At 41.8% G+C, this 231919-nt stretch overlaps 4 protein-coding genes and 2 long non-coding RNA genes across 15 annotated transcripts; 4 read left to right on the top strand and 2 right to left on the bottom strand.

The window, feature by feature from the left end:
- The first annotated feature begins 18937 nt into the window (after positions 1–18937).
- On the top strand, positions 18938–38057 carry CNIH4 (cornichon family member 4). Of its 2 annotated transcripts, NM_001132430.1 has the most exon segments (5): positions 18961–19079; positions 22588–22656; positions 27940–28052; positions 33337–33477; positions 37863–38057. In NM_001132430.1, coding segments are annotated over 5 exon segments (420 nt in total). In that variant the 5' UTR covers positions 18961–19010; the 3' UTR covers positions 37891–38057.
- An 8856-nt stretch (positions 38058–46913) lies between these two features.
- WDR26 (WD repeat domain 26) lies at positions 46914–96363 on the bottom strand. Of its 7 annotated transcripts, XM_054519674.2 has the most exons (15): positions 95523–96090; positions 93515–93614; positions 93310–93414; positions 86353–86489; positions 81318–81415; positions 80061–80217; positions 73267–73405; positions 66290–66430; positions 62807–62926; positions 60685–60830; positions 60311–60389; positions 59893–60022; positions 55642–55827; positions 49797–51637; positions 46914–48269 (listed from the first exon to the last, which is right to left on the bottom strand). In XM_054519674.2, exons 1-14 carry the CDS (start codon positions 95945–95947, stop codon positions 51612–51614), a joined length of 1989 nt encoding a protein of 662 aa, XP_054375649.1. In that variant the 5' UTR covers positions 95948–96090; the 3' UTR covers positions 46914–48269; positions 49797–51611. The 7 variants fall into 7 exon arrangements, with proteins under 7 accessions (XP_054375649.1, XP_063572620.1, XP_003775467.3 ...); XM_063716550.1 differs by having other exon boundaries at positions 46914–51637; positions 95523–96363; XM_003775419.5 differs by having other exon boundaries at positions 46914–51637; positions 93358–93414; positions 95523–96363.
- On the top strand, positions 95946–197858 carry LOC134759398 (splicing factor, arginine/serine-rich 19-like). The gene is made up of 4 exons (XM_063723709.1): positions 95946–96260; positions 96359–96713; positions 177684–177815; positions 190063–197858. The coding sequence occupies exons 1-4, from the start codon at positions 95946–95948 to the stop codon at positions 190257–190259; spliced, it is 999 nt and encodes a 332-aa protein (XP_063579779.1). The 3' UTR covers positions 190260–197858.
- On the top strand, positions 96720–121654 carry LOC134760259 (uncharacterized). 2 transcript variants are annotated; one of them, XR_010137447.1, is made up of 3 exons: positions 96720–97044; positions 113303–115783; positions 120936–121654. It is a non-coding gene; the product is annotated as an uncharacterized LOC134760259 (long non-coding RNA). The 2 variants fall into 2 exon arrangements; XR_010137446.1 differs by having other exon boundaries at positions 113303–121654.
- Positions 108142–151738, bottom strand: LOC100441720 (small ribosomal subunit protein eS8-like). Of its 2 annotated transcripts, none has more exons than XR_008509534.2 (4): positions 151390–151723; positions 149547–149659; positions 139226–139568; positions 108142–108450 (listed from the first exon to the last, which is right to left on the bottom strand). XR_008509534.2 is itself a non-coding variant. In XM_054519689.2 (4 exons), the coding sequence occupies exon 4, from the start codon at positions 124397–124399 to the stop codon at positions 123725–123727; it is 675 nt and encodes a 224-aa protein (XP_054375664.1). In that variant the 5' UTR covers positions 124400–124430; positions 139226–139568; positions 149547–149659; positions 151390–151738; the 3' UTR covers positions 123707–123724. The 2 variants fall into 2 exon arrangements, 1 of the variants encoding a protein (XP_054375664.1); XM_054519689.2 differs by lacking the exon at positions 108142–108450 and adding an exon at positions 123707–124430 and having other exon boundaries at positions 151390–151738.
- LOC134760260 (uncharacterized) lies at positions 174521–177312 on the top strand. The gene is made up of 2 exons (XR_010137449.1): positions 174521–175014; positions 175663–177312. It is a non-coding gene; the product is annotated as an uncharacterized LOC134760260 (long non-coding RNA).
- Positions 197859–231919: the final 34061 nt, after the last annotated feature.

The raw sequence follows: 231919 nt of genomic DNA, 5'->3' as shown, positions 1-231919 counted from the left end.
CTGTCATTCAAAACCAACATTAATTTGAACAAATATAGGTATTTGGAGGAATTTTAAAAGTTGAGTCTAAGACTGATGCAGAAGAGAAAATGACAGAAAAGAGCCAAAACATTCCTGAATAAGAACCTGGTATCATTAACATTTTTTAAAAAACACTATTGAGGTATAATTTACCTGTAATAAAAAGGGTCCATTTTAAGTGTATAACTCAGTTATTTTATTTATTTATTTATTTATTTATTTTTAAAAGATGGTCTCAGGCCAGGCACGGTGGCTCATGCCTGTAATCCCAGCACTTTGGGAGGCCGAGGCGGGCAGATCACCTGAGGTCAGGAGTTTGAGACCAGCCTGACCAACATGGAGAAACCCTGTCTCTACTAAAAATACAAAAATTAGCCGGGTGTGGTGGCGCATGCCTGTAATCCCAGCTACTCAGGAGGCTGAGGCGGGAGAATCGCTTGAACCCGGGAGGCGGAGGTTGTGGTGAGCTGAGATTGCACCACTGCACTCCAGCCTGGGCCACAAGAGTGAAACTCCATCCCAAAAAAAAAAAAGAAAGTCTCACTCTTGTGGCCCAGGCTGGGGTACAGTGGTGATCATAGCTTCACCGTAGCTTCAGCCTCCTGAACTCAAGTGACCCTCCTGCCTCAGCCTCCTGAGTAGTTAGGATTATAGGCATGTGTCACTGTGCTGGCTATTTTTTTTTTTTTAACTGGGTCTTGCTGTGTTACCCAGGCTGGTTTCGAACCCCTGGCCTCAACGAATCCTTCTGCCTCAGCCTCCAAGAGTGCTGGGATTACAGGTGTGAGCCACCATGCTGGGCAAATTTTTTTTTAATTGAGTTAAATTTACATAGCATAAAATTCACCATTTTATTCATTTTAAAGTATACAATTCAGTGGCATTTAGTATGTTTACAGGGTTATGCAGACATTACCACTATATAGTTCCAGAACATTTCTTTAGCCCAGAAAGAAACCCTGCAACTATTAAGCAGTCACTTCAGTTTTCCCCTCTTCCCAGCCCCTGGAAACCACAAATCTACTTTTTGTTTCTATGGATTTGCCTATTTTGGACATTTCATATAAATGGAATTATACAATATGTGACCTTTATTGTGTGACTTCTTTCACTTAGCATAATGTTTCCAAGGTTTCTCCATGTTATAGCATATATTAATACTTTATACCTTTTCGTCGCTGAGTACTATTCTGTGGTATAGATATACCCCATTTTAGTTATCATTTCATCACCTGATAGACATTTGGGTTATTTCCACTTTAAGTTTCAGTTCTGTGGGGTATACAGTACACCCAGGAGTGGAATTGTTATGGAGCAAGGGGCTCACTGCCTGATAGGCATAGAAGCCAATACTGAGGCAGGAGAATAGGGTGTGGAGACAGGGAGCCTTCACTTCAGCCTCTGATTAGTCACAGGCCAAGTCTTTATTTGCATAGAGTGTAACTTACTTCAGCTTCCAATTGGTCGGGGGCCAAGTCTTCGTCTACATAGGGTGTAACCAATAGGAAACTTCTAATGGGTACTTAAACCCCAGAAGATTTTGCAACCAGGAGCTCTTGAGCTGCTTGCTCAAGCCCGCTCCCCTCTGTGGCATGTACTTTCGCTTTAATAGATTAGTGCTTCATTGCTTCATTCTTTTGTTGCTTTGTTTGTGCATTTTGCTCAATTCTTTGTTCAACACACCAAGAACCAGGACAACTCGTCAAGACCTGGACAACCTAGTCAAGACCCTCCACCAGTAACAATACCATGGCACTTGTTTTTGAGAAAATAGAAACCTTTATTGCAAAGTTGACTTGCCATGCTCAAATCTGTCTCCCTGAGCTGGAGAATGGGGACAGGTTTTATAGGCAGATAGTTACAATGAGGAAGATAGGAAAACGCAATAAGGTAGGCCAAGCGTGGTGACTCACGCCTATAATCTCAGCACTTTGGGAGGCCCAGGCGGGTGGATCACTTGAGGTCAGGAGTTCGAGACCAACCTAACAAACATGGTGAAACCTCATCTCTACTAAAAATACAAAAATTAGCCGGGCATGGTGGTGCACACCTGTGGTCCCAGCTGCTTGGGAGGCTGAGGCAGGAGAATCACTTGACCTTGGGCGGTGGAGGTTGCAATGAGCTGAGATCGCACCACTGCACTCCAGCCTGGGAGTAAGACTCCATCAAAAAAAAAATGGAAAAATGCAATGAGATATGATCTGATTGGGTCGTGCTGAGGGTCCTTGGCTCTTAAGTCTGTACTGCAACAAAATAGGGTACTCCTTGTTTCTGAGTTTGGTCCCTGTTCCTTGATCCAAGTACTTTGGTTCTGCTTGTGACCGACTTTTTCATTCCTCCTGGCTCCTAAGTCACCAATGGGGCACACTTGGCTCATCTGGGCATGCCTAGGTTATGTAACTTGCAACCTGGGGGTTGGCTGCACTGAGAAATCACTCAGAACTTTGTTACACAAAGGTTGAACCAGATTGAATCGATTCTGCTATTACAGAATTGCTGGGTCATATAATTCAGTATTTAACTTTTTGAAGAATCACTGAACTGTTCCCTCCAGCTGCTGCAACATTTTACATTTGTACCAGCAATGTATTGAAGGTTCAGATTTCTCCATATCCCCCCCAACAGTTAATTTCTCTTTTGTTTTTTAATTACAGCCATTCTAGTGGGTGTGAAGTAATACCTTTTTCTTTCTTTCTTTTTTTTTTTTTTTGAGACAGCGTCTCACTGTGTCACTCAGGCTGGCATGCAGTGGCTCAATCATGCCTCACTGCAGCCTTGACCTCCTGGGCTCAAGTGATCCTCCTACCTCAGCCTGCCATGTAGCTGGAACCAACAGATGCACGCCACCACACCCAGCTAATTTTTTCCATTTTTTGTAGTCATGGGGTTTTGCTGTGTTGCTCAGGCCTGCCTTGGCCTTCCAAAGTGTTGGGATTATAGGTGTGAGCCACCTCGCTCAGCCACAATCAAATGATTGTCATTTTGATTTGCATTTTTGTAAAGTTAATTTCTTAATGATTGCCCAGGAAAGTAAAATTAACATCTTAATTTATAACAATCTAGTTGAATTAATACCAACTTAGTTTCAATAGTATACAAAAACCTTACTGTTATATAGCTTTATCTCCCCTCCCTATATTGTTATTGTCATATATTCAGCTTTATACATTGTGCCCATCAGCATAGATTTATAATTACAGTTTTATGAAGTTGTATTTTTTTTTTTTTTTGAGATGCAGTCTCGCTCTGTCACTCAGGCTGGAGTGCTGTGGCACGATCTTGGCTCACTGCAACCTCCGCCTCCCAGGTTCAAGCAATTCTCTGGCCTCAGCCTCCTGAGTAGCTGGGATTACAGGCACCCGCTATTATGCCTGGCTAATTTTTATATTTTTAGTACAGACGAGGTTTCACCACGTTGACCGGGCTGGTCACGAACTCCTGACCTTAGGTGATCTGCCCCGGCCTCCCAAAGTGCTGGGATTACAGGCATGAGCCACTGCATCTGGCCTATACTGACTTTAATATTTACCTAGGTAGTTACCTTGACTAGAATTCTTTATTTCCTCATATGGTTTCGTTATGGGATCTTTGGAGTGTTGCTTTTCTGGCTGGTAACCTCTGTGGCTGGTGGCGCCTTTGCCCGAGTTTTGCTTGTGCCCACTGGGCTCGTTCCACCCACTCGGCCTGGCAGGCTGTGCTGGGCTCATGCTACCAGCCTGGATCTCATGCTTGCCAAGGACAAGTCAGGCATGGGGCATTGAGGTGTGTGTGAATGAGTCAGGCATGGAGCTGACTCTGGGGTCTGGCCACTGCACAGTCAGACACCTTGGCTGCTGCAGAGGGGCAGGCAGCTCCAGGTGCCAGCACGGGCTCTGACTCTCTGTGAGGCTGCAGCTGGATAAGGCGCATGGCAAGCAGCTTCCACAGCTGGCATTGGGGAACACTGGTGCCTGGCAGCTTGGAGAAGCCAGGAACCACAGGGCCTCAAAGAGGGAGTCACAGCCCTGGCCTGGGGAGCTCCCAGGTTGGGGCTCCCCAAAGAACCATAGATCTTCTCTTCACCCACAACATGGTGAGCAAGGGGCATGTTTCAGCCCTGTTTGTGTTACAACTCTTTTAGCCTCACCATTTGGTGGGTCCCAAGTTCTTGTCCTGTGACCAGGAAGAATGAGGTACTCAGACAAATGGAGGGTGAGCAAGCTTTATTGAGCCATGGAATAGCTCAGAGGAGACTCCCAGGAGGCAGCTCCTTTCCACAGCCAGGGTGTCTGTTCGAGTGTTCAGCTCACAGCAGAGGGTAGCTCCTCTCTATAGCTGGTCATCCCAACAAGTGTTCTGCTCTCAGCAGAGGAGGTAGCTCCTCTCTACAGCTGGTCGTCCCCTGGTCTGTTCAGCTCTGGCTGATCCCAGGGCTTTTATCGGCCTCAGAGGAGAAGCAGCCATGGGCAGGCCCGGGAAGGGCACCACAAGTTCCCACTCCAGACCACAGGATTGGCAGCCCGGCCCCCAGCCTTCAGGACCTCCCTGGCCTGAAGGTGGGGCCTCACCAGTTACCTGCCCTCTTCTGCCCAAGGAGCCTGTCTGCCTCCTGCTGCCGTCCATGGCGCCCAGGCTGCTTGCACCAAGGGGCACCTGCAGGCCAGTGCTGAGCTGCCCTCAGCTCCCTTTTGGCTTCCCCCTGACCCTCATGGGCACCCACAGTCCAGAGGGGGCTGAGGTGACAGGGGCTTGGCATGTCAGGGCTGCCCAAGCATGTGCACACCCGGTCACGCTGTGACAGCACCCGGGCCCAGCCCCAGCCCCAATTTCACTCTGAGATAGGAGCGAGTCCCAGGAGTGGGGAGAGGCCAGGCAGTGGGAACAGACACCCCCGAACCTGTGGGGAGAAGGGGGCCTTCCCTGGTTCTCCCTGGTGCAGACTGCAGAGACGCCCAGGTCCTGTGCCTGGAAGGGCGGGGCTCCCACCGGTTCCCTGGAGCGTGCTAGCAGGCCTGGCTGCGCCTCCTCACAGCCTGGAGCGGGGGCTCCAGGTCCTCGCTGGGCACCTCTCTGCCCAACCCTCTGCACCCAGCCGGCTTCTCCCCCACCGACGGGCAGCCCCGCCTGGCCCCATCGCAGAGACCCCCAGGGCGGCGGGCTTTGGTTGGGGGGGTTCCCGCTTGTCCCTGGCTCCTGCCGTCTCCGTGGAGCGCGGCACCGCCTTGGACCCAGCTCCACCTCCTCCCCGTGCCCTCCCCACGAGGCCTGGGAGCGAGTCCTGCCCGGCTGCGCAAGGGTAGGGGTCGCGCAGTTAGCTGCCTTTGGGATGCAGAGCACAGGGGACCCACCGCCGCCACTGCTGCTCCTGCAGCCGCTCCTGCTGCTACTGCTTGCGCCTTCCTGCTGCAGCTCGCGCAGTGGCAGTGGCCGTGTCCTTTCATTTCAGCCTGACGTACTGACTCTAAACCTTTTCGTGTAGAGCAGGACTACTAGTGAAGAACTCTTAGTTTTTATTTATCTGGGAATATCTTTATTTTTCTTTTGTTTAAAAAGAAATTTTAAATTATAGTTAAAAACACATAACATAAAATTTATTATGTTAACCATTTTAAGTGTACAGTTCAGTACTGTTAATTGTATTCACATTGTTGTGTAAGTAACATATCTATAGAAATTTTTTATCTTGCAAAACTGAAACTCTATACCTATAGATCAATAACTCCCTATTTCCTGCTTGCCCCGGACTCTGGCAACCACCATTCTACTTTCTGCTTCTATAAATTTGAGTACTTTACAGAATTCATATGAGTGGAATCACACAACATTTGTCCTTTTGTGATTGACTTATTTCAATTAGCATAATGTCCTCAAGGTTCATCTATGATATACCATGAGAGAAGAGTTTTTTCTTTTTAAAGGCTGTATAATATTTCATCATTTGTGTGTGGCACATTTTCTTTACCCATTCATCTATCTATGGACATTGTCCACAGATAGACGCTTTTCTTTTTTTTTTTCTTTCTTTTTTTTTCTTTTTTTGTTGAGACAGAGTCTTGCTTTGTCACCAGGCTGGAGTGCAATGGTGCGATCTTGGCTCACTGTAACCTCTGCCTCCCAGGTTCAAGGAATTCTCCTGCCTCAGCCTCCTGAGTAGCTGGGACTACAGGTGCGCACTGCCACACCCAGCTACTTTTTTTGTATTTTTAGTAGAGATGGGGTTTCACCATGTTGACCAGGATGGCCTTGATCTTTTGACCTCCTGATTCGTCTGCCTTGGCTTCCCAAAATGCTGGGATTACAGGCGTGAGCCACCACGCCCGGCCTGCTTCCATTTTTTTACGCTTGTGAATAGTGGTGCAATGAACATGTGTGTTCAAATATTTCTTTCAGATTCTGCTTTCAGTTCTTTTGGACATATACTCACAGGTGAGATCCCATAGGTGCTAGATCCTATGGTAATTCTATTTTTAATTGTTTGAGGAACCACCATACTATTTTTCATAGCACCTGTACAATTTTACATTCCCACCAACAGTGCACAGGTCTTTCCATTTCTCCACATCCTCACCAACACATGTTATTTCTTGGTTGTGTGTATCTCTCTGTGTGTGTGTGTGTGTGTGTGTGTGTTTTAAATTATGGCCGACAAAATGGGTGCAAGGCGATATCTCATTGTGTTTTTTTCTTTGATAATTAGTGATATTGAGGATCTTTTCATATATCTGTGGGCCATTTGTATCTTCTTTGGAAAAATGTTTTCATGTCTTTGACCATTTTAAAATCAAGTTTAGAGTGTGTGCATATGTTTTGGGAGATGAGGTCTTGCTATGTTACTCAGGCTGGTCTCGAACTCCTGGCCTCAAGTTATCCTCCTGCCTCCACCTCCCAAAGTGTTACAAGTGTGAGCCACTATGCCCAGCCAGGTTATTTGTTTTATTATAGTTTTTTTTTTTCTTTTTCTTTTTTAAGAGCTAGGATCCCACTCTATCACCTAGACTTCAGTGCAGTGGCACCATCATAGCTCACTGCAGCCTTGAACTCCTGGGCTCAAGCAATTTTCCTGCTTCAGCCTTCTGAGAATCTGGGGGTACAGGTGTGTGCCAGTATGCCCAGCTAATTATTTTTTTTGCTGTAGATACGGGTTCTCACTTTGTTGCCCAGGCTGAGAAGTTCTCTCTATATTTTGAATATTAATCTCATCAGATATATGATTTGCAAATATTTTCTCCCATTCTATAGTTTGCCTTTTCACATTATTGGTTATGTCCTTTGATGCACAGAAAGTTTTAAGTCTGATGTAGTCCCATTTGTCTATTTTTTTCTTTTTGTTGCACATGCTTTTGGCATTGTATGTAAGAAATTATTGCCAAATCCAATATCATAAAGATTTTCCCCTATGTTTTTCATGCAGGAGTTTTATAGTTTTAGGTCTTACGTTTTCCTTTCACTTTTTCTTTTAATTTTTTTTTTGAGACAGGGTTTCGCTCTTGTTGCACAGACTGGAGTGCAATGGCATGATCTTGGCTCATTGCAACCTCCACCTCCCGGGTTCAAGTGATTCTCCTGCCTCAGCCTCCTGAGTAGCTGGGATTACAAGTGCCCACCACCACGCCCAACTAATTTTTTGCATTTTCAGTAGAGATGGGGTTTCACCGTGTTGGCCAGTCTGGTCTCAAACTCCTGACCTCAAGTGATCTGCCTGCCTTGGCCTCCCAAAGTGCTGGGATTACAAGTGTGACCCATCGTGACTGGCCCTCCTTTCACTTTTTAAGAATCATTTTGCTGGACATAAAATTCTTTGTTTGGAGAGTTTTTCCCTTCTTTCTACACTTTATGTTATTCCAGTGCCACCTAGCCTCCATGGTTTCTGATGAGAAATCAGCTGTTAATCTTATTGAGCATCACTGGTATATAATTAATTGCTTCTCTCTTGTTACCTTCTGAATTCCTTCTTCGGCTTTCAATGGTTTGATTATGGCCTGCGTGATGGCTTATGCTTGTAATCCCAGCCCTTTGGGAGGCCAAGGCAGGAGGATTGCTTGAGCCTAGGATTTTGAGGTTACAATGAGCTATGTTCTTGCAACCACACTCCAGGCTGGGTGACAGAATGAGACCTTGTCTCAAAAAAAGTTTGATTATGATTTGTCTCAGAAGGAATCTCTTTGAGCTTATCCTACTTGAGATTTGCTGAGGTCCTTGGTTGTGTAGAAACGTTCTTGTTTCTTTGCATACCTATTTTTCTGTTGTTGAAAACTGGACATTTTAGGGTTGTGTTTTGTTTTTGAGATGGGGTCTTGCTCTGTCACGCTGTAGTGCAGGCTGTTGTACAGGAGTGTGATCACAGTTCACTGCAGCCTCGACCTGACAAGCTCAGCATTCTCCCACCTCAGCCTTCCAAGTAGCTGGGACTACAGGTGTGCACTACCATGCCTGGATAATTTTTCTCTTTTTTGTTTTTCTGGATTTTTTATAGAGATGGGATTTTGCCTTGCCCAGGCTGGTTTTGAACTCCTGGCTCATGTGATCTGCCCACTTCAGCCTCCCAAAGTGCTGGGATTATGGGCTTGAGCCACTGCCTTGGTCTTTTCCTTTTAGAGGGTGGGTAGGGGGATGGAGTCTCCCTCTGTTGCCCAGGCTGGAGTGCAGTGACACAATCTCGGCTCTCTGCAACCTCCACCTCCCAGGTTCAAGAGATTCTTCTGCATTGGCCTCCCAAGTAGCTGGGATTACAGGTGCCTGCCACCATGTCTGGCTAATTTTTGTGTTTTTAGTAGAGATGGGATTTCACCATGTTAGCCAGGCTGCTCTCAAATTGCTGGCCTCAAGTGATCCTCCTGCCTTGTACTCCCAAAGTACTGGAATTACAGGCATGATCCCAGGCCCTCAGTCTGTTTTTGACTTCTGCTGATCAATATATTACCTTTGAGATATCCATGTTTTGTGTATATCAGTAGTTCATTGTTTTTATTACTGAGTATTATTCTATTTTATGATTATGCCACAATTTGTTTATCTATTTGCCTGTTCATAATTGTTGGGTAATTTCCAGGCTTTTTTCCTACATTTTCTTTTTTTTTAGAGATAGGGTCTCACTATGTTGCCCAGGTTAGAGTATAGTGGCTATTCACAAACACAATTATAGTGTACTACAGCCTCGAACTCCTGGGCTTAAGTGATTCTCCTGTCTCAGCTTCCCAAGTAGCTGGGACTACAGGTACACACCACTGCGCACAACTCTCTAGTATTTTTAAGTGCATATTTATTCATATTACATTACCTTATATATCTGAATCATTTTTCTTTATGCACAATTGGTAATTTGCATTCAGTGACATTTCTTTTTCAAGAATATTTTTGTTGTTGTTAATTTTATACTTTAGACACCAATCCCATGTGTGCAGTGTAAATGTGAATTCAAATCATATATGTAACCATGGTCCTGACCTGGAACTCTGATTTCTTTTGGGAAATTTCTTTTTTTTTTTTGAGATGGAGTTTCACTCTTGTTGCCCAGCCTGGAGTGCAATGGTGCGATCTTGGCTCACCGCAACCTCTGCCTCCTTGGTTCAAGTGATTCTCCTGCCTTAGCCTCTTAAGTAGCTGGGATTACAGGCATGCGCCACCACCCCTGGCTAATTTTGTATTTTTTGTAGAGATGGGATTTCTCCATGTTGGTCAGGCTGGTCTCGAACTCCCAACCTCAAGTGATCCTCCCACCTCGGCTTCCCAAAGTGCTGGGATTACAGGTGTGAGCCACCGTGCTCAGCCTCTCTCTCTCTCTTTTTTTCTTTTTTTTTTTTTTTGAGATAGCGTCTTGATCTTGTCACCCAGGCTGGAGTGCAGTGTCATTATCTCAGCTCACTGCAAACTCCCCCTCCCAGGGTCAAGCGATTCTCCTGCCTCAGCCTCTCGAGTAGATGCGATTACAGGTGCCCACCACCACACCTGTCTAATTTTTCTTTTTTGGTATTTTTAGTAGAGATGGGGTTTCAGCCTGTGGCCAGGCTGATCTCAAACTCTTGACCTCAGGTGATCTGCCCGTTTCAGCCTCCCAAAGTGCTGGGGTTACAGGCGTGAGCCACTGCGCCTGGCCTCTTTTGGGGAATTTTGTTTTTTTACCCAAAGTGAAGCTTTTTTGAAATGTTCATTTGCTTTTTATATCTCTTTATTAATCATAAACCCTGCTTATACATGGGACTGATCCATAAGATTCCTGTAATCAATGCCATATTTTCCTTGCTTATGAGGTTTCAGTCTTTGACTCTGTTCCCTACTTGGACAATAAAGTCCCAGTTGGCAATTGTTCGATCCATGAGTAGTTACAATTCCCTCAAGGGTTTTTCAGCTCTGCTTCACTGATTCCTCTAATTTGGGTTTATGAAACTAGGGTAATCCCACCTTTTAATGAATAAGTTTACTGTTTATTTTAAAAATTATTTTTATTTTTGTTTTTGAGTTGGGATCTTGCTCATATCACTCAGGCTGGTGTAGATTGGTGGGATCACAGCTCACTGTAACCTCAAATTCCTGGGCTCAAGTGATCCTCCTGACTCAGCCTCCCAAGTTACTGGGAATACAGGCATGTACTACCACACTCAGCTAAGTTTTTTTAAAATTTTATTTTCGTAGAGAGAGAGTTTTACCCAGGCTAGTCTTGAACTCTTGGCTTTAAGTGAGTTCAAGATCCTCCTGCCTTGGCCTCCCAAAGTACTGGGGTAACATGTGTGAGCCACCATGCCTGACCTAGTGTTTATTTTTTAATGTTGCTTTTTATGTGGCATTTATTTGTGTTTGGCACTGGATGGAAGAAAGATAAATTCTGTGTCAATTAGGTTTATTGACACAGATATTCAATCAATATTGACTGAATTTCTATGTAAGAAGATTGAAGATATTGCTTTCCTGCTTTACTGCATATAGGGTTGCCAAGATTGTACCAAGATCACATTTTTTTCCTTTATACTATGATTCTATTTTTAAATTCGTGAATAAGGTGAGAGGTATGAGCCAAAGTTTTTGTTGTTGTTGTATATGGCTGTTTAGTGGTTCCAGAACAGTTTGTTCTGGAAAAAAATATAGCTTCTCCATTAAATTGTCTTTGTATGTTTATCAAAAAAATTAATTGACCACATATTTGTGGGTCTATTTCTACATTCTTAATTTTGTTCCATTTATCTATGCATCTATCTCTCCTTTCATGAATATCACAGTGTTTTGATTGTGGTAGCCCTTAGTACATCTTGAAATCAGGTAGTGTGAGCCCTTCAACTTTGCTGTTTTTCAAAATTGTCTTGGCTATTGAAATTCCTTTGTCTTTCCATATAAATTTTAGAATATGGTTAAGATTTCTACAAAAATGCTAATATTGTTTTAATTGGATTGCATTGAACCTATAGATCTGTTTTGGAAGAACCGACATTTTAACAATATTGAGTCTTCTAATCCATGAACATGATTTTTTTTTTTAGGTTTTTAGATTTTATTTAGGTTTTCTCTTTTCTCTCTCTCTCTCTCTTTCTTTCTTTCTTCTTTCTTTTTTTTTTTTTTTTCTTCTGGGTCTTGCTCTCTCACCCAGGCTGGAGTGCAGTGGTGTGATCATTGCTCACTGTAGCTCAACCTGCCAGGCTCAAGTGATCTACCCAACTCAGCCTCCCAAGTAGCTGAGACTACAGACACACCACATGGCTGGCTAATTTTAGCATTTTTTGTAGAGATGGGGTTTCACCATATTGCCTAGGCTGGTCTCGAACCTCTGGGCTCAAGTGATCTACCCACCTTGGCTTCCCAAAGTGCTGGGATTACAGGCATGAGCCACCGCATCTGACCTATTTAAGTTTTCTTTTATTTCATCAATGTCTTGTATTTATCACATACAGATCCCGGAGATATCTTAATAGATTCATTCCTAAGTATTTCATGATTTTTTATGATATTATAAGTGGTACTGTTTGGATTTTTTTTTTTTTTTTTTTTTTTTTTTGAGACAGAGTCTCACTCTGTCACCCAGGCTGGAGTGCAGTGGTGCGATCTGGTCTCACTGCAACCTCCACCTCCCAGATTCAAGCTATTCTCCTGCCTCAACCTCCCCAGTAGCTGGGATGACAGGTGCCCCCCACCATGCCTGGCTAATTTTTGTATTTTTAGTAGAGATGGGTTTTCACCATGTTGGCAAGGCTGGTCTCGAACTCCTGACCTCAGGTGATCTGCCTGCCTTGGCCTCCCAAAGTGCTGAGATTACAGGCATGAGCCACCGTGCCTAGCCTACTGCTTTGTTTTTAACTGGCAATTGCTAGTATATGGAAATGCAATTAATTTTTGTGTGCTAACCTTTTGTCTTCTCTTTGCTAATAATACAGTCTATGTAGACAAAATTGATTACTTCATTTCCAGCCCATAAATATTTCTTCTTGCCTTATTGTGCTGACTAGACATAACAGAGAAGAAAAACAAGGTGCAACAATGAAAACAGGAAGATTAAGGGTTTGCCCTATGACTTCACTTCTTTGATGGATCTAAGAAGAGTTTTTGATTTTTCAGTTTGTTTGGGTTTTTACTTGTAAGAACAGTTGCTACTTTTAGGTCTGTACGTGCTAAACCAGAAACCCTAACAGTTCAGTTTATACTTTTAAAACATAACACATATTTTATTTTACTTACGTATTTTATTATATTATATTTTTTTGAGGCAAGGTCTCGCTCTGTTCACCAGGATGAAGTGCAGTGGCATGATCATGGCTAACTGCAGCCTCGACCTTCTGGTCTCAAGTGATCCTCCCATCTCAGCCTCTTGAGTCACTTGGACTTATAGACATGTTTCACCATGCCTCGCTAATAGAACATGTATTTTAAAACAAAAATTATATTAACAAACACCATTTATTGTTTTTTATCCTGATCATTTCTTTCTCCCAAATTTTGTATTCCTTGTAGTTGAGACATTGCAACCGTTTTTTAAGTAGGATAAGAGACAGAGGCTATCTTAATTTTATGGTAATTCAATCATTACCACTGATTATGGTACCAGCTTTTAAAATTTTCGCAGGATAAAATATCAGATAAAGAATGTGAAATATGGTCCAGCACAGTGGATTACGCTTGTAATCCCAGCACTTTGGCAGGCCAAGGTGGGCAGATCACTTGAGGCCAGGAGTTTGAGAGCAGCCTGGCCAACATGGCGAAACCCCGTCTCTACTGAAAACACAAAAATTATCTTTGTCTTTTCATATAAATTTTGGAATATGGTTAAGATTTCTGCAAAAAATGCTACTATTGTTGCATGGTGGCATGCGCCTGTAGTCCCAGCCAGTTGAACTGGGGAGGCGGAGGTTGCAGTGAGCTGAGATGGCATTACTGCACTCCAGCCTGGGCGACAGAGTGGGACTCTGTCTCAAAAAAAAAAAAGGCGAAATAGCCTGTATTTCCTACTCCATCTCAGGGGGAATGCATGTGAGATAAGGTTTATGATTTTGGTAAAATCTGGACTAATATAAATAAAATCTGTCATGATAGTGTGGATCATTCATTCAGGAACCATTTATTAACCACCAGCTATTTATAGAATAGAAAGTATTGGAATATAAAAATTAATAAAATCTGTTAGTTTTATCATAATCTAAAGCAGGGGTGTCTAATCTTTTGGCTTCCCTGGGCCACAGTGGAAGAAAAATTGTCCTGGGCCACATATAAAACACACTAACACTGATGATAGCTGATGAGATGAAATAAAAAATTGCAAAAACAATTTCATAATGTTTTACGAAAGTTTATAAATTTGTGTTAGATTGCATTCGATGCCGTTCTGGACCACATGTGATCTATGGGCAACGGGCTGGACAAGCTTGATCAAAGGTGTTCTGTCCAGAATTGGTGGGTTTTTGGTCTCACTGACTTTTAAGAATGAAGCCACGGACCCTCGTGGTGTTACAGCTCTTAAGGTGGTGCATCTGGAGTTTGTTCCTTCTGATGTTCAGATGTGTTCAGAGTTTCTTCCTTCTGGTGGATTCGTGGTCTCGCTGGCGCAGGAGTGAAGCTGCAGACCTTCACAGTGAGTGTTACAGCTCATAAAGGCAGTGTGGACCCAAAGAGTGACAAACAGCAGAATTTATTGCAAAGAGCAAAAAAACCAAGCTTCCACAGTGTGGAAGTGGACCTGAGCAGGTTGCCACTGTGCGCTGGGGCAGCCTGCTTTTGTTCTCTTATCTGGCCCCACCCACATCCTGCTGATTGGTAGAGCCAAGTGGTCTGTTTTGACAGGGTGCTGATTGGTGCGTTTACAATCCCTGAGCTAGACACAAAGGTTCTCCATGTCCCCACCAGAGTAGCTAGATACAGAGTGTGGACTGGTGTATTCACAAACTCTGAGCTAGACACAGGGTGCTGATTGGTGTGTTTACAAACCTTGAGCTAGATAGAGTGCTGATTGGTGTATTTACAATCCCTTAGCCAGACATAAAAGTTCTCCACGTCCCCACCAGCCTCAGGAGCCCAGCTGGCTCCACCCAATGGCTCCCCCACCGGGGCTGCAGGTGGAGCTGCTTGCCAGTCCCACGCCGCGCGCCGGCACTCCTCAGCCCTTGGGTGGTCGATGGGACTGGGCGCCGTGGAGCAGGGGGCGGCGCTCGTCAGGGAGGCTCGGGCGGCACAGGAGCCCACGGAGGTGGGGGAGGCTTAGGCATGGCGGGCCGCAGGTCCTGAGCCCTGCCCCGAGGGAAGGCAACTAAGGCCCGGTGAGAAATTGAGCACAGCAGCTGCTGGCCCAGGTGCTAAGCCCCTCACTGCCCGGGCCGGCGGGGCCGGCTGGCAGCTCGTAGTTCAGGACCCGCCGAGCCCACGCCCACTTCGGAGCTCGCGCCGGCCCACAAGCACCGCACGCAGCCCCGGTTCTCGCCCGCGCTTCTGCCTCCACACCTCCCTGCAAGCTGAGGGAGCCGGCTCCGGCCTTGGCCAGCCCAGAAAGGGGCTCCCACAGTGCAGCGGCGGGCTGAAGGGCTCCTCAAGTGCCGCCAAAGTGGGAGCCCAGGCAGAGGAGGCGCCGAGAGCGAGCGAGAGCGAGCGAGGGCTGTAAGGACTGCCAGCACGCTGTCACCCCTCAGTGTGACTGGCCAAGCACATAAGGAAGATAGTTGATGAGTATTTTTTTTTCACCTCAAGATAACTGAGTATGTAATGAATATTCTGATAGAGATATGTACAAGGTACAATGGGAGTTTGGTAATAGCTGGTTTAATTAATTAGATAATCTGTTAATTGTATGTCTAGCTTTAACCTGTGAACCCTTTATGAATCTATGAACCTATACTGCATCAGGCAAATCCAGTTGGGTTTTTGTGTTTTTTTTTTTGTTGTTGTTGTTGTTTATTTTTTTGAGACGGAGTTTCACTTTTGTTGCCCAGGTTGGAGTGCAATGGAGCAATCTCAGCTCACTGCAACCTCCGCCTCCTGGGTTCAAGTGATTCTCCTGCCTCAGCCTCCCAAGTAGCTGGGATTACAGGCATGCACCACCACCCCTGGCTAATTTTGTATTTTTAGTAGGGATGGGGTTTCTCCATGTTGGTCAGGCTGGTCTCGAGCTCCCGACCTCAGGTGATCTGCCCGCCTCGGCCTCCCAAAGTGCTAGGATTACAGGCGTGAGTCACCGCGCCCGGCCCAGTTGGTTTTGCCTTCATACTAACTCTCCTGTTCTACTCAGCATGTGATCTCCCTGCCGACAAACTTGTTTCCCTTTCACACGTTCGGTGCACGAAATAGCCAGAATGAGATTTTAAAAATGTAAATCAGATTAAGCTACTTTTTTGCTTAGAACTCTCCAGTGGTTTCTCATCATATTAGGATAAAAATCCTTGCCAAGGGTCTACAGGGCCCATATAAGCTTACCCTGCCTCCTTCTCTTCCTCTCAGCACTCTCTCACCCTTTTCCCCTGTGCTTTAGCCACAAGAGCACAGTAGTCTTTTTTTCTATTCCTTTAACACAGCAAGCCTCTCTGTACAACTGGGCCTCTGAAATTATTGTTCCTACTTTCTGAAACATTCTGCCCGCAGACCTTCACATAGCTATTGTTCAAATTTCTACTTAAGTGTCATTTCCTCAGCTTGGCTTTCTCTGATCACTCCGTCTCCAAGTCTTTCCCCATCCCCTTCCAAGTACTTATGACTGCCTGTCATTAGTATATTTACTTTGTCGTCTGTCTTTCTCACTGTAATGTAAACAGGCTTGTGGGGACTTTTCCCAAGGTTTGGAACAGTGGCTCATATATTCTGGCTGCTCAGAACATATTGGTTGAATGAATAAATAACTTTGACACAACCGCTCATAGAGCTTATCACTGCTTGAAGTTATCTTTTTCCTGTACTTTGTTATACTTTATTGCCTGTTCCTCCCACTCACCCTACTAGAGCAGCAACTTGTTTGCCTTGTTTATTTTTATATCTCTGGAGTCTAGAGCAGTTCTTGGCCTATAGCAGGGGTGTTGTCAGTAAATACAGCAGTCTCATCCACAGTTTTGCTTTCACTGGTTTCATTTACCTGAGGTCAATCACAGTCCTAAAATGTTAAATGGAAAATTTCAGAAATATACAATTCATGAATTTTAAATTGTGTGCCACTCTTAGTAGTGTAATGAAATCTCCTGCTGCTTACTTCATCCTGCCTGGGACATGAATTATCTATCCCCTTGTCCAGCATATCCGTGCTGTCTACGCCACCTACCTGTTAGTCACGTAGTAGCCATCTTATCGGTTATCAGATTGACTGCAGCATTATTGCAGTGCTTATGTTCAAGTACCCATTATTTTACTTAACAATGGCCCAAAGTTCAAGAGCAGTGAATACTGGCAATTCAGATATGCCAAAGAGAAGCCATAAAGTGCTCCCTTTAAGTGAAATGGTCAAAGTTCTTGACTTAAGGAAAGAAAAAAAAACCATATGAGACTGCTAAGATCTATGGTAAGAACCAGTCTTTTATCCGTGAATTTCTGAAAAAGGAAAAAGGAATTTGTGCTAGTTTTGCTGTTGCAACTCAGACTACAAAAGTTATGGCCACAGTGCCTGATAAGTGCTTAGTTAAGATGGAAAAGGCGGCAGAGCACAGTGGCTCACGCCTGTAATCCCAGCACTTCGGGAGGTCAAGGTAGGTGGATCACTTGACGCCAGCAGTTTGAGACCAGCCTGGCCAACATGGCGAAACCCCAACTCTACTAAAAATACAAAAAATTATCTGGGCGTGGTGGCATGCACCTGTAATCTCAGCTACTCCGGAGGCTGAGGCAGGAGAATCGCTTGAACTTGGGAGGTGGAGGTTGCAGAGAGCTGAGATGGCGCCACTGCACTCCAGCCTGGGTGACAGAGTGAAACTTCTTCTCAGAAAAACAAAAACAAAAACAACAACCACAAAAAAAAAGTGGAAGAGGCATTACATTTGTGGGTGGAAGACACGAACAGAAAACGTGTCCCAATTGATGGCAACATGTTGAGCCAGAAAGTATTGAGCCTATACAAAGACTTCAGTGAGGGATTCCCTAAAACGAGTGATACCAAGTCACTTACTGCAAGTAATGGATAGTTACACGAATGTAACAATAGATTTAGACTGAAAAATATAAAAATCACTGGAGAGGCTGCATCTGTCTCTTCATCTTATCACATAGGCATTTTATCATCATACATCATCTCAAAAAGAAGGGTAAGTACAGTACAATAAGATATTTTGAGACAGAGAAAGACCACATTTACATAACTTTTATTACAGTATGATTGTTCTATTTTATTATTACTTGTTAATCTCCTACTGTGCCTGATTTATAAATTAAGCTTTATCACAGGTATGTATATATAGGAAAAAACATAGTACACATAGGGTTTGGTACTATCCATTGTATCAGGCATCCACTTGGGGGTCTTGGAAAGTAGCCCCTGCAGATAAGAGGTACTACTGTATTTGTTAAATGAATGAATGGATGAGTAAGACATCGTATTCACTTCTTAAAGATCTTAAAATCTAGAGAGGAGAGAAACATTGCTGTAGGAGAGGATAAACAAAGGACTGTGAAATTTCTGGAGAAATTGAAATCAGGAAGGGAAGGGCAAATCGCAAATGTCAAGCCAGAAGCATCAAGTTAGATTTGTGCTTTGAGATGAAAACCCCTTACAAATCCCAAGTCAGGGAATGCAGTGGTTCTAGAGCCAACTCTAAAGAAAATTTGACACATGGGAAATACATCCTACTGGATATCCAGATTAAAAGCGTTCAGTAGAGACTGGTGCAGTGGCTCAGGCCTGTAATTCCAGCACTGTGGGAGACTGAGACAGGCAGATCGCTTGAGCCCAGGAATTCGAGACCAGCCTGGGCAACATGGCAAAAACCCCATCTCTATTAAAAATACAAAAAATTAGCCAGGCGTGGTGGTACATTCCTGTAATCCCAGGTACTCAGGAGGCGGAGGTGGGAGGATCACCTGAGGCCAGGAGGTAGAGGTTGCAGTGAGCTGTGACCATGCCACTGCACTCCAGCCTGGGAAACAGAGTGAGACCCTGTCTCAAAAAAAAAAAAATAAAATAAGAAATAATAAAATAAAATTAGCTGGGCATGTCGGGAGGCTCAGGTGGAAGGATTGCTTGAGCCCAGGAATTCGAGGTCGTAGTGAGCTCTATCATGCCACTGCACTCCAGCCTGGACGACAGAGCAAGACCCCAGCTCCTTAAAAGAAAAGCGTTGAGTAAATACTTGTTGATTAATTCCATTTCTGGAAATAATCGGATTTATGAAAGAGGCCCTGCCCACCTCTTTGATATGGACTTGTACTAATGAACTACAATTCCCAGCATGCGTCAGAATTAGGGCCGTAGAGTTTTTTAAAATATGGACTACAACTCCCGGCATGCCGCGCCTGGATTCGAGGACCACACGCCTCAGCCAGCCCCGGCAAGGGCCTATCAGGGGCGGGTCGGGGCATCCGAGCCGGTTTGACGGAAGGAGCGGCGGCGACGGAGGAGGAGGAGGAGGAGGAGGAGGAGGATGGAGGCGGTGGTGTTCGTCTTCTCTCTCCTCGATTGTTGCGCGCTCATCTTCCTCTCGGTCTACTTCGTATCCTTGCCTGAGGCAGGCGGACGCCTTGCCGGGGGACACGGCTGAGGGTGGGCCAGTTGGGTACCCGGGCAGGTGTGTGGGACTAGGGAGGCGCCCGGCGGCGGGCGTGGGCTCCCTGGGAGCTGGCCTGGCCGGGGCGGTGGCGCGGGCCCCGGGGCGGGTAGGAGAGGCTGGCTGCCCTACCCGACGGGCCCTGCCGCTCTGCACGCACTTGCCCTGCCTGGGCTGCCGGCCGCCCCTCACTCGGGTTCGAGTGGGCCTCTCCGGGCGCGCCCCGTCTCGGCCTGCCCGCCTGCTCTCCGCTCGTCCCCGCGGCGCCCGGACCAGCCCAGCCTGAGCCACTGTCGCCCTCGGGAGAGAAGGGTCGCCGTTTTTCTGGGAGAGGCCCCGCGCCGTTCTCTTCGTCGGATACTGGGGGTCCCAAGGGCGGTCGCTTGCGACAGTCGGGTGCCGGGATGAGTGCGGGCCATTTGCCTCCTCCTGTTCCCCAGGCAACACCCCCGGCACCCGCCCCTTTGTTCTGGCGGGTGTTAGTACTTGCAGGGACCTTTCACATCCAGGAGTTGACTCATTCGCCAAAGGAGCGAAGTTGCTTCCTTCACTGTGCCGTTTTGTAGTGAGTGTTGGAAAGGAGTTGTTTTAACAACTATCTACAAAGTAATTATTTTGGTTGTCCCCGGTGGTTGCAGATCTGTAAATTCAATAACTACACCTGCTGTAGTTCCCAGTAGTTTCTCAGCTTTTAAATTTTTCTATCGATCCATGTTAAAACTTAAGTTGCAGTATTCAAACTGTTTTCCAGAGCAATAAATGGTGGTTGAATTTAGCACTGCAGTAGCCATGTCGGCTACAACTCTTCCCAGCTCTTGACAAAGCATCTAGGCTTAGTTGTTGCCCAATGTTGCATTACACAATCCAGGTTTAAGTAATTAAATATAAGATAGAAAAAACGTATGAGGAACTCGGCATTTCAGCTTCCTTTCTTGGAAATCACATGTACCTGTTTCTGATCGGATTAAACCATTTGTTTGCTAGAGCATGAGGGCTTTAGGATAGTTGTACAGAGTATATGTTCAGTGCAGCTTCATACTTCATTGTGGACTGGCAGCCTGTTGTAGTGGAAAGGGACAAAATTTGGAATCAGGTTTCCTGCTCAGCTAGCTCTTTGCTATGTACATTATTTCCCTAAGCCTCAGTTTTCTGATCTTTGAAATAGGAAATGTTTATTTCCTAGATATGCACAATGAGAATGGTGCTGAGCACCCTAGCACAGTGCCTGCCCCATAGCTAATGTTCAGTAAATATTGCTCTGCCTTCGTGTCCCCACCCTCCCCAATTGAGCAGCAGTTTTTACTTTGATGATATCTAACGACAAGATTTCTGAGTTTTATTAGGTTTAGGGAGCTGATTGAAAGGGCAGCATCACTTGCCTAAGTTTTGATGACCTCTATGCGCCTCTTGTGATATAAGGAACTAGAGCAAGCTTGTCCAACGCACGGCCCACGGGCTGCATGTGGTCCAGGACAGCTTTGAACGTGGCCCAACACAAATTTGTAAACTTTCTTAGAACATTATGATTCTTTTTTGGTGATTTGTTTTTTTTAGCTCATCAGCTATCATTAGTGTTAGTGTATTTTATGTGTGGCCCAAGGCAATTCTTCTTCCAACGTGGCCCAGGGAAGCCAAAAGATTGGACACCCCTGAACTAGAGCTTACGCTCAGAAATGTAACTGGATTTTTTCTTTTTGCAGTTTGGAAAACCAGGCTTGATAATTTGAAATAGCCCTGGTTTACACCAATTTATGCATTTAGAGAAATGGTAGGTGGAATGTTTGACTTAGACATTACATTAAAATACATTCGGGGGTGTTTTGATGCAATTCAGCATATTCTGTATTTTAGGATAGTTGCGCTAACTTAGGGATAGGAGGTGGAAAATGGCCACGGTAGACTTCATATAGGATATAAGAGTTTTCTTGGACTTTGAACTGTGGACAAAATCTACAGAAAGGGAAAGAGGTGAATATTCCAAATCAGACACTGGCAAGAGCGAAGGTGCAGAGACAGGTATGTTCGTGGATTTCTGGGCGATGGTTAACGAATAGACCATCTGGAGCACATGGTTGATTTTGGCATCAGTAGAAGGCTAAGTTGGAAAGGCAGGATTACATCAGATTTTGGAGGGCTTGAATGTTAAGGGTGGGAGGGAAGTCTTTCACTTTTATCCTGCAGGCAATAGAGAGCCATTGAAAATTTTTATTTTCGGTAGTTTATTAGGAAGATGAATCTGCCGAGTGGGTTGGAAACAAGAAAGATTAGAAGATAAACCAACTGGATAGGGTCTGGATTTCAAATAGAGTGCTGGTTGTGGGCAGGCGAAAGGAGGGAATATGTGAGTAGTATTTGGAAGAAATGATTGCTAGGACCTACAAATGAGTGATTATGATATATGAAACAGAAGGCAGAGATAGCTTTCCACATTTTGATCCTGGGCAAATGATACTTGTGTCAGTAACAGAAATAAAACAAATTGGAGGAAGATCAATTTGTGGAGAAAGCGATGAGTTTGACTTTATTTTATTTTCATGTTTATTTTTGAGACAGAGTCTCACTGTGTCACCCAGGCTGGAGTGCAGTGGCGCAATCTTGGCTTACTATTACCTCCACCCCCTGGGTTCAAGCGATTCTCCTGCCTCAGCCTCTCAAGTAGCTGAGACTACAGGTGCCTACCAAATCTGCTGCTCAGACTGGAGCCCACTGGTGTGATTATAGCTCAGTGTAACGTGAATCCTGGGCTCTAGGCATTTTGCTGCCTCACCCTAGCACTACTGCTACTAAGAGCTAGCATTACAGGTGCTCATGCCCGGCTAATTAAAAAAAAAAAAAAATTTGTAGAGATGGGGGTGAGGTGAGTGAATCACTTGAAGCCAGGAGTTCGAGACCAGCCTGGCTAACATAGTGAAACACCGTCTCTACTAAAAATATAAAAAATTAGCTTGGTGTGGTGGTGGCACGCACTTATAATTCCAGCTACTTGGAAGGCTGAGGCACAAGAATTGCTTGAACCCAGGAGGCAGGAGTTGCAGTACGTTGGAATTGTGCCACTGCACTACAGCCTGGGTGACAGAGATGGAGGCTTGCTATGTTGCCTATGCTGATCTTGAACTCCTGCTTCAGGTGATCCTCCTGCCTCAGCTTCCCAAAGTGCTGGGATATTTCTCATTTTTTTTTTTTTTTTAATAGCCATTGTTTTACATTTGAAGAACTCAAAGTAAATGTTCTCGTTGGGTCAGATTAGATTTGAGCAAAATAGGATTATTTTGTAAAATAATTTGTTGAAGGAACATGAATGGGAAAATTGAGTTGTCTAATGAGCAAACTTTAGGAAACAACTCATTTTTTTCAAGTCAAATCTAATTCTGCCTTGTAACTGGGATTGCTTTCTGAAACTTAAATACTTAGTTATTATAAAAGAAATATAATAATTCCTTATCTTGATCATCAGATAATTACATTGTCTGATTTAGAATGTGATTACATTAACGCTAGATCATGTTGCTCAAAATTAAACAAGGTAAGACATTTCTTTGCTCATTCTCTGGCATTGAAGCCAGGTCATTTTCCATATTTAAGATTATTATAGATAACAGATGTATTTTTGATTTTAGAGTACATGTTGTCTCTTATTCATTGGAAATTTGATGGAACTGCTGTGTTTTACAATATTTTAGATCATGAAATTATGCTAGAAGATCTGACTTGAAATTTTGTTTCTTTACATGTTGCTTGTCTCTTGTTTACAGTGGATAGCATCTTTACTCAGAGTAGGGAAATGTTCATTATGAGGGTAATTGTTTTTGTCTTCTGTGTCGGAACTCCCTCCTCCCACTCATGGAAAAAAGCTCAAGTCTGTCTTTGGTTGAATGAAAGAAGACCTTTCTTGTGTAGTTTACCGAGAAAATAATTTTTTTTTTTTAATGTATAACTCTTTATTTATTTTTTGAGAGAGAGGGTTTCTTGCAGTGATGATCAGGCTATTCTTGAATTCCTGGGCTCAAGTGATCTGCCTCAGCCTTCTGAGTAGCTGGGACTATAGGCGCATGCCACCATGCCTGGCTAATTTTTTTTTTTTTTTTTTTTGAGATGGAGTCTCACTCTGTCACCCAGTCCGGAGTGCAGTGGTGTGATCTGGACTCATGCAGCCTCTGCCTCCCAGGTTCAAGTGCTTCTCCTGCCTCAGCCTCCCAAGTAGCTGGGATTACAGGCACTGCCACCACACCCGGCTAATTTTTTTTGTATTTTTTGTAGAGATGGGGTTTCACCATGTTGGCCAGGCTGGTTTCAAACTCCTGACCTCAAGTGATTCGCCTGCCTCAGCCTCCCAAAGTTTATAGGCATGAGCCACTGTGCCCAGCCACCTGGCTAATTTTTAAATTTTTTTGTAGACTGGATCTTGCTATGTGACCTAGACTGGTTTTGAATTGCCTTAAGCAATCCTGCTGTCTTGGCAAAGTGCTGGGATTACAGGTGTCAGCCACCATGCCTGGCCTAAGCTCCATATTTTAAAAATTTTCATAAATTTTGTTTGATTGTTTGAGGCAGAGTCTCAGTCTGTTGCCCAGGCTGGAGTGCAGTGATGCGATCATGGCTCACTGCAGCCTTGACCTCCTAGGCTCAAGCGATCCTTCCACCTCAGTCTCCCATGTAGGTGGGACTACAGGTGAGTGCCACCATACCTGGCTGATTTTTAAAATTTTTTTGTAGAGACAGGGTTTCACTATGTTGCCCAGGCTGGTCTGAAATTCCTAGGCTCAAGCAATCTGCCCTCTTTGGCCTCCCAAAGTGTTAGGATTACAGTTGTGAGCCACTGCGCCCAGCCTCATGTAGCTTCTGAGATGAGGTAACTGGCAATTAAATTTTGAGACCTTCCATGTTTGAAAACGTCTTATCTTTACACTTGATTCATAGTTGTCAGAGTACAGGGTTCTAGGTTGGAAAAGATTTTTCTTTCAGAATTTTAAAGACACCCGTTGGTGGTCTTCTGACTTCCAGTGGTTCAAGTTGGGAAGTACCATGCCATTTTTTTTTTTTTGAGACGGAGTCTCACTCTGTTGCCCAGGCTGGAGTGCAGTGGCGCGATCTCGGCTCACTGCAAGCTCCGCCTTCCGGGTTCACGCCATTCTCCTGCCTCAGCCTCCCAAGTAGGTGGGACTACAGGCGCCCGCCACCACGCCCGGCTAATTTTTTTGTATTTTTTAGTGGAGACGGGGTTTCACCATGTTAGCCAGGATGGTCTCGATCTCCTGACCTCATGATCTGACCACCCCAGCCTCCCGAAGAATTTCTCATCTATTTTATATGATTCTCATTCTCATTCTCTCTCTCTCTCTCTCTTTCTCTCTTTTCCTGTCCTCTATGGGGAAGTGTTAGAATCTTTATCCTTGGTGTTTTGAAATTTTGCAGTGCTGTATCGCTGTGTACTTTTTTTTTTTTGAGACGGAGTCTTGCTCTGTGGCCCAGACTGGATTGCAGTGGCACGATTTCGGCTCACTGCAAGCTCTGCCTCCCCGGTTCATGCCATTCTCCCACCTCAGCCTCCTGAGTAGCTGGGACTACAGGTGCCTGCCACCATGCCTGGCTAATTTTGTTTTTGTATTTTTAGTAGAGACAGGGTTTCACCATGTTAGCCAGGATGGTCTTGATCTGACCTCGTAATCTGCCCAAAGTGCTGGGATTACAGGCGTGAGCCACTGTGCCTGGCCCTCTGTGTACTTTTTAAAAGGCCTTTCTTGTTTGTTTTGGACATCTGATAGGCTCTTTCAATATGGGAAATTTTCTTGTATTCTTTCTTTGATGTTTCTTCCCCATCTTTTTTCCCTCCTTCTCTTCCTACAACTTCCACTAACTAGACAATTGATCTGCTGGATTGATCTGCCAATTTTTCCTTTTTCTTAGTTTTATCTCTTTGATTTTTTTTCTGCTGTTTTTATTATTTCCCTTGCTTTTTCTTCTGAATTTTCTTTTTTTCTTTTTTCTTTTTTTTTTGAGATGGAGTTTTGCACTTGTTGTCTAGGCTGGAGTGTAGTGGTGCTATCTCGGCTCACTGACACCTCCAACTCCTGGGTTCAAACAATTCTTGTGCCTCAGCCTCCCAAGTAGCTGGGATTACAGGGGTGTGCCACCATGCTGGCTAATTTTTGTATTTTTAATAGAGATGAAATCTCGCCACGTTGGCCAGGCTGGTCTTCAACTCCTGACCTCAGGTGATCTGCTCTCCTCGGCCTCCCAAAGTGCTGGGATTACAGGCATGAGCCACTGCACCCAACCTTCTTTTGAATTTTCTAACAAATGTAGCATTTATGCTAAAATGATGATTTTTAAGAGGTTTTTATACTCTTGGTTCATGTTTGACTCCTAGTTCTCTGAGAATACTGATTATAGTATTTTTCTATTTTTTATTAAAGATAGAGTCTTTTTCTCTCATCCAGGCTGAAGTACAGTGGCACAATCATATTTCATTGCAGCCTTGAATTTCTAGGCTCAAGCGATCCTCCCGCCTTAGCGTCCCAAGTAGCTGGGACTGCAGATGTGCACCACCATGCCTGGCTGATTATAGAATTTTTGAAATTTTCTTCTGCTTCCTATATTATATCTGTTTCCATCAAGTTCTTTTCCTTTCTTTTTTCCCCCCCCTCTGTCTTTCATTTTGGAGGCTTTCTTCAAATTTCTGATATATGACTGCCTATTCATATTTAAGGGTAAAGCACTAAAATGCTCATTGAAAGCTCTTTGGATGGTCTAGATTTGTTGACTGGTATACTTCCCTGTAGGGTAATTGTTATCTACCTGGACTTTTGTTGGGGTACCTGAAATGGCGGTGTTTTGGTAGGTGTTTTCTCGAGTCATTTACTTTAGAGAAAAACCCTCCAAGCTCCTTCATGGAGGATATGAGTCTAGTGCCAGTGTGCTGAGAACAAATTTGGGGAAGGGCATATCGTTAAGGAGGGAAGAGACAAAAAACAGAGGACTTGGTTGAAAGTCAGTAAACCAAGCATAATAAGGTTAAGTCTTGCTTCCTGAAACATATTTCAGGCCAGTTGCAGTGGCTGACACCTGTCCCCAGTACTTTGGGAGGCCGAGGAGGGAGAATCACTTGAGCCCAGGAGTTCGAGACCAGCTCTGGTAACATAGGGAGACTTCCTTTCTACAAAAATAAAACAAGAGAAAAAAAAAAAGAAACATGTTTCAGGTCTTTGTCTGTGTAATACAAAGATGATTGCAGCCTACAGTAAGAAATCCAGAGACTGAAGGCTATAGCTTTAGGGATCTGATATGGATCGGAGAGTATTAGTATAACATCAGCTGACATTTTATTGAGTGCCTACTTTGCATGTGGCTTACATGTTATTTCATCTAATTCTCTACAACAACTTCGTGAGGTAGGTATTATGTGTATTTTACAGATGAAAACATTGTGGCTTAGAGAGGGTAACTTTTCCCAAGATTGCACAGCTAATAAATAGGACATAGCATGAGTTCCATTCCAGGTTTGTTTGACTTTGTGGCTCATACTTGTAAGAATTATGCAATCAACTAGAACTTTCCAACATGTAATAGCATTTTAAAAAGTATAGCCGGCAGGGCGCGGTGGGTCACGCCTGTAATCCCAGCACTTTGGGAGGCTAAGGCGGGTGGATCACAAGGTTGAGAGATTGAGACCATCCTGGCCAACATGGTGAAACCCCGTCTCTACTAAAAAATACAAAAATTAGCTGGCATGGTGGCGGGCACCTGTAGTCCCAGCTACTCGGGAGGCTGAGGCAGGAGAATTGGTTGAACCTGGGAGGTGGAGGTTTCAGTGAGCCGAGATCATGCCACTGCACTCCAGCCTGGCGACAGAGCAAAAAAAAAAGTATAACCAAGCTGATTGCAAATTAGGTTTATGGCCCAGAAAAATCTCTACTTCTTTATTTACCAAAAAATTATCCAAAATCTAAATGCAGGAGGTCTGAGGTCATTGTGCCTGGGCTTACACTATATTGCTCTGCCATTATTTAGCTGTGTAACCTTAGGCAATTTAACTAACCACTCTGAGTTTTGTTTTCCTCATTTCTGAAAGTGAGGCATGCCAGTTTCTTTCATTAAATATTAACTTCCACTAAAAGAAGTTAAGTTTAATTAAAAATCTGTACTCATAGGAAAGGAAAGCTGTTGGTGAATTGAGAACCCTGCCACAAAAGCTGTTGATGCATAAGAACTAGAACATTACACAGTCAACAAAGAGCATAGGGAAGGGCATGGAGCTCTGTAAAGCCGATAGGCCAGGATTCTGGCATTCTGGTTCATTATCATATCTGGTCAACTTTGAGCTATTATTGTAAGCTTTTACATTCTTATTTTTTTTTATTTTTCTCTGAATATGAAATGGTTTCCTCGGGATTCTGGAGATTGGAAAATGTTTAACGTTGCTATTCTGACTTGAAAGGCAACATGTGTGTGGATATCAAACATTCCAAATTTGAGCTAGGGGCTTTGGCATAGATACTAGAATAGGAACTAAACAATACTCTTTTTTTCTCTAGTTCTCATTCAGATCTGCTTAATGAATGAACCTAAGCCTTTGCTTAGGATAAAAAGTAATTGAAATTTAAGTGCTTTATTTTTAAGCTGTGCCCTGATGTATTTGCATGGGATACAAAGTTATAGCAGTATGCAAATCTGGGACATGGGAGTCTAAAAATAATCTTGAAACAGTAGCTTGTAAATTCTCTGTACGTTCATTGATTTAGTTTCAAATAACATGTACAGTCAGGAAGGACATAGCAGTGAGATGTAATACTGTGTTCTTCCATTGCAGTGGGTAATTCCAGAATTGATTGGCCATACCATTGTCACTGTATTACTGCTCATTTCATTGCACTGGTTCATCTTCCTTCTCAACTTACCTGTTGCCACTTGGAATATATATCGGTGAGTATAGTTTGTTTAGTTTGGTGTCAAGGCAGTTAAAAAAAATTTTAAAAAGGTGTGTTTTTTTCAATACAGAATCTTACTTTATTACCCAGGCTGGAGTGCAGTGGTGTGATCTCAGCTCACTGCAATTTCTGCCTCCTCAGTTTAAGCGATTCTCCCACTTCAGCCTCCCGAGTAGCTGGGACTACAGGCATGCACCACCACGCCTGGCTAATTTTTGTATTTTTACTAGAGACAGGGTTTCACCATGTTGGCCAGGCTGGTCTTGAACTCCTGACCTCAGGTGATCTGCCGGTCTCGGCCTCCCAAAGGGCTGGGATTATTTATAGGTGTGAGCCAAAAAAGGTGTTTAATAGCTTTTTTTTTTTTTTGGAGATGGAGTCTCACTCTGTCACCCAGGCTGGAGTACAGTGGCTTGATCTCGGCTCACTGCATCCTCCGCCTCCTGGGTTCAAGCCATTCTCCTGCCTCAGCCTCCTAAGTAGCTAGGATTCAGGTGCCTGCCGCAATGCCTGGCTAATTTTTGTATTTTTAGTAGACAGGGTTTCACCATGTTGGTCAGGCTGGTCTCAAACTCCTGACCTCAAGTGATCCGCCCACGTCGGCTTCTCAAAGTGCTGGGATTACAGGTGTGAGCCACAGCGCCGGGCTGGAAGTACATTTAAAAGCTGCAAATTAGGGCTGGGTGCAGTGGCTCACGCCTGTAATCCCAGCACTTTGGGAGGCTGAGGTGGGTGGATCATGAGGTCAGGAGATCGAGACCATCCTGGCTAACACGGTGAAACCCCATCTCTACTAAAAATACGAAAAGAATTAGCGGGGCTTGGTGGTGTGCACCTGTAGCCCCAGCTACTTGGGAGGCTGAGGCGGGAGAATGGCGTGAAGCCGGGAGGCGGAGCTTGAAGTGAGCTGAGGTCACACCACTGCAACCAGCCTGGGCGACAGAGCGAGACTCCGTCTCAAAAAAAAAAAAAAAAAAAAAAGCTGCAAATTAGGTAACTAATCCAAATTTTTTATTTAATAAATTTAGGAAGTTTGCTCAAAATGAGCTCAATGGAAACCCTGACTGTATATAATTTTATAGTTGGGTTATTATACATAGCATACTTTCTTGTGAAGACCGCTGGGATAATCTTGACAAGCCTGCAATTGTTGTATTAGTGGGTTGCTGCTCTACTACATTTTTAGGTTTTATTTCATTTTTATTTATGTCTAGTTTTTTGGGACAGGACCATTCATTGGCTGATTTTTAAGTATGATGTTGTAAAGTGCAGTTAGAATAAAAAGAACATAGAAAAAAATTAAGTAGGGTTTGGAGGAAGATGGGATGCACATGAAAAGATAATGGCAGCAGTAGAGATGAGGGAAGGAGTGGATATGGGGGAATGATTTTATAAAGGTCATGAAACTAGAATCTGAGTGAGAGAAAAGCTTTAAAATATCTGTGTCTCTTTTCTAGAGGGTGGGTATCCTGGGGTAGAATTTTTTGTTTTTTTTTTTTAATATACTGAACATGGGTTCTGAATTTTTTTTTTTTTTTAAGAGATGAAGTCTTGCTATGTTGCTCAGGCTGGAATGCAATCGCTATTCACAGGCGTGATATAGTGCACTACAGCCTTGAACTCCTGGGCTGAAGCGATCTTCCCACCTCAGCCTCCTGGGCAGTTGGGACTACAGGTGCACACCACCGCGCCTGGCCTCTTTCAAGCTTAATAGTACTCTCCCATGATCAGTTCCATAGACAATGCCCTAAAGTGAGCTCTGAGCTGGGAACACAGATTACTTGCACTTCTGCTGCGGGCTAGTCCCAGGCAGACTTTTAGCACAGCTAAGTCTACCTGTAGTTTCACTAAGTGAAACACAACTTTGGGAGTGAGAATGGGGACTCGAATCTTTGAGAATGAGGATCTTAATGTTATACCAGACCATACTGTCAGTCATCTCTACTAGAAATGAAAACCTGCTAGAAGAGCCAGCTTTGGCATGGCTTCTTTGTAGATAGTGGTAAAAGGCTCTATGAAGTCAAGTCCAAAGATTCTTTTTTTAGGCCAGGCGTGGTGGCCCACGCCTATAATCCCAGCACTTTAAGAGGCTGAGGTGGGTGGATTACCTGAGGTCAGGAGTTCGAGACCAGCCCTGGCTAACATGGAGAAACCGCATCTCTACTAAAAATACAAAAATTAGCTGGGCGTGGTGGCATGCGCTTGTAGTCCCAGCTGCTTGGGAGGCTGAGGCAGGAGAATCACTTGAACCTGGGAGGCGGAGGTTGCAGTGAGCCGAGATTGCACCACTGCACTCCAGCCTGGGAAACAGAGCGAGACCCAGCCTCAAAAAAACAAACAAAAACACCGAAGATTCTTTTTTAAATATAATAATAAAATAAAGACAAAGATCATGTATATTTATTGCCCTGGTAACTGCAGTGACAGGTTGGCTGTCTGCTGGTCACAAGTTTACCTTCTATTTAATAAGGTTTAAAAAATCAACAGATTGATTATTTGTTATTTTCAGACCACTGTACTTTATGCTGTTGGAGGTGAAGTACAGTAGTCCACAGGACAAAGAGGCAAAATACCTAGGAGTGGAATCACTGAGTCATATAGTAACTCTATATTTAACCTTTTGAGGAACTGCCTGAGTATTTTCAGAAGCAGCTGCGCTTTTTTTTTTTTTTTCGAGACAGAGTCTCACTCTGTTGCCCAGGCTGGAGTGCAGTGGCATGATCTTGGCTTACTACAGCCTCGACCTCCTGGGCTCAAGCGATCCTCCCACCTCAGCCACCCAAAGTGTTGGGATTACAGGTGTAAGCCAGTGTGCCCAGCCACAGCTGCACTATTTGACATTCCCATCAACTGTGTATTGGGGGTTCCATTTTCTCTATATCCTTGCCAACACTTTTTACTGTGTGTGTCTTTTTTTTTTTGATGGATATCAAAAAAATACCAAAAACTGTCTTTGATATTTTTTTCCTGCCCTAGTAGTATACAGCTGTGAAGTTCCACTGCCTGTTATAAGCATTAACATATGTGCCTCAGCGACCATCCCACTCATGGTCTTTGGGGAATCATACCACAGCTCGCAGCAACTTTTATCTAAACTGTGCTGATCTTTCTTGGCAATAAGTAATTTAGGTGTGATGCTCATTCTCCAGCATGCTGAATGGTCTGTTATGGTAAAGTTGTATCAGTCTTCTAGTTATAACACACTGGAAGTAAGAATTAATATGAAAGATTGGCTGTCAGACACTGGAAGCCTTATATAGTCCTGTTTTAAATTATTCCTGTGTGTTTTAGAGGTGAGTGCAGTGGCTCACTCCTGTAATCCCAGCACTTTGGGAGGCTGAGGTGGGAGGATCACCTGAAGTCAGGAGTTCAGGACCATCTTGGCCAACACGGAGAGACCCCATCTCTACTAAAAATACAAAAATTAGCTGGGCGTGGTGGTGTTGGGCACCTGTAATCCCAGCTACTCGGCAGGCTGAGGCAGGAGAATTGCTTGAATCCAGGAGGAGGAGGTTGCAGTGAGCCGAGATCGTGCCACTACACTCCAGCCTGGGCAACAGAGTGAAATTACATCTAAAAATAATAATAATAATAAACTAAAAAAGTATAATTGGATTGTTTGTAACAAAGGATAAATGCTTGAGGTAATGGATATCCCATTTACCCTGATGTGATTTTTTTTTTTTTTTTTTTTTTTGAGACGGAGTTTTGCTCTTGTTGCCCAGGCTGGAGTGCAATGCCGCAATCTTGGCTCATTGCAACCTCTGCCTCCTGGGTTCAAGCGATTCTCCTGCCTCAGCCTCCTGAGTAGGTGGGATTACAGGCATGCGCCACCACACCTGGCTAATTTTGTATTTTTAGTAGCGATGGGATTTCTCCACGTTGGTCAGGTTGGTCTTGAACTCTCAACCTCAGGCAATCCTCCCGCCTCGGCCTCCCAGAGTGCTGGGATTACAGGTGTGAGCCACTGTGCCCAGCCTTACCCTGATGGGATTATTACACATTGCATGCCTGTACCAGAATCTCTCATGTAACCCATAAATATATATGCCTACTATGTACCCACAAACATTAAAAATAAAACAAAAATCCAAAAAGGAAAAAAAAGCTAAGTAAGTGGTGGTAGGAAGAAAGACTGGACAAGGGTTTGATGGACTGGCTATGAAAGATGAGGAAGACAGAAGTCCCAGTTGGGTAAGAGGAAGTTTTTAAGGACCACCGAGAAAATGGTGACACTCTTATTAGATAACCTAGAAATTAGACAAGGATGAGATGTTATCTGGATATTCAAATGAAAATACCCTCTATTCAGCTATAGTTGGGCTACTGGGGTTTTAAGGGAGAATTTCAGCTTTGTGGAACTCAGAGAGTCCTTTGCATTTCAAAGAAGTGATAATTGAGAAGCTGTGTGACAACTAAGGTTGTACTAGAAGAAGCTTAGACGTGAGAGCAGGAAGAATTCATGGACAGTGCTAGGTTAGGACATATATGTTACACAGATGACACAGTCTGGATGTTGAAGCCCAGACACTTAAACTCATTGATCCTCTCAAAGTAACCTAACTTCCTTAATTTCCCTATTTCCATAATGAAGTTTCTAAGAACTTAATAAAATTGGTTTGGGTTTGGAGCCTCCTTTAACCTTTGTCTAATGGAAAACGGCTGTAGATATGACTGGTACGGTAGTTTTCTACAGATGAGTAAAAGGGTTTCAGTGCATAAAATATCCTTTTCTGGAATGTTAATGTATTTATTTTACAGGGCAGAAGATTAACAGTATTATAACTTTCAAAAGGTAACTAAGTGGCAGCCCATGACATTATCATACCACTCTGTCCATATGTGGTATGAATTTAAGGCTGCTATGATTGGCTCACTTTTTTTTTTTTTTGAGATGGAGTTTTGCTCTGTCACCCAGGCTGGGGCTCAATGGCGCGATCTTGGTTCACTGCAACCTCTGCCTTCTGGGTTCAGGTGATTCTCCTGCCTCAGCTTCTCGAGTAGCTGGGATTCCAGGTGCCTGCCACCATGCCCAGCTAATTTTTGTATTTTTAGTAGAGACAGGGTTTCACCATGTTGGTCAAGCTGGTCTTGAACTCCTGACCTCAGGTGATCCACCTGCCTTGGCCTGCCAAAGTGCTGGGATTACAGGCATGAGCCACAGTACCGGGCCTGATTGGTTCACTTTTAAAAGTCGATTATTATTGGCTACTTATATTTGAATACTTATGCCTATGATTTGATTATCCTTCTAATGTATGTATCCTTTAATTTATCAGATACATTATGGTGCCGAGTGGTAACATGGGAGTGTTTGATCCAACAGAAATACACAATCGAGGGCAGCTGAAGTCACACATGAAAGAAGCCATGATCAAGCTTGGTTTCCACTTGCTCTGCTTCTTCATGTATCTTTATAGGTGAGTTTAAAGTCCTGGTATTTTCCTAGATGCCATATTTGTTTTTGAAGGGTGAGATATTACTATACTATAGGATTTTGCATTGACATTGTGGAACTTTCGGGGATTATGTAAATTCCTTGTGGCTGTGTAGATTATTTATGTATGTCATTGAATCAGCTTTCTGTCTGAACTACAGTAGATCTACCCTGTGGCATCTTAGTTATGCCTTAGCTTTGAGGCTATCAACATGCTTAAAACAGGGCACGGTGACTTACGCCTGTAATCCCAGCACTTTGGGAGGCCGAGGAGGGCAGATCACCTGAGGTTGGGAGTTCGAGACCAGCCTGACCAACATGGAGAAACACCGTCTCTACTAAAAATACAAAATTAGCTGGGCCTGGTGGCACATGCCTGTAATCCCAGCTACTCAGGAGGCTGAGGCAGGAGAATCACTTGAACCTGGGAAGCGGAGGTTGTAGTGAGCCAAGATTGCGCCATTGCACTCCAGCCTGGGCAACAAGAGTGAAACTCTGTCTCAAAAAAAAGAAAAACTGTCTTTGATATTTTTTTCCTGCCCTAGTAGTATACAGCTGTGGAGTTCCACTGCCTGTTATAAGCATTAATATATGTGCCTCAGCGACCATCCCACTCATGGTCTTTGAGGGATCACACCACTAGCAGCAGCTCTCAGCAACTTTTATCCAAACTGTGCTGATCTTTCTTGGCAATAAGTAATTTAGGTGTGATGTCATTCTCCAGCATGCTAAATGGTCTATTATGGTAAAGTTGTATCAGTCTTCTAGTTATAACACACTGGAAGTAATAATTAGTATGATAGATTGGCTGTCGGACATTGGAAGCCTTATATAGTCCTGTTTTAAATTATTCTTGTGTGTTTTAAAGGTGAACATGCCATCTTTTCCTTTATCCATCATAGATGCATAGAATAAAGGAGAAAAAAAAATTCCTGTGTATATGATTTGATTAAACCTTTGAAAAGCTAGAAGTCAGGCTTAACCTTTGTATCAAAGCTTTAATTAGATCATTTTTATTTTTTCCCCTAGGTAGAGTTTAATTTTTCACGTAGGCATAAGGACTATTAGAAAAAACTTATGTTGAAGTCAACTTCCACCACTCAGAAAATTCTTGATTAGAAACTGTATAGAGGTAGCAGGGGTTTTTTTTTGTTTGTTTTCTTTGTTTTGTTTTGTTTTTCGAGACACCCAGGCTGGAGTGCAGTGGCGCAATCTCGGCTCACTGCAACCTCCGCCTCCCGGATTCAAGTGATTCTCCTGCCTCAGCCTCCCAAATAACTGGGACTACAGGTGCGTGCCACCACGCCTGGCTAATTTTTTTTTTTTTCTATTTTTAGTAGAGATGGGGTTTCAGGATGGTCTCAATCTCCTGACCTCATGATGCACCCACCTTGGCCTCCCAAAGTGCTGGGATTACAGGCATGAGCCACCATGCCCGGCCAAGATAGCAATTTTTAAAAATTGCTATTTTTTTGGAATAGTTTAGAAGTCAGAACCATTTTAGCCTCTTCCTGACAAAGCAGGCTTCCTAAAATCCCTTCACTGTGCTAAATCCACCCATTAGTGGATTAGATTAAAATTAGAGTTTAGATAGTTTTCTTTTCACCATTCATCTTATGTGCTTTTCTGTGTCTTTAAAACGAGATCAGAAAAAGCACACTGGTATCAGTTTCTGGTTCTCATACCCTACCTCATTACTAATATGCTTAGTTTTTAATCCAGGTATCAAAGATGATGAATAAGGAGCAAAAAAAGTTAATGATGAGAACATAATGATGCACCTATTCTTGTTTTTAATACTTTTGTATCTTTACTGTCATATATGTTCCCTTATATTTGTTTCTGAAGAGACAAAAAACAAGCTGGAATTGGCTTAGCTAAGGTTATCCTTTCTTCATCCTCCCCACCCCTGTGATTTCATGCTGTTGGAAAGGAAACTAGAGCAGGCATCCCCTGGGGGTGGTGCTGTAGGTACAGCCCATGTAGTCATGCTTTGGGGAGTAAATTTAGGCTTGGAGATCAGTATCTTGCTTAGTAGACTCAAAGTCTTAGGATTTAAAAACGTACATGAGTTTCTGAACATTAGTCGTTGAATTTAAAGTGGTGGGGAGTGGCTGGGCGCTGTGGCTCACGCCTGTAATCCCAGCACTTTGGGAGGCTGAGGTGGGGATCACAAGGTTAGGAGTTCAAGACCAGCCTGGCCCAAATGGTGAAACCCTGTCTCTACTAAATATACAAAAATTAGCCAGGTGTGGTGGTGCGCGCCTGTAATCCCAGCTACTCGGGAGGCTGAGGCAGGAGAATCGCTTGAACCCGGGAGGTGGAGGTTGTGGTGAGCCGATATTGTGCTACTGCACTCCAGCCTGGGTGACAGAGTAAGACTCCATCTCAAAAAAAAAGAAAAAATAAAGTGGTGGGGAGTTGGACTGGAGGAATTAAGATGTAATTTTGGGGCAGGTTTAAGATAGTGTTCTTTATAACTAAATAAAAGAGAGGCAACTCATGTAACTGGTTTGCCTGGGCAGCTGTGTACTTCACTGGCTGTACCGTTTTCTTTTCTCTCTTCCCTTCCCTATCAGCCTGTCATTTTCAGCCACATTGCTGTTACGTTACCCTTTGGTGTTACATATAGTTCAGAGGGTCAGAAGATGTCCTTGTAGCACTTTTCTCTTGGTTTTTGGTTGCTGTTTTTAAACAGTGGTTTTGCTATTACTACCAAGTCATTAGCTTTTGATTGCAGAGATTTTATGCTACTTGTCTTTGTATCTAACATCTGCCACACCTTGCCTAATACCTTGCACCTAGTTGACATTTCAGGGCTTGTTGAATGGAGTTAAAGTTTTGAAAAAATGCTCATCTTCTTTAGATAATGGGGGAATCCATACTTTTGGTTTTTTGATTGGGTGCTAGCCTAGTGGAATGTGGGCTCTACCACTTACACTGTGGCCTGGGGGCAAGTTTCTTTTCTTTTCTTTTTTTTTTTTCTTTTGAGATGGAGTCTCACACTCTGTTCCCCAGGCTGGAGTGCAGTGGCATGATCTCAGCTCACTGCAGCCTCCACCTCCCAGGTTCCAGGGATTCTCTTGCTTCAGCCTCCCGTGTAGCTGGGATCATAGGCGCACGCCACCATGTCTGGCTAATTTTTGTATCTTTAGTAGAGTCGGGGTTTCACCATGTTGGTCAGGTGATCCACCCACCTTGGCCTCTCAAAGTGCTGGGATTACAGGCGTGAGCCGCCACACCCGGCCTGGGGCAAGTTTCTTAACCTGTCTGAGCCTCAGTTTCTGATCTGAAAAGGGGATATTAATGATATTAATAGTACTTGCCTCATCACATTTTAATGTGGACTGAGATAATACATGTAAGACACTTGTTTATGCTGACCCATAGTAAACTCTCAAAAATCTTTAAAAAATATTAGCTGCTATCATTAATTTTTACTGTGCATTGAGTACATTTAGTATGGTTGAATTTGGACAATTATTTATACCATAAGTGATGTAAGGATATTTTTGTGTATTTTAGGCATTTGATTTCAGCAGAGCAAGGCTGATCCCAGTATTTCAAAGGAAAGGATGGTTTTGTTATTGTTAACTGTGTCAGTTTTAGTGGCGTAGCATTTATTGGGTGACTGCCGTGTGTCAGACATTGTGTACAGCATTGCAAGTGACACAGAGGAGCAGCACAGAATCCCTACAGTAAAAGCTTGGAACTTGGTAGTTGCAGGCTCAGGTGCTAGTAGAACATGAAACTGGTGATGCTTGGGCCCTGCTTTCATCTCAAGAGTTGCTCATAGTCCAGTGGTAGAGACAGCATGTAAGCCACAGCAGCAGGAGGAAGAGCTGTGGAAGGAGGCTGTGCAACTGCCCTGGGCTGAGAGGCCAGCTTCCCCAACGAGGTGCCCTAGAGCCAATCACAAAACCTGAGTAAGAAGTTACTGCTTTGATGGAGTGGTGGGATGGGGAGAAGAGGTTCCAGGCATAGTACAGTATGTATCTGGCTAGAGAATTTAGAGGTTTTTTTTCTGGACATACGTGTTTTTTGTTTTGTTTTGTTACGTTGTTTTTTTTTAACTGAGCTAGGTTTTTTTTGTTTTGTTTTGTTTTTTTTGTTTTGTTTTTTTAACTATAGCCTAACGTAGGTTTTAAGTTATACTTCCCCCAACTCCCCACCCCCAGTCACTCTTTTTTAGTGAAAAAGTTTGGACATGAAAGATCCTAATATATTCTTTCCTTTGGGTATGAATGATTGTCTTTTACTCAAATGATTGTTCCTTTGTGAACCTTAGGGACGCAAGTCTGGACAAACTAGGCTCTGTAGGAACATTCCTGAGAAAACATTAGTAACATTAATTTCTTCTTTCCACAGTATGATCTTAGCTTTGATAAATGACTGAAGCTGGAGAAGCCGTGGTTGAAGTCAGCCTACACTACAGTGCACAGCTGAGGAGCCAGAGACTTCTTAAATCATCCTTAGAACCGTGACCATAGCAGTATATATTTTCCTCTTTGAACAAAAAACTATTTTTGCTGTATTTTTACCATATAAAATATTTAAAAAACATGAATTGAGTTTCTGTAGATTTCTAGTTTTCAACTTTAGCCTGAACGCCAACATTTGAAGGTGTTTTTCATCCTCTGTATGTTGAAGGTGGTTATTTGTATGTAGGAACAGGACTGCCATCCCAGCTTTGCATGCCAAAGAAATAAAGAACACACTTTAAAGGGCAAACTGAAGAGATGAGCGAGCAAAGGTGCCCTTCAGGTCTACTGAAAAGTTAGAGTACAAAACAACACTGTTGATCTGGACAAAAGAAGAAAAATTACCCTTTTTGCCTGTGTTGTGGCAACTTCATTTAATATGGTTTAAAGATTTATGAGACTGTCAGCTGAAAGTCTTTTCACAATAATGTCAACAGAGAATGGCATTTCAAAATATATATATTTCTTTGCACAATTTGTGAAACCTTATAAGCCATTTTCCCCAGGTACAATGTAGTTCCTGCTGATAGGAAATATTTTGTCAAGAGATTTCATTTAAAAGCTACTACCTCCACAATCACCCCCAAACCCAGAAAATCCCCACTGGCTCTTGCCAGTCTGGTTTTCGTATTGCAATTATTCCAATTGTATTTGATCTCCCTGATAACGTATTTTAATGGGTTTGGGTAGAAGATGCTAATCAGATTAGAAGCAGGAATAGTTATTCGCTGTCTGTGAAATTGAGCCTTTTGGTGCGCCACGTGGTGCCAGATTAACACTTCTATCCCTCTGCACTGACCACATTGTGAATTGGGAGACCAAATACAAGCCATTTCATGGACATAGCAATATGCAACCAAACTCTGTTCCTTGGAGTTATATTGTAAACTCTTGCAGTTGGGAGAGCAGTTCACCTCCTCAGCTCTGTTTGCCAGCTCTTACAGGGTAAAATAAACCTGGCAATTTATCCTCAGTCCTAGTTTGTGCTTTAATGTTGCTATCTTAAGCACTGGCATTTGGGCAAAACATGACTGTGTTCTATGGGAGAATCCAAAGGCATTATTCACTCTAGTTGAGATAGAATTGGGTGGCTAAGCAGGGTGTGTGGTACCCAAAAGATTAAATGTTACATGTCCTTTTAGTCCTGGACTAGGTCTAGCCTTGGCAGAAGCAAGGGAGCCACTAAGCCAAACTCCCTGTACAGACAGACCATGTTTCAAGGCTGGAAGTAGTGCCCTGGCAACACACAAAAGGAACGGTGAAATGGTAGGCAAAGTGAACTTGGCTCTGTTGGCCTCTTTGGGGTCACAGAAATTGCTCCTTGTGGTAATCTTATATTTCTGTCAGGCACAGGGCCAAGAAGCTGTGTAACAGACATTACTTTGCTTGCCTCTCTTTTTCATACCTTTTCCCTCTGAGGCAGCTTTTGCTTAGAAAACAGTCCCTTCACTCTGCCTTTCCTCCTAACTTCCTGTGCCTCTTCATGTTCTGCTCAAGCTTTTTAAAGCAACGAAGCTGTTGGAGAACTTAAATCCTTGCAACTGAGAGACAAGCTACTTAAACTTAAAGGTGGTACAGATCCTTTTTTTTTTTTTTTTTGAGATGGGGTCTTGCTGTGTCGCCCAGGGTGGAGTGCAGTGGTGTGATCTCAGCTCACTGCAACCTCTGCTTTCTGGGTTCAAGCGATTCTCCTGCCTCAGCCTCCCAAGTAGCTGGGATTACAGCTAGCTACTCTTGGCTAATTTTTGTATTTTTAGTAAAGATGGGGTTTCACCATGTTGGCCAGGCTGGTCTCAAACTCCTGACCTCAAATGATCTGCCTTCCTTGGTCTCCCAAAGTGCTAGGATTATAGGCGTGAGCCACTGCACCCAGCCATGTAGAGGACTTTTGACCAAAATGTTTCACCTTCTTGTTCAGATATTCTTAGTAACCAAAATAGTGACCCATGGCAGTTGAGACAGCCTTTGGGCTGTCAGTTTACAGTACATCAGGCTTGCTGAGGCTAAGCAATTCAGAAAGGTGCCATGTTTATAACAAAGGTCAGAAACTCCTTACTTCTGAAACATTAGCTGTGGTTAAAAACAAAAACTCTTCCTTCTTGTATTGCTTGTCTATCAAAGCCAGGAAAGTGGGGGATCACTGTAGTTAAATTTTTTTTCTTTAATTAGAGACAGGGTCTTGCCCTGTCGCCCAAGCTAGAGTGCACTGGCGCAATCATGGCACACTGCAGCCTTGAACTCCTGGACTCAAGCAATCCTCCTGCCTCAGCCTCCCAAGTAGTTGGGACTAGATGCACACCACCATGCCCAGCAAATTTTTAAAACATTTTTTGTAGAGACAGAGGTCTTGCTATGTTGCCTAGGCTGGTATCAAATTACTGGCCTCAAGCGATTCTCCTGCCTCAGCCTCCCAAAAGTTGGGATTACTGGTGTGAGCCACCACGCCCAGCTAAAAAAAAAATTTTTAGGGGCACTTCTACAAATAATGAAAGGGGGATAAAAGCACTGACTTTAAAAAGCCATGGTTAAGATGCTATAAATTTTCTCCCCTTTTCATTGATTGGAGAGTTGTAGAGGACCTTAGAGATCATTTTGTCTAACTCCCTCATCCCAAAGATAAACTGAGGCCTAGAGATTGTTCAAGGTGTTGTAACTATGAACATCTGAATGCTGATGCTTAGTCCAGTGTTCTTTCTCCCTTACCACTCCTCTTCCCCATCCCTCTATAATGGCAGTACCCAGGGCCCAGTCCATAGACTACTATTGAGTGCTCCTATGTGCATCTTCTTAGTACGTATCATTTTCCCTTGCCTTTTTCCTTCTATCCTTTCAGTGGTAGCAACTGCCCTTGCTAATCACCGTAACCTCAGCTGAGAGAGCAGAGGAAGTGAAATCCAAGATGCAGCTCAGTTCATCAAAGCTTAGCAGGTCCCCTCAGCTGCCTTTTCATGCCTGCCACACAGACTACAGTAGAAGAAAACCTGACCTGGTCTTTGAAGTTAAGAGCTAAGAAAGCTTCCTATAGCAGTATCTCCCGTGGCACTTACCACATTCTATCTGGTATTACAGTTATTTGTATGCAATTAATCACTCTTAGATTGTATGTTCCTGGAGGGCAGAGTATGCCCATTCATATTTGTATCTTCTTCCTTCTGCTCTTGGCACCTAACACAGTGCCTTGCACACAGAAACAATAAATGATTGTTGAGTGAATAAGTAAACCTGATTGTGGTGTTCTATTGCTTTTTCAGCAAGAAGTCAAACTGATGGCCTTTAAGTCAGAGAAGCAGCAATGGAGCAACATAATCAAAGTTCACCATCTTTGTTTTCAAGACAGTCACATTATGAAATATTCTGACATGCTAGGCTAGGAAATGGCTATAATTGGTTTGCTTGAGACTGGAGAAATCAGCTTTGCTAACAGGTAATACTTTGTCAAGTAGTGAGAAATATCATATACTAGGTATAATTAGTTGTCCCCCAAATCTAAATAAACTTGTTCTAATATATGGAAAAAGGCAGCAAGATAAAGAAGGTAAGTTTGAAATTCTACACTATCTGGATCTTTGTCACCTGAGTTTATGTACTTTAAACCAAATATACGGTTTTACTATGTAGTATAGCAAAGATTGAAATATTCTTGGTAAATGAAGCCTTTTGGATCTAAGCCATATTTTTCATGAATTTTTGAAAAGGTAGTAACTTTTTTTTGCTTCAGTTAAATACAGTCTAATGACTGAAGCTCATTCAAAGCTTTTGGGTTATCATTCTTCACTACAGTAATCACAATAATCATGGTCTGGACATGCTGAAGGGACTGTTCGCTGAGCTAGCTTGGTTCTGAGCTCAGGTGCTCTTAAGTTCTTGGGTAAAGGCTGCTTTTATTTTTAATTGCTTCCCTCTGAAGCTGGGTGGAGAAGAGTGAGTGGGTGGGCGGTCGGAATCAGCAGGCTGAGAGAGAACTCAGTGGTTTGCCTGTGGCTTCCTCTGCTGTATATCTGGTTTGCTACATCCGTTATGGAGCAATCTTGGTTTCATCTGTATCAGTTCCCATTAAATGTTAGCACCTAGTTAGAATGTGAGTTAGTTGAACATACACTTTAATTCCTGTTTTCTAGATCTTATTTCACAGGTTAGATGCAAACTGGGTGAGAATTGAACCTCTCGTGTTGCTTAATTAAAAGTAACACATTTGACTGCCACTGGTATCTATCAGAAAGAGACCTGTGGGGCAGGGTGAATCCTCTGGGGTAGCTTTATATAAATTTGCCAACTTTCTGGGACAGAGTAATAGGATTTACCCATGTTAGTTGGTAATTTTCTAATTTACCAGGTACAATAATCAACTTATGGTCATACTTGCTGATTGAAACAGCAGAGAAAAAAATAAACTTACAGTCATTCTTATTTTATCCATTACCTACCACCTTCCTTGCCCTCCACTGCCCTCCATTTTGAAGTAAATCCCAGACCTCGTCACATCTGTAATATTTTAGTATGCTTCTCTGTAAGATAAAGGGTTCTTAAAACACATGTGACTAGAGGAGCAGTGTCACACATACACTGGCAAGTCCTTAGAATTAAGTATCTAGGCCAGGCGCAGTGGCTCATGCCTGTAATCCCAGCAGTTTGGAAAGCCAAGGTGGGAGGATCACTTGAGGCCAGGAGGTCGAGACACCCCTGGGCAAAACAGTGAGACCCCATCTCTTAAAAAAAAATTAGCCGATATAGGCACCTATACAGTCCTAGCTACTTGGGAGGCTGACGTGGAGGGATGGCTTGAGCCCAGGAGTTCAAGGTTACAGAGAGCTATGATCACATCTCTGTACTCTAGCCTGGGTAACAGAGCAAGACCCTGTCTCTTGAAAAAAGATTAAAATTTGTTGTGGAGGTTTCCCTCTACAAAACTGGAGTCTGTTTTACAATTAAAGCAATCAGGCCGGGTGCAGTGGCTCATGCCTGTAATCCCAGCACTTTAGGAGGCCAAGGCAGGCAGATCACTTGAGGGCAGGGGTTCAAGACCAGCCTGGCCAACATGGTGAAACTTCATCTCTACTAAAAATACAAAAATGGGGCACGGTGGCTCACGCCTGTAATCCCAGCACTTGGGGAGGCCAAGGCGGGTGGATCACAAGGTTAGGAGTTCCAGACCAGCCTGACCAACATGGTGAAACCCCGTCTCTACTAAAAATACAAAAATTAGCCGGGCGTGATGGCGGGTGCCTGTAATCCCAGCTACTCGGGAGGCTAAGGCAGGAGAATTGTTTGAACCTGGGAGGCAGAGGTTGCAGTGAGCCGAGATTGCACCACTGCACTCCAGCCTGGGCAACACAGCGAGACTCCATCTCAAAAAAATAAAAATAAAAAATAAACAAAAATTAGCCGGACATGATGGTGTGTGTCTAGTCCCAGCTACTTGGAGGCTAAGACACGATATAATCGCTTGAACCTGGGAGGCAGAGGTTGCAGTGAGCTGAGATCTGCCACTGCACTCCAGCCTGGGTGACAGAGCGAGACTTTAAAAACAAAAAAACAACCCCGAAACAATCAATATGAAGGAGTCTCCTGAATTTCAAGTGTCATTTCCTTCTGTCAATTAAGCAGTTCACTAGAATCAAAGTGGGGCCTTAAACTTTTCATCTATCTTTGACAAGTTTTAACAGTCAATTTTTCCAAGGTAAGTGGCCATCTATAGACACCAAAGAAATATTATATGGTGTAGTGACTAAAAACATGAGCTCAGAGGCACCTAGGTTTGAGTCCCAGCTCCTTCATACGTATACCTTTTAAAGCCTATTTCCCTCATTTGTAAAATGAGAATTAGCATATCTGCCCCACAAAGCTACTTTGATATTTAAATGAGAATACATACAAATGGCTCACACTCATAGTGACTGGCCTACAGTAAGCACCCAAATGAATACTTGTTGCTCAATAACCAAATAGGTGTATGTGTAAAATTAATGTGGTTAGTTCCTCTGAATGCCCTTCTTGCTCCTGCTTTTTGTTCTTTTCACTGATGTAACATAGCATTATGGTCTTGTGGTTTTCAAACACCAACAAATGAATTGGTACCAGGCTGACAGCATAAAATTACCTTGTCTTGAGCAGTGACTCACACCTATAATCCCAGCACTTTGGGAGGCCAAGGTGGGAGGACTGCATAAGGCCAGGAGTTCGAGACCAGCCTTGGCAACAAAGTGAGACCCCCCCCTCCCGTCTCTACATAAAAAAACTTAAAAATAAAATTACCTGGAGTGTTAACACACACAAATTCCAGATCTCCCTTTTGATTTGAGATCTGAAAGGTGCTTCAGAAATCTGAAACTTAGAAAAGCCCCCAACTGAGTCTCACATGCATTTGGATTTAGAGGTTAAAATTGCAGGCTGTGGAATAACAGGTTATATCTTCAAGCTTGAGTTTATCACCTGGAAAATAGTGGGCAGTAATACTTGTTTACAGTAGACAGTTAAATAATGTATGTGAAATGCTTAGCTTAGTGCCTGGCATCTAACAGGCACTCCAATTGTCTACTTTTACTAAGAGGAAGTACAGAAAGAAAAAGGAAAACCAAGTTAGTTGTTTAGTTTGTGTACAAGTTAACAGAAACTTACTGAAAAGGTCTTTTCATGCAAATCCATTAATGGGACAAAAAAGCCCACTTAAACATATTTACCTGTGAAAGGTTCAGGCATGTTCATCTAAAGTTTATTTGCTTTTTCAGAATATAGCATATAGATCCAAAATATATTTTGTTTCCTATCAGAAGTGCATCTGCCTGTTCTTTAAAAAAGATTTTCAGAAAGTTTTGTTGATGTTAATAAAATTAGGGATCCCTTTTCTGAATGCTTAGGACACAAACTGGTATTCTTCAGCTATGGGGGATGAGGGAAAATTACTCAACATTTGGAAACTACTTGGAATACAATTTCCAATCCAATGTGTAGCTCTATTTCTTATATTCAAAACAGTAGGGAAAAAAGCCACACAGGCTTTTTTTCTAAATGGATAGGCTAAATGTTATTCATTTAGCCTATTCATTCATTTTCTTATGTTTTTAAAAATAAGCTAAAGTTGCAGTGAATCACTTTTATTCTAGATCTGTTCTATCACCATGGCTAATTGTCTTAAATGTCTTTCCTGAGCGTATGAAAGAATTCTAAAGTCTTAAATCATATAGGAGGGACTAATGTACATCAAGTTGCACCAACTTTAATATCATGACCGAGGAAGCCACTACTCACATCAGAAAGGGAAGTTAAAACTTGTCTCATCTGAGAACAAGAAACAAAACACAACAAAATAAACTCGATTGAAAATTTGCTATTTGTCCTTTGATTCCCACATTAGCTATAATTACATGCTGATTTAATAACTTTAAGTACCTGACTAGAATGTTTCATATATAGCAAGCTCATTTAAGTAGGCTAATCAAGTTTAAGGGAGAAGAGCCTACTGCCACAAAACCAACAACAAAGATTCTTGAACGATGTGATATGATGAGGGGAATACTTCTGTTTGTTGAATCTTAACAGTTTTAGATTTTTTTGGAAAAGAGAAGTCATTAAATGATGTAATAAAATACCAGTTTTTCTTTTGCTTAAGTGGAAGAGAATTAGATTGTATTTTATTTATTATTATTTTTGAGATGGAGTCTCGCACTGTCGCTCAGGCTGGAGTGCAATGGCGCGATCTTGGCTCGCTGCAACCTCCGCCTTCCAGGTTCAAGCGATTCTCTTGACTCAGCCTCCCAAGTAGCTGGGACTACAGGTGCCCGCCACCACGCCCGGCTCATTTTTGTATTTTTAGTGGAGACGGGGTTTTGCCATGTTGGTCAGGCTGGTCTTGAACTCCTGACCTCAGGTGATCTGCCTGCCTCAGCCTCCCAAAGTGTTGGGATTATAGGCGTGAGCCACTGTGCCCCGCCAGATTGTATTTCAAATAAAAATCTGTACTCTTAGATTTGTTAAGACTGAGAAAATTTCTATACCTGGTCCTGGGAATTGGCATGAAACTCTAAATGTAGATGAATAAACTGACTAAATTAGCTAAATCTGCTGTTAAAGTACAGCTGTATTTAAAGAAAACAAGTAGAAAAACTTCTTCCTTCTCTTTCCTGTTAATCAGAGGAAGCTGCAAACCATGATTTTCTAAGCAGTGAGCTATGGAAGTAATACCTCTCACAGCTACACTCACCATTAGTTGGCTGCCAAATACTTATTTTTCACATTTGAACTTTATTTTTGAACAAAATAGGGCATGCAATTCCTTTGAAATGCAAATACTCCTAAAATTTTTCTAAGTTTATCCATGAATGCACAATGGCCCTTAAAAAGATGATCCCAGGCCAGGCGCAGTGGCTCATGCCTGTAATACCAGCACTTTGGGAGGCCGAGGCAGGTGGATCACGAGGTCAGGAGTTCGAGACCAGCCTGGCCAATATGGTGAAACCCCGTCTCTACTAAAAACACAAAAATTAGCTGGGCGTGGTAGTGGGCGCCTGTAGTCCCAGCTACTCGGGAAGCTGAGGCAGAAGAATCACTTGACCCGGGAGGCAGAAGTTGCAGTGAGCCGAGATCGCACCACTGCACTCTAGCCTGGGCGACAGGGCAAGACTCCGTCTCAAAAAAAAAAAAAAAAAAAAAAAAAGATGATCCCAACAGACTGACTTTAGCTATCACTCACAAACTCTAGGTACATATATGGAAGGCAAATTCAGCAAATCATAGCCAGGCATGATGGTTTGTGTCTATTATTTCAGCCCTTTTGAGAGGCTGAGTCAGGAGGATAGTTTGAGCCCAGCAGTTCAAGTCCAGTGTGGGCAACATAGTGAGACTCTCTCTAAAATACATAAAAATTCAGCAAATGTTTTAGGCAAAAAGAGTACTACTTAAACATTCAGATTAATGGATATTAGGAGATGTAACACACCAAGAATTATTTAGGTATTCATTCTGTTTATTGGATTGAAAGAAAGGGAATACAAACGACTGGTTAAGTGCTGCGCACTGACATGGAAAAGGTGTCTTTAAAAAAAATCCCAGTAAAGCAAATCAAAGTTAATGTAGTTTCAGTTGAACAAAAATTTAAAGACGTTTAATACATTACACATTTATAAAATAAAAGTCAACAAAGGGTGTTTTGTAAATAATTAGTAAACAAGTGAAAATAAATATCAGAGACCTGAAGTTTTTATACTTTAATGAATAAAGCAAAGAAATTTAAACTAAGTAAATATAATCTGAGAGGCAGTTAAAAAAACAAAAATCAAAACCCACCAAAATTGAAGAACACAATCTTTTGAAACATTTAATCAGTCCATAGCAAATAGTTATTACATACCAAAAGCTCTAAGTGTTAACTAGTTCCACCACAATGCCATGTAAATCTTGACAATTTAGAAATCTTGAGATCAACATTTAAGTTCTTTTCTTGATCTCTACAGCTTGGTTTGTAAGTACATACATGCTTTTGTGGATCTATTCCCCTCGCCACACACACACATTTTCAAGGAGCCAATAACATTTTTTTCCATCTGTGCCTAAAAATGTTACAATTCAGTTCTAGCACATTGACCCTGATAACGAAAATGTTTAAGTTAAAGATGGGGACACAATTTCAATCTTATAAAAATATACCAGTATTAACCAAACCTTAAACTCAGAGGGCACTTCACATGTGCACGAGACTTTTAGTAAAAATGACAAGATCCTAGAACAGCTGTTTCCAGGACTTTTTAATGAATCACGTACTCTCTCTCTCACACACACACAGAACACACACACACACATTTTTATACTATTAGTTTTGTTAAATCCAGGCTATCTGGATTAAGTAGATAGGGGATGGGTTTTTATAGTTTTTATTTTTGTAACTATAGGGCAGCTACTATAACAATAGCTTAACAACACTGAAAAATTTCAATTAAGTTCACCCTGTTTTTAGAAAGTGTCTAAGTGTAAATGCAAATTCACCTCTTCTTAAGTTAGCAGTTTATATTAAATCAGATATGGTTTCTGAAATGGAAGTAATGTGTTGGAGGGCAACCCAAAAGGAGAGTTGCTAAATTATGAATGAGAAAGTAAAACCAAATCAAAATATTTATACATTTTAGAGATGGGACAAAAAGGATATTAAGAAAAATGTCTTCTTTCCTCCCCATTCAAAAGCAGCCATTCTTCTACTGTGAAAGAAACTGACATGGATATTTTCCCTTTCAAGAGATGTACGATATATTTACCCACTGTGAGGCAGAGGTGATAGGGTCAGTTCTTGTTTGCAGGAACCAACATCCTAAAAAAGAAAATTTCAAGATGGGGAAGGGTGGGAAAGAAGGATTTTCTATTAATGTCATGGAATGCCACTCTAGAGGCAGAACACTCCTAATAATAAAATTCACCATATTACTACTTCTGTTTTTTTTCATACTAAGAAAATACTGACAAAATTGGATTTTTTTCTCCTTTCAATTGCAGGATATTCTGATTATATAAAGTTAGGGAATCCCTTTTTTATCCCCCCACCCAATAAAATGGGCCAATTTATAGGGATATATGCAAATAAAATGTTCTGTTTAAAATACTTACCTGGTTTAATATAACACATTTATCTGGCCAATAAGAGCAACAGAAATGTAGCTGTTATGAAGACTAATAAAATACAAAAACCAAAGCTGAAGCTTTGTCATCCCTCCCCACTAACTCCCACTCCAATTCTTTACTACCCACATACTAATCTCAGTAATCCCCAAGTCCAACATTTTACCATTAATAACCAATTATTTGGAGGAAAAAGACATTTAATTTTATATTTGCTCTAGCCCTTAATCAATGCATAACAACAAAAACATTTTTAAGCACATGGAAATGAGCCTACTAACCTGATTTTTGGAGCCCAAATTCTCCACTCTATTTTGATCTATGTGCAAAAAGTATTGGTACTTTTCAATTTATACATTTGTTAGTATCTTGTGGCTGGCTTCGTAGTGTAAGACTCACTCTTAAGCCTACTATAGAGCCTATAGCACTATCAGAAGTTTTCAATTAATAGCTATGGATCAGAAAATCCTTCGATCAGTTTCTTACACCATAAAATCCTAGGCTTCTTTACCATTTATTTCACCTTTCTAGCACAGTCACTGCATGGCAAATGTATGAAACAGACGTTTACAGCAAATTGGCACAGCAAAGTACCAGTATATACAGGAAGCTGCCAGTTAAGACAGACCCGGAAAACAAACTCACCTAGCTGCTATAGAAACCTTTGCATAGTTGTTACTCCGTTTTAATAGGAGTTATGTTCTTGTAAAATGTGCCTCACTTTTACTCCACTTTTTAAAAAGTGTTTTTTAACTGTACTTCAGAAGCACTCTGAAAACTCAGATCTAGGGGTGGTTAGGTGAAGTAGAGTAGAATCTGAGTGCCAAATTGCCCCTGAATGGGCACAAATCTGAGTGTTACAAATGCACCATAGCACACTGTAACCAAATTTGTAAACAGCCGTGGAGTTTCTATGCCCACATTTAGTGATGTTACCGTAGAGACTGGGGTGTATTAACGGCTTCAGGGTATACATGAATCACTTAAAATATGAATGGTTTTTAACTATACTGAGGTAAAGAGAAGTTGCCACTTAATTACATACAGTTACCAATGATGATTTTTATTCAAGCTTAAAGTAAAAAGTAGTTTTAGTTAAGAAAAATGAAGTACCAGATAAACTGTAACATATATTTTAACTTATAAGTATCAAAACAGGAATTTTTTGATTCTCTAAGTGGTGGTCTCTGCAAAACGGAGCTTGAAGAAATCTTTTACATACCAATTTGATAAGAGTCTGCTGACCACGATCTGTCATTTTCTTTACTATGGGCTTCTGGGAGAATGCAAGCTATTTTAAGGCCAAATGTGTTTTTCTTTCTTCTCCCCTTCCCTGACTTTTCCCTTTCTCCCATCCCCAACCACCTACCCCACAATGGAAGAATTTTTGACATCCAAGCCCTGTTCTCTTTGTGGATTCTGGAGGAGTCTATTCATGATCATAATTATATTATAGACTTGGGTACGCCTAAAGGGGAACTTAGTACACGACTTTATCTTCACCAGAATCTTATTTTGGGGGTATCCCCATTCTCATTCCAACAGCTGGAGTCACCCTTTTTATCCTCTACTGAAAAAGGGAGGGAATTTCAAGGGAGACTATGTTATGTTGTATTCAGCTGTTACGGAGTTTAAAAGCACAATGTGAACATCAGGCTTCTGGCTTATTTTAAATGTGAAATTCTCAAAATTAAAAGTGCTTTTCCATGAAGGAAACCTTTCCTTAAACTAAAACAGGAGGGGAGAGGGAAAGACTATCCACAGCACCAGTTTAGAATGAGGTTCAGTATGGCAATATGTGAAAAAACTGAGAAGAAATATTCTTTAAATTTAAGTATCCCTATATGTCAAAATATTAAGGGCAATTAAGAGAAATGACTATGAGGTTTTAATCCCAGTTTAAGTATGTCTGTAACCTGCTGAATTCTTCTAATAATTTCAATTATACTATAAACTTCCAAAGTGGTTGTATCTGCTGATTTCTACTCTTTTGCTAGATCACACCAAAATTACTTCCTAAGTTGAGAACAACTTGGAAAAAGCTTTACTGAAAACCAACTGACTACTGATCTCTCATGTTGGTGTATTTAAAATTCTTTTTGAATCTTGAATTTCTTCAAGATCGGGTACTGATGTTCCTTCAGGAATAAAACAAAAGGGGGAAATCTTCAAAGCATTACTCTGAATTTCCTGTGTAATGTCCTTCCAAGCGCTGTCTCTGACCATGTCTCATGTGGTATTCCAGAAGAGCATCAGTTATACTGTGTATCTAAGTCATTGAGGAAACTGTTTTTAAGCTGGTTTAGATTCCAAATGTATACAAATGAAGTCACTTTAATCCTATAAATACTTCTTAATTTATTTTTAAAAAATTGTGCTGTTAACCCTTTTACGGGGCAACAAGCTATGTGAAAAGTACAAAACTTTTTGTCAAATGTAATATTGAGAGTGCTTTTGACATAGTTCACTGGTTTATCATCTGGATCAGTATATACTGCGCAACGGGCAAGGCTAGAATCCATGAACCAAGCTGCAAAGATCTCAAGCTAAATAAGGCGGAAAGATTTGGAGAAACAAAAGAAGGAAATTCTTTCCTATCCAATGTATACTCTTCAGACTAATGCACTCTTTCTATCAAGCCTTCTAAACTGTTAAATAAAGTTTTCCAAACAAGCATTTAAACTTCATTACACAGAAGAGCAACAAGAATGGTATCCTGCCAGACAAAAGACAGGAAGGAAAAAAATATATATACTGAGTTCAATGGGTAAGCCTGAATGTAGCACAGTTCTTCACAACCGATGGGGGGATAATTCAACATGGTGTCCAACAACGTTCTAACGACGTGCTTCATCTCAACTGGTTACTATGAAGCAAGGTGTAAATGTTTGGCCCCAATCGGGCTTCAGAAATGGTTCTTTTTTCATGACGAGCATGTCTGTCCAGCTATCAATCATGTTTGTTTGCACCAAATCCCAAGCCATTAAAATACGACTAATTTTAAGTTAAACAGAAGTCGTCTGCTCCAAATTCACCATCAACTATCCATGCTACTGCATTCCTCTGAATGAAGACAAGATGAAATGTTTGGGGCGGGGGAGGGGGGGGGAGGAAAAAGAGGGGAAGGAGAGAAAAAAATTACCAGTTAGAAAGTTTCAAAATTAGCATTATGACACTACAAAATTATACTAACATTAAAAAATCAAAGCAAATTCTTGATACTTTCATCATACTCATTAAAACAATGTGTCTGTATCATGTCTTAGACCATATATTACGATCTAAATTCATGATTTTGAATACTGAAGAAACCCAAGTGAATAATCATGTTAGAATCTCATGCTTTTATTTTTTTGAGACAGGATCCCACTCTGCTGCTCCGGCTGGTGATGTAATTTGGGCTCACTGCAACCTCTGCCTCCTTGGCTCAAGTGATCCTTCCACCTGTGCCTCCTGAGTAGCCAGGATTACAGGCACATGCCACCATGCCTGGCTACTTTTTGTATTTTTTGTAGAGACAGGGTTTCGCCATGTTGCCCAGGCTGGTCTTGAACTCCTGAGCTCAAGCAATCTGCCTGCCTTGGCCTCCCAAAATGTTGGGATTACAGGCACTGGCCACCGTGCCTAGCCTCAGAATCTCATACTTTTAAAATTAACCTTGAAATAGTTAGCAGAATAGATAAATCTTTATGATAGCTACAATAGTAAAGAGGAAAGAAAGATCTGGCAGTGTAAGGTAAAATAACGTGTTATAACTATGGAGTTGTTAATTTTCCTTTTGGTTGCTCAGTTTGAAATTCTACAGTGTCATCCTACTCCTTTTTTTTTGGGGGGGTGTATAACAGCTTTGAGATATAATTCATATTCTATACAATGCAACCATTTAAAGTATACACTTTGAACCCGGGAGGCGGAGGTTGCAGTGAGCTGAGATCGCACCACTGCACTTCAGCCTGGGCGACAGAGTGAGACTCCATCTCAAAACAGAAACAAACACAAAAACAAACAAAAAAAAAAACAAAAGAAAAGTGTAAAATCAATGGTTTTTAGTGTACCCACAGAATTATGCGATCATTAACAATCAATTTTAGAACATTTTCAACATTCATTAGCAGTCAAACACTTCCCCCAAGCCCTAAGTAATCACTATATCTATGTTGTCTACAGATCTGTCTATTCTAGACCATTTCATATAAATGGAATCACAATATGTGGTCTCGTGTCCTGCTTTTTTCACTTAGCATATTGTTTTCAAGGTCCATTCATACTGTAGCATGCATCGGTACTTCGTCCTATTCCATTTTATGCATCCTTCAAAAAAAAAAAAAAAAAAAAAATCATGCCTGTAATCCCAGCACTTTGGGAGGCCAAGACAGGCAGATCACCTGAGGTCGGGAGTTCGAGACCAGCCTGACCAACATGGAAAAACCCCATCTTTACTAAAAATACAAAATTAGCCAGGCGTGGTGATGCATGCCTGTAATCCCAGCTACTCAGGAGGCTGAGGCAGGAGAATTGCTTGAACGCAGGAGGCGGAGGTTGTGGTGAGCCGAGATTGCGCCATTGCACTCCAGCCTAGGCAACAAGAGCAAAACTCCATCTCAAAAAAAAAAAATAAAAAACAAACAACACTTAATTCTACTGTTAAAATTTTATTTTATTTACAGTCCATAAATCTACTGTTAAAATTTCTCCCATTTGAAATGGAGTTGAGTGAAATATTTTTATTTAAATGACTTATAGTATTTTACTGTGCTACATTTTTCCTTGTTTCCTTCAGAGACAGGGTCTCATTCTGTCACCTAGGCTGGAGTGCAGTGGCATGATCGTAGCTCACTGAAGCCTCAAACTCCTGGACTCAAAGGATCCTCCTGCCTCAGCCTTCCAAGTAGCTAGGATTACAGGTGCAAGCCATCATGCCTGGCTGTATTTTGATTTTTTAATATTGATTTCTTTAGCCTCATCTATATTTTTCATAAGTTCTATTCTAAATAGGTATTACTTTAATTAGAAAAAGTGTTTTGGGGGTGGAGGGGGAATACTCCAGAAAATAACTTGTGAAAAGGACATTATAGCCAAACATCTGGTTATACAAGTACGGTTTTTTCTATTTCAGGTGAAAATGAAAATCATTTTAGGGCTATACCCATGTTGCCAAAGCACAATGGAGAGTTGCTGAACTGGACCCAGATCCTACAAATCAGCCAAAATTTGGCTCACTCACCAAAGTGAGGATCTACATTAGTCAGATTCACCAAATAGCAGCACACTCTTATTCCATTGCTATGGAGGCATAAAACATATCCTCTTCTGGCTGGGCGTGGTGGCTCACGCCTGTAATCCCAGCACTCTGGGAGGCTGAGGTGGGTAGATCACGAGGTCAGGAGATCCAGACCATCCTGGCTAACACGGTGAAACCCCATCTCTACTAAAAATACAAAAAATTAGCTGAGCGTGGTAGTGGGTGCCTGTAGTCCCAGCTACTCGGGAGGCTGAGGCAGGAGAATGGCGTGAACCTGGGAGGCGGAGCTTGCAGTGAGCCGAGATCGCACCACTGTACTCCAGACTTGGAGAGAGCATGAGACTCCGTCTCGAAAAAAAGAAAAGAAAAGAAAACATATCCTTTTCTGGGGTAAATCTGTTACTACATACCTAGTATTTTCCTACTTCTTTAAACCAAGTATGTTTATTTGAAGAAATAACTCCCAAATGACTAATAAAATGAGAAAAGCACAGATTGAATCACAGTTGCAGATCTACAAAGACTTTGGGTTTGTAGGCCTTTGGTTGAAACCCAAACAAGACAACACAAGAAGGTAAAGATTTCTGGTCTTAGTTGATTTCCTAGAGGAATGTTAGAATGTCAGGTAGTGATCTATAAATACAAAAAGGCCCTTCAAGGTTCTGGGCAAATTAACAGTAGTTCTCAAACTTTTTGACTCGTGTGCTCTTCATGTTTTGTATTCTCATCTCTGATTGCATATCCTTACCCGCCAGTAAGATGTGGCCAAGCCTTCTACAGTCTGTACCACAAAGATAAAAGTGTACGGAATATGCTTTTTCAAACCATACATGCTACTCCGATAACCCTCCTCCACAGAGAATCACTTAACTGAGAGCAATTAGTCATCTTTCTCACTAAAAAAAAAAAAAATTTAGGTGGGACATGCTTAACAAAAAATCTGTTTATATATAAACTGCTTCCTTCTAAGCAAACCAAACATTTTACGTGCTCTACTTAAGAGAGAGTCATTTACATGAAGTTTCTCATTATCTCTTTGCTGTAGTACTGATATATCATGTTCAATTAAGTTTTTGGCCTTAACTGTTAGCCTTATATTTTGGCCTTTCTTCATCCCCAAGTATCTCAAAATGGTGGAAAAAACCTTTCAGACTTAGACTTGAAGACCTGATGGCACTCAACAAGTGAATTAGTTTTGCCATGCTGCAGTTTCCTTACCTCTAAAAATAATGATAAAAATACTTCCCTTATAGGACTATGAAGACTTTATGCAAGACAGTATATGTAAAGGGATTACCATGCTGCTTGGCACACAGGTACATGATCAATTTTAGTTCTCTCTTCTCTTTCCCTATCCATTAAACACAACTCATGTTAGTATGATGCATGGTGCAAACAGACGTTTACTTTTTTTTAAAGAGTAAAATCCATAATCAAGATATTTAATATCTAAAGTTGTTCAAATTTTGTATGGTTAGTTTCATGTGTATAAAATGCTTCCTACAATATTACATTTAGGTAGCATGATGAAGCAAGATTTTCAATAAGATTTTTAAAGTGAAACTACTAAATAGCTAACTGGATGTCAATGAGGTATCATATTCCAGCTTATTCTTTTCACTGTGCCCCCAAAACAACCACTACACTATTGGCTCTTAGATTACTTAAAAACTCTTTCTGTGGCCTGAGATAGGGTACAATATGTAAAAGAGAGAAATCATATACCACAGTTTAAATAAACTTGCTTAAAACTGCTTTAAGTTCATAATAAGCTGAGCAATGTTTCATTTGGACAAAACATAGTAACATTATACAAAGGTATTACCTTCAATATTCTGGTGGTCTATAAAAGGTGCTGGTCCCCATATTCTAACAGTGCCATCATCTGAGGCGCTGGCCATCATGGATGGAATCTGTGGGTTCCAGCTCACACAGTTTACTGTACGTGTGTGCCCTGTCAGCTCCGCAATTGGCAGTTCACTACGTTTGTGCCAGATGTAAACCTTGTGATCTGAACATATAGTAATTCAGAGAAAAGTTTTACATTAATAAAACCAACTAACTGATCTTAAATTTATCATTCACTACACACAGGACTCTTTACTAGAATTTAAAGGGAAAATAAATATACCATGAATAGTTCAACATGTTACCTTATGAAAAAATGTTTAAATCAAATATATACTTTTTTCCTGTTAAAGGTGATCAGCTCTCATCAAGTCACACACAAAAAAACTATCTGCAATATTCTGTCAATACATGAGTAATGAAGAATTACAAATCAAGGCCTTTGAACATAAACAAATCCAGGATAGAGATGGTGATAAATTCTATGGAAATGGGAAGTGACAGAAAAGCAATGTATCCAAATTGAATACTGAAGCAAAAATGAAGATGACAGCTAAACCTTTATTGGGTGCTTACAAAGTACTAGGTATCAAATACTTAATGCATATTATTTAATCTTCATCACTACCCCATAAAATGGGTATTCTGCTTATCCTTTTTCTTATTTTTTGAGACGGAGTCTCACTCTGTCGCCCAGGCTGGAGCGCAGTGGCGAGATCTCGGCTGACTGCAACCTCCACCTCCCGGGTTCAAGTGATTCTCCTGCCTCAGCCTCCCGAGTAGCTGGGATTACAGGTGTGTGCCACCACACCCGGCTAATTTTTTGTATTTTTAGTACAGATGGGGTTTCACTGTGTTAGCCAGGATGGTCTCCATCTCCTGACCTCATGATCCGCCCACCTCAGCCTCCCAAAGTGCTGGGATTACAGGCATGAGCTACTGCACCCTGCCTGCTTATCCTCTTAATGGTGATTGAAACATAGGTTATGGTTAAGCGGTCTGCTCATGGTTAACAGCTAGTAAATGGTAAAGTTGGGATTCAAATCCAGGCAGCCCTGCTCAAGAGCTTACTAGTGAGAGTAGACAATGGTCCCTTATCTGCATCATGATATGGCTTTGTAGACTATAATCTCATGAAGTGACCACAACAATCAAAATCCCCTACAGCTTTCTTTGTAATAAACTAATCTTCAAAAAACTAGCCACATAGTATAGAGAGTATTGGTTGAGAGTACAGGCTCTGGAATCAGACTACTCAACATTGTATCTTTCCTCCAACACTGACTAGCTGAACAACTTTGGGCAAATTACTCACTCTTTACAACCCTTCACCTGTAAATGGGGATACTAACCTCATATCATGTTGTTATAAGGATTAAATACATTTGTATGTGGAAAGGTGTTTGGAATAAACACCACTTATTACTGTGATGAGATTAAGTACAGGTGATGGTTCTTGAACAGAGGGCAGAATCCCAGGGCAAATTAGAAAGGTGTATAACTTAATGATATATCAGTTAAGTATGTGGCCAATGTGCAAACTGTGAGTGGGTGTATTGCCAGTTGAGGAAACCTTAGAGGATGTGCCTTAGCTTCAAAATTTCTGACATGAAGATAAAAAGCTAGAACTGTATCTGAACTTTTTGTGTGTGTATGTGGGAAGCAAAAGCTAAAAGGCAATAATTAAAAAACTGAATTTATCTTCTTAGCAGTATCTGCTGCTCAATAATTTTTGAAAATAATTTTTTCTTACATGAAATGAAATTAGAAAAAAAAAGACAGGTTAGCTGTATTTCCTTCCTAAACTGAAGAGATCCACAAGGAGAAGGATCACAGGGTTAAAGTGTGAATGCAATTGAATATTTCTCTATTTGGTGGAAAATGTTTTTGTGAATATATATTCAAGGACTATATTTGCTGAAAGGCAGGAAAAACAGGATTTGAAGTAATCAAGGTCAAAATGACACGCTTTATCATCAAGCTCTGTTTGCTGTATCAATCTGAGAAATCTATTGCTTATGCAAAGGTAAAAAAGTCCAGTTTTTCTACATATTGCCAGCACAATGAAAAGGCTTGAGTAGTGGTATAACTTTTTTGGGAAACGGTTTCTTAATTGCTCTATTTTATACTGGCACTTATATATTTGGGGATTTGGAGGGTCATTGAAATATATTCCTTACAAATAAATGGCAAATGGATTACTGTGGTCATCCTGGGAGATAATATACTCACTATATCTGACTGATTTTCAAAACCATTCTAAATCACTTGAGTCATGAGAAGACTAATCTCTGTACTTGACAGTGGTCTAATTTGTAGCCCTAAACCAGAAGATAATGTGGTTTAATTATAGTATTCATCGTTGTTTCTAAGTTAGTTTGGGCTTAAAAAATGTTTGGCTTTTCTAGGGATAATGGTAGCCATACATAATTTTAAGTACCTCTAGGGTACATAGAAAGAGCTGTAAGGGATTCTCAGGCATAATTAAGAGAAAGAAAACCTACCAGAAGCAGGACTGAATAGACCATGGGAGAAGACATCTTATAAATAGGAGGAATTTAAAAGCAAGAAGGCTTAACATATTTAGACCACAGGAAAATTTAATTAGAAACTAATGTCTATTATCTCCTGCGATATATTAAAAACAGACAGACAAAACAAAACAAAAAGCCAACAGAGAATCTAGAAGTAGTGGAAAAAACTAAATTTCCTGACTGGAAAAAAGTAAATTCCCAATTGCTACCTAACCACTCCTCTTTCCTCCCAATCTCATCTGACACTGATTTTCGGTGGAAAGAAAGAATTGATGAATTCAGGCTGGGCGCGGTGGCTCATGCCTGTAATCCCAGCACTTCAGGAGGCAGAGGCAAGTGGACTGCTTGAGCTCAGGAATTCAAGACCAGCCTGGGCAACGTGGTGAAACCCCATCTCTACAAAAATTCATTGGGGCTACTTGAGGGGCTGAGGAGGGAAGGATTGCTTGAGCCCAGGAGGTGGAGGTTGCATCAAGATCGTGCCATTGCACTCAAAAAAGGAAAAAAAAAGAAAAGGAATAGATGAATTTATATGCTTGATGTTAAAATCTAAATCTCTAAATGTCTCTCTTTGTCCCAATCCTTAAATATGCCTTATTCTTAAAGGTAAACCTCATGTGCACTTTATGATCCTCTTATCTACCAAGATCAGTTTTTTGTCAAGATAGGGATAGTAAACATCTTATACAATAAATGGAACATAATATAATCTAATTCCTTGGTCTATCTTATAAAACCAGATTCAGTATATATTTTTTACTTTTTGTAGAGACAGTGTCTAGCCATGTTGCCCAGGCTGGTCTGGAACTCGTGGCCTCAAGCAGTACTCCCATCTAGGCCCCCCAGAGTGTTGAGATTACAGGTATAAGCCACCATGCCCGGCCAAAAAAAGTGACTTAAATAATTTGCTTTTATAGTATCTAGAACTGTACAGTGGGTATTCAAGAAAAATGTGTTGAATAAAAACTTGCAGTAATTTGCCACTAGTTAAGTTCCTATCGCCTTAAAAAGTACACTAAATTTTATTACTGCCTCACTTATTTGTGCTTGCATCTTCTAAACAATTCACACTTTAAATGAGAGTGCTTTTAGGCATATTCCTGTCTGGACACTGACACTTTTATATTAGAGAACAAGTTTATTCAAAAGGGTAGTAGTAGGAAGAATAATTTCAGCTTTCCTAAAATCTTAAGAATTAACAAACTCAATTATAACTCTGGTGACCACTGAAGAAATATTGAAGAACTAACTATAGTCAAATCTGTCCAAGTTCAGGTAGAGCATCATAATTAACCTTGATTTTTCAGATACTACCAACCCTTAAAAACAATCAGTTCCATGAAAATACAAGTCAACATATGAAAGTATAATAATTTAACTAAATCTTGATTCGACACATGCACCAAACACACTGCTACGTGGTCAGAATCAGCACTGCTGATCCGTGATAATACATGACAATATGGAGGGCTTAGGTCATTACAGAAAAGGAGAAAGTAATACATGACAGTATGTGACAATTTGTGATAATACGGGGGCTTAGGTCATTACAGAGAGAAATTAACCGTGTATTGGATAAATGAAAGAATTTTAATTTACTACCCTGAATTTTCTTGGAGACATGACTGCCTTCATAAATTGAGATTTACAGACTTTAATATCAATATATGTAAACTGATAAGGACACAATTTACCTTCACTGCCACTAGCGATGAAGTCTTCATTATGGCCTCCAAAACATGAATGAATTGTATAAAACCCTTGTGTAACACCTTGATACTTTCTTACTAAAACTCTGTCTTGCAAGTCCCATAAATGAACTCCCTGCAGGCAAAGGAGAATACAGATATTTACTCTACCTCAACTCAAACAAATTTTTAAAAGTATCTGTAAATATCCCTTTGCCTGATGAAATATCTTCATTTTCTATTATGCAAAATACCAATATTCTGACAAATTTATGGTTGATTATACACATTTAAGGATCAAACACATGCAATAAAATTTAAGGGTAAGTAGAAAATTTTGTTAATATAAATACACTGAAAATAACAGTTAAAATAAAACTTGTACTAAGCCAAATTTTTCAGAAAATTATATTAATAAACATACCTGAGTTGCTACATTTAACAAAGCTAATCGGCCATTTTTTGAAATAGTAAAAGACATAATAGGATGATCTTCTTGTACTCTGGAACCAGAAAATAATTTGTCAAAAACAACATATTAAGAGTCAAGACATCCAAATTATCAATATATAAGATGTGCTAGCTTAAGTATGACAATTTTGCCTGCCATCACTATTACATACTGTACTTCAATTGAGAAGAATCTAAGTTACTGATTACTAAGTACCATGTGACCTCCAATCCAAATTACCACACAAACCAAAACAAAAAACATAAAAACTGTGAAAAGGCAAGTTCCACTACACATTTTAATATAAATCAGGTAATTGTTGTTTAATGGAAACAAAAAATAGTTACATGTTCCTATCTGTAAGGTCCTCGAAGTTATAGCCCCGAATTCGCTGGTGTGTATCTGATGCCAGAACAGTCTTCCCATCACTCAAGCACCAAAGGCATTGCACTCTTACCCCTTCCCAGGAGTCAAGGAGATTACCATCTAAGTCCTGAGTAAGAAAAAACTACTATTAACTTCATTACTCAACAGCACTCAGAAAGCAAATAAAGAACCAAAAGACTCCCCTTCACAATATCTTTTAGTAAGAGGTTTTTTTTTTTCCTGAGACTGATCTCAACCTAATTGTTCTAGAAGTGTTTTTAACCATGAAAATCTGAATATAGTTCAAATTTCATTACAACCATACTTAAGGGAAAGCAGAGAGACACTTTGTAGCTCTATCTTCCCTTCAATAACTCACCATGCATAAATAACACAAAGAAAGAAACAGTCCCTAAGTTCCAAGTAAGGTCTTACTTTTATTCAAAAACAATTTAAAGGTTCCTTTAAAATTCACTATATTGCAATTTATCCTAATAATTAGGAGTTGTGAAATGGAAAAAGATTCTAAAACATTTTACAGCTTCATACAGACTGGAGGAATCTGTTAATGACATTTTTCAAAAATTTACAAAATTTGTAATGTGCTCTACAGATCAAAGCTCTTGTAGTCATTATCTCATTGAATATCCAAAGTTCTGAGAGGAACAACCCTTCCCATTTATAAGTTAGATAATCCTGTATCTTGATGTCTTAACACGGTACAGGACGGCAAACTCAGCAGAAACATACATGATCATCTTGCACGCAGGGAATTAAGAACAATTCATAACCATATTGAGATAATACAACACCAAAATCCATGTGTTCCAAACGAGCTTAATAAAAGAAACTGATAACCTGTTTTAGCTAAATTAAATGATTATCTTGTTTTAGTTTAAAAAATTGATCTGGGGTCGGGTGTGGTAGCTCATGCCTGTAATTCCAGCACGTTGGGAGGCCAAGGCGGGAGGATCATTTGAGCCCAGAAGTTTGAGGCTGCAGTGAGCCATGATCACCATTGTACTCTAGCATGGGTGGCAGAGAGCAAGACCCTGTCTCTTAAAAAAAAAAAAAAAAATCTGGACGTGCATACTGGAACCATGTGAGTCTGTAATATGAGACACAGAATCTAGACTACACTGCAAGTAACAGAGAAAGTTTTATGGCAAGGTATACTATGATTTATGATATAAATGATACTTATGATATAAAGTTTACCTTGCCATAAAACTTATTTTTATCATTCCAACAATCCAAAATAATTAGGGCAGCTACTTATTAGAAGCTGACACAAAGACTGAAAAGTACTCTGGTAGCACTTGTCACCACTTTTATTATTCAAATATTAAAGGGAGTCTACTCATAAAATTCAGCATTTTTTTTTTTTTGGTTACAAAAATCTCAAAAGAAATTTAAAAAATCTTTTCAATTCTTATAAATTAGAAACTTGCTCATAAAAACAAATTTTTTTTTTTTTAGTAGAAATTTTTTTTCTACTAAATTTTTTTTTCTACTAAAAAAAAAATTTTTTTTTAGTAGAAAAAAAACCACATTTTTTTCTACTAAATCCAAAGTCTATATACTTTGTACAAACATTTGAAACGTTTAAAAGAAAGGAAAAAATGACCCAGAAAATTCTATTGGACAGTGCTTGTCTACGACGACGGCAAAGTAGGTGGTCATAGAGTATATTTTGTTTTATTTATGTATTTTTTTGAGACAGAGTTTCACTCTTGTTGCCCAGGCTGGAGTGCAATGGCGCGATCTTGGCCCACTGCAATCTCTGCCTCCTGAGTTCAAGCAATTCTCCTGCCTCAGCCTCCCAAGTAGCTGGGATTACAGGCGCCCACCACCATGCCCAGCTAATTTTTGTATTTTTAGTAGAGACAGGGTTTCACCATGTTGACCAGACTGGTCTTGAACTCCTGATCTCAGGTGATCCACCTGCCTCGGCCTCCCAAAGTGCTGGGATTACAGGTGTGAGCCACCATGCCTGGCCCATAGAGTATACTTTATAAGATACTGAGTCAAGGAAATCGTTTAAACAAAAGTACATTTGCTTTTAAACCAACAGACACTGCGAAGGGGGCACTGAATACTTACACACTGATAGAACTGCCCACGCTGACCTCCAGTCACAAAGCGCTTCCCATCTGGATTCCAAGCCACACTTGTCAAACTGTCTTCATGAGACTGGCTCATTTTTGTCCTTAGTTCTCCTGTCTATTAGGAAATAAAACTGCAAATGAGACCTTCAAGATACCCCTCTAAAGGAAATATGTGAAAAAAAAAAAAATAACTGGGATGTCTGGCTGGTTTCCCAGTTCATTCTAAGTAGAGTAATGAATTTAAGTGACCCTACAAAAAAGAGACAACAGCACTCAGAAGAGAAATTAAGAACCTGAAGAAAAACCCAGGAGTTGAACAATGTCTGGCACAGGTAACCCAAAGAGTAGATATGATGAGATAAACTTCAATAAATCTCTCATCGCAAATCAATTATATGCATAAACTAAAACATGTAATTTTTCCCAAGCAAGATAATGAAAAGCCCAAGACCACGTACCTATTCCTTCTGAGCTTTCACTTCTCAGTCCAAAGTTTTTATAAATTTTATTCTAAAACTGCAGTTAATGCAATTAGCAATTCCTCAAGAACATGATTAATGAGTAAAAAACTGTACCCATATGTGGTGGTGCATGCCTGTAATCCCAGCTACTCAAGAGGCTTAGGCACGAGAATCACTTGAACCCAGGAGGTGGAGGTTGCAGTGAGCTGAGATCATGCCACTGCACTCCAACCTGGGTGACAGAGTGAGACTGTCTCAAAAAAAAAAAAAAAAAAAAAAAAAAAAAGAAAAAGAAAAAGAGAAAAACTATGCCCATAAAGTAGGCAAAGGGCAGTCTACATAAATTATGTTAAATTTCATATTCAAATGCTCACAATATAGTAGGGAAGGTAGAAAGAGAGAAAAAAACATTTTTCTGATACAAAACCTTATTTCAATGAAAAGTACTAGAAAGAGGAACCTTTGTACTGTTTAACATAGCCATTCCATGGCATTTCTAAGTAAGAATATTTAGTGGTTACAACCCTCAGGTATACTCCTGTTACATTTTCTGAATTACTCAACTTAGAAGGTATACACATACCATTTAATCTAGTCTTGATTCCATTTTGTTCATGGATTAGAAACAGGATCTGAGAGATAATAGCTGCCCTTGGTATAATAATAAAAGGTACATGGGGATAATTTTCCTGTGAGAAACGGGTAATCAAAAGTAGAAATAAAAGAGTGAAAACAAAGGGTATGATTAGGAAATGGGGCCAAGTACTAAAAGAGGGCACAAAAACAGAAAACCAGGTCTCCCTCACACTGGAAAAAAAGTGTTCAGCGATATAAATCCTTCCCCCAAATTGTTAACTACTCTCCCCTATTTACTCTTTTGGGTTGACTGATAGAAACCGTTGAAAGTTTAGAGCACAAATACACAAGCAATAGCTAAATTCTTGGCATTTTCCATTGACAAATACATTAACACACTAAATTCTGAAGGCAGAAATCGTTTGTCTTCTCTTATTATGTTCTAAATAGTGAGTACATGAGGTTATTAGATTAGAAAGGACTTTTCCTAATTTAAGAAATGATTAAAGAAATCTGAAAACTGATTAGATCACCCTTTTAGAAGAAGTTTAAGTATATAAAGTACTACACAATGAAAGTTATGTTAGAACATAGTTTAATTGGTCAAACGAAGACTACAAAGGCACTCTACATTAAATTTCTATTACGGGATTAAGACGATATACTTTCTCCTTTGGAAGGTGGAAAGCAAGTTTTAAAGGAAAAAAGTTTTCTTTGATCTTCTAGGTCAGACTCACTGCGAGCTCTGTTTTACTGAGAGAAAGCAATTTTAATATTCTACTCTTATGTTTTGCCACCTCCCTGAACCCAATCACAAATACAACATTGATTAAATGCTGATTTGACAAAAATGGCATAAAACACATTTTGGGAACAATTGTGGATTTTGATCATGAGTACTAGATATTAGAGAATTATAGTTAATGTTCTTAGATATCATAATGTTTGAATATGTAGAATTTTTTAAAAGATACATGCTTAAGTATTTAGGGTAAGATATCTAATTTACTTTCAAATATTTTAGATATGTATATATATGCAATATATAAGTACAAATGCACATTTCTTTTTTTTTCTGAGATGGAGTCTCACTCTGTCGCCCAGACTGGAGTGCACTGGCACGATCCCGGCTCACTGCAACCTCTGCTGCCTGGGTTCAAGCGATTCTCCTGCCTCAGCCTCCCCAGTAGCTGGGATTACAGGCGCCTGCCACCGCACCTGCTAATTTTTGTAGTTTTAGTAGAGACAGGGTTTCACCATCTTGGCCAGGGTGGTCTTGAACTCCTGACCTCTTGATTCACCCACCTTGGCCTCCCCAAGTGCTGGGATTATAGGCGTGAGCCATCGCGCCCGGCCACAAATGCATGTTTCTATGCATGTATGTACAAACAAAATATCACAAAATGTTAACAATTGTTGAATCTACAGTGGTGGGCACATAGATCATCATTGTCCTATTTCGACTTTTCTTAATATTTGACAATTTTCTTAATAAAAAGCTGGAGTTGAAACAAGGAAATGACTGACCAGCAAGGCAGTCTTACTATTGTAACTACAGGGTTTCTAAAACATGAACTGTAAATAACAAACTGAACCTAATACCGACTTTTCCTAAAATGGGACCCTGCATAAAATTCAAATTTTCATATATAAACAGCAACGGACCAGGCACGGTGGCTCATGCCTGTAATCCTAACACTTTGGGAGGCCAAGGCAGGCGGATCACTTTAGGTGAGGAGTTCGAGACTAGCCTGGCCAACATGATGAAACCCCGTCTCTACTAAAAATACAAAAATTAGCCAGGCGTGGTGGCGGATGCCTGTAATCCCAGCTACTCTGGAGGCTGAGGCAGGAGAATCGCTTGAACCCAGGAGGTGGAGGTTGCAGTGAGCCGAGATTGCGCCACCGCACTCCAGCCTGGGTGACAGAGCGAGACTCTGCCTCAAAAACAAACAAACAAACAAACGAACAAACCAAGCAATAAAGCCCTTAGTAATAAGTACTGAAAACATCAGTTAGCTTCACTAAACAAGCTTAGTATATTAAATATAGGTAAGGAGATGGTGCAACTGCCATCAGAATGGAAAATTTGGTTTAACGCTGACCTTTAACATTTCAAAGGTAGGTTTAATGTACAATTGTGAAACTATGAAACCATTATAAAATTCTTTCCGAGGAACCACAGTAAATAGTATAAATTCCATAGGACAAAGCCAAACATCCTGAAAACACTTACTGATCATTCTTTCAAAAATATATTACTGAGCATAATATTTAAATTGATAAATCTGGAAACTTGGGTTCCACTTGAATAACTAAGAGATACAGTATAGTAATTTAGGTTGAATGGTTCTATTATATAAATCAATAAAGTTATAATGAATATGTACATTATGACTATGCTGTACTTAAAAGCTCAACCAAAGATGGAACTCGCTCACTTGTACATTCCAAAGCCAAAGCTCAGAGCAGTCATCTGGGCCACAAGCAACAAGATAGTTGTCATCTGGACTCCATGCAATATAAGAAACGCCATAAGCATGTCCTTCTAATGTTTTAAGCAGTTTTAGCAGGTGTGTATCCTAGGAGGGAAAATAAACAATTCAGTTAACTCCTATCACTAAAGTCATTGTTTCCCGATGTAAGAACTTAAATAGCTACAAAGATGTACTTTGATAATTTAATCTCAGGAAATTTTCAGACCAATTTTCCCTTTAACAGCTTGCTTCATCAAAGACTCATTCACATTGCAACATCTATTAAGCATCTACTACACTATTAAGCATCTACTATACACAAGTCATTGTGTACTCGATGAAAATATAAAGATACATTAACATTTTTAATATGTGTATAAAGATACATTGAATTTGACCTTAGAAAGCTTTCAAGGCAACTGAAAACAGATGGGTATAATAAGAGCTGTCTCTTACATATTTTTAAACAACTTGAGATATAACTTACCATAAAATTCATCCTTTTAAAGTATACAACTCAGTATATTTTAGTATATGCAGAGTTGTGCAACCATCACACCATCTAATTTTTAGAACATTCTCATCATTTCCCAAAGAAACCTCCTACCCATCAGCAGCTGCCATACCCCTCCCTCCCTGCAGCCCCTGGCAACCACTACTTTCTGTCTCTGTCTCTATAGATTTGCCTATTCTGGACGTTTCACATAAATAGACTTATACATGATGTGGTCTCTTTTAATTGGCTTCTTTCACTTTGCATGTTTTCAGGGTTCATCCGTGTTATAGAATGTATTAGTATTTAATCTCTTTTTATTGCTGAATAATAACAGTATAATTATTTTGTTTATCCATTCATGAGGTGATGAACATTTGGACTGTTTCTCTACTTTTTGGCTATCATGAATAATGCTGTTATGAATATTTATGAGTTTTTGTGTAGACATATGTTTCCATTTCTCTTGGGTATATACATAGGAGTGGAATTTCTGGGTCGTATGCTAACTCTGTTTAACATTTTGAGAAACTGCCAAACTGTTTTCCAAGTGGTTGCACCATTTTACAATCCTACCAGCAAAGCTACCACTTATTAATGTTAACCACTACTGCACCATTCACAAACAATACTTCATTTAATCCTCACAAATCTAGAATATTGCCCCCTCTCATATTATAGGGAAAGAAACAAAAGTTTAGAAAGGTTAGAAACATGCCTGTTTGTAGTGCAATGGGGACTTGAATCTGGGCTGCCTCGCTTAAAAGCCCATATTGTAAGCTATGCAAGCTGAACTGTGAAGTGCAAATGTAGACGTGGCAAGTGACAAGGCTGCAAGAGTTGACATGTTTGTTGTAGGCTAAGGGGTTACATTTTCCCTGTGTGTGAAAAGCCACTTAAAATTTGTAAGCTAGGGAATATACAGTGTGATATTTGGCTTTAGGAAGAGAACTAGGATAACAATGTGGAAGATCAATCAGAAAGACACAGGATGAGGAAACCATAAAGGGACAATGGAACCATAATGAGCCATACATAGTTCACAGTCAGTTCCCAAAAAATGAGGCCCTAATGTAAGATGTTAAGGACTAAAAGAGGTCAGAATCAAAAGATATTTTGGGCTGGACACTATGGCTCATGCCTATACTTTGAGAGGCTGAGGCTGGAGGACTGCTTGAGTCCAGGAGTTCAAGACCGACCTGGACAACACAGTGAGATTCCTGTTAAAAAAAGAAAAAAAGATATTGTGGAGATAAAAATGACATGACAGAATATAACAAAACATCTTCAAAGACAACCTCCAGATTTCTGGTTTAGGGGATAGGGATGGATGTTTACAAGAAATAGAGGAAGTAAGAATTTGACTAAAGGTGGGAAGAAACAATAAGTTTTAGACTTTAGTCTTAAGATTTATTGAGTTTAGCTTTGAGCCTGAGGGCGTGGGGGGGGAAATTCCAATGGAATGACCCACCAGCAGTTGAAAAAAGTTGGGAACTAGGCTGATAAAATTAGGTTGGAGATTCCTCCCCTCCTAAGAAATGTCACTGCAAAATGGATTATGTTTATGCTATTGTTTCTTCACTGAACCCTAAGTTTATCATTCATACAATTATCTAGTCCAAATCACCATTGTTTTCATAAAATTGAATAGTTAACAATGCAACTACTTCTGATTTTTCTTTGGGAAGTGGGTAAGAGGTATTTGTGTTAGATCAGCAGTATCATTAGGTCAAAATGGTTTAAATAATTTACTAAGCAAGTCAAGTCTTCCTGACTAGCTCAAGATCTTCCAGGAACAAATTTTCATTCACAGTACTGCCCCAGATCAACACAAAGATTTGCTTTTAAACTGAAGACAAACTCCTTTAGAAATATTTAACTCAGCCAGGTGTGGTGGCTCATGCCTGTAATCCCAGCACTTTGGGAGGCTGAGGCAGGCGAACAGCTTGAGGTCAGGAGTTTCAGACCAGCCTGGCCAATGTGGTGAAACCCTGTCTCTACTAAAAATACAAAAATTAGCCAGGCATGGTGGCACATGCCTGTAATCCCAGCTACTCAGGAGGCTGAGGCAGGAGAATTGCTTGAACCCGGGAGGCAAAGGTTACAGTGAGCCAAGATCGCACCACTGCACTCCAGCCTGGGCGACAAGAGCGAGACCCTGTCTTTAAAAAAAAAAAAAAAAAAAAATTTAACTCAAAAACTGTTTTATGTACATGAACGAAAAAAATATAATCCTATAAAAGATAAAGTTGAAAACAAAAACATTAATACTATATCTTCGTTAGCACAGTGCCTTTACACTAATTTATTCAAAGTGGAAATAACATGTTTGTGGAGCCTATATGACTTTGCTTGGATTTTGCGGGGAATGGGTAAAATTCATCTTTTTTAGGCAAAGAAAAACTGTTAAAGGAAAGTAGGCATTGGAATCACATCAACTCAAATTTTAAGGCTCTCTTAAATGTATTTTTTTCTCTCCATTAAAACACACACACACATGTTCAAAAAGGGCATATATATATATATACATATTTTTTTTTTTGAGATGGAGTCTTGCTCTGTTGCCCAGGCTGGAGTGCAGTGGCGCGATCTCAATTCATTGCACCCTCCGCTTCCCAGGTTCAAGCAATTCTCCTGCCTCAGCCTCCAAAGTAGCTGGGACTACAGGCACACACTACCATGCCAGACTAATTTTTTTTATTTTTACTAGAGATGGGGTTTCACCGTGTTGGCCAGGTTGGCTTGAACTTCTGACCTCAGGTGACTCACCTGCCTCGGCCTTCCAAAGTGCTGAGATTACAGGGGTAAAGCCACCGCACCCGGCCAAAAAGAACACATATTTTCTTATAATTTTTTCAGACAGTATTTGACATAACAAAAATACCATCATACCAAAAGAATCAAACAGTCCCAGAGGACTCACTATAATACAGCTATCTAAAAATTACAGTCTCTAAAAGTCTCTCTGTTTCATATTGGAATGTAAGCATTAACTCTGCATTTCCCAAGCTAATCTGGCAACAAAAGCCCTTTACATGTAACACCTATTAATTCTGCATACCCATTATTCCTGCAAAAACACTCTGGGAAACACTGGCATAAGAGTCTAAACTTCTTAGCAAAGAATACAAAAGCTCCTCCTTGATCTGGCTGCTATTTAATTAACCTCAACTCTAGCCTACCTAAAACTCTTCACCCAAACCACCTAAATGCCATGTTACGTTTTCTTTTGCCCAAGGGCCTATCCTAACTAGTTTTGCCTAAATAGTTCTTTACCTCTTCTTCACCTAATATTTACTTTTCTTACTTTCCCTAGCTTTCCTGTTCCAGTAGGCTCTCTTTGATGAGCTCCTGTAGCACCCACTATAAATTATGGTGTATTGTCATGTGCTTAGTCTGTCTACAGCAAAAGACCTGGCACACAGCAGGTGTTTAATAAATACTGGCTAAATGAAGGGGATTCTTATACACTGCTACTAGGAAAAACTAATAAAGCCCAGTTTTGGTATTACTACCTTCTTTTTCATATATCATGCAAATAAATGATTGGTGAATGAAAACAGAACTCAGAATAGTATGCAAAGGCTATGATTTGATCCCAAACTCTTTTTCTAGTCTAATCTCCCACTCTGCCATTACTCATCCCATTCTCTTATTTTTTTTTTTGGAGGAGGACAGGAGGGCAAGAAGTTTTCCTGTCTTCCTAGAATGCCACTTTCCTGTTGTCCACCTGTGTGACGCACAATAAGGCTCTCATGAGGTATTTCGACTTGTAAAGCTTCCCTGCGCTTTCATAATACTTTATGTATTATCTATTATGTATCATGCTTATTTCATTGAATTTTGTTTTCATTTAAACTGTACATTTTTTTCGCAGGAATTTTAAACCTGAGATCTACAAGAACGGGTCCAGGGATAGAATCAGGGGTCTATGAATTTAAATGAGAAAAAGACACATCTCTATTTTTATTAAACACAGCCTGAAATTTGGTGTTTCCTTCACTCTCAAATGCAGGCAATTAACAAGGTAGTATTAGGCAGTACTGGGTATATTAGTAATTACACAGGGTAGTATATTATTAGGTAGTGGTGGGTAGTATACTAGCTAGTATACTAAATTAGGTAGTATTAGGTGACTCCATTAACAATAGAAATCTTAAGTCTTTTCATATCATATTATAGTTGTTGCAGATACCTTGAAATATTTATGCTCATCACTACTTCAAAATTCTGGTACTTATATCTGCTGCTAGAATTTATTATTTAATGCATGAATAAAGCATTAAATAAAAATAAAAAATATGTTTTTGTACTATGTTAACTATATATCAATATAGCTGGCTTTCCTTAGTAATGAATACATAACATATATTTGGCCTTGCTATGTGCTTTGGTTTATGCATTTAAACACATTCTGAGAAAGAGTCCATAGGTTTGCCAAACTGCCAAAGAGGTACGTGGTACCAAAAAAAGGTAAAGAACCACTGCTTTATGGTAAAGAATGTATCTTATTTACCTTTCATTGTTTGTAGCATATGTAGGTATGCAAGAATTGGTGTATACTCTCAAATTCAATTCTCTTCTAAAAAGAACTGTTAGGCCGGGAATGGTGACTCACGCCAGTAATCCCAGCACTTTGGGAGGTCGAGGTGGGCGATCAGCTGAGGTCAGGAATATGATACCAGCCTGGCCAACATGGTGAAACCCCGTCTCTATTTTAAAAATGAAAAAATTAGCCGGGCGTTGCGGCGCCCGCCTGTAGTCCCAGCTACTTGGGAGGCTGAGGCATAACAATCTCTTGAACCTGGGAGGCAGAGGTTGCAGCGAGCCGAGATTGCCCCACTGCACTACAGCCTGGGGGACATAGTGAGATACTGTCTCAGAAAAAAAAAAAAAAAAAAAGAAAGAAAAAAAATTATTTCCATCTATGACTCCCTTTTTCTATGTTTCTCAACATGGGAGCCCAAAACTTTATCCTGAGCTAATAGCATATTTTACTTCTAACTTCAAAATAAGTTTATTTGGCCAGGCGTAGTGGCTCACGCCTGTAATCCCAGCACTTTGGGAGGCTGAGGCAGGCAGATCACCTGAGGTCAGGAGTTTGAGACCAGCCTGGCCAACATGGTGAAACCCCATCTCTACTAAAAATACAAAAATTAGCCAGGCATGGTGGCAGGCACTTGTAATCCCAGCTACTCGGGAGGCTGAGGCAGGAGAATCCCTTGAACCCAGGAGGCAGAGGTTGCAGTGAGCCAAGATCGCACCATTGCACTCCAGCCTGGGGGACAAGAGCGAGACTTTGTCTCAAACAAGAGCGAGACTTTGTCTCAAAAAAAAAGAAAAGAAAAGAAAATAAGTTTATTTTAGGTGAATGACTCCCAAACCAAATATAGTTCCTTAACCTATCTGAAGTCATGTGCTCCTTTGATCGCTTGATAAATGTTCAATTAGTTGAAATAAATGAAAATACTTATTACCCACAACAAATCCATAGGTCATCTGGTTATAAACGAACACTTATCTGATTTTAGAGGGAACTTAGAATTTTAAATCCAGAATAAAATACTTTTCATATATATCAATGGGAAAACAAAGGGGGAAAGGATTACACAACAAGGTCCACCAATTACACAAGATAATGATGGGCTTCAGAAGGCAAAAGAGTAATGAGTCTTTTCTAACTTGTGGTTGGGACAGAATGGACATTGTATTAATTTTTTTTTTTTTTTTTTTTTTTTGAGACAGGGTCTCACTCTGTTGCCCAGGCTTCAGTGTGCAGTATCAAGGTCACAGCTCACTGTAGCCTCCACCTCCCGGGCTCAAGTGATCCTCCCACTTCATCCTCTCGAGTAGCTCGGACGACTGGTGTGTACCACCATGCCTGACTAATTTTTTGTAGTGACAGACTCTCCCCTATGTTGTCCAGGCTGCTCTTGAACTCCTGAGCTCAAGTGATCCTCCTGCCTCGGCCTCCCAAAGTGCTGGGATTACAGGCATGAGCCACTGTGCCTGGCCTAATCTTTCAATCAAGTATTAACAAAGATATAAATTGGCAGATATGTTAATAGCAGTGGGTTTGGAGTCAAGGTATTCCGGGATTTGAATCAAACTTTGTCATGTACTAGCTGTGAGAGTCAAAGCATTTAACTGCTACCTCAGTTTCCTCATCTGACTGCAGGAGATGTTAGCACCTTACAGAGTTTTTCAGAATATTAAATTAGATAATGTATACACAGATTTAACATTATCATTAGCACATAAACACTCAACAATGTTGACAATATTAACTTACATATCTATACAACACATGAAGATGTAACAAAAATGATAAAAAATGCTCTTGGAAAAGAATGCTATTGATATATATATACTTAAAAATATGTAATCAATGAATTAGATTCAAAATTATCCCCTTTTATAATATAGACACTCATATTGGGGTACATACCGGATCAACTTGCCATATGATAACTGTTGTATCTTTTGATCCTGTTGCTAGTTTAGTGCCATCATTAGAGAATTTACAGAACCACACTTCATTACAATGCTCCGTAAGTATCTGCTGCGTATAACATGGGAACTGCCTCCTAAAACAAAGAGGGCCACAAATTATTCTTTCAAAACAGATTAGAGTAATAATAATAAAAAAGGTTAAACAACTGACAAAACTTCTTTGAAGATCACATCACTAACTTTAAAAATAAGAAATGAATGCATTTGTAAATCTTTTTTTTGAGACAGGGTCTCTCTGTTGCCCAGGCTCTGTACTGTTGTACAGTAGCACAATCATAGATCACTGTAGCCCTGACCACCTGGGGTCAAGAGACTCTCCCACCTCAGCCTCCTGAGTAGCTGGGACCACAGACCTGTGACACCAGGCCCGGCTACCCTTTTTTTTTCACTTGCTACTAGGCAGGCTGAGGGGGATGTATTGCTTGAGCCTGGGAGTTAAGAGGCTGCAGTGAGTTATGACTGCACCACTGCACTCCGGCCTGGGTGATGGAGTGAGATCATTTCAAAAAACAAACAAACCGAAACCAAAATCAGAATAGGCTCCAGATAATGAGTTTAGGTCCTTCTCACTCACAAGCTTTAATGTCTTTGGCAAGTTATTTAACTACTCTCAGCCTGAGTTCCCACATCTACAAAAGGAGATTAGTATCTACCTAACCGGGTTCTTAGAATTCTTGTAAGAATTAGAAATACATTTAAAATTTCTGGAATGTAAGAGATACTCAAATGTGATTAATAATATTTTGGGGGATGCACAGGAGAAGTGCAATATATGGCAAGGAGTGCAGTAGTTAAGAGCAAAGCCTTAAGAATGGGAGCGGTAGTCTGAGAGACTTAGATTCAAATCTTGGCTCAGTCACTTAGCTATGATTCTGAGATATTAAATTAACCTCTCTAAATCTCAACTTTTCCAACTATCAAACAAAGATTAAGGTATCTGCCTTACAGAATTCCTTACCCAAGGATGAAATAAGAGGAAGAGAAAATGACTATAAACCATTTAGACTGAATCTGACACTTAGCTAGTACCTCATAAATGGCAGCTAATATTATATATCAAGGGCAAAGAATTTTGTGATTTATGATCCGGTTTACCAATTTAAATGACTATTTTCATTAAGCACTCATTTAAAAAAAAATCATTCTTTTCCAACCTCTATATCAACTGTCCAACAGAACTTTCTGTGACAGTGGAAATGCTATATACCTGTGCTATCTAATATGGTAGCCCTCACTACAAGTGGCTATTGAACACTTGAAATGTGGCCAGTAAGCTGGAGGAACTTGATTTATTTAATTTGAATTATTTTACATTTGAATTTAAATGGACACATGTAGTTAGTGGCTACTGTTTAGACAGAATAGCTCTACTTTATAAATTCTCTGTATTATAAAAAACGTTATTTGAGTAGGCTGGGCACGGTGGCTCACACCTGTAATCCCAGCACTTTGGGAGGCCAAGGCAGATGGATCACCTGAGGTCAGGAGTTCGAGACTGGCCTGGCCAACATGGTGAAACCTCATCTCTACTAAAAATACAAAAATTAGTCGGGTGTGGTGGCGCCTGCCTGTAGTCTCAGCTACTCAAGAAGCTGAGGCAGGAGAATCGCTTGAATGCGGGAGGTGGAGGTTGCAGTGAGCCAAGATCGTGCCACTCCACTCCAGCCTGGGTGACAGAGTCAGACAGTCTCAAACAACAACAACAACAAAAAACCCAAAAAAATAACGTTATTTAAACATTAATGGATACACCTTTAAGTGTATCTTGAAACACGGTCTTCCTTGCTTCTTTTCCCAATCAATAATTTAGAATTATATTTTGTCAATTCACCAGTCTGAAACAAAATATACATTTAAAAAATAAATTAACATTCTTTATTTGGTACACATGGCAATCTACCTTAGCAGATGGGTATTTGCAGGCTGTGTTAAACTTTCAGATTTTTAAATTAAATTGCTTTAATATTACTACTATACATGTGTGATTTTAGATAAAATAATCAATACTAGCTGACATTTATTAAGCAATTACTAGGTGCCAAATGCCGCTTTAGACACTTCACATATAATATTGCTCATGGAAGTACTATTATCCCCATTTTCATGAGGCTCAAAGAGGACAAATAATTTACTAGATGTCATAAAACTGGTAAGTAATTGTACTAAGATTTGGACCTATGGTTGACTCCAAGACCAGTTTTCTTTCCAAATACCATTTTAAAATCATATTTTTCAAGGCACTGCTGGACAAAACTCCAATCAAATAAGCAATTTCAGTATCAGAAATAGTTTTTTCCTCCTCTAATGTTTATCTTTGTTTTTTTGAGATGGAGTCTCGCTCTGTTGCTCGGGATGGAGTGCAGTGGTGCGATCTCTGCTCACTGCAACCTCCACCTCCTGGGTTCAAGTGATTCTCCCGCCTCAGCCTCCCCAGCAGCTGGGATTACAGGTGCACACCACTACACCTGGCTAATTTTTTTGTATTTTTAGTAGAGACAGGGTTTCATCACATTGGCCAGGCTGGTCTCGAACTCCTGACCTCACATGATCCAGCCACTTTGGCCTCTCAAAGTGCTGGGATTACAGGCGTGAGCCACCACGCCCGGCCTGTTTTTTTTTTTTTTTGAGACTGAGTTTCGCTTGTCGCCCAGGCTGGAATGCAGTGGCACGATCTCGGCTCACCACAACCTCTACCTCCCGGGTTCAAGCAATTCTCTTGCCTCAGCCTCCCAAGCAGCTGGGATTACAGGCACCCACCACCATACCCGGCTAATTTTTGTATTTTTAGTAGAGACAAGGTCTTGCCATGTTGCCCAGGCTGGTCTCAAACTCCTGGGCTCAAGTGATCTCCCCACCTCGGCCTCCCAAAGTGCTGGGATTACAGGTGTGAGCCACCATGCCCGGCCTAGAAATTGTATACAATCTAATAAACCTTTTCAATGTACATCAGGATTTTTTATTCAGAATAATTCATTTTAACCAGAATAATTCATTTATTCATAATTCTTTATTCTCCAGAAAAAAGCTGGTATTTAATTTCAAAGCTAAGATTTAATTTCTGAAAATAGTTTTCTAGTTCCAATGCTAAAATCTAGTTTCTAAAAGAGTAAAGAAGGTAATAAAAATTAGCAACTTTTCTTTTGAAGACTAATTTTAGATAAATAATAGGAATTAAATTTTGGTTCAGACCCAGCATGGTGGCTCACACCTGTAACCCTAGCACTTTGGAAGGACGAGGTGGGAGGATCACCTGAGGCCAGGAGTTTGAGATTGGCCTGGGCAACACAGTGAGCAACCCCATCTCCAAAAAAAAGAAACCACAAAACAACAATGGAAACACAAAAACAAAGCAAAAAAGTTTTTTTTGAAATTGGCTGTGTGGTGGTCCACGCCTGAAGCCCCAGCTACTCAGGCTGAGACAGGAGTTCAAGGCTACTGTGAACTATAATTGTACCACTGCACTCCAACTTGGGCTACAGGGCAAGATCATGTGTCGAATAAAAAATTTTTTTTAATTAAAAAATAAGTAAATTCGGGTTCTATTTTTGCAGTTTAGCAATAAAGGGCACAACTCACTCTCAAGACTGTGTATATAACGTAATGTCTGACATTATTCTCTTAGTGGCTTTAAAATCTCTACAGTAAAAAGCTAAGGCTGACTCCAAGTTTTCTGGTTTGGGAAAACTGGGTAGATGGTTGCTTTTCACTGAGGTAGGGAATTTAAGAAAAAGCAGATTTTGCAAAAATAGGTGAGAGGGAAAGGAAGTTGTTTCGGACATGCTGTGTTTAATGTACCTGAGAACCCAAATTGTGGTATTAAGGTCTAAGGCTCAGGAGATAAATTCTGTAGCTCTGGCCTGTATCTAGTTGTCATTAGAACCTTGAAGTATAACCTAAGGATGAGGGAAGAAACAATTCTGGAACACATATTTCTTTCTTTTTTTTTTTTTTTTTGAGACGGAGTCTTGCTCTGTCGCCCAGGCTGGAATGCAGTGGCGCGATCTCTGCTCACTGCAACCTCTGCCTCCCGGGTTCAAGTGATTCTCCTGCCTCAGCCTCCTGAGTAGCTGGGACTACAGGCGTGTGCCGCCACGCCCAGCTATTTTTTTTGTATTTTTAGTAGAGACAGGGTTACACCATGTTAGCCAGGATGGTCTTGATCTCCTGACCTCGTGATCCACCCACCTCGGCCTCCCAAATACTGGGATTACAGGCGTGAGCCACCGCACCTGGCCTGGAACACGTATTTCTTAAAGGGACAGGTAAAGAAGAGCCTAAGGAATAGCCAGGAGTAAACTAAGAATCTAGAATGTTTTAGAAGTCAAAGGAAAAGTTTCAAAGTAGAGTAGTACAGTGCTATAATAAGGTGAAGATATAGGCTAGAAAATATCCACTGAATGTGAAAGAGGTATTCTCACCAACATCAACAATTCTGGTATTATGTTAGCTACACAGGTCCTAATACTAAAGAAATATGAAGAGTGAAGGAAAAGCAAGGACAAAGACATTGCGAATGTGTAGTAGGCAATGATTTCAAGAAGTTAGCTCTAAAGTGGAGGGGGAGAAAGAGGTAAGTAGGAGCATAGAGTGAAGGTTTGAAGATTACAGAGAATACCTTCTAATCAATGGTTATTTCAAAAGAAAAAGGATGCTTTCAATCCTCTGTAAAACTCTGAACTACTTTTTTTTTTTTTTTCTCTCCTGAGACGGAGTCTCACTCTGTTGCCCAGGCTAGAATGCAGTGTTGTGATCTCAGCTCATTGCAAGCTCCGCCTCCCAGGTTCACACCATTCTCCGGCCTCAGCCTCCCAAGTAGCTGGGACTACAGGTGCCTGCCACCACGCCCGGCTAATTTTTGTATTTTTAGTAGAGATGGGGTTTCACCGTGTTAGCCAGGATAGTCTCGATCTCCTGACCTCATATCTGCCCTCCTCGGCCTCCCAAAGTGCTGGGATTACAGGCGGGAGCCACCGCAACTGGCCTGGACTGCTTTTCTACACAGGCTTATGAGAGCTTGGTCCCTGACCTGAGGGTTGGAAAAAGTTAGATTAAGTATTTTTCATCACTTAGTTTCATAGGTACTGATGTAGATGTTAAAACACTTTGGTCATGTTCCCATAGATCTCAGTTTCCAAATAGGAGGGCAAGCTCTTAACCTACTGATACCTCTTGAACCATTATGTTTAGTAACCACCTTTCAAAATATTCATATTTATGAACCAAAAAAAGATTTGGGTTCACAAGCGTCTTAATTTTAACACTGTTCTCAGATCCGCTAATGCAGCTATGAACCATGAAACTATATAGCCTTTTAATCTATTATCTCTTCGTATCGCTGTTCAATTTTATACAAAAAGATTTTAAAATCCTTAGAAGCAGGTCAATGAATATTATTAAAGAGTTTAAAAGGAATAGGGGAAAAAATTTCTAACGACTTCCTTGTAGAATATTTAAGATATGTACCAAGTAATAATCTAATACTTTAAGATAAAATAACCCTTTTAAGTAATTTAAGGCCAATATCTCAAACTATTATTATTTTTGTACTTCAAGTAGGGAGAGTGAGGTTAACAACTCAATAGGTACAAAAGTGGTTTATACACATGTAAAAAATTATTTTATATCACAGTAGAGATATGCATATATAGACAATTTTTATGGTTATTCAGAAGTTCCTCGTTATTCCAAAGCCCTCATACTTAATATACTTTTGTCCTTATTTATGTTACTTTCATTAGTTCTTTGATATCACTGGTAAAAGCAACTGAGCACATGCATTGCAGCTATTCTCTATTCTTTTTCTTTGGTTCACCAGATCCAAATTATTTCATTCTTGAAGTCTGAAATATTTCACAATCTGTTATTCGATATATTAAAGCTATGCTTTAGGCCCAGCATGGAGGCTCACGCCTGTAATCCCAGTGCTTTGGGAGGCCAAGGCAGAAGTATTGATTGCTTGAGACCAGAAGTTTAAGACCAGCTGGGGCGAGAGACCCCATCTCTACAAAAAAATTTAAGAATTAGCCAGGCATGGTAGCACATGCCTATATAGTCCTAGGTACTCAGAAGGCTGAGGTGAGTGGATCACTTGAGCCTAAGGCTATATAGTGGCCTATGATCATGCCACTGCACTCTATCCTGGGCAACAGAGAGAGGCTGTGTCTAAAAAAGAAACCAACAAAAACATCAAGAACAAAATAAAGCTATACTTTACTTTTAGAGACCATTAAAATACTAGGTATATTTTTACTCAAAATACTCCTAATGTCAAAAGAGAAGCCTGAATTCTTACAAGTTAAATTATGGACATGGGTACACACGGTAAAAAAAAAACCCAAATCATAAGTTAATAGCTGTTGTTCTAGCCATTTTTAGAGCCCATCTTCTACTAAAAAGCAGAACTTTCATTAAGAAAAAAGTATTACCATGATCTTCACGTGCAGTAAATAATTTGGGACATAGTTAAATTGTCAGACACAGAAAACAACTAACCAAACCTATAGATAACGAAAAACTGGCTTCCCAACTTCAGTTCTCAAGGTATGGTTACTAAGTAAACACACAGATATTTCTCATAATTTTCAATTTTCATAGTTCTAGCTTTACTCGTGAACAAATGCTAAATCAGACATGAACTGTTATATAGCTACAGGATAAGACTCTAAAAAAGAAAACTAAAATTTTGTAAAATGTTAGCCTATTTCAGAATATAGGAAGTTTTCCTCTTACCTACTACAAACATGGTCTATAAGCAGAGACACAGAATCTAGATTATTATCAAGTTTGGTATTGTGATATAGGCACCGATCCCTTTGTAGTTCCACCGCCTGCCGCAGGAGAGTCTGTAAACGCCGTGGGGGAAGCATCACTGATGGTGGTAAATAGGCTTTAATAGAAGATATTTTAAAAAAGAGAAATAATAATAAACTGTAAACTTTTATTGAAGACATTTGCTCATCTTCTGCTGTACTTGTTCCTACCCCAATAGTATCTATTCCTTAAATAGAGAAGTTCTGGGTTATGTGATACATGAGCTTTACGAATATTTGTCAGCAGCAATAGCTATGTTGCTCATAAAATTGCATATATTTGGGTGGGAGGGGTTTATTTTATATGTGGATTTTCTAGGGGCAGGGAGGATAAGTGAGGAATAGCAACAACAAAATGAAGAAAAAGAAGCCAACAATGAAAAGAATATCAGATAATTATTGTGTACCAGAAGGAGACCAGCTGTAAGTAAAATCTCCACTTAACAAAGAGCAAAATTTTGGCAAATGCTGCAATAGGTTAAGTTCTAGTTCCCATCAAACTGCTCTAAAAATCGCTTCTTGGCCTTTTGGCTAAGATCAAGTACAAATTGCTCCAAATGCCAAAGATACTGTGTGAATTCAGGGAGTAACTGGTGTTTTGATATCCATACCAACCTATTGCAATCCTTGAATCCCTTATACCTCCCCAACTGCATGGCTTTGTGATTCTTAGGATCATCACTGTCATTTCAACATCAAAATTATAGAATCATATAATTTTCAGAGAGAACAACATCTTTTACACAAAAATACAGCAAAAATGAAACCCGCATTACAATCTAGAATAAATATAACATGGTTGGGGAAGAATAAAACAATTTACCTAAAGAAACCTGGACTTTACTATTGAAATCAACAAAATCTTTAAAGCACTTGTGACTTAAAACTGTGGCTTACATATTTTTTTCTCTAAACACAGCACTTTTCCCCTAAATAAAATCTTAAGGGGGAGCATCGCCACATAATACAAGTGAAAGAAGGGCTGCTCTGGAACCAGTGCCCTTTCACTGACTCCTGAGGTTACCTTCTTAGACTCCATGACAGAGTCTGAAAAAATGGATTCTCCCTCTTCTAAGCACTCAATAAAAGTATGTCTAGATATGTCTTCCTAATTGATCACTGTATCCATTTGTAATCTAAGAGAAAACACAGCAACATAAAAAATTAAGACTCTTACTCTGAAGTTTGTCTAATAGTTTAGATCGGGAAGCTGTCCCTTTGCCTTCCCATTCTGCTTTTGCACGTAGGTCTTCTGCATGGCTACACATCAGATACCTAAATATACAACAGAGAAAGCAACCAATATTAAACCCATTTCTTTGTAATAAATATAATTGAAAAGTACTGACCATCTGGCTATCTGCTTCTTACTAATACATGTCAAGAAATTTCTACAGTGGACTCAATTCATTAATATAACATGGCACCTGCATATAATTACTAAAATGTAAAGTAACAATACCTAAATATATATTACCTATTAACAGAACAAATTCTTATGTTATTGTTATATATTATATATATGGCTCTTATTGTGCAGGTTCTGTTATAGCACTCAACACATATTACTTCCTTTAATGTTTATCACAACCCTGTAAGCACTATTATTATTCTATTTTTATAAATGAGGAAACCAAAGCACAGAAAGCTTAAGTAACTGGCCTAGGGTTAAGAGGCAAAGTAGGTATACAAACTCAGGCATTCTAGCTGTAGAACTTGCTCTTAACCACTAGGCTCACTTAACTACTTCTGAATAGTAAAATAAAACTCAAAGAACATACCTTCAAGACTTTATAATAAACATCATTCAAGAAATAGTATAACTGGATAATCATCCTTGTGTCATCTTGTGAAAGATATTGAGATCCCAGAGCACAAAACTGGGGAACTGTTTTATTGCTTACTGTATGTACAGAAGGTGGGATAAATGCTAAAGTTCACAGATTCTGGAGAATACATGAGGGGCCCCTGCTGGACTGTGACCCTGACCTGGTTTTGGCTCTTCTCAGAAGAATGGGCTTTGAAAATAAAAGAAGTGAAGGTATTATTCAAACATGGAGATTAGACCTGGCAAGTAACTCTCCTGCTATTTTGTCTCATGCTCTGCCAGACAAATCTGTTCCTCTCACTTGTAAAAAGAATATTAAATAGGGTAATGAGGATTCTTGAAGATGAAGCATTTTAAGTACTTAGTCTACGACCTGCTATACCTCTCAGTTAACATGAGTATCACTCCCTCCCTTTCTTAACTGCATAAAGCATATTTCGTTTAGAATCTAAATGATTTAATAGTCTCTTCCAAACAGCAGAACTACTTTTTCTCTTGATTTTTAGTACATAAATAGTGCCTTAACTGATCAAAAAAACTTATTTAATAATGTAAGTAATTACACTCAAAATACTCTATAGGAAGTTGGCTATTGTGTTTTTTTGTATTTTTAGTAGAGACAGGGTTTCACCATGTTAGCCAGGATGGTCTCGATCTCCTGACCTCGTGATCCGCACGCCTCGGCCTCCCAAAGTGCTGGGATTACAGGCGTGTACCACCGTGCCCGGCCGGAAGTTGGCTATTGTGAATATTTTGTTTCTAAAATAACTTTTTTTGGGCAAAGTTTATTATCAATAATTATATTTTAAAATGTTTTTTAAAATTTTACAAAAATGACTTAGAATTGCTTCTATGTCCTTGTGAAAATACATATTAAATCTTAAAGTTTTAAATGAATTTGTTTACAGAAAGTCACATGGTATAACTAAAAGGACATAGGACTGAGAAGGAGAAACCCTGGGTTCTGATCCCAGTTCCACATTCTCGCCACCTTTGGGCCATTTCCTTAGGTGAAAAACTCATGGTGTGCTTCAGAATAAAACCCATATGACTAAATTATATGTTCTGACACAAGAGCAGGAAAAAAATCATCATGTGAATGATATTCCGATGACAAAGAAATCAGATACCGCATTAAAAAGGTAATCAGCACGCCTGTAATCCCAGCACTTTGGGAGGTGAGGCAGGAGGATCACCTGAGGTCAGGAGTCCGAGACTAGCCTGGCCAACATGGTGAAACCCCGTCTCTACTAAAAATACAGAAAAAAAATTAACTGGGCGTGGTGGCGCACGCCTGTAATCCCAGCTACTTGGGAGGCTGAGGCAGGAGAACTGCTTGAACCCGGGAGGTGGAGGTTGCAGTGAGCCGAGATTGCGCCACTGCACTCCAGCATGGGTAATGGAGTCAGACTCTGTCTCAAAAAAAAAAAAAAAAAAAAAAAAAAAAAAGGGTAATCGGAACAAGAAATTTGTCAGCTACCATATCGAAACATCTAGCAGGCCAGGTGTGGTGGCTCGTGCCTGTAAGCCTAGCACTTTGGGAAGCCAAGATGGGAGGACTGCTTGAGCACAGGAGTTCAAGACCAGTCTAAGCAACATAGCCAGACTCCATTTCAAACAACAAGAAAAAAACCTGTAGAATTTACTGTTTCAAGATGTGGTAGTGAGTAAGACCAGTGACTTTGGAATCAGTCAAACCAGGCTTTGAGTCCCGCTTTCTGAATTATTAGCTTCATATTGTGCTGGCTACTTAATTTCTTTGAGGCTCAGTTTCCTTATCTGCAAGGAATGGGCCCTTATCTTGGGCCCATTCTTTTGTCCATCATTCTGTATTTACAAACTCATGTGTCACATATTTGTTCTTGATGCTGGAGCCATATCATATAGTGAAAAATGCTATAAAGAAAAAACATAAAAACAGAGTGATGTCACGAGATTACCCAGTGGGTAATCTTGGGAGATGATGATGCTTGGGCTGGGAGCTGAGCAAGGAGTACCCAGCTATGCAAAGATTGGGGGACATACATTTCAGACGGAGGGGACAAGCAGTGCAAATGCCTTAAGGGGTGGCAAGTTAAGGAACAGAAAGAGCACGAGTGTCACTAGAGTAATGAATAAAGAAAAAGATGGCAGAAAAGGATCAGGTATTTTGAGGCCTTGCACAGATTTTGGGTTTTAAGACTGCTGGAGAGCCAGTGGCAAGGGAGTAAAGACTTCATTTATGGTTTTGCTTACTTGTCTAGCTGCTGTGTGAAATACGCATTGTTAAGAAATTAACAGTGAAGCCCGGTACAGTGGCTCACGCCTATAATCCCAGCACTTTGAAAGGCTGAGGCAGGTGGATCACCTGAGGTCAGAAGTTCGAGACCAGCCTGGCAATGTGGTGAGACCCCCATCTCTACTAAAAATGCAAAATTAGCCGGGTATGGTGGTGCATGCCTATAATCCCAGCTACTCAGGAGGCAAGGCTGAAGCATCACCTGAACCCGGGAGGCGAAGGTTGCAGTGAGCTGAGATTGCACCATTGCACTCCAGCCTGGGTGACAATAGTGAAACTCTGTCTCAAAAAAAAAAAAAAAAAAAGAAAGAAAGAAATTAAGAGTGAAGACCATGTAACTAGGTGGGAAGCTACTATAATATTCTAGGAGAGATGTCCATGGCTTAACTAGGCTAGAAACTGTGGAGGTTCAGAGAAATGAAAATTTTAGTTTTTTAGAATTAGGCCATACATGTCAAAGTTAAAAGATAAAGAAAAAGCAATATGAGGCTTAAGTTTTTCCCTTAAGCAACTGGGTTGAAGATCTTGCGATATACTAGAAGTGGCACAGGTCTGTAGGGGTTAAATTTATTCCTAAATTATTCTTTTTTATACTAGTATAAATAAAACTTTTCTTAATTCCATTTTCTGAATTATTAATTGCTAGATTATAGAAATACCATTATTCTTGTGTATTGATCTTGTATCCTACAACCTTGCTGAACTTGCCTATTAGTTCTAAGAGTTTTTTAGTGGATTCCTTAAATTTTCTTTATATAAAATCATGACATCTTTGAACGGAGATAGTTTTAGTTTTTCCTTTTCAACCTTTTATTCCTTTTTCTTGCCTAATTTCCTTGGCTAGAACCTCCAATACAATGTTGAACAGATGTAGCAGGAGTAGACATCATTGTCCTATTCTTGATCACAAGAAGAGAGGTTTCAGTCTTTCACTGCCAGCCCTGTGAGTTTTCATTAATGCCCTTTATTCGGTCAAAGAAGTTCCTTTCTATTCCTAGTCTGTTGAGTGTATTTACCATGAAGGGGTGAATCCAGAATTTTGTTTTGAGGCTGAGTGTAGTGGCTCATGCCTATTAACCCCAGCACCTTGGGAGACCGAAGCAGGTGGATTGCTTAAGGTTAGGAGGAGTTCAAGGCCAGCCTGGGCAACATAGCGAGATCTGTCTCTACAAAAAATGAAAAAATTAGCCACACGTTGTGGTGCATGCCTGAAATCCTACCTACTTAGGAGGGTGAGGCAGGAGGATGGCTTGAGCCCAGAAACTAGAGGCAGCAGTGATCTATGACTGTGCCACTGCACACCAGCCTCATACAACTGAGACATCTATTCAACATCCAAGTGGAGAATGTCAGGTATGCCAGTAGATATACATATTGGGAGTTCAGATGAGAAGCTAAATTTAAGAGTCACTGGTATACAGATAGTATGTGAAGGCATGGTATAGAACGAGATTACCTAAAAAGAGTATGTAGATAGAGACTAAAAAGGAGGCCCAGGATCAAACCTTTGGGTACTCTAACATTTTAAGGATTAATGTGGCGAGGTACAGTGACTCATGCCTGTAATCCCAGCATTGTGGGAAGATCACAGGAGTTTGAGACCACACTGGACAACATAGTAAGACCCTGTCTCTACCCTTCACCCCCCAAAAAAGGACTGATGTTGATGTGAGGATTAAATGAGGCTGTTTATGTGAAAAGCTTAGCAAGGGCCTGGCACATGACAAGTATTCACTTAAAAAAGTTAGTGTGCACCAATACTGGAAATGTCATTGTTTACTGTGATCCATATCGTATGATTTTTATTTTGTTTTTAACTACAAAAGCTGTCCTTGGAATGTAATAGGGTTTTCATAGAACATTCTAAAATAGCATTTCACAGGCAATACATATTTTCTTCTCCCTTTCACCCACTTAAATATATCTCTATCCTAATCTGAACAGTTTCCTAGGATGACCAAATTAGTTGATCCACACAGGAGTGAGTTTACCCAGACAAATATCTAAGAATTTAGCAATAATCAAGATTTTATATTTTGGAAAAATGTTAAAGAAATATAACTTTGGCCCTCCATTAACCCGAGTTCAAGAACTCAGTTTCCTTACCCACTAAGAACATGAATGCGCTCTGTATTGTATTTCAGCGGTGTCAATTCACAGCGTAGAACTTGAAGTGCCTCCAGGACCTTGCCATCCTCCAGGTATTCTAGGTACTTCTGCTGCAGCAGCAAAAACTTCATCCTCTGACATGACAGAAAGCAGCAGTCAGGGGAAAAAAGTTGATGGAAGTTTCAGAAAATGTTTGTGCCTAAACAGAACAGTAGAAACCATTCTACTATGCCCTTTGAAATAACTTTTTATAAAGCTTCAAGATGACTCAAAATATTTTAGTTTAGTAGAGCCGCAGTAGATTAAATGTGACTTTGCTCAATTTCACATCTTACTAAAACTCTGCTTTGAACAAATAATCTCAAATCAGACTAGATCATTAGTGACTGAGGCATCAGCCTTGGAAAAAATGAATTCTCCTCTCAAAGCAATCTCCTAGAATTTTAGTTCTTATATAAAAATTTAGAACTATTCCAAGTACTTGAAATTTGCTTTTTAAAAAGTATGACTTTATAACTAGGGCACTGGGGGGTTTTATGCAACAAGTTTTGAAAAGATTAGAGAAAAAAAACAGCAAATGAACTATTTAAGTTACAATGTGAAAGAGGGAATAAGTAGACCAGAAATCAGAACCAGACACACTCAGGAGAAGGAGAAAAGTGTCATATTTTGGCTTATCAAAATTTAAGAGCTGTCCAACAAATGGACTACAAGTTGGTGTGCAAAGTATTGAATTTCCTACAACTAACGTGGACAAGCATAAGCTTGATGCACTCACTCTCTTCTAGGTGGCTATTAAGGGATGTCTACGTTAGATGGTCGAACTTAAAGGTTTTTAAAAAGATTCAATATTTGTACTTGTGTATTTCTGACAATCTGATCACTGATGCATTTAAAAATGAAGCACAGGGAATTATTATTCGCTCTTTTCTCCCCTAAACCAATAAACCACTTTCCAGCTGTGAGACACTTTCACATTTAGTTTTTTCCTGAACTGTGTTTTTGACTTTAATACTTTTAAATGCTACTTTATTATTTTACTTTTAACTTGAAATCACGTGGTCACAATCTTTGCAGTTTTTTACAAGAGAAAAGGGATGTTTATAAATATCATTTTGAAACTTCTTTTAAACCTTAAACCTAATTAAGGACCACAGCTTGGAGGGACCTTTTCATCATATTTGCTACTTGTGGAGCTTGAGCAAGCCAACTGATGTAAACAGAGAAGTCAGTAGGTAGGAAATGTTAGTCATACTTAGAGACTCCAAGGAATACAGTGGTAAAGATCTCAAGTCCACTTAAAATTAAAACTTAAAGTACAATTTTTCTTCTTCGTAAGATGCTTTTCTTCTTTTTTTTTTTGAGACAGAGTCTCACTGTGGCCCAGGCTAGAGTGCAGTGGTGTGATTTTGGCTTACTGCAACCTCTGCCTCCTGGGTTCACGCGATTCTCCTGCCTCAGCCTCCCAAGTAGCTGGGATTACAGGCACCCGCCACCACACCCAGCTAACTTTTGTATTTTTAGTAGAGACAGGGTTTTGCCATGTTGGCCAGGCTGGTCTTGAACTCCTGACCTCAAGTGATCTGCCCACCTTGGCCTCCCAAAGTGCTGGGATTACAGGCATGAAACACTGCACCCGGCCCAAAATGCTTACTTTAAAACCATAAAAAAATACACTGCTGTCACGAAATGCTGTGGAGAAATTACCATTTATTTGCAGAATTAACAGTGTAATAAACTGCTCTACAAGATTTTCTCTCAAGGAATATTTAGAAGAGAGATATAAACTGTAAGCTTATAAAAGTGGTTTCTAGAGAAAGTAAGCAATAATAAACCCTCTCATATAAGTTAGGCATGTATTTAAATTTATAAGATACATTGCTTTTGCTTGATACAAATCTCATCTTAAATATATGGCTAAGGAACAGAAAAAAATTCAAACTGAGACACTCCTGTAACTCTAGGAAAATTACACTTATCAAATTTTACATATAAATTTAGAATGACTAATGAATGTTTCAGAAATACATTAATTACCAAGATGCTCTGAAAAGTACATTACTGTACATATAGCCTGAAGTTAACCTATGTTAAATGAAAAAACTTTGACATTCATCAGGTCACAGAAACCAAAAACTAAACACACACACACAAAAAATCTAAAAATAAAAGAATTTTATATTTGAAGTTATTCTGGATATTTGCACCATTTTAGCTTCTAAAAAAATGCAACTATGAAATGAAGACCTCATATATTTTCATTTATCAATATAATGTTAAAAGTTTCATTCCACCAGGCGTGGTGGCTCACACCTGTAATCCCAGCACTTTGGGAGGCTGAGGCGGGTGGATCACGAGGTCATCAGTTCGAGACCAGCCTGACAAACATGCTGAAACCCCGTCTCTACTAAAAAAAAAAAATACAAAAAAATTAGCTGGGTGTGGTGGCGGGTGCCTGTAATCCCAGCTACTTCGGAGGCTGAGGCAGGAGAATCAATTGAAACCGGAAGGCGGAGGTTGCAGTGAGCCGAGATTGTGCCACTGCACTCTAGCCTGGGCAACGAGAGCAAAACTCTGTCTCAAAAAAAAAAAAAAAAAGTTTCATTCCATTTTGTGGTATTTTTTAAATTCAAACTTGAAAATCATATTCAGTTGCAGAACTTTTTCATTTAAATGTCACATGGAACTGGCCAGAGCATGTGATGTAATTTCTTCACTAAATTTTCTTAGTAATTGGGAATTGAGGGGCTTAAAAAAAAATTTCAGGGCAAGTTTTTTATTTACTTAATATTTATATATTTTTTGGTATCAATCATTAGGCTCCTATGCCCACCCCTCCCCCATTCCAATGTGTGCAGGGACAGTGCCCAAAGTGCTATTTCTCCCTTATTTTCCCACCAAGATCTTGATACAACACGTTACTCTCTTTCTGTGGGGCAGAGGTGGGGCAGGAGAGCAGAGAAAGGCTGACTAAAACTCTGAGAGAAGCCAATATAAACACATATTTCTGTATATACAGGGAATGCTATAAAAGTAGCACAAGAGCATTTCTCTATGAGTCATTTTATCCAGATCAAGACCAAGAATATTCTCAAACAGATATCAAATCCTGGTATTGTGCATGGCAACTAACATGCTGCTGGCCAAGCACAGCTAGAGATTTGTTTGAAAGAAAATGTTTATTCTCCAAAAAATCAGTTGAAGTATTTGACACATATAAGGGTGGGGAGTAAAACTGTATTTTACCTCCCAAAATTTAAAGCACAAAAATGTAAATATAACCTCAAGAAAGCAAACACCCTTTAATTAACAAATAATGTTAAATATTTACTGAAAACATTGTAAAAATCAGACAAAATTAAAGCTTGCTGAGATGGGGACAGGGCTCTACTAATGTTTATATTTAAAAAAAAATCTTGAAGAAATAAAGACAAAAAAAGATTAGGAAAATAAACTCTCCTTTATGTCTTTCCCCAACTCCCAACTAGACCTCTTAAGAGATTATTTCTGGTCTCTAACGATTTTTCACCATCTCTGGGCCCAGCAAGATCTCCTTCTCCATTTTAATATCTAATAAATTTGAAATTGTTAAGTGACTAGGATAGCTTGAATGATAGTTTCACATTGTAAATTCTGCTGTTGCTCCCCTAGTCCACCCAATACTGAATTGCTTTATTCCTTCCTTTGCTCCCATATTATTAAACTGAACTCAACATGAAAGAAAAACCCAGAAATTAAGATACTCAGAAAGTTTGGTTCTCAAGGGCGGCCTCCTAGCTAATTCAGTAGTGGTTCTAACTCTGGAGTAAGGTCATAACCAAATCTTATCAATTAAATCATGATTTCTCAGAGAAAAGGGGAAATAAATTATATCTAAACTTGGCTCTCAAAACTCCTATTTGACTTTAAAATATACTAGTTAATTTTTGTTAAGACTTGAATTTTTGTTAAGACTTGAATTCAGACTCCAATTTTTGTTAAGCATATTTCCATTATATTAAAAAATAACCAAATATTTCTAGACATAAAAAAAGTTTTCTATTATTGGTCTTGTATACCCATCCAAATTGCCCAGAAATGGCGAAGTATATTTGAACCCAAACTAAAAAATGCTGATTTGGCCGGGCACGGTGTGGCTCACGCCTATAACCCCAGCACTCTGTGAGGCTGAGGCGGGTGGATCACCTGAGGTCAGGAGTTCGAGACCAGCCTGACCAACATGGTGAAACCCCGTCTCTACTAAAAATACAAAAAAAAAATTAGCCAGGCGTGGTGATGGACACCTGTAACTCCAACTGCTTGGGAGGCTGAGGCAGGAGAATCTCTTGAACCCGGGAGGCAGAGGTCGCAGTGAGCCGAGATTGCGCCATTGCACTCCAGTCTGGGCAATAAGAGAAACTCCGTCTCAAAAAAAAAAAAAAAAAAAAAAGTGCTGATTCATGAGAGCAACTTCTGCCATTCCTAGTACCATTTAATCGGAAACCATTTAAACAGCTGGTGCGGTGGCTCACACCTGTAATCCCAGCACTTTGGAAGGCTGAGGCGGGCGGATCACAAGGTCAGGAGTTCGGGACCAGCTTGGCCAATATGGTGAAACCCCATCTGTACTAAAAATACAAAAATTAGCCGGGCATGGTGGCGTGTGCCTGCAGTCCCAGCTACTTGGGAGGCTGAGGCAGTCGAATCGCTTGAACCTGGGAAGCGAGGTTGCAGTGAGCTGAGATCGCGCCACTGCACTCCAGCCTGGGCGACAGAGCGAGACTCCATCTCAAAAAAACAAAACAAAAAACAAAGGGAGTAGGCTGTAGGGAGAGTGGATTGGGTCAATGAAAACATTCAGGCTTAAAAAATAAAGTACAATTTTAGTCTAGACTAAGCCATCAAATGTGTCTGGGTATACAATTAAAATAATTATGTTTAAAGAAATCCTAATAGTTGTCTTCTAAGATATTATTACAAATTTAAGCTTATATTAGATTCTCTTCTTCTGGAGATGGGATGGATGAGAAAAGTAAATTTAAACACAATTAGAGAGGTGAAGAGCAACTTCAAAAAATGTTGAAATTAATCTTTAAAAGCAATTGATTCATCAATGCTTAAAGTGAGATAAAAGTTGGAACCCCTTTCTTTTTATAAATACCTAAACAGTTTGATGGCATGAGGCTCAGCCAGAGATTTAATCTTCATCTTTTATTAGACCCTAGAATGTTCTACAGACTGAACAGGCTGTAAAAAGAAAGGATTCCTCCTTATTATCTATAACTACCTTTCTTCAGTTTACATGTTGCCTCTAATGAAGGTTTCTAATGAGATAGTCATAATCGAAATCCAATACAGAACTCTCAAATTACTATAAACAAATAAGAAAAAAATAGGAAGTAAGCCTATTAAATTTTTTACTACTAAATTACAGATATAATTTGGGTGAAGCCTAAACAACCTCTTAGAAATCACACACATTTTAAACCAGTCCACAGGCAAGTTCTTTATTGTCAACACACAAGTAGTGCTAACTTGCCCAGTGGGAAAGCAACCTTAATTCTTATTTTGGCCATCTAATTGTTTTTATATTAGCTCATTCAGTCAGAAGCAAAAATTTATGCAGAACTGCTCAATAAAATGTACTTGGGTATTTTTTTTTTAAACCCCAAACACACCAATTGAGGAAACTTTAGTTAACGAAAAATTTCCAATCCCTTTGAATATAGATGTTTAACTATTTTAACTTGTTTTTATTTTTAAATTTTACTAAGGAATTATTTTATAATTTATTACCAATCATCTTAGTCAACAGTAGTTTAAAATTTTTAATATTTTATTTAATGAAAGAATAAAAATAACACACTACATCATCAATTTAAATGAATTTGTATTTGTTCTTGCTTGTTTGCACCTTTAATTCACCTGAAGCCCATTTCTCTAGGATATTATTGTGTAGAATTATACTGAGTTTGAAAACTCTTTTGTTATAAGATTTCAAAAGAAGAAAACACAAGGCCTTATTTTTACAGCAAGAGGCAGAAAAGATTAATGTTTCACTCAATTTTAAAAAAATCAAAATGTAATAGTCAATTACTAATACTTAACAAACAGCTGGTTTCTCTACTTCACTTCCTATTTGCCTTCTTTCTCTCCCCACCCCCAGACAGGAAACTGCTTTTGACAACAAATGAATCAGCTAGAAGTTAAAAAGCCAGCAGCTAGCAGCTGATTCTTCATGGTTTCCAAACTCCAGCATTTAGAAAAAACTTATTTCCTCCTCTCTCCCTCACCACCATCTACTGAAGAATTAAAGCCCATAAGTCTAAAAGATTCATTAAGATTTATGAAAGAGGCTAACAGGTTAAACTACTAAATTGATCTTGTCGGGGAAATAAGGCCAGTAAGCAGGGCCAAATGGTCAAATCTGCATACAAACCCTCCACCAGAGTGATCCGTATTATACAAACTTTGACACTGTCAATTCACACAACTGGAATGCTAGAATGGAAAATGGCCAGCACACCAACGGAGTTGGCTTGAATTAACTGTAATTCCCAAAGATTAAAAAAAAGATCATGTATCAGCTTCTTAAGGCTGCATGGATATACACACACCCAAACACATTTTCTCTTTAACCAGCACATTCAGTATTTTAAGTAACATAATAAAAGTATAATTTATCTTTAACTCTATAAATATAAAACCTCTATTAGTAGCACTGAAAGCATGAAGAGCTTTCAATATATTTTTTGTAGAGCTTAATTTATAAAGTTCAAATGACACATTTACTAAGTATGATTTTAAAGACATAAAACTCATACTTTAAAACATTATACTCATCCTAGTTTACAAATTATATGAAATTTAACTACTTTTAGGCCTTATTTTTTTTATAAGAGGCAGAAGCCTAGAGTTATCAATAACCTATTAAAATAAGCATAAATGTGAAACTAAGAACAAAAGTGTATTTACCACAATTATTCCCAACAACGTTTGAGAGATTTCAAGTGCGCCTCTTACCACAATAGCATGAGGAGAATGCACTAAAGGCTTTAGTTCATTCAGGTCATTTTCTGCCTGTAAAAATTGGTATAAAAGAGAAACAGAAATGTCACAAAATGCACATCAAATCTGTAATTTTAGCAGCAGTCACACAGCTCTATATGCCCTACTTTACCTTATCCCAGTCTCCTTCCATGACATGATTTCGGAATTTGGTAGCAGAAGGATGTTCTAAACGACATCCTGACTCTTGCATGAGGAGATCAACAGTCTGGCTGCAGGAAAGATACAGTGTAAAACAGACCTGACCAACTTTAGGGTTTTAATCTTCCAAATAAACTAATGTCCATGAAAACAGATGCAAAGTTTTTAAGCTAGCCTCATGATGAAGAAAAAAATAGCTTTCATGTGCCTGGTTAAACAAACTTTATTTAAAACTGACACCTACATTTTTTCCTAGTCAAGTTAAAAACCTTTCTTGAAACCAGAATCAATGTAAGTTCTTCCTAGTTTGCCATTTAATGTCTCAATTTAATGTATAAAGTGTAAAATTTCTAAAAATGTGCTGTAACCAACTAGTCAAATAAATGAAAAACCAGAATCTACATACTACATTACTACATTTTGAAAGATAAAAATTATTAGCTTCACACAAGGTAACAGAGATGACCCGTATCAGTTAAGAGCTTATATATCCAGGTATTAGATTGCATAGAAATTCTACTAGGTCAATCCTTAAAATTAAAATAAATCCAGCATCAAAAATCATTCCCTTTCTCTCTATACTAAAAATAGCAAATTTACTATGGTGTAGGTTCCAAACAGTCACGAGTTATTTCCTCCTGCTGCTGTCAGCTTGCTTCTTGTCTCAGTAATATGTTCTGTTAGCATTTACAAAATCTGTTTTCATGCTAATCCTTTTCCCTAGGGAATAAAGTGAATTCTTCCTACCACAAATTTGTCTTTGAGCACTTAAAAGATTCATCAACTGTATTTTCTTCCCTCATGTATTCTGGTATCTAAGAACCTTCACTTATCAGTCTTATATTTTTTGTGCTTATGTTTCAATGCTTTCTTATTCAGCTTTAAAACTTAATTTTTAGCTAAACAGTGCAACGATCTGCCTGAAAACCGAAATACTTATGCCACTTTAAAAAAGTTCTGTTCTCCTCCCCACTCCCCAAGAAATCCATAAATGCAAAAGTACACATCGGCTAGCCCGAGAGCTTAATCTACACTCTGAATGTAGGAAACTGACTGCTGCTGCACGTCCTCCCCACTTCATTTCATTCTGACTCTGCCTCTTGCACCTCCTTCATCAGGCACTCCCACCAATCCTACCTTCCATCCCCTTAGTTTTTCTTTGTGTGTATACAAAACGGTGGTTTTTGTCCAAGGTCGCTGTCTACCTTCACCCTATGTTAGGTATACAAGGCCACCTAGATTGTATTTGAAAACAAATGGTTCACCAGATCAGATGTCCCCTTTTCAGAGGCGATCATCTTCTTGGTATTAAACTGAGATTTCAGACTAGTTAGGGTTAGGCCTCTTGTACACACACACAAGGGCCTTTAAACGACATCAACACTGTATCTTCATTATTCCCATCAGATTTATTCAACAACCTCTTTCCAAATGATCCCAGCCCCTCCGTTCCCATAAACACTTGTAGGTGATTGTCTTTCCTGATTAGTAGTTTGCTTGGGTTGTTGTCTGCCACGGTTGGGGGTGGGGAGGTGTCCCACAAAGATGCCTCCAAGATACACTTGAAAAACAAATCCTCCAAGGTTCATTATTTCCACCAGCTCTAATCCACCCCTCCCCCAACACATACAGAGACACACTCCCGCATCTGTCCTTATTGACAGACAATTAAGCTCTGAAGGTGCGTGGGGAGAAGTCATTCTTTGGGTTTCTCCTAACCCTTCCTAACCCCTCAACGCCTGTCTCGTCTCACAATTTGTCAGACTGATTGATTTTCCCCTATTTCCTTTCAGGTCCGCTCCTCCTCCCCGGTCGGCCTGAGCCGCGTCCTCCTGTGTACTGGGTCCTGCGTGCCCAGCACTCATTCTCTTTGACCGAGCTCTTTCAAGCCCCCCTCCCCCCTCCGCCCCTTCCCCTACCCCCCTGGAGCCTCCGTCCCTCGGTCTGTCCATCACCAGCTGCCGGTAAGGGATACTTACTTGAGCCCTAAGCCATTCAAGTGCTGTCCTATTAGCCTAATGACATCCTCATCTGACTGGGAGAGCCGCTTCTTCTTCTTGAGGCTGCTGCCCAGTTCTGGGGTGGCCAAGGAAGAGGAGGCGGCGGTGGTGGCGGAGGCAGCTGCGACGGTGGCTGAGGATGCGGCGGCCGCCCCGCCGGGAACCCCGTTATTGACATTCAGGCTGTTGCTATTGTTGCTGGCGGCGGAGGGGGCGGAAGGCAGGAGCCCATTGGCGTGGGCCAGGTCCCCCGCGGACGACGACGACGAGGGGGACGACTCCCCGTTCTGGGCCGACAAGCAGGCGAGTTCCGGGGTCTGTCCCTGGCCCCCGCCGCCCCCTCCTCCTCCACCGCCGCCGCCGCCACCTCCTCCTCCTCCTCCTCCTGCCCCGTTGGCCTGCATGATGCTGCCGCTGACCAGGCTGTGGCCGCTACTTCGGTGGGGGACAGCAGCGGCGGCGGGAGAGGCAGCAGCCGGGGGGAGTCCCACCACTACCACCACGGAGGAGGAGGAGGAGGAGGACGAGGACGAGGACGACGAGGACGACGAGGACGGAGGGGAGAGGCCTGCTCTGCCTGCCGAAGCCCCGGGCTCTCCTGCTCCCTCCGCCGCCGAGGCTCGGGGTTTCTTCCGCGGGGGCGGGGAGGCTCCGCCGGTGTCCGAGTCGGAGGAGGAGGAAGCGGAGGCCAGAGTTTCCTCGCCGAGAGAGGCCGTGGTGGGAAGCCGGTGGGGCGAGGCGGGGGAGGGGAGGCGGGGGCCGGGGAGAGGGTCGGGGTGAGGGGGGCCGGGGAGGCGGGGAGGGGGTCAGGGTAGGTGGGTGAGGGTGAGAGGAGGGGGAGGAGGAGGAGGGGGAGAAGGAGGATCCGGGCCCTTTCCCCCCCCCCTCCCGGAGGCAGCTCGGGGTGCGCGGCCCGGGGGTCGCGCCGGGGGGCGCCGCGGGGCGGCTGCGGGGGCGCGGGGCCCGCCGCTGGGCTGAGCCCCGGCAGTGGCTGCGGCGGCGGCGGCGGCGGCGGGCGGCAGCGGAGGCAGCTGCCGCCTCTGTCCTCGGGTCCGCTCCGCTCTGCTCCCTGGTGTGTTGATTCTTCCCCCAGCTGCTGCCTAATGGAGTCCAGGCGCTCGCGTCACAGGAAATGCCTATACTGCCCTCCTCACTCACTTCCGGTGGCAGGTATGGAACCTATAGGGGGCCTGTCACCCAGCACGTGCGTCGGGGGCTGTCCCGGGGGTCAGGGGAGGGAGGCCAGCGGGCCGGCGGGGTCCTCCCCGACCCCGACCGCGACCGCGACTCCGACTCCGATCCGATCCTATCCCCGGCCCCGCTCGGGCATTTCCCCTTGCGCCCTGGCTAGGCTGGCTCGACGAGCAGTAAGTTCGTAGCCGCCCTCCGAAGCCGGGCGTGCATGGGATGGCAGAGTTGGCGTGCGTGCGTGAGTCCACCAGTGTGGCCTGGGCATGTAAGGTGCGCGGAGGGACTGCACCTTCTCCATCAGGTGCTGAAGGTGAGGGTGGGGCAGGGGGCTAGGAGCTTTGACAGGCAGGAACTTCCAGGCACAGGGCTGTGGTAGGCCCCTCTCTTAATGGTAACCAGGACCGAAATCGGATTTCACAACCTACTTGTTTTAGGGTGGAAAAACTTGAATTTCCACAGCCAAGTGCCACACAGTTGCTGTACCCGGGGCCATCCCGGGAGCTGTGAGATAATGAGCCGGTGAGACTGCTCCACCCTGGGAAGGTGAGTTAGTCTAGAGGAGCATATCTGATGGGGACAAGAAGTCACAAAAAGGCTGTGTGGTGTGTAGAGAAGGGGAGGGAATCTGCTGTTGAGGCTTCACTCTTTTTTAGCACTTGCCCAGCACCTCCTTCTCTCTTCCAGCTGCCTCTTGAGTCACTGCCCAGTTTAGGGAGCAGTAACATAAACCAAACAGTTGCCTCCAAAATATGCATTCTGAGAAGGATTCAGGCACCGATTCAGATCCAAGCTTGAAATTTTTACGTGGCATGTGAGCCTTCTGTGTCATCATGACTTACCAATTTATGTGAATGTAGAAATGCGGCAACTAAGACTGGGCTGAATCTTAATCATTGGCAAATGGTGTGCATTATCCCCAAACAATTATTTTCATGTATGTGGTTGATAGCATCTATACTCGATATGTACAAAGATTTTCTCAGAAATTTAAAGTTTTTCTCTGAAGTAGTTTTCCTGTGGGGAGGGGGAAAAAAACACCTTAGGTTCTAATTAATACATCATACATCGCTGATATTTATTATAGTAATAACAAAGTAATTTTGAGGCCTTTGGAGACAGTCGTTTTTAAATTTGGAAATAAAACAAAATATGATGCTGATGAGAAATTAGTAAAGAATCCTGAGGTTTATGGATCCTCAGACAGGAAGAAGTAAGAGGAAGCTCAATGCAGGATCTTACAGGGATTTGGTTTTGTAGTTCTTACTGATTAAATTTGCTTCCAGGTGGCAGCTGTAATTGCAAGGTGACTCACATACAGTGTTTATATTCACCTGAGGCCGACCTGAGTTCTAGTTGAGGTTCATAGAGCTCTGTCACTGTATCCAGCAGAGCCGGAATTACTAGATAGTTAACAACCTCAGAGAGCCCTGTTTGTGTATTAACTTTAGACAACCTTATTATTAAAAGTGTTGTTTAGGCAAAATTTAATTTTTGCAAAATGGTTTATAATAATTTATTAGGCCCATAGCAACATTGAAGACTTGCTTCTGAATAAAGACTGTAGGTTTTATAAAGGAAATCAGTCACTTCGTGGCAGCTACAGACAAAGCTTACACTTCATTAACAAAAGTAAAATGATGAAAAATAAATTGGATTCCATTGCTATCTAAACTCTATATTCCAGTTTTTCTAATTTTTAGGTAACCAACACTGCTCGTGTTAGAATTCTGAATTTATAAAGTACATTTTTCTCTGTACTAAAACACAGGTTGAGAATCTGTTATCTGAACTCTGGGTCTTTAGGTCTTTCTAGAGCCAAGTTTCAGGTCTATGTGCAGATGAACAATTCTGAAATACCACTCTACACACTGAGGAACCTTCAGTAACACCACATTACCTACAGAATAAAATCCAATTTCTGTCTTGCTCACCACGGGTTGGTTTCAGTCTTTCTTTTTGGCTTCATCTCTTATTGCTCCTCTTCAGGGACCTGTCTACTGTCTGCCAAATGTACGGCTCATTTCTCCTTCGGAGTCTTTGACTACACTCTCCCATCTTTTCTTCACCTGTCTGATTCCAGTCAGTCTTTCAAGACTCAGCTCATTTCAAACCTCCTCAGGGGAGCCTTTCCTGACTTCCACTCTCCTAGCCATCATTGTGAGTGTCATTTATTAGGCTCCTCAATCGCGAAGGCTGCTTGTGATGTAACTTGCTAAGACCCCTTCTTCAGGTCATCAGACAGAAGGCTTTCTAGACCTCTGTCCCCCTGATTTACCTTCCCCTTTTCACCCTCCTCCTAAAAAAGACTAAGATGGGTTTAGGAACAAAGGTCCAAGTTATCTTTTAGAAGACCTGTTAAAAACAGGTCTCTATTTGACCCATCCTGTGTTCCAAATAAGAGGTAACTTCTTGTCCTTGAAATAGCAAACAAGCCTTTTTCACATTTCTCACCTTTTTTCAGGGATGCTGTAGAATCAAATATAGAGTAGGTAGTCGAACTAATTGACCTCCAGGCCTTTCCAACTAACTGTAAGAGGTCTGTGAACTGTATGAGACTCCCAACTAATGTATAAATTCCTTGAGGGCACGATCTGTGTATTGTTCATATAAGCCAGTATTTTTCGGCTTTTGGGTTGTGACCCATTTGTAAGTCATGAAATCCATTTAGTGGGCCATAATTTGTATTTTAAAAAATAAGGTGGCAAAGTATAAAAGCATAGAAGATATCCAAGTGAATCACTCAAAAGAGGGGTAATTATTATTTTGTGAAATTTTTGTTTCAATGACAGACACATGTCTATGCTTTACAAAGTAAAATATATTTCTTCTGTAGGCCATTGTCAAAAAAGTTTGAAAAACATTCCTATAAGCCAGTCCAGACTAGACTAGAAGGCAACTCAAGAAATAGGTGTTGGATATATAATTAACAAATCACTAGTACTGCCCACGGCAACTATTTTTTTTTTTTTTTTGAGACAGAGTTTCGCTCTGTCGCCCAGGCTGGAGTGCAGTGGCTCGATCTTGGCTCACTGCAAGCTCCACCTCCTGGGTTCACGCTGTTCTTCTGCTTCAGCCTCCCGAGTAGCTGGGACTACAGGCAACCACCACCACACCCGGCTAATTTTTTGTATTATTATTTTTTTTTTTTAGTAGAGACGGGGCTTCACCGTGTTAGCCAAGATGGTCTTGATCTCCTGACCTCCTGATCTGCCCACCTCGGCCTCCCAAAATGCTGGGATTACAGGTGTGAGCCACCGTGCCAGGCTTTTTTTTTTTTTTTTAATACAGACACAGTCTCATTATGTTGCCCAGGCTGGTCTCAAACTCTTGAGCTCGAGCAATCCTCCCGTCTTGGCCCCCCAAAGTGTTAGGATTACAGGTGTGAGCTACCACTCCTGACCCTAAGACAACATCTTAACTGTAAAAATTAAACTCTACCATATTTTAAAAAGCTGAGATAGTATAAATGTTTATAATAAAACATAAAACCAACATTTCTCACAAGTCTTTGTAACTAGTAGAGACTGTAGTTGTTCTGTCCAGATATAAGTGTGGTATATCAACTTGGTACTTAGCAACATTGATATTTAATTTGTTAAATTTTTGTTAGGAAGAGGTAGTTTTCAGATCTCAGTGTCTTTGGAAGGAATATTTTTGTATTTATATCTCCAGCTTCATTCCTAGCTTTTCTTTGGGACACTAAAATTGTCCAACTGTACTTGTTGGGCCTGGGTGGGATTGGGAGAATTCAGGAGAGCACGGTTCTTGGGCCAGAACAGTTAGTCAGCTGATTGACTCTAGGCAAGTCATTTAACTTTCATAGCCCCTCAGGCATGTCATGTTTAAGTGGGGATAATGACATTGGCCTACCTGCTTGCTAGAGTTAATGTGTGGGTCATGAGATAACGAATATGACAAATATTTGGAAAAGTACTATGTTGAAATATTTTAAAATAAAATTTAAATCCCTCTTCATTTAGAAAGGATTTGAGGCAGCTAAATGCAGAGGTATAAGATGGTTTTTTGGTTATGATTGTTTCTGAGCTGTGACTCTGTAGTCACTTTCTTACTCAGCCCTGCCACTCAGCTGTATTCCTCTGTAGCTCTGGGCAGATGACTCTGAACACGGCTTCATATTGGCCTTCCATGAGTGGGTGAAGGGCATAGCCATCTGGCAGTTTTACCTGCTGTTCTATGCACGTCTCTCCAGCGCTTGCTTATTTTCCCCTTCTGCAAACATTCCGTTCATGCCATGGGCATTCAGTACAGTCCTGAAAGCAAGGGTAGGGGTGGCACACCAGGTGGATTTAAGTGCAAAGACAGGACGACTGCTTTGCCACAGGCGCCTTTACAGCCAGCAGTGAACAGTTAGACATATTCACCTTCCTCTCAGTGGAAAACAATCCTCTTCTCAGTAGCCCTCTCATGGTCTTGAGACCCATTTGGTATAAATAACAATGTTGCAGGAAATTTCCTGAAGGAACTGAAATGAACCATAGAAATGAGATTGTTCTTTTCCTACCACACAGCTGGGATTAGACTGCTTAGTTTGTACTTGCAGCACTTTTGCAGTATGGATTGTATTTAAAAAAAAAAAAACATTTAACACTCAGCTATGGGTACAAAGATAGTCACTGAAACATTATTATTTACTTTTATTTATTTATTTATTTTTGAGATGGAGTCTCGCTCTGTTGCCAGGCTGGAGTGCAGTGGCGCAATCTCGGCTCACTGCAACCTCAGCCTCCCAGGTTCAAGTGATTCTCCTACCTCAGCCTCCCAAGTAGCTGGGACTACAGGCGTGCACCACCATCCCCAGGTAATTTTGGTTTTTGTTTTGTTTTTTGAGACGGGGTCTCGCTCTGTCGCCCAGGCTGGAGTGCAGTGGTGCAATCTCGGCTCACTGCAAGCTCCGCCTCCTCGGTTCATGCCATTCTCCTGCCTCAGCCTCCAGAGTAGCTGGGACTACAGGCACCCACCACCACACCCGGCTAATTTTTTGTATTTTTAGGAGAGGTGGGGTTTCACCATGTTAACCAGAGTGGTCTCGATCTCCTGACCTCATGATCTGCCCGCCTCGGCCTCCCAAAGTGCTGGGATTACAGGCGTGAGCCACTGCGCCCAGCCAATTTTGGTATTTTTAGTAGTGATGTGGTTTCACCATGTTGACCACGATGGTCTCGATCTCTTGACCTCATGATCCGCCTGCCTCGGCCTCCCAAAGTGCAGGGGTTACAGGCATGAGCCACCATGCCCGGCTGCATTATTATTATTATTATTTTATTTTGAGTTAGGATCTTGCTCTGTTGTCCAGGCTGGAGTACAGTGGTGCAGTCATGGCTCACTGTAGCCTCAACCTCCAAAGTTCAAGTGGTCTTTCTGCCCCAGCCTCTCGAGTAGCTGGAACTACAGGTGCACACCACCAAACCTGGCTAATTTTTTATTTTTTGTCTAGAGGCAGGGTCACCCTATGTTGCCAAGGCTGATCTTGAACTCCTGGGCTCAAGCAATCCTCCTGCCTTTGCCTCCCAAAGTTCTGGGATTACAGACATGGGCAACCGCTTCTGGCCTGAAGCATTAAGAGCAAAAAGAAAGTGGTAATCACCATGTGCTGATATGGATATAGTACCAAGATATGTTATTAAGTGAATAATGCATGTTACAAAACAGTGTGCATAATATGATGCATTTTGGTAAATAAATTTATGTATATATGCACGTATTGTTTTCTCTGGTAGGAAAGAAAAGCATAAACAGGGTTTCTCTTTGATGGATGGAGTGGGGTAGTGAGGGGAGAAGTTCTTATTTTTCCATTTAATACTACTCCTTAGTGTTTGAATTTTACAGCTGTATACAGTATTAAGTATTTTTAAAAAGTGCCAAGGGGTTATTTGGGTTGTGAGATTGTATATAATTTTTCTTTCTTTTTATATTAATGTTATGCTTCTAAAGCACTCATGTTTTTAAAAGAACACTCAAAAAACATCAAAATGTTCATAATAAAAACATGCCAGATAAGGCAATGTTATTAAGTATATTTGACAGTAAGTATTTGTTTTTCTAAAATCTCCTTCTCATTACCCATACCTCATATTCTCAGACTGCCATCTCTGCACACACCCACCCCATCACTCATTTGGTTAAATTCACCTGGGGAATAAAGGGCAAAAAGACATTCCTATTTATTAACTTTGAAAAGTAGATAAATAATTAATAGCCCCAGGAGTCCCTGCATAGACTCTAACAACAGGCCCTTTGGGCAGTCTTCCTTCTTCTCAGTTTTGAATGTGTTGTTCATCCCTCTAGCATTATGATAATCACAATAATCAATGGTAAAATACAATTATGACTGTTAACAACAAATTCTAATTATCATAAGAAGATGTTTCTGAATATGTGTATGCATCCCCTGTAGATGTAATGACCAATAACTAGGCATTTAAAACTGAAAAATTTTAAAGACTGTAGTAGATTATTCATAAAGTTTAAAAAATTGTTGAAGGGATCTCGAGGCTTCTTCAGTTAATTATTTTTTAAAATTATGCTCTTTACTAAATAATACTAAATGTGTAGGCAAACATGAAATATTATAATAGCCTAAATTTAAAAAAAATTATTGCATGAAAGACCATGAATGTCAGTCATTAACAACAAAAAGCAAAACAATAACTCTTAGCTTCTTGTGGCTAGTGGAGGGGTGCTTGGCCAACTCAGGACTAACAGAGTTTGGGAGATTTGTTGATTCCTTTAATTTTTTTTTTTTTTTTTTTGGAGATAAGGTCTTCCTTCGTTGCTCAGGCAGGAGAGCAGTGGCACGATCGTGGCTCACTGCACCCACCTTGAGGTGAGCTCAAGCAATCCTCCCACCTCAGCCTCCCGAGTAGCTGGGACCACAGGCACGCACTACCACACCTGGCTAACTTTTTGTAGAGACAGGGTCTCCCCATGTTGCCCAGGCTGGTGTTGAACTCCTGGGCTCAAATAATTCTCCCGCCTCAGCTTCCCAAAGTGCTGGGATTATAGGCAAGAGCCTGGCCTCTCTTACTGGGGTTTGTATCATCACACATAACACTAGCCTTTCTCTGTAAATTCCTGAGAAATAAGGATGTACATTTTCTGCTACACCTCTGACCCCTTATTTCAGAATGTCTTTTTCTCTGTCCCCAGATTATTGACAAATACTGTGGCATAGAAGTAGATGTGTTTTTAAGATTTAGCCAGAGTGTCAACAACACTGTTCTTTTCATTTTGTTTCCTAGTGCCCAGTTGTTCCATTCTTAGCCTTTTTTTTTCCCTGTGATGGCGCGTGTCCACAGCAGGGCTTCTGTGATAATGAAATAATAGAGCTAACGCTAGGAAGACGAGGTTGTAAGTGCTTTACATACATTGTACTCTTTTAATCTTCCCATCAACCTTATGAAGGCTGTATTTTCATTAGCCACATTTTACAGGTGAGAAACTGAAGCACAGAAAACTTGAGGTCATATAGCTGGTGTGTAGCTCCAGAGCCGTGTTCTCAACCCCTTTATTACATGACTTTTTGGAGACGGCTTGTGTTAGTCCAAAAAGTAGCCACTGTTTAAATTCCTTAGGGGTTAAAAGAAAAAATGGAGCAAGTCCTATACATTCAGTTTTGAACTTTTCCCTTTTTGGGTATATGAAACCTCGGCTCTTCACCTTTGAAGCCTGTATCATTTCATTAACCTAATTAGTAGTACGTAGGTAAGCCCATTAGGAACACTAAAAGATTTTCTTTCCTCCAGAAGCTATCACAGGGGGCACCTGAATGCTTTGTACCAAAGGTATAGTTCATTTCTCCAAGAAATCCTTGTTGAAACAGACATTATGTCCAGTAGGGATAGCACACTAAGCTAGGCGTTAACTTGGAGATTTATCAATTTAGGACACTTCATCTTGAAATGGCAAAGGAAGGCGAGAAGGAGGAAATGAATTTTCTTTCCCTGTGAACTGAGAAGGCTCCCAAACCTGGAGGGCTTCCTGGGAGACCCATTAAGTCAGAAGGCCCTAGCCAGGTTTATATTTACAACTACTTGCATCTATCTAATGAGGGGTTCTAAAATGTGTAGGCCTGTAGTAGTCTAGATCCCTGGAATAAGAGCCAGACTTGATTTATACAGGAATTCATACTTGATTACTCCATTAGTAGCTCCAGCTAGGTCAGCTGGCAAAGGAAGCCACAGATATCTAACTGAGATGAGGCTCGATAGCATAAGCTTAATATCGAGGGACAAGACAGGAAAGGTCAGCTCAGGGAGAATACAGGAGCTTCTTTTAAGAGTCTTCTGTTTTAGACAAAGCAACTGGGCTACCTAGAGACCTTACCTTGCCATACACCCCAAAGAATATAGGTAAATGATTGCTCTGCCCAATTTTATATATATATATATATATATATATATTTTTTTTTTTTTTTTTTAGGCTGCTTCTCTGAGAGTAGAGACACTGTCGCCTGTGCTGGTCAGTGTGCAGATGTGGTTTGGGATGTCCTCTGTTTCAGACACTGCTTGATAGTGAGGGGACAGCCAAGATGATTTCTTGAGGTCCCTATAGCCTAGGGATTCAGTGTTTATGGAAGCTGCATTGCTGCTGCATAATCTTATTTGATTAGCCCAGGTAGGGGCAGAAGACAAGAGTCATAAATACACAAACAGTATAAAACCTTGGATATGTTCTAGATTTTTAAAAAGTTTTATTATGCAGTATTTTAAACATACATAAAGGTAAAGAGATGGTGTAGCAATTCCCATGTCCCCACCATCCAGCTATGATAGCTATCATCTATGCTTGTGTTATCTGTCCTCTCTCCTGATTATTTTGAAGTAAATCCAGGATATTATTTATTTATAATATATTTACTTATACTTCAGTATATAGCTCTAAAAGATAAAACCTCCTTTTGAAAATATTGCCTTAATACCATCATCACACCTAAAAAATTAATATTGTCATCAGATATGCAATTAATCTCAAAATTTTCCAATTGTCTCACAATTTCTTTTTTTTTTTTCACAATTTCTTTTAACAGTTGGCTTGTATGAAGCAGGATCTAAAAAAGGCCCATATGTGGCATTTGGGTTTTTTTATTTATTTTTGAGACAGAGTCTTGCTCTGTTGCCTAGGCTGGAGTGCAGTGGCTCACTGCAACCTCTGCCTCCCGGGTTCAAGTGATTCTCCTGCCTCAGCCTCCCGAGCAGCTGGCTCGTGCCACCACACCCAGCTAATTTTTGTGTTTTCAGTAGAGGCGGGGTTTCCCCATATTGGCCAGGCTGGTCTCAAACTCCTGACCATGTGATCCACCCTCCTTGGCCTTCCAAAGTGCCGAGATTACAGGTATAAGCCACTGCGCCCTGCTGGTTTCTTTTTTTTTTTAGACGGAATCTTGCTCTGTCACCCAGGCTGGAGTGCAGTAGCGCAATCTCGGCTCACTGCAACCTTCGACTCCCGGGTTCAAGCAATTCTTCTGCCTCAGCCTTTTGAATGGATGGGATTACAGGCGTGCGTCACCACGCCTGGCTAATTTTTGTATTTTTAGTATAGATGAGGTTTCACCATGTTGGTCAGGCTGGTCTCAAACTCCTGACCTCATGATCCGCCCACCTCGGCCTCCCAAAGTGCTGGGATTACAGGCATAAGCCACCACGCCTGGCCCTGTTTTTTTTTTTTTTTTTTTTTTAGTAAACATCTTTATTAAAGTATAATATGTAGAAAGGGGTATATACATCCTTAATTGTACAACTCAGTTTTTTCTAGTGAACGTACCCGTGAAACCATCACCCAGGTCATGAAATAGTACATTACCAGGACCCCAATAGTATCTTATTGTAGTTTTAATTTGCATTTCTCTGATGACTAATGGTGTGTGTATATAAATACATAAGTGTATGTATAGTCCTACATATATGTATGTCTATATACATTTTTTGCTATTTGGATGTTTTCTTTTGTGAAGTGCCTTTTCAAATCTTTTGCTTGTTCCTCCTCTTTTAAGATTGTGTTGCCTTTTGGCCGGGTGTGGTGGCTCACACCTATAATCTCAGCACTTTGGGAGGCCAAGGTGGGTGGGTCACCTGAGGTCAGGAGTTCAAAATCAGCCTGGCCAACATGGTGAAACCCTGTCTCTACTAAAAATATGAAAATTAGCTGGGCGTGGTGGCGCATGCCTGTAATCCCAGCTACTTGGGAGTCTGAGGCAGGAGAGTCGCTTGAACCTGGGAGGTGGAGGTTGCAGTGAGCTGAGATCATGCCACTGCATTCCAGCTTGGGTGACAGAGTGGGACTCTGTTTAAAAAAAAAAAAAAAAAAGATTGTGTTGCCTTTCTATTATTGATTTGTGGAATTCTGTGTATATTCTAAATGTGAGTCCTTTGTTGGATGTATGTACTGCAAATTTATTTTCCCTCTGTGTGGTTTGCTTTTGCTCTCTTAATGTCGTCTTGATGAACAGAAGTTCTTAATGAAATCCAGTTCATCAGTTCACTTTATGGTTTGTGCTTTTTGTGTTTTACTTTAGAAGTCATTTCTTGTCCTCAAGGGCATAAAGATATTCTTCTGTGTTATATCCTCTGGAAGTTTCAATGTTTTGCCTTTCATGTTTATGTCTACAACCATTCTGGAATTTAATTTTCTGACTGGTGTGAGGTAGGGGCCACGGTTCATTGTTTTTCCATGTGAATGTCCAGTTGACCCACACCACAGGGTAAAGAAATTCCTTTCCCCTCTATCTTGCAGTGGTGTTGTTATAAATTAGAGCACTGTACATGTGTGGGTGTGTCTCTAAACTCTCTGCTCAATTGCTGTATTCACATATCTTTATGTTTTAACTGGCAAAAGTTTGTGCTAATATCATACTGACTTACTTGCTGCTGTAATTTTATAATAAGTTTGCCATTTGGTAGTATAATTATTTCAACTTTTTTTTTTTGTCAGTATTGTCTTGGCTATTCTTGGCCCTTTGCATTTCATATAAAGTATAGACTCATCAATTTCCACAAAACAATTTGTGAAATTTTGATTGGAACTGCATTAAATCTTTGGGTCAATTTGGGGAGAACAGACATCTTTATAACATTGAATCTTTGTGTCTAGGAATATGGCATGTTTCTCTACTTATATAGTTCTTTAAGTCTTTAATTTTTCTTAGTAATGTTTCATGGTTTTCTGTGTAGAAGTCTTGTACATCTTTTTCCTAGGTATCGGATGTTTTTTGATGCTAACGTAAATGGTATTGTTTAAAATTTCATTTTTCTCTTCCTGTCCTAATGTTAAGACTATCAACAGGGACTTCATCATCAAAGATGAATGCCCACATCAGTAGTATTCTTTAATCTTGAGTTAAGGAGCTTCATTTAAAAGTCTACTGTTAAAAGACTCAAATTAAGTCTAAATTCCACTTAGAAATAATTTAATGATACAGCTGGTGTTTCGTTATTTTTAAAGAATCAGATTTAAATTCCCCCTTTGGAAGCACTGGGAAGAGGGGGACTCAAAGAAGTCTATCTAGGTGAGGAAGGAAAGAGTCTCCTGGGCAGAACTCATCCTAAGGGAGCTGGAGCCAGACTGGACCCAGCTGAGTCCGTAACAAAGCCCTGAGGGAGGGAGGGTAGATGGTGTTGGTCACTCACTTGCCTTCTAGCCTGGGTGCCCATGGACTCATAGCTCATCTCAGTCCTTTGGAGGATGGTATAAGAAGGGAGGGCTGCAAGTAAAAATGTAAAGAACTTTTAGGAATTGTGTTAGGGTTCTCCCGAGAGACAGAACCAATACGATAGATCTAGATCTATAGATATATGAGAGGGGGTTTATGAGGGAATTGGCTCACTGGATTCTGGAGGCTGAGAAGCCCCTCAATAGGGTGCATCTGCAAGCGGGAGCCCCTGGGATGCTGGTAGTATGGCTCAGTCCAAGTCTGAAAGCCCTAGAACTAGGGAAGCTGATGGTGTACTTCTCAATCTGAAGTCAAAGGCCCAAGAACCTAGGGAGCTGCTGGTGTAAGTCCTAGAGTCCCAAGGCCAGAGAGCCTGGAGTTCTGATGACTGAGGGCAGGAGGAGGAGAGTGTCCCAGCTCCAGGAGAGAGGAAATCCTTTTCTCTCCTTTTTTTGTTCTGTCTGGGCCCCCAGCCAGTTGGATGGTGCCCGCCCACATTGAGGTTGGGTCTTCCCCACTCAGTCCACTGACTCACACACCAGTCTCCTGTGGAAACCCTGGCAGACACACCCAGAAACAGTGCTTCACCAGTTCTCTATTCCCTAATCCAGTCAAGTTGGCACCTAAAATTAACCATCACAGTGGTAATTTCAGAAAACACTGGACATAAGCTGTACCTGCCTTTGATGTCATATTACAAAGAGGGCATTGTCCCTTACCTTATAAATAAACCCCCATTGCTTTGGCAACTTACGGCAGGACCACCAGAGGTGTCCCCATGGCCAGTAGGAGTGAAGGTAGTAGAAATAATAGCTGGCATTTATTCAGTGCCTGCTCTGCTTTAGGCACTATTCTAAGTACTTTATAAATATTAACCCATTTAATCATCACAAGCACCTCCACAAGGTAGGCTAGAGGTTAGTTAATGAAAATAATAACATTATTATTATTTTTACAAGGGTGGAAACTCAGGCACAGAGGGGCTACATAATTTGCCCAGGGTCACACAGCTCGTCAAGGGCAAAGCCAGGATTCCAACCTAAGCTGGCAGTCACTAGAGCCCATGCTCTTAACATTATATAGTCTTTCAAGTGGCAGCAGCAGATGGGGGCTGGAGGAGGAGAAAATGGATAAACTCAGCCAGGCATGGTGGCGGATGCTTGTAGTCCCAGCTGCTTGGGAGGCTGAAGTGGGAGGATTGCTTGAGTCCAGGAGGTTGAGGCTGCAATGAGCTGTGATTGTGCCACTGTACTCCAGCCTGGACGACAGAGCACGATCCTGTCTCCCAAAAAACACACAAAAAAAATCAGAAATAAACTGGAGATCCTCACAGAGCATCTTGATAGACAGCTGACTGTACTTGCTTTTGAGTACCTGTGAGATGTCCCTTGAGGACTGTCAGAATTATCTTGGAATGGAAGTGGGGTTACTTTGGAAGAGGCTGGGGTTAAATTAGCAATTAAAGTCAAGAAAAATGAAACAGGGGAGGTAACTATAATTTGATCTTTAGCTCAGATTCAGACTTAAGAAACATTACATTCATTGATGTTTTCAAGTTTGTCACCTTAAAGTTTTCTTGGAGTAAGTGGAATAATGACTTCTGATCTGTTCTTTCTCTGAGGTGACAGGCACATCTATATTTAGACCAATAGTCATGCGTCCATGGTGATGGATCAGTGTGTGCCTCCCAAAATGGCCGTGCAGTGCAATCCCACGTGTATTGTTACGAACAGATAAATCACCAGCACTGCACATTTGATGTACCCACACCAGAGGGACTTCTGTACGCATTTACTCATTCAGCAGATAAACTCATATTTATGCTAGGACCATAGATAGCCACTTGGGCAAGTATCCATGAGCTCATGCAAGCAAGCCGACTCAGATTCAGTCACCTCACAGGCAGAGTGAATTTAGAGCTCCAGAGGCCTCGTGCCTGCCTGAGAGCTATTCATTTCCATCAAGAATGTCACAATTTCTCCCACTGACACGAATCAGAAGCTGGGATTCTTTTTTTTTTTTTTTTTGAGATGGAGTTTCGTTCTTTTTGCCCAGGCTGGAGTGCAATGGCATGATCTTGGCTCACTGCAACCTCCGCCTCTCAGGTTCAAGCGATTCTCCTGCCTCAGCCTCCCGAGTAGCTGGGATTACAGGCGCTTGCCACCACGACTGGCTAATTTTTTGTATTTTTAGTAGAGATGGGGTTTCACCATATTGGCCAGGATGGTCTCGATCTCTTGACCTCGTGATCCGCCTGCCTCGGCCTCCCAAAGTGCTGGGATTACAGGTGTGAGCCACCGCGCCCGGCCAGAAACTGGGATTCTCTTTAACCCCATCCATTCTTTCACCTCCCGCATCTCTTGTGTCACTAAGCTCTATTGATCCTACCCTTTTCATAGCTTTTAATCTGTCTCCTCTCTTTCATCTCCATTGCCACTAATAGTTTGGGTTTACATTTTTTTATTCTACCTGGATTAGACAGTAGCCTCCTAAATGTTTTGTTCCTTTCTCTAATTTATTGCCGTCACTGCTACCAAAATTATTATTATTATTTTTTTCTGAGAGGGGGTCTTGCCGTGTCACCCAGGCTGGAGTGCGGTGGGGCAATCATAGCTCACTGCTGGCTTGAATTCCCAGGCTCAAGTGATCCTCCCACCTCAGCCTCCTGAGCTGGGACTACAGGCACACAGCACCACCCCCGGCTACAAAATTTTCTTTATAAAGCATGAAACCATTATGTCACTTCCCTACTTAAAACTGTGTAAAATGATTTCAGTGGCCCTCACTGCTTGCATGATAAAATCTAATGTCCAGGTACTGGCCTGCATGGCTTCTTAAGAACTGGCTCATGCCTCTCTTTGGAGGGCCAGTCTCCCTCAAGTCCCTCACCTGTGGCTTCAGTCACACCAGACCTCTTGGGGCTTCTGGAACCTGTGGCCTGCTTTCAGTTGTGGATATTTGCTGAATGGATTCTTCCATTCATCCAAACCGTCCATTCATTCTTTCAACACACACACACACACACACACGTATATACACACATACACACATTATACACACATACACACACACGTATATATTATTGGGAAGCCCCCTGAGCCAGAATAGGTTCAGAGACTCCCTCAACAAATATTTTTTGAGCACTTGCTATATGCAAGACACTTCTAGGTGCTAGAAATATGCAGTGAACAAGACACAAAATCTTTATTTCCATGGAGCTTATATTCTTATAAGCTTGCACAAACTTATATTCTAGTCTTATATTGTGTCTTCTAGGGAAGACCAGCAAAAAGAAATAAATAAACAGGAAATGCATCAAAAAGACAGAAACAGGAAATGTATCAGGTGGTGTGACGGTATGATGGTATGATGTGCTAGGCAGAGAATTAAAGAAGGATCACATGACATAGTGCGTGGGAAGACCCTGTCTACTGAATGGCCAGGGAGGGCCTCTCTCAGGGGCACCCTTGAGGCTGAGATCTGAATGAACTACTCTCGTGAAGATCAGGGTAAAGAGCATTCCAGGCAGAGGGAACAGATAATACAAAGGACTTAGGGTGAGAACGAACTGACTTTTAGAATAAACACCCTGGTTAGCTAAAGCCAGGGCATTAAAAGGACACAATGAAGAAAATGCCTCTAAGGGAGATAGAACTGAAGAGAGATCATAGCTGGTTGTGGAGCCAAAGGTAAATTATTCTTTAAGATGTACTGGATACTTATTGATAGCTGCTAATAGCAAAATAAAAAAGGTTCTGTTGTTCACAACTGATGCACAAAGGTACATAGGAATGTAGGGAGCAGACACCCCCTCCACATTTCACTTGGAGCCATGCGATCTGTGTCAAGATGGCCCATGTGAAGAGCCACCAGTTATAGTTCATGTGGGTTTCCATTATTCTTTGGGCCTTCACTTTGCCTAAGGCACACAGTTAATATAACCACAAGAATGTGAACACTTTTCTTTGTTCTGAAATATGCTTTTAACCTTTACAGCGGGAAAGGCCCTTAATTTATCTATTCCTTATTATTTTCCAGCCTCATGTTTTCTATTTCCTTTCTGTGCTCCCTGAAAAACAAGATGCCATGTCTAAAATCCTGTGTGCCTTTGTGCAGGGCAAAGCCATGTCCTCGTGCACAGTCATGGGGCATGGCCGAGGGTTATGTAACAAGAGCTGTGCCTAGTGCAGTTGGCTCCTGCAGGAGACCATGGTGTGGCAACTACAAAGCTCATCGCAGGTAGGCTGAGCATGAACTTGCCAAGCAAGAGCTGTGGCTCGGGGCAGCCTCTTGGTCAGCTTTGTTCTGACTCAGAATTATTCCCTTGAAACGCTGGGTTTGGGTTCAAAAGACCCAAGAGTTCTGTTTCATAGAGGGGTGCTCCTGCCAGAGTCATGATGTACTAGAGATCCATACTTTTTTTCTCTCCCCAGTGGGTGGGTAGTTATTGGAAACTAGATCTGTTCTGATAAAAGTGTTCCCATTCTTGTGGTTATGTTAACTGAATAGCTTGGTCACACCAAGGCCATGTCTAGACAATGTAATAGAGCCTGCTATGGCACAATGATCTAGTTTTGTTTTTTATTTAAATATGTTCTTGGTTATTCTTGTGAGTATTGACTATCTAGAAAACTTACTCACCCATATGCCATATTTTAGGATTGAAAGGAATTTTGGACCTCTGAACTTTTCAGACAAGGCAACTGAGGCCCAGAATGATTAGATCTTTGGCCCAGGGGAAGAAAATAGGTGGTGTCAGCTGGCTTTAACAGTCTTGGCTCCCTGACTTCCAGAACAGTTCTATCCCCAGTCAGATTGCTTCTGGTTAGTAAAGGGGGGTAGCAAAGTGGTGACCTGATGACTTCTTATTTTAAGCTAATAGTCCATATTTAAAAATTGACAGATTACACATAGGAATCTGGACTTCTGGTTTCTCTTCAAAGACTTGGATCCACACTTCTGAAAAACAGATGGTTGGCGTTCACAGTGGTTTCTGCTTCTATACAGGTTATGTGCTTTTCAAATTACCAGAGTCGCCACGCTTCCCTATTGCCTCCCAGATATTGAGGTTGACTGTCAGCTGCCCCTTGTATTTATTTTTACTTTTGAAATCCCTCCATGTTGTACTATTATTTTTCTAATAGTAGAATTAAGACAAAAGTGAACTATTTCCTTTACCAGTGTCTTTTTTTTGTTTTTTTAAGATGGAGCCTCACTCTGTTGCCTAGGCTGCTGTGCGGTGGCGCGATCTCGGTTCACTGCAACCTCCACCTCCCGAGTTCAAGCGATTCTCCTGCCTCAGCCTCCCAAGTAGCTGGGATTATAGGCGTGCACCACCATGCCCGGCTAATTTTTGTATTTTTAGTAGGGACAGGGTTTCACCATGTTGGGCAGGCTGGTCTCAAACTCCTGACCTCAAGTGACCCACCCACTTTGGCCTTACAAAGTGCTGGGATTATAGGCGTGAGCCACTGTGCCCAGCAAAGTGGGCTGTATTTCAAGAAGAAATGGATATTTTAAAAAGTAAAGTGTTGGCCGGGCACGGTGGCTCACACCTGTCATCCCAGCACTTTGGGAGGCCGAGGTGGGTGGATCACAAGGTCAGGAGATTGAGACCATCCTGGCTAACACGGTGAAACCCCGTCTCTACTAAAAATACAAAGACATTAGCCAGGTGTGGTGACAGGCGCCTGTAGTCCCGGCTACTCGGGAGGCTGAGGCAGGAGAATGGCATGAACCCGGGAGGCAGAGCTTGCAGTGAGCCAAGATCGCGCCACTGCACTCCAGCCTGGGTGACAGAGCGAAACTCTGTCTCAAAAAGAAAAAAAAAAAAAGTAAAGTGTTTCAGGGCCAAAAGAATACAGTTTAAGATTATGGCCGGATGCTGTGGCTCGTGCCTGTAATCCCAGCACTTTGGGAGGCTGAGGCGAGCTGATGATCTGAGGTCGGGAATTCAAGACCAGCCTGACCAATATGGAGAAACCCCGTCTCTACTAAAAATACAAAATTAGCTGGTTTTGGTGGCGCATGCCTGTAATCCCAGCTACTCGGGAAGGCTGAGGCAGGAGAATCACTTGAACCCAGTAGGCGGAGGTTGCAGTGAGCTGAGATCACGCCATTGCACTCCAGCCTGGGCAACAGAATGAGACTCCGTCTCAAAAGAAAAATTATTTATATTATATACACATATAATATATATATTGTGTGTATATATATTTTTATTTTAGAGAGACAGTCTCTCTCTGTCATCTAGGCTGGAATGCAGTGGTGTGATCATGGCTCACTGCAGCCTCGACTTCCTGGGCTCAACCCATCTTCCAGTCCTTCCACCTTAGCCCTCCTGAGTAGCTGGGTCCACAGACATGAGTCACCATGCCTGGCCATTTTTTCTTTCTTTCTTTTTTTTTTTTTGTAGAAACAGTTTCTCACAATGTTGCCCAGGCTGGTCTTGAACTCCTAGGCTCAAGTGATCCTCCCACTTTGGCCTCCCAAAGTGTTGGGGTTACAGACGTGAGCCACTCTACCTGGCCTCATGATACTATGAAACAAATCTATTTGGCACCTATAGTCACTGGAGGTTGCAACTCTTATGCTAAGTTCTAACACCATAATCAGAAGAACTTTGGATATTTCACTGTGAGGTTGTTGTATGCCTTTGACAAGGTGGGATTTTTTTTTTTTAAATTTTTAGAGATGGGTTCTTGTTATATTGCCCAGACTGGAGTGCAGAGTGCAGGCTATTCATAGGCATGATCAAAGTGTACTACAGCCTCAAAATTGTGGGCTCAAGCCATCCTTCTGCCTCAGCCCCCTTCATGGCTGGGACTACAGGTGCCCTGCTACCTTTGACAAGTTTTGAAAGATTTTCATCGTATTGAGGGGAGAAGAAAAGTGAAACAAAGAGAAGAAATGGGACCCTTCTTTATCCTCCCTCCCCTCAACAGAACTATTAAAACCCGAGATCAGTTTGTTTAGACACTGAGTCATATTGTCCAAAAGATTGCGCATTAAGAATCTCTGTCTTAACTTTAGGCAGAATTATCTCGAACTATTCTAGTAGGATGGTAATCATGGCAGCACAGCTACTGGGGAAATTAGAACTGAGGTTTCCTCTCTTCCGTTTGCTGAAATAACAGCAAAACTGCTTGAAGAAAACGCAGTATATTATTCTAAGAAGTAAATTACAAATAAGCAACACCCAAAATGTCCCTCACTCATGGTTCCTTGAGTAAAAGGTGCTATGCTTTATCTACCCAATATATTGAGTAGTATCATTTATAGGCTCATTTCTACTAGTAAGTTTTTGTTTTTTTTTCAGATCTCTGCTTCTAGCTGTTCTTCCACTCTATCAACTAATATTTCTTTTGCAAAGCTAGGAGGCTCGGTAAGGTTAAAAATAATTCAACTATATTGTGTTGAACATAATTGAAATGTCATAAACCATCCAGAGAGCAGGAGAACCAGTTCTCTCTTGTTTCTATTGGTGTAGTCTGTTTACATTTCTGGTCCCGTCCCTGAAGCTTGGACTGAGAGACCTGGTGGGGAATGTTTCCTCTGTAGTTTGGGCAGGCCCAGCTATTTGTCACTGCCTCAGAAGCTGCGTGGCTGCAGGTGAGGAAGGCTGCCCTTATGGGAGGGATAATTATGGTCAGTGACCTGTCTGAGCTTGGCCTCACTCTGCACCCAAGCTCGTGACTGGCTCAGAAAGTCTTCTGCTTCTGTGTTCACATCAATGATTTCCTTCCTTGCTTTCTAGAAGAGATTCGGCCTCTGGTACTGGTGAAGAGACCGGGGATTTTCAGTCAGGCATTTTACCTGGCTGAGTGCAGGGCTTGGAGGTGGAGTCGCTTGTGGAAGGATTAACTAGAGGGAGGAGTCACTGTCATTAGGATACCATACACATGGCAAAACCAAATATAACCACCCACCTCCTCTGACTCACCTACTTAAAGCATGAATAACCTGGAGGGGGTGGTGGCAAGCAGGTACAGAGATGCTCCTTGACTTTCAGTGGGGTTGTATCTCAATAAACCCATTGTAAGTAGAAAATATTGTAAGTCGAAAATGCATCTAATCCACCTAACCTACAGAACTTCATAGCTTAGCCTAGCCTACCTTAAACGTGCTCAGAACACTACAGTAGCCTACAGTTGGGCAAAATCATCTAACACAAAGCCTATTATACAATAATGTCGAATATTATGTAATTGAATACTGTACAGAAAGTAAAAAACAGAATGGTTGTATGGGTACTCAAAGTATGGTTTCTACTGAATATGTATTGCTTTCACACCATCATAAAGTTGAAAAATTGTAAGCTGAACCATCATAGGTCAGGGACCATCTGTATTTGAATGAGTGAGGTGGGGGCCTGAATCCACCCTCCTCCTCCCCTCACCACCCCTCCTCAAGATACACATAGACCAGTGAAGTCTGTCTTGGCCTTGTGAAACCCTTACCATCCGAACGGCCTAATGAAGTAGAACTTGTGACTGATAGGAAGACTTTGGAGAGGTTTGGAATGTTCTTTGACTTATCAGGAATCTAGTAGACCCAGGATTATCCAAATGTCACCAAGCAGTGAGTTCAGTGCCCAGAGGGGAGGCCCATTATTAACCCTTCCTTGAGGTAGACACACCCAGTGTAGATGAGGGTGATGCGGGGTGGTCCCTGCCCATGGCTTAGTCTGACCCTACTCAGGAAGGGGATATAATAGGAATAGCATTATGAGAGATTCTTTCTGTTCTGTACCCGTTATATGTTATAAGATAATGGAGGAAAATCTCAGTTGCCATACCTGTGTCGGCCACATTAAAGCGACAGTTACTGTATCAGTCATGGTAAATGAATGGAGGTCCAGATATAAACATTGTTTTACCCCTTTATATTTTTATATGAAGCATTTGGCTTGAACCTTATGTTTGAAACATCAAACATAGTGTATTGTCATATTTAATATGAATACTACCAGTGTTTTAATAATAACTGACATTATATGTGTGGCACCACAGGTGTTATCATTTTAAATTCTCTATATATAGCATTTAAAGTATATAGTGACTAAAGTAATTACTGTTGCTTCATGTGGTCAATACAGGATGTGCCAGTTTAGCAGATGTGGTTACTCAACTCACATAAAAAGGTCACCTTAATCTGTCAGAAATCATGGAAGTCACATCTCAAGTAGGATTGAAACATGCATAACATGGTCCATGAAGAGGGCACTCTTTTCTTCCCCGCTCCCCTCTCCTCACACCACCTCCTGCTGCTTTTCACAAGCTCTGCATTGTTCTGCATAACAACGTTCCATCCACAAAAAGCTCCAGTGTGTAGGGGGTCTGAATCCTGTCTGATCCCTTCCCTAGCCCCATAGCTCAGACATGAGATGTGGTCCAGGGAGCAGCCTAGACAAGTGCCAATGGGACATGTAAAGATTCCCCTTTTCTTTCTTTAAGTGTTTTTTTGGAGACAGGGTCTCACTTTGTTGCCTGGGCTGGAGTGCGGTGGTGCAGTCATGGCTCACAGTAGCCTGGACCTCCCGGGCTCAAGCCATCCTCCCACCTCAGCTTCCCAAGCAGTTGGGACTATAAGTGCGTGCCACCATGCCGAGCTAATTTTTTTTTTTTTTTTCGCTATGGAGTCTCGCTCTGTCACCCAGGCTGGAGTGCAATGGCGCGATCTCGGCTGACTGCAAGCTCTGCCTCCTGGGTTCAAGCAATTCTCCTGCCTCAGCCTCCCGAATAGTTGGGACTACAGGTGCCCGCTACCACCCCCGGCTAATTTTTTTTGTATTTTTAGTAGAGATGGGGTTTCACCGTGTTAGCCAGGATGGTCTTGATCTCCTGACCTCGTGATCCGCCCGCCTCGGCTTCCCAAAGTGCTGGGATTACAGGCGTGAGCCACCGCCTGTGCCCAGCTAATTTTTATATTTTTTTGTAGAGATAGGATTGCACCGTGTTGCTCAGGCTGGTCTCAAACCCCTGGCCTCATGAGATCCTCTCACCTCGGCCTCCGAAAGTGCTGGGATTACAGGCATGAGCCACTGTGCCCGGCCAAAGATTCCCCTGTCTTTTTGACACTCTTCAGCTGTGCCCTCCCAGGGAAGACATTAGCTCACTCTGCAGCCACTTGTGCCATTCTCGTGCCCTCCTTGCACAAGGCCTTGTCATAACTGCTTCACTCTCCTGGTCTGCCAGTGCAGATATCTGTGATCCAAGAAGATACAGGAAGAGGCTTGTGTGGGAGTCGCCTGGAGCCCTCCATGGTATGTTGGCTCTACAAGAGCAGGGCATGTGGTGCCAGGGAGTGGGAGCAGCAAGGCCACCCCGCTCAGGCCTCTGCCCTGGAGGAAGGGTGGCGTAACCGCCCGTGGACGACAGACTGGTTGTGGTAAGGGGAGACGGTCCACGCCCTGCTCTCAAGCATGGAGGTCGAATGTTTCTAGGTCAGCAGCTCAGGACAGCAGGCAGGTCAGGCCTGGTAGAGGAAGTGCATGTGAGGAGTCAATGGGAAGTGAGTAAGAGATGGTGGTGGTAAACTAGGAGGTGCTCCTACAAACAGAATTGGATTTTCCCTTTTAAAACAAAGATGGCCATAGCTGAGCCCTCCTCTCGTGTGTGTGTGTGTGTGTGTGTGTGTGTGTGTGTGTGTGTGTGTGAGTGTGTCTGTGTCCTCTTCTGTTCTCTGCCCCTACTGAAGAAAGGAGATAGCTCTGGCTTCCAAAAGTAGCCTTGCAGCTGTAGGAGGACTGACTCTGCCTAGCCTTTACATTTCCCATGTAAAATTTAACAGTGCTTTCACAGAGCTTCTCTAAAGATCAAAGGGTACCCAACTGAATGGGAATCTGTGATCTGGGGATTTTTTTTTTTTTTTTTGTCTGTAGCTTCCCTTCCTCCCTCCCTGCAACCCTCAGTAGACGAAATATTGGGCCAAAGGGCCAAGGAATCCTGTTAAGGGAGGAATCTCGCGGTCTCACTTCCAGCCAGGCACTTTTCTGTTCTTGTAACGTTCCAGTCGTAATTTGGGGATTACTGTTGATAACTCTGACACCTGGTGGTCATTTCAAAAACTGCACTCTGGAAGAATTAAACATTCACTTTTATCATTTTTAGTTGTTTTTCCACCTCCAATGTCAGTGTCAATAATATGCATTTTATAAATTAGTGATTATTGTTAGTTGAATGATCTATAAGTAAAATTCTTGCACATGCATTTAACAGAATACACTAGGATAGAAAATTTCTGAAAGGTATACCAGAAGCTGTACATGGTGGTCCCTAGGGAGTGCAGCTAGGTGTAGGGGGGAAGCAGGCTTATTTAACTTTATGCCAGTTAGTGCCCTCTGAAATGATCTTAAACAGAAATAGTGTATTGCTGTAATAATTATAGTGAAGTACTGCACTTGGGCAGGATATTCCCTTCCAGAGCTCCTACCCTCTTCTGGTTTTGCATCCAGGGACCTCCTCTGTGCTTTTGAATGTATTAAGGAGTGACGTATGGCTGGATTCACTCTGATCTCATTCACTGACAGTGGTGGGAGAGCCCAGAGCTGAGTAGAAACTGGTTCTGGGGCATCGTGTGGCTAGGGTGCCAAAGCCGAGAAAGGTCCCGTAGTCCCTGTGTGGTCAGCAGTGAAGGCAGCAGTGCTCTGTCAGTATTGATTCTTCAGGGGCAGGCTGCCCACTTCCCGAAGTTATGCTTAGCAGAGGGGCTCTGGCTCACTCCCAGTCCCTCAGCCTACCAGGTGTGAGGCTGCCAGGAGCCGATCGCACAAGGCTTGGCAAGGCAGATGCTCCCCAGCTCCTGACATCAGAGAGAAGGGCTGGGATTGTGGCCTGCAGTTGGTGGGCAGGAGAGCCTGGTCTGATGACAGCAACCACCCTTTGACTACCTTCTCTGCGGCTGTTACTGTCTGATTCCAACCTTCCACTGTTGAACAGACCTCCCACCACTTTCCTACTACTCCTCTAATGATAACATACTGAACTCACTTTTATGAATTTGTTGAGACCTTACCACTTTTCAAGTGTGTGTTCAGGAACAGCAAACTTTTGTCTTGCTTGGATCCACCCATGTACCCAACTCACCATGGGTATCAGACACACTGGGTAGCTGAGTGCTCAGAGGAAGATGCGAGGTATTCAGGGGAAGTGTCAGTGGGGTCTCCCAGTGCCTGTTTGGTCCACGGTCAGGAGAGGCCCTGCTTGCACTTCTAATACAGTCCTGGAAAGACGGGGCCAGAACTTAGGAGGGGAGCGCTTTGCAGCAGCTTTTCAAGAAAAGGGGAAAGTTTTAGCACCATACTGTTATGTGGTCCTTGTACCCAGAGGCCCTGTTCAGCTCCAGTGATCAACTCTCTTAAGGCACACCCTCCAGGGTGCCTAAATGCCATCCCAGGATTGGTTCCAGTGTCTATTATCTGTTTGACTCCAAATGGCCAAACACCTGACTTCCTCTCTGGTAGCCTGGCTTTTATCTTCTAGGACAACCAGGGCCCCTCTCTTTGCCTTCCCCTCTTCCTTCCTCCTACTGCTTAGATCAAGTCTTCAGCAGACATCATGTGACCTTGAGGATGGATGTCACATGCTGGAGGAAACAGAAGGCCGAAACCCTGATGACTTCACAGAGCTGCCAAAGCAGTTCCTGACTGTTTACTCCGGGTCTTTAACAAAGTGATGAAAAGAAATCCTTGCAGTATGAAAACAACTTTTCTATTCCATGGAGCCAAACCTCATTATAACAGATAACGTGACCCTCAGCGATATCCAAGTATTTCCCTGTTCTCATCTATACTATGGCAAAGGGGCAAATACCTCTCAGTAAAGAAAGACATAACAACTTGTATCTTGGGCAAGGCATTTCTTCTGGTAGAACTCTGTACACAGAATAAAACAGATCTGTTTGTGCTTATCTTTCTCCTTAGAATTATTGAATTTGAAGTCTTTCACAGGGTGGGGGTGGAGTGAAGCTGGGATTTCATAAGCATATAGTAGTGTCTCTTAGCTTCCATTTAAATATGGGGGTAGAGATGTGGAGGGCCCAGAAGTGTCAGAGAGGAGAGACAGGCCGCTCTGATTGCCTTTGTAAAATGCACATTTGAGCTTGTGCAAAGCCCTGGGCCTGAGCTCAGAAAAAAGCAAGGACAGGATTGAGCCTCTTGGTTCAGTTCCCCTGCACACCCTGGGCGGGGAGGGGTTTTTAGAGTCATGGAGCCCCTATTTTATTTTATTTTTTTTGACCAGGTCTCATTTGGTCACCCAGCCGGAGTGCAGAGGTACGTACACAGCTCACTGCAGCCTCAACTTCGTGGGCTCAAGCGATCTTCCTGCCTCAGCCCCCGGAGTTGCTGGAGCTACAGCCCCATGCCACCACACCTGGCTAACTTTTGTACTTTTTGTAGAGACAGGGTTTTGTCATATTGCCCAGGCTGCTCTCGAACTCCTGAGCTTGCGTTTAAGACCAGGTTGCTCAAGTGATCCACCCACCTCGGCCTCCCAGGGTGCTAGGATTACAGGCATGATCCACCCCTCCTGGTTCATCTTTCTTAAGCTTGGAGTCATCTTTTTAAAACAGCCACAATGAGGTATAATTGATACACAATACACTGCTTATATTTAAAGTGGATAATTTGATAAGTTTTGCCATATGTTTACATCTGTGCAACTGTCACCACAATCAACAGGGGGATCATATCCATCACCCGCAAAAGTTTTCTCAGGCCTCTTCCCCCTGAGAAAACCCTCCCCCTGGCAGCCACTGAACTGCTTTCTGTCCCTGCAGATTCGTTTGCATTTTCTTAAGCTTTATATAAATGGAATCATAGAGTACGTGCTCTTTTGTCTGTCTTCTTTCACTCAGCATAATTATTTTTTAGATTCATGTGTCTTGTGTGTGTCAATTCTTTTCTTTTTATTGATGAATAACATTCCATTGTATGGATATACCACATCTGTACAGTTTGTTTAATCCATTCACCTGTTGATGGACATTTGGATCACTTCCAATATTTGGCTATTAAAATAAAGCTACTCTGAACATTTGTGTATGTGCCTTTGTGTTATTCTTGGGTATATATCCAGGAGTAGAATGCTGGATCGTGCGGTAGGTTTTTTGGGTTTTTTATTTTTAGATATGTGGTCTCATTCGGTCACCCAGGCTGGAGTGCAGTTGCGTGACTGTGGCTCACTATGGCCTTAAACTCCTCCCACCTCAGCCTCCTGAGTAGCTGTGAGTAGCCGGGATTACAGGTGAGAGCCACTGCATCCAGCCAGTTATTTTTATTACGACTTTACCCTTAATTCATTGTATATTTTATTTAATTTTAATTTTTTTTTTTTTTTTGAGATGGAGTCTCACTCTCGCCCAGGCTGGAGTGCAGTGGGGCGATCTCAGCTCACTGAAACCTCCACCTCCTGGGTTCAAGAAATTCTTGTGCCTTGGCTTCCCGAGTAGCTGGGACTACAGGCGCCTGCCACCACACCCAGCTAATTTTTGTATTTTTAGTAGAGACGGGGTTTTGCCATGTTGGCCAAGCTGATCTCGAACACGTGACCTCAAGTGACCCACCCACCTTGGCCTCCCAAAGTGCTTGGATTACAGGCATGAGCCACTGTGCCCGGCCTCCATTTTATATTTTAAACAAAGGATGTTTAATACAGATTTATTTTTGATTCATTATACATTTTAAACAATATGAGTTTATAGCCAGTATGACTTTTACTCCCCTTTCTTTAAGGGGAGATAAGCACACCAGTAATCTGTAGAATAGTATCAGCACACAAGGCACACTTGCTTCCCTTTGCTTACCTCTGATTAAAGATCATAACTAAAAGGCATTTATTGAATCTATGGACATATGTATTTACTTCTGAGTATATATCTCTTCCTCACATGCATATACCTCACATAAATGATTTCTTTTTTTCAGTTACCATAGTGATTTAAACAGTTTTAAAACATCTTTATTAAGATTTTAACATACTACAAAATTCACCCATTTAAAGTGTACACAATTCATTGGTTTTTAGTAGATTAACAAAGTTGTGCGAGCAACACCACAATCTAAGTTTAGAATATTTCACCCCATGTCAATTAGCAGTCGTTTCCCATTCTCTCCTCCTTATGCCTCAGTTGTAGGCCACTAATCATGTACTTTCTTTTTCTGTATATTTACTTACTCTGGACATATATAAATTGAGTCATACCATATGTGGTTTTTTGTGGCTGGCTTCTTTCACTTAGCATGGTGTTTTTTGTTTTTTTGTTTTTTTTTTGGGGAACAAAACAATAAACACCTTTATTACATGGGTGAAGACAAAACAAGGATTTATTTGCCTTTCCGGGCCTTGATTTTCCTAAGATAGAACTCCAACTCTTTGCCCTCTAGCACATAGCCATCTGCTCGGCCACACTGTCCCGGCCTTGAAGTGATGCACGCAAGAAGCTTGCCCTGCTGGAACTGCTTCTCCAGGAGACTGCTGATTATGGCATTCTTTTTCCTTTCATCATATTTCTTCTGAAATTTTTTAGATCGTTTTTTGTTTAAAATCTCTTCTTCCTCAGGAGTCAGCTTGGCTCCCTTCTTGCGGCCCAGGGGCAGCGCATAGTGGGACTCGTACCACTGTCGGTATGGTGTGCTGTCGATGAGCACGATGCAATTCTTCACCAGGGTCTTGGTACGAACCAGCTCGTTATTAGATGCATTGTAGACAACATCGATGATCCTTGTTTTACGAGTACAACACTCTGAGCCCCAGGAGAAATTCCCCACCTCCAACCTCAGGGCACAGTATTTCTTGTTACCTCCCTGCACACGGACTGTGTGGATGCGACGGGGGCCAATCTTGGTGTTGGCAGCTGGGCGCCCCAACTCATACTTCTGCTTCTTGTGGTAGGGCTTTCTCTTGCCCCCGGTTTTGCGGCGCTTGTGCCAGTTGTCCCGAGAGATGCCCATCGCTCGGCACTGGCTGGAAAGAGCTAGCATGGTGTTTTCAATGTTCATCCATGTTGTAGCATTTATCAGTACTTCTTTCCTTTTTTTAAAAAAATAGACTTTACTTTTTAGAGCTGTTGTAGGTTCACCGCAAAATTGAGCTGAAAGTACAGGGTGTTCTCATATACACCCTGCCCTGCTCCATGTAAACCCTCCCCTATTATCACCATCTGCATCGCTGGTGTAATTGTTACCATCAGTGAACCTACCTTGACATCACTATCACTCATTCCATAGTTTACAGTAGGGTTGGTTCATTCTTACCTAATGTAGGGTTCACATGGTGTTGTACATTCTATGGGTTTGGACAAACCTTTAATGATGACATGTATCCACCATCGTAGTGTTGTACAGAGTAGTTTCACTGTCCTAAAAATCCTGTTATGTTTAAATTTTTTTTGTTCTTTGAGACAGTCTCACCCTGTCACCCAGGTTGGAGTGCAGTGGCCCCATCTTGGGTCACCGCAACCTCTGCCTCCCATGCTCAAGCGACTCTCCTGTCTCAGCCTCCTGAGTAGCTGGGATTACAGGTGCCCACCACCAGGCCTGGCTAATTTTTGTATTTTTAGTAGAGATGGGTTTTTGCCATGTTGGCCAGGCTGGTCTCGAAATCCTGGCCTCAAGCAATCCGCCCGCCTTGGCCTCCCAAAATGCTGGGATTACAGGTGTGAACCACTGGGCCTGGACCCAATTTTTTTTTTTCTTTGAGATAGGGCCTCATTCTGTCACCTGGCTGAAGTGTGGTGGTGTGATCATGGCTCACCGGAGCCTCGATCTCCCAGACTCAGGTGATCCTCCCACCTCAGCCTCCCAAGTAGCTGGGACTGCAGGCACGCACCACCACACCTGGCTAATTTTTTGTATTTTTATTGTAGACATGGGCTGGTCTCAAAACACCTAGGCTCAAGTGATTTTCCCGCCTTTGTTTCCCAAAATATGTTTAACTTTTTTTTTTTTTTTTTGAGACACAGTCTTGCCCTGTCACCAGGCTGGAGTGCAGTGGCGCAATCTCGGCTCACTGCAACCTCTACCTCCTGGGTTCAAGCAATTCTCCTGCCTCAGCCTCCCGAGTAGCTGGGACTACAGGCGTGTGCCACCACACCCAGCTAATTTTTGTATTTTTAGTAGAGATGGGGTTTCACCATGTTGGTCAGGATGGTCTCAATCTCTTGACCTCGTGATCCACCCGCCTCGGCCTCCCAAAGTGTTGGGATTACAGGCGTGAGGCACCGTGCCTGGCCTGTTTAACTTTTTAAGAAGCTACCAAAATGTTTTACAAAGTGCTTGTACCGTTTTCCATTCCCAATGATGCATGAGAATCCGGTTTCTTCATATCCTTGCTGACTCTTGGGATGGTCAGTCTTTTGTTAAAATGTTTTGTTAAAAATCCTTTGGCCATTTAAAAAATTGTGTTGTTTTCTCGTTATTGATTTTTAGAGTTATTAGCATGAATACAAGTCTTTTTTTTTTTTTTTTTTTGAGACGGAGTTTCACTCTTGTTGCCCAGGCTGGAGTGCAATGGCATGGTCTCTGCTCACGGCAACCTCCACCTCCCAGGTTCAAGTGATTCTTTTGCCTCAGCCTCCCGAGTAGCTGGGGTTAGGCATGTGCCACCATGCCTGGCTAATTTTGTATTTTTTAATAGAAACGAGGTTTCTCCATGTTGGTTAGGCTGGTCTCGAACTCCCAACCTCAGGTGATCCACCCGCCTCAGCCTCCCAAAGTGCTGGGATTATAGGTGTGAGCCACGGTGCCCGGCCTGAATACAAGTCTTTTATCAGATATGTGCTTTGTGATGATTTTTCTCCCAGCTTATGAATTGTCTTCATTCTTTTTTTTTTTTTTTTTTTTTTTTGAGAGGGAGTCTCGCTCTGTCGCCCAGGCTGGAGTGCAGTGGCATGATCTTGGTTTACTGCAACCTCTGCCTCCTGGGTTCAAGCCATTCTCCTGCCTCAGCCTCCCGAGTAGCTGGGACTACAGGCATGTGCCACCACACCTGGCTAATTTTTGTGTTTTTAGTAGAGACGGGGTTTCACCATATTGGCCAGGCTTGTCTCGAACTCCTGATCTTGTGATCCACCCGCCTCAGCCTCCCAAAGTGCTGGGATTACAGGTGTGAGCCACCGTGCCCGACCTGGATTGTCTTCATTCTTTTCGGAGTATCTTTTGAAGAGCTTAACCTTTAAATTTTGATGGAGTTCACTTTATATTTATTTTTTATGGGTTATGCTTTTGGTGTCATGTCTAAGCAATCTTTGCCCCAAGGCCACAAAATTTTTCTCCAGTGTTTTCTTCTAGAAGTTTTATAGTCTTAGGTTATTCATTTAGGTCAATGCTCTATTTTGAACCGATTTTTTTTTGAGATGGGGTCTCTCTATATTGTCCAGGCTGTTCTTAAACTCCTAGGCTCAAGGGATCCTCCTGCCTCAGCCTCCCAGGTACCTGGGACTCCAGGCATGTGCTACTGCACCCAGCTAGTTAGTTTAATTTTTGAATAGGTAATACTTTTCCGTGCCTGGCTTTAAGCTAATTTTTATGTATGGTGTGAGTTATGGATCAAAGTTCATTTCTTTCTTTTTTGCATGTGGATATCCAATTGTTCCAGAACTATTTCTTGAAAAAACTATCCTTTCTCCATTGGATTGCCTTGGCACCTTAGTAAAAAATTAGTTCTCCATTTATGTATGGATCTATTTCTGATTTCCATATTCTGTTCCATTTATCTATTTTCCTTATTTATAGCAAACCACACTGTTTTGATTCCTGTAGCTTTTAAACAAATCTTGAAGTCAGGTAGCATAAGTCTTCCAGCTTTCTTCTTCTTTTTTTTAAAGATTTTATTTTATTTTATTTTATTTAGAGACAGGGTCTTGCTCTATTGCCCAGGCTGAAGTGCAGTGGTGTGATCACAGCTCACTGCAGTCATTAATTCTTGGGCTCAAGTGATACTCTCACCTCAGCCTCCCGTGTAGCTGGGCCCACAGGTGTGTACCACTAGGCCCAGTTAATTTTTTGATTTTTTGTAGAAACAGCCTCAGCATGTTGCCCAGGCTGGTCTGAAACTCCTGGACTTGAGCGGCCCTCCCACTTTAGCCACCTAAAGTGCTGAGATTAGAGGCGTAAGCCGAGGCACACAGCCAAGATGGTTAGAATTATCTTTTTTTTTGAGCTCTTGTTGCCCAGGCTTGAGTGCAATGGCACGATCTTGGCTCACCACAACCTCCACCTCCTGAATTCAAGAGATTCTCCTGCCTCAGCCTCCCAAGTAGCTAGGATTACAGGCATGTGCCACCACACCTGGCTGATTTTATATTTTTAGTAGAGATGGGGTTTCTCCATGTTGGTCAGGCTGGTCTCGAACTCCCAACCTCAGGTCATCTGCCCGCCTTGGCCTCCCAAAGTGCTAGGATTACAGGTGTGACCCACCATGCCTGGCTGGTTAGAATTATCTTTAACTCATCACAGTCTACCTTCAAGTTATATTGTATCAAGTTATATATGTATCACACATAACATAAGTTTACAGGAGTCTACCTTTGTTTCCCTCCTCCTAGCTTTTATGCTGTTGTTGTCATATGTTTTACTTACACATTTGTTATAAACCACAGTCTATATTATTATTTTTGCTTGAACAGCCAGTTTTCTGGTTTTATTTTGAAATAATTATAAATAGGATGTTGCAAATAAATGTATAGAAAGGTCCTGTGCATCCTTCACCCCTCCTCCCTCAATGTTGACATTTTGCATAACTACATACCATATCAAAACCAGGAAATTGGGCGGGTGCCATGGCTCACGCCTGTAACCACAGCACTTTGGGAGGCTGAGGCGGGCGGATCACCTGATGTCAGGAGTTTGAGACCAGCCTGGCCAACATGGTGAAACCCCATCTCCACTAAAAATATAAAAATTAGCCGGGCATGGTGGTGGGCGCCTGTAATCTCAGCTACTCGGGAGGCTGAGGCAGGAGAATCGCTTCAGCCTGGGAGGCAGAGGTTGCAGTGAGCTGAGATCTCGCCATTGCACTCCAGCCTGGGTGATGAGAATGAAACCCTGTCTCAAAAAAACACAAAAACCCAGAAATTGGCATTGGTACAATCCACAGGGTTTAGTCAGACTTTACCAGTTACACATGCACTCATTTGTGTGTGTATGTAGTTCTATGCAGTTTTATCATACGTGTAGCTTTGTGTAATTGCCACCACAATCAAGATACAGACCCATTTCATCACCATAAGCCTCCCTGAAGCCTTTATAGTCACATCTACCTTCTTTCTCCCCAGTCAATAACCCCAGCAGCCACTCGTCTGTTCTCCATCTTTTAATATTGTTATTCAAATACATTACATAAATGTAATCACTTATGTAGTGTCATACAGTGTGTAGCTTTTAAAAAAATCAATCAGCATAATTCCCTTGAGAACCAGCCAAGGCCTAATTCTATCAGTAATTTTTTCCTTTATGTTGCAGAGTAGTATCTGTGGTATGGATGTACTACAGTTTCTTCAACCATTTATACATTGAAGGACATTTGGGTGGTGTCTAGTTCTTGGCTATTACAAATAGAGTTGTTATCAACATTCATGTATAGATTGCAGAGTGCATATAGGTTTTCATTTGCCTGGGATAAATGCCCAAGGGTGCAATTGCTGGGTTGTATGGTAAGTGCACTTTTAGTTTTGAAAGAAAATGCCAAAATATTTTCCAGAGTAGCTATCCCATTCTACATTCCTGCCAGCCATGTAAGAGTGATCCAGTTTTTCCCATATCCTTGCCAGAATTTGACATTTTTTATTTTATCACTCTGATAGGCGTGTAGTGATACTGCATTGTGGTTTTAATTTAGATTGCCCTAATCACCGAGGTTGAATATCTTTTTATTAGCTTGTTACCTGTATCTACTTCTCAGTGAAATGTTTTTAGTACACTTGCTAATTATATTGTTTGCTTTTCTACTGTTGAGTTTTGGAAATTCTTTATATTCTAGATACTAAATCCTTTGTTGGATATTTGGCTTGCAAATATTTTCTCCCAGTCTGTAATTTATCTTTTCATTCTCTTGAGACAGGTTCTCACTCTGTTACCCATGCTGGAGTGCAGTGGTGTGATCATGGCTCATTGCAGCCTTGACCTCCTGGGCTCAAGTGATCATCCCACCCCAGCCTCTCACGTGGCTGGGACTACAGGTGTGTGCCACCATACCCAGCTAATTTTTTCTATTTTTTGTAGAGACATTTCTTGAACTGCTGGAAATGTTGCCGAGGCTGATCTTGAACTGCTAGACTCAAGCCATCTGCCCACCTCTGCCTCCCAAAGTGCTGTGAATACAGGCGTGAGCCACTGTGCCTGGCCCTTTTCATTCTCTTAACAGGATCTTTCACAGAGCAAAATTTTCTAATTCTTAAGAGGTCCAATTTATCAAGTTTTCCTGGATCATAGTTTTTGTTTGTTTGATTGTTTGTTTGTTTTTGTTTTGTTTTGCTCTCGTTGCCCAGGCTGGAGTGCAATAGTGCGATCTCAGCTCACTGCAACCTCTGCCTCCTGGGTTCAAGCAATTCTCCTGCCTCAGCCTCCTGAGTAGCTGGGATTACAGGCAGGTGCCACCACGCCCGGCTAATTTTTGTATTTTTAGTAGAGACAGGGCTTCACCATATTGGCCAGGCTGGTCTCAAACTCCTGACCTCAGGTGATCCACTCACCTCAGCCTCCCATATTCCTGGGATTACAGGCGTGAGCCACTGCGCCTGGCTGGGATCGTAGTTTTGATATCAAGTTGAAGTACTGGTCTCCCAGCCGTAGGTTTTGAAGATTTCCTCCTGTTTTGTTTTTTTTTTTTCCAAAAGTTTCATAGTTTTACATGGTATGTTTAAATCAATGATTCATTTTAAGTTAATTTTTGTAAAAGGTATGAGGTTCTTCTTTTTTTTTTCTTGGCCTACAGACTTTTTTTTTCTCCACCAGTTGTTGAAAAGGCCATCCTTCCTCTATTAAATCATGTTTGTACCTTTTTTCTTTAAAAAATTCAGTTGTACATTCTTTTGTGATTCTATTCTGTTTCCTCTATTATATTTCATTGATCTACATATTTATTCTTCCACCAGTACCCTACTGTCTTGATTACTGAAGTTATTTAGTAAGCCTTAACATTGGGTAGAATGATTCTTCTTATCATATTCTTCTTTTTCAAAATTGTCTTAACTATTTTAGGTCCTTTACCTTTCCATATAAATTTTAGAATAAGTTATTTATATCTATAAAAAGCCTTGCTGGAATTTGGATAGGAATTATGTAAATCAGTTTGGGAAGAATTGATGTTTTTAGTGTTGAGTTTTCTAAGTCATACACAGTATTTCTCTCTATTTATTTAGGTCTTCTGTGATTTCTTTCATCAACATTTTGTAATTTTCAGCATACAGCTCTTATACATGTTTTTTTAGATTTATAACTAAGTATTTCATTTGCTTTGTAGCAATTGTAAATGGTATTGTGTTTTCAGCTTTGGTTTCTACATGTTTGTTGATTTTTGTGTGTTGATTTTGTGTCCAGTGACCTTCCTTATTAATTTTTAAAATTGCAGTTAAAAATAGATTCATTAGGATTTTCTGTGTAGATAATTGTCATCTGCAAATAGGGACAGTTTTATTTCTTTCTTTCCAATCTGTCTGCATTTATTGTTTTTCTTGCTTTATTGCATAGGCTAGAACTTTCAGTACCATGTTGAATAAGAATGATGAGAGTACGTCTGTGGGAGGAGAAGGTGGGAGCATCACTTGAGGCTAGGAGTTAAAGGCTGCAGTGAACTATGATCATGCCACTACCATTGTACTCCAGCCTGAGTGACAGAGTGAGACCCTGTCTCAAAAAGAAAAAAAGAAAGAATGGTGATGCCATGTTCCTGATATTAGGGGAAAAGCATTCAGTCTTTCAGTCTTTCACCACTAATTATGCTGTTACCTGTAGTTTTTTGGTAGGTGCTCTCTATCAAGTTGAGTCAGTTCCTCTCTAATCCTAGTTTGTGAAACTTTTTTTTTTTTTGTGCATATGAATGGGGACTGGATTTTGTAAAATGCTCTTTCTATATCAATTAATACGGTCATATGACTTTTCTTCTTTTTTATTTTATTTTATTTTTTAGACAGGGTCTTGCTCTGTCACTCAGGCTGGAGTTTAGTGGTGCAATCATGGCTCACTGCAGCCTTTACTTTCTGGGCTCAAGTGATCCTCCCACCTCAGCCTCTTGAGAAGCTGGAGCTTCAGGTGCATGCCACCATGCCCAGCTAATTTTTAAATTTTTTTGTAGAGACAGGGTTTTGCTATATTGCTCAGGCTGGTCTTGAACTCCCGGACTCAAATGATCCTTCCACCTTGGCCTCCCAGACTGCTGGGATTACAGGTGTGAGCCACTCTGCCCAGTCTGATTTTTCTTCTTTAGCCTGTTGATATGATGAGTTGTATTGATTGATTTTCAAATATTGAACTGGCCTTGCATACCGGTAATAAGTCCAACTTGGTTATGATGTATAATTTTAAAGAATTTTTTATTATTTATTTATTTTATAGCAACAGAGTCTTGCTCTGTCACCCAGGCTGGAGTGCAGTGGTGCAAATCATAGCTAATTGTAATCTCAAACTTCAGGCTCAAGCAATCCCTCTGCCTCAGCCTCCCAAGTAGCTGGGACCACAGGCATGTGCCATCGTTCCTGGCTAATTCTTTTTTGATATTGCTGAATTTAATTTATTAATATTTTTTTGAGGACTCAATTATCTCTTAAAGAGACATAAATAATAGGAAAAACATCTTACATATTTTACCTGTGTGGTAACCATTTCTGACACTCTGGTTAGATCAATATTTCTATGTGGTATAATTTTCCTTCTACTTTCAGGCCTACCTTTAATATTTTTTAAAGTCTGGTAGTGATTAATTCTGCCAGATTTTTAAAAAATCTGAAAACATCTTTATTTTCATTTTTGAAATATGGTTTTTAAAAAACTGGGTGTATAATTTAAAGTTGGCAGTTCTTTCTTTCAGTTCTTTTTTTTTTTTGGGGGGGGGGACAGAGTCTCGCTTTGTCGCCCAGGCTGGCGTTCAGTGGCATGATCTCGGCTCACTGCAAGCTCCACTTCCCGGGTTCATGCCATTTTCCTGCCTCAGCCTGCTGAGTAGCTGGGATTACAGGCACCCGCCACCATGCCCGGCTAATTTTTTGTATTTTTAGTAGAGATGGGGTTTCATCTCTACTAGCCAGGATAGTTTCGATCTCCTGACCTTGTGATCCGCCTGCCTCGGCCTCCCAAAGTGTTGGGATTACAGGCATGAGCCACTGCGCCCGGCCTTTTTTTTTTTTTTTTTTTTTAAGAGGTAGTGTCTCACGCTGTCACCCAGGATGGAGTGCAGTGGCACGATCGTAGCTCACTGCAGCCTTCTTGGACTCAAGTGGTTCTCCTGCCTCATCCTCTCAAGTACCTAGGGCTACAGGTGTGTGCCACCAGACCCAGCTAATTTTGTAAAACTGTTTTTGTAGAGACAAGGGTCTCCTTGTCTGGCACAGGCTGGTCTTCAGCTCCTGGCCTCAAGTGACCCTTCTGCCTTGGCCTTTCAAAGTGTTGGGATTACAGGTGTGAGCCACCACACCCAGCCCTCTTTCAGTTGTTATTGTTTTTTGTTTATTTGTAAAAATGGGATCTGCCTATGTTTTGAACTCTTGGGCTCAAGTGATCCTCCCACTTCGGTCTCCCAAAGCGCTGGGATTACAGGCACAAGCCACCATGCCTGGCCATCTCTTTCAGTTCTTTAAAGATGTTGTTCCATTGTCTTCTTACTTGCATTGTTTCTTTTTTGGGAGTACATAGTAGGTTTGTATATTTATGGTGTACATGAGCTATTTTGATACAGACATACAATATGTAATAATTACATAAGGATAAATGAGATATCCATAACCTCAAGAATTTATCGTTTGTGTTACAAACAATCTAGTTGTACTCTTTTAATTATTTAAAAGTGTACAATTAAATTATTTTTTACTATAGTCACCTCGTTGTGCTAGCAAATACTAGGTCTTTTTTTTTTTTTTTTTAGATGGAGTCTCGTTCTGTTGCCCAGGCTGGAGTGCAGTGGCACAATCTTAGCTCACTGCAAGCCGGGTTCGAGTGATTCTCCTGCCTCGGCCTCCCGGATAGCTGGGACTACAGGCACACGCCACCATGTCCAGCTCATTTTTTATATTTTTAGTAGAGACAGGGTCAGGAGTTCAAGACCAGAACTCCTGACCTCAAGTGATCTGCCTGCCTTGGCCTCCCAAGGTGCTGGGATTCCAGGCGTGAACCACAGTGCCTGGCAGAAATACTAGCTCTTATTCATTCATTCTATTTTTTTGTACCCAATAACCATCCCCTCTTCCTCCCCACTCCCCCACTACCCTTCCCAGCTTCTGGTAACCATCATTCTACGCTCTATCTCCATGAGTTCAGTTGTTTTAATTTTTAGCTCCTACAAATAAGTAAGAATACGCAAAGTTTGTCTTTCGGTGCCTAGCTTATTTCCTTAACATAACTACCTCCAGTTCCATTCATGTTGTTGCAAATGACAGAATCTCATTCTCTTTTTTTTTTTTTTTTTTGAGATGGAATCTCGCTCTGTCGCCCAGGCTGGAGTGCAGTGGTGCGATCTCGGCTCACTGCAACCTACGCCTCCTGGGTTCAAGCAGTTCTCTGCCTCAGCCTCCTGAGTAGCTGGGACTACAGGTACCTGCCACCATGCCTGGCTAATTTTTTTGTATTTTTAGTAGAGAGGGGCTTTCACCATCTTGGCCAGGCTGGTCTTGAACTCCTGACCTTGTGATCCACCTGCCTCGGCCTCCCAAAGTGCTGGGATTACAGGCGTGAGCCACCGTGCCCGGCCTCTCATTCTTGTTTTATAGCTGAATAGTACTCCATCGTGTATATGTACCACATTTTCTTTATCCATTCATTTGTTCATAGACACTTAGGTTGCTTCCAAATCTTGGCTGTTGTCAGTAGTGCTGCAGTAAACATGGAAGTGCAGGTATCTCTTCGATATACTGATTTCCTTTTTTTGGGAGGGGGTGGGTATTTCCCTAGCAATGGGATATCTGGATCATATGATAGCTCTATTTTTGTTTTTTTGAGGAACCTCCAAATTGTTCTTCATAGTGGTTGTACTAATTTACATTCCCACCAGCAGTGTATAAAGATTCCCTTTTCTCTACATCCTCACCAGCATTTGTTATTGCCTGTCTTTTGCATAAAAACCATTTAAAATGAAGTGATATCACATTTTCTACATGATGATAGAAGTCATTATATAAAAAAGATACTTGCACATGCATGTTTATAGCAGCATAATTCACAATTTCAAAAATATGGAACCAGCCCAAATGTCCATCAATCAATGAGAGGATAAAGAAAACATGGTATATATGTATACACCATGGAATACTACTCGCCATAAAAAGGAGCGAAATAATGGCATTCGCAGCAACCTGGATGGAATTGGAAATTATTATTCTAAGTGAAGTAACTCAGGGATGGAAAACCAAACATTGTATGTTCTTACTAATATGTGGGAGCTAAGCTATCAGGATGCAAAGGCATAAGAATGATACATTGGACTTTGGGGACCTGGGGAAAAGGATTGAGTATGGTGAGGGATAAAAGACTACAGGTTGGGCACAGTGTACACTGCTAGGGTGATGAGTGCACCAAAATCTCAGAAATCACCACTAAAAAACTTATTCATGTAACCAGACACCACCTGTTCCACAAAAATCCTATTGAAATAAAAAAATTAAAAATAAAAAACCACAAAATTCGGAATTACAGGAGCTTTCCTCTCCCGCAACCACCTAAGATTCTGGACAACTATATTTGTAATGGGTAGCTCAGAAGATTCTCATGAATAAGTCATCCTGATAGATTTTAGGGCCAATTTTTCATAAGAATTCAAGGAAACTGTCTTTACTGGGCTATGTGAAATTACCCAGAGCTGCTTATCTCTCATTGGCAGGAGGGTTCCGCGTCAGTTGCAGGTGACTTATTTCCTTTTACTCTGGATGATAGAGATAATTGAAGAAAAAGCCTTAGTTTGTATTTAAAAAAAAATAAAATAATGGGTTTGCAAGATATTATTTGCAAGCCTCATGGTAACCTCAAATTTAAAAACATACAATGGATACACAAAAAATAAAAAGCAAGAAATTAAAACATACCACAGGAAAATCATCACCTTCACTAAAAGGAAGACAGGAAGGAAGGAAATAAGAAAAGACCATAAAACAACCAGGAAACAACAAAATGACAGGAATAAGTCCTTACTTATCAATAATAATAAGTAATTGGTAATGGACTACACTCAACAATCAAAAGGCATAGAGTGGCTGAATGGATTAAAAACAAAACAAAATGAAACAGGACCCAGTGATCTGATGGCTAAAAGAAATACACTTCACCACTTCTATGCAAATGGGAACCTAAAAAGAGCAAGAGTAGCTATACTTATATCACACAAAATAGGTTTCAATACAAAAACTATAAAAAGCGACAGAGAAGGTCATTATATAATGATAAAGAGGTCAGTTCAGCAAGAGGATATAACAATTATATATGCATCCAACATGAGAGCACACAGGTATGTAAAGGAAATATTATTAGAGCTAAAGAGAGAGAGAGAGAGACAATAATAGCTGGAAACTTCAACACCCCACTTCCAGCATTGGGCACATCTCCTAGACAGAAAATCAACAAAGAAACATTGGATTTAATCTGCACTGTAGACCACATGGACCTAATAGATATTTACAGAACGTTTCATCCAATGGCTGCAGAACACACATTCTTTTCCTTAGCACATGGATCATTCTCAGGGAAAGACCCTATGTTAGGGCACAAAACAAGTCTTAAAACATTCAAAAAATGGAAATAATATCAAATATCTTCTCTGACCACAATAAAATAAAACTAAAAACCAATAACAGGAGGAATTCTGGAAATTATACAAACACAAGGAAATTACACAGTATGCTCCTGAATGACCAGTAGGTCAATGAAGAGATAAAAAAATGAAAGTTTTGGCCAGGCACGGTGGCTCATGCCTGTAATCCCAGAACTTTGGGAGGCTGAGGTGGGCGGATCATGTGAGGTCAGGAGTTCAAGACCAGCCTGACCAATGTGGAGAAACCCCGTCTCTACTAAAAATACAAAATTAGCTGGGCATGGTGGCGCATACCTATAGTCCCAGCTACTTGGGAGGCTGAGGCAGAAGAATCACTTGAACCCAGGAGGCAGAGGTTGCGGTGAGCCGAGATTGTGCCATTTCATTACAGCCTGGGCAACAAGAGCAAAACTCCATCTCAAAAAAAAAACAAAACTTTTTTTAAGAAAAAGTTTTCTTGAAACAGATGATAGTGGAAACACAACATACCAAAAGCTATGGCATACATCAAAAGAGGGAAGTTTATGGTATCAGTGCCTACCTCAAAAAAGAAGAAAAACTTCAAATAAACAATATAATGATGTATCTTAAAGAACTAGAAAAGCAAGAGCAAACCAAACCCAAAATAAGTAGAAGAAAAGAAATAATAAAGATCGGAGCAGAAATAAATGAGACTGAAATGAAGAAAACAATACAAAAGATCAATGAAACAAAAAGTTGGTTTTCTGAAAAGATAAAATTGACAAACCTTTATCCAGACCAAGAAAAAAAAGAAAGGAGGCCCAAATAAAGAAAATCAGAGGCCGGGTACAGTGGCTCACGCCTGTAATCCCAGCACTTTGGGAGGCCAAGGCGGGTGGATCATGAGGTCAGGAGATCAAGACCATCCTGGCTAACACGATGAAACCCCGTCTCTACTAAAAAATACAGAAAAAACAAAAAAGCCGGTCGTGGCAGCGGGCGCCTGTAGTCCCAGCTACTTGGGAGGCTGAGGCAGGAGAATGGCGTGAACCTGGGAGCCGGAGCTTGCAGTGTGCCGAGATCGCACCACTGCACTCCAGCCTGGGTGACAGAGCGAGACTCCATGTCAAAAAAAAAAAGAAAAAGAAAAAGAAAATCAGAGATGACAAGGCAGACATTACAACTAATACTGCCAAATTCAAAGGATGGTTAGTGCTATGAGCAATTATATGCTAATAAATTGGAAAGTCTAGAAGAAACAGATAAATTCCTAGACACATACAACCTACCAAGACTGAACCATGAAGAAATCCAAAACCTGAACAGGCAAATAACAAGTGATGAGATTGAAGCCATAATAAAAATTTTGTCAGCAAAGAAAAGCCTGGAACCTGATGGCTTCACTGCTGAATTTTACCAAATATTTTAAAACTGATAATACCAACCCTACCCAAATGATTGCAAAAAATAGAAGAAGAGGGAATACTTGTAAACCTAATACTTGTAAACTATGCACTATGAGGCCAGTATTACCAGTAAACTAGACAAAGCCTCATCAATAAAAGAAAACTACAGGCCAATATTCCTCATAAACATTGATGCAAAAATCCTCAACAAAATAGTAGAAAACCAAATTCAACAACACATTAAAAAAAGCATTCATCATTACCAAGTGGGATTTATCCCAGGGATGCAAGGATGTTTCAACATATGCAAATCAGTCAGTGTGATACATCATTATCAACAGAATGAAGGACAAAAACTATACGATCATTTAAGTTGATGCTGAAAAAGCATTTGAAAAAATTCAACATCCCTTCATGATAAAAATCCTCCAAAAAAGTGGGTATTAAAGGAACATACCTCAATACAATAAAAGCCATATAGGACAGACCCACAGCTAATATCATACTTAAAGTAGAAAACTGAAAGCATTTCCTCAAATATCTGGAACAAGACAAGGATGCCCACTTTCACCACTGTTATTCAAGTCCTAACTGGAGCAAACAGACAAGAGAAAGAAATAAAGGACATCAGAATTGAAGGAGGAAGTCAAATTAGCCTTGTTTGCAGATAATATGATCTTATATTCAGAAAAACCTAAAGACTCCACTAAGAAAACTATCAGAACGGGTAAACAAATTTAGTAAAGTTTCAGGACACAAAATCATCATACAAAAATCAGTAGCATTTGTATATGCCAACAGTGAACAATCTGAAAAAGAAATCAAGAAAGTAATACCATTTACAATAGCTACAAATAAATTTAACCCATTACCCATTTGCCCTGAGAAATGAGCACTGGCAGCGACCTGCACTTTTTTTGTCTAAATAGGAAATGGGTTAAATACTTAGGATTTAATCAAATAAGTGAAAGATTTCTACAATGAAAACTATAAAACACTGATGCAAGAAACTGAAGAAGACACCAAAAACTGGTAAGATAGTCCATGTTCATGGACTGGAAGAATCAATATTATTAAAATGTCCATACCACCCAAAGCAATCTACAGAGTCAATGCAATCCCTATCAAAATACCAACGATATTCTTCACAGAAATAGAAAAAAAAATCCTAAAATTTATATGAAACCACAAAAGACCCAGAATAGCCAAAGCTATCCTAAGCAAAAAGAACATTCTGTGTCTTTTAAGTGGAGTATTTAGGACATTTACATTCAATGTTAATATGGAGGGGTGAGGTACAAGTTGCCAGGGAACTGGGGGAAAGCCGGCAGTTACAGGCCTCACCCTGCTCCCAAGCAGCCCACAGTCCTAAAGCTGATCTTACTCCCAACATGCCCCTGCAACAGCGCCAAGTTTATTTCTAGGCAGCTGGTGACCAGGGCTGAGATCTTGCCCCACTGAGAAGGCAAGCAGCCTCCCCATGAGCCACCCCATTGAGAAAGCAAGAGGACTCACAGTTTTTTGGCATCTCAGGGAGCCTGCAGGGGTGATGAAGTTCCTTCAAAGGGTCTGTGGATTCTTTCAGTTTTCTTGGTATGTTCCTATGGTAGTTCTTGGAGCAAAAGTCCACAATGTGAGTCTCCGCATGCTGTTCTGTCCATCTGAGCGGGACGCGCAAGCTAGTCTTTCCTCGTATCCACCATCTTAATCTCCTAAGTCGAATTCTGAATTTCAAACAAATTCTTTAGGAGATTCTTCTGCCTGCTTGTATTGGAGAACCCCAAATCCAGTCCTATAGTTTAGACGGAGTAACTGAAATGCCCACAAGCCCATTATTTTAAACTGATGACAACGCTGCCTGCATAAACAAACAAGCAAAAAACAATTGAACAAAAGCCCCCAAAATTAATAAAAACTGTACACTTTAATTTGTCTTCCTGCATTTTAACTTTATGTTGGCTCTGTTTATATTTTATTATACTATGTCATGAAAGTTGTGTTAGTTATTTTTGTTGATCAGTTCATCTTTTCATCTTTCTACTTAAGATATGAGTAGTTTACATACCACAATTACAGTGTTATGACATTCTGTGTTTTTCTGTATGCTTACTGTTACCAGAGAGTTTTGTACCTTCAGATAATTTCTTATTGCTCATTAATGTCTTTTCCTTTCAGACTGTAGAACTCCCTTTAGCATTTCTTGTAGGAAGGGTCTGGTATTGATGAAATCCCTTAGCTTTTGTTTGTCTGGGAAAGTCTTTATTTCTCCTTCATGTTTGAAGGATTTTTTTTTTTTCCAGATATACTATTTTAGAGTAAAAGTTTTTCCCTTTAGCAGTTTAAATATGTCCTACTACTCTCTCCTGGCCTGTAAAGTTTCCACTGAAAAGTCTGCTGCCAGACATATTACCATTGTATGTTATTTGTTTCTTTTCTCTGGCTGCTTTTAGAATCCTTTCTTTTTCCTTGACCTTTGGGAGTTTGATTATTGAATGCCTTGATGTAGTCTTCTTTGGGTTAAATATGCTTTGTTTTCTACAACCTTTTTGTACTTGAATATTGTTATCTTTCTCTAGGTTTTGGAAGTTCTCTGTTATTATCACCTTGAATATACCTTCTACCCTCATCTCTTTTTCTACCTTCTCTTTAAGGCCAATAACTCTTAGATTTGCCCTTTTGAGGTTATTTTCTAGATCTTGTAGGCATGCTTCATTCTTTTTTATTTTGTCTCCTCCTTGTATTTTCAAATAGCTTCTTCTCAAGCTTACTGACTCTTTCTTCTGCTTGATCAGTTCTGCTATTAAGAGATTCTGATGCATTCTTCAGTAGATCATTGCATTTTTTAACTCCATAATTTCTGCTTGATTATTTTTAATTATTTCAATTTTTGTTAAATTTATGTGATGGGATTCTGAATACATTTTCTGTATTATCTTGAATTTCTTTGAGTTTTCTCTAAACAGATACTTTGAATTCTGTCTGAAAGGTCACATACCTCTGTCTCTCTGGGATTGGTCCCTGGTACCTTATTTAGTTCGTTTGCTGAGGTCCTGGATAGTCTTGATGTTTGTGGATGTTCATCAGTGTATTAGTCTGTTTTCATGCTGCTGATAAAGACATACCTGAGACTGGGCAATTTACAAAAGAAAGAGGTTTATTGCACTTAAAGTTCCACATGGCTGGGGAGGCTTCACAATCATGGCAGAAGGCTAGGAGCAGCAGCAAGTTACATCTTATGTGGATGGTGGCAGGCGAAAAAGAGCTTGTGCAGAAAAACTCCCCCTTATAATAACCATCAGATCTTGTGAGACTTACTATCACAAGAACGGCATGAGAAAGACCTGCCTGCATGATTCAATTACCTCCCACTGGATCCCTCCTACAACATGTGGGAATTCGAGTTGAGATTTTGGTGGGGACACAGCCAAACCGTATCATTCCACCCTGGCCCCTCCCAAATCTGATGTTTTCACATTCCCAAACCAATCATGCCTTCCCAGCAGTCCCCCAAAGTCTTTTTTTTTTTTTTTTTGAGACAGAGTTTCACACTTGTTGCCCAAGCTGGAGTGCAATGGTGTGATCTCGGCTCACTGCAACCTCTGCCTCCCAGGTTCAAGTGATTCTCCTGCCTCAGCCTCCCAAGTAGCTGGGATTAGAGGCATGCGTCACCACGCCCGGCTAATTTTATATTTTTTAGTAGAGACAGAGTTTCTCCATGTTGGTCAGGCTGGTCTCGAACTCCCGACCTCAAGTGATCTGCCCGCCTCGGCCTCCCAAATTGCTGGGATTACAGGCGTGAGCCACCGTGCCCGGCAGTCCCCCAAAGTCTTAACTCATTTCAGCATTAACTCAAAAGTCCACAGTCCCAAGTCTCTTCTAAGACAAGGCAAGTCCCTTCCACCTATGAGCCTGTAAAATCAAAAGCAAGTTAGTTCCTAGATACGATGGGGTTACAGGCATTGGATAAATATAGCCATTCCAAATAGGAGACATTGGCCAAAACGAAGGGACTACAGGCCCCATGCAAGTCTGAAATCCAGCAGGACAGTCAAATCTTAAATCTCCAAAATGATCTCCTTTGACTCCATGTCTCACATGCAGGTCACACTGATGTAAGAGGTGGGTTCCTATGGTCTTGGGCAGCTCCACCCCTGTGGCTTTGCAGAGTTCAGCCTCCCTCCTAGCTGCTTTCACGGGCTGGCATTAAGTGTCTGTGGCTTTTCCAGGCACATGCTGCAAGCTGTCAGTGGATCTACCGTTCGGGGGTCTGGAGGATGGTGGCCCTCTTCTCACAACTTCACTAGGTGGTGCCCCAGTAGGGATTCTGTGTGAGGGCTTCGACCCCACATTTCCCTTCCGCACTGCCCTAACAGTGGTTCTCTATGAGGGCCCTGTCCCTGCTGCAACTTCTGTCTGGGTATCCAGGTGTTTCCATACATCTTCTGAAATCTAGGTGGAGGTTCCCAAATCTCAGTTCTTGACTTCTGTGCACCCATAGGCTCAACACCATGTGGAAGCTGCCAAGGCTTAGGGCTTCCACCCTCTGAAGCAACAGCTTGAGCTGTACCTTGGCCCCTTTTAGTCATGGCTGAAGTGGCTGAGACACACAGCACCAAGTCCCTAGACCGCACACAGCACGGGACTCTGGGCCTGGCCCCTGAAACCATTTTCTCCTAGGCCTCTGGGCCTGTGATGGGAGGGGCTGCTGTGAAGACCTCTGACATGCCCTGGAGGCATTTTCCCCATTGTCTAGGGGATTAACATTAGGCTTCTCCTCATTTGTGCAAATTTCTGCAGCCAGCTTCAATCTGTCCTCAGAAAATGTGTTTTTCTTTTCTATCACATTGCCAGGCTGCAAATTTTCTGAACTTTTATGCTTTGCTTCCCTTATAAAACTGAGTGCCTTTAACAGCACCTCTTGAATGCTTTGCTGCTTAGAAATTTCTTCGGCCAGATACCCTAAATCATCTCTCTCAAGTTCAAAATTCCAAAAATCTCTAGGGCAGGGGCGAAATGCTGCCAGTCTCTTTGCTAAAACATAACAAGAGTCATTTTTGCCCCAGTTCCCAACAAGTTCCCCATCTTCATCTGAGTGAGACCACCTCAGCCTGGACCTTATTGTCCATATTACTATTAGGCTTTTGGCCAAAGCCATTCAACAAGTCTCCGAGGAAGTTCCAAACTTTCCCACATTCTCCTGTCTTCTGAGACCTTCTAACTGTTCCAACCTCTGCCTGTTAGTTCAAAGTTGCTTCCATATTTTTTGGTATCTTTTCAGCAACGCCTTACTCTACTGGTACCAATTTACTGTATTAGTCCGTTTTCACGCTGCTGATAAAGACATACATGAGACTGGGCAATTTACAAAAGAAAGAGGTTTATTGGACTTACAATTCCAAGTGCCTGGGGAGGGTTCACAATCATTGCAGAAGGCGAGGAGCAGCAAGTCACATCTTACATGGATGGCGGCAGGCAAAGAAAAGAGCTTGTGGGGGAAAACTCCTCCTTATCATAACCATCAGATCTCATGAGACTTACTCACTATCATGAGAACAGTACGGGAAAGACCTGCCCCCATGATTCAGTTACCTTCCACCAGGTCCCTCCTACAACATGTGGGAGTTCAAGATGAGATTTAGGTGGGAACACAGCCAAACCATATCAATCAACGTCTAGGCATTGAAGAGTTAGGTATTTATTGTAATCTTTGCAGTCTGGGCTTGTTTGTACCCATCCTTCTTGGAATGGCTTTCCAGGTATTTGAAGGGACTTGAGTGTTGTGATCTAAGTTTTTGGTCAGTGCAGCCATAGCTGCATTAGGGGGTACCTCAAGCCCAGTAACACTGTGGCTCTTGCAGACTCATAGAGGTATCACCTTGGTGGTCTTGGATAAAATCTAGAAGAATTCTCTAGATTACCAGGTAGAGACTCTTGTTCTCTTCCCTTAAATTCTGCCAGACAAAGAGTTTCTCTCTCTGTGCTGAGATACCTGGAGCTGGGGAAGGGGTGACATAAGTATCCCTGTGGCCACCACCACTGGGATTGCACTGGGTCAAACTTGAAGCCAGCACACCACTGGGTCTTGCCCTAGGCCTGCTGTAACCACTACCTGGCTACTGCCTATGTTTGCTGAAGGCCCTAGGGCTCTACATTCAGCAGGTGGTGAAGCCAGTCAAACTTGTATCCTCCCCTTAAGAGTGGTGAGTTCCCTTGGGCCTTGGATGGGTCCAAAGATGCTGTCCAGGGGTCAGGGCCTAGAATCGGAAACCTTAGAAATCTACCTGGTGCTCTATTCTGCTGTGGCTGAGCTGGCACCAAACCCACTGGAATGAGTCTTTTCCACTCTTCCCTCTCCTTTCCCCACCAGGCAGAGGAGTCTCTCCTCATGCACCACTACAGGCCCATGGAGAGCAGTGCTAGGATACTGCAGATGTTCATTTAAGGCCCAAGGCTGTTCAGTCAGCTTGTGTTGAATGCTTTCAGGCCTGGGACTCACCCTTCAGGGCAGTGGGCTCCCCTCTGGCCCAGGATAGGTCTAGAGATGCTGTTCAAGAACTGAAGTTTGGAATCAGGGACCCCAAGAGCCTGGTTGGTGCTCTTCCCCACTGTAACCGAGCTGGTACCTAAGCTCCAGACAAAGTCCTCTTTATTCTTTCCTCTGCTTTTCTCAAGCAGAAGAGTTCTCTCCTCGTAGCGACCACAGCTGTGAATGTGCGGGGTAACAACTGAAGCCAGCATGTCCGAGTCTAACCCAAGGCCCACAGTATGTACTACCTGATTACCACTGCTGATTATTCAGGGCTCAAGGGCTCTTTAGTCAGCAGATGATAAATCCTATCAGGAATAGGACCTTCCCTTCAAGGTAGCAGGCTCCCTTCTGGCCTAGGGTGTGTCTAGAAATGTTTAAGAGCTAGGCCCTAGAATGGGGGCCTCATGACTCTGCCCAGTGCCCTATCTTTCTGTAGCTGTGCTCATATCCAAGTTGCAAAACAAAGTCTTCTTTACTTTTTCCTTTCCTCTCCTCAAGCAGAAGGAAGGGGTCACTTTTGGAGCTGTGAGCTGTACTGCCTGGTGTTGGGGGAGAGGTGATGCAAGCACTCCCTTAGCCACCTCAGCTGGTGTCTCATTAGGTCGTGTGCTCCTCAGGTCCTTTGGCTCTGAGCCCAGCACAGCACTAGAACTCATCTAGGAGTTGTACTCTTTATGGCCTAGACAATCTTTCAAGTTAATTTAGGGCTCAGAGCACGTTAGCCTGCGGTGGCGAGGCTTGCTGAAATTCAAGTTCTGACCAGTAGAGTGGACGATTCCCCTCTGGCTAGGGTTGATCTAAATCATCCCTCCTTGGGCCCCGGCTGAGTTCTGCCCAGTGTTGGCAGCACTGCATTCCAGTGCAAAATCTCACAATCGATGCACTCTCCCTTCCTTAAGCACACAGATTCTCTCTCTGTGCCACACAGCTGGCCACCGGCAGGGGAATGGGGAGGGATGGTGTTGGCAATTCAAAACTGTCTTTCCTACCCTCTCCAGTGCCTCTTTGAGTGATATGAAGTTAAAACCAGGTACTGTGAAATTAGTTGGGCATAATGGTGGGTGCCTGTAATCCTAGCGACTCAGGAGGCTGAGGCACAAGAATTGCTTGAACTCGGCAGGCGAAGGTTGCAGTGAGCTGAGATTGCACCACTGCACTCCAGTCTGGGTGACAGAGTAAGACTCTGTCTCAAAACAAAAACATAAAACAGCTTAGTGTGATTGCTCACCTGATTTTTTTTTTTTTTTTTTTTTTTTTAGACAGAGTCTTGCTCTGTTGTCCACGCTGGAATGCAGTGGCATAATCTTGGCTCACCACAACCTCCGCTTCCCCAGTTCAAGTGATTCTTATGCCTCAGCCTCCTGAGTAGCTGGGATTACAGGCACATGCCATCACATCTGGCTAATTTTTTATTTTATTTTTTAGTAGAGATGGGGGTCTCACTATGTTGGCCAGGCTGGTCTCAAACTCCTGACCTCAAGTGATCCACCCACCTTGGCCTCCCAAAGTTCTGGGATTACAGGTGTGAGCCACCACACCCGGCTGATTTTTAGTTCTTATGAAGGTGCTTTTTTGTGTAAATAGTTGTTAAATTTGGTGTTCCTGTGGGGGATGACAATCAGTAAACGCTTCTATTCTGCAACCTTGGTCTGCCTCCTCCCCTGCTTGCATTTTTTCTGATGAGAAATTTGTATGTATGTAGTTTTTTTCTAACTACTTTTAAGATTTTTCCCTTGGCTGGGTGCATTGCCTCACGCCTGTAATCCCAGCAATTTGGGAGGCCAAGGTGGGTGGATCACCTGAGGTCAGGAGTTCGAGACTAGCCTGACCAACATGGTGAAACCCTGTCTCTACTAAAAATACAAAAATTAGCTGGGTGTGGTGGCGCATGCCTGTAATCCCAGCTACTCCGGAGGCTGAGGCAGCAGAATTGATTGAACCCCGAGAAGTGGAGGTTGCAGTGAGCGGACATCGCACCATTGCACTCTAGCCTGGGCAACAAGAGCAAAACTCCGTCTCAAAAAAAAAAAAAAAAAAAGATTTTTCTCTTTATCACCAGTTTTGAGCACATTGACTATGATATGTGTTGGTGTCATTTTCTTCATGTTGGGATTCATGAAGCTTCTTGTATCTGTGACTTTGTAGTTTTATCAAATTTATAAATTTTATAAAATTTACCCAAATTTTAGCCATTATTTCTTCAAATATTTTTATGTCCCCATCTCTCCTACCTTTTGGGAACTCCAGTTGCATGTATATTAGGCTGCTTACAACTCATGGATGCTCTTCTCTGTGTTTCATCTTGGATAGTTTCTGTTGATGTCTTCAAATTCACTCATCTTTTCTTCTGCAGTATCTACTTTGCTGTTAATCCCAGCAATGTATTTTTATCTCAGATTTTATAGTTTTAATCTCTAGAAGTTTGATAAGAGTCTTCAAAAAATATCTTTCATGTATTTACTTAACTTTTGAACATATATAATATAGTTGCAATGATTATTTTTTATGTCATTGACTGTGAACTCTAACAGATGGATCAGTTCTGGGTCAGTTTATCTTGACTGATCTTTCTCCTCACCAAGGGTCAGTTTTCCTGTTTCTTTCTATCTATCTTTGATTGCATGCCAGCCATTGTCAATTTCAGCATATTGAGTGCTGGACATTTTTATATTCCTACTAACATTTTTGAGCTTTATTTTGGGATGTAGTTGAGTTTATTGGAAACAGCCCTCTATTACATACCTGCCCTTCGTTCATAAACTTATATAGTCACTCTCTGCTTCTCCGTATTGGACCACTGGGTGCACTTTCCAAGATGGTAGCTTTTCTTGGTTATTCAGAATCCCTTACAGGTAAGAACTCAGGTTTTAACAGGAAGATCTTTCCTTTTCTTCACTGAGCTTTCTCCTCCTAAAACACTACAACTACTGACCAATAGAAGAGAAGCTCCTTTGTAGGTCATTTATTCTTTCAGAATTTCTCTTTTGTTTCTAGGCATCAGCCTTCCTCCATTCCAGGTAGACTGCTTTGTTTCTTTCTCTTTCTTTTCCCCCACTTCTTCCCTTCCCCTCACCCCACCGCCCCCCCCTTTTTTTTTTTAGAGACAGGGTCTGATTCTGTCACCCAGGCTGGAGTGCAGTGGCGTGATCATTGTTCACTACCGCCTTGAACTCCTGGGCCCAGGCAATCCTGTTGCCTCAGCCTCCCAAGTAGCTGGGACCACAGATGGTGCCACAATGCCTGGCTAATTTAAAACAAATTCTGTAGAGATAGAATCTCACTATGTTGTTCAGGCTTTTCCTGTCTCCAGCTCCCAACGTGCTAGGATTACAAGCATGAGCCACGATGCCCAGCCCTCTTCTTTCTTTTAAAACTTTAATTATGGAAAATTTTAAGCCTGCAAAGAAAGATAGACTGATACAATGAATTCCCATGTATCCATCCACAAACATCAACTTGTGAAACTTCAGTTTTCTAATGCTTCTGATTTGGGAACACTGGGAACTTGTTTTCAAGTTACATTAGAAATCATGCAGTAGGGAATGCACAACTTTTTTTTATCTTGTCAGTTGTGTGGAAGGGACGCTTTCCCTTTGAGGTGGTTTATTATCTAGGTGAGGATGCATACAATATGAAAACTATCAGTCTCCAGTGATTTCCAGGGGTTACCACAGACATCTCAAGTATTCTCTTACTTTGTATTTTTTGTTTGAGACAGGGTCTGGCTCTGTTGCCCAGGCTGAAATGCAATGGTGTGATCACAGCTTACTGCAGCCTCCAACTCTTCTGCTCAAATGATCCTCCCACCTCAGCCTCCCCAGAAGCTAGGACTACAGGGGCATGCCACCATGCCCGGCTAATTTTTGTGTTTTTTGTGGAGCTAGGGTCTTGCTATGTTGCCCAGGCTGTTCTCAAACTCCTGGGTTCAAGCAGTCCTCCTGCCTCCGCCTCCCAAAGTGCTGGGATTACAGGCATGAGCCACTTCGTGTTTTATGCGTAGTCCTTAAGTGCAGCCTGTAGCTTTCACTGTGTTTTGTTTATACTCTCTAGATGATTTGGGCTATATTTCATCTTTCATCTAGGTTTGTATTCCTTGAATGTAATCACTAAGTTTTTTTTTTCTGTATACACACATACACTTATATGCCTATATATACATGAATATATACGTATACATACCTACAATGCTCTTTCTATATCAACTATGCCAAGTGAATAAAAGCAAACTAGCATCATGTAGTAAGAGGCACCTGATAGAATCCTGGCATCACACCTCACTAGTTGGTGCAGCTTTTTAAAGGTTGCTAAAACTCTATGAGATTCAGTATTGTCATCTGCAAATTGAATAACACTACCTTCAAGATGATTGTTAGGATTAGAAATAATGCAAGTAGAGTGCTTATCACAGTGCCTGATGCACAGTACTAATGCAATAAATGATAGCTACTATGATTATGACAGATGCAGCATTGCTGTGAAAAGGATAGCAAAGAGTATTATCCCCAGGTCGGCTGACTAAACAGGCTCCAGAGAGACTAAAACACTGACGAAAGTCACATAAAGAGCCAATGACAGATCTATAACCAAACTCATAAATGTCACTTCCTAGACTCAGAGTCTCCTGTAAACATACCAAAATCTAATTTCTGCTTATATCTTTATGGGTGAATTCTATTTTCTAACAGAAATAAGACATTCTCAGCAGCTCATTTCAAGGGGATTTACTAAATTTATGATTCCAGGCATATAGTTCCAGGCTTTGTGCCTGAAACCATGTCCTTACATTTACAATCATACTTGAGGTGAGCCTATCAGACCAGTACAACAAAAACACCAGCTGTGATATTTTTACTGAGTTTATTTGTAGACAGGTTGGTTCTCAGAATCATAGACTATTAGTGGACAGTTTGTAAACAGATGGAGGGAAGTGCTTCAAGAATTCACATAGAGAAAGGAATGTTAGGAGCCCTTCCTCCTTCTGTCTTTCTGTTCCTCTCTCTCACACACACACATATTCCTTTTGATCTTTTACCCTCTAGGTTCTGGAGAGGTGTACACACTTCTGTATTTTCTCCCCAAAGTGGAGAAATGGTTTTTCTCAACTGTTTCCCCCCATATTTTACTGACATAAAAATACGTCATAGTTTCAGCTATCGTCTGCAGCTATTTAAAGGATGTAAGTTCTGCCTAAAAGGTAAAGGCAACTTCAAGCAAAAGCAGTGAAAATTGTATACAAGAAGCTTCCCTTTCTGTTCTAAACAGTTAGGTGAGAAAAGCGCTATTTGAAGCGGTTCTGGAAGGATGTACCTGTAACCATGGCCTACTGATATGACATCTCTTCTCATTCTGGATCACAATGTTACATTCTTCTTTTAGCAGGGATCGCCATAAGCAAGTTAGATCAAATCATGATGAATTACCTAGGAAAGAGTAAAAAACAGAGGCCATTGGAAATCCGTTCCTTCTTTAAAAACCTTCTTTAAAAACCGTTTCCTTCTTTATTGTTTCTTTAAAAAGAAACAATAAAGCTTCTTTCTCTTAATCTTTTTGAAAACCCTATTCTTTCATTAAGCACAGGGCATATTTGTGTTTCTACACCATTCCTGGTGCTTTATACATAGCAGGCACTCAGTAAATAATTATTTTTGATGCTGAATATATAAGTTGATACTAGTTGAGAATCTAGTATGTGACCTAACCTTGTTAGGTATGATATGGGCTACTAAAGAGGTATAAGTCAAAAATCCTGGCTTTTATTAAGCTTGTACTCTAAATGAGGCCATAGCAATTTTGAGAAGAGTTTGGCTATTATTTCCTTGAGTGTTTTGGCTACCCCATTCTATTTCACTCCTTTTGGTACTCCAATTGTACTTATGTTAAATCTTTTGATAAGGGCCCACAGGTTCCTGAAGCTCTGTCAATTTTTTTCCCCATCTTTTTTCACTCTGATCTTCAAATTAGATAATTTATCTATCTGTTAATCAATCTTCAAGTTCACTGACACTTTCTTCTATATCTTTATTCTGCTGTTAAGCCCATTCAGTAATTTTTTTTGGGGGGGTTGGGGGAGATAGAGTCTTGCTTTGTCGTGCATGCTGGTGTGCAGTGGCACAATCATAGCTCATTATAGCCTCGAGCTCCTGGGCTCAAGCAATGCTACTGCCTCAGCCTCCTGAGTAGGACTGCAAGAACTACAGACATGTGCCACCATGCCCGGCTAATTTTTCAAAATTTGTTGTAGAGACTAGGTCTGTCTATGTCACCCAGACTAGTCTCAAACTCCTGGCTTCAAGCAATCCTCCTGCCCCGTCTTTCCAAAATGCTGGTATTATAGGCATGAGCCATCACGCCTGGCCCCATCTAGTAATTTTTAAGTTTTAGATGTGTGTTTTTCAGTTCTATAATTTCTATTTAGTTCTTTTTTATAGTTTCTATTTACCTGCTGACAATTCTTATTTTTTCATTTATTAATAAGTGTATTTCCCAAGTGCATTTTCCTTCAAGTCCTTGAGCTTAGTTGTAATAATTGTTTCATATAACCCTGTGTACTAATTCCAATGTATGAATCATTTCAGGGTTTATCTTCATTGATTTTATTCTTTTTCTTGATATGAGTAGTGTCTTCCTGTTTCTTTGAATATTGAATAATTTTGAACTGTATCCTGAACATTGTCAATACATTGCAGAGATTCTGAGTTCTGCTATGTTTCTCTTAAGAGTATTTTTCTTTTATTTTTTTAATGGTAGGCAGTTAACTTGGCTGAATTCAAATGCTAAACTTTATCTTCCCTGCTGTGAGTGGTAGCTCACACTTCTGCTCAGGTCTTTTATTCTTCAAGTCTGACTCACACACATGTGGTTCCAGCATCAGCTGGACAGTTGGTCAGAATTTATACACACAATTTGGGGCTCCCCCTTTCTGGCCCTCTCCCTTTCAATTTCCCCCACTTTGCTTTCCAGCATCTATATTTCCCTCAAATCCCATCCTTTGGTTCACACCAGTAAGACTGGGTTTTTTTTCTGACTTTTAGCTGCCCTGCATAGTGCCATTTGGGGGCTTTCCCTCAGGATAAAAGCCATAAAAAATGGGATGCTCCCTTAGTGCCTTTCCCCTCTTTCAAATGTCCACTCCCCTCCAGCATCTACCTACTTTTGGTTGCTCTTTTGTGACTTTAGAAAGATGTTTTTATTTTCTGTCCAGAGCTCACTGTTGTTATCTGTGATAGGAGCTGTTAATACATGGCCATGACTGGGAGCAGGTGTCTTAGTCCACTTGGGCTGCTGTAACAAAACACCATAGACTGGGTGGCTTGTAAACAACAAACATTGATTTTTCAGTTCTGGAGGCTGGGAAGTCCAAAGTCAATATGCCAGCAGCTTTGGTGTCTGGTGAGAGCCTGATTTCTTATAGATGGTGTCTTCTTGCTGGGTCCTCACATGTTGAAAGGGGGCAAGGCAGTTCTTGGCACTAATCCCATTGATGAGGACCCCACCCTCATGACCTAATCACCTAATCATCACAATAGGGATTAAGTTTTCAGCATATGTATTTCAGTGGGACACAAACATTCAGATCATAGCAATAGGTATGTAGGACCAAAAAAATAGGGACAAGTAAACAAGTTACTATCAAAGACTCAGACAAAAGCATTTAGAAGAGAAAGCAACTTTATTTGTAGTGAGTGTTGCAAGGGAATCCAGGCTTTAGAAAGACAGGCTCATCCAATAAAAAATGCAAGTATTTAAAGGAAAAAATTACCAAATCACTGAGTTTACTGTTTATGGTAGAAAAACAGTGTTTTTCTTGTGTGATATTAATATTTACAAAGGTTGAGTCATATCTTCAGGCATTAGCATTGCAAAAGTTAGGGATAGAGATGTTTTTGTTAGGGAGTCACTACAGGAATGGTTCAGGGTTTCATATTTTGGGGACTAGAATTATAGAGAGTAATCCTGGTTTTTGTGTTTTGTTTTGTCTCTGGGTGCAAAGTGGTTTTCTCCCTCTACTCCCCCATGGGATGTGGCCCAGGAGGGTATTAGTTTAGTCGTGTTTTCACAGTTTTTCTTTATGGTCAAGTTCTTTTCTCACATGCAGATTTGACCTCCTAAATGGTTTTGAGATTTTTCTGATTCCATATAACTCGTTTGAAATTTTGTTTTATTTACATCATGTATAAGAGATGTTAATACACCAATACATCCTTGTTACAGACTTCAAAAACCAGAGCCTTCTGGTTTGAGACTTAACTTGTAAATCCTCCATATCTGTAATGTACTTTTATGTGTCAGATTATTTTATGGCCTGTTAAAAGAGAAGCTTCAGCCGAATTAAATTTAAAGGAGTTTAACTGAGCAATGAATGATTTGTGAATCGGGCAGCTCCCAGAATCACAGCAGATTCAGAGAGACTCCAGGGATGCCTCATGGTCAGAACAAATTTAAGACCAAAAAAGAGGGAAATGACATACAGAAACTGGCAGTGAAGTACAGAAACAGCTGGATTGGCTATGGGTTGGCATTTGCCTTATTTGAACACAGTTTAAACACTTAGCAGTCTATGAGTGGTTGAAGTATGGCCACTGAGATTGGCCAAGACTCAGCTATTGTTACAGGTGCATACTCCTAAGTTAGGTTCTTAATCTTGTCTGCCTATTACAAGGTTACAGTTTGTCCACAAGTACTCAAATATAGAAATACGGAGTCCTTCTCAGGCCATATTTAGTTTGCTTTAACAGGCCCTTATTAGTGTATTTACTGAGCTGAGGAACAAAAACCATCCAGTTTGCTTCTATGAGGTTTTGTTTGTCTGAGACCCCTCCAAATTAGTCATTTTCCTAACTTGCTAGGCAATTCTTTACTATCTGTAAAGCTGATATTCCATAAACCATAGAATAAGTTCCAGGGCAGTTTTCTGAGAATGGTGTGCTGGAACCGGCTCATACTGGTTTGCAAGAACTGATTGTTAAATTTGTAGGAATTTTGTAAGCTGCTTGTTAAACATGGCCATTATGAGAAACTAAACTTTATGATATACAATTAAATAAATTATATTTAGAACAATGGCAATAAATACTCAAAACTTATCTCTTACTAATTATTGTATGGCAGTTTATTTTTATCTATGCTCTTAAGCTTATTTGCATCTATTAAATAAATTCATTTACTTTATTTTTTATTTATTTATTTTTTTTGAGACAGAGTCTCACTCTGTCACCCAGGCTGGAGTGCAGTGGCACAATCTCAGCTCACTGCAACCTCTGCCTCCCGGGTTCAAGCAATTCTCCTGCCTCAGCCTCCCAAGTAGCAGGGAACTACAGGTGCCCACCATCATGCCTGGCTAATTTTTGTATTTTTTAGTAGAGATGGGGTTTCACCATGTTGCCCAGGCTGGTCTCGAACTCCTGACCTCAAGTGACCCTCCCACCTCGGCCTCCCAGAGTGCTGGGATTACAGGCATGAGCCACTGCATCTGGCCCATTTATTTACTTTATTTTTATTTTTGTAGAGACAAGGTCTTGCTATATTGCCCAGAGACTGTTCTTGAACTCCTGGCCTCAAATGATCCTCTTATCTTGGCCTCTCAAAGTGCTGGGACTGTGGGCATGAGCTGCTGTGCCTGGCCTCTCTGCATCTATTGCATTTATTTATTTAATGGTTCTTCATCATTCAACTTGAATATTGCATCTTTATAGTGGAAATACTTTATAATGGTGTGCTATTTCATGTCTTCTCAACTCCACATTCAGTGATGTTATGTTAACATTGGCCATGACAGGAATATTTATACCACAGAAACTGGCAAATGCAACAACACAGTGTGTTTTTTTCCTTTGCAGAGCTGGTTGTTAAACACTTACCAATACGTTACTGTGTGTAGGCATTCCTCCCCAACCTGTAAAGCATAGTTCTTGTTCCTTAAAAGTGGCTTGTCATATCTAATTAAATGAGATTTGGGTCTTGGTTATTGTTGCAAATTTGATTTATTCAGTTTAATCTTACAGGAAAGAGGATGGATTTTTATTGAGCCTAAGTAAATAACCTACATGACGTAAAGGTAAAGGAACTGAATAAAAGCACTTTGAATAATATTTAACCGTTGTTGCCATGGTTTTGGGTAGTTTATAGATAAAATCTATTAATATATTCTACAGAATCATTATTTTTTGAAGTTTTTCCTTTCAATTTTCTAGTTTAACATATATACAAAGAATTTTAATAAGAAGATTTTATTTTGCTGATCTTGGGGTAGACAGTCTGCTTTCTTGAAGTCATCTCTTTCTGTGCTAGACATCCTGGAAGTCCTGAGTCCCCAGTATAGAGTCACAGGTGTCTGTGGTAATAACATCAGCTCCTACTCAAAAGCCTGTGCTCCAAGTCTACCTGTTACAGTTTTTATTGCATCTTTTTTTGACGTTTCTTCAAAAAGTTCCCATTTTATTTCTGAGTTTGTAACAGAGGCCTTTAGGCAAGTATGAGAGAAAAGCAGGCACCATCTGTTGATAGTAAGACTGAATGGCTTTGGCTATTTTATTATAATCACCAACAATATCAGAATGGAGGACAGTGAGCTATGGAATCCATTTATAAGGATTGAGTCAACGATTTCCCTGGAGAGTGAGGGCATTGACCCAGGGTCTTTAATCATCCCTTGAAATCTTGTTTTATTTGTCACCAGTTGACAAAGGTACTTTAAGCCTAGAAACAAAATTTTCCTTCTTTTTATTTTTGTTTTATAAAGAAATCCATTTGTTGGAAGTTATTTGGCTAGTCTTTGTATATAAACTTGATACAGTGGGTAAGTAGGGTAGGTGACTGATTTGTGTAATATATATGCAGAAATTTTAAATTTGCAGAACATAAAGGAAGTTTGCAAGTCATTTTTTGGCTTTTAAAGTTGTCTTTAGCAAACCAAAAGGTCAGGGAAACATACCTGGGGTGCTGAACATTTGTGTGTGTGTGTTAATAGGTGTGTTTATGATGTTTTGGGAGTGGGGTAGGGAGACCTGGTGTGCTTCTTTAAATGTAGTTTCAACCTACCCCGAGGGCTCAAGGAAGGGGTGTGATTGCTGTTAGCAAAAATTATGAAAAGTAAACACCTGGGAGTGGCAGAGAGGGGAGCAGGTGGTTTCCAGTACAGAACAAAGCACAAAGTTGAGACGTCCCAATGAGTTGCAAGGCTTATCAAAGTGACTTGTTTCAGTTACAGTAAAAAATATTGGAATTTGGGGATGATTTACTTTTACTATATCTTGTAGATAATTCAGGTCACTCTCATTCAGTGGTACTCCCAAAAGCACATGGGAGAAACAAACAAAGGCAGGAATCAAGCTGTTTGTGTAGGTTGGAGGTGAGGAGAATGGCAGGGGAGACAGTGTGATTCCTTTCTCCTCTCACGCACCTGGAGGAGACTCAATAATTTCCTCTCCAGTCTGCAAAGGACAGGCCAGAGTCCCGTCATTAACACCACTTTGTGCTTATCACTGCCACAGAACCAATCGGGTATGTAAATTTGCTGCAGTACTGCAGCATTTTAACAGACAATAAACTTGAAGGTATTGATCTGATGAGAAAGGACGATGTAAGATCAGATGTGGTTCTTCAAATTAACTGCAAAATCAGTAATAATGTCTTTCAGTCTTTTAGCCTTAAAAGCCACCAGGTTTGATTTTTAAATATGTCTTATCACAGATGTCAGGTCAAAAGCTGTGGTAATATAATTTCTGAATATTTTATCAGCAGTGTTGGTATTTCACATCCCTTATTGATAAAATTGACTAAAGGAACCTTGAAACATTAGATCTCGTATCATTTTCATACAGGATTTCAGAAATCACAGAGCCTCTCAATGTGCTATCTAGTCCAAGGGAGTAGAATTAACTAATTCTGCTCACATCTTTCTAAGCATGCTGGGTCCTCTTGATTTATCCCTGTGTCCTTCTAATGCTCTCAGGCCAGTAGGCCCAGAGAATGTATGTCAGGCAGAAACCAGTGCTACATTTTGGGTTCCCCCTCAGCCTATATCTTGGAAGCAGGGAGGGGAGGATGATAGAGGAGACCAGAAGTAGTAACTGATTTATCAAGCCTGCTGCCTGACAGTCCTGATTTTTGAATTCACATTCCTGCCAAACCTTTGCTTGTGGCTGAAGCCGTGTGATAACCAGCTTGATGGTACTAAATACTGGTTTCTGTAGTTTAACTTCTATAGTTCTTTCGGGGTTCCTTTTGCAGCCACTTTATCTTAAAGACCTCTTTGGGATTCTACCCTAATTAAAACTGAATTCTAGCTTCCACCGCTCCAATAACAGGTGGCCCAGGTCAAGGCCTGGTAAAGAGAGTATTTTTGAGCCCTGAGGTGCCCACCAGATTGATTCTGAACTGGACTCATGCCCAATGCCCTCTGGATCTTTGTCTCACAAAATCAGATTATTACACTAAACTCTCTCAGTTGTTTTTGGAGGGATGTTTTGAAAGTGGCTTGCTTTCTTCTGCCCTCTCTGCCTACCTCCACTTTCCCCTATTCAGGGGCTGCGCCTGAGGCCCCCAAGCTGCTCCTTACCTGAATCTGGAGTACAGGACAAACACACACACACGTACACATACACGCATGCACACATGCACACACACACACTCTGTACCAGTTCATGCCTTAGAGGCCTGTTAGACCTTCCCCATAGTGAGGGTAGTTCCCGTGGTAGGCAGGGGAGACCTTCCTGAGACCCCTACCTGAGATTCATCAATTTTTTGGCTGTTCAATGAGCCTCCTCATGTAAGGACTTGAGACTACCTCACACAATGAGCCCAGTCCTGATCCCAACCCCCTTCTCTCCCATGCCAAGGTATTGTCCTTCCTGTGGCAGGAGGAGAGGGTCCCAGGACATGCCTTATATATACCTTGAGTTTTGTCAATCCACTATGATTTTTTACTACGAGATCAATGGGAAGGCCTTGTATCCTTAACTACTTAAAAATTGGACTTGTTTCCTTCCTGGAAAAAAACAATGAATTCATTTGTTCATCAAATATTTATTGCCCTGCTAGGTGTCAGGCTAGGTGCTGGGGATACAAAGCTGAGCCAAAATAGTCTCTACCTTAATGGAGTGTTAGTGTAGCTGGGCATCAATATGAATGAATTAATCACTCTATAGATGCAGTCTTACAGCAGTGGTGTCACAAAGACACTGATGCAGCTGTGAGGGCTTAGAGGAGAGGCTTTTACTGCTCCAAGGGGTCCTCCTGGAGGAAGTGATGCTGAGCTGAGATCCCAGGAGGAATGGGCATTCACCAGGGGAAGGGTATTTGCTATTGGAGAGAAGTGGCTGGAGGAGGGGGTCAGGGGAGCAGCAGTCCATGTGCAAACTCTCTGGGCAAGAGGAGCGGGCTGAGTGTGGGCATCATGGCTCACTCCTGTAATCCCATCACTTTGGGAGACCGAGGCAAGAGGAACCCTTGAGGCCAAGAGTTTGAGATCAGCCTGTGAACACAGTGATACCCCATCTCTGCAAAACACAACAATGAAAAAGACATCTATGAGCTATCCGTGGGCAGAGAGAGCACAACTAAGCAGTAAGATATGCTCTTTTCATGTGGAGTGAAACATAACCTGGGAAGTGAAAAATTATTCAAGATCTCATGTAGTGGCAGAGACTCAGCCCCTTGTCCTCCCAGCTGCACGAGTCTGTTGTCTCAGCCTCTCTGCCAGCCCAGCAGTTACTGAACAACTACATACCGTTCTCAATACCCCAGAACTTCTGCTTCCTCAGGGCTGCTGCTTGCTGCCTCCTCTCTTGTGTCTCTTGGCTTCTACCAACCACTATCCACTTGAGAAGGAGGGTCTAATTGATCCATTCCTGCCTGAGGAGCCTGTGGGGAGAACTTCCATGTCTGAGCACTTTCTGTGCTGCTGGCTGTCCCGTGGGCAGATGTCAACTCCAGTCCATTCAGCTCTGGCCCACCTAACTAGTGTTGCTGATGACACCCCTCCTGCTACCACCATTGCTCCTGCTGCTGCTGGGGCCTCCATGTTAGCCTGATACTAGGAGAGCAAGAAACTGAAGCCATCATCCTGATTTTCTCTTCCAGATGGTATAGCAGTATGAGCACAGGACAAACAAGACTGGCCTTGAGATGAGGAGGCCAGATGGTCCCTGAATCAGGGTGGTTTCAGCATGCCCAGGAAGGTGCTGCTGCTTCACAGACAGGTAGTGACTTATACTTAAGAAATTGTTTACAGTGAACAGGATGGGTCCCTTCCCTCAAAGAGCACCCCATGCAGTTGTGGAAACAGATTCAGTGTGACAGGTGCAGTACTACAGGTGGCATAGGATATCGTGGTGGGAATACTGCAAATCCTTATTGAAAACAGGCATATTATAAATACCTTGTAATGAATGCAATACCATAGCTGATACTCATTTCTTTTAGACTTACCTATGTTTTCAGATATATAAAAACTCTAGGAATTCCCAAGGTAATTGAAAACATATGTCCACACAAAAACTTGTACAATAATATTCATAGCAGCATTATTCACAATAGCTGAAAGGGGGAAGCAACTCAAGTGTTCTTTGATGGATGAATGGATAAACAAAATGTGGTATATCCATACAATGGAATATTATGCAGCCATAAAACGGAATGAAGTACTATTATATGCTACAACATGGATTACTCTTGAAAACATGCAGTGAAAGAAGCCAGTCACGAAAAAACTACATTTTATGATTCCATTAATATGAAATGTTCAAACAGGCAAATCTACAGAGACAGAAAGTAGATGAGTGGTTGTCAGGGAGGGGGTATAGGGAGGAATTGGGAGTGACTGCTAATAGGTACAAGATTTCTTCCTGGGGTGATGAAAATGTTCTAGAATTAGCTAGTGGTGATGTTTGCACAACATAGTGAATATACTAAAAATCACTGAACCGTATACTTTAACAAATGATAGATTTTATGTTTACTTTAAAAAATGATAGATTTTATGTTATGTGAATGATATGTTGATTTTTAAAGCCTAGGAATTAATCAATTATACTGTGATGGAATATGATATTTTAAGTCAGAAATTTACTTGTGGCATCATCTTCACTGTTCATCTGTAGAATCAGGAGAAGTGATGTTTCCTAGGTTGACATGAAGATTAGATAAGATAATGCATATGACAGACTTAGCTGCAAGAAGACAGGTTGGGAACCCTTTGTTGCTATAGATGCATTTCTAAAGCAACTTTTTTTATATGTTGCTGTTTGTTGGAGCCCTCCAGGAGGATCTTGGCACTGGGAGAAATCCCTAAACTAGAGTCATGGCTGAAGAGTGCTGAACACTTCCCGCACTGCTGGCTGTACTGTGGTCAGATGCTCCTGACTATGACCGTGCAGTGAAGCCTGGATCTGGGCAAAACTGAGTAGTTGACACTTGCATCTCTTTCCTGCCTCTCTTTTCTGGCCTGGTAGTCTTTTGGGTTATAATTCAGCATCTCTTCCATCTGCATCTCTCAAGTGATTAGTATTTTCCAAAGTGAGCTCATCCCATTAATCATATTAGGGTATGAGCAGCCCTTTTAAACTGTATTTGTATCTTACAGGAAGACCAGAAAAGCTCAGAAGGAGGAAGAATCTTCAGGCACTGTGCAAAGGGAGGGCAGGGAGAGGGGGAAGTTATTCTGCAGCAGCAGTGCCTTCCTGGGCATCCTGAAACCACCCTGATTCAGGGCCCATCTGGCCTCCTCATCTCAAGGCCAGTCTTGCTTGGCCTGTGCTCACTGCTGCCACTGCAATGCCATCTGGAAGAGAAAATCAGGACAATGGCTTCAGTTTCTTGCTCTCTTAGGATTAGGCTAACATGGAGGCCCCAGCAGCCCCAGCAGAAGCAGCAGTGATGGTGGTGGCAGTAAGGGTGTCATTAGCAACACTAATGAATCACTGCTGGGCCCGGTTCTCTTCTCTGACTCAGCTTGAAACTTCTTTCAGTTAACAGGAAGCCAGTAACCAGTGAAGTCAAAAGCTTATATGCAACTCTCTGGATTGGAAACCACTGGGGTGTTTTTTAAGCTTCTATTTCTAAAATAAGAAGGGAAACCAATGGACAGAAGCTTCCCTGTCTTCTTTGATGCAGATAAACTGTTGGTAGAGGGTGATTGTGAGCTGGGGCCCTTGTTTCTTATGAAACTAAAAAATTGTACAGGAGTTTACAAAAACAGGAAGCTGGCAGTGAAAGCTATTGGAATTATGTAAATGAAACAGTCAGTTTGGAATGCAGGTGGGAATGTGCCTGTGGGAAAGACTGGAGAATGCATCAGAATGCGGGCAGCCAGGTTACCATGCACTGCTTCAGCACAGGGGAAGATGCGGGGGGCAAGGAACCTTCGCTGCCCTGGTGTCATCAGCCCAGTGCTGTAACAGTGCAGCAGAAAGGGCAGCAGGGAAAGGCGACAGGAAGAGGGATCAAGACACTTACATTGCTCCAGGAGAGATTCGCATTTTTTTGTGGATCTGAGGATGGGAGCTCTGGAGCCTCTTCCTGTCCACAGGCACTGCAAAGCTTTAGCACACCAGTAGCTCCCCAGGGGGCTGGGAACCCATGCCAGGACTGGCACCCCCTCCAGGAAGGGGTGCTGGGAGTGCCATGATTTAGATCAGTGATTCACAAACTTTTGGTAGTGAAGACACTCCATTTGTTTTGGGGTTGTATCCTACTCCCCGCCTTTTAATAATGTTAGTTAAAAATTTAAATTAAAATTGACTTTGTTTTAAAACTAAAAATTTTCTGTTGTTTGAAGCTTCTATGACAACTGGGTAGCCTTCTGAGGTATTGTAATACAGTATTAGGATTTGGACTCTCTGCTGTATACACTAAGCTCTTAAGGGTGAAGGGCAGGCCATTGGTTCTGATAAGAAGAGAGGTTGCCATAGGTATCTCTGCTTTCTTACTCTTCCCCACTCCAGGCCATGTGGACATCTGGAGATATTTGATAAAATGTCCTTTTACCAGCCCAGACTCATGACTAATCAATAGTTGTTTTTGTTGTTTTGCTTCTAATCCCTTTCCCTTCCAGTCTATCATTCATCCTGCCATCAATTTCCTAAAACAGATTTGATCATGCCACCTCCCTCCTCAACAGTTTTCAATGGGATTTCCTACTGCCTACATAAAGTCTAATGCCTTAGAATGGGGCAAGGAAAGCCTTTCATGATTTAACCCTCTAATACCTTTCTAGTTTCAATTTTTTATGACTCTCTATTTCAGGTCGTTTTTGAACATCAAGAAACTGAAAAGCATAGCTCAAACTGGCTTATACAATACACGCCCTTATTTGCTTCTGGTACGAAAGAAGTCTAGAGTCAGCTGACTGGGCACTGTGGCTCACGCCTGTAATCCCAGCACTTTGGGAGGCTGAGGCAGGAGGATCGCTTGAGGCCAGGAGTTCGAGACCAGCCTGGGCAAAACATAGTGACATCATATCTCTACAAAAAAAAAAAAAAAAAAAGAAAAGAAAAAGAAATCTAGTGTCAGAGTGGGGCTTTGGGTAAGGCTCAACAATTCCCCAAGGATCTAATTCCTTTCTTTCTTTTTTCTTTTTGAGACAGGGTCTTACTGTGTCTCCTAGACTGGAGTGTAGTGGCACAATCATGGCTCACTGTAGCCTTGACCTCCTGGGCTCAAGTGATCCTCCCACCTCAGCCTCCTTAGTGGCTGGGACTACAGGCCTGCACCATCAAGCCTGACTAATTAAAACAAATTTTTTTTTTTTTTTTGTAGAGATAGTGTCTCGTTACGTTGCTCAGACTGGTCTTGAACTCCTGGTCTCAAGTGATCCTCCCACCTCAGCCTCCCAAAGTGCTGCGATTAAAACTGAGCCACTGTGCCTGGCCACAATTTCTTCCTAATTCTCATGGTCCCATGCCAGCAGCCCTTCATCTCATGTCTCTAAAGAAAGAACGACTTGGCCGGTGCAATGGCTCATGCCTGTAATCCCAGAACTTTGGGAGGCCGAGGCAGCCAGATTGCTTGGACTCAGGAGTTGGAGACCAGCCTGGCCAACATGACGAAACTCCATCTCTACCAAAAATACAAAAACTCAGCCAGGCTTGGTGGCATGCATCTGTGGTCCCAGCTGCTTGGGAGGCTGAGGAGGAAGGATGGCTTGAGCTCAGGGGGCGGAGGTTGCAGTGAGGCGAGATTGTGCCACTGCACTCCAACCTGCTGGGTGACAGAGTGAGACCCCATCTCAACAAAGAAAAAAAAAAAGAATGACTTTTCCCCAGCATTCCTGACTGATCTTTAATCTGAGTAGACTTGTTTCTGATGTACATCTGCCCCTGCATCAACCCCAGTCGCCAGTGGGCTGGGATGTGCTGAGTGGCTACCTGATGCACGATTTCCCTTGACCTCAAGATTCCCCACAATGCAGTGGATGCCTAAGTGGACAATGGGGCTGCTGGGATGGAAGAAGGGGGGCTGGAACCCGAGGAAGCAGCCGGCATCTGTGCATTCCACTCACCCTGCACCGTCAATCTCCATGCCTCCCCTTCTGCCACTTCCTGGAACCTACCATCTGCTTCCACTGATCAGAGCCCTGCTCATGCTTCAAAGCCTTGCTCGTGGGCCACCTCTACTGCTGTGCCTCTTCTGTTCTTCTGGAAAGAGTAATCTTTTTTTTCATCTCTCTACTCTCTAAAGCATATCATGTTTCTATCTCATGTGCATTTACTAATTCTGCTTTGTTTTCTGTCCACTTGTTTGTATATTTGACTCCTCTATCGAACAGAAAGACCCTTGAGGTAGGCAGATTCATACTTTGTTCATTGTAGGGGTTTAAGAGTGTTGAATAAATGGTCATGGGCAATAATACTGTCATTCTTGAGAGCTTACTGGGTGAAAGGCACTTTGTAAAGAATTCTTCTCATAATTTTATTTAATCTCATTTAATCTTGACAACAGCACTATGAGGCAGATACTATTATTATCGTATCCAGTTTACAGATGAGGGTCCTGGAGTTTAGAGTGATATAAGCCAACTGCCCAAGGTCACATGCTCAGCAGACAGCAGCGCAGGCTTGAACCTATATATATATATATATATATATATTTTTTTTTTACCCCAGAGTTAATGTTCTTAATCATGATAATGTTTTATACAGAATTTTTTTTTTTTTTTTTTTTGGAGATGGAGTCTCGCTCTGTCGCCAGGCTGGAGTGCAGTGGCGCGATCTCGGCTCACTGCAACCCCCGTCTCCCAGGTTCAAGCGATTTTCCTGTCTCAGCCTCTGGAGTAGCTAGGATTACAGGTGTGTGCCACCATGCCCAGCTAATTTTTTGTATTTTAGTAGAGATGGGATTGTACCGTGTTGCCCAGGCTGGTCTCGAACTCCTGAGCTCAGGCAATCCACCTGCCTCTGCCTCCCAAAGTGCTAGGATTACAGGCATGAGCCACTGTGCCTGGCCTTCATACAGAAATTTGTTTGTGACCAGCTACTTTCCTGGAAGAGGGGTCCCTGTTGGAGATGATTCTCTGGTGAGGAGGCTGGAGGAAAGTAGGGTGGAGGGGCAGAGGACCTGGAGGCTTCATGAGCAACTGGAGGGAGGTGTTGAAGAATGTGGGGAGGGCAGGTGAGCAGAGGAGCCTCTGGGCCTTGTTCAGAATGGTTTGCCCAGAGGGGTCTTCCCTGAGGATACCACTTGTGGGCAGAACCCAGGAGTGCTGCGGGTACGGCTCCCAGAGAGTGAAGCCCTTGTTTTCTTGGGGTCCTTAGAAACAGAGGGAATCAAGTCACTTTACTGGCCCAAGGGAGTGGAAATTAGGGGCCGAAACAAACATCTACTGGGATAAAATAAGTGGTGTGAGATTGCAGCCAGAAATGATCTCTGTGAACGTAGCTGGTCAGCGGAAGCATCTCGTGGTGGAGACTCCATGTGGACAGCATGGAGGAAAGAGGAGAAGGGCAGTCTTTAGAGCCGAAAGCCCAGCTCTCCTGAAAGGCACAGCCGTGGAGCAAGAGCCGAAAGCCTTTTATTTGGAGGCTGGCCTATTTCTTTATCACTAAACCCACTTTGCCTGGTTCCAGAGCCTCCTGGCTTGCATGAGCAGAACGAACAGCCTTCCTCCTGGTCTGGGCACTCTCGCACCAACCTAACCTGCAGCGTGGGGAGGTGGACTGCCATTCCACCTCTAGAGTTAGGGAGGGCGGGGCCCGAGCCAGGGGAATGGAGTCCAGTAATTACTGAGCAACCCCCCTGCTTACATTCCCTGCCGAGTTCTACATAAACAATCAGCTGAAAAGACTGTCCCCTTTTCATAGTTTTCACCACTGGGTGTTTTCAGAAGCAATTTAAACACTGGCAAACATAAAGGAAAGCTTTTATCCCTTCTCTAACCACTGAAAGGAAGCCGTGGATTTAAACACCATATGAATGGTGGGGAACAGAGCCCGGAGACATAAAAGGTGGAGGGAAGGGTGAGATGTTGAAAGCCTGTGAGTTGACAGGGGGTAGAACACAGGCTAAGGTGATGGGATCGGAACTTTGGAGGGTGAGGGAGGAGGAGGAGGGAAGAAACGGCTGGGTGCCAACCCCAGAAGGGCAGGAAGAAGGCAAACAGCTCTCCCCGGGAGGGAGGGTGGGAGGCGGGGGCAGGGGCTGAGGAAACCTGGGAGACTTCTGCAAGGATGAAGTCACCACCCTTTTGGGAGGAGGATGTGAAAGAAGGTGGCCTTTACTTTGTATTCAAATCCAATACACTATTTAGAACACAATGTACTAAATGTCATATACAATTTAATTTTGTGTAATTAAAATTCCTATCAGCTAGGGAGAGCCTGAGGAACGGGTGCTGCACTTGCTGAAAGCCAGGGCCGCAGAGTGTTCCACTTCTTCTTCCCTTGTTGGTCTTTTGGCCCTAATTCCTCTCTGTCTTTTCCTCCCTTGCTTCTGTCTTCGTTCCCCTTGTCTCTGTCACCCTCCCCCCTCTTATTTCCTTCCTCCTGTTTTGACCCCACAGGCAGCCTGGACTCAGACTCTGAAACAGCCAGGTGGCTCCCCTGCAGGAGGAGGGCTGTCGCTGCTGTCTGCAACCCCACAGGGCCTCCCAGAGCGGAGGTGACAGCCTGGGCCTCGGGGAAGCCCGTGTCTCATGGGCGGTTGTCCAGCTGCTCAGGCCTGCACAGGGGCGGGTCCCCTCCTAATCTTATCCTCACACAACCCTGGCAACCGCACAGGGCTGCCTGGTGTTTAGCAAGGGGAGGTGGAGTGTGGTCCTCTCCCAGGAGAGACAGCAGGCGACTTCCCTATTGAAAACACAGCTGTGGCAAGGGAGATAGACAGGAAACCCGACCCAGCCCTCTGGCAGGGATTGCCGTGGGAGTGCCAACTACTGTGGAATAACAGGCCCAGCCCTGCAGGCTCGGGCACGCCGTGCTGTAGGCCACAGCAACCACAGGCTCTGAAGCCTCTGGCCGCTCCAGGAGGGCGGGGTGCTGGGACGGAGACACCCTCAGGCCTGGGAAGGCAAACTTGGAGGTGGGGTGGAGGGGACTTGAGGACTGGGTGACAAAACCTGGTTTAGTTATTAGCGGAGTTAAGTTATTCATTTCCTTGCTCTCTTTAAGGCCCAGTTTCTTCATCTGAAAAATGGATACAATACTTGCCCTACTTACTTAAACAGGTTGTTTTGAGGACTGTATGGATGATGCCTTCCCGAGTTAGACCTAGGTTCAAACCTGAAACCCTACTGTTGCCACGTTAGCTGACGTTGGCCTCTGTTTTCTCACCTGGGAGGGACAAGACTACAACCTACTTCCTAGCACCCTGTTAAGGCTGGAATGAGCTAGTGTAGTGCCTGGTTTATTATAAATTTCTCAGTAAATGTTACCCATTGTCATCATCAAATGGAACAGTTTTGTGCAAGCATTTTGTAAACTATGGTGTGTTCTTTAAAAATGTAGGACATTATTCTTATGCAGACTGGCTGAAATTCTGGGCTCCAAGCAACATTTGGTAAAGGGATTCCTCTTCCAATTTCCTCTCCCCCTAAGAAAGTTCCCCTTTCCTCCTGCGGTACTCTGGAGGCTTCAGCAGGAGGCTGCTCCCATGACCCCCTCTCCTCCCCTCCCCTCCTGTCCCCCCCCCGCCTTCCATGTTTCCTCTAGAGCCCAGCTCAATTCCTCCAAGGAGTCCTGTGTCACTAGTCCAACCCCACCTTAATCCTTCTCTGGGTTCTCCTGTGATTTAGTTGTAACTGGTCTTTGCATGATGCTGCTTATAGATTCAGACTGCTTGAGTTCAAAGCCCACATATTAACTCTGTGACCTTGGGGTAAGTAATTTAACCTTGCTAGGCCTCAGTTTTCTCATCTGGGAAATGGGACATTGCAATAACTATCTCATCAGGCTGTTTAGAGGATCAGATGAGACCCTGTTCCTGAGGTGGTCAGCATGATGCCTGACACATTGTAAGTGCTCAATGGAGGGCAAGTATGGCTTTTATGCCACTGAGTGTTTAATATGAATGTTTTTATTCCCTGACTCTAGTGTAAGCTCTTTATTATTTTCCCTTTCCCTCCCTTCTTTCCTTCTTTCTTTCCTTCCTTCCTTCCCTCCCTCCCTCCATCCCTCCCTCCCTCCCTCCCTCCTTCCCTCCCTCCTTCCTTCCTTCCTTCCTTCCTTCCTTCCTTCCTTCCTTCCTTTCTCTCGTGAGAGACAGGTCAAGTGTAAGCTTTTAAAAAGTGGATTATGAGCCTAGGCAACATGGCCAAACTCTGTCTCTACAAAAAATACAAAAATTAGCCAGGTGTGGTGGTGCGTGCCTGTAGTCCAGGAGACTGATGTGGGAGGATTGTTTGAGCCCGGGAAGTCAAGGCTTCAGTGAGCTGTGTTCATGCCACTGCAGTCTAGCTGGGGTGACAAAGCAAGACCTTGTCTCAAAAACAAACAAAAAAAAAGTCTTTTTCGCCATATCATGAATTGTGGTATACACGTAGTGGGTACTCAGTAGATACCTTGAATACATTTTCCCCTTCGTTTTGGTTAAGTTGTCTGTAAATTTGCAGAATGACGTTACTTCACAATGATGACATATTACTTTTCTTTATTTTCACATGGGAGAGAACTAATATTTAGTAAACACTTATTTTTGCATCATGCTGAAAACTTTTACATATTATCTCCTTTAACTTTCACAGGAAAATCAAACCCCTAGGGTAGGTGTAATTATCCCCATTTTACCCACAAGAAAACTAGGGCTCGAAAAGATTGAGTAACTTGACTAGGATTACATAGCTGCCATAGCTGGAATTCAGACTCAGGTCTGTTTGACTCTAAGATCTTGTTTCATTTTATTTATATTGTTTGTGCCTTTCAGTAACACTGTCTTTGTAGAGCAGATTCTAAACTTTAATTTTATTTACTGTTTATACCAACACCATATGAACCCTTGGTGTTCAATAAAATTGGTAAACTGCCAATTGGTTACCAAAAAAATCTGGAGGGGCAAAGTCCTTTGAACAAGCCAAACCTTTAACCGAAAATAGTACATTGATCCCTGTGACCTATTGCACTAAAAATTTGGTTATTTCTCTTGAAATGATTGGCTTTAAGGCCTCATCTTGTTTGCCACTTTGGAAGTATACTCCCTCCCCTGCTCCCAGTTGGAAAGATTGCACCCAAGACCCAAGCCTTTTTATTTTAAGGAATCTTGGTTTATAGAATATTGAACAATAATGATCTTTCAAGAATGAATCTTTTGAAAATAGTGGATCTCTTAGGAATGAAATTCCTTTGTAACAAAGGCAGCTGAGTGTTAAATAAACCAAAAAATCAGCAGTGAAGTGCTGTTGGTGTGTCACCGTGCCTGGGGCCACATTCCCATTCCTTGCACTCATATGCACGTGCATGCATGAGCATGCGCGCGCACACACACACACACACGGTCACACGCGCGCACACACACGCACACACACGGTCACTCCTCTTTGTCCCAGAACCGTGGGATGTAAAAGACTTTAGGCACAGTGATGAAGCTAGCACATTCCGTTTTTACTGTCTTCCCTCCTTCCTCCTTCAGCCTTGGCTTCTGCTCTGCCAGGCCCCAGGGCCCTGCTCGGTGCCACCCTCCTGGCCCCAGTGGCAGAAGATCTGCTGGCAGTCCCCGCTGCTCAGTGGAGTTTTAGTCTGCATGTTACTCTGTAGGGCATGTGCAAGTGGGGGAGGATGAGTGAGAGCTGAGATTGCATCGTCCCTGTTCCAAGGGCTTCCCTGAAGTTGAAGTTAAACCTGATACAGCCCTTTTCGGGTAACAATGTGAGATCAGAAGGGCAGCCAACAAATCACGTGTCTAGCAGCCACTCTTGGGAAACGGAGTTGCTTGCTTTTCCATTAGACCCTTCTCCATGCTAGAATTTCACATATGTTAAGCAATTAGACCATGCCCAGAATTGGACTAGAGAGAAAGTGATCACATTTTAATTATGAACAAGCTCAGTATCTACACGTTGATGAGAAGTATTCATATTCATAAAACAAGGGAAGCACCAATTCTTTTTTTTTTTTTTTGAGACAGGGTCTCTGTCTCCCAGGCTGGAGTGTAGCAGTGTGATCATGGCTCACTGCAGCCTCAACTTCTTGGGGCTCAGGTGATCCTCCTACCTCAGTCTTCTGAGTAGCTGGGACCACAGGTGTGAGCCACCACACCTGGCTAATTTTTGTATTTTTTTGTAGACATGGGGTTTCACCATGTTGCCCAGGCTGGTCTCAAATTCCTGGGCTTGAGTGACCTGCTGGCCTCAGCTTCTCACAGTGCTGGGATTACAGGCATGAGCCACCGTGCCCAGCCACCAATTCTTATAAACATATCAACATGTATGTATCCCTTCAGATCCAACAAACCAAATAGAGAATTGTAGCAACCCAGAAAAGAGCTGTACACGAGGCCAGGTGTTGTTAAGACACAGACTTGGAGCCAGACAGATCAGGTTCAAGTCTCGACTCTGTCACTTAATAGCAATGTGACCCTGGGCAAGTGTCCTCTCTGCGCCTCAGTTTTCTCATTTGTAAATGAGGATAATAATAGTGCCTATGTTCTGGGGTTTGTTCTGAGAATTACATTAAATGGGTTAATATTTTTAAGGTGATTAAAATAGTGCCTAGCACATCATAAATTCTATTTAATGTTTGCCAAATATATATGCGTATGTGATCTTTCCCTGGTGTATATGTATCCCCATGACGTTAGATGCTGCAGCCTGAGGGCCCATAGTTAAATCAAAATGCTTTTGAATATAACACAGTCTAAACCCCAAAACTCACCTTCATCTCTGCTCTGTTATCAAGGGTGTGTGCAAGCAAGGGGTACCTGGTGTCTTGTCCTGTAGTTGGATTCTTGCTGAACTGTGGAAACTCCATAGACTTACCAGTGTGGGAGGCCAATTTATCTTTATACCTCAAGAGTTGAGGCTTCTTATTAAACTATGTATGCTCACGTTTAGAGATATTTACTATGTGCAATGCACTGTGGTGATATGAAGATGAATAAGACAGTCCCTGCTCAGGAATGCTGTTTGTATTCCATATACAGGTTTGATACCTGCGGGCAAGGGGTTAAGCATTTCTGCATACGCTAGACAACTCCTCATTGTTTTATAGGCTTTTCTCTCTGAAAGCAAAGTCCATTTCCCTGAATATCAGAAGAGGGCCATCTGCCATGCCAGAGTAGTGAATGAGAGGTATTTCCATTTGAGACTGCTATTTTCTGGTATAAGTATGTTTTGTGAGAATCTACTCCTGAGATGTATTTGGCAATAGATAAATTTATAAAATAGAAGCTAGGCGGCTTGAGATAAAACATATCCTTCTCTTCTTTTCCCCCCAAAGTTTTCCTTTCTCTCCAATCCTTCAGCTATGTTTCTTTTTAGACAATGATCATTAAAGCCAGATGTGGGCCTTTTCAAACTCACAACATGGCACAGGCTCAGATCTGGGAGAGTTGTAAATGCTTCTGGCATTTGAAGGGGCAGGCTTTCCCAGTAAAGACAGAAATATTCAGACTAGCACAGTTGGATTTTATACTGTATTTGTCTGTGTCTTAATTGGAATTCCTAAGATGTGATTTTTAACTTAATGGTCAATGTCTTAGGTTGCAGTCTGTAGAATGGGGCCATGGACCATTAGTTATACCCTGTGCAGGAACTCTTTATGATAAAATATTGCTGTAACTTTCTGTTAATCTTACTTCCAGTTCCTTCCTGCTTTATTCTGTAAAACATCTTGCCCAGTTTAGTTTCCTAAGCATAGCTCTGATAAAATTACTCTCCTCATGAAACTTCAATGATATCCCATTACTTAGAGTATCAAATATATCTTTAATTCAACATTCTTCAAAATATAGTACAACTCTAACTTCCAGCTTCTCCCACTAATCATATATGGTTTGTCATAATCATATGGATATAAATGTATGTATATATGCGTTCCTGTATTCTAGCCAATGAGACTTTGTTTATTAAACACGTGTTATATGTGAGGTACAGTATTAGACCCTGGGGGGTTCAAAGATAACTGTGATTTTTATTCTAAAGTAGTTTAGGGTTTAGTAGTAGAACTAGACATTTGAGTAAAAGCTAGAGGTAAAATGTGTTATTAGATACTAAAAGAGAGAAGTTGCCTGTATTGTCTACTCCTGGGCAAACCTCATGGTAAAAAAAAGCCCTGGCTGGGCATGGTGGCTCACGCCTGCAATCCCAACACTTTGGGAGGCCAAGGTGGGTGGATCACTTGAGGTCAGGAGTTCAAGACCAGCCTGGCCAACATGGTGAAACCCCGTCTATACTAAAAATACAAAAATTAGCCTGGTGTGGTGGTACACATCTGTAATCCCAACTACTCGGGAGGCTGAGGCACAAGAATTGCTTGAACCTGGGAGGTGGAGGTTTACAGTGAGCTGAGATCATGCCACTGCACTCCAGCCTGGGTGAGAGAGTGAAACCCTGAAGATAGAGAGCAAGAGAGAAAGAGGAAAGAAAATAAGAAGGGAAAGAAGAAAGGAAAGAAGAAAAGAAAGCCCGGGTTGTTGTTTGTTTATTGGCTGTGAGTCTTCCTCTCAGCTTCTCCTGTCTGTTCTGGCTCCGTGCTTTCCTCCAGCTCACATACAATCTACCCTCACCAGAGACCCAGTGCCCAATCCATGCAGCCGCCTCTCCCTGGCCCACCCTCCTTGCCACGGGTCGGGCTCTTGCTGTCCTGTTCTCTGGACTCTTGTCATCTCCCAAGTACCCTCCCTGCCCCAAACAGCTGCCAGAGCGGTTTTTCTGCAAACCTCAATCTGATCATGTTACTCCCCAGGTGAGATCCTCCACAGCTCCCTCTTGGCTACAAGATTAATCCAAACAAGCAGAAGTGTGAGGTGCCAGGCCGGTGACGATGAGACCCATGCTCAGTCTCTGGCACCTCTGTGCCCCCTTCGCCCGAAGTCCGAGTGCATGCTGGGGTGGTGTGCAGGCCTGAGGAGCAGTCCTGCAACCTCCTTCCCTCCTCAGAGCTGCGGGTGACAGTGTCAGTGTCTCCCAGGGGCGAGCCCCAGCCATCCCACCTAGAAAAAGGGCCCCAGAAAGTGGTGGTGTCTCCTCCTCAATGCTTTCCGGCCCTGGATGCAGGAACCATAGAGGAAGCTCCTTTGGCTGCTGGTTTCTGGGCTTCAGGCCTTCCTTTTCTTAGTGCGCTTCCCATGGGCTCCTAGCAGCGTGGACCTCGTGGCTCTGCTGCTGGCCTGCACTTCTCATCCTGCCTTGTTTAAACTTGATAACTGAACTCTGGACTCCTCCCTCTTGACTCACTGAGGGAAGTCTATGGATGTTCCCTTTGGAACTGCCCCCGTGAGAGGCTCTGTTACTGAGAAGGGGGAGCAGAGGTAGAAGAAGCTGGAGGGGTCAGTGGGAGCCAGTTTGCCCCATTCCCCATGTGAAGGAGCTTAAACTTCATCCTCAGCTGATGGGCAGGCATGGAATGTCAGTAGGGGCACCCCGTGGTCAGCGTTGTGTTTTAAAACGATCACTATCAGCAGTCAGGAGCCATGGAGGCCAGTTGGGAGACTCAGAGTTGAGGTGGGTGACAGCAAGAACCAGAAACAAGGCTGGGCCCATGGCTTATGGCTGTAATCCCAGCACTTTGGGAAGCTGAGGCAGGAGGCTTATTTGAGGGCAGGAGTTTGAGGCTGTAGTGAGCCATGATCATGCCACTGCACTCCAGCCTGGGCAACAGAACAAGACCCTGTCTCAAAAAAAAAAAAAAAAAAAAAAAGAACTAGAACCATATTAATATTCTCGCCAGTCAATGCAGTCATTGACCTTGATGCCGTGGGGCTCAGGTAGGCAGGTAAGAAGAAACACAGAGGAGCCGGGTTCCAGGATGGCACAACCAGAGTTTACTGACTGACACTCTAAAGGGGGTTCTGGAGCACATACTGTCTGTCCTGGCTCAGCACACACCAGGCCTCCCTGGCACTGAGGTCTGATGGTAACAGGTTGCCCCCTTCTTCCCTGGCTTTGTCCTCTGGGAGAAGGGGCAAGGGGGAAAGGAGGAGAGTTGTTTCATCCCACCACAGGCCAGCACTGAACACAGCCTGGCTGGAGATGCAAAATGTAAGCCAGAGGATGTGGTTTGGGTTGTCCCTGAAAAAGATCTGTGTTTACCATGGTAGGATATTTTCAGATGAGGCTTAATGTGAGGAAAGGGAGGCTGACCTCTTTGAAAGGCCTGCTTCTTAAAGGCACAGTGCATTACAATATATCACGAGAAGAATGGGAGCAGCAGATGCTATAGGTTTCTCCTTTATCAGTGATGCCGTCACAGTTGTGGTTAGGCCAGAGGGCTGCTTGTCGTTTCCAAGGCTCTATTCCCAATTCAGTCTGTAACTCATGGTGTGATGTTAGATAAGACACTTCATTTTCCCCAGACCCTATTTAATAATCTGTAAAATACTCCTCCATCTTTTAGGAGGTGACAAGAGGTGGAATTAATTTGTGTTTGTGAAGTGCTTTGAGGTCCCCAGACAAAAGCCACTGTGTAAATAGCTGAGTATTCTCCACTTGGATTGAACCTGTGGGTTCATAGTCAGACTCGCATGTGATTACAAAGTGGGTAGACTGGTTTTCATGATTTCATATTCAGATCCTTGGAGGATACTTATTTCCTTTCGGTTTCTTTCCTTCTTTCTTCCTAAATAAAAATATTATTTACTAGGCCAGGTGTGGTGGCTCATGCCTGTAATCCTAGCATGTTGGGAGGCTGAGGTGGGAAGATCATTGGAGGCTGGTTTGCAACCAGACTGGGCAACATAGCAAGACTCCTTGCCTATAAAAAATTAAGAAATTACCTGGGTGTGGTGGCATACACCTGTAGTCCCAGTTATTCAGGAGGCTGAAGTAGGAGGAGCCTTTGCGTTTAGGAGGGCAAGGCTGCAGTGAACTATGATCATGCCACTGCACTCCAACCTGGGTGACAGGACAAGATCCTATCTCAAACAAAACAAATTTAAGAAAATTTTTAAAAGTTTGGAGCTGGCCAGGTGCGGTGGCTCATGCCTGTAATCCCAGCACTTTGGGAGGCCGAGGCGGGTGGATCACCTGAGGTCAGGAGTTCGAGACCAGCCTGACCAACATGGAGAAACCCCGTCTCTACTAAAAATACAAAATTAGCTGGGCGTGGTGGCACATGCCTGTAATCCTAGCTACTAGGGAGGCTGAGGCAGGAGAATCACTTGAACCCTGGAGGTGGAGGTTGCAGTGAGCCGAGATCGTGCCATTGCACTCCAGCCTGGGCAACAAGAGCGAAACTCCGTCTCAAAAAAAAAAAAAAGTTTGGAGCTAAGAATGGGCATGGTGGCTCATGCCTGTGATCCTAGCACTTTGAGAGGCCAAGGCAGAGGATCGCTTGAGGTCAGGAATTTGAGACTAGCCTGGGCAACAAAGTGAGACCCCCATCTCTACAGAAAATTAAAAAATTAGTGAGGCGTGGTGGTGCACGCCTGTAGTTCTAGCTACTTGGGAGGCTGAGGGGGAAATCACTTGAGCCCAGGTGTTTGAGGTTACAGTGAACTATGATGGTGCCTCTGCGCTTCAGCTGAGGCAACAGAGTGAGCCCTTGTTTCAAAAACAAAAAAGAAAAAATGGAGCTATACAGAGAATACAATAATGAATAGCAAGGTACCCGTCAACCAAAATGAACAAATGTTGACATTTTTTACATTTAACAATTTTTATTTGCATTTAAAAGCATTTTTGTCTAACAACATACCATGAGGTATATGTGGGCTTTAAACCTTGTTTGTTTTTAAAATAAAAGAAAGAACACATTTGTATTTCCTTCATCCCACCCACCCTGCCACCCCTCCAGCCCATTTACCTTCCTCCATCCCCTGAGGTGGCTACTGTCACGGGTACATGCCCTCCCCGTTTGTGTGTGGGCCCACGTGTGGGTGGGTGTAGTTTATCTTCCCACGTGTATAGGGGAACTAAGCTAAAAATGATGTGAGTGAACACAGAATGGAGTTCAGAATCAGGCTGACCAGGGTTGGAGACCTGGCTCTCCCGCTTTTGGCCTCTGTCCTTTGGCCTCTTTGAACCTGTTTACCCATCTGCAACGTGGCAATTATTAGCTTACAGCATTGTTGTTAACACTGGAGATAATGGTAAAGTGGCTGGCTTAATAAATGGTAACTGACATTATTAACCATTTCTGTTTTTATCTCTTTTTCTAGATGGAAAGCCCTTTGAGAGCAGAGACCCTGCCCACAGCCTGTATCCCTTTGTATAATTTACAATTTGTGCTATCTAGCTTTTTTTTAAACAGTGTATCTTGCTCTGTCACTCAGGCTGGAGTGCAGTGGTGTGATCACAGCTCACTGCAGCCTAAACCTTCCAGATTCAAGCAATCGTCCCACTGAGTAGCTGGGACTATAGGCACATACCACCACACCTGGCTAATTGTTTTTTATTTTATTTTTGTAGAGTTGGGGGTTGGGGAGCGGGGGGGGTCTCTCTATGTTGCTTAGGCTGGTCTTGAACTCCTGGACTCAAGTGATCCTCCTGCCTCAGCTTCCCAAAGTGATGGGATTACAGGTGTGAGCCCCTGTGCCTGGCCAGCTTGTTTCTTGAGGAAATGATTGCAATGCCCGAGCCCCACTTCCCAGCCTCAGTTCAGATGCACGTAAGGGCTATTGCAAAAGCTAAGTGTGTTCTCAGTGCACCTGGAGAACACGGGGAACCATTTGGCTGAGGACAGAAGCAGTGATGAGAAGAGGCCTTTCGAATTTTCCCCCGGGTTCTGCTGTTGTCTATTCAAGTTACACATTAATTCAATATAGTGGCATGAAGGAGGAGACACAGAGCTACTTCATGGGATCTATTTTCTTAACAATCATGCATTATGCATTGCTGTTGTTTCAGGTGCATTTTTGCAAGACTGCGCACTCACACAACCATTGAGAGGCTCACTTTTCAGTGGTCTTCCCAGACCCTCCGTGGTTGGGTGTCCATCTTTGTCAGAAAAGGGCCAGCAGGGGGCACCAAACCCGCACGTTTCTGCCGGGAGAGGGCGTCTGGGTGAGCGACAGGGTCTGAGGCTCACGTTCCTTCCCTCCCTTTGCTGGTATTTGGACATTTCTTTCTACAGTAGTTTTAGACTCCCACAGCGGCAAGGCAGAGAGCTTTCTTTATTAAAGCAACAAACAAACAAACACCCCTCTGCTTCAAACCTCATCTCCAACAGCAGCAGGAGCTGTCACCACAAAAAGCCACTTTATTCATCTTCTTTGGATTTTCATTTGTTCATCTTAAATCAGGGGCCAGACACCAAGAGGGATAAAATGATCTACTGAACTGAACTGGAACATACTTGTCTAAGTCCTATTGTTTGCTATAAGGGCCTTACAATATTTTAGTTTATATGCATACAGGTTAAGAATAATCATGGAGTTTCAGACCTGGGCACTAGATAAATATCATGTAGCCAGGGTTTCTGAGTCCACAGTTACACTCCAGCCCCCAATTTTTGACATCTAAATCTGCCCACTAGCTATATTATTTGCTTAGTATTTTAATATCTACTCCTGTAAAACTTACATAAGTTGATTTTAAAAAGACCACCATCATAAATGGAAAATTGCTATTTTTCAAATACATATTAAGATAAAGAATTAACATTAAAATAAGCTGGGCATAATGGCTCACACCTGTAATCCCACCACTTTGGGAGGCTGAGGTGGGCGGATCACTTGAAGCCAGGCGTTCAAGAACAGCCTGAGCAATATAGCAAAATCCTGTCTCTACGAAAAATACAAAAATTAACTGGGTGTGGTGGTGTAAGCCTGTAGTCCCAGCCACTTGGGAGGGTGTGTGGCAGGATCACCTGAGCCCAGGGAGGTTGAGGCTGCAGTGAGGCATGATCATGCCACCGCATTCCAGCCTTGGCGAGAGTGAGACCCTGTCTCAAAAAATAAACAACAACAACAAAACCCCCATTAAGACAGAAGCCCCTTCTCTGCCTCCCATACTACCTCACACTTCCTTATTTTGCATGTGTGGAGCCTAGGCCAGAGAAGTGACTTGAATTGCCCCACATCTTGGTGAGTTGCAGAGCTGAGATTTAGCTGGGTACCTGTTCCTGTCTGGCATATGGCCGTGACTAGGAAGAAAGAGTTTGGTTAAACCAGCAGGTCTTACTCTTTGGAATGATCTTTGACAAAGTTTTAGTAGGCAGTGCCCCACTTTTAATGTTTTTAGTGTTTTTCTACTGCTTCTGGAAGGTGAAAACCAAGAACAGGAGGGTCTGGGCGGGGGTCTAGGCTATTTACAGTTGCATTGATTTGATTACCACTCTTCAAGAACAGGAGGGTCTGGGCTGGGGTCTAGGCTATTTACAGTGGCATTGATTTGATTACCACTCTTTAGCAGTGAAAAGTGTTGAGTATGCACTCCCAGCAGATGTATGCTCATTTATGTGTACTTTTATACATGCATGACTGTACCAATATATTATGCTCATTGTAAAGTATACACAAATATTAACTCAAAAAACAGTAAAGAAAATGAAAACAGTATTTTAAAATGTCTTGTTAACTGCAATGGTTTCATTACAGTTGTCAGCTAATATCTTGAGCACAGTTACACTTAGGGTTAGATTCCTCATTAGCAACAGCACACACTAAGCCATGTTTCAAAGAGTCTTTTGGTAATTTGAAAACTTTTTGGCTGGCTTGTGAGATCTGATTATATTGTCTTGTTTGCCCTTGAAATGTGGCTAACAACTTGTCAGGTCTGCCTCTTTCTTGCTGTTCATCTTGTTTTGCATTATTACTTCAATCCACAGTTTCTTTTTTGAAAAAAGCTTAAGCCTCTTGCCCACTTTGGGGATAGTTAAACGTGGGATCCTCTCTGTAGTTCCGCTTACCCAGGCTTGTCTATAATAGGCCACGTCATGCTGAACAAGAGCCGAGAAGTGGAATCGCCACTGTCAAGCCATCCAGTGGGATGCCCGCTGTTCCCCCAGGATCACTCAAGACCCTGTGACTTGTGGTCACTGATGAGCGGACCAAGTGAAGGTACGAAGGTTGTTGCTTAGAGTGAATATTAATAAAGCTTAGCTTATTATATATTTACTTGTACAAAAATAAATACATGAACATTTTAGTATTTTCTTCCTGTACCCTCTGGATTGTGTTTTATGACCCACAAATGTAGAGAAAAAAAATCCATGAACTGCCCGGGCGCGGTGGCTTACCCCTGTAATCCCAGCACTTTGGGAGGCCGAGGTGGGCAGATCATGAGGTCAAGAGATAGAGACTATTCTAGCCAACATGGTGAAACCCTGTCTCTACTAAAAATACAAAAATTAGCTGGGCATGGTGGCACGTGCCTGTAGTCCCAGCTACTTGAGAGGCTGAGGCAGGAGAATCGCTTGAACCAGGAGGCGGAGGTTGCAGTGAGCCGAGATTGTGCCACTGCACTCCAGCCTGGGGACAAAGCGAGACTCTGTCTCAAAAAAAAAAAAAAAAAATCCATGCACTTTGGCTTGGGACACATAAAGCCCTTCACAGCTCAACTTACCTTGCTGACTTCATAGTCAACTCCAGGTGCTACCACTGGGCCACATCTATGGGTTTCCCACGAGACTGTGAACCTTAGAGGGCAGGTATGGCATCTTATTCATCCTTGTGTTTTCAAAGCCTAGCTCAATGCTAGAGATGAAAAGTTCCTAGATCTCAAAGCAAAAGGGCTGCCATGAAGAGTCATGGGCTTTCTGCCTTTGGGGTTGGGCCTCTGCATGCCCCAGGCAGTGGTGCTGGCCCTCCATGTCTCTGTAGGCCTCCCCAGACAGCCTGGCCCCTGCATGGGTCTGCACTGCAAGAGCAAATAAGCCATTCGGCGCCTGCCATGGACAGAACAGCGCTGAACAGATGGGGCAGATTGTAAACTTTGCAGCACGTTTTCCTACCCTCTGCCATCATCGCATCATCCCCGCCAGAAAATCTGTCTCTATGCAGTGCTAAGGACACACTCTTTCCTCGTGAGCCCTTCCTGGCCCCCCTCTTTTTTTTTTTTTTTTTTAAGGAGATATAGGTATAAAGCCAGATGGCTCCACCCACTTCCCCAGCTCTGCTTCTGTTTCAGTGACAGGGAAGTTAAGGGCTGTTTTTAGGGGATAGGGGAAGATTTCACCTGGATCCTGGAGATGGGGCATCTTGCATACTGTGATGTCCAGGTATGACTGTTCTAGCCTGTGGGATATGGTGTTTTTGTTTGTTTGTTTGTTTGTTTTTTGGCATGTGTCTTTATCTCAGTTTCTTGCATTTTCCCCTATCTCTCTGCTCTCTTGACCTGATGGAGGTTGGTGGCAGCGGTAGGATGACCCCCATACTCCCATGGGACAGTGCTGAGCACGCCTTGGAGCAGGAGCCTGTTCTGCACGCCCCATAGTGTGTGCAGAAATGCTAGCTGGGAGCCTATTTAACGGAGCCATTTCATAAATCAGGATGCTGAAACTCTGATTACACACAGCATTTTTGTAGGCTGCGGTGGGGCTGATCTCAACCCCACAGTGTTTACTCACTCCCGTGGGGTGGCGTTTGATGCCTCGCCTTCCAGGATGTTTCTCTCTGAGGGGAAAGATATTCCTTTTTTTGTAGTTTATTATTATTATTATTATTTCAGTAGTTTTTGGGGAGCAGGTGGTGTTTGGTTACATGGATAAGTTCTTTAGTGGTGATTTCTGAGATTTTGGTGCACCCATCACCTAAACAGTGTACACTGTACCCAGTGTGTAGTCTTTTATCCCTCACCCCCTCCCACCCTTCCCCCTAAATCCCCGTAGTCTGTTATATCATTCTTATGCCTTTGTGTCCTTATAGCTTAACTCCCACCTATGAGTGAGAACATACGATGTTTGGTTTTCCATTCCTGAGATACTTCACTTAGAATAACAGTCTCGATCCAAGTTGCTGCATTTGCCATTAGGGAAATATATTCTTGTCTTTTTTATTTCTGAGCAAATCTTTGCTGAGGAGAAACACTAGGATGTTATTACTGCCAACCCAGTGGAGGTGTTAATGCTGTGTGCTGGGCCTTGGGAATGATGGGGGTGCCTTGAGGAGGGTAAGGAATGCGGAAAAGACCCTTTCATCATAAAGCTTGATAAACCGAGCGATCCTTTAACAAGTGGCAGGTCAGCATGCTTATGGTTCGCTACTGAAATTTGTAGACTGGATAATGGAATGCTGTTCATTTCTAGTGCTTAGAGGTCTAAGGTTTATGTACCTTAGAGATGAATTCTCTAGATACCCTGGGGAGGCTTTAGCAGCAGAGCCAGCCCTCACCCGAGGTGGCCACAGACTGCAGTGATTCATGAACCTCATACTTTATTATGCTCTACAGCTTTCTAAGCACTTTCAGATGCATTATTACTTCAATAAACATTAATTGAGTGCAAAATACTGGGGATGCCAGGCAGACTTGGTGCCTGCCTTCAGACCTTGTCTTATTTTTTATTTTTATTTATTTAGTTTTTTTAGAGACAAGGTCTCTGTCACCCAGTCTGGAGTGCAGTGGTGCAATCATAGCTCACTGTAGCCTTGGATTCTTGGGTGCCAAGGGATCCTCCAGCCTTCCTGGGACTACAGGCATGCACCAACACACCTGCCTAATTTTTGAAACTTTTTTTTTTTTTTTAGAGGCAGGGTCTTGCTATGCTGCCCAGGCTGGTCTTGAACTCTGGCCTCAAGCGATCTCCCACCTTGGCCTCCCAAAGCACTGGGATTACTGGTGTGAGCCATGGCATCGAGGCTTTTTTGTTTGCTTTTCAGCCCCTTGAGGTATCTTCTAGACCCCCCTTACTCATTCAGTCACTGTGACAACCTTGTGACACATGCAGGGTGGGAGGACTAGCCTCGTTTTATGCTGAGGAAACTGAGATTCAGAGGTACGCAACCATCCGTACAGCTCCAGAGGACAAGAGGAAGAAGGAGAACTAGAAGCCAGCCTTTGGATTTCGAGTTTAGTCCTCCTTTTGCTTCATATGGAGGAATAGTGGTTAGAAACAGGTTTTCTTAAGATCCAGGCTTGGTGCAATGGGTTGAATCTCTTGGTGGTACCAATAACGAGCATGTGATCTTGGTAAATTACCTTTTTAGCCTAAGTTTCATCATCTATAAAAGGAATTAATAATAATACCTACCCCACTGGGTTTTTCTGAAGATGAAATGAGATAAAGTTTGTAACACCGTTAGCATAGCACTTGGCATATATAAAGCACTTAATAAATGACAGTTACTACTATGGTTATTGTATTCGTCTGTTCTAATGTTGCTAATAAACACATACCTGAAACTGGGCAATTTATAAAGGAAAGAGGTTTTATTGACTCACAGTACCACATGGCTGGGGAGGCCTCACAATCATGGCAGAAGAGCCTGAATAGAACAGAAGGCAAAGGAAGGGAGAACTTGCCTCTTTTTCTGCCTGACTGCTTGAGCTGGGGCATCAATCTACTTCTGTTCGTGGACTGAGACTTACACTGTTGGCTCCCCTGGTTCTCAGGCCTTCAGACTAGGACAGAACTACACTACCAGCCTTCCTGGGCCTCAGCTTGCAGATAGTAGATCATGGGACCTCTTAGCCTCTATGATTGCGTGAGTTCTTAAAATTTCTCTTTCTCTGTATGCATGTATGTGTATGCTTGTGTGTGTGAAAGATACATATCACATACTATATATTTTATGTGTGTGTGTACATATATACATGTTATATATGTAATATTATATTAAATAATATATATAATATACACATCACATATTATATATTTTATGTGTGTGTACTCTTAATGCAGCAGTGGCAGGCAATATGTATATGTATACAATATATATGTACACACATAAAAATATATAATATGTGACATGTATAGTTTATATTATATATATTATTTAACATGTATCTCCTGTTGGTTCTGTTTCTTGGGAGAACTTTGACTAACACAGTAGCTACTAGCCACATGTGGCTATTGAAATTGAAATGAATTAAAATTAAATATAATTAAAATGGATTTTCTCAGTCACAGTAGGCCACATTTCAAGTGCTTACTAGCCAATGTGGATAGTGACTACTCTGTTGGACAGTGCAGAATAGAATATTTCCATCACTGTAGAAAGTTCTATTGACTAGTGCTAGTTTAGAGTACCCAGAGGCCAAGGCTGTGTATCCAGTTGATAAACAGCAAACCTTTCTCCCAGGGTGACTCAACAAAAGCTGCATCTTTGCTGCATCTCTCCTAGCACCATTTACTATTATTATTTTGTTCTCTGTTGCTCAAGGATTCACCATGGCTTGGAAATGAAGGAAACAATTTCTCCACTTCTACACTTTGTAAAAGTAAATAAAATTTTAGGACACCCTAAATTTATTATGCAGCACAACACCTCTCAAGCCTTACATAGAAAGGCTTGAGCACAACACATTAAGCCTTATATAGAAAGATGTTGAAATTCTGCTAAGCTTCCCTAAACTTTGTCGATATAAGCAATCCCACACTTCTACACTGAGGAACACTGACTTCCATTCTTTGGAATCTGTGCTTCCCAAGGAGGCTCATCCTCAACATTTGCTCTTGAATAAACTCTTTAAAATAGATTCTGACCTTTTTATTATTTTAGGTGGACGACTAGTTCACATAGAGATATGTAAGAGTTAGATTGAACCACATGGAATTGCCTTTTTTGTGGATCAGAAAAGGCATTGAATTGAATATTGTCAGTTTCATAAGGTTCAGGCTAATACAAAGTAAAGTGAGAAGAGTGATAGAGGTTCTGGGACAGGAAGTGCATGCATAGCTTGTGTTCCTTTTTCAGTCCCGGATTTGTGTACTGTGAGATGGGGATAATCCAGGTGGTTTCACTTTAAGGAAGGATGGCTGACTGAACTCCTGCTTATTCCTTGCCTGCCACAGCTGCATGAAGAGAGGCTCATGTGTGTTTATGGAGAATAGTTATGGGAGAGTTAGAGTATATACAGCTGTAAGAACCAGAAAGCCTGAAAACCAATGACTTTATACATACTGCATCCTGAACAAGCAGCCTGGAGGTGGTATTTCTGGATCTGGATCAGTAATTCCATGTCATCAGGGCACTAACTTAGCATCTCTGCTATTCTCTCCACCTTCCCCCTACAGTCCACAAGATGGCTGCTGTGGCTCCAGGCATTACGTCCACATACAACTCTGTCCAGAGGCAGGAACTGGGAATAGGCTTGGAGGTGGCCAGGACAGCAAGTGGGCTGTCTGCATAAACCTCCCTTCCACTTGGGAAGGAAAATCACCCCCCAAGTCGATTTTCTGTTCATCTTATTGATCAGAGAGTATTATAAATCCACCCATTAAATAATCTGGACAAGGGGAGTGTGCATATTGTCCTTGGTTTAGACTGGTTATGATTCATGCCCCGAAATTGGACATATTGCCAAGCAAGCGAAATTGAGATTCCATCAGCCAGGAAGAAGGGGTAAGGAAGATGAATATTGGGTAGGCACATGATAGGGGTTGTCACAAGTTTTTATTTATTTATTTATTTATTTATTATTATTATACTTTAGGTTTTAGGGTACATGTGCGCAATGTGCAGGTTAGTTACATATGTATACATGAGCCATGCTGGTGCGCTGCACCCACTAACTCGTCTTCTAGCATTAGGTATATCTCCCAATGCCATCCCTCCCCTCTCCCCCCACCCCACAACAGTCCCCAGAGTGTGATGATCCCCTTCCTGTGTCCATGTGTTCTCATTGTTCAATTCCCACCTATGAGTGAGAATATGCGGTTTTTGGTTTTTTGTCCTTGCGATAGTTTACTGAGAATGATGATTTCCAATTTCATCCATGTCCCTAGAAAGGACATGAACTCATCATTTTTTATGGCTGCATAGTATTCCATGGTGTATATGTGCCACATTTTCTTAATCCAGTCTATCATTGATGGACATTTGGGTTGGTTCCAAGTCTTTGCTATTGTGAATAATGCCGCAATAAACATACGTGTTCATGTGTCTTTATAGCAGCATGATTTATAGTCCTTTAGGTATATACCCAGTAATGGGATGGCTGGGTCAAATGGAATTTCTAGTTCTAGATCCCTGAGGAATCGCCACACTGACTTCCACAAGGGTTGAACTAGTTTACAGTCCCACCAACAGTGTAAAAGTGTTCCTGTTTCTCCACATCCTCTCCAGCACCTGTTGTTTTCTGACTTTTTAATGATTGCCATTCTAACTGGTGTGAGATGGTATCTCACTGTGGTTTTGATTTGCATTTCTCTGATGGCCAGTGATGGTGAGCATTTTTTCATGTGTTTTTTGGCTGCATAAATGTCTTCTTTTGAGAAGTGTCTGTTCATGTCCTTCGCCCACTTTTTGATGGGGTTGTTTGTTTTTTTCTGGTAAATTTGTTGGAGTTCATTGTAGATTCTGGATATTAGCCCTTTGTCAGATGAGTAGGTTGCAAAAATTTTCTCCCATTGTGTAGGTTGCCTGTTCACTCTGATGGTAGTTTCTTTTGCTGTGCAGAAGCTCTTTAGTTTAATTAGATCCCATTTGTCAATTTTGGCTTTTGTTGCCATTGCTTTTGGTGTTTTAGACATGAAGTCCTTGCCCATGCCTATGTCCTGAATGGTAATGCCTAGGTTTTCTTCTAGGGTTTTTAATGGTTTTAGGTCTAACGTTTAAGTCTTTAATCCATCTTGAATTGATTTTTATATAAGGTGTAAGGAAGGGATCCAGTTTCAGCTTTCTACGTATGGCTAGCCAGTTTTCCCAGCACCATTTATTAAATAGGGAATCCTTTCCCCATTGCTTGTTTTTCTCAGGTTTGTCAAAGATCAGATAGTTGTAGATATGCGGCGTTATTTCTGAGGGCTCTGTTCTGTTCCATTGATTTATATCTCTGTTTTGGTATCAGTACCATGCTGTTTTGGTTACTGTAGCCTTGTAGTATAGTTTGAAGTCAGGTAGTGCGATGCCTCTAGCTTTGTTCTTTTGGCTTAGGATTGACTTGGCGATACGGTCTCTTTTTTGGTTCCATATGAACTTTGAAGTAGTTTTTTCCAATTCTGTGAAGAAAGTCATTGGTAGCTTGATGGGGATGGCATTGAATCTGTAAATTAGCTTGGGCAGTATGGCCATTTTCACGATATTGATTCTTCCTACCCATGAGCATGGAATGTTCTTCCATTTGTTTGTATCCTCTTTTATTTCCTTGAGCAGTGGTTTGTAGTTCTCCTTGAAGAGGTCCTTCACGTCCCTTGGAAGTTGGATTCCTAGGTATTTTATTCTCTTTGAAGCAATTGTGAATGGGAGTTCACTCATGATTTGGCTCTCTGTTTGTCTGTTGTTGGTGTATAAGAATGCTTGTGATTTTTGTACATTGATTTTGTATCCTGAGACTTTGCTGAAGTTGCTTATCAGCTTAAGGAGATTTGGGGCTGAGACGATGGGGTTTTCTAGATATACAATCATGTCGTCTGCAAACAGGGACAATTTGACTTCCTCTTTTCCTAATTGAATACTCTTTATTTCCTTCTCCTGCCTAATTGCCCTGGCCAGAAATTCCAACACTATGTTGAATAGGAGTGGTGAGAGAGGGCATCCCTGTCTTGTGCCAGTTTTCAAAGGGAATGCTTCCAGTTTTTCCCCATTCAGTATGATATTGGCTGTGGGTTTGTCATAGATAGCTCTTATTATTTTGAGATACGTCCCATTAATACCTAATTTATTGAGAGTTTTTAGCATGAAGGGTTGTTGAATTTTGTCAAAGGCTTTTTCTGCATCTATTGAGATAATCATGTGGTTTTTGTCTTTGGTTCTGTTTATATGCTGGATTACATTTATTGATTTGCATATATTGAACCAGCCTTGCATCCCAGGGATGAAGCCCACTTGATCATGGTGGATAAGCTTTTTGATGTGCTGCTGGATTCGGTTTGCCAGTATTTTATTGAGGATTTTTGCATCAATGTTCATCAAGGATATTGGTCTAAAATTCTCTTTTTTGGTTGTGTCTCTGCCTGGCTTTGGTATCAGGATGATGCTGGCCTCATAAAATGAGTTAGGGAGGATTCCCTCTTTTTCTATTGATTGGAATAGTTTCAGAAGGAATGGTACCAGTTCCTCCTTGTACCTCTGGTAGAATTCGGCTGTGAATCCATCTGGTCCTGGACTTTTTTTGGTTGGTAAGCTATTGATTATTGCCACAATTTCAGCTCCTGTTATTGATCTATTCAGAGATTCAACTTCTTCCTGGTTTAGTCTTGGGAGAGTGTATGTGTCGAGGAATTTATCCATTTCTTCTAGATTTTCTAGTTTATTTGCGTAGAGGTGTTTGTAGTATTCTCTGATGGTAGTTTGTATTTCTGTGGGATCGGTGGTGATATCCCCTTTATCATTTTTTATTGCGTCTATTTGATTCTTCTCTCTTTTTTTCTTTATTAGTCTTGCTAGCGGTCTATCAATTTTGTTGATCCTTTCAAAAAACCAGCTCCTGGATTCATTAATTTTTTGAAGGGTTTTTTGTGTCTCTATTTCCTTCAGTTCTGCTCTGATTTTAGTTATTTCTTGCCTTCTGCTAGCTTTTGAATGTGTTTGCTCTTGCTTTTCTAGTTCTTTTAATTGTGATGTTAGGGTGTCAATTTTGGATCTTTCCTGCTTTCTCTTGTGGGCATTTAGTGCTATAAATTTCCCTCTACACACTGCTTTGAATGCATCCCAGAGATTCTGGTATGTTGTGTCTTGGTTCTCGTTGGTTTCAAAGAACATCTTTATTTCTGCCTTCATTTCGTTATGTACCCAGTAGTCATTCAGGAGCAGTTGTTCAGTTTCCATGTAGTTGAGCGGTTTTGAGTGAGATTCTTAATCCTGAGTTCTAGCTTGATTGCACTGTGATCTGAGAGATAGTTTGTTATAATTTCTGTTCTTTTACATTTACTGAGGAGAGCTTTACTTCCAACTATGTGGTCAATTTTGGAATAGGTGTGGTGTGGTGCTGAAAAAAATGTATATTCTGTTGATTTGGGGTGGAGAGTTCTGTAGATGTCTATTAGGTCCACTTGGTGCAGAGCTGAGTTCAATTCCTGGGTATCCTTGTTGACTTTCTGTCTCGTTGATCTGTCTAATGTTGACAGTGGGGTGTTAAAGTCTCCCATTATTATTGTGTGGGAGTTTAAGTCTCTTTGTAGGTCACTCAGGACTTGCTTTATGAATCTGGGTGCTCCTGTATTGGGTGCATATATATTTAGGATACTTAGCTCTTCTTGTTGAATTGATCCCTTTACCATTATGTAATGGCCTTCTTTGTCTCTTTTGATCTTTGTCGGTTTAAAGTCTGTTTTATCAGAGACTAGGATTGCAACCCCTGCCTTTTTTTGTTTTCCATTTGCTTTGTAGATCTTCCTCCATCCTTTTGTTTTGAGCCTGTGTGTGTCTCTGCACGTGACATGGGTTTCCTGAATACAGCACACTGATGGGTCTTGACTCTTTATCCAATTTGCCAGTCTGTGTCTTTTAATTGGAGCATTTAGTCCATTTACATTTAAAGTTAATATTGTTATGTGTGAATTTGATCCTGTCATTATGATGTTAGCTGGCTATTTTGCTCGTTAGTTGATGCAGTCTCTTCCTAGTCTCGATGGTCTTTACATTTTGGCATGATTTTGCAGCGGCTGGTACCGGTTGTGCCTTTCCATGTTTAGCACTTCCTTCAGGAGCTCTTTTAGAGCAGGCCTGGTGGTGACAAAATCTCTCAGCATTTGCTTGTCTGTAAAGTATTTTATTTCTCCTTCACTTATGAAGCTTAGTTTGTCTGGATATGAAATTCCGGGTTGAAAATTATTTTCTTTAAGAATGTTGAATATTGGCCCCCACTCTCTTCTGGCTTGTAGAGTTTCTGCTGAGAGATCTGCTGTTAGTCTGATGGGCTTCCCTTTGTGGGTAACCCGACCTTTCTCTCTGGCTGCCCTTAACATTTTTTCCTTCATTTCAACTTTGGTGAATCTGACAATTATGTGTCTTGGAGTTGCTCTTCTCGAGGAGTATCTTTGTGGCGTTCTCTGTATTTCCTGAATCTGAATGTTGGCTTGCCTTGCTAGATTGGGGAAGTTCTCCTGGATAATATCCTGCAGAGTGTTTTCCAACTTGGTTCCATTCTCCCCGTCACTTTCAGGTACACCAATCAGACGTAGATTTGGTCTTTTCACATAGTCCCATATTTCTTGGAGGCTTTGCTCGTTTCTTTTTATTCTTTTTTCTCTAAACTTCCCTTCTCGCTTCATTTCATTCATTTCATCTTCCATCGCTGATACCCTTTCTTCCATTTGATCGCATCGGCTCCTGAGGCTTCTGCATTCTTCACGTAGTTCTCGAGCCTTGGTTTTCAGCTCCATCAGCTCCTTTAAGCACTTTTCTGTATTGGTTATTCTAGTTATACATTCTTCTAAATTTTTTTCAAAGTTTTCAACTTCTTTGCCTTTGGTTTGAATATCCTCCCGTAGCTCGGAGTAATTTGATCGTCTGAAGCCTTCTTCTCTCAGCTCGTCAAAGTCATTCTCTATCCAGCTTTGTTCCGTTGCTGGTGAGGAACTGCATTCCTTTGGAGGAGGAGAGGCGCTCTGCTTTTAGAGTTTCCAGTTTTTCTGCTCTGTTTTTTCCCCATCTTTGTGGTTTTATCTACTTTTGGTCTTTGATGATGGTGACGTACAGATGGGTTTTTGGGGTGGATGTCCTTTCTGTTTGTTAGTTTTCCTTCTAACAGACAGGACCCTCAGCTGCAGGTCTGTTGGAGTACCCGGCCGGCCGTGTGAGGTGTCAGTCTGCCCCTGCTGGGGGGTGCCTCCCAGTTAGGCTGCTCGGGGGTCAGGGGTCAGGGACCCACTTGAGGAGGCAGTCTGCCCGTTCTCAGATCTCCAGCTGCGTGCTGGGAGAACCACTGCTCTCTTCAAAGCTGTCAGACAGGGACATTTAAGTCTGCAGAGGTTACTGCTGTCTTTTTGTTTGTCTGTGCCCTGCTGCCAGAGGTGGAGCCTACAGAGGCAGGCAGGCCTCCTTGAGCTGCGGTGGGCTCCACCCAGTTCGAGCTTCCCAGCTGGTTTGTTTACCTAAGCAAGCCTGGGCAATGGCGGGCGCCCCTCCCCCAGCCTCGCTGCTGCCTTGCAGTTTGATCTCAGACTGCTGTGCTAGCAATCAGTGAGACTCCGTGGGCGTAGGACCCTCTGAGCCAGGGTGCGGGATACAATCTCCTGGTGCGCCGTTTTTTAAGCCCGTCGGAAAAGCGCAGTATTCGGGTGGGAGTGACCCTATTTTCCAGGTGCCGTCTGTCATCCCTTTCTTTGACTAGGAAAGGGAACTCCCTGACCCCTTGCGCTTCCCGAGTGAGGCAATGCCTCGCCCTTCTTCGGCTTGCGCACGGTGCGCGCACCCACTGACCTGCGCCCACTGTCTGGCACTCCCTAGTGAGATGAACCCGGTACCTCAGATGGAAATGCAGAAATCACCTGTCTTCTGCGTTGCTCACGCTGGGAGCTGTAGACTGGAGCTGTTCCTATTTGGCCATCTTGGCTCCTCCCTCTGTCACAAGTTTTAAGATGCTTTCAATTAGTAAATAACTGTCGAGATTACCTTTTGTTTTCACCTGTCCAGTCTCCATTGTGCCTCCTTCAGAAATGCACACTGGGTTTTCTTTGGGTGTGAAGGGGCCTCTGTGTTCATCATTCCAGTGTGAGCACATGATCTGAGCCAGGTCCGTGAGGTTTAATTTAGGACTTCTGTTGGAACTCTTGGGAAAGACAAGTTCTCCCTGACCTGGGGTGTCTGAAAAGATAACATGCTAGCCTGGAATTGTTGGGGGCTATTTTACCTGCCTACCTACCTGAATGAATGAATGGATGAATGAATTAAGCTGACACAAAGGGGTGGTAGAGGGATGAGGAGAGGAGAACAGAGGGATGGTGAGAAACTTGGTCCAAATGAAATTGCTTGAGACCGGTATGCAGCTGTGCCAGATGATTCAGTTACATGACATAATAAATCTTTCCCTCATCCCCCACCATATTTTTTTCTTTTGTATGTAAGTTAGTTTGAGTTGCAAAAGATTACTGACAGGAATCGGTACCTAGCAATGGAGTGTTACAAGTAATAGACCCTAAAATGTGGACTGGCAAATTGAAGGTAGAATGGAAGGCAATAAAAGTCTCCTATCCCTGGCTAAGAAGTTGGCAGTCTTTGCTATGCTCCAATAAAGCATGTTAAATTGTTGCCTGTTCTCCCTTAGGACTCACAGCATGTGCCATTGGAGACTGGATCATTAAAGTACTTGATAGAACTTGTCAGGCTGTGGAATGTGTAGGCCACTTCCTGAAGTTCTTAGTGAGTTCCTATGAGAAAAAGACAAGCTTCTATCATCTGAAAGTTAAAAAAGAAGAAAAATGTGTTTTTGATAAAAGAAGTCCTTTCTCTTTTGGTAACTGAGAGCCAGACAACACTGTACTTTGCAGGGTTGGAAAAGATGAGTTCTCTGTTACATGATGAAGCTCATTCCAGCAAAGACAGAGACACTGGAAACAGAATAGAAGATACTACTAAAATTGGGAAGGAGCTGGAGCCCGATTTTGACTCCTCCAGGACAGATGACAACCATCCTCGGGGTTATCAAAAGTTGTCACTGCAGAGTGAAAGCCCAAGCCACAGGTGGGAGAAGGTATTGCAGTGTGTCTAACTGGCAAAGTGCTCCTATCTGGAATATACAAACAACTCCAGCAAATAAATCAGTAAATCAGAAAAGGACAGTCAGTTCAATAGAACAGTGAGAGGAAGAGATTGACAGGGCATTTCACAACAGAGGAGATCCAGATGACAGTGAACAGGAAAAGTGCTCAGCCTCACCTGTCATCAGGGACACGCCTGGAAACAGCAAGGAGATCCCACTACACATTCTAGGAGAACAGCTAAAATCTAAAAAACAACTGATCATATCAGTGTTAATGAATATGTGGAACTGTTGGAACCCTCATCCTCTGCTGGTGGGAGTATAAAGAGGCCCACATACTTTGGAAAACAGTGTGGCATTATCTATTCAAGGTGAATGTATGCATATCTTACTACAAAGCAATTCCACTCCTAGGTCTATGTGTGCATATGTGTAAGAAAAAACACAAAAAATGTGCTGGCTTGGCGCCATGGCTCAAGCCCTTAAGCCCCGTGTTTTGGGGAACCTGAGGCAGGAGTATTGTTTGAGGCCAGGAATTTGAGACCAGCCTGGGCAACATAGGAAGACTCCATCTCTACAAAAAATAAAAAATAAAAATAAAATTAGAAGAGCATGTAGTGTGTACTTGCAGTCCTAGCTACTTGGGAGGCTGAGGCAGGAGGATCGCTTGAGTGCAGGAGTTCAAGGTTATAGTGAGCTATGATTGGGCCACTGCACTCCAGCCTGGGTGACAGAGAGGTACCCAGTCTCAAAAAAAAAAAAAAAAAAAAAAAAAATTCTTAGCAACATTGTTTGTAATAGTCCCAAATTGAGAAAACCTAAATACCCATCAACAGCAGAGTGGGTAAATACGTTGTGGTGTAGTTTTGCAATGAACACTTTGTAAATACACAGAACAAACTATTGCTACATGCAACAACATGAAAGAATCTTGCAGATATAATTTTGAGTGAAAGAAGCTTGATATGATGAAATGCCATAGAGTCTCATTTATGTAAGATTCAAGACCAGGCAAAATGAATATATGGTGTTAGAAGTCAAGTGAATGGAGACCTTTGAGGACAGGGGAAAGGGTTGGTGATAGGAAGGGGAAAAGAGGGGCTTCTGAGGTCCTGGTTTTCTTCTATTTCTCAACCTGGTGATGGTTACACAGAGGTGCTTACTTTGTGATGATGTGTGTGGGCTGTAAGATATGTGATTTCTGCACTTCTCTATACGTGTGTTACATGTCAACAAAAGTCTTCTAATCATAGACGATGGAGGAAGAGATGGCTGTGAGAGTACAAATCAGTGCTTCATTAAAATAATAATTATCCCTGAGCTGCAGGGCAAGAGGCAGATTAGCAGGGCCTCCCCATTCCAGGCTGTAGTTTGAATTTCACTGATACAGAGGATAAAGTGGAGGCCATTAAGCTGAGAAGGAGGGTGGAGCCCTGAGGCTGCTGCTAAGAAACAGAACTCCCAGGCCAGAGTCTAGATAAGGACACTGTCTCTTGCTTTGCCTAATGTCCCATGAAATGACCAGATGCAAATGGACTGAAAGAGTACTAAGTTATAAACTTCTTAGGGAATTGCTTTGCCAGAAAACTCCCAGCATGATTAAAAAGGGCCTCTGACTGGTCAACCCAAGGTAAACCCCTGCTCCCAAATCTGCACCATCTGGAAATGGGTCACTAAAGGATCCTCCCAGGGTCCTACCTCAGATGTGGAAATGGAGGACGACTGGCAAAGGGGACCCTTTGAGAGAGCAGAACCAGGGTTGTCAGATCGGCTGGTCAAGGACCTCAGTCCCCTGCTAGTGTGAGTCCTTGCTCTTCTTGTCCAATAGACCGTGATGTACATAAAGGACTGGTGATCACAGTAGGCTGTTTCCCCTTCTCGTTTCCAAGTGGGAAATTCTATTATATTCTGCTATTTTCTCTTCTGTCATATATACTGAGTGTGTTGGGGTGGTTTACATTTATCATTTAGCCTCTAGGGTGTCAAACTATGAATTGCTATATACAGATCACATTGATAGAAATCTGTATGACCTTGAGATCTTGGTCTTGGAGCTGGGTGCAAAAACAGGGGCATACTTTTGGGTTATCTATGACTGTAGAGGGAATGACTTAGTTTTTGGAAGTATGCAGTATAGTTGCATTGTGTTAGGTAGGGATATTGCTGAAATTGAACAAATGCAAAGAAGGATGTGTATAGAAAATGAGAAGCCAAGGGGTGGGTTGTTGGGTGTATTTGTTATTTTTGCCTTCAGGTATCAATTTCTTCCTCTTATGATAATAGCTTCCTGATTTTCTTTTTGAGAAACAGTGTCTTCCCAACCGAGATTGTGTGGTTTATCCCTTTCCCTTGTTCACAGTGGTTGATTCAGAGATAGGCAAGTGACTCAGACCAGGAGCCCAAGCGATGAGATTGGATTCCAGAACGTTTGAGAATCTCCTGGGAGAGAAGAGTTCCCTTTGCACTGATGCTGTTAGACTATAGGATATAAATCTGTAGCCACTGGGTGTTCTCTTGCCATTCCATAGGAAGTATCCGCCTAAATGTAGCCATTCAAGATGAAAACAAGGCAGGAAAAAAAGAGAGACCAAGTTTGATGTTCTAATCTAAGCTCTCATGGCAATTACACTTCTGTATGTTTTAGTTGCACAGACCCCACAAATCTCATATTTTGCTTGAGATCACATGAGTTGGGTTTCTGAAACTTTTAACTGAGAATCTTATAATTGCGACCAGCTATGGGAAATGCATAAACACTTCCGTGTGTTTTGCATATATTTGGTGTCATGCAATTTTTAACTAAATGAAAGGAGAGTGGCTTTTACTGAAATGCGTAAGTTGCAGGCATTAACCCAGTAGGGGAAGACCTAGTTGAGTATATTCTTTCATTTCCGTGCTTTGGCATCCAAGGCTTGGGAGCAGTCCATATCAGGAATTCATTGCTCAGGTCCACATAGCTTGTTTTCCCCTCCTCCCAAGTGAAGAGCATCGGACCTTCCACAGTCAGGGTGTGTCCTTGGGAATTTCTAGCTGAGCCAGCTCACTGATGCATGGATGCCACAATGGTGGCAGTATTTTCTGCTTTACACGCACATGTGACAGCAGTGTGTTCTACCCAGGAAATGGGGGGTGGAGGCAGTAGCTTTGTGGGCCGTCACCCTTGAGCCTAGGATAGCATGGAATATAGCAAGATCTGTGGTGTTCAAAGGTCAGGGATGTGTATTAGATTCAGTCTGAGTCACAAGGAGGTGAAACAGTGAGATTAGGGAAGGACGGAATCCTGGGAGTAAGAATGGAAGGAGCCAAAAGCTGAGGAGATGGGGGTATCAGAATAGGATCCAGGAAATACAGAATAAGAGTTAGAAACTGGCCAGGCAGAGGAGCCAGGAGGCAGAGATGCTCTAAGGAGGCACTAGACAGGCCCGCCATATGCTGGAGAATGGAGTTTGTGCTGCTTGAAGGTATGTTGAAAGGTTTGCCTGAGCTATGTGCTACCACTAAGATATCACCATGCCTGGTGTGCTCTGCGGGGTTCTCTCTCATCCTCTCCTTCAGCTGGGCACTGTGTCACATGTATGTGCTCTAGATCAGAGACCAGAATGGGAGCACAGCAGATTCACTTAACTACAGTTACATTTGCTGGTTTTTTCTATTACAAATGTATGAATTTTATCCTCCTACAAAACTTCAAGTCAAAACTCCTCCTCAGCATCTGGCTAACCAGGCCAAAAGTAGGTGCTTTCTAGGGTCTGAATGTTGTTGTCCCCCCAAATTCATATTTGAAACTGAATCCCCAATGTGATCGTATTAAGAAGTTGGGTCTTTTGGGAAGTGAATAAGCCACGAGGGCAAACTAATGAACCGTGAATGGGATTAGTGCCCTCGTAAAAGACTGAAGGGAGCCTTTTTCCCGCTTTGTGCCATGTGAGGACACAGCAACAAATTACCATCTGTGAAGCAGAGAGCTCCAACCAGACACGAGAGCTGCTCGTGCCTGATCTTGGACTTCATGCCTCTGGAATGGTGAGAAGTAGATTTCTTTTTTGGGGGTGGGAGAGCAGATTCACTTTATTTATTTATTTATTTTTTGCAATGCAGCATGTATTTGGAGGGCTTTAGGTCTCAGTATTGCAAATTATCTCCATTGAGAAATAAATTTTTGTTGTTTATAAGCTACCTAGTCTAAGGCATTTTGTTATAGCAGCCTGTATTTGGTCATTCTTTCATTGCTACAAAGAAACACCTGAGACTGGGTAATTTATAACGGGTTTAACTGGCCCATGGTTCTGCAGGCTGTACAGGAAGCATAGCAATGGCTTCTGCTTCTGGGGAGGCCTCTAGAAGCTTCCAATTATGGCGGAAGGCAAGGCATGAGCCTACACATAACATGGTGAAAGAAGGAGCAAGAGAGAGGCGGGGAGGGGGCCACACACTTCTAAATGACCAGGTCTCATGAGAACTCACTCACTATCACAAGGAAGCACTAAGCCATTCATGAGGGCTCCAGCCCCATGACCCAGTCACCTCCCACCAGGCCCGCCTCCAACATTGGGGATTACATTTCAACCTGAGATTTGGCGGGTACAAATATCCGACAATGTCACAGCCCAAACAGACTAAGACAGGGCTGAAAAAACTTGATAAGCATGAGTGCTCACTGTGTGTACATGCAAAGTGTGTGGGGACAGGTGCTTCGGGGGACATGAAGATGAACCCTGCACAGATCTTGCATACCAGGGGCTTGTACTGCTGAGGGAGGCATCACAGGGGCTCTAGCCTGCTGTCAATCCTGTGCCCTACTGACATTGTAATAACCGCATTTATCACCTGTCTGTTCAAGGAGTTGTGTGAGCCACTGAGGTAATTTTTTAATTCCAGAAAGAGAGAAAATACTGTTTCTTACTGCAGGAAACTTTATTTTCTTCACTTCACAAAAGCACCAGTGAAACGGCTGTTGAATAAAATTGTGAACTTTGCCTATGGGTGTCACTAAGGCAGCAGATCCTAAAATGGGGGCTGATGTGTGCTCATATCAGGCTGTTTGATGAACACTTTGCTACCAGTTACTCCACTCTGTATTTATAGCACAACATGATTTTACTAAAACCCTACGATGGAATCTTATGCAGAATTTTATGCAAAGTAGTTTCTAAAAAGACTTTTAAAGTCATGGAAAATTGGCTTGGGTACAATGTTAGGCAATAAAAACAGGACACATATATAGAGTTTGTAAAAAAATATATTTGAGATGATGGATATCCTAATTACCCTGATCTGATCACTATACATTAGATGCATCAAAACAGTACTATGTACCCAATAAATATATAATTATGTGTCAATTACAAATATAAAAGTATCAAAATTATATATGTATATGCATATACATATATCTATATCTATACAATAATAATACTTCTTTTAAAGTATATCTGAATAGCTGGATCTATATCTGTATACGTACACACACATAAGAGTTAAAGGAAAATCCTGGGCTGGGTGCAGTGGCTCATGCCTATAATTCCAGCACTTTGGGAGGCTGAGGTAAGAGGATTGCTTGAGGCCAGGAGTTCAAGACCAGAGTGGGCAACATGGCAGGACCCCCGTCTCTATAAAAAGTACAAAAAATTAGCCAGGTCTGGTGACACATGCCTGTAGTTTGAGCTACTTGGGAAGCTGAGGTGTGAGGATTGATTGAGCCTGGGAGGTCAAGGCTGCAGTATGCTATGATCATGTCACTGCACTCCAGCCTGGGTGACAGTGCAAGGCTCTGTCTCTAAAACAATAAAATAAAATTAACAAAATGCCTATTTTTTGAAATTTTACTTACTTATTTATTTATGTATTTTTAAGACACAAGATCTTATTATATTATACAGGTTGGAGTGCAGTGGTGTGATCATGGCTCACTGTAGCCTTAACCTCCTGAGCTCAAAGGATCCTCCTCCCTTAGCCACCTGAGTAGCTGGTACCATGGTGGGCATCACACCTGGCAAATTAAAAAAATTTTTTAGAGAGTTGGGGGTCTCGCTTTGTTGCCCATGCTGGTCTTGAACTCCTGGCTTCAAGTGATCCTCCCACCTCAGCCTCCTGGAGTGCTGGGATTACAGGCATGAGCCACGGCAGCTGGCCAATGCCTGGTGCTAATAGTAGTTACCTTTAGATCATAGAGTTACAGGCACTTTGGGTTTTCTTTCTTTGTATTTTCAAATTTTCTATAATGAGTATGTGTTGTTTTTCTACATGATTATATATTATGGTCACAATATAAAGACAAATTCATTTTTAAAAATAATTACCTGAAACCTATGAACAATAATAATGTATTTGACAATGTCCCATGTGGAGCATATCACAAATATCCTACCTACATTTTAGAGACTACCCAACTTGCACGTGGCCATTTAGGAAGCTAATGGTGGGATTAAGGATTGAATTTGGAGAATGTTGAGGTTGTTTGCTGTCTTCCTGAGAACCCTTGCCCACGTGCCTATGGTAGGCAGACTGCTGGCATCACTATTTCATGGCCTGTGTACCATTTGGGGGAAGAGGAGATGGACACTGCGAGGGCGAGTCAGCCAGGGCAGCCTCCCCCAGGCAGCTCTCCCTGCTCCCACTGGAAATGGGAAAGCAGGGTGAGTCATAGGTCAGATGGCCTCCTGAATCTTGGTTTCCAGCTTGTTTAAGTTTGTAAGTTCAGAACAACTGTTCAGCTTTGTTCTTACTTTGTTTGTGTTACACTGGGATCCAGTCATCCATTGGCACAGAGGCACAGTTTCCACTTTGATACAATCTGTGTCAGCCTGGCAGTTAATTTATTTAGCAGCATCTTAAATTTTTTTTTTTTCATAAAATCCAGCTCCTGCAGGATATTTATCAGCATCTTTGCAAGACAGGATGAATTCAAAATAAAGTATAGGAGAAGAAACATTCAGGTATGAGCAGTGGAGGGATGCATAATTATATTGTTCCATCTTACCAGGCCGGGGGTTTGATGTGACACAAGGATGCTATCAAAGTAGTCAATATTAGCAAAAAGAGATGGCTGTTTTGGAGATGTGCTGCTCCAAATGACCAGAAGGACCTATAGCCTCCTCTAGATTCACACACAACCCTAGTGAACTTATGCTGCCCCTTCCAGGTGAAACTCAAATGCTAATGGGGGCAGTTGGTAGGATAGGACATACGAGGTGGGGAGGCAGAGAGGGAAGGTTATTTTCCAGTGCTCATCTGAGTGGGAACTGATAAGGGACTCCATGGGGAAAATGAAGAAATGCTTTGTATATTCCTCTGAACTCTAGTTAGGCCTAACCTGCTAAAAGCCAGACTTTGTTTCTGATAACGGGCTGTACCTTCATGCCCTTGTAGGTGTAATGGACATAATGAGAGGTTAGAGACTTTGTCCTGAATTTTTACATGCTGATGTAAGCATGGGAACCAAGACTTTTTGGCCAACATGGACCCGAAGATCCATGGAGGGGAGCCAGCTTGGTATTGCTGAGTGCTTGCTATGTACTGGCATTGCTGAGCGCCTGCTGTTTGCTGCCCTTACATCGTGCTGTGGAGGCATGGAAAACAGTCTGCCTTCTGGGGCAGGAGAGGGCTGCACTTCTGGGAAGTCTGGAACCTGGGCAAAGCTTCACCAAATGCATCCTCTGCAGTTCCCTGGGTCCCAAGGTAAGGTCGTTTCCAGGAGGAATGCTGGAGGGGACTAGAGAATATGCTGTAAAATCTTGTTTCTATAAATCATTATGTAGTATTATATTTTGTTTTTGCAGTTTCCATGTGCCTCCATTCAGGAATTATTTCTCAATTATTTATTATGTATAGAGTAAATTAAGTCCCATTAGTCAAGTCTCAAATTACATTTGGCTGTTCCATTGTAATTACTCCTAGGTTATCATTATCAATATTAATTAACATTTGTGTGTTCTAGGCTTTAGAGCTTAGGAACCACTTTCATGCACAGTATTACATTTAATACAGCAAGCCTGTGAAATGGGGATTAGTATCCACACTTTACAGATGAAAGGAGTGAGGCTGAGACACATCTAAAACTACACAGCTCTCAAGATGCTGAGCTGGAATTTTAAACCCTACATTTCTTTTTTTTTTCTTCTTTTCTTTTTTTTTTAGATGGAGGCTTGCTCTGTCACCAGACTGGAGTGCAGTGACACGATCTCCGCTCACTGCAACCTCTGCCTCCTGGGTTCAAGAGGTTCTCCTTCCTCAGCCTCCCAAGTAGGTGGGATTACAGGCGCCTGCCACCATGCGCGGCTAATTTTTGTATTTTTAGTAGAGATGGGGTTTCACCATGTTGGCCAGGATGGTCACGATCTCCTGACCTTGTGATCCACCCGCCTCAGCCTCCCAAAGTGCTAGGATTACAGGCATGAGCCACTGTGTGGCCTAAACCCTACATTTCTTACTGTAAACCCAGCATTATTTCCATCACATCATTCCATGACTCTCCTCTTTTGCCCCCTGGGATAAAATAAACTTTTCCTGGGCTAGCTGAATAGGGCAGACTTCCTAGGCATGGAATTGGGTGTTCAGGGCATAGGGCCTCTCTTCATCTTCCAATTTCCTCTTCCTATCATGTTGATTTGGAGACATCAAGGAGAAAGATTCAGGAATGTGGGAGTGGAGACAGAAAGAATAGTGTACTTCAGCTGTAGCCACATCAGTCTCTTCATTTATTTAGTAACCATTTACTAAATACCTGCTCTATCCCAAGTACTGCCCTAGGCACTGGGGGTACAGTGGGGAAGATGACAGGCATGAACCCTGCCCTCATGAATACCTGCTCTATCCCAAGTACTGCCCTAGGCACTGGGGGTTTAGTGGGGAAGATGACAGGCATGAACCCTGCCCTCATGAATACCTGCTCTATCCCAAGTACTGCCCTAGGCACTGGGGGTACAGTGGGGAAGATGACAGACATGAACCCTGCCCTCATGAATCCTGGAACTCCATGGAGCCTGGAACTCTATGGAGAAAACAGGGACTCAGTGAGTCATTAGTCACTCTACTGAATGTTATGAAGAGGTGTACTGTGTACCTTTATACAATACGGGGGTCTAAGATAGGAAGACCCCATCTACGGTGTCTGGAAAGGCTTTCTAGGAAGAGCAGTGTTAAAGCTGAGTGTGGAATTAGCGAAGTGAAGCTCTAGGTCATAGGGAATGTGGTACTTTTGAAGAGTTGAAAGGCCAGGACAACTGGCATGAGTCAAGGGAGGATTGTAGATCAGTGGAGATGTGTTGGAACCAGGTTATGCAGAGAATGAAAGAATTTTAGTCTTTATCCTAAGAGTAATGGGAAGCAATAGAAGGATTTTTAGCAGGGGTGTGACATGATTGGATTTGAATTTCAAAGTATGAATTTAACTGCACTGTGGAGAATATGTGTGTGAGTTCTGGACCCAACTGTGAGACATCCAAGTGACTGAGGTGGGTAGCTGGAGCTCAGGAGAGGGTCTGCAGCACAGAGGCAGATGAGAGACAATTGGCACAAATAAAGCTAATGAAGTGGAGGAAGTCTATTTGGGGAGATGGTAGAGAGGCGAGAGAAGGCATTCATTCACTCTTTAAACATTTATTGCTCCTGACTGCTGGTGTTCTAGGTACTTGGGTTGAAGAATAAAAAAGACAAAGATTCCTCCATTGTGGGGCCTGTCTTCTAGTAAGGAAAGGTAGAGGGTGGGGTGGGAGGGAAGTCAGACAATAAGTAACAGATCTATAGTAATAAAGATGTACTTATAAGGTATGGTGCAGAAAGGAAAAATAGAGGAGGGTAAGGGGAGTGGGAACTCGGGGCATAGGTGGATTGCAATTTTAAATAGAGTGATCAAGTTAGGTTTTTCCAAGAAGGTAAAGGAGAGAGCCACAAACAAGAGCATTTCCTGTGCAAAGGCTCTAGAGAGTGTGAGGAACAGCACAGAGACCCAGTGTCTGGAGCCAGGAGATGAGGTCAGACAGAAAACAGGAGGTCTGGGCACAGAGGGCCTTGTGGGCTTTGGATTTTAGTCTGAGATGGGGGAGCCTGTGGAAGGTTTGAAGAAGAAGGGTGGGATGATGTGACAAGTAAGAGGACCACCCTCATAACTGCGTTAGGAACAGACCTTGTCGAGGGCAAAGTGGAAGCAGCACCAGCAGAGGCTCTTGCAGTCATCCAGGTGAGAGGTGATGGCGGCTCCCATCTGGGTGGTAGTACTGGAAGTGGGCAGAAGTGGTTGGATTCTGGGCCTGAGATCTAGCTTGGAGCCCATAGGACAACCAACAGGTATTTATTAACATTTGCTAAATTAAGTGGAATAGAATCTACCTAACATAGTCACAATGTCAGATAATAGAAATATTTTTGTTTTCAAGACCTTTTAAATGATCTAGGAGATAAAACTAAATGGAGTCAAGAATAACTGCAGGAATAGCACCATCACCAAATTGTATCTACTAATGATAAATGCTGTAATAAAGACTATATATATATCAGGTTGACTGTTTCGCAGCTTTATGTGGTTCAACTTAATATTATCTAAGTTAACCATTGCAACCATCTTGTGAGTTTAGATTATTCCTATTGTACAGATGAGGACATTGAGGCTCAGGAAGATTCAGTAGAGAAGTGGTGGCAAAGACAATAAAACAAAGGGTATAATGAAGGACTAAATAATATCATTTATGTAATAAATATTATGTGAGTCTATTCAGGAGAAATTTATGTGGGCTGGCATCATTCAGGAAGCTTCAAGGAACAGAGAAACCTGAGTCAGGCTGTGAGGAAAGGTTAGACTTTGTTGATTTGTAGAGGTGGAGAGGAGAATTCCAAATAGAGGAAAATGCTCTGGCAAAGTCATAGAGTTGGGTTACAGATTAAAGTATCAGAGACACCAGCATAGGAAACAGAGCAAGACCATGACTCTACAAAAAAAAAAATAAAATAAAATTAGCTGAGAGTGGTGGTGCGCCCTTATATTCCTAGCTACTTGGGAGGCTGAGGTGGGAGGATCGCTTGAGCCTAGGAGTTCAAGATTACAATGAACTCTGAAGAGTGAGACCCTGTCTCAAAAAAAAAAAAAAAAAAAATCAGAGAGAGGACAGTCTGGCTGAATTTAGGAGTCTATCTGCTGTATCAGTTTTCTAGTACTTTTGTAACAAATCACCACAAATTGGGTGGCTTAAAACAACAGAAACGTATTATCTCATAGTTCTGGGGGCTGGAAGTCTGCCATCGAGGTGTCAGCAGGGCCATGCTCTCTCTGAAGCTGCGAGGGGAGAATCTGTTGTGTGCCCTTCTCTTAGCTTTTGGTGCTGCTAGTAATCTGTGGCCTTTCTTGCCTCATCCAGTTTCTGCCTTGTTATCATGTGGAGCTCTCCCTGCATGTCTGTCCCTGTGTTTCCTCTCCTCTTTTTATAATGACACCTGTCATACTGCATCAAAACTTGCCTCAACTCAGTCTAACCGCATCTCAACTTGATTACATTGGCAAGTTCCCATTTCCAAATAAGGTCACTTTCACAGATACTGAGGGTTAAAACTTGAACATAGGCTGGAAGCACATAGGCTGGGAGCAGTGGCTCGCGCCTGTAATCCCAGCACTTTGGGAGGCTGAGGCAGGTGGATCACTTGAGCCCAGGAGTTTGAGACTAGCCTGGGCAACATGGTGAAACCCCATCTTTACATAAACTACAAAAATTAGGTGGGCATGGTGGCACATGCCTGTGGTCCCAGCTACTCCAGAAGCTGAGGTGGGATGATTGCTTCAACCTCAGAGGTTGAGGCTTCAGTGAGCCATGATCATGCCACTGCACTCTAGCCTGGGTGACAGAGCGAGACCCTGTCTCAAATAAAACAAAACAACAAAAAACCCTTGAACATATCTTCTTGGGGAACACAATTCAACCATAACATCTGCTAAGCAAATTACTATGTGTTGAATGAGTGCATGAAATGGATGACATGTGATTGGATACGAAGAGTGTAAATGGTTGAGACTACTGAGAGTCTGAAATGTCTGGTGGAGTTTGGAAAATGCTTTACCAGGGTGGTAAAACTTGTTCATCAAAATGCTGGGAGTTGATTTTATAGGGTGAGGAATTGGAGGATTATAGTTTGTAATTTGGGATTTAAGACTTTTAGATCTTCAATCTGTCTATAGATGTCCCCAGATTTTTCTCTCTCGATTCTATAAAAAATGACTGTTAAAAATACCAGTTGTCAGCTTGGAACACCCAAGCAGCAAGTCTGTGGTCTTAGAACAGAGATTATTTTTCTTGAGTTAAAGTCTTTGGAAGAATTAGTAATGGACTCAGCAGAGAAAACATGGAAAAAATCAGTGGTGAGACTAGCATGAACATGGAGTCCTTTTCTATAACAGGAGAGTCTAAACATAGCTGCTATGATCATATATCACCACAGACAGTGTCTTCCACCTGCACCCCCTCAAGTTTTTTACAAACTTGACACATTACTTTCCTCACCTTTTCACAGCCGCATTACAGGGGCTGATCCGCAATGAACAAGTCCCGGAGGTTGGTCTGTTTTTCCTAAGTACCTCTTGCCAATCCCCCAGTGGCAGGTGCAGGTGCCACCCTGGCAGGTACTCATCAGCTGTAGGCAGTGTGCCTTGCAGATTCAGCCTCTTTAGAAACACCAGGTACTCATAGACACCTACCGGCCTATACTTCTATATCTGTCTGTTCTGGGCTGAATTGTGTTTCCCCCCAAAAAAGATATGTTGAAGTCCTAATCCCCAGCAACTCAGATGGGATGTTATTTGAAAATAGGCACTTTGCAGATGAAGTGAAGTTAAGGTGAGGTCATTAGGTCAGGCCCTAATCCGATAGGACTGATGTCCTCATAAGAAGAGAGGAATCTGGACGTAGACATAGCGAGGAGAGCATCAAGAGAAGACAGAGACACGCAGGGAGAACTCCATGCCATGACAGAGGAGGGCTGCAGCTGCAGCCAAGGATGCCAGCAAACACCAGGAGCTAGAAGAAGCGAGGAAGGCTCCTTCCCTGCAGGTTTTAGAGGAAGGATGACCCTGCTGACACCTTGACTTCAGACTGCAAGAGAATAAGCTTATGTTGTTTTGAACCATCCAATATATAGTACTTTGTTACAGCATCACTGAGAAACAAACGGACTGCCCCTTTCATCAAGGTTTACCTGTCTGAAGTTTCATTTTCTAATGTTACTGTACTCAACTGAATTGACTTAGCAAATTAATTACTGTGAAGGGATTTACAGCTGCTGATGGCATAACTGGGCCGTGGGGGACTGCATGCTCTGTAGCAGGGACCTTGTCTGGCAGGTCACTGTCGAATGTAGTAACTGAGGAGAGTGGAATGAAGGGACACTACAAAGATGTGAACAGGGGTAAGGGAAGCACCAAGGATGCAAGGGAGGGCTGCTGCCACTGGGGCTGGTAACAGTGGGCACCATTAAATCCACCTCTAGGCGTGAAGGAGGCAGGGAAAGGGCCTATTCCCAGAGCTGGGGACAGCGGTAGTGTGGCCGCAGGAGATGGCTGCCTAGTGGGATCTGTGGCCTTCTGTAGAGGCATGGGACCACTGTCACCTGCAGCAAGGCAGGGAGGGAGCTAGAGGATAAACACCTACTCTTTCTCTCACCCTCTGGCTCTTTTGTTAACATCCCTTAACCAGAAGCTGGAGGGTAAAGGAACCTGTGGATGTAGTTGTAAAAGTTGGCCTCCCTGGGGTACAAAGAAGAGTGGACAAAATTGGGGTCCCCAGCAGGGGTGAGGATGGGAAATGCGTCCTGACAATGTCAGATGGGGCAAGGCTCCATCTGTCAGCAGCCTACCCCACCCCACCTTTGATTTGACTTTCCAAGGCTATGCCTAGTAGAAAAAGTCCCCCTTTCAAGCCTATTTGCATTTTGGTGGCATCCCCTTTTTTTAATTGTGGGAAATAGCTATCATAATTGTTGTCTTTTTTTTTTTTTTTTTTTTTTTTTTTTGAGACAGAGTTGCACTCTTGTTGCCCAGGCTGGAGTACAATGGCGTGATCTCAGCTCACTGCAACCTCCGCCTCCTGGGTTCAAGCGATTCTCCTGCCTCAGCCTCCCGAGTAGCTGGGATTACAGGCATGTGCCACCATGCCCGGCTAATTTTGTATTTTTAGTAGAGATGGGGTTTCTCCATGTTGGTCGGGCTGGTCTCGAACTCCCGACCTCAGGTGATCTGCCCACCTTGTCTTCCCAAAGTGCTGGGATTACAGGCATGAGCCACTGTGCCTGGCCCATAATTGTTTTAATTGTGGGAAATGCTAAGTCATAATGTAGAGCCCTTTAATGCTCCAAGGTGACGGGGCAGAGATGGGACAGACAAAACAAAATGGGATAGACAGTAGTGGTCTTGTTAGCTCAGAGGCAATGATTGTCAGAAGAAAGACACTGACTAGGGACAAAGTTAGAAAGGAAGAATCATATTAAAGGAAAAGAGGTGAGGGGGATTCCAGTTAGTGGAGAGAAAGTGCTACAGAAAGACTTGGGAAGATGACTGGACTCAATCCTGAGGGAAGAGATTAGCGTAAGGAATTTCTGAATGTGAGAATTGGAGAGGGCAAAACAGTGTCTTCCTTACAGGATTGTGGTGAGGAGCAAATGAATCAACGCATGGGCAAGGGATGGTCGCATCTGTGAAAGGAAATTCAATCTCGGGACCCCAAAATCCTACACCAAAGAGAAAAGTCAAGCTGGGAACTGCATCAGGCAAACCTGCCTCCCATTTAATTGCTAAATAAGATAGCTATAAAGATTTTTTAAAAAAGAAAACAACTACATATCTCCGTCACAATTTGCCTGCAAGAAAATTTTTGTGGGCCTCAAGATCTTTACCCTAAAACGGTTTTGTTGAATTTCACCTTGGAAATGTAAGTTGATAGCTGATCTTCACAGCTGCGGGACAAAGGACAGAACTCAAAGTCATCCCTCTGCTCACCTGAGACAAATGCATATCTGATTGCTTTCTCTGCCTTACTGTTTATGCAAAACTGCAGATTCACTAAGGCTAAGTGACCATTCCTCTACCCACTCCTCACATGTAAATCGTGTATTCAGTGAAAGGCTGATCAAAGACTCGAAAGACTGCAACCATTTGTCTCTTACCTACCTGTGACCTGGAAGCCCCCGTTCCCGTGCTTTGAGTTGTCCTGCCTTTCCAGACCAAACCAATGTACCTCTTACACATATTGATTGATGTCTCATGTCTGTCTAAATGCATAAAATCAAGCTGTGACCCAACCACCAGGGCACACATTGTCAGGCCCTCCTGAGGCTGCGTCACGGGTGTGTCCTTAACCTTGGGAAAATAAACTTTCTAAATTGATCGAGACCTGTCTCAGATACTTTTGGTTCACACATATAAAGCACTGTATGCATATATAATGTATAACAGCAGCAGCAGCAATTATAAGAACAATAACAGCCATTTAGTTTGGGATACGGGGAGATGCTGGATTAATTTCAGCTTAACTGATAGATAGTGTGTGACTATTTATTGTCAGTACCATCCATAATAAGCAAAAGGAACTTTATTTTCTCAACTAAAGGTAGAGGACCCAGGATATGAAGTGGAGTAGAGTAGAAATCAGACACTTTTTTTTTTTTTTTTTTGAGACAGAGTCTCACTCTGTCACCCAGGCTGGAGTGTAATGACGTGATCTCGGCTCACTGCAACCTCTACCTCCCAGGTTCAAGCGATTCTCCTTCCTCAGCCTCCTGAGTAGTTGGGATTACAGAGGCCACCATGCCTGGCTAATTTTTTTTGTGTTTTTAGTAGAGACGGAGTTTCACCATGTTGGCCAGGCTGGTTTTGAACTCCTGACCTCAAGTGATCCGTGTGCACCAGCCTCCCAAAGTGCTAGGATTACAGTAGTGAGCCACTGCGCCTGGCCCAGACATGTTAATTAAAGCAGAAAAGTTTGTACCTTCAACTTTACCAAGCTTCTAGATTCGTTCTCTGCTTAATTCATCCCATAAGAGTCTCAGGAATGTGGTAGTTTTTTGCACCATAACTGTCTGACCAAGATGAGTCTCTTAGGAATATGGAGGAGAGCTTGGGGACAGAATTCTGTTCCTAAGGAGAGACCCTGTTTAAGTCCTTTGATGTGGTCATAGCACCAAATGAGATTGCTACATATACAGGTAGCAATCTTGAAGAGCTTTCAAACCCCATGCCTACCAGTACCCCATCCTTTAGCTGCGAGGAAGAACATCTGCCTCTTTACTACATCTTGGACAATGCCTCCTCTATGATTCTCCCTGCCTCCTCCTCCTTCTCTCTCTCTTTTTTTTTTTTTTAAGAGACAGGGTCTTGCATGTTGCCCAGGCTGGAGTGTAGTGGTACAATCAGAGCTCACTGTAACCTCTAACTCCTGGGCTTATGTGATCCTCCCACCTCAGCCTCCTGAGTTGCTGGGACTACAGGAATGGCCACCTAGCCCAGCTAATTAAATTTTTTTTTTGTAGAGATGGTGTTTCATGTTGCCCAGGCTGGTCTCGAACTCCTGGTCTCAAGTGATTCTCCCGCCTCAGCCTCCCAAAGTGCTAGGATTACAGGCGTAAGCCCATTATGCCCGGCCTCTACTTATTGTTTAAATGTACCTTTCCTCAAAGTTTTATCTTCCCACGTTTTCCTGCTCAGATTCTCTGTCTGAGGGGGCTCAGCTATATTCACCTCTAAATTTCTTGTGGCTAACACAGATTTCCAGTGGTCTCCTGGATATTTTCCCATGCATTTCTCTTCCATAACTAAAACTTAGCACATTTAATTTAACATGTCATCCTGCATACTGCTCCTCTTGCTGTATTTACTTATCATGGCTATTGGGACTTCTACACTTGCTTTCATTTGGGCCAGAAGCCTCAGTCATCTTCCATTTCTTGTTCTCCATTCTCTTTAAACTCCAGGGTCTCTTGACATCCAAATCATCAATTGCCAAGTTCTGTCCTTTCTTCCTCTGAACTTTCTTCCCAGTCCAATACCTTGATTCTGCTACAATTTAAGTACTTTTTGACTCTTCTGGATTATTTCAATAGCTTCATGACATATCAAATTTCCAACTTCGACCTTTTCTTCATTGTCGCATGAGTTATTTCTCTCTGATCCAGGTCAGATAGTTTTACCTCCTCAGAATCATCAGTGGCTCCTTGCTCTCCAAGATACGTGGTTCAGTTCCAGGCTGGGACTTTACAACCCTCTAGGATTCAGTCCCAACCTACCCTATGCCTTCCTTATGCACCATGCTGGTCACTGCCCCATACTGGTCACACTGCACTACTTGCCCTTCACTGAATATGCCATTCATACCTCCATGTTTTTGCTTATGCTATCTGTGAGAGGTAGACCCACCTCTCTACCTTTCCCTGTGCCACCTAGTTAGAACTAATCATTTCCTACTTTGTCTTTCTGTATTTTGAACTTTGTCTTTCTGTATTTTCTGTATTCTGTGTTTCTATATTTTGCTTATTTTCTATTCCAGTACTTCTTCTGAGAAGCACTATATGCTTTATATTATAGTTAATTGCCTTCCCTCCAGATTGTAAGCTCCTTGAGGGTGCACTGAATTTTATTCCTTTCTGTATTCCTGTAACATTGATCACACAGAGCTTTACACATAGTAAGGCTCTCAATAAATATCAATGAATGAATGGGTACTATTAACAGCACACAACGTGGGTAATTGGGAGGCTGGCCTTGAAGTATGTCTCATAGCTTCAAAATTTCTGATCTTTCTTCACCATAGCTAAAAGTTCAAAAGAAAATCATCTAGTTCCTGGGAAAGTATCCTATGGGCCAACCTAACATGGAAATGCAGCTGCACTCTCGTTTCATTTTGCTCCTGTGGTTTTGTCTCATGGCCCTGACTTGAAATTTCAGTTGGAAACTTGAAATGCAACCAAAGTAGTTTCTTCTGTGTCACCCAATAATAAGGCTTTCTAAACCCTTCAATTTTACTCAAACATTTCTCTTGAAAATCAGCTCTGCTACAAAGTGGGGCTAATTCAATCGCCACCCATGCAGATGTAGTTGTGAGGATGAGTTTAAATGGGACATTTTTAGACTCTCCAATATGTCAACAAGTTAAGAGTTTCATTCATTTAAAAAATGTAAATAAATGCAGCTGCATCTGGCTATATGGACATTACAGTGAGATCGTGGTGCTAAACCAAGTGACAGGATGCTGCAAACTGAGGGAGATACCCAGCTTTGAAGATAATTTAAGAAGCATTAATAAATATATTTAGAAAACTCATGCAGCCAAACCCCTACCTCCAGCTCATCTTTTTTTACTCTGTAAGCTAGCAGAATTCGTAATGACAGCTTAAGAACAACAAATAAAGAACTGGCTGCTTGCCAAAACCAATTAAGTGGTGAGAAAAGGAAGTCACATGCATTAAACTTGCATGTTGGAATTCTCCATTATTGGACTTAAAATAATTATACAATTTCATACTTAAAATAATTATACAATTTTGCATTTCTCATTAGAATATTTTTATAGAATTAAACAGTGTTCAACTTTCGAAAACTAGATTTCCAGAAATCAGCCTGCAAGTCTGTTTGCTTGAAGATAGAACGCATTTTCTTGTAAAAATGGTATTATAAATGCAGGTGGGTACCCAGGTTAGCCCACTAAAGTCATTCATACTCATTTATATTGATGCCATATGATGTATTTACAAGAAAAAATCAAGTAAAAATTCCATTGCTGTATTAGCATGTATGTAAGTAATTTAATCTCCCATCTCTGAAATTTATTAAGAAAGGTTTTCATTTTTACTAAATGGTGAATGAAAAGCACAGCGGAAAGCAGATTTAATTAAGGGCTGAAAATATAGATGAGCACCGTGGTGGAGATTCCGAAGGGAAATTTGGGCCCTTTCCAGGACTTTCTAATTTGATGCCACTGGCTCTTTATGACATTAAGTCTCACTTCCAAATTTATGGCTTTCCTTTTTCCTCATATGGTTGTATCACTGGCACTATTTTAGGCTTGTCATTCATGATTAGGGTCATTTTTCTTTGGCTTACAAATGGAAGAAAAAGGGGACAAAATGGGACATTTTCTTCTGAGATAATTGAGCAAAAGTTAGATAAGAGGAAAGAGGGAGAAAAGGCCCTTAAAAAGGATGTGCATGCATATGAAAAATAAATTTCCTGTAGTGGTTACCCTGAGCTGAGTCAGCAAAAATGTATGATTTCCTAAAGAAGAAAAAAGCTATTCATTAGATTTGAGAGTTCTTTGCAGTCCCAGGCCATGCTATTGCTTCTCAAAGGGTAGAGGCTACCAGAGGAACAAGCACAGAAAGAGCTCTGTATGCAACTGGCTATTCTTTTTTAGAGGAGATTCACAAATTGGGTGTTTATAGCTTTGCAATTCATGGTACTCTGTCATTAACTAATTTTGTGAGCATAACTATGATTTATTTCTCTTTCATTTTCCATACACAGAAAATGACTATCTTATCTTATTTTTTAAAAATCTTAATGTCTCTCACTTTTTGTAAGCATCACCTCCAATGAACTCCAAAACTCATGGCCCCTCCAATTCAACTTGCTACTGCTGTTTAGATAATACCTTTCAGAATCTTCCCCAGCCAAGACAAGTTCAGTGGCTTCCAATTTTCTTCACATGTTGAAACTTTTCTGCCGTATGTTCAGGGCCTCCATAGAATGGCTTCACACTTCCCAGTCAAGCCCACACCTCCTCCACTTCCTATCAGATGCCTCTGCGCTGGTTTGGCCAGAATCTGTCCTATTGTTTGAAAATGCCACAACCATTTCAGCTTCTATGCATCATCAATTCATGTTTTCCTTCTTAAAATTCATTCTTTTTCCTCCTTGGCTACCTAAATTCCATCTATTTGTAGGAAGCAACATTTGGGGTGTCTATTCTACATAAAAATAATTTTGGGCAGTGAAGCCCTAGCAATGATTTTGTACTACATGACCCTGCTTTCTTAGCCACACTTGAGTGGACTAACAGAGTACCTATGACCTAAAATGGAATGATCAAATTCTCTTCCCTAGGAATTCGGAAATGGAACTGAAAACCAGTGTGGGTGTCTGGAGATGGAATATGTGACTCAGGAACACGAAATAGAATAGCCACATTCTATTTTGTGGAAGAGAAACTATGGCAGCCTCATGGTAGAAAGGGAAAGAGAGAGTATGTAATAGTTAGAGTACTTGGTAGAAAACAGCAGAAACAAATTCTAGTTAACTTAGCAGAAAATATTTACTCTAAGGATATTATGTAGCTCATAGGATCAATGAGAAGGCTAGGAACCAGATTTGGAAAATGGAACAAGAGAGACTAGGCAGCCCAAAGACAGCCAAGGTGTCTTCCTAGGAACAGTCCAGTTAGAATGCCACTGTAAGCTCCATTCTTGCTTCTTCTCATCAATCCCTCCAGATAGTAGCTGCAGTGATCTTTCTAAAATTTAACTCAGATTATGATATTCTCCTGCTATTATATAATAATTTCTCTGGTCTTTGTCCTAATTCCTGGCATGGAGCCTCTAATACCATTGGAATTTCCCAAGTGATAAGAATGTCTTTGTTACCCATGGTGGGTCCTGATTGCTTATGCTAATGGGGTGACTCATGCTAGGCCTCTAGACAGCTTCTGCGAATGAGATGATTCAGGATGTGGGTAGGCTGAGCCAGAAAGACCAACCATGAGATTAGAAGGTTGGAGCTTTGAGCTATGTGATATCAGCCCGATCTCTGGAGAGGGGAGGGAAGCTGGAGATTGAGTCTAATCATGTGGGCCAATAATTCATTGAAACATGCCTGGGTAACGAAATCCTAATAGAAACTCGACACGGAAGTTTAGTGAAGCTTGCTGGTTGGTGCTGGGAGGGTGACATGCCCTGATTCTATGGGGAAAAAGGGCACAGGAGCTCTATGTGTGGGATCCTTCTGGATCTTGCCCTGTGTGTCTCTTTGTTTGCCTGCTTCTGATTTGTATCCTTTATCATAAAACTGTAATTACCAGTACTCTCCTGTGTACTTTAGTTCACGGGAGTTCTGTGAGTCATTCTAACAATTAACAAACCTGAGGGGGCCATGAAAATCCTAGAATTTGTAGCTAGTTGGTCAGAAGTGTGGGTGGTTTGAAGACCCTCAAACTTGCAGCTGGTGTCTAAATAGGGACAGGGTTGTTGGAGACCGTGCCTTTTGGCTTGTGGAGTCAGTGCTGACTCTGGGTGGTTAGTGTCAGAATTGTATTGCATTACACCACCTGCTTAGCACTTCCAACTGGTTTTTATTAGACCAGAATAAAACAACTGTTCACAATGGCCTGCAGTGACCTTGCCAGACCTGCTTCCTTCCTGTCTCCCTGGCCTTACCTCCCTCTACTCTCCTCCATATTCACTGCATTTCAGGATGACATTTCTCCTGTCCCTTGCACACACCAAGATGACTCCATTTCAGTGCTTTGCACTTGCTCTTTCCTCTGCTTGGAATACCTTTCTTCCAGATCTTTGTGTGGACTTCTTTGAGGGTAGAAGCACTGTTGGTCTTGTTCACTTTTATACCCAAGACCTACAGCAGTAACTGGATTGGTTGATTGATTATACACTCATAGGTCACATAAGAGATCTGGGTGGGTCTGTTCATTATAATTCTGCAACCTACAGGATCAGATTCTAGGTCTGCCTTTTTAGCTAAATTGGCTCTTTGGCTGTTAAGAGATAAGAGGTTCTTTTTGTGCTGTTATCAAAGCTTTTTGGTTCTTGGACCATGGCATTAGCTGAGATATTTAAGCCCCAAGTTTGTAGTTTTCTTTCTGTGAACTCACCAGTGCATTCAGAAACAGCCAGTTCATTCAGAGTCTTTATATTTATTGCTCTCTCCAAAATAGTTGCATCCACCACTTGGTCTCCATAGGGAGAAGGAAGCCTTACCTTCCATATGCACTTCATCTCAAGCAGTCAGCAGTGATAATTTAACTAACAATTTGCTACAGCATCCCATGGACTACCAGTATCTTATTTTCCACTGGCATTGAGGTCATCATCTCATGCACATCAACTCAGATAATCAATCCCAGATCGTATCTTCGAATCAGTTTCCTGGAGCTATTTTAGGACTATTTAGTTTATTCAGGGAAGCAAAACTACTCTATGTTTTTAAAATAGGGAGTTCAATTCAGGAAATTGGTAACAGAGGTCTTGGAATGGTGGGAGAACAAAGAGGAAGGCAAAATGACTCAAAGATTGGTAATTTTAGGACGCCACTCCACCTCTAGGGCTGAGTGCACAGAAGCGAACACCATGTCACCCAGAGCCCATGACTGCTGTGCTGCTGAGGCTGCTGCTGCTGGAACTTGACTGCCCAAGGAGGAACTCAAGAGCTCTCAGTTACTCTTGGCACTGCTACCACCACCACCATTGTTGCTTTTGTCACTGCCGCTGTTGCTATTGCTGCTGTCACTGCTAGAATCAAGAAAACACATGGCTTCTTCCTGCCTCCTACTTTCCAGTATCCTGCCAGTGCCTCCCATGAGCATAATCAGCTGGCAGATGAGTCTGGAAAATGTAGTCTTCAGGCTTCTGGCCTGAAGGAGGAAGTAGAGTGGGGCGAGTGTTAGCTAAGAGACCATGGATTCCATGTGGCGCAAACTCAGAGGTACTGCTCAGGTAAGCCTTCCTTGCCCACGATACCACAGCAGATCACGCTGAGCTCACTCTCAAAGCCATTGGCACTTTCTCCTCATAGAAGTTCCTACAGTTTGTGATTGCATATTGCAATGTATATGTACAAACGTATGTGTGTATCTCCTATGTGTGCAGAAGCTCCCCAAAGGCAGTGACTGTGTAGCTTTTGCTCTCCACCATACCTGTAGCTCCTGCACATGGTGGGGACTCAAATGTGTGTTGAACCAATGAACGGCTTCAAACAGCTCTGCCTTTCTGCCCATCCTTCACTCTTGTCTCTTCTCTCATCTTAATTCAGTCCCTTTCTATTATAACATTCAGATTCTACAATGAACTGTGAGACTTGGAGTGAGAAACGAGCTTTTAGATGAGTTCTCATCACCTTTAAAAATACATATTTCACAACAGCATCAATTAGGCTACCCAAATTCCTGGGCATTCTAGTCCTTTCGGAATTCCTGCCCCTCAAGATGAACATGCAAGTCTGTGTGTCCCTCCTCTTTTCAGGTCACATTAAGCTTAGGTGTCAGGTTGGAAGACTAGGTGCCATAGGAAGGATATAAAGGCAGTGGCTGTAAGAACAAACATCATTAAGTTCTTGGCAGAGGAAGAAGGGGCACAGAGGAGGGGATTTATGTGAATAAAGAGGCTGGGTCAGGGCCTTGTGGCCTTGAACAAAGTGTGATGCAGAGGGTAATTTCCCCTGAATCAGCTTGAACATCAGGCTTCTAGTCACTATTTGGCTCTTGCAACATTAAAAATTACTATGTGGCTTAGTGTGCTAGGGCTGCTGTAACACAATACCACAGACTGGGTGGCTTCACTATAGAAATGGATTTTCTACTGTTCTGGAGGCTGGAAAGTCCAACATCAAGGTGCTGGCAGCTTTGGTTTCTCCTGAGGCCCCTTTCCTTGGTTTGCAGGTGGCTTCCCATGGTTTCTCTGTGTGTTTGTGTCCTAATCTCCTCTTCTTATAAGGACACCGGTCATACTGGGTTAGAGCCCACTCTAATGACCTCATTTTAACTTAATTACCTCTTTAAATACCTTATCTCCAAATGCGGATACATTCTGAGTTACTTGGGATTAGGACTTCCAACACATGAATTTTAAGGGAACACAATTCAGTCCCTAACACCAGAGCAGCAAGCTTTGTTTCATTCTTGTATGTTTGGATACATCTTTTATGGGAGTTTTTCTCAAATGGAAATCCCAATATATGAACTCATATCTCCCATGCTGTTAATTTCCAGAAGGCTTACAGGGAGAACTGAAATGGTTTGCAAACAAAAATGACAATAGAACACAGTAAGATGCTGCACTTCCCGCTCTCCCAAGACACCTAGACTCCAAACTGCACCGTGGTGCCATCAGTTAGCATGGATTAGGAGAGACACGAGGTTAGACAGCCCAGCACGTTGTAGTCAACCTGGAGAGGGTAATGAATGCCGAGCAGTGTCAGGGGAAATTAGGAGGAGAGGTCACAGAGGTGTGGTGGAGCTGGAGTCTCATGCCTTGGTGAGACGTAGAGAACAAAGAAAAGGGAGGAGTTCCATTGTGACCCAGTGTGTGTCACTTGATTTAGCAAATTTATAATCATGGGTCCCAGAGGAAATTTATGTAACAAATCCCTTATCCAACCCACTGCTCCAGGAAGCACCTATTCTTCATGCCTTCTGTTGAGTTGTCAAAATGTATCTTCCAACTTTCATGAAACTCTAAGGTCAGCAGAGCCTCAGCTTTGACAAATAAAAGCATTCAAGTCTGTATCTCCCTCATTGTCCTCCAGTGATCCTCATGGAACACCTTTCCTGAAGAGATGATGATGGGGCCATTTGACATGGGACACAGCAGGTGCTGGAAGAAGCACATATTTTTAGTGACAAAGACTGTAACTATGGTAAGCCAGAAAGAAGACACTCAACCACTGAATTAGGACTTTTGAAGTAGTAATTGGTAGTGTGGTAAGATGGGTGAGTACCTAATGGGCCCACCTGTGTTCATACACGCACGGTTGTCTCCATGCTGGAGGCTGAATGAACAAAAGAATATTATCTCCAAAATTGCAAGATTTCCTAACAATTGGAGATGTTCCAGCTTCTCTGGCAATTTGGCAGACGACTGGGGAAGAATAAAGAGGGCCCTGTAATTCTCAATTAATCTGGAAACAATGCCAGAAATTCCTCCTAATATCACAGTGGGTGTACACCCTGTAATATCATTCATAATATCCGAAAGGAGATATTACTCTAAATATCACAGTGGGTGTACACCCTGTGACAGTATTCGTAATATCTGAATGGAGATATTACCCCTAATGTCACAGTGGCTGTATACCCTGTGATATTATTCATAATATCTGAAAAAAGATATTACCCCTAATATCACAGTGGATGTACACACTGTGATAGTATTCATAATATCTAACAGAGCTATTACTCTTATATCACAGTGGGTGTACACCCTGTAATGTTATTCGTAGTATCTGAAAGGAGATATACTCCAAATATGACAGTGGGTGTACACCCTGTGATAGTATTTGTAATATCTGAAAGAAGATATTACCCCTAATATCACAGTGGCTGTATACCCTGTGATATTATTCATAATATCTGAAAAAAGATATTACACCTAATATCACAATGGGTATACACACTAGTACACCCATTGTGAACTAGTGGTTCACTAGGGTGAACACACTAGTATTCATAATATCTAAGGGAGCTATTACTCTTAATATCACAGTGGGTGTACACCCTGTGATAGTATCAGTAATAATTAAGGAGCGTGAAACATCCTGTGTGTACACCCCTTGCGATATTCTTCATAATATATAAGGGAGATATTACTCCTAATATCACAGTGTGTGTACACCCCATGATATTATTTGTAATATCTAAGCAAGGTTTTACTCCTAATATTACAGTGGGTGTACACCCCATGATATTATTCATATATCTACTAAGGGAGATATCACTATTGATATCACATGGGTGTATACCTTGTAATATTATTCATAATACCTAATGAGATATTACTTCCAGGTGTACACCCAGTGACATTAGAAGATATTATTCCTAATATCAAAGTGGGAGTATACCCTGTGTGTACACCCCATGATATTGTTTATAGTATCTAAGAGAGATATTACTCCTAATATCACAGTGGATAGGCACCCTTTATGTACACCCGGTGATATTATTCGTAAGATCTAAGTGAGATGTTACTCCTAATATCACAGTAAGTGTATACCACATGATATTATTCATAACATCTCAGGGAGATACTACTCCTAATATCACAGTGGGTGTACACCCCATGATGTTGTTTATAACATCTAAGGGAGATATTATTCCTAATATAACAGTGGGTGTATACCCTTGGATATTTTTTGTAATATCTAAGGGATATATTACTCCTAATATCACAATGGGTGTACACCCTGTGATATTATAGGCAATATCTTAGGGAGATATTACTCCTAACATCACAGTTAATGTACACATTATTATGATATTATTCACAATGTCCATGATATTATTCACAATATCTAAGAGAGACATTACTTTTAATATCACAGTGGGTGTACACCCTGTGATATGATTTGTAATATTTAAGGGAAATATTTCTCCTAATATCACAGTAAGCATTCACCCTGTGTGTACACCCTGTGATATTATTTGTAATATATATGGGAGATGTTACTCCTAATATGACAGTGGGTATATACCCTCTGATATTATTCATAGTATCTATAAAAGATATTAATTTAATATCACTGTCAGTGTACATCCTGTGATATTATTCGTTATTTCTAAAAAGATGATGTTCCTAATATCATAGTGGGAGTACACTCTGTGTGTACATCCTGTAATATTATTTGTAATATTTAAGGAAGATATTACTGCCAATATCATGATGGCAGTACACCCTGTGTGTACACCCTGTGATATTATTAGTAATATCTAAGGGAGATACTACTCTTAGTATCATAGGGCGTGTACACCCTGTGCGTACACCTGGCACATCGTTTGTAGCATTTAAAGGTGACACTACTCGTAATATAACAGGGGGTGTACACTCCGTGTGTACACCCTGGGACTTTATTTGTAGTATCCCAGGGAGATACTACTTGTAATATCACAGTGGGTATACACCCTGTTTGTACATTCTAGGACATTATTCATAGTATTCAAGAGAGATACTCCTTATAGCATCACAGTGTGTGTACACCCTGTGTGTACACCCTGGGATATTATTCATAGTATCCTATGGTTATACTACTCGTAATATCACAGTGGGTGTACACCTTGTGTACACATTATTACGAATAATTATTACAAATATCAGAGCAATGATATTTCATTAATATCACAGTGTGTACACACTGGATATTATAGAAAGATCAGAGTGATGATATTTCATTTACATCACAGTGTGTACACACAGAGGGGATGTTATAAAAATATCAAAGCAATGATGCTTCATTAATATCATAGTGAGTACACACACACTGCATGTTATGGAAATATCAGAGCAATGATATTTCCTTAATATCACAGTGTGTACTCACACACTGGATGAATATACATATCAGAGTGATGATGTTTCCTTAATAACAGCGTGTACAAACACACTGGATAGTATAGAACTAGCAGACCGATTCTATTTCATTAATACAATATTTAATTAATATCACAGTGTGTACACACCGGATATAATGGAAATATCAGAGTGATGATGTTTCCTTAATATCACAGTGTGTACACACACACTGGTTGTTACAGACAAATGAGAGTGATGATATTTTCTTAATATCACAGACTGTATACACACACTAAATGTTACAGACAAATCTGAGCGATGACAATTCATTAATATCAGAGGCTGTAAATACTGAATATTATAGAAATATCAGAAATACAGTATGTAATACTGAATATTATAGAAATACCAGAGCGATGATATTTCATTAATACCACAGTGTGTAAACACTGGATATTATAGAACTACGAGAGCGATGATATTTCATTAATATCATGGTGTGTAAACACTGAATACTATGGAAATATCAGAGTGATGATGTTTCATTATTATCACAGTGCTTACATTTACAATTACAAATATTGGATATTATAGAAATATCAGAGCCATGATATTTTATTAATATGACAGCATATAAACACTGGTTATTAAAGAAATATCAGAGCGATAATATTTCATTAATTTCATAGTGTGTAAATGCTGTGTGTAACCACTGGATAATATAAAAATATCAGAGCGATTATATGTCATTAATATCACAGTGTGTAAACACAGGATATCATAGAATATCAGAGGGATGATATTTCTTTAATGTCACAGTGTGACAACTGTAGATATTATAGAAATATCAGAGTGATGATATTTTATTAATATCACAGTGTACATGTACTGTGTGTAAACACAGGATATTATAGAAATATCAGAGCAATTATATTGCATTAATATCACAGTGGGTAAACAGTGTGTGTAACCACTAGAATTTATAGAAAATAGGTGCGATGATATTTCATTAATATCACAGTGAGTAAACACTGAATAATATGGCAATATCAGAGCAATGTTATTTCATTATTATCACAGTGTGTAAAAACTGTGTAAGCACTGGATATTATAGAAATATCAGAGCAAAGATATTACATTAATATCACTGTATAAACACTAAGTGTTAAATAAATATCAGAGCGATGATATTTCATTAATATCACAGTGTGTAAACACAGGATATTATAGCAATAACAGAGTGATGGTGTTTCTTTAATGTCACAGTGGGCAAACACTGTGTGTAAACACTGAACGTTATAGAACTATCAAAGTGATATTTCATAAATATCATCAAAGTGTGTAAACACTGGATATAATAGAAATATCAGAGTGATGATATTTCTTTTCTTTTTTTAAAATTATACTTTAAGTTCTAGGGTACATGTACACAATGTGCAGGTTAGTTATATATGTATATATGTGCCATGTTGGTGTGCTGCACCCATTAATGCGTCATTTAACATTAGGTATATCTCCTAATGCTATCCCTCACCCTCCCCCCACCCCACAACAGGCCCCGGTGTGTGATGTTCCCCTTCCTGTGTCCATGTGTTCTCACTGTTCAGTTCCCACCTATGAGTGAGAACATGCGGTGTTTGGTTTTTTGTCCTTGAGATAGTTTGCTGAGAATCAGAGAAATGCAAATCAAAACCACAATGAGATACCATTTCACACCAGTTAGAATGGCGATCATTAAAAAGTCAGGAAACAACAGGTGCTGGAGAGGATGTGGAGAAATAGGAACACTTTTACACTGTTGGTGGGACTGTAAACTAGTTCAACCACTGTGGAAGTCAGTATGGCGATTCCTCAGGGATCTAGAACTAGAAATACCATTTGACCCAGCCATCCCATTACTGGGTATATACCCAAAGGTTTATAAATCATGCTGCTATAAAGACACATGCACATGTATGTTTATTGCAGCATGATTCACAATAGCAAAGACTTGGAACCAAGCCAAATGTCCAACAATGATAGACTGGATTAAGAAAACGTGGCACATATACACCATGGAATACTGTGCAGCTATAAAAAATGATGAGTTCATGTCCTTTGTAGGGACATGGATGAAGCAGAGTGATGATATTTCATTAATAACACAGTGGACAAACATTGTATGTAATCATCGAATATTATAGAAATATCAGAGGGACGATATTTCATTAATATCACAGTGTATTAACATTGGGTGTAACACCTGGATTATATAGAAATATCAAAGCGATGTTACTTCATTAATATCACAGTGTGTAAACACTAGATATTATAGAAATATCACAGCTATGTTATTTCATTAATATCACAGTGTGTCCACCCTGGATATTTTAGGAATTTGATATTAGGAGTAGTATATCTCCCTTAGATATTACGAATAATACAACAGTGGGTGTACACAGAGGGAGTACACCCACTGTGATATTAGGAGCCATATATCTCCCATAAATATTATGAATAAAATCACAGGGATTACACAGGGGGTGTACTCCCTCTGTGTACACCCACTGTTGTATTATTTGTAATATCTAAGGGAGTTATACTACTAATATCACATGGGGTATACTCCCTCTGTGTACACCCACTGTTGTATTATTTGTAATATCTAAGGGAGTTATACTACTAATATCACACGGGGTGTACTTCCTCTGTGTACACCCTGTGTGATATTAAGAGTAATATATCTCCCTTAGATATTATGAATAATATCACAGGGGGTGAACACACACAGAGAACACCCCTGGTGGTATCAGAAGTCATATATCTCCCTTAGATATTACAAATAATATCACAAGGTGTATACCCCCTGTGATATTCGGAGTAATCTATCTCCCTAAGATATTACCAATAATATTACAGGGTTAACACCCACTCTGATATTAGGAGTAATGTATCATCTGCTTTAGATATTATGAATAATATCACAGGCCATACACCCTCTGTGATATTAGGAGTAATATATCCTCTCCCTTATATATTACTCCTAATGTCACAGGGTGTACATTCCCTGTGATATTAGGAGTAATATATCATCTCCCTTAGATATTATGAATAATATCAAAGGGCGTCCATCCACTGTGATATTAGGAGTAATATCTCCCTTAGATATTACAAATAATATCACAGGGTATACACCCACTGTGATATTAGCAGTAATATCTCCCTTAGATATTAGGAATAATATCACAAGATGTACATTCACTGTGCTTTTAGGAGTAATATATCTCCCTTAGATATTATGAATAATATCACAGGGTGTACACCAACTGTGATCTTAGTAAAATATATCTCTCTTAAATTTTATGAATAACATCACAGGGTGGACTGTGATTTTAGGAGTAATGTATCTCGCTTGGATATTACAAATATTATCACAGGGTATACACCCATTGTGATGTTAGGAGTAATAAGTCTGTCTTAGATATTATGAATAACATCACAGGGTGTACACTCCCTGTGATATTAGGAGTAATATATCTCCCTTAGATACTACAAATAATATCACAGGGGGTAGACATTGGGTGTATACTCCTTGTGATATTAGAAGTAATATATCATCTCCCTTAGATATTATGAATAATATCACAGGATATACACTTCCTGTTATATTAGGAGTAATATATCATCTCTCTTAGATGTTACGAATGACATCACAGGGTGTACACACAAGGTGTACACCTCCTGTGATATTAGGAGCAATATATCTCCCTTAGATATTATGATTAATATCATAGGGTGTATACACAGGGTGTACACCCATTGTGATATTAGGAGTAATATATCTCTTTTAGATAGTATGAATAATATCACAGGGTGTACACTCCCTGTGATATTAGAAGTAATATATCATCTCCCTTAGATATCATGAATAATATCACAGGGTGTACACCCCCTGTGATATTAGGAGTAATATATCTCCCTTAGATATTAGGAGTAACATATCTCCCTTAGATATTACGAATAATATCACAGGGTGTACACCCTGTGTGATATTAGGAGTAATGTATCTCCCTTAGATATATCTATAGTATCCAGGTTATTTTCTGCCATCCTTGCCTGGTGATGCTACTTTGCTTGAAGGATGCAGATGGGGTTTCTCCTTTCCTGGCAAGAATTCCTCAATGTGCACTCTCACAACCCAATCTCACTGGGAGACCTCTGGTGTGATGTGGCCATATTGTGAGTTCAGTTCAAGGTTCTGGGACCCTGCTGGTTCACCAAATTTCATTCCCTTTAGATTGTGGGCATCCCTTCAGGCTGTTAGCGCCCTCTGCTTCCTATTGTGCTCCTGCTACAGCCCACTGTGGAAAATCTGCTCTGCTCCCCAGTGAGAATTAGCACTGCAAACAGTTTTACATGCACCCTCCAGTCTTCTGTGCATTTACACATGTGGTATAAACAAGAGTGGAATTTGGGTTTTTCTTTCTTTTTTTTTTTTAAATACAAGTGAGTTTATTCTACAAATTCTTTGGCTTTATGTCTCCCTGCCTCCCTCCCTCCCTCCCTCTTTCTCCCCCTACCCTCAGCCAAATAGATATTTATAGACAGTTATCTTGATCCTCTATGGGTCTATAAAACAGCGAATTTGCATTCAAATACTTTGTACCTCTGTAGAACAAATCCATTTGCTGCAGATCACCACTCAGTTTGCTGAGGATTCATTCATTACATAGCTTTGTAAAAATTCTCCTTTTCATCACCATAGACATAAATAACCCACCACAGGGGTGCTGGAAAATGATTTTTAGAACCAACATGGAGTAAGGGGCGCCATTCTGAACATAATGCCTGGGCCCTAGATTTCTATTAATAGCTCTCTCTGCTCAACTCCTGTCTGGTGCCTGACCCTGAACTCCTGCTTGGCTTCTGTCTGGCAGACCTTTTGCAGGAGGAAACTTGTTGAATAAGCATCTCCACCTTTGCACACACTCACCTTGGAAAGACATAAAAATGATTACACAGTAAGGCCATGGGGTGGGGTTCTCTTGGCAGATCCAAGTTTCTGTGAACAACTAACATTTATTCAACATTTACTGTGTGCCAGTACTGTACAGTGCTTTACATGTACAGTCACACCTCTGTATCATGGGTTTCACATCTACAGATTCAACCCACTGAGGATTGAAAATATTTTTTAAAAAAATGGATGGTTGCATCTGTACTGAACACACGCAGATGTTTTTTCTTGTCATTATTCCCTAAACAATATAGTATTATAGTATAATAACAGCAATTTTTGTAAGTTTTTTTTTGTTGTTGTTGTTTTGAGTCAGGGTCTTGTTCTGTCACCCAGACTGGAGTGCAGTGGTGTGATCACGGCTTAGTGAAGCCTTGACTTCCCAGGCTTAAGTAATCCTCCCACCTCAGCCTCTTGAGTAGGTGGAACTACAGTTGCATGCCACCATGACCAGATAATAATTACTATTGTTTTTGTAGAGATGGGGTCTCACTATGTTGCCTAAGCTGGTCTTTAACCCCTGGGCTCAAGTGATCCTTCTGCCTCGGCCTCCCAAAGTGCTGGGATTACTGGCATGAGTCACTGTGCTTGGTCCAGTGTAACAACTATTTACATAGCATTGTATTAGGTATTGTAAGTAATCTAGAGATGATTTAAAGTATACAGGAGGATGTGAATAGGTTATATGCAAATATATGGCACAATTTTTTATATCAGGGACTTGAGCATCCGTGGGTTTTGGTATTTGTGGGGGATAGTAGGGGAGGTGGTAGTGTCCTGGAATCAATCCCCCACGGTTACTGTGGGATGATTGTGTTAGCTCAGTTCCCCCAGCCTTTTGAAGTGGGTTCATTAATCTCCATCCTTCACATATAAGGAAAATGAGGCTCAAAAAGATTGAGCCACTTGCCCCAGGACACACAGCTAAGTGTGGAGTGGGGATTTGAATTGGGGCAGTCAGACTTCAGATCCTGTGCTGTCACAGAAAGTGTCGCCTGTAAATGTAATGAAGATTTAGTGAAGAACCACCCACATCTCAGACATTGTGTGAAAAACTTGAATTCATTGATGGCTTTAATGGCCCTTCTTTCCTTGTTCAGGATGACACTGTTTAAAGATTCTAGGAACTCATCCTTTTAGAGGCCCCTAACCTGCACAATTAAAAAAATAAAATGCTATATTAAATGTAACTTTTTCTTCTATAAGTATTTTGGAAGACTTTTAACAAATAACAATTTTGCCTTTGAAATGATCAGGCTATGAACAACTTCTTTAATTTTCAATTCCTGTGATTTCTCACCCACACTTGGAATTCTTGTGAAGTAAGGAAGCCTAACCTACAGATTGTTTACAAATGTAATGAAATACTTACGAATATTAATTTAACAAATGAGGTTGGCATAATGTTACTTTTGGTAGAGATTTCATTAAAAGTTATTGATTATGAATTAGCAATGTTCCTTTTAGAGTTTTGAGCTAATCCTTTTTTTTTCCTCGGTCTCAAACCTTTCCCTTGCCCTTGACTGACTTGCAGGTCCCGCACTGTGGCTGTGGGACCTAATGAATGAAATGGCTGTGCTCGCAGTCATCCTCCATGGTTCCTTGTTTCCTACAGCTGGCAGAATATTGACTCCCACCAGTTAGATGGTTGTAAAGATCTTCCTGCCCCAGCCAGCTTTGCTCACTGGCTGCTGGGGTTTTTTACAAGGGGAGCTGAGCGAAGACTGCTGAGGAAGGGTCGTACATTACAGCTGGCATGGTATATTGATGTTGTCTCAAAGTGCTCTCATTTACTTGTTTCAATTCTTTGCCTGCAGGCATAGGACATCCAGTTTGTTTCCTGGGATAACAGAGAACCTGCCATGCCTATAGCTTGGTTTTCCTGTCTTTTTTTTTTTTATCACTTCTTCTTGCTTGGTGATGGTGTCTGTCTATTTCACATGTGGTTTACCAGGTTATCTGGAATAGCATAGTTAAGAATCAGCTTGGATTCTCATCCTGTCTGTGGTACTTACCGTATGACCTTAGGCAAACCACTTAACCTCTCTAAGCCTCCATTTCTGGTTAGTAAAATGATAGTAATAGTACCCGCTTCATAGATTCTATTCCAAACTGGCTGGCTTTGTGTTCTTTGGAGCTGGCAGCTGTTTAAACCTTACTTTCTTCCATAGATTCCCTCAAACACTTTTGCTGGACCCTCTAGGCCAGCAATTCCCAGCCTTTTTGGTACCAGGGACTGGTTTCGTGGAAGACAATTTTTCCATGGATGGAGCAGGATGTATGGTTTCAGGATGAAAGTGTTCCATTTCAGATCATCAGGCATTAGATTCTCATAAGGAATGTACAACCCAGATCCCTTGCATGCACAATTCACAAAAGGATTCACTCTCCTGTGAGTATCTAATGCTGCCACTGATCTGACAGGCGGCGGAGCTCAAGCAGTAGTACTCTCTCACCCACTGCTCACCTCCTGCTGTGTGGCCTGGTTCCTAACATGCCATGGACAGGTACCAGTCAGTGGCCTGCGGGTTTGGGATCCCTGGTCTAGGCAGCAGCTCCCTGGTATAAAATTGCTCTCTAGACCTTGTGTCCCAAAGACAGCCCTCCCCTTTGATGTTTCATTTTCTCAAGCATGAATCTGAGGAGCTCCTGGACTACAAGGAGCACATCTCAGGCTCTCTGAGCAGCCTTGGTGAAGGACCCATTCTCAAACAGGCTTGAAGAGAGAGGGAAGCACTCTGCAGCCTCCCCTCTTTTGTATTTTTGAGAGAGGGTCTCACTCTGTCACCCAGTCTGGAGTGTAGTGGTGTGATCACAGCTCACTACAGCCTCCAACTCTCAGGCTCAAGCGATCCTCCCACCTCAGACTCCTAGTAGCTGGGACCACAGGCATGCATCACCATGCCTGGCTAATTATTTTTATTTTAGTTTTTTTGTAGAGATAGGGTGTTGCTGTGTTGCTCAGGCTGGTCTCAAACTCCTGGGCTCAAGCAATCCTCCCACCTCAGCCTTCCAAAGTGCTAGGATTACAGGTGTGAGCCACTGCACCCAGCCCACTCTCACCTCTTAGAAGGAGTCTTACAACAGTGCTTTCTTCAAAGAAAACCCCCTCACAAAATCCTTTCTCTGTCTTTACTCCCTTGAGGTGGAATTGAGGGGTTCAAGAGTCCTCAACCAGTTCTTTTTTTTTAAGACAGTCTCGTTCTGTCGTTCAGGCTGGAGTACGGTGGCACGATCTCAGCTCACTGCAACCTCCACCTCCCCAGTTCAGGTGATTCTCCTGCCTCAGCCTCTGGAGTCGCTGGGACTACAGGCACGTGCCACCATGCCCAGCTAATTTTTGTATTTTTAGTAGAGAGGGGGTTTCGCCATGTTGGCCAGGCTCATCTTGAACTCCTGACCTCAAATGATCCGCCCGCCTTGGCCTCCCAAAGTGCTGGGATTACAGGTGCAAGCCACCACACCTGGCCCTCAACCAGTTCTTAACTGTCTACTTTGAGAATTCCTTCAGTGGGATGTGTTCATACTCATTTTGGTATCTAGCACCTTTCACATCTTAGTGCCTCCACCCTGGCATGTACACATAATCCTATTCAGTCCTTACCACAGTCATCTGTAGAAAGTTCTATATTGTTATCCCCATTTTACAGATAAAGGAAAAGGCTTAGAAGAGTTAAGTGACTTGTTCGTGGTCTCACCGCTAAGAGGAAGAGCTAGGATGAGAACCCAATTTAGTGACTTCAAACAACCATTCGAACTGCTCAGAAATATGTGGGTCCACCATTTGGGCTGGGCTCAGCTGGAGAGTTCTTCTGCCAGTCTTGCCTGGAGTCACTCATGTGGCTGTAGCCATCTGATGGCTGGATTGGGGTCAACGAGATAAGATGGCCTCACTCAAATGCCTGATGATAACTGGTTCTGGCTATCAGCTGGACCTCTCTTTTCATGTGTTCTTCTATCTTCAAGGAGGCCATGCTCAGCTTCCCCACGTGGAGGTCTCAGGGTTCCAAGAGGACTACAGCAAAATTTGCAGATGTCTTGAGGTCTTGGCTTGGAAGTCCCAAAGTGTCATTTTCACCACATACTATTGGTCAAAGCAAGTCCCAGGCCTGCTCAGATTCAAGGGGTGGGGAACGATGGCATACCAAGCAGGGAAATGATTGGCAGTGGGAGAACAACTCCTGGGTGCAGACAGTAAGAGGGTGCATTTTCTGTAGAGAAGTGAAAAGCAATAATAAAACTAATGAAAAGTTGGTTGCTTTTTATTTTATTATCACTGTGTGCTAGCAATTCTAAACAATGCAATAAAATTCTCTTCCCCACTGGAGTAAACTGCTCCCACCACTCCTCCTCCTTAGTCAGTCCCTAGTGGGGAAAATGTCCCCACCCCTTGATGGGAGTGGTGACAAAGTCACATTGCAAAGGGGCACATGCACTGGGTTGGGAAGAATTATTACAGCCCACTTTGTAAGCAGTCACAGGGGAGAGATGTGGGGAGAGAGACTGTGAAATGAGGACACCTTTTCCTACTTCACATTTTCATTTAGACCAAATGCTGCAACTTCTGAAGGATGGCAGTATCATTTTCAGCTTTTTAAAGTCAGTTAATTATATTGCTGTGAACTAGTAAGATAATTAATAAATGTTAACATCTGCATGTCGTTTTAATTAAGAAATAAATGTATTTGAGTGAAAAAGTGCCTGCCAGCTTACCCATTAATTATCAGAGTACTTAAAAGCATGCTTTGCAAACTGGCACCTAAAGTACGTTGGTAAAATTAGTCCTCAATCATCTTTTGCCAACATGAGTCACAGTGTTTCATCTTTCCTTGCAATTCAAACTGCCAGCCAGGTGAAGGGAAGGGAATCTTTACCTGCTAGGAAGAGGCAGAGTAATTTCTACCCTTTCTATACAGTTTGGGTTCTAGACAGACAGTTTTGCTTCAGAGGATGTTTCTATTAATAATACCTTCTGTTTCCCACTTCTTTTGTTTTAAAAAAATGATAAACATGCTTTATCTTGTGATGAAACTAACTTATTTGTGATTAGTCTTCTATGTTTTGCTGGGTTTTTCACTTATTCTCTGTTACACTAAGCTTTTAGGTCTTGCTCTGTCACCCAGGCTGGAGTGCAGTGGCCCTATCATAGCTCATTGTAACCTTGTACTCATGGGCTTGAGGGATCCTCCTGCCTCAGCCTCCCAAGTAGTTAGAACTACAGGCACGTGCCACCATGGCTGGCTAGTTTTTTATTTTTAAAATTTTTGTAGAGATGGGGTGTCACTGTGTTGCCCAGGCTGATCTCCAACTCCTGACCTCAAGCAATACTCCCACGTTGGCCTCCCAATGTGCTGGGATTATAGGAGTGAGCCAGTACATCTGTAATTTTTTAAAAAAAGAATTCCTTTTAAAAAACATTGAGAAATATAACACAATTAAGATAAATGCATAAAATATGTTAGTAAAGTTTTTTGAATTATTGTAAAGCACACACTCAGGGCAAAAATAGTCTACTGCTAGCATTCCAGTAGGCCCTGCATACCCCTCCCCAATTGTACTCTTTCTCTCTCCCTAAAGGTAACCACTATCCTGGCCTTCATGGTTATCATGTCTTTGCATTTTTTCCAATAGTTTTACCACCTAAGTATGAATCCCTAAATATGATATTTTAGTTTCAACTATTTTTGAACTTTATATATTTATAACTTTATATAATCATAGAGTATGTGTCACTCAGCACTGTATTTGTGAAATTTATCTATATTGTTGGGTGTAGTTTTGATGCATTACTTTTCACTATGCTATGCCATGGAATGAATATGACCACAGTTTTACTGTCAGACATTTGCTTCATATTAATAATAGTGAGTAATGCTGCTATGAACATTCTTGGGCGTGGCTTTTCGTGTGTATATCCTATATCATGAAAAACCACTTCTAGGCACTTCCATACCTAGGAGCGGAATTTCTGGCTCACAGGATGAGCAATATTGAATAGCAGATTTTGCAAACAGTTTTCCAAAGTGGTGGAATCATTTTACACGCTCTTCAGTAGCACATAGGAACTTCTATTGCTCCTTATTCTTTTCAGCACTTTGTGTTATCTTTTAATCAGGACCCTCCAACCCCTGGTACCAGTCTGCGGCCTGTTAGGAACCGGGCCCCACAGCAGGAGGCGAGCAGTGGGTTAGCGAGCACAGTTTCATCTGCATTTAGAGCTGCTCCCCATTGCTTGCATTACCACCTAAGCTCCGCCTCCTTTCAGATCAGTGGTGGCATTAGATTCTCATAGGAGCGTGAACCCTATTGTGAACTGTGCATGCAAGAGATCTAGGTTACATGCTCCTTATGAAAATCTAATGCCTGATGATCTGTCACTGTCTCCCATCACCCCCAGATGGGACCATCTAGTTGCAGGAAAAGAAGCTCAGGGCTCCCACGGATTCTACATTATGGTGAGTTGAATAATTATTTCATCATGTATTACAATGTAATAATAGAAATAAAGTGCACAATAAGTGTAATGCACTTGAGTCATCCTGAAACCATTCCCCTGGGTCTGTGGGAAAATTGTCTTCCATGAAACCAGTCCCTGGTGCCAAAAAGTTTGGAGACCACTGTTTTAGATTTTAACCATTCAGGTGTGTGTTGAATGTATCTCATTGTGATTTCAATTTGCATTTCCCTCGTGATTAATGATATTCAGCACCTATATATGTTTACTGGCCATTTGCGTGGCCTCTTTTGTGGAATACCAGTTTGAGTTTCTTACCCTTTGTTCTACTGGGTTCTCTGTTATTTTGCTTTTGATTAACTTTTACCAGTTTTTAATATAGTCTGGTTATGAGCCTCTTAGTTATATGTATTAAAACGACACTTTCCCACTTTTGTTTGTCTTTTCACTCTTCTGCTTATCAAAACAGAAGCTCTTAATTTTGGTAAATAAAAATTCTTAACTTTAATGTATTCTAGTGCATCTCTCTTTTCCTTTATGGTTTACAGGTTTCCTTTCTCAGTCATGAATTTTCCTATATATAATTTTCTAAAAGTTTTATCATTTCAAACTTAGATCTACAATCCACCTGGAGCTGATTTTTGTGAATGGCATTAGAGGGAGTCAAGTTTCAGTTTTTGCCTTTGTCTATCTGTTTCACTTAGCACTTGAGGAGCTATCTTTTCCTCATTACTCTGATCTTTATGCTGGGGCCACACTTTCCCTGAGCTGCGTCTGTCCCTCATTGACATGTTGAAGGTACTAAAGCTGGGCCAATTCTGCTCAGTGTGGACTCTTCTAATGGGAACCTGGGCTTGGATACTACCCATCAGCCAAATGAGACTTTCTTAAAACTGCGGTGTGGTCTGAGGATCCTCCTACCAGTCTTCTTTCCCTCTTGTCAACGGTGTCAGACAGGTGTGGTCTGAAGGCTCCCTCTGCCTATGCATGCTGTCTCCCTCTCTATCCTGCCCAAGTATCTCCCCCAACAAGTATCTTGCATGTCTGGTTCATGTTAACATCAGCTTATTGGAGGACCTGAGCTCACATAGAGTGAGTAGACCCTAGAATAAGAGAGTCATCCTTCAGTGTCAAAGGGACAAAGGGCTGGGCTAAGTTCAGGGCAAAAGAGAATGGATATGGATAATGGATTGAAGGACTTTCTCGAAGAAGAGTGCATGGAAACTTGTGCCTAACAATGTAGAGGGCAAGGGAGGGGGTGGAGTTGAAGACAACTCCAACGTTGAGACTTGATCACCACGTCACTGAAAAGCACCTCATTTGAGGTAAATATAATGACACTATTTCTATGCTAATTAAGGGATTTTTGTGGAAATAATTTAATAACAATGTTGTTACTTTTCTATTGGGCTTCAACAGTTTACTAGATGAATTTATACATCATCTCATTTACTCCTTAACCGGCCTTTGGAATACAAGAGAAAATGGAAGCACTTAGGGAGGTCCTATTTGACTCTCCTTTCCTGGGGTCTTCACTGCTGACCCTTCCACTCCAGACTCTTCTTCACTTCTGTTTCCAAGGGATGAAATCACTAAATCACTCAGGTTAGGCCATCTCCAGTCAAGATAAAAGGTCGGGGTGGTGTTAGCATGTGGTGAGATGATGTATGGTGGAAGAGATATTAGGACATGAGAAGGCTGAAAAATGGGGGTTTAAGGGAGAAGGGTCTGGGATATACATTGGTTTGGTTGGGGACAGATTATTTTATAATATTTAGGGATGGTGACTGATATAGTTTGGATATTTGTCCCCCCAAATCTCATGTTGAAATTTGATCCCCAGTGTTGGAAGATGGGGCCTAATGGGAGGTGTTTGGGTCAGGTGGGCAGATCCCTCATGAATGGCTTGGTGCCCTTCCCATCATAATGAGTGAGTCCTCACTCTACTAGTTCACATGAGAGTGGTTGTTTAAAACAGCATGACACCCCTCCCCTCGCTCTCTCTCTCTTACCCCCTCCCTCACCATATGACACACTGCTCTCCTTCCTCTTCCACTGCAACTGGAAGCTTCCTGAGGTCCTCACCAGGAGCAGATGCTGGCGCAGTTCCTAACAGGCCACAGACTGATATCAAGGGTTGGAGAGTCCTGGTTAAAAGACAACACAAAGTGCTGAAAAGAATGAGGAGCAATAGAGGTTCCTATGTGCTACTGAAGAGTGTGTAAAATGATTCCACCACTTTGAAAAACTATTTGCAAAATCTACTACTCAATGTTGCTCATCCTGTGACCCGGAAATGCCACTCCTAGGTATGGAAGTGCCTAGAAGTGATTTTACATAATATAGGATATACACATGAAAAGCCATGCCCAAGAATGTTCATAGTGGCGTTACTCACTATTATTAATATGAAGCAAATGTCCAACAGTAAAACTGTGGTCATGCTTCTTATACAGGCTGCAGAACCATAAGCCAAATAAACCTCCTCTTTTTTAAATTACCCAGTCTCAGGTATTCCTTTATAGCAACACAAAATGAACTAAAACAGTCACCCCACAAAGGTGTGAAGTGTTGATTTTTGGGGGATCATGGATAAATTATGTCACTGTCAGAGAAGGGGAGAGAAGGACAACAGAAAGTAGAGCAATGTAGAGAAGGAATGATCGTTATGGGTGGGTTGGCAGAAGAAGGACAATAATACATCAAAATATTTTAGATGGTGTGTGTGT

The sequence above is a fragment of the Pongo abelii genome, chromosome 1 (assembly GCF_028885655.2).
Source record: "Pongo abelii isolate AG06213 chromosome 1, NHGRI_mPonAbe1-v2.0_pri, whole genome shotgun sequence".
Taxonomy (NCBI): domain Eukaryota; kingdom Metazoa; phylum Chordata; class Mammalia; order Primates; family Hominidae; genus Pongo; species Pongo abelii.
The sequence above is the reverse complement of the archived record's forward strand: the minus strand, read 5'-3'. Positions and strand labels throughout refer to the sequence as shown.

Coding starts and splice junctions, on each gene's coding strand:
- LOC100441720 (XM_054519689.2), bottom strand. CDS start 124,399: ATGAACATTGAAAACACCATGCTAGCTCTTTCCAGCCAGTGCCGAGCG.
- LOC134759398 (XM_063723709.1), top strand. CDS start 95,946: ATGATGCTGCCGCTGACCAGGCTGTGGCCGCTACTTCGGTGGGGGACA. Junction 96,261..96,358: donor CCTCGCCGAGAGAGGCCGTG/GTGGGAAGCCGG, acceptor GGGTCAGGGTAG/GTGGGTGAGGGTGAGAGGAG. Junction 96,714..177,683: donor TCACTCACTTCCGGTGGCAG/GTATGGAACCTA, acceptor TGTCTATAATAG/GCCACGTCATGCTGAACAAG.
- WDR26 (XM_054519681.2), bottom strand. CDS start 95,947: ATGCAGGCCAACGGGGCAGGAGGAGGAGGAGGAGGAGGTGGCGGCGGC. Junction 60,023..60,310: donor TGTTAAATGTAGCAACTCAG/GTATGTTTATTA, acceptor CTTTGCCTGCAG/GGAGTTCATTTATGGGACTT. Junction 55,828..59,892: donor CATCGCTAGTGGCAGTGAAG/GTAAATTGTGTC, acceptor CTATATGTTCAG/ATCACAAGGTTTACATCTGG.
- CNIH4 (XM_009237278.3), top strand. CDS start 19,011: ATGGAGGCGGTGGTGTTCGTCTTCTCTCTCCTCGATTGTTGCGCGCTC. Junction 19,080..22,587: donor TCTTCCTCTCGGTCTACTTC/GTATCCTTGCCT, acceptor CTTGATCATCAG/ATAATTACATTGTCTGATTT. Junction 28,053..33,383: donor GCCACTTGGAATATATATCG/GTGAGTATAGTT, acceptor TTGATCCAACAG/AAATACACAATCGAGGGCAG.